Source organism: Pungitius pungitius, chromosome 1 (genome assembly GCF_949316345.1).
Source record: "Pungitius pungitius chromosome 1, fPunPun2.1, whole genome shotgun sequence".
NCBI classification, from domain to species: Eukaryota; Metazoa; Chordata; class Actinopteri; order Perciformes; family Gasterosteidae; genus Pungitius; species Pungitius pungitius.
Window position 1 is genome coordinate 28,702,085 of NC_084900.1, and position 277,958 is coordinate 28,980,042.

The 277,958-nt window shown below is 42.7% G+C and overlaps 27 protein-coding genes and 1 pseudogene across 47 annotated transcripts; 15 read left to right on the forward strand and 13 right to left on the reverse strand.

The window, feature by feature from the left end:
• Positions 1 to 2,726: 2,726 nt before the first annotated feature.
• Positions 2,727 to 4,682, forward strand: LOC119223611 (uncharacterized; annotated as a pseudogene).
• A 3,168-nt stretch (positions 4,683 to 7,850) lies between these two features.
• Positions 7,851 to 14,175, forward strand: spsb1 (splA/ryanodine receptor domain and SOCS box containing 1). 2 transcript variants are annotated; one of them, XM_037480651.2, is made up of 3 exons: positions 7,851 to 8,050; positions 11,228 to 12,095; positions 12,735 to 14,175. In XM_037480651.2, exons 2-3 carry the CDS (start codon positions 11,402 to 11,404, stop codon positions 12,860 to 12,862), a joined length of 822 nt encoding a protein of 273 aa, XP_037336548.2. In that variant the 5' UTR covers positions 7,851 to 8,050; positions 11,228 to 11,401; the 3' UTR covers positions 12,863 to 14,175. The 2 variants fall into 2 exon arrangements, with proteins under 2 accessions (XP_037336548.2, XP_037336549.2); XM_037480652.2 differs by having other exon boundaries at positions 11,232 to 12,095.
• A 4,340-nt stretch (positions 14,176 to 18,515) lies between these two features.
• Positions 18,516 to 25,021, forward strand: slc25a33 (solute carrier family 25 member 33). Its single transcript, XM_037480516.2, has 7 exons — positions 18,516 to 18,720; positions 20,460 to 20,633; positions 21,410 to 21,487; positions 22,587 to 22,687; positions 23,022 to 23,088; positions 23,610 to 23,890; positions 23,986 to 25,021. The coding sequence occupies exons 1-7, from the start codon at positions 18,680 to 18,682 to the stop codon at positions 24,183 to 24,185; spliced, it is 942 nt and encodes a 313-aa protein (XP_037336413.2). The 5' UTR covers positions 18,516 to 18,679; the 3' UTR covers positions 24,186 to 25,021.
• Positions 25,022 to 26,255: 1,234 nt separating this feature from the next.
• On the forward strand, positions 26,256 to 30,472 carry si:ch211-150o23.3 (uncharacterized). 3 transcript variants are annotated; one of them, XM_037479560.2, is made up of 9 exons: positions 26,256 to 26,463; positions 26,704 to 26,827; positions 27,299 to 27,337; positions 27,426 to 27,734; positions 27,969 to 28,277; positions 28,636 to 28,950; positions 29,156 to 29,305; positions 29,415 to 29,488; positions 29,806 to 30,472. In XM_037479560.2, exons 2-8 carry the CDS (start codon positions 26,797 to 26,799, stop codon positions 29,456 to 29,458), a joined length of 1,197 nt encoding a protein of 398 aa, XP_037335457.2. In that variant the 5' UTR covers positions 26,256 to 26,463; positions 26,704 to 26,796; the 3' UTR covers positions 29,459 to 29,488; positions 29,806 to 30,472. The 3 variants fall into 3 exon arrangements, with proteins under 3 accessions (XP_037335457.2, XP_037335458.2, XP_062420187.1); XM_037479561.2 differs by having other exon boundaries at positions 29,809 to 30,472; XM_062564203.1 differs by having other exon boundaries at positions 26,716 to 26,827; positions 29,809 to 30,472.
• A 4,238-nt stretch (positions 30,473 to 34,710) lies between these two features.
• LOC119221694 (uncharacterized) lies at positions 34,711 to 37,503 on the reverse strand. Of its 2 annotated transcripts, none has more exons than XM_062564204.1 (5): positions 37,357 to 37,503; positions 35,597 to 37,243; positions 35,449 to 35,515; positions 35,275 to 35,341; positions 34,711 to 35,161 (listed from the first exon to the last, which is right to left on the reverse strand). In XM_062564204.1, exons 1-5 carry the CDS (start codon positions 37,397 to 37,399, stop codon positions 35,045 to 35,047), a joined length of 1,941 nt encoding a protein of 646 aa, XP_062420188.1. In that variant the 5' UTR covers positions 37,400 to 37,503; the 3' UTR covers positions 34,711 to 35,044. The 2 variants fall into 2 exon arrangements, with proteins under 2 accessions (XP_062420188.1, XP_037333634.2); XM_037477737.2 differs by having other exon boundaries at positions 34,713 to 35,161; positions 35,597 to 37,249.
• A 453-nt stretch (positions 37,504 to 37,956) lies between these two features.
• On the reverse strand, positions 37,957 to 39,863 carry dnase1l1l (deoxyribonuclease I-like 1-like). Its single transcript, XM_037457007.2, has 8 exons — positions 39,711 to 39,863; positions 39,546 to 39,634; positions 39,366 to 39,452; positions 39,152 to 39,273; positions 38,670 to 38,782; positions 38,351 to 38,508; positions 38,133 to 38,229; positions 37,957 to 38,045 (listed from the first exon to the last, which is right to left on the reverse strand). Exons 1-8 carry the CDS (start codon positions 39,849 to 39,851, stop codon positions 37,965 to 37,967), a joined length of 888 nt encoding a protein of 295 aa, XP_037312904.2. The 5' UTR covers positions 39,852 to 39,863; the 3' UTR covers positions 37,957 to 37,964.
• Positions 39,864 to 40,844: 981 nt separating this feature from the next.
• On the reverse strand, positions 40,845 to 46,016 carry LOC119222658 (TRAF3-interacting JNK-activating modulator). Of its 3 annotated transcripts, none has more exons than XM_037479458.2 (14): positions 45,860 to 46,016; positions 44,896 to 45,348; positions 44,653 to 44,797; positions 44,473 to 44,557; positions 44,363 to 44,390; positions 44,223 to 44,252; positions 43,969 to 44,064; positions 43,229 to 43,300; positions 42,887 to 43,027; positions 42,654 to 42,791; positions 42,441 to 42,576; positions 42,217 to 42,356; positions 41,684 to 41,809; positions 40,845 to 41,521 (listed from the first exon to the last, which is right to left on the reverse strand). In XM_037479458.2, the coding sequence occupies exons 2-14, from the start codon at positions 45,313 to 45,315 to the stop codon at positions 41,321 to 41,323; spliced, it is 1,758 nt and encodes a 585-aa protein (XP_037335355.2). In that variant the 5' UTR covers positions 45,316 to 45,348; positions 45,860 to 46,016; the 3' UTR covers positions 40,845 to 41,320. The 3 variants fall into 3 exon arrangements, with proteins under 3 accessions (XP_037335355.2, XP_037335354.2, XP_037335356.2); XM_037479457.2 differs by having other exon boundaries at positions 44,896 to 45,366; XM_037479459.2 differs by having other exon boundaries at positions 40,846 to 41,521; positions 41,693 to 41,809; positions 44,896 to 45,366.
• Positions 46,017 to 46,556: 540 nt separating this feature from the next.
• atp5pb (ATP synthase peripheral stalk-membrane subunit b) lies at positions 46,557 to 49,393 on the forward strand. Its single transcript, XM_037479460.2, has 6 exons — positions 46,557 to 46,680; positions 47,360 to 47,396; positions 47,499 to 47,644; positions 48,350 to 48,513; positions 48,689 to 48,814; positions 49,202 to 49,393. The coding sequence occupies exons 1-6, from the start codon at positions 46,653 to 46,655 to the stop codon at positions 49,391 to 49,393; spliced, it is 693 nt and encodes a 230-aa protein (XP_037335357.2). The 5' UTR covers positions 46,557 to 46,652.
• Positions 49,394 to 49,870: 477 nt separating this feature from the next.
• Positions 49,871 to 56,152, forward strand: eps8l3b (EPS8 signaling adaptor L3b). Its single transcript, XM_037479456.2, has 18 exons — positions 49,871 to 50,428; positions 50,975 to 51,066; positions 51,222 to 51,337; positions 51,430 to 51,494; positions 51,589 to 51,747; positions 52,203 to 52,352; positions 52,535 to 52,620; positions 52,713 to 52,846; positions 52,950 to 53,035; positions 53,136 to 53,268; positions 53,403 to 53,479; positions 53,585 to 53,659; positions 53,742 to 53,887; positions 54,555 to 54,777; positions 55,213 to 55,329; positions 55,407 to 55,495; positions 55,583 to 55,715; positions 55,796 to 56,152. Exons 2-18 carry the CDS (start codon positions 51,029 to 51,031, stop codon positions 55,835 to 55,837), a joined length of 1,869 nt encoding a protein of 622 aa, XP_037335353.2. The 5' UTR covers positions 49,871 to 50,428; positions 50,975 to 51,028; the 3' UTR covers positions 55,838 to 56,152.
• Positions 56,153 to 56,908: 756 nt separating this feature from the next.
• LOC119222499 (glutathione S-transferase Mu 5-like) lies at positions 56,909 to 60,168 on the reverse strand. Its single transcript, XM_037479211.2, has 8 exons — positions 60,017 to 60,168; positions 58,382 to 58,457; positions 58,220 to 58,284; positions 58,045 to 58,126; positions 57,799 to 57,896; positions 57,617 to 57,712; positions 57,192 to 57,302; positions 56,909 to 57,054 (listed from the first exon to the last, which is right to left on the reverse strand). The coding sequence occupies exons 1-8, from the start codon at positions 60,050 to 60,052 to the stop codon at positions 56,959 to 56,961; spliced, it is 660 nt and encodes a 219-aa protein (XP_037335108.2). The 5' UTR covers positions 60,053 to 60,168; the 3' UTR covers positions 56,909 to 56,958.
• Positions 60,169 to 62,438: 2,270 nt separating this feature from the next.
• Positions 62,439 to 78,495, reverse strand: ampd2b (adenosine monophosphate deaminase 2b). Of its 3 annotated transcripts, none has more exons than XM_037480489.2 (19): positions 78,402 to 78,495; positions 78,079 to 78,258; positions 69,433 to 69,557; positions 69,211 to 69,341; positions 69,057 to 69,125; positions 68,858 to 68,960; positions 68,515 to 68,707; positions 67,632 to 67,773; positions 67,411 to 67,500; positions 67,070 to 67,199; positions 66,766 to 66,960; positions 66,510 to 66,641; positions 66,251 to 66,414; positions 65,817 to 65,943; positions 65,551 to 65,714; positions 65,235 to 65,355; positions 64,853 to 65,026; positions 64,532 to 64,642; positions 62,439 to 64,427 (listed from the first exon to the last, which is right to left on the reverse strand). In XM_037480489.2, the coding sequence occupies exons 2-19, from the start codon at positions 78,176 to 78,178 to the stop codon at positions 64,212 to 64,214; spliced, it is 2,487 nt and encodes an 828-aa protein (XP_037336386.1). In that variant the 5' UTR covers positions 78,179 to 78,258; positions 78,402 to 78,495; the 3' UTR covers positions 62,439 to 64,211. The 3 variants fall into 3 exon arrangements, with proteins under 3 accessions (XP_037336386.1, XP_037336387.1, XP_037336388.1); XM_037480490.2 differs by having other exon boundaries at positions 78,079 to 78,201; positions 78,402 to 78,494; XM_037480491.2 differs by lacking the exons at positions 78,079 to 78,258; positions 78,402 to 78,495 and adding an exon at positions 72,735 to 72,837.
• Positions 78,496 to 82,750: 4,255 nt separating this feature from the next.
• On the forward strand, positions 82,751 to 88,939 carry gnat2 (guanine nucleotide binding protein (G protein), alpha transducing activity polypeptide 2). Its single transcript, XM_037480943.2, has 9 exons — positions 82,751 to 83,084; positions 85,804 to 85,846; positions 86,272 to 86,413; positions 86,550 to 86,707; positions 86,820 to 86,948; positions 87,031 to 87,160; positions 87,252 to 87,405; positions 87,708 to 87,919; positions 88,123 to 88,939. Exons 1-8 carry the CDS (start codon positions 82,979 to 82,981, stop codon positions 87,896 to 87,898), a joined length of 1,053 nt encoding a protein of 350 aa, XP_037336840.2. The 5' UTR covers positions 82,751 to 82,978; the 3' UTR covers positions 87,899 to 87,919; positions 88,123 to 88,939.
• A 1,340-nt stretch (positions 88,940 to 90,279) lies between these two features.
• On the reverse strand, positions 90,280 to 102,156 carry gnai3 (guanine nucleotide binding protein (G protein), alpha inhibiting activity polypeptide 3). Its single transcript, XM_037479667.2, has 9 exons — positions 101,461 to 102,156; positions 97,046 to 97,088; positions 96,430 to 96,571; positions 96,185 to 96,342; positions 94,792 to 94,920; positions 93,846 to 93,975; positions 93,281 to 93,434; positions 91,634 to 91,841; positions 90,280 to 91,160 (listed from the first exon to the last, which is right to left on the reverse strand). The coding sequence occupies exons 1-8, from the start codon at positions 101,576 to 101,578 to the stop codon at positions 91,651 to 91,653; spliced, it is 1,065 nt and encodes a 354-aa protein (XP_037335564.1). The 5' UTR covers positions 101,579 to 102,156; the 3' UTR covers positions 90,280 to 91,160; positions 91,634 to 91,650.
• A 1,666-nt stretch (positions 102,157 to 103,822) lies between these two features.
• Positions 103,823 to 109,592, reverse strand: gpr61 (G protein-coupled receptor 61). The gene is made up of 2 exons (XM_037479665.2): positions 109,470 to 109,592; positions 103,823 to 107,735 (listed from the first exon to the last, which is right to left on the reverse strand). Exon 2 carries the CDS (start codon positions 107,466 to 107,468, stop codon positions 106,047 to 106,049), a length of 1,422 nt encoding a protein of 473 aa, XP_037335562.2. The 5' UTR covers positions 107,469 to 107,735; positions 109,470 to 109,592; the 3' UTR covers positions 103,823 to 106,046.
• Positions 109,593 to 121,040: 11,448 nt separating this feature from the next.
• Positions 121,041 to 128,221, forward strand: amigo1 (adhesion molecule with Ig-like domain 1). The gene is made up of 2 exons (XM_037478806.2): positions 121,041 to 122,020; positions 123,065 to 128,221. The coding sequence occupies exon 2, from the start codon at positions 123,165 to 123,167 to the stop codon at positions 124,692 to 124,694; it is 1,530 nt and encodes a 509-aa protein (XP_037334703.2). The 5' UTR covers positions 121,041 to 122,020; positions 123,065 to 123,164; the 3' UTR covers positions 124,695 to 128,221.
• A 654-nt stretch (positions 128,222 to 128,875) lies between these two features.
• Positions 128,876 to 134,952, reverse strand: atxn7l2b (ataxin 7-like 2b). Of its 3 annotated transcripts, none has more exons than XM_037478803.2 (10): positions 134,597 to 134,710; positions 133,968 to 134,039; positions 133,546 to 133,876; positions 132,479 to 132,681; positions 132,191 to 132,273; positions 131,826 to 131,992; positions 131,134 to 131,314; positions 130,797 to 130,918; positions 129,466 to 130,065; positions 128,876 to 129,158 (listed from the first exon to the last, which is right to left on the reverse strand). In XM_037478803.2, the coding sequence occupies exons 1-10, from the start codon at positions 134,691 to 134,693 to the stop codon at positions 129,029 to 129,031; spliced, it is 1,986 nt and encodes a 661-aa protein (XP_037334700.2). In that variant the 5' UTR covers positions 134,694 to 134,710; the 3' UTR covers positions 128,876 to 129,028. The 3 variants fall into 3 exon arrangements, with proteins under 3 accessions (XP_037334700.2, XP_037334701.2, XP_037334702.2); XM_037478804.2 differs by having other exon boundaries at positions 128,877 to 129,158; positions 131,134 to 131,311; positions 134,597 to 134,952; XM_037478805.2 differs by having other exon boundaries at positions 129,020 to 129,278; positions 134,597 to 134,951.
• Positions 134,953 to 135,599: 647 nt separating this feature from the next.
• Positions 135,600 to 138,837, reverse strand: sypl2b (synaptophysin-like 2b). Its single transcript, XM_037478807.2, has 6 exons — positions 138,476 to 138,837; positions 138,271 to 138,348; positions 137,625 to 137,743; positions 137,288 to 137,495; positions 136,767 to 136,958; positions 135,600 to 136,681 (listed from the first exon to the last, which is right to left on the reverse strand). The coding sequence occupies exons 1-6, from the start codon at positions 138,491 to 138,493 to the stop codon at positions 136,559 to 136,561; spliced, it is 738 nt and encodes a 245-aa protein (XP_037334704.2). The 5' UTR covers positions 138,494 to 138,837; the 3' UTR covers positions 135,600 to 136,558.
• Positions 138,838 to 141,090: 2,253 nt separating this feature from the next.
• sort1b (sortilin 1b) lies at positions 141,091 to 153,228 on the forward strand. The gene is made up of 20 exons (XM_037480593.2): positions 141,091 to 141,667; positions 143,121 to 143,180; positions 143,374 to 143,447; positions 143,525 to 143,621; positions 143,698 to 143,859; positions 144,211 to 144,284; positions 145,091 to 145,140; positions 145,418 to 145,545; positions 145,988 to 146,132; positions 146,246 to 146,401; positions 147,097 to 147,203; positions 147,320 to 147,422; positions 147,515 to 147,686; positions 147,801 to 147,991; positions 148,135 to 148,324; positions 148,898 to 149,014; positions 149,655 to 149,763; positions 149,851 to 149,963; positions 150,460 to 150,589; positions 151,203 to 153,228. Exons 1-20 carry the CDS (start codon positions 141,398 to 141,400, stop codon positions 151,215 to 151,217), a joined length of 2,463 nt encoding a protein of 820 aa, XP_037336490.2. The 5' UTR covers positions 141,091 to 141,397; the 3' UTR covers positions 151,218 to 153,228.
• Positions 153,199 to 154,666, reverse strand: ngrn (neugrin, neurite outgrowth associated). Its single transcript, XM_037480609.2, has 3 exons — positions 154,284 to 154,666; positions 154,085 to 154,195; positions 153,199 to 153,988 (listed from the first exon to the last, which is right to left on the reverse strand). Exons 1-3 carry the CDS (start codon positions 154,487 to 154,489, stop codon positions 153,403 to 153,405), a joined length of 903 nt encoding a protein of 300 aa, XP_037336506.2. The 5' UTR covers positions 154,490 to 154,666; the 3' UTR covers positions 153,199 to 153,402.
• Positions 154,667 to 154,903: 237 nt separating this feature from the next.
• On the forward strand, positions 154,904 to 161,030 carry nfyal (nuclear transcription factor Y, alpha, like). Of its 10 annotated transcripts, none has more exons than XM_037480597.2 (10): positions 154,904 to 155,032; positions 155,784 to 155,895; positions 156,079 to 156,165; positions 156,995 to 157,141; positions 157,916 to 158,047; positions 158,145 to 158,247; positions 158,363 to 158,514; positions 159,352 to 159,525; positions 159,784 to 159,897; positions 160,088 to 161,030. In XM_037480597.2, the coding sequence occupies exons 2-10, from the start codon at positions 155,815 to 155,817 to the stop codon at positions 160,148 to 160,150; spliced, it is 1,053 nt and encodes a 350-aa protein (XP_037336494.1). In that variant the 5' UTR covers positions 154,904 to 155,032; positions 155,784 to 155,814; the 3' UTR covers positions 160,151 to 161,030. The 10 variants fall into 10 exon arrangements, with proteins under 10 accessions (XP_037336494.1, XP_037336496.1, XP_037336501.1 ...); XM_037480599.2 differs by having other exon boundaries at positions 160,091 to 161,030; XM_037480604.2 differs by having other exon boundaries at positions 160,094 to 161,030.
• Positions 161,031 to 161,303: 273 nt separating this feature from the next.
• ahcyl1 (adenosylhomocysteinase-like 1) lies at positions 161,304 to 173,648 on the forward strand. Of its 2 annotated transcripts, none has more exons than XM_037480595.2 (17): positions 161,304 to 162,064; positions 167,738 to 167,852; positions 168,180 to 168,323; positions 168,924 to 169,024; positions 169,120 to 169,222; positions 169,531 to 169,625; positions 169,721 to 169,827; positions 170,424 to 170,540; positions 170,634 to 170,697; positions 170,821 to 170,909; positions 171,056 to 171,126; positions 171,228 to 171,322; positions 171,629 to 171,727; positions 171,812 to 171,880; positions 172,048 to 172,126; positions 172,297 to 172,417; positions 172,520 to 173,648. In XM_037480595.2, exons 1-17 carry the CDS (start codon positions 161,873 to 161,875, stop codon positions 172,524 to 172,526), a joined length of 1,668 nt encoding a protein of 555 aa, XP_037336492.2. In that variant the 5' UTR covers positions 161,304 to 161,872; the 3' UTR covers positions 172,527 to 173,648. The 2 variants fall into 2 exon arrangements, with proteins under 2 accessions (XP_037336492.2, XP_037336493.2); XM_037480596.2 differs by lacking the exon at positions 161,304 to 162,064 and adding an exon at positions 164,912 to 165,048.
• A 301-nt stretch (positions 173,649 to 173,949) lies between these two features.
• Positions 173,950 to 177,272, forward strand: hspa1b (heat shock protein family A (Hsp70) member 1B). The gene is made up of 2 exons (XM_037480594.2): positions 173,950 to 174,109; positions 174,658 to 177,272. Exon 2 carries the CDS (start codon positions 174,691 to 174,693, stop codon positions 176,608 to 176,610), a length of 1,920 nt encoding a protein of 639 aa, XP_037336491.2. The 5' UTR covers positions 173,950 to 174,109; positions 174,658 to 174,690; the 3' UTR covers positions 176,611 to 177,272.
• Positions 177,273 to 180,267: 2,995 nt separating this feature from the next.
• On the forward strand, positions 180,268 to 197,062 carry kcnc4 (potassium voltage-gated channel, Shaw-related subfamily, member 4). Its single transcript, XM_037480748.2, has 4 exons — positions 180,268 to 181,456; positions 190,986 to 191,922; positions 192,593 to 192,769; positions 195,325 to 197,062. Exons 1-4 carry the CDS (start codon positions 180,845 to 180,847, stop codon positions 195,390 to 195,392), a joined length of 1,794 nt encoding a protein of 597 aa, XP_037336645.2. The 5' UTR covers positions 180,268 to 180,844; the 3' UTR covers positions 195,393 to 197,062.
• An 8,730-nt stretch (positions 197,063 to 205,792) lies between these two features.
• Positions 205,793 to 222,192, reverse strand: slc6a17 (solute carrier family 6 member 17). The gene is made up of 12 exons (XM_037478970.2): positions 221,791 to 222,192; positions 218,540 to 218,962; positions 216,153 to 216,310; positions 215,271 to 215,397; positions 213,578 to 213,759; positions 212,837 to 212,947; positions 212,071 to 212,312; positions 211,772 to 211,964; positions 210,878 to 211,070; positions 210,632 to 210,791; positions 209,973 to 210,135; positions 205,793 to 209,827 (listed from the first exon to the last, which is right to left on the reverse strand). Exons 2-12 carry the CDS (start codon positions 218,838 to 218,840, stop codon positions 209,465 to 209,467), a joined length of 2,193 nt encoding a protein of 730 aa, XP_037334867.2. The 5' UTR covers positions 218,841 to 218,962; positions 221,791 to 222,192; the 3' UTR covers positions 205,793 to 209,464.
• A 17,668-nt stretch (positions 222,193 to 239,860) lies between these two features.
• alx3 (ALX homeobox 3) lies at positions 239,861 to 244,774 on the forward strand. Its single transcript, XM_037479524.2, has 4 exons — positions 239,861 to 240,240; positions 243,382 to 243,656; positions 243,752 to 243,877; positions 244,090 to 244,774. The coding sequence occupies exons 1-4, from the start codon at positions 239,889 to 239,891 to the stop codon at positions 244,435 to 244,437; spliced, it is 1,101 nt and encodes a 366-aa protein (XP_037335421.2). The 5' UTR covers positions 239,861 to 239,888; the 3' UTR covers positions 244,438 to 244,774.
• Positions 244,775 to 247,409: 2,635 nt separating this feature from the next.
• rbm15 (RNA binding motif protein 15) lies at positions 247,410 to 254,977 on the forward strand. Its single transcript, XM_037478094.2, has one exon. It carries the CDS (start codon positions 247,576 to 247,578, stop codon positions 250,129 to 250,131), a length of 2,556 nt encoding a protein of 851 aa, XP_037333991.2. The 5' UTR covers positions 247,410 to 247,575; the 3' UTR covers positions 250,132 to 254,977.
• A 486-nt stretch (positions 254,978 to 255,463) lies between these two features.
• On the reverse strand, positions 255,464 to 273,509 carry slc16a4 (solute carrier family 16 member 4). Its single transcript, XM_037478095.2, has 11 exons — positions 273,201 to 273,509; positions 272,982 to 273,059; positions 269,790 to 269,922; positions 266,527 to 266,653; positions 266,225 to 266,357; positions 265,956 to 266,099; positions 265,592 to 265,753; positions 264,804 to 265,463; positions 261,028 to 261,239; positions 259,806 to 259,899; positions 255,464 to 257,923 (listed from the first exon to the last, which is right to left on the reverse strand). Exons 4-11 carry the CDS (start codon positions 266,635 to 266,637, stop codon positions 257,715 to 257,717), a joined length of 1,725 nt encoding a protein of 574 aa, XP_037333992.2. The 5' UTR covers positions 266,638 to 266,653; positions 269,790 to 269,922; positions 272,982 to 273,059; positions 273,201 to 273,509; the 3' UTR covers positions 255,464 to 257,714.
• A 354-nt stretch (positions 273,510 to 273,863) lies between these two features.
• lamtor5 (late endosomal/lysosomal adaptor, MAPK and MTOR activator 5) lies at positions 273,864 to 276,322 on the reverse strand. The gene is made up of 4 exons (XM_037480565.2): positions 276,142 to 276,322; positions 275,997 to 276,058; positions 274,704 to 274,821; positions 273,864 to 274,131 (listed from the first exon to the last, which is right to left on the reverse strand). Exons 1-4 carry the CDS (start codon positions 276,174 to 276,176, stop codon positions 274,071 to 274,073), a joined length of 276 nt encoding a protein of 91 aa, XP_037336462.1. The 5' UTR covers positions 276,177 to 276,322; the 3' UTR covers positions 273,864 to 274,070.
• Positions 276,323 to 277,958: the final 1,636 nt, after the last annotated feature.

The following is a 277,958-nucleotide window of genomic DNA, read 5'->3' on the forward strand; positions in this document are numbered from 1 at the left end:
CTGCCGCAGCAGATCCTGCATGAGCTCTGCGTATCTGAGTGGGATGGGACTTTTAAAGGGGAACGCAACCTGCAGGGTCAGTGTGTGTGCACATCCTCAGTCTGCCCTCCTCTCATCTCCGTCCTCCTCTGCAACAACCCCCCCACCCCCCAAGCCCCCTTGAGAATTATCAGTGTAAAGGACTCCTCACAAGAGAGACCCTTCCACGCACACAAAACTCCCCATGCCTTTTTATTCATTTTCACACTACAGCAAAAGCTACTTTGAGATATGAGTGTACTCAAACCTCAATGAGGAGCAGTTTGCTCCACAGAGAGGCCAAGTCCCCCTTTGTGCTTTTAAATTTGTCACAATATGTCTGAATATTAATAACTCTAATCTCCATATAGTGGGACTTTTTCAGATATGCGTGACAAAAAGATGTATTGGACCAGTCAATAAAAAAATTATTATTACGTGTAAAATTTTAAAAAGTGGTGACACTGCATCAAGCTATAGAAACTATACATTTGATCCCATTTTTTTAATTAAAAACATAGTTTGTCAACTCGCGTTGCGCAAATTAATGTGGTTTCAAAAATGTGGTTACCTTATTTTACCCATAAGCAATTGTTAAGAATCATATATCAATCGAACGTCAACATGCTATAAAACACAAGGTGCGCCAAAAGATTAGCGCAAACACACCGTCACGCATTTCAACAAATGAGCAATAATCATGGAAGCAGTTAAATGAATGTCGCCATCTAAAAGTTGCTTGATCAAAGTTTCACAATCTGCAAAGGTACAAAATCCGTTTCAGTAAAGAGAAATGTCCTTAATCTGCAATCCCTATTACCTGCATTTCATTACCCAAGGTGCACTGCTCTACTGGTGCTATTCTGCAGTGCGCTAAAATATAGAAATATCTTGGCCAACCAAATTTGTCTTCTGCTTGTTGCACAACTCTGCAAGAGTGAGATCATCCATCATTTAGTCAGCCAATAGGGTTGAGCTTCTCTTTCTGCTTCACAAAAGCACACTTGGTAGTACCCTTCCCGCCTTTCAGTGATGACATTTGCGGTGTGCTGCATAGGCTTTGTACAGATAATGGTGACTTCATTATAAATGTGTTCTTTTCTGCAGCAGTGCAGCGCTCTATGCTTTTTCCTGAAGGAGCAAGACTCCTTTTCCTTTGTTCTGCCTGGGCCCCCCCAGTTCAACCCTGTGATCTTTCATCCTCTGCTGCCGCATGTGTTTCACATTGACCCGGAATCCATCAAGTCAAGGCATCTGCTTTCCTGTTTTCAGCAATTTAGAGTTTGTGTTTTAAATCAAGGCTTTTCTCCCTTATTAGCTTGTCTATCTGCCCTTATAGGATACGCCACTGCAGATTGAATTGCTGAATCAGCAAAACTCTTATAATGGAACATCTCTGACTACCGGGGATCGGCTGCACCATGCTGTCGACCAGTTAGTGATGGTTTTATTCACGAGCACCCATCGTGTAAATCATCCATCGGCTGAGAGCGAAGCCTCCGTCGCTGCATGTAAGACCTGCATGCAGTGCTGCTGCTGCTGCATCGCTCTGCCGCATCTGTTCTCTGCTCTGTACTCTGTGACACCGGGGAAAATGCTCCCGCCAGCATATCCCTCACATAGGCAACGCCATTCTCAGTAATGGCATCCCCTGTGATGAATAAGCCATGAGGAGGGGCCCTTTTACATGTCCTATTAGATTACCTCCCTATATGCTTTACCTGGCTATACTGTCACCTCATCGCCTCTGGCTCCGCACTCTTCTTAGCATTCTCTCTGGTTATCGCAACCAAGGGCAGAGTATGTACATGTGTGTTAGGGCTCATAGATCATATGAATGTAGAAGTTTGGAGTTGAGTGATCTTTGCTGTTCATTGAATGCGTATATACACGACCCTCACTCATGTTCACGACTCACATTAAGTTGCCTGGCGATTAGCATTTTTTTTTTCTGTTGATGGGAAGCGTTTACCTTAATAGGTCAGTGTCTTTTTGTGTGTGGATGTATTGCAGGCCAATATTAGTATCTCATCACGCACGAGCGCTAACAAACCTAAAACAATGGATTTAAGAAAGTTGAGGTAATGGATTTAAGTCACAGCTTGTGAGATGTTTTGAGTCTTTTTGTCTCTCCTCTTTTTTTGCCATTCACCACCCATTCCTCAGCACATTGATCTGCCCAGGAAAGATAATAGACACATTGATTCACAAGCTCAGCAGCTCGCTTGGTTTACACATCAATTCAGTCCAACCCTCAATAGTCCTCAATCAGGGAGGAGAATTACCTTGACTGACAACTGACCCATGGGGCTTTAGAAATGGTAGATTTTAGGGCCGCGCTGAGGAGGTTTTCTTCCCCCTCTCTCTCTCGTTTGGGTTTATGGCCTTTACTCCTGAAAATCTGACAAGATGTAAAACGACAAAAGGATCTCGCCGTGCATGAATGTGGTTACAAAGGTTACAAAGGGGAAACCTTGACATTGATGATGGCAGATAGAGTAGACAGCTAAGAACTTCATCAAAATCTTTCTGATTTGCCTACTTAAGTTGAGAATCATTAAGTGAAGATGTTAATCCCTATGATTTTAAAGATCCCATTTGAGAGGCAGAGCTCGATATGTGAAACATGTGAAGCGTGTGGCGTCATCGGTTCTCCCTCAGTACGAAAGAAATTGGTTGTAAAAGGTCTAGGATGGATCAACACTATGATGAGAGAACTTCTGACAGCCAGCTTCTCTGTTCTGGCGAACGAGCAGCCGCTCCGTCAGCTGGCGGTGTCAGCAGCAGCCAGTTTGCTCTCTGCGGAGGTGTTGAGGCAAAGCATAACGCACAGATCAGCTTTTACTCAGCGAGACTGCTGCCTTGCTTAGGCTTTGACGGACAGTGAATCTATATCTCAAGGATTTGTGTAACATTTCAAAACAAACAATAAAAAAACATAGTTCTGCAAATTGTGTTTTTGCCTGAATATCTTTTCCGCATGTTGTGTATTTAGGTTAGCTGTAGTTAAATGCACACATTGTAATGCAGGTTATGAATATAGCTTTCTCGATAGAGAATAAAGACTTTTGGTTCATCTGACGTGTTGCAGTAGTATGTGGATGTCATTAAACTGTAAACCAGCTAAATTACACCTGTAATATCTTTCAATATCTTGAAGACATTGAAGGGCCTCAATCTGATGAAAAATATCCTTTCCAGGGAACTTCCACACTCCATCACTATGATGCTGCTTTTTTCTGCCAAACAGAATTTGTGTGATTGCGATTTTAAGCCAGAAAACAATATCATGTTTATAACAAAATGTGCCATTTATTATTTGTGTCATTTTCATCTGCATAGCTGGCGAGCAACTTGGTATTTTGGTCTCCTCCCTGCTGCATTGTGTTCAGCGTGTCAGGCTCTTAGAGCGGTGTCGCACATCCTCCACAACAATCTGTGTCATCTGGAGGTGTGTGTTGACTCCTGGCCTACATTCACTACCGCCATTTGTTACCGTCAAAAGCAGGTCTGGCACAGAGGGACCCACATAACTAGTAGGCTCCTACAGAGTGGCCCGTTGATGTCTGTATCTATAGCATTTCACTAGCAGCTCCGGGAGGATTCCTGTCATCTGCACCGTCTTCACCAAGAAGCCGTGAACTGTGAGAAGTCTGCTGCCTAATGAGGGAGTCGTGAGCTAGGGGAACGGACTCATATTCACAGGTAGCATGGCCTTTCACTGTCGAGCCTATTTGTGTCTGTGCTCGCCGCTAGAGAACGTGTAGTCACTGCAGTCGGACCGTTAAGGAGTCAAATTCAAAAATACTACAAGATACACCAATCAGATAGTTAGTTATATACCCTTTTGCTAAGGGGACAGGATTAGACCGTCTGATTTGGTAGAATAATATTGGCGGAGATACCTAACGGATCAACTCTTGATTTATACAATACAACACTCATCAGATTGGTATTCTGTATGAGTAGAAACAGCTACGGAGTTGATGATGAAGGTCGATTTAAACAAATCATTACTTTGTGTCTCTGAAAAGAAATCCTGAGCTCACATTGTCGTCTCATCAAACGGCTGATATTACAGAATATGGGGCTACAACACCCTCATCTACCAAAACCCAGAGAACATGGACGGACGACAGCGAGTTTCTGAAAATGTCCCCATGACCTCAATTACAGGAAGCTACGTTACATTTTGCCGTTGTAGGAACCATGATATGCATTCGCTTAATAAGTCATTTTCATATATTTGGTTCACCAGGTGGTGAACTGTCTATTGGACGCAGCCAGAGAAGCATCAACCACGTGGCAACCTGTATCGGCCATCTGCCAAACTGCTGTGTGACGCATGGGGAAGGCCGACCCATGCCGCCGATGCTGTCGGACGAGCTGTGTGAGCAGAGGCCTTCACCAGAGCACAGACGGGCCGGTCACCTCCTCTTTCCCTGGCTCTGATCCGCAGGATGAGTTCTGTTGGTCTGTGCGTCTGCTGCCACAACAACCAGCAGAACAAGGCCCCGATTGATGTCACAGTAGAGAGGAGATGTCGGTGCTGCTAACATGCAAGGAGAGATTATAAGCACGAGGGAGCCGAACGGCAATAAAATCGGGAAAAATATGTTGTTTTATTGTTGAGTTGAAAATGTAACAACAACATTTCCTTGTAGTACTCGGGGAATTGCTTTAAAGAGTGCAATCAATCAATCTGACAGCAAACTGCAAGTAGAACAAACTCAAAAAGGACATTTTCGGTAGCTCAAAGGTGGATTTGATAAATCCCAGCGGTGCTGCTTCTTTTTATTCCCGGTGAAAAGCATGGCTCAGTTTGAAATAAGTCTGTCAGGACCCTTTGGCGTGTGCTGAAAAAGAGGACCCTTGATCTGCAGATCACCCAAGGAGTCTCTCGTCCACCTGGAGCCGTCCGGGGAGCTGTGCTGTTCCACCGCCTTCTTGTGTTTTAGCAGCAATGCACCATTCAAGTCTGCGGGCCTCTTGACAAATGAGCAGCGATCCGAGCAGAGGGGATGCTGCTACTGCACCACACATCCCGTCCCGTCCACATCCCCCTGCCCCGCAGTGGTGCACCTCTTTTAACTGGCACGCTTTTCTTTTCTCTAGACCTTCAAGCGCTCTTCTCAGGGTCACGCAAGTACAGTAAGTACATGCTTGCTGACGCGTGTACATGCAAAGACACCGCTGAAGGAGTGAGTAAACACAAGCCTGTGCATTTGTAGTCCTGCTCCTTTATAGCAGTGTCTATATTAATACACAAGTTACCATATTATATATGTTTAATCCTTAAAATAGCATTGGGAATATTATGAAATACCATCGATGCACATAAATGAAATCAAAAAAGCTGAAACAAGACCTTTTTTCCAAAATGTATTTTGATGCCTTAAAAGATTTTCACTGTTTTTATATATTCTTGGATTGACCAAACACAACTATATTAATTTGGCACCTACTGTCAATGACATTTTATTTATAATTAACAATATTTTATGATATTTTCATAGCCTACATGACATTATTATTGAGGAAATTGTGACAGGTTTAATTGTTAATAAAAATAGATCATGTTTAGTTATAGAAACACAGGTAAAAAAATATTTAGTGAGTATTCCCAGAGTTAATACATTTGTACACTTTGCACACTACTTTAATAACTGATTCATTTGCTCTTGTCAAAAGGTTTCTGCGTCACAAAGCTGCACAGGTCTTATGTTGCAAGCCTTCAACTGAAATAGGAGAGGTCGTCTCACCTTCAAGAGGTGTAGGATGATTAAAAAAGGCCCCTTGAGAGTTTTATGCCAGTGGCAGATATTTACTCATGACAATGCAGATTTGTGAGTCAGTTAAGAGGCCAAAAGGTGGAGAATGTGGATTACCTGACGACTGAACTAGTTCTGTGGCTTCACCGGCATGTCGCCTGCAACTGTAACCATCACTTGAGGACAGCATCCACCCACTGGCCCTTCTCACAAACTGCATCCTAGAGCAAGTGAAGAGCCGAGAGTCTGACGCAGCATGCGATCATTCTCCTTGGCTGCGAGTGTTGCTCGGACTTGCCTTAGTGCAGCTGTCCACACATAACCCCCCATCCCCCCCCACCCCATTCCCCCCACCAACCCAACCCCCCTACGGAGGCAGTGCACTCTGCCAGCTATGGAAAGGGACGAACGATCGATCGATCCTGCTGAAATGATGGTTTCTAAAAGGGAGCCAGTAAGCATGTCTCCCCTCCTCAATTGTATAGGGGGAGGGAGAGGGGGGGGGGTCTGAGATATCACCAAGCTCAGCACATTGCACCATTGCTGCATGAGAAAATGGGATTTTCACCACAAGACAAGCTGAGGGGAAGGTAATTCAAACCTCCAAGCTATGATCCCTACCAAGGATGTAAAACGAGCCATATTACCTTCAGACGCCTCACAAGTGGACAGATGAGGTCATTTAAAAATGTCCTATTAATTCCAGTACTCGTCCCCGAGAAATCAGATGCCAAATGGGAAAAACTGAGAGCTGAAGTTAAGGACATGAGGAAAAGGAGGATGTTCATTCGGGAGTCAACCATGCACTGATGAGCCTGTTTATATGTCTTTTTGAATAGGTGATAAATGAATGCAGTAGAGCTTTAAGCAGACCGATATAATAATCTAATGTGAGGCTCCTCACGTCAAGAAGGTGTTTGTTTCAGTGACACCACTAGATGGCAATAGTGTCCTAAAATTTCCCAACCAAACAGGTGAAATTGAGTGCATGTATAAACTGTGACTCACAGGGCCGCAGGTTTGGAGGAAATTCCGTGCAGGTTTATAGCAGAGTAATAATCTGACACTGGAGTCCCTATTTCAGCGAAATTGGCCGTGGTTGGTTCTTATTCCATTCACAAATGAACATTGTTTTTGTTGTTGTAGAAGAGCTGCTGTTACTGAAGATGTATTAAAGATTAAAAAGGACCACCTCAGTAGTGCGGTTCATGATGGTCTGGGTGCTTTGACCTTGTCACTCACCGTACTTGACATTCCCCTGAGGTCTGAGAGTCTGTCTGAGCAGGATGACTTAGACTCACTTAGCTGCACGAACTGAGGTTTTTGGATTTTCTCTCCCAATGCAGGTCATGCTCTGCTTTTTTTGGAGTACCGTGTCAGCGAGGAACTGAATGGCTTGGAGGTCGAGTTGCACAACAAAGTGCCCCAGTGTGCCAATGTATAGTGTTACTCTAGTTGGTTGTATTATGTGTGTGTGTGTGTGTACGCAGTGTGAATTATCAATCACCATCGAACATCACATGCATGCCCTTAGGACAGTCAATAACAGCTTAATTATTTACTTAAGAATGCATTTAAGGAGGGCACAAGTACACAAGGAAACTGAAACACACTCTTGTCATATTTTGGCGTCGCCCCAGAGATCAAAAGCAGCTTTTGATAGTTCCAATGTGAATGAATTTAACAAGTTTGCCTTACTTTCAAACTAACAAAGACGCACAGTATTTCCGTGAGGTCCTTGGGTTTATCACCACGTGTGTTCAGTGTTATCTGTTCAGGCTACACATCGAACAAATCCATGCAGGTGATGCACTGGGCCGAAGTCAGTTTTATATTTAAAAGAGTAATTTCCGTGTAAAACATAATTCTGTTTATTTTCTGTTTTAAAAATATTCAGAATCAAGCAACAAAAGGGAAAGCTACATGTCAACTGTGAAATGTTTTTTTTTTAGTTTAGCCTTGTCAATACATTTACAACGCCACAAGAAAAAACGTCCACAGAAACCGCGATGCCAACATGAAGCTGACTTCAGGTCGGTCGGAGAGGAGGTGCTAATCAAGCAAAGCAGCTGGGAGCATTTAATCACGTGATGCGAGAGCTGGTACAGAGCAGCCATCATCATTTCACCTAATTCATTACCAGGCTGAAGTGGTCCCAGGTACGCCCACGAGGAAACAGAAAACTACGATGGAGTAACCAGGAGAAGCCTCTGAAGCCTGTCCCGGTGTCCTCCTCCCCGTCGTTTCCCCACTTTAACAAGGTTAGCCGTGCCCTTTCTCCCCCGCCTCTCCGCTCTCCCTGTTTTTTCTGCCTTCCGAAGCTTGTCTGTCTTTACGTCACAATTCCACCACTGTTCCATATCGTACTGAACATCGCCCTCAACGGGTGGTCGTGTCCCTAACGTCCCGTTTCGGTAAGCACCGAGGCGTCCGGTCCTCGCGCCCCGTTAGCCCTTAGCCATGTTGGGGGACAGCTAGTATGCTAACGCGGCTCGTGCTGCCCGTTGAGTAGCAGGCGTTCGGACAGCGGTGGCGCTCCAGGTAACCCGGAACAGAAGCGGCTTCCTGCACCGAATCCACGTAGAGGCCGCGGGTACGTTAGCGAGCTCCACGGTGTGCTCACTTGTCCAGAAGGCCCGTACGCCCAGGTAAAGGTTGCGGAGGTGTGACATTACTGTTCACGTGACGCGCTATGAGTTAACTTAACATGTTAAAGGGTCCGTTTGTGTTAAACCGTTATGGATTCAACTTAAACGCCATTCGAACAAGCTAACTTTGTACTGTTTTGTCTATGTCATTGTTTTTTTATGTAACGTCCAGCCAATTAAATTCAGTGACTCGAGACCAAATGATGACAAGCAATTCTGAATCACTGACTCACTACACACTCCAAAAGGGGTCTGTTCATTACTGATCTAACTTTAAAGCCAAAGTCGTAGACCAGTATTATTGTCTTAATGCATTGAAAAACGGGTTTCTGCATAACATATTTGTACTTTCACAATGGCTGTCTTTAGGAAACCTTGAGCTTTGTACACTCTGCAGGTCAACAAACAAGCCAGGGCTTAAGTTCGGGTGGGCCCCGTCTATATTGGGTCTCTCAATAGAGAAGAGTGTTTTCTTGGTAAGCCAAAACTAGTGAGCCCTTCCGCTTGCATTTTAATAAGCTGCTAACCAAACCAGGGGCCCGGGAACCCCAACCAGGCCAGGATCCTAACCCAAATGTATCCCTCCACAAGCCACCTATTATACTTGTAATGTGTGTGTTTGTTTTGAAGTCCATGGCAAATGTGGGAAGACCTCTCATTGTTCTGTTTCTATTTACTTGAGTGGGTTTTCTCACATGGTGACGTGAGACTTAGCCATAGGGAGAGGAATGCTAAACTGCGGGCTCAAAGTACAAATTAACATGTTTCACTCCCCCCGAGTGTTGGACAGGCATTGAAAAGGAGATGGTTTTACATTCAGATGCTGGCTACCCGCTGCTTGCTTTTTCTTCCCTCTTGTTTTCCGATCACTGCAGAGACATGACCCATTTAAATGGTTGTTTACTTGCATTAAAAGCGGAGCCAAAGCACTTCTCAATGAACTCTTGTCTACAATTCAATTAGAGTGGCCATCCCAGCAAGTTTTCCACATTACACAACGCTCTCCTCAGCCCAGCTGCAACACAGGCAGCAGTACGAAGACCAAAGAGCAGCAGCAGCAGTAGTCACAGGTCACCATAAAACAATGGCCTGACTGTTGACCTGGACTAGTCCCATTGGCATTAAGATATATTTAAAGTTCTAAATGACATGTAAAATACAGCTGTGAAGAAATCCATAAAGGGCACATTTGCTTTGTGTAGGTGTTTTACAGGTGGACTGAGGGGTCGTAATAAGTGCCCTGTCAAAGCTGTGGCTTGTAATCGAGACGGTGAAGTCCCGTCTTCATTGTTTCTGGTTTACTCAAACCGTTGCAGCCTCAAAGAGCTCCGCTGTCACAATTTCTCTCTCAAACTTGCAGGAGCTTTTTTTTTTTTTTTTTTCTCAGCCAGACATTTCATAACTTTTCCTGTTGCCCTCCGACTAGACCAGCATAAAACAAGAAATGGCTGGACTTTTTCCCCAAAATCATTTTGTTCTATATTTGGCTACTGGGAATAGTAGCAGAGGAGCGTGTCTTGCGATTCAGAGCATGGGATCTACTGATATGCTCTTTCATTTCTATTAGCTTTTGAGAAACCAACATTATGAAATGACATAAAACCCAATGTCCTGTTTTAACTTTTCATCTGTACCTTTATGTAGTCAAAGTCCTCTCTGTACGGATGGCATGCACTTTCTTATAACTGGTCCTGATTGGAGACCTCCTGTTTTTACTCATTTAGAACTGTTTCATGATAAGCTGGCCAAAAAGAAATGTGTTAAATTGATGACAACTAATACATTTGAGTTTCAATTGTTCGCCCAATCATAAATGAGTAATTTTACCAAAAAATGGAAAGTAATAACATATTTACACTTTTTGTTTTAAGAGCAATGTAGAAGCACACTTCTATTGGGCTGTGTACTAATTGAGTAGCTGCATAATAATTCAATCTCTGGATCATGTAAATTTAAAATGCATTTAGCCTTTTGTTGTCCATGGATGAGGCAACAAAGGGCGGTCTTTGACATAACTAGTCTGGTCTACACGTGCACATTTTTCAAATTGTAATAATGCTAATTGAAATGTTCGTGCCATGTTTTTTTTTTTTTTTTTTTTTAATCGATTGCAAATATTTGTAGTACAGCTGAATAGCAGAAATGTGTTTTTGGTTAAACATTGTAGTGAACCCCCGCTGGTAGGGAATAAGAGTCCATGCAATAAGAGTCCATGCAATAAGAGTCCATGCAATAAGAGTCCATGCAATAAGAGTCCATGCAATAAGAGTCCATGCAATAAGAGTCCATGCAATAAGAGTCCATGCAATAAGAGTCCATGCAATCTGTCTTCTTACGATGTAACAGGTCAGGTTGCTGGAAGAAAATGCATCAAGCTGCACCTTTTGCCATTCTCAGCAGAAATGTTTTTCATTTTGCGTAATGTTATCCGTGTAGATTTAGGTTTACATCTCAGAATTCACAGCCTAAGTTTTATATAATCATCACATGAGAACAAAGCCACATTCGTAATAGACCTATAGCTAACCTGTTGTTCACTAATGAATTATGTCGTTAAGCCAGTGCATTTACTATTAAATGTAAACGTGCACTAACATTTTCAATAAATTCAGTATGATGTAATTGCAGCATATGTACAATTTTTTTTCCAAAAAAAAAAAAAAAAGACTAGGGATTTTATGATTGGCTTGTCATGTTTGGTAAGGTAATTGTAAGAGTTTGTCCTTTTTAAATAATGATTTGCTTAATTCATTGTCTTGTCTGCCTTTTCATCTCTTCTAAACTGTCCAGGTAGGGTTCGAACAACACCTGGCTGACCATCACAGACACGAGGTAGCGACAAACCTGCTACTTGGGTTGCAGGAGCACAGTGGATGAGAAGGTCTGAGGCTGATTACTCGCCCGTTAAGTCTTTGAGGAGGTCGGGGTGGGGGCAGGGGGAGAGCTGCTAGAACCACTCCGAGCATGGGGCAAAAAGTCCCAGGTGGCATTAAAACCATTGATATGCGGGATCCAGCGTTCAGCCCCCTGAAGCTGGAGCTACAGGCCCTGAGTCGCACCAAGCCGTCTCGACTGGACCTGCTGCTGGACATACCCCCTGCCGGTGCAGACGTCCAGGTCCAGCATTCGTGGAACAATGATGACCGCTCCCTGAACATCTTTGTCAAGGACGACAACAAGCTGGTGTTTCACCGGCACCCTGTGGCACAGAGCACCGACGCCATCAGAGGGCGCGTCGGCTACACGAGGGGCTTGCACGTGTGGGAGATCAGCTGGGCAATGCGTCAGAGAGGGACGCACGCTGTGGTCGGTGTGGCTTCGAGCGATGCCCCGCTACACTCGGTGGGCTACACGGATTTGGTGGGAAGCAACGCAGATTCCTGGGGCTGGGACCTGTGCCGGAGTAAACTCTACCACGACGGCAAGAACCACCCAGGAAAAACCTACCCGTCCTTTCTCGAGCCAGACGACACCTTCATAATACCAGACTCCCTGTTGGTGGTGTTGGACATGGATGAGGGGACTCTGGGTTACATAGTGGATGGACATTATCTAGGGGTGGCATTCAGGGGGCTAAAGGGCAGGAAACTGTACCCCGTGGTGAGCGCAGTGTGGGGACACTGTGAAATAAGAATCCGGTACATAAATGGACTGGATCGTAAGTACAAACTTTTAAATTTGTCTAATCTTCTGTCTTACTCTAACTCTACATATTCCTGCAGGCACTAACATCTTTATAGCCGGGAATCGTGTTTTCCTTTAAAGCTCCCCTAGAATTTGTCTGACGTAGTTATGGTTTTTAACTTTTTTTAACGTTTTTATCTTTAACTCAAGAACGATACTCTAAGCTAGGCCATCACAGATGTTGGTACTTCAAAAACAGCCAATGGTCCTTTATCTTTACGGCAAACTCATTTTATTTGCATTAGACTAATGCTACTTGGGCCACAGTGAAAGGGTTCATGAGCGTTAAATGAAATCCGTTCTTATAAAAACATGCTGTACTTGCCTCATGTCCAGGTGCTGTGTGTTCATTTGACTATGTTCAGGCTTGTGGAAACCCAGCACCACAGATGCAATAATATGCAGTAAATTTAAATGTTATAGCACATTCTTACTGTAGTCTGTTGGCAGGTAAAATATGGTGAGGGAGTTAGTTTGATAAAGTTAATTTAAGTGAGTCTTTTTATATTCAGTATTTAAGTAAAGTATATGCACCAAGTAGAAATTTCTTATTCTTCCAAAAATACTAACTCACAAAACATGCTTCCCCCAACCCCCTCTTGTCTTCCCATAGCCGAACCCCTTTCCCTGATGGACCTATGTAGGCGTTCGGTGAGGGTGGCATTAGGAAGAGAGCGTTTGGGTGAAATCCACAGACTGCCCCTGCCCGCTTCTCTCAAGAACTACTTGCTCTACCAATGACGCCGGCGATGGTAACGACGCACTCTGCACACCCTCGTCCCGCTCTCGTTTTTCTCTGGGATCCTTCTTGGGTTGAACCCGTTTGACAACATTGCTTAAGCATGCTGGACTCAGCCTTTTTTAAGTGCGCTTTTGTGATAGTGGGTGGACACCTTTTGTGTTTCTTAACCCGTTTCTATGACTCTTTGCAAATGTTTTCTCAAACTTTATTAAATCAGGAATCAGAGCGCTATGCACATGCTGATCCTGACAGTCGCCGTGTTGGTGTACCTTCCAAATGTGACATTTGTGGTTGGTATCTCTGCTGTAATTTTATGAATTTCTATCTCCAAGCCTTTTTTAAAATTTGTCGTCTCAGTCTTGCTCAAATGGAACTGTGATGGATATTAATTCAACTTTTAGAATTGGTGCGCAAAGCACTGCATGCATCTAACCACAAGGTGGCAGTAAACGAATCTGTCCATGCTCTCAACTTGTATTGGAACTTTAATTCCCATTTGTTCTTAAGTTTCTTTTTAAATGAATATTTAATAAAATTGTTGACACATCGCAAAGAAGATGCTGACCACTAAAAGGTGGGTCTGCATTGCAGTGTGGATGAATGCACTGAGGCAGCTGTAGAGCAGCTCCAACCTCACTGTAATCTATATTCTCTGCGATTATTAAAGCGATACCTATCCAACGCGATCATCCACAGCAGAAATTTTAACGTATGGTTAATGTCACTGACTTATTTCTAGCATGCATCTGCAGGTAATCTCAACACAATCATGTCTTTTAAAGAAATATTTCAGTCACTCCTGCTTTTTTTTTTTTTTTTTTTTTTTTTTTTAAATGCAGTAATTTTCAACCAACCAATGAGCTATCCACTTAAGTGGTTCTTTGCGAGAGCCTGCTTCTCTTGGGTCTCACCAGCACAAAGCTGAGAATTATGTTGTATTTGTTATGACATGTGCTGTGCCTGAGTCTACAAAGTTCAGATTTAGGGCAACAATAAATAATCTGCAACGTGCTGCACAAATGGAATGAAAGATCAGATCACCAATATATTTTCAAACACCATATCCTAGATCTGTTAACTAGTCTTTTTATGTGAAGATGTTGTTGACACACTGTGCCTCATCCTATTTTCCTTGATTTCAGCTTTCATTTTATTTGTATTTTCTTGTAGATTTGTATGTATCTATTAAAGTTTATTTCAAAGTGTATGTGGGTATGTATTGTGCACTCTACAGTGAAAATGTCCCTTAGCTACTGTGGATAGAAAAATGTATTTGCTGCATTTAGGTGAAATCATTAAATGCTTTAAATGATGACTTGATCAACTGACAATCACTATACATTAGATGGGCTTCATATAGTACTTTTAGAATTCCCTTCAGCTGCTTCAGTTTTAGGGTCCTGGTAACATGGGTTTCTAACGCTGGGGTTCACACTGTCCCTGTAAATGTTTAGCAATTAGTGAACTTTTCAATATGATATGCATCACAACACAGCCTTTCTATAAACATCCTAGATTCTGAGTTATCAATTTTAATGTGTGGTCAATTAAATATAATTTATTACACCGCTGCATTATTTCATCTGCCAGAGCATAAGAGTTCATGCAGATTAATAGAAATGGCCTTTTATATATATTATGTGATGCATTACAAATGTTCCTATGACTAGCACTACTACACTGAGTGAAGTGTTACATTTACTCGCATGTATTGTGATTACATTTAATGCAATGAATCGCTAATGAATGCAAGAATTCTTATTGCTATATGCCTAATTTATATAATTTAACCTGAAAATATAAGTTGGCTTATATCAAAGCACCCATGGAGCTTGGTGACCTTTCTCAGCCTGACCAGGGTGCTATTAGGACCCCATCATAATACCTGTGTGAATGAGAAGGGTCTTTAACCTGCATTTTTTTTAAGTGCGTTTCACCAGCAAGGTAATTTAAAGTAGTTAACGTAAGACATAAAGCATTCAGACAAGTTTTTAAACAAGTGTCGTTTTCACCATACCAAAGTCTTCAACTGCTCATTGACTCGGAGCTGAACAACCCAGTAATCCATACAAAACCGACCATATTTACGTCTGGATGCAGGTGAAGGGAAACCTGTCTAGTACAGAATCACTTAACTTTATGGTGATTACATTATTATTACTATTACATGTCATTTAGCTGACGCTTTTATCCAAAGCGACGTACAATAAGTGCATTTCCACATAGATACAAACTCAGAAAACAAGTATCAAGATAGTACATTTTCATCAAATAAGCAGTTACAAAAAATGTTATAGAAAAGTGCCATTATAAGTACAATTTAAGTGCTATCATTTGTTAGTGCTACGGTTTGCTAGTGTTTTAGTCAAGGTAGAGTCTAAAGAGGTGAGTCTTGAGTTTTCGACGGAAGATGTAGAGGCTCTCTGCAGTCCTGATGTCATCGGAGAGCTCATTCCACCATCTCGGAGCCAGGACAGCAAAGAGTCGCAATCTCGTCGAGTGCTTTTCTCTCAGTGAGGGAGGAACAAGCCGCTTTGCAGATGCAGATCGAAGTGTGCGAGTTGGGATGTAGGGTTTCACCATGTCCTGGATGTAGACTGGTCCCGATCCATTCACAGCATGGTACGTCAGTACCAATGTTTTGAACTGGATGCGGGCAGCTACTGGTAACCAATGAAGTGAATGGAGAAGCGGTGTGGTGTGGGAGTATTTCGGAAGGTTGAAGACCAGTCGAGCTGCTGCACTCTGGATGAGCTGCAGTGGTCGTATGGCGGTACCTGGGAGACCCGCCAGCAGAGAGTTGCAGTAGTCAAGGCGGGAGATGACAAGCGCCTGAATCAGTACCTGTGCCGCCTTCTGAGTGAGAAGAGGACGTGTTCTCCTGATGTTGTAGAGCGTGTATCTACAGGATCGGGTCGTCGCTGCGATGTTGGCAGTCAGGGAGAGTTGGGAGTCAAGTGTCACGCCGAGGTTCCTGGCACTCTGAGTGGGCGTTAACACAGAGTTGCCGAAGTTAACGGTCAGGTCCTGGGTGGGCGAGGTTCTTCCAGGGAAGAAAAGTAGTTCGGTCTTGTCGGGGTTGATCTTCAGGTGATGAGCGGACATCCACTGGGAGATGTCAGTCAGACATGCAGAGATCCGTGCCGCCACCTGAGTGTCCGAGTCGGGGAAGGAGAGAATTAGTTGGGTGTCGTCGGCATAGCTGTGATAGGAAAAAAAAAACCAAGTTCTTGAAGGGCGGCGATAAGGATCTGGTGGTTTACTGTGTCGAATGCTGCAGAAAGGTCCAGTAGGATGAGCACGGAGGAGAGCGAGGCGCCTCTGGCAGCGTGGAGTTGTTCCGTGACAGCGAGGAGAGCAGTCTCTGTGGAATGGCCCGCCTTGAAGCCTGACTGGTGGGGGTCTAGGAGGTTGTTACTATGGAGGTAGGAGGAGAGTTGGTTGAAGATGGCTCGTTCAATTGTTTTGGACAGGAAGGGAAGGAGGGATACGGGTCTGTAGTTGTTTACTTCCGAAGGGTTGAGGGTGGGTTTGATAAATGCGGACCGTCTGCTGTTTCTAGAGCGGAGCGGAAATGACCGCTGCATGTAGGTAAAAAAATGTTCCCAAACAACCAGCCACATGTGATGAATAGACTTAAAAGACTGGTCAAGATTGTAAGCAAAATAGAATGGACTTTATGGTACATTGGGTTACAGTAATTTTAAAGCAATATAAAGCTGGAACTAGCAGACTCCCTGAAATGGGTAAACCAAACAAGTGATTGGCTTTGTAAATGGAACATGTCTAACTACTCTTCAGCTAAGCACCAGTAGAAGTTGATACTGGGGGGGGATCTTACACGGGCACCAGTCTCAGTAATGTGAAAGTTTCAGTGACCCAAAAGGTGCGGCACTGGCTTTTTAAATGAGAAACAGGATTAGTTTCAGCTAACTTTATTCGACCCACACGCTTGCTCAAGTGGGATTTGTAGCGGTTAAGTTTTTTAAAAATGTTACAAGGAAAATAAGGATAAAGGCAATGCTGTTCTCCTGTTTAGTCACATGGTGTCAGTATTTACAGCTTCCACCTAATCCTGACAATCTGTATAGATCATCCAGTCAATCCCTTTGGGATGGTTAATCACAAGAGAAATAAGTTTTCGGATCCTTTATTTAAGAATGAGTACCAATACGACAATCTAGAAGTACTCCATGAATGTTTCTGCTTTCAAGGTTACACATGTTTGGCTTATTTGTGCTTTATATTTCCACTTTTCATACACTACGGTAACTGCTGTTTAGGATAAATAACAGTTTTAACTTATCTTGATATATTAGATTATTAATACTTATGCAAAAATGTGTGAACAGCATTTTATAGTTGTAGTTGGTTGATGTGGAGGTCGTTTTTAAGATGAAATGAAGAAAAGGACAGAAGAAATGGCAAAGTACTGCCTATAACATTTGTGTATCACATTAAATAGCACAAACTTAACCTTAACATTTTCGGTCCTGTGTTAGAATTTCTATTTAAGTGAAAACAAATGTACCTTAAGTTTAGCAGCCTAAAGGTCCATATTAACTATACTTTAGCATTATGTTTTGGTAGGTATAAAATAAAGGAACAATTGTAATACAGCACTTTTTCTGGGGAATGTTGCCACGGTCCTTGATACTTTTATCAATAGGCCCAATACACATTGTGCTACACCTGCGTCAGCAACAGATAGACTTGTAAAGCTACTACTATGTTTTTTTTGTTGCGATTGTCCTGGCCAAAAGCAGGCACCAGATGCCCCTATGGAAATCTTTGATTTTACTGCAGTAGTCATTTTTCAGGCCCTGGTTGTTGGCTCCCAGCGGGGATCACATATCAGTGTCTGAACTGAAAGAGTTTCCAGTAAACCTGACAAAATGTTGTCGGATTTTGCACATAATCTCACCTGGTGGCACAAAAGACAAGCAACAAGAATCACTTTACAGGAATGGCCAGTCTTCTTACAAGTGGCCTTGTTTACTTGTGTAGAGAAATCAGTATTCGATGGAGACTGTTTTATAACCCGTTAAAAGTAATTTTAACTTAACTTAATTTTTTTTTTAACTTAAAAGTATTCGACAAAGTAAGATGACAAAAGTTGTTTTTCAGCTGTTTTGACACATCTACAGATGTCCCAGAAGATGTTATCGTACAGATAAAGGGGGGAACAAAGTGTCTGTATTTTTGTGTAGTTTTATAGCCAGAGTAATAGCTCACCAACTTTTATTAGTCAATGGCCATTACTGTACAGCACATACCATAACATCACATGACCATCATAGAAAACAAGTTGGCATTGAGTCATATTTCTGCTCCATATTTCCAATTAAAGTCAAGGGCTTTGTATTGTGATCTTTCCTTTGACAAATATGTTTATGCTGATTATCTACTTCACAAGGGAAGTGTAAACGAATAATGAAGTAATTGGTTTAAAAAATGTTTCTGAAAACAGTCTTTTTTTTGCAATCATACATCTTTAATTGAATATCTATGTTATGAGCCGTTCAGAATAAAAATTAGAGAAGCTCAGGAGGATTTCAAAAGGTAGAAATGGTTGTTCTTCTATTTTGTTCATCTCTGTTGAACACATGTTCTGACGTCACAGACAACACCCCCGTCCGGCCCTCTGACGTAAATGCTGAGCAGTTCCTCGGATCACCCTCCGCCGCTCCACCCAGCCGGGACGAGTGGGGCGATACTGCGCTCACGGCACCCTTGTTCCGCTCCGTCTTTGTGAACCAACGCGATTTTAACAAGCCACACAACACGAGTATGGTGACGGTGTGAAAAGGGACAGAATGGCGCAGAAGGACACTCTACTAAATCTCTTTGCAGGGGGGTAAGTCACATGAACGCTTGCGTTACTGCATTTAACCAGACTAGTGCTGCGTTATTTATAGCTCACTGGTTGATGTAACATGAAGCGGGTACGCGCTGTTGCTTGCACGAGTGCTTTTGAATCTCCTCGTAGAAATCACTCTTAAGATCTTACCCATTTTCGGCATTAAAGAGCCGCTCGCCAGTATGCTAGCGAGGTAGCCGAGCTAGCTCGTGTTAGCATAGCTCAAAATGCCGCATTTAGCGTAGGAGTTATCGCTTTATATGACCGCGTTATTTATTATTGTCCAAATGGCCGAGACGAATTAACAAACAAAAAAGTAACGCTGTAGTCTTTGAGATAAGCCACTCGACGACATATTGTATTTGTTAGGAGTCCAGCGCTACTTCCTTACTGAAGTTTTGCTAACACCTGCTTCGCTAGCCCGTTAGCTACCGTTGGCTAGCGAGAAACCGCTGTATGCTTTTGATCTAGATGGACGGATTCCTGTCGCGGCTCACACCGTTACGTATAAGGTGGTACACTGCGTTTCAAGCGGTGATGAGATGTGCAGACTAAGACTGAGTGTTGGCTGGAGGTGGCGCAGTGACAAGAGAGCTCACAGGCTTTAGCTAGCCGTGTACAGTGTCCTTCGGGGTGACGTAACGTGGACTAAAGTGAAGTGGAGACGTCCACGCTGGCTGTGCTAGCTAACCTCCTCTTGATGACATTAAAAGGCCCGTGATGTTACCGCCGTCTTGGTGGCTTCCAGATGCCGTTATAGTCGCATGGCTCGTTAACATGACGCCATTTTACCCTTGAAATGTAATGAGCAGACTCTAGGTTACAAAGTGGCTTCCGTTTGGCTCCACACATGGAACTATTTTAATAATAAAATAAAAATATTATAAAAATATATATATTTTAAATAAATAAATGTAACTGTATCTGACTGAATAGTCTTAAAACATCCAATCCGCGGGAAATATGTGTTGAAATACTAACGACACAATGTCATTTTGCAAACACATTTGTTACTTGTCAGACTGCCCACCTCCTTTCATCCCTTCACCTGGAGATTTCATGGCCTCAACAGCGCTTCATAATGTCTACATCAGGAAACATTCATTACCATTATATGTGAGACATACAAAGAATTTGACTTGGCGGTTGGTGCATGACAGCAGACATGTTTTTGTTTGTCAAATTAGGTTATGCAACGTGGAACATCATGTACTATGGGGATGACTCCTTCTGTGTCGTTAAACACCGGTCCGAGATGTTTCACTTTGTCCCTGCACAAGCGGTAAAGAGGCTTAGTCTGATCCCTTCCAGGATTCTAAGCGTGTCACATACACGGTTATAGATGCAGTTGCTAAAGGATGTACCAATTTGACCTGTAGATAAATAATGAATTGTTCTTTTAGCTGTGATAGACAAGTTATCCAAAAACAGCCAAATGACTCCATTCAACTGCAATCAGACCATCTGAGCTGTAAAACCCTGTGTACTAGATGTGCTGGGTTAACTAAGTTTTTCCACTGCAGAGCCAGTATCTGGCCTGCCCATACTTCATTGCACTCGTCCGTAGCTCCTCGGCTTTGTTTTGATGGAAGAACACTATGCTCAGTGGAAGCTGGCGCACGTATCCTTGCAAATCAAAACAACCCCTCTACTTGGGTTGTATACATGCATTTGCTTGTATGAGTAATAAGTTCATCATCTTAATTCATCAATAATTTTATGTTTTTGATTTGCAGATGTAGCGGCACGGTGGGGGCCATCGTGACCTGCCCCCTGGAAGTGTTGAAAACACGCTTGCAGTCCTCCGGGCTCTCCCTTCGACCCGTCTTCCAGGTCCAGATGGGCACCCTTAACGGAACTGGAGTTATTCGACCTGGGACAGTTACTCCAGGGCTCCTGCAGGTCCTACGGTAAGATGTTAGTTTTGGTTGTAGTGGCTGTTTCTTGAGGTAATTTAGTTTTTTTAAATCCTAAACAACAGTGAGGATCTGAATGTTTTATATTGGTTGTATTCAACCAGCAGTTCAAGGCAGCCAAAAGTATTGTGTACCACCAAAAAAAAAAACAGTTTTCTTTGTTTGTGTCCATGAAAGCAGCCCTCTTATGACTATGAGGAGCAGAGACTATGCAGGGTGCCCAGCAGAGGACTGGGGGCACAACTAAACTGGACTAGTCAGCTGTTAACTGTTAGGCTTATATTTATTTGAATGTGCAAATCTATTTCTGGATGGTAAACCCCTTCTCTAAGTGAAGTAACCTCAATTGTGAGCCGTTCAGTATGTTTCTTGAGAGGAGGAGTCGGGGTATCAAGTGCGAGACAGAGGTGAAATGTGTGAACACTGCTCGAGAGACGAGTTTCGCATTACAAACCCTCTGTTGCCATTGTACCCTCCCCCTTTGCACAGTCCCAGACAGACATGAATATCATCTGGCTAATGAAGTTCACTCCCTGCGAAAGAGTTTTAAAAAAAACCATAGAGCGACATGGCTGACGTGACAAGCCGGAGAGGACTGGGTTTCATGCACTTGGTTTGAACAGGGCTGGAAATCATCCTCATTCCCATAATAGAACCGGTTGTGATATTCTGACACAGACCTTTACTGTGACATGTAGAGAAAGATTGACTTGTGTATTTATGTAAATTCAAATTTTAGTTTTTTTGACAGTGGTTTTCTTGTGTTTCAGCTCGATTCTCGAAAAAGAGGGACCAAGATCACTTTTCCGTGGTCTGGGGCCAAATCTGGTTGGCGTGGCACCCTCAAGGTACAATTGCATTATTGTCAACACTACATTCAATCTCTCCACCTTTTCCTTACCATAGTGCTTTCAATTTTTTTTAAAAGAAAGTCATTGTTGTTGAACAGGTTTGTGATGTCAACCATTGATAGACATTCCTAAACAATGAACAAAGCAAATGCTAATAAGGTCACGTAGTGAGGCAGAGTGGTGCTTTCTCAGTAAAGTCTAAAAACGGTTTAAAAAAAACAGGAAGCTGTTTGGATTTTAAACTTTAATGACCCAAAGCATTAACTGGGCTGTATAAACAAAGTGGTTGTCATGGTTACGAAGTTCTTTGACTCCGTTGTTTAGTTTTTTGACAACACATGTCCTTTGTACTTGTTTTTGATTAAACTTAACACAAAAAGAAAAAAGAACAATGTAAGAGATCAGGTCTAATGTTTGTTTGATTCTGATTCACTAAAATACATTACACAGTTCTAGTTGTTAGTAGTGATCTGCCTTAAGTCAAGTTTAGTCTTATGTAGGTACATCTAGTGACGTTCAATTTTTACCTTTATGGTTTATTTCTGTAGTGTCAACAAATAGTTGGTTAGTTGGCATGTTACCTCATGGATGCTAACCTAAACGCAATGACTCAAAAAGAACAATCCTGGTGCATTTACCATAGAAATGTTGATTTAGACTTTGACACTCTGTCATCTCTGTTTCTCGGACTGAAACGGTTCATAGGTCACGTCTGCTTTCCCCATGGTTAATAAGTAGCTGCGACGTGATCCCTTTGCCCAGTGATTCCACATTCGCTCCATTCCGCTGGCCAACTTGGCCAGGCTCACATTAGGGGCAGCTCAGCTGGAGCCAGTGGTGCTCACTGCTTATTCAGCCCATTTTGGTGCACTGGCAGTTGGTTCCAGAAGTCAAGTAGAAAAAACAGGCATTGGGGAAACTGCTCTGGATGCACTCTGTCAAAGGCCAACAGAAGTCCAAATGGATTATTTTGCAGAATTGCCCAGTATATAAAAACACATTAACTTATTGAAATGCATTCATTTGATCTTTGTGTTCTCACCTATTTTATAGTTGCTTCCCTGTGGAGTTCTCACCAGGTTGTTCTGTGTTTCAGAGCCATTTACTTTGCCGCATACTCAAAAGCTAAAGAGACGTTCAATAGGCTGTTTGTCCCCAATAGTGGAGTGGTGCACATGTCCTCTGCTGGTGTTGCAGGTGAGCAGTCTGCATGTTAGCTTTCCTAACACACACATAAAATGGCTGTAATATGGAATACGATCCAGGGCTCTGCAAAAATAGTCCACTGGCTGATCTAACAGAATGCTTACATGCCATTGTTTTTATATAAAAAAACAATCAAACTGATATCGACCTCAAAGGGTCAGTATATCTGACAGTAGTATTTATTCCAACAGATATGGATGCTTTTGCACTGATTCCCTTAAATCAAACGCATACATCTATTCTTACAACTTTAAGTTTCAAGGAGGGATGAATTGAATATTATGTCAATGTAAAAATAAATGTGCCTCTTTACCCCCGTTCTCAGCTTTTGTTACTAATTCTCTGATGAACCCCGTCTGGATGGTCAAGACCAGAATGCAGCTGGAGAAAAAGTGTGTACCCTCACAATTTCACCTATCATGTGTTCACTTATATTTTAGCTGTAGCTGATTAGAACTACAGTTATTTTAGGAACTTTGTAGGTGTCAAATTCTCCATATAATATGACCTTTAACAGACCTCCACCATGGTGTCCTTGGGTTAGGCAGTTTTTTGAGACCAAGCGTGTGACCCAGCTCCAGGAATACACAGTGCTGACGCACTGGCCTGCGTGCAGAAGAAGAGTCTATATTTACATTACTGAGTACAGGGCAGTCGTATCATGTGAGGACTCGAACGGATCTGTTAACTCTGGCTGAAGAACACCTGACTAGCGGCACATATTACAGTACATTGATCTCAAGAAGGAAATTCCAGGGTGTTGCCTTCTTCCTCAAAGGGCTAAAAGTTAGACAAGAAACTGAAAAAAGAGGTTAATTAATACTGAACAGAATATCCAATAGTTTCCAACACTAATTCTCCCACTGAGTATGATTTTTAGCACTAATGAGACTGTTGGGCTTTCCCCTTTTAGAGCCAGAGGAGAGAAGAAGATGAATGCATTGCAGTGTGCCCGATATGTTCACAAAACAGAAGGGATACGGGGCTTCTACCGAGGCCTGACCGCATCTTATGCTGGCATCTCGGAGACCATGATCTGCTTTCTCATCTATGAGACGCTGAAGAAACAGCTCGCCGCGAGCCAATTCGCCTCCTCGAATGGCGGAAAGGAGAAGGGCGCATCGGACTTCCTGGGTCTGATGATGGCTGCGGCTTTTTCAAAGGGATGTGCATCCTGCATAGCCTACCCACACGGTAAACACTAACGGCCATTGCCCGGCTCTTGCAACACAACTAATGACTGGTGGGACAATTTGTTTGGTGACTAATGCCTTTTTTTGTCTCCACAGAGGTAATTCGAACGAGGCTTCGTGAAGAAGGCAGCAAGTACAAGTATTTCTTCCAGACAGGGAGGTTGATAGCGGTGGAGGAAGGCTATGCAGCTTTTTATAGAGGACTCATTCCACAGCTAATTAGACAAATCCCCAACACGGCCATCGTCCTCTCCACGTATGAACTCCTTGTCCATCTTCTTGGGGATTCAAAGTGAAGAAGCTGCTGGGAAGTTGGGAGCCTGACAAACAATGGATGCGACCCAAAATAGGATGGGCAAAAGACTTTTGAAAATGCAGTACATACATTCTATTTATGTGGTGCTACAGAGACTTTTATGGTGGAGCTGAAGCAGGTTGTACTGTTATCCAAAGAGCTATACACATTATTTTATTAGAGGCTTGTTAGGAGTTTTTCAAAACCACTGAAAAGGTCATGGTACTTCAATTAAACTCCACAAAAAGGTCATCTTGTTAAGGACTAGTGTTAAGTTAACTAAATTATTGTATATTTTTGTTATGTCATTATTTGTTCCCTTATCAGTGGTAAATGTACCAACACGCATGACTGCACAAGTTGACTCTTGGTAACTCTGAGGAAGTACTACTATTAGTGCTGTTCGCTGAAATGTAACCATCACAAATCATTTTGAGTTTTGTTTAACAAAATTACTTGTTTTGAGGTTTGATATTTTTCAGGAAATTGTATAATATTAATATAAATACATACAAGCATGCAGACTTATCTGCATGTTTGTCGGGGGGGTGGGGGGGGGAGAAAGTCACCTTTTAATAAATGACAACTTGGATGCCTATTTGACCAATGGCGCAATAAAATGCATCACAAACAGAATCAGTGGGTGGTTTGCTGAAGAAATTATTTTGTACACAAAATAGCATAAAAGTGATTAAAGCACAGTGGAAGAGACGGGTCTGCACTGAAGTTGTGGAGAAGAGGCCACTGACTAGGGACTGGTACTGTTCATAGGTCCAAATATTGTAGGAACTTTTGTTTGGTAAATGACAGCTTATGTTTTAACCCCGCCCCCCCCCCCCCCTGGAAACGAGTCTTGCATATTCATATATGAATTTTTACACAAATAATCGCAGTTGAGCTCATCTTTTTTTATTTTTTTTACACATTTTAATTCTAAGGTTAAAGGTAATTTGAAACATTGATTTCAATTGCGTATAGCTACTGTTGGACTTCAAGGGCACCTTTGGCAGCAATGACTGACTTGAATCAGTGAAAGTCTGATAGTTTACACATCTCAATTTGTCCTTGTCCTTTGTCCATTTGTCTTTTTTTTTTTTTTTAACTGACAACGGCCTGTCATGTTGCAAAGGGACTGAGTCAACCATTTCCCTGTCCTACCACAAATGATGGGCTCTGATTTCTATGACTCAAACCTCTTGGCTTTGCATTCACCTTCGGTGCAGCTCTCGTTTAGACTGAAGCAGGTTTTGCAGGATATCTTTTGTATTGCAAGATTCCTTTTTACCCAATGCCTTCACAAGCTTCCCATGCCAGGGTTGCCTGAGAGGACGAAGCTCTGTTCTGGATGACTTATGGTTTGTCTTTGACTCAAACAAGGAACTGAAAATGCAAATATATTTGTTTAGAACACAAACAAAAGGAAGGGAAAACATTCAAGGCTGTAGAAAAGTAGTCGTCTTGGACCGGGAAATGTAAAATGACACTGTATGGGAAACAATTGCATTCGTCAGACATGAATCAGCAAATGTGTTCTGACTGTTTATCCATGTTGTAGAACAGGCTCACGAGGATGACTGGAAGATTGGTTCCTTTTTCACTTCCTCCTAAATAAAGGTGACTAAATGTTATAACAATTTTTTCTAACCAAGCCATTGTACAACAATAGCAAACTAAGCAGTTTTTGTACTTACTAATGTCCCTGATAAGAATTTAAAAAAACATTCAATGCTAAAAATATAGACCCGAAGTAAATACACAGAAAACTAATCACAGAATTGATTACTTTGCCAAAGACATGACTGTTGATTCAGCCTTTACTGAGTTTAAGAATGTCTTTGCACTACACAAGGATTGTGGATTTTCTTGTTTTTTTCTTTCATATAACACGTTGTGCATTTCAACTAAGCGCCTTCCTCTGGCTTCTGAAAAACATACAGCCACAATCAATAAAGACAACCTATCCAAGTTCACACAACATAAATATAGTCACAGCTCCACGAAAAGACAATTCAAGGGAAATTGAGAAGTATTTTTATTCTCACATTTGACGCCTTCACAGTGTCTTTGCGTTGCCTTTCGATAAATCAAGTCTGTCCATTTTAAAATGTGCAGTATTCAAAGCCCTTGCAGGTAATTGTCGAGTTTCCCCCCCAGAGGAGAAACTAATGGAGGCGATGCACCGCTGCGGTGGGGGGGTGGTGACCTCTGTCTGCCGCGGGGGGAACGACTCCACAGCTCCGCTATTCCCCGATGGTTGACGTTAGGATCGCGGCCTAGCGGTGAGTACTTGTTAAGTGTCATAACATTATCTTGACTATTTACATCGTGTCAAAGCCTCACTTTTTCCTGGTGACAAGAATTAACCGCATTAGTATTTCTCGGTTGTCGATCTAAACACCCGCCCAGTGAGAGTGGGTTGGTTTAAAGTTACTTAGCCGTTAGCTATTAGCGGAACGTCAGTTAGCCGACCGGACCCACGTTGTAGCACACAAGCTAACGCTAGCTAACTTAATGTTTAGTTCGGTCCCCAGCTTCCAACGCCTGTTTGCACCACCACCACGACAACGGGCGCCCTTACCACCCGGCGGTCGGATGGAAGGGTGAGGGGAGCCATGCTGAGATTCCTCCATATCCCTTTAACAGGTAACGCTTAGCCCAGGTAGCTGACGTAATAGCGGCGGGTTCAGCTTGTGGGTCGGCTAAAACGTAAACAGCTAACGTTAGCTAACAATACCGTTATCATTAACGTTAGGTGGTGCTTAATGGGATTATAATTATACGAGCAGTGACGCTAACTTACGTTACTTTGGTTGGCGTACTACAATGTAAAAACAATCGTGTTTATTTTGTATTCAAACTCATGGCATAGTTTATAGGGGCGAGGAATGTATAATTTTGTAAAATGAAGGTGAAGTTGAATCGACCCGTCTCAAAAAAAGCTCCAACAGTTTAAGTGAACACACTGATGAAAGGCGCTTTCAATGCCGCACTTATCACTTATATAGTGTAATGATAAGTGTGCTTAACAATTTAGCCATTGTAACATAATCACTGCTATTTTTGACATTTAAAAATTGGTTTTAATCCGTATTTTTGTTTTTAATTTCCTCCCAGGCCTGTTGGGTGTTCTGTGGGATGGAGTTGCTGCTTTTGGTACGCCTGGGATCCACACAAACCTGCTGCAGCCATTGCTCTTCCCACATGTTCTGTCTCTTACGGGATTTCTTTCTCTGATCCACAGGTGGGGTCAGACTAGTAGATGGGGAGAACAAGTGTTCTGGCAGAGTTGAGGTCCTCCGCCATGACCAGTGGGGCACGGTGTGCGACCATGGCTGGGACCTCCGGGAGGCGGATGTGGTGTGCCTGGAGCTGGGCTGTGGCTTAGCTGAATCTGCCCTGCATGGGGCCGTGTTTGGGGCAGGCGGTGGAGAGATCTCGCTGCGGCATGTCCAGTGCTCCGGACATGAGTCCAGTCTGACACGCTGTGCTGTTGTCCTTCACAGCAACGTCCTCTGTACCCATGAGAAGGATGCAGGTGTGAAATGCTCAGGTGACAGTCCACTCCACACATGGATTTTCAGGAAATCTTAAATCCTAATTAGAACTCTTTTCCGTGGCGCAATGAGTCCCCAAACTCAGCAGAATCCCACTACTAAAACACATTGTCTCATTCCAACCTTCTGACGAGTACTGTATCCCCTGATATTACCCGCTACCCTTTTTTTAACATCCTAAACATTGTGTCTTCTAATCCACATTGTGTTTTACCTGTCTTTACTCACAGGTACCCTTTTAACGCCCACCCTCACGCTGCTGTCACCTCACACTGTGTTCTCTCCTGGCGAGGCTGTTCGCTTTGGCTGCAGCGTTTTGCTAGGTCACCACCTCAGTGACTTCCACCTGTTCAAGCATGGAGTTTCTACACCACTGGTTACACAGAGGGCGGACCAGACCCAGACCAAAGTGGAGCTGACATTGTCCGACATAGAGACTTTCCACCAGGGCAGTTACAGTTGTGGGTACAGGATCAACGGTGGCTTCCCTTCTCAGCTGCTGAGCTCCCCACCAAGCAACTCTATAAACATCACTGTTGGTGAGTCATAACCTCATTGTCTCATCTATTATAATAAGCATGATGCCGATTAACGCTCCAAGTTTTGTATACATATTTGTACACATTTGTATTTTAATGCCTACTCTGCTGTTTTTCTTTCTACGGTCCATATGGTTTAGTATTGATGTTTTATTGATTTATTTCAGTTTTCCATAAAGGATATCGGTATTAATGGCATTTTTTCATTTGATGTTGTGTAGAAGGTTAGAATTATACTTTTAATATTCAGCCCCAAGTTGGGTACAAACTAATTTAAAATTCTTCTTTTATCCTGATAAAACGTCTGTCTCACACTGAATTTCATAACCCCTTTTAATTCCTTTTTGAATGACCACAGTGGAACTCCTCACTCCCCAACATTGGTACAACACGTCCACTGAGGCCCCGGCTGGTTCCGTCATTAAAGGCCACAGTTTTAACATCAGCTGCTCCACCCCGCAGCAGTACCCCGGAGGCTCCTTCCAGCTGCGTCTGATCCGCTCCAACGGCACAGTGCGCCAGTCCCTGCCTGCCCTCACCCCGTTGGTCACTTTCACCTTCCCCAGCGCCCAGAGCTCTAACGAGGGATACTACTACTGCCAGTATCGGGTCCAGCTGGGGGGACGCACCTTTGTCTCCAGAGAAAGCCAGCCCCTGCCTATAGCCGTCAGAGGTGAAACTGATGTTATAAAGATGTTTTTACATATGCTATTCTTTACATATGTTACCAGAGGGCCTATACAATAGGATTCCGAATGAATCCTATCCATTTAGATTCTGTGTAGATATTCCTGTACATATTTTCTTTATTTTTTGACTGTATTACATAGTCATCTATGATAACCCACCCCGTATGTAACTCCTCCTCCCTTTCTCAGATCCAGATCCAGTTCTGAGTCCAATGGTGATCAGCTGGCTTGTGTCCGGCTTGACATTTGTAGTAGCTGTCATTGTTATAATCATCGTGGCCAAGGTGCTGTGTAACAAGGAGAAGAAGCCCACTGAACTTGAGCGAGAGACCAGAACCTGTAAGTTCATTTTACCAACAGCGGCTTGTTTAGGCTTTAGACAGACACGGGACTTCTAGATAACATCCTGTATGTCAACCAAGACTAATAAATGTGTTTCTTCCAACAGGTGTGGATAACACTTATGTTGCCTTATCAATTAACAAGCCATGAGGGAGATCGCAGGCTACCGTATCACTAAAGGTATTGAAGCCCATGATTCTTGCACATAAGATGCCTATAAAATGGTATTTATCCTCCTTGGAAGTTTTCCTGTTTTATAAAAATACTTCAAAGGAGATTTGATATTTGTTGCACCTATGTCCTTTATCTTTTTTTTTTCTTTTGTCTTCGTGTGAGATTTTCCCCCTCTATTCATACTAAAATCAATAAAAACTTGTAAGGAGGGGTGGATCCTTTTATTATAGACACTTTAATATTTGATTTGTAATTGTCTGCAGTTAATTGTGCCACACCAGTACATTTTAAAGTGAAGCATTTTATTTGTAATCCTTGTTAAGCAGAATGACGAGTGAGAGGACAGCAAGGGGCCCCTACACGGCGTCCATCTTGAACTCAGTCGGGAAGAGACGGGCCGCAGAACCAAACAGTTCTGTCGGTCATCCACCTCCGGATAGAGGCACATCCTGGATGCAGTACAGTCTGGATAAGGCAGTTTTTATGAGATTAACGTGGACCTACATCACACCAAATATCAGGCTTGTGGTATTACTCTGAAAGGATGGATGGGCTCTTATAACTAGTATTAACTAAAAGCCACAAAATACTGACCGTGTAGATTTGTCTCTGAATGCATTTTACAGACATTTGTTGTTTAGTAACACTAAAAGGCTCCACTACTTTATGGTGTTCTCGCTTCTACAATGATCCTTAAAGGATTACAAAGTGTTTTTGTATTTTAGTCTAACCCAATGCAGCTTATGTAATTTTAGAATATGTAGATCTCTGCACTCAATAGAAGCTGTAGTGCATTAAAACGTGCTGTCGTTAGAGCGTATGGGTTGTTATTTGTTGACCATCTACAATCCTCTCTGCATAAACTGTCGATGGATGTGTTGCATTTACTTGGACTACATATAAAGAACACATATTTTATCTGTTTATTTCTATATCTTTTTTTGAATAGTTTACTTACCTTTGATGCAATTGCAATTCAAATATTAACATTTTCAATCTTTTTTAATAGTTGGAATAATGCTACAGCAATACAAAACACATCAAACTCTATAAAATGCAAGGATTGGATAATAAAAATGTGCAACATTCCTACTGGAACAAAACATACACATTACAGCTTGTATAAACAGTTCAATTTAATCATTTTACCCAAGATAAAATAGTAGTCCCAATTATTCCTATAAAACCACTTAGGCACTTGTATAACAGCTGGTCTAAAAGCTGTACTTTTTAATAATTATTTCTGATAACCGACAAATGGAAGCATTTTTGTACTTTTTGATACAGAACAGCAGGTTGATTAATGCACGGACGTGAGGTTTAGCTGTTTGTTTTGAATATGGACACACTCGTTCATATGTATTGTAGTGCGAAGAAATGATATCCAAAAATCAATTCAAATTTGACAAACTGACATTGACAGTCTTATTCAACCAATGGAATATGAAATTTGACATTTTATGAGATTGCGCATCACGATTTTGAAGATGTGGTTAATAAAGTGTGATCTTCCGATGCAGATTCCTTGTGAATTGCTGAGACACTTAATCTAATAGCGAGAGGTTAAAAACAATAAAATAGTGTTTGGATTCCTTATGCGCTTCATCTCGCTTTCTAAATATTTAACCTTATAATCCATTGATCTTAAATTGCTGACATAAAGATCTGTGAAGATGAAATATATAATAAAACTGCCATAACATCTGGAAATATAATGCCGCATTTATCACTAGTTGGTGCAGTGGGCTGTGGAGGAGCTGCAGATCAAAAACAGATCCCACTGAAAGTGTCCAGAGAAGGCGAAGAAAGCTTTTCTGTATTTCTTTGTGATAAGTGCTTTAAAAGTGGCATCCTCATATCTTCTAGTAGTCTTGCTGTTTGACAATTTTACCCATGAACTTAAGCAAGCGCGTAAACTGCCACTATAAAGCATACAAATATTGCATTACGCCCAATGTCAGCAATGTCTAAAATAAATGCATTAACCAAAATACATTCATCCAATTAAAATGTATAATATCCCCTCAAACCAAGCATTCATTAAAATGAATCATTCTAATCCTTTGAGGGATTCATTTGCTTCCATACTTGAAAAAACTAAGTAGAGCAAGAGTACCACAGCCAGGAAGAAGACAAACTGAACCCAGAGCGGGATGAGGCGAGACGACTTGGGTGCCTCTGGAGACTTCATGGGGGTCGGTTTCTTGTAGGAGTCTGTGTAGGTTGACGGTGTATCGTACATGTCCGACCTGAAAGGAAAGTAAATTAACCATGAATACATTCAATTAATTGTTACGGCTCTAAAAATGTTGGGTTAAGTAAAAAGAAAAATCACATCAAGACTTTAAATCTTCATAAATTGCTCCTCTTTCTGGCTCTGGACTGTTGGAGGTCAGCTTTTTTTCTGTTATATAATGGTCCCAATAGGCACATTGCACTTTTTAAAACAATACTGCAATATAATACAATACTTTTATAACAGGTAAACTCACTGTATTGAAAATTGTTATTAGGTAAAATCACATACTTAAATATACTTCAAATGTCAAAAGTAATGTGAGTTATGTTGTAGATTATTGTTATTATTGATGCATTAATATGTATGCAGCTTGTTACTGTTGTAGTTGTTTGAGTCGGGCCTCCAAAATTCGTTTGATATGCTGTATGGTAGTTTAATCTGAAACCATGCATCATACTTTTTAAACTCATACATTCTTGTATGTAAAATCGCAATCTTTAAAGTAACCAGTCACTGTAGCTGTGCAAGAAATGCAGTAAATAGTACAATATTTGCCTCTGAACTGTCACGGAGTAGAAGTATGTAGGATGGAAGTCAAGTAAGGTACTCAAAGTAATGAACTACATTTAAAAAATAATTACAAACAAATGTGGTAATGTTAAGCAAAATAGATTTTGATGACCCTATGAGTATGAATACACTTACTCATCAACCAAATCTCTTCCTTTGTATTCAGGCATTGACCTTGAGTAGCTGGAGTAGGATTGCCTGTAGAGAGAAACAGAACACGTGTGGAAACTTCTCACCAACTGAGACAACAACTAATGCAAAGATTAATATATTGATAACTTACTCATGTTCAAATTCCCTCTCACTCCTATCTGGTCTTGACCTCATGTAGGAGCCACTAGATAAGACAAAAAAGGTTACATTTTTTTAGTTACTTAAGCAAAGGCAATGAATTTTTGGAGCTGACAATAGAGGACTTTGTAACAGAACTGACCGGTCTCCTGCACTTTCATTCCTGATCTGCAAGATGGAAAGCAGTGATAAGAAGTAGTGTTGCACCATTGTTTACCAAAAAGCATACCTGTACGCCCAACGGCTTTAACTGGCTCAACATTCATTTACATTACGTTTCATTTATATCTCTGGCAGGTTAAAAGCCCATAGCAACAGGGAGCCTAAATGAAAATGGACAGTAATAGAGATCCACCAATATATCATTTAAGGGCCATTTGTTGAGTTCCCCACTACTTGTAATTTACATGAAAATAACCTTTTTCAAAAACATTTGTCATTGAATGTGTATGTTTATTTATTATTAGGCGAGTAATACTATTAAAACTAAAAAGAGCATGGACAGGTTTACTTTACTTACAGGTGTCCTGTATTCATAGGTGACTTCCTCTGAAATGAAAACACAAACATGTCAGCACGTGGACATTTCAATTATACTAATACTCGAGCATTTACTAAATCTAACTGGCCCAAGGAAGTACAACAATTACTACCCAAATATTGTGTGCCCCCTTGAAGGCTAAAGGCATCAGCTGATTAATACAGTGAAGAACTCATTCACTTAGTGGGGTCCACCTGATCATTGTTCTCTCTTATTAAATAAAACAAACCAGCAGCACAGATGTTTTTTTACTGGCTCGAAAAAATAAATCTTTACAACTATAGAATATATTTAGAACCATGCAATTATAATGGCAAAATATCAGTTATAAATGTAGTTATTTTAAGGATTTACATGTTTCCTCCCTTTAAAAGGAGACACTTAACATCCAATGTTTTGGTTTTTATTCTTTTTTTAACCAGTTAGGTCCCATCGACGATTTCAGTTCATCAGACTCAAGTCACCTTGTTTTATATTAAATGCAGTATAATATTGCTTCAACTTTAACAGTGACGTAACGTTATGTTTAATCCTTTGGAAAAACGTTACCACTACTAGGAACGTAAAATGATGAGTTACATAATTAGAACTTTTATAACATTTGTAGACTTGTGTACGCACTTCAGCGAGGTGTTTTTCACAATAAAGCCTTAGTATTCAAGTGTAAGTTACCCTCTTCTCGGTAGTAGGTTTTATCAGGGGAGGGGGTTGATATTTTCCCTTTGGCCATGGCCTCTTTCAGCTTCTTCTCATACAGACCTCTGGTGGAGTCTGGGGACAAAACAAAAAGGTCACCTGAGAGAAGACGGACACGTGTGGAAAGTAAGCCGCAGTGTTCCACGCGTGGCGCGTTATCCCGCAGCGAGGCCTGTGAAGTCGGCGGACGTTAACGCGGATTTTAAAAAACGGGCGCAAAGCGACGGTTGAACGTGAGTCACTCACCGACCACGGGCCCGTGCTTTATCCCGTACTCATCTAGAAGGTCGCTAATGTCCTGCGCGGATTTACTTCGCAGTGAAGACATTATTTGTTATTTGATTTTATTCGTTCAGATTGTGATCTGTGATGAGTTATTGGTGAGTTCCGGTTTCAGTTAAGCTATTAGTTTCTTTTACTAAAACCAGACCAGCAACCCTTACTCCGCCCACCGAAAATACCAGCGTGCGCTCGTTTTGCCACGCAAGTAATAAGAAAACATCTGTGTGGAGTCGAACGCGGGTTTGGATGGTAAACCCCGCTCTCCTTTATTGACCCAGGTGAGGAAAACGTACACTGTATTCGTTCGACACAATCTTCTTCTATGGTTTCGAGTCTGTTTTCAGCAACAGCAGCGCCGCCAGCGGTGTATTTGTTGTCATATTTACACTTTCTACTGGTTGAAAGAAAGGGAGCGAGCTAATCTGTTTATCTATGTTAAGGGAAATAAGCATAAAAAAACGTCATTATGGAGAATTACCCTGTTTGCCCGTCGTCTTCTAAATGGAAGCAATGTACTGTGTCTTTAGTGTTCAATTTTTTATGTAAAAACTTGTGCAAGCAAGTAAATATAACTGTCAGATACAGGGCATAAGATGTTAAGAGGCACATAACTCCTCCAATAGATGGAGATCTATTTCAACCCTGTGAGTACTTTGGTGAATGTACAAAGTTCACTGCCAGATTAAGGCCCATTTTGCCCTCATATAATCTACGTTACATACAAATAAAGTTGGGATGGGTCTTATCTCAAAACATCAGCATCATTGTAAAAAAAGATATATCTTTATTAAGCACATATTTGCAAGTAACAAACACAAAAAACATTAATTTGAAATGTTAGCACTTTACATTGTATTTCTACAAGACAAGCATTTTTCATTTTTCTTTCATCAGCCGTAAGCATGTAAACACATTTCTCTGACCACAAATCAGGTTTTCATCCTTAAAAGAACAACAGATGGTCAAAATAGCCCACTCGGTCTGTGGCAAACCAGAACATGAGCAGTCCAGTCAGTATCGCAAGACCAATCTTCAGTGTCGGTTTCAGCATGTTGAAGCCCTGCAAGAACAAAGGACAGACTAATTAAACAATTCTGGAACTAATGAACAAAGTGAAAGTCCAGTAAAAGCCACTTTGTGTTTGCTTGTATAAATATGAGTGTTGGTGCAAACCTCAGACGTCTCTGCAGAGCTCAGGTCCTCCTCCCCATCTATGGAGCTGCTGAGTGAAGCTCTGTCACTGATGTAAAACAAGGAAGCAGACCCAGTTGTATTTTGTTTACATCCGTCGTAGCTCAAGTTGTAGCTTTTACTCAAGAAAAAACTAAAATCCTAAATCCTACTCACCTGTCAGTTTCATAGTGAATGACTTGCGATAATGGATCTGCACAAAACTGAACTTTTTTTAGTCTTCCTGTAAAAATGCACAAATGGAAACTGATAAATTGTTTGAAAATGTGATTTCACATTAAGATTGCACTTCAACCGCACTCACCTCCTCTTTCATCCTCTCCGTCGCTGTCATTATAAAACTCGTAGAACGACCTGATTCTCTGCTGCTCTTGTTGCCAGTTCCTCTCATCTTCGCTCTCGTCGTCTCCCAACTGTCCCGTCTCCGTGATCCCAGAAGCGTCAGGTTCTGTGTTGAAGAAGAAGTCATCGTCCAGCGATCCCTGGTGCGAGGACTTGGTTGTTTTGGCATCCCCTTCATGTACCACTGGGTATCTGTTGCCGCTGTCTGCAGGGCGCGGAGTGACACCTGAAAGCGGTGTCTCTGGTTCATCTGTGTCCCCAGTGGTTAACACGTCTTCAGGCAAAATAAGGTCAGCTCTCCACAGGTCTGGGTTCAAATGAATGTTGAAATCTGCCGGGTCCACTCTGTCGTAGAAGTCAGAAAATGATGTTCTTCTCCCGCCGCGAGTATTCTCCAGGTGCTCTATGCTATTGAGATCTTGTAGACACATACCAAATAGTTCTTCATCACTCCTTTTTTCTTGGACCTCATCATCACTGGAGGTGCTGGATTCACTCCCACCCGTCGCACTGCCGTCGTCAAGCCCTGTCACAGATGCGCTGGCAGACACGTTCTCCACCAAGCGTTTCTCTCCATTAGCTACGTCCGCGCTGCTGAACTCGTTGTCTCCCCGTTCTAAATATCTGCTGTGCAGGTTCCTGTCCGAGTCCTCCGCTCGGCCCGTCCGCATCCCACCTGTGGCAGGTCCTTGCAGGAAGGTGTTCTGCTGAACAGTTGAACTGCTGCCGGATGCACAAGGCAATGCCTCCGACTGGTGCTTCTTATCTAGATTTTGACCTCCGTCTTCTACGTATTCACATGAGGAAAAGTCTGAGGGATAATCTGCAAAGCTCTCACCTGCTTCTTGATGCTCCACCCCTGAAAAAATATTCATTTTCTCTACAAATTTCTCACTATCAACTTCAGCAATAAGATCCTGCAGATTTTGCACTGATATTTCTGGAAACTCAAACAAAGTGTCCCCCGCTGTGCCGTCTCCGCGAGGACTTTCAAGCTCACAGCACGGAGCCTCTTGTTGTTCGATCATCGTGCCCTCTCCCTCGCAGTCACACGTGTCCTCTTCCTTCTCCCTGTCTTGCGCATCATTTTTAATGCCGTCACTTCTTATCATCATCTCATTGCCACGTTTAGGGACTTCCGAAAGATAGGACACCTCCTCATCGCTCTCCTCGATTCTAACCCCCGGGGTCAGAGGTTGCCCCTCAAATAAGAACCTGTCCTCTTTGTCACCATCACAAACCTCGTTGCTACAACGAAGCCCCTTCGACAAATCCCCTGTTTTTTCTCCTAGTCCCATATTATCTTCTTCATCCTCTTCAGAGTCAACCTCCTCAATCTCTTCATCTGAGCTGGTGTAATCTTCTTGCAGTGTCTTGTCCCTGCTCATAAACCCAGCTCCTTCAATATCCTCCTCTTCGCTCGTTTCATTGTCATAGTTAGTTTCCATGTTAGACAAATCTGCAGTCCGACCCGTTGCTTCCTGTTGCGCAGCCCCGTCTTCCTCTGTGAGTAAGTTGTCTTGAGAGATTTCCCTTTGGTCTGCCTCAAATTTCTCCTCAATATTTAGGTTCTCAAAGTCCAAATCTTCATCAGGAAAAGGTGGAACAGCTGTTTCTGCGACAATTTTAGTATTTGAAAATGTAATACTTTAATAACTCGTTTAAAAGGAAAAGAAAAGTAAAAACAAAACAGAACTAGGACATTTGGGAGGTATTTCTTACCTGCAAAAGCATCACTTAGTAGATCGGCAAAACTTTGTTCCATCTTTTCAAATAAAGAAAGCAATGGTTTCTATTGTACGAGCTATATCAAGACATACTGCCACTGAAAAGCTCTTCTCAGAAAGGAAGAGCGCGCGATGTAACCCTCATCTGTTCATGCTGCATGTGGTTTCCTGTCAAAGATACATTGCCTACACTGCGCATTAAATGTAATATCATTTATTTGGTTAAATATATAACTACAACATTCTACACAATGTGAGCCATAGAATAAAACAGAAGATCATTTTAATAAATACAGATGTGTTTCTCTAGAAAGTTAAATCACAAAAGTAATGTTTTGCCTTTCTTCAGGAGCTCACGAAACAGTTTCAATGTGGTTTGGGTTTCAGATGCACTATATAAACTCCAGCTGTTGCTCCTTCATGTTTAAACCATGTTGTTGTTTTTGTCTAACTGAGATGAGTGCATTGCCGCTTATAACGAGACATTAAAAAAAAACTTTTGTTGTCAGTAAATATTTCATTGGAAACTTTTTATTCATTTTCAAAACTAAAATCTAGTGAAACTAGTTAAGATGGGACATGGTGGTGTGTTGCCGCTGGTCTCTACAGCTCATTGCGGAGGAGGTAGCGGTGGTTTGGCTTCAGGTCAACTTCTACAGGAAAATGATCACTCACCTCCAGAGCCTAAAAGTTCCATCCGATTCAAATTAGTGTTCATTGCATGTATTTAACTGAAGTAAATACGGGTATGTGTTTGTACGACAAAATTACCTCCTCCTCTGTCAGGTGGAAATTCTTTTTAAAGTTGAACGGCTGAGCAGAACCCGGCACCACGCTGGAGATAATCTCACGTCCGTGGACAATGATCCTGTGAAATCCCAAATTGTATAAGACATTAGCCTGCAGCTTGTCGTAATCTTAAATCTTTACATGACATTATACCGTAAATGCATATAAACGTATTTCAGTGTTCAGCAGTTTTCACTGACCGGTCGTAGGCACAGTGCGTCTTCTCACGGACAGTAGTGTCCTGCTCGTCTCCGATTAACCAGCGAAATTTGGGGTCACTCCTCAAGCGCACAGCCCTCCAGCCCTTGATGGTGACGTAGCTGCAGCCAGCGTTGAGGTCCCCCAAGATCATCACATTCTAGGAGAATTAAAGGAGACAAAAAGGGATGGTCATCAGTCACAGACTACTCGTAAATGTTGTTGTGTGTAAATAAAGGTAAAAATAAAACGTGAGCAGAAAAAGTGACAAGAATATGTAAATATACTGTGTTCAAATTAAGGGAAGGTGGGTTAACCTACATCGTTCTTCCACTTGTTGTAAATTCCTTTGAAGACTGTATAGAGTTCATTAATCTCCTTCATGGCATTTCTTGGACAGGCATGATGCCCAATCAGGACAAAGTCCTTCACCACTGCAAAGTAACCACAACCCACAACAAAGAGTTATGACACACGTTGAATGAGTGTGATTACAAGCAAGCCTCAGTCTTTTCTGGGTTTGCTGACATGCTAAAGTCAAACATATACAGTGTTTATGATCCAAGCTTTGCATCGAGAAGCCTGAACTCTGCTGCATTTATTGTTCTGCTTGATTTAGTGTTTTCATCTGATCATCAACAGGGAGATCATTTCTATGTGTATAATTATGGTGTTGATTTCCAACTAGCTTAAAGATTCTTAAAAGTCTATCAGTGCAACAAGCCTCAGATCGTACAGCTGGGATAATAGCACGTGCTTTCTTTTTCTGTATAATTCTAAAGATGTCCATTGGTTCATCGTACGTGTCGTTGGAGAGTGGAAGCGAACGATGAAAGGCTCTCTGGAGAAAACATCTGTGTCATTGGTCCCTTCTCCTTCTGGTTTAGAATACTGATAATGCTCTTTGACTGTCAGCACATTGCTCCTGGAGAAGATAAGAGTGGAAAAAGACAACATTGGGGATTGCATGTCTATCTGTTCACTGAGAGCAATGGCTTATGTTTGATTACTGCTTACCTGTAGACGTAGACATACTGCTCCTTGTAAGTCTTCCTCCCCAGCCTCTCACTTTCCACGTAGGAGTACGAGTTGGATTTGTCCAACCTGCTGATGATCACGTAAACGAGTGGTTGGGATAGAGGGTTCACCACACAGAGGCTTCACTAGATGCAGTTTTTAAATCAACAGCCCTTGTACCTGTTGAGATCCTTAACCAAGGCTTGGATAGCTGCTCCTTTAGAGTCTCGGACCTCCTGAATAAGACACAAGTCGCACCGAGAGAGAATCTTGGGAGCAAAATAAAAATCGATGTGTTATCCAGTTCTGTGTGAACATTGCTGTAGTTGCTGTTCAGTAGAGTACCTTTAGAAGAATCCCCATGACCTTCTTGTTGTTAGCCTTTGATTCACCAAAGCTCTGAACATTGAAAGCGCAGATTTTCAGGGAAGATGCAGCGTTGAACACACACACCCCCACAACGAACAGTAGAACTGCAGCCCTCATCCCGTGGAGGAGAATCACTCTGTAAGTAAAACAGAGTTTTGCCAAATCCTCCCAGTCATATTCTGAAATAAGCATCTGCCGTGCAGCCTTACCTTCGATGCCGGTGCCAACAGGAGACTGACCTGAGTCCAGCAGAGGTCCATCTCTTCAATGAGCAGTGGAGAGTTTGGGGAACATGCAGGTAAAAGTGTGTGTGAGAGATCTGTGTGGTGGATGTGCTGTGTCAGAGCCCGTTGAGAATGGAGTTTCATCTGGAAAGGTTGAAACCAGCCAATACAAGAACAATGGTGTTTTGTCCCTGGGATGGAGTGTAATCAGACAATAGACGATGCCACAAAGCCACGTCTGTCAGTTTCATGAACATTTGTGTCGAATTCAGAACATATTATTCAGTTCAGTATTTTTAGCACTGATACAAGAAGTACATTACATTACATACGCTTTTATCCAAAGCGACTTACAATAAGTACATTTCAACCATAAGGATACAAACTCAGAAGAACAAGAAATGTCATTAAATAAGCCGATTTCCAACTTGCTATAACTAAGAGTACAATTTAAGTGCTACAATTTGTTAGTGTTTTTAGTTGAGGTGTAGTCTGAAGAGGTGTGTCTTTAGTTTAGAGATGTAAAGACTTCCTGCGGTACTGATGTCATCAGAGAGCTCGTTTCACCATTTCGGAGCGAAGAGTCGTGATCTTGTTGACAATAAATGCTTTGTTGAAGATCTTAGAGGGGTTGTATGAATCAGTCCAAACATGAGATTTTTACTTGATAAGTTGGAGATCTTACCCAAAAGGGAATCAAGGTTGATCAGTGGAGGATGGTTTCTTTAGGATGCATGAGATCAACTTAAGAGTGGTCCTTCTTTATCAATGGAGATCTCACGTATCATGCATTTCACTTAACACACCACAAAGTCAAGGCTCTAACCAATTTACACATTATTGGATTTCAACTCAAAAAGCGTAAAAAAACACAAACAATCACATTTAATATAATAACAATATGCCTTTATTTCTGAACCTTTAAAACTCAATTGGCACTTTATTGCATGCTTACTCTCCCATCTTTTATAAGAGCAACAGCTAAAATAATGTTTTGTCTTTGTGTAATGGCTTTCATGGCTTTTTAATAATTCAAGATTGGCTATTGACCAATCAAGCTGTTTACAGTACAAAGGATGCTTCCTGTGCTTTTATTTCTGAGTGTTGTGTTGATTTTATTGACATAAAACGTCTTCTCTCTTACTGACCTCCGCCAGCTAGTGACATTTGCTTTAGAATGTTTTCATTGTTGTAACATTACAAAGACATTTTTTATTTTTCACAATATCCTTCCCTTGTCAACACAACATTTTCACAAACACTTAAAGCTTGAAGTCTGAAACAAAAAATGATCACACACCTACATCCTAGGTTTTTTAATTCAAAGCAACAAAACAACAACAAACAATTCTCCTGACATTATCATATTGGTCTAAAACAGCCTGAGTGTTGAGGAGACGCCATGTTCATGAGATAGTTTTCAATACGTGCTTCTATGTCTGAGTACAGGTCATCAACTTGCTCCCTGAAAGGAGGATGCCACAGCCACAAAATGGCAACCCCCGCCACAGCAAGGAGAAGGAGGAAGGTCATGCACGCTTTCCACCAGGAGCAACACCGTGTCTAAACAAACAAAGTGAGAACGAAGGTCAAATACATCTACTTTAATAGATAAATATACATAACCGTATATATTTTTATGAAGCTGATTTGGAAACAAAATTGGAGCAAAATCATTTGTGACATTGACACTATACGGTTAAATGAGCGCACACACACACACACAGGGCTCACTGGTCTCCTGCTGCGGTGGCTGAGTTGCCGGAGCTCGTCCCTGCACTGCGACAGCCGGGCCTGGCTGGACCGACACTCCTGCTCCATGGTGTGCAGCTCTGTCTGCAGCTCCTCGCACTGTGCACGCACACACACACACACACACACACACACACACACACGCCGTATAGAAGGAACACGTACAGAGATCAAATTTCGCTGCAAAATGTAGCACACTTTATCTCAGAAAGTGACAAAAAATGCACTTTGATAAATCTTTAAAAAAATATTTAACAGTTATTTTAATTAGTGGCAGAGGGTTGTTATTAGAGTGAAAGCTGAGTTGATTCATATTTTGTTTAGTCAATAGATATCAAATGAATCATTATGCATCAGTGCAAACATTGCAGAAATAAATAAGAGGGGTATTATCTTTGACTCGTATTGCGTGAATTTATCAATATCCAATTTTGTGAAAAAACTAACTCAGACAAAACGTTTAAGTTGTGAATGTGATGCAGTACACTTTGATATCGTCGCTTCACCTCTTTCTCTTTGAGTAGGAGTTTGTCCTGAGTGTGGCGAAGCTGCTCCTCCATCTGAGAGTCTCTCCTCACACGAGGCTCTTCTTCCTCTGACGTCGGAAGCCCTCGCAGCACAAAGCCCTGACTCTCACTGCCGTCGTCTAGGAGATATACAACCGCATACATAAATGAATGTTTCTTTGTATTCTGGATGAAACCATGAATCTGTGGTCTGAGAATCTTGCCTCTCTGGTGCTCGATTTCCTCTCTTAAAATCTGATGGTCTTCCTTCAGCAGGCCAATGTTGTACTGGAGCTCCTTCTTCTCTTGTTGCAACGACACCACCTCCTCCTCCAGCTCGGCCTCTCTGGTTCTGAACAGCTGCAGAGGACACGCGTTTTTACCAACCAATACAGATTGAAGCTTCTGGCCATCCCCAATGTGAAAGACTACCATACCTGGACTTGGCTGTGCAGCTGTTGCAGCTGTTCAATAGTGAGGCATTGGTTCTCCCTGAGCTTTTCGCAGCTCCGCTGCAGATCTTCATAAATGCTCTGCCACCTAAGTGCCTCTGCTTTTGCTGTAATTAGCGCTTCCTGCAGCAAAAACAATGAGTCAATCACATCATAGTGTCTTTCAACATAGTCGAACAGAAATGTTTCTTAATTGGGTTAAAAGCAAGATGTTTGACCTGCATTGTCTCAGCCCTGATGAGCGCATCAGTTTTTTCCTGTGTGACCTTCTGCAGGGCGATCAGGGCCTTCTCTTCGTACATCAGTTTCTGCTTCTCCATCTGTATCACCAGTTTTTTCACTCCGTCTTTGGGAAACCTCTGTAAGTACAAACATATGTTGAGTTAAACCTACAAATGCCCATCAAAGTACAGTAGAAACTGGACTAATAATAAAACCAAGAGCCGGTCGGCTATTTTAGGAAGGACAAAATGTTTTGGTTATTGCTATGAAACTATGTTTTTAGAATAAGATTTAAAAAAAACATTGTTTGGGTCTTTACCACCAGCTGCTGTTCTTACCTGCAGGCAGACTTGCAGCTGCGCTTCTAGAGCCTGGATCTTGTTTCTCAGCAAGTCTTCAGAGCAGCGAGCCTGTGTGGGTTAGAAAGGAAATGTCTGACTGTCACGCTGTGGCCTGCAGATGGAACATGAATGGTTCATCTACCGGAGTCTGTGACAGCATGTTCTTCACTGTCTGCACTCACTGGTGCGCAAACCTTCAGCATCAAACTTCACAATGTCCTGCATGTGCCGTAGAAGTAACCTGTTTTGAATTCAAAAGCATACCGCACATAGAAGTGGCCTAATGATAACATACCTGAGTGAGGTAGAAAAAGAATACTATGTAACCGGAAACTTTTAGATCCACAGCAGTTCAAATTCAAATCCAAAAACAATTAAACAAAAAAGGGAAACATCATTTATTTCCCCTTCATTCATTACAGTCAGTGTAGCCAAAAGAGAGGTAATGAGGATTCATAGCGCATGTAGCTGCCGACTGTCACTCTCTTCCGGTTTAAGATTGACAGCTTGCACTACTCCTGTGCAGGAGGTTAGAGCAGAAGCAGGAAGCTCCAAACCACAGACTGCATTCACCTCCCTGCAGTAGCAGCAACCATGCGCGTCTTTGGCCAAAACACGTTCAGTGTGACATCAATCAACATGGCCTTATAAAACAAGAGATTTGTTGGACTTTGGAAACCGTAACTGTGACCCACTGGGGTCTATGAGAGCCTTTGCACACGGATGCACAGTCTTACCCTCCACACTGTGCTCGAGGAGTTCACCAGGCTAGACGTGGCTTCTTCGAGGGTGGAAAGCTTCTTCTTCATCACCTCCTCTCTCCACAGAGCCTCCTGTACAAAGCACACAGCAAATCATTCTGCATCCAATGTTAAAGCTTAAGACTTCTAACATATGCTTGCATCCTCTCCACTGTTAAATATAACGTCTATCATTTGTCTAAATTGGTCTCGACCATCAAAGGGTGGTCGAAAATAATCGTTGTGTTTACCTGCAAGTATTCAGTTAGCTTCTGAACATCCTGTAATGTATGAGGTGAGAGACATCCAAACAGTTTTGTTAAATCTTGTATAGAAATGTATCAATGTATAGATTTGTAAAAACGATTTGATAAAACAGCTTGAAACTCACAGACTCTCTGACCATGACAAGGCCTGACCTGCGCAGACGAAAGCATCTCATTATAGAAATACAAAAGGTGAGTACATCCGTCTCTGATGTGACATATAGATTCAACCCACTCTGTCTGCACACTGGTCTCCCGCTGTATATTCTTTTGGAGAATCTTTTCTGCTCGGACGAATGCTTTGAGGTTTGTCTTTTGAGCTTTGAGAAAAAAAATCAAAACAGCATCATTCGTGGGCCGATGAAAGATCACTTGATAGCCTCTGATCAAAATGCTACACAGCTGGGATGTTTACCATTAACACCATTCTCTCTTTTATCCGTGCTTGTCGCCCACAGCTGGTTTGATTCCTTTAACACTGGCGTGGAGGTAGATGCCTGTTTCCTTGCAAGTGCTTTCTCTTGCCTGGTCATTGTTACCTGTTCTGTCCATAATGAAGCCTGGGAGATGTGCAGAGAGAAGATGACGCAGGTATTGTTACTGTGGACGTGGCAGGATTAAACATGGGTCTGTGGAAATAACACAATGAACTTATTACCCAGGTGCTGGTGCTTTGGCCTCCAGAAACGCTGCTGTTTGGTCTTAAAAACATTGTGCGCTTCCCATCAGCGGTTGAAGTATTCTGGACATTTGTGTGCAATGTCTCTGACTTGCTGATTGAACTGTATTGTTTCATGGAAAATGTATTTGGTGAAAGTTTTTTCCTGGAACAATAGTTTGTAGTATTTGAACCACACGGCTCGGGGCTCACTGATCTCCTCCTCAGAAATTCAAGTTGCCTTTTTTCCTTCAGTTCATTCTTGATCCGCCTCGTGTCCACTTCTCGAGTGGGGCTGCGACATGAGGTCACGTTGTTGCGTCCTCGCAGGTGTTCCCGTTTCTCTGCTCTGATGTCCACTATTCGTTCAAAGGGTCTCACTGGAGAGAGCTGGATCCCCCTGACAGTCAGGGCGTCCATGGCAGCCCCTCGGGCTGTTACAGTGTCTCCAGCCTACAACCACAAGGTATCCTGAAATGAATTGCAGTTGTTATGAAGAATACAACATGTAAATGTTTTAGTTGAAATTGCACAATGCAGTGATGTGTATCAAATGTTATAAGCAGCTGAAAAATATGCTTCAACAAAGGAAAGTTAGTGTTTGTTGGTGAGCAGCATGCAAAAAGCAAAATGCAATACCGGGACAGTATATTATACATTCAGGATGCTCTGGGTACAGCGATCCAATTTCTACTTGAACAAAGCCGGGCAGTGTTAGTAGATGCAGTAATAGCGGCTTGTATAGTAGTACGTTTAGTTGTATTAACAGTGAATGTAATGTAGATGCTGCATTGGTTGCATTGTTGTTGATGTTCGTCAGAAAGCTCAAATAACACAGAGTATAGAGTTGTCAAAGACAGCCGCGGCTCTGGAAAGTGCCGATTGAGGTTTTGGAGGGAAAATGTGCAAGATAATGCAAAGAAAATACGTTGCTTGATAAACACAAAACCATTACTGATCTTACCTACGATGCCATTTCATTCAGCGGGGAAAGGTCTTCATGAGGTGATTGAAAAGTCAACCCTTTTCTCATTCCTTTGAAAAAAAGTGCCGGAGGTTTTGTCTGTGTTTCACATGTAGCTGTTACGGTTGAGCATTATTTTACAGGAAGTGAAGTGAACCACAGCGTCATATGTTCCTCTATCTCACCAGCCACTCGCATCAAACTGATGGCATACACGGGTGGGCCCAAAGATTACAGACTTGAGACAATTCTCCCAACATGCAGCCTGGGATAAAACACACCACTTGGGAGATAGAAATGTTTGTGTGGGTGTGGCTGCCTCATGGACATTTTTCAACATATAGCTGTCTGTTTTCTTTAAAATGAGATGAGAAGCTTTTAATGTCATTAGCTTCTTATTATTTGCTCTTGGTCTGTATTGCTGTGTAGGTCTGTTAGTTGCCACTAGGTTGTTAGTGGCATTAGGCTGACTGACTTCATATTTTAATTGTTCAAAGATCAGTCGTGACTATTTTCAAGATGAATCCACTCAAAACCCTGGATCTCAGCAGACGAAAAAAACCCCATTTCACTCATTAAGTGAAACAAACCCAGATTCAACGCAGCAGGTCGTACAGCGCCATCTCGTGGCGGCTTTCCTCAACAACGCCTAAAAATAGCTGCCCTGCTCTCGCGATACTTCGTGAGGTTTTCTTGTGTTTCCGCCATCCTTGTGGCTCTTTGCAGAAGGGCACGAAGAGGCCGAAACAAGGGTGCCCTGTATAGCAAGAACTTGGCTCTTCATCCTCCAAACATGCTGTCCAGACTCGTTGTTGTGTCAGGTATGTGATATCATTGCTTTCATTGATTATTAAAACGCACTCGGCTCGGACGCAACCAAACTGTTAAGCAGTGTAAAGAAAAAAATAAAGTGAATGAAGCTGAAGGGTAAAGTGAAGGCCGCACATTGAATGAGACACATGCTAATGCTAGCTTTTAATATAGCAACTACAAGCGAGACACAGCCTCACGACCTGAAGCTTATTGAAGTTTACCCCATTTAAATGCATAGACCGTTATTGAATGTATTGTGTTTCCTGTGTTTATTTTCGACATCACAACTATTTGGTTACTGCCAAGTTAGATGACGATAGCTAACATTAACTGTAGCTCACCACAGCTAGCGTTAGCTAGCGTTAGCGCTGCACGCCAGTAAATGTCACCTTTTTGACAGCTAACCTTAGTCTGCTTGGTCTTTGCGTTTTTAGTAGAAGAATAAACCCCATTGCCTATACCTTTCAAATCTCTCTTAAATATGTGCAAGTTATTTTATGTCCAGACGAGTGGCTACTAGATATTAACATGGACTGATATTATGCCAACATCAGGTATTGATACGACCTCGTTCTTTTACCGAGTTTCTGATGGCTCATTGAGTTTGCTTGATTTTAGTTATTGGTCATTCAAATACAGCAACTTATTCTTTCCCTGAATTTGTGTCATTGTCTCATCTGTTTGCAGCTCATGGCCTGAAAAGCAGCAGTCCCCTTGGAGCTGGGTACGTGTCTTTACAAGTACCCTAGTACTTAACCATATTGGTTAGAAACATCCATTTTTGCAAGAACATCTGTAATGGAAGTTATTATGTTGTCTCCCACAGTCTGGTCCAGGCTTCTCGCTCCCTGCACACATCGTCCCAGAGTCTGGCCCCATTGCCCCCTCTCCCAGAGAAGGGAGGCCAAGTCCGTCATGGCATTTTCCCCGAAGAGATTTTCCAGCTCCTCTATCCCAAAACTGGAGTTACAGGTCAGCAGCCAAAAGCAAGATATTTTTCCCGTATTTTCAGTTATTTGAACTTGAAAATATTGGATTACTGCTGTACCTTTACCTCACGTAGAATAATGAAGAGCAGTGTTATCAATCCTAAAACTTGTTTCTATTTACTGCCTATACGTACAAAAACCCAGACAGAATAGACTTCAGTCTTCTGCTCGTTGTTTCATATTTGACTTTATTTTGGCAAAATATGAAAAAAATCCAGATAAATTGCAGTTGCAAAAAGAAAATTCTAAAAACCTAGATTTTAAAATGCGTAGACCTCAAGTTTTCTGTGAATTTGTTCAGATATGTGGTTTCTATAGGAACAGTATGCACACAAACCGTATGGCTGTGGTGTAATGTAATAAAGGCCAGGTCTCTCAGACGTGTTTTAACATAATGTGTTTTGTAAAAAGCAATGTATCTGATAGTAAGATGTTGCATATTCACTACTGTTGTTAATAGGAATGCTTGTAGTAGTAATATTTAATAATTAAATTATAAATGTTAATATAAAATAAATGCAACTTTGGTGTAACAATACCCTGCACCAATATTACACATGTTGACTGTGAGAGACTGCTGTGGCACTGATATTATTTTATTTGTCTTGCAAACATTTTCATAAAACGTGCCACGAATATTATTTCATTTACATTTTTAATTACAGTTAGATTGCTCTTTTCTCACCAGGACCATACATGCTGGGCACTGGCCTCCTCATGTACATGCTGTCCAAGGAAATCTACGTCATCAACCATGAGACCTTTGCTGCTGCTTCCATCGGAGCTGTCATCATTTATGGTGTCAAGAAATTTGGCCCAAGTGTTGCAGCTTTTGCTGACAAACTGAACGACGTGAGGCGGACACCAAATTATTTAACATTTTGTATTTTTTGTATCACTTTGTATCTTTAGAAACTATTATACTATTTACTATTATTTATTTTTTTGATTATTGTTCAAAGATCACTAGTCTTTTTCTTTTGTGCACAGACATTATAAGCACCCCTTGCTGTGTGTGTTTTTGCAGGACAAAGTGGCTAAGGCTCAAGAGGTGAAGGATGTGTCTCTGACTAGCCTGGCTCAGGCTATCGAGGATGAGAAGAAGGAGCAGTGGAGAGTGGAGGGAAGATCAATGCTCTTTGACGCTAAAAGGGTAAGCAGCTTTTGACATTTTTATTTAATACCCTTTTACACTTCATAATGTACTGCTTCATATTTGCAAAATAATTCCTCTTGAATGCTTGAAGCTGCGCAGCATTACCGTCCACTTTTGCACATTTATTGACCTCTGCTGGCAACAGGTACAAATTGCAACAACATTACAAGTAAACCTGGTATGACTGCTATGGATATTTGGTGTTCATTATCTTGGAATAGTCGGTAAATAACGGTGTTTAAATTTGTCTCTGATCACTGCAATACACTAGTTTGCTGTCTCATTCAAATTGTGCTTTGCTTTGTGGAAGTAGACATTTTAGCAACCCCAGTGTGGACCAGCTATTTCTACAGTGTGGTCACACGAACTCTTCTTTCCTCTCAGAACAATGTGGCCATGCAGTTGGAGACCAACTACAGAGAGAGGCTACACATGGTGACCAACGAGGTGAAGAGGCGTTTGGACTACCAGGTCGCGCTGCAGAATCTCCACATCCAGATGGAGAAGGAGCACATGGTCAAATGGGTGGAGAAGAGTGTCATCGGCAGCATCACTCCTCAGCAGGTCAGTCTTTAGGTGTCAAACTGTCGGAAGCCTTCAGCTGGGGGTTGATTCTCAGTTCGGGTTTTGAGTTGTGTGAAAAGATTGCATTGATGTCATGATCCAATATTTCACACACTGTCAAACCTTATTAGTATTTTGAAAACTCCTTTTATGAATAACTGAGCTAATTTAGGACCGTTCACACCAAAGTGAAGCCCAGCATTTCTTCTTCCCTGCTTTACACAGTTAATTATGGCTAAGAGGTTCCAGCAACCCTTTAATAATATGTAGTTTCTTTTGGTCACAAATTAAGGCTGGTAGACATGGTAAAGAGGTTTGAATAAATTCATGTTTATATTGAACAGTGTGTCTGTGCGTGGCCATTGTTTACACTTAAGGGTTTCACTTCTGTTCCTGTGTTTGTTTGTTTTTTAGGAGAAAGAGAGCATCGCCAAGTGCATCACAGACCTGAAGGCTCTGGCCCGGGCCACTCAGACCAGCGCTACGGCCTAAACCGCCAAGTCTTCAAAGAAGACTTCTCTATTTCCCAAACCGTGGTCCCAAGACGAGGCGCTCACTTCTCTACAGAATAATCTATTTGTCTCTGTCAATATGTTCAGGGTGTGTACAGTACTGACACGTCAGCTGATGGTAAAATAAATGGTTCTCTTATTCAACTGGTTCTCTTGTTCATTTTTTTCTTTTTCTTTAAACATTTCATTTAATCTTTTGCTTATGTTTTTTCTCAATCATGTTGTGTGATTGTGGAAAATGGTCACTATTTCTGTTACCATAAAATAATTTTATAATGGAATCTCCTTGAGCACTTAAGACCTTTGATCACTTTGAAGGAGATACTGCAGAGCATTTTCCAACCTTTGGACTCACGAGTCACTGCTGCAATGCAGCTCCCGTCAGATTGTTGCACTTTGATCCTGGTGACTTGAAGAAGGAAGTCAAGTACATTTTCTCGCCCGTCTTTATGTGAGGAGCAGATGCTTGTTGCCTCGTAGGAGATCTATTTGAAAGAAGGGAACGATGACACCGGAGCAGAGCGTACGCTGAAGGGTAATTAATTCATTATCTAAAGCGGAGTTAAGAGGTTGCAATGAAAGGTAAATCTGGACCAATGGTGAAATCGTAATGTTTTCTCCTATGGAGTGTGGTGTGGATCGGCCTACATTCAAGGGACTATATATATATATATTATATGTATCTTATTGCTGAATTGGAGCAAACGTAATCAGATATTCTTTCCCCCAAAGTTCCCTTTAGTGTTCTACCATTCAATCACACCATTCACTAGTCTTCTTATTTTATAAGTAATCTAATTACTAAATCTTTGCTCTTTTAAACCATGGATTACCAACAGTTAAGTGGTTATTTCTATCTGTATCCCTAACTGCTTCTGTTTATATTGAGGTTCATTTTCAAAGCTATTCACTTTTTGTTGATCAGCAGGCACCGTCTACAATGAGATAATATGCATGTATGTAGTGTAATTAAAACACTTTCTACTTCTTGTGATCAGCCAATCTAATGTACTGTCAATAGAGGGAGAGTACTTAACTGACAAAAGTAGTTTTGGTTAAACATCTTTGTTTCACCTTACAGGTTTTGGTGGCTCAAAGGGATTCTTTTGCAAAGAAAGACCGATATTGGTTCAAAATGTTTGGAAACGGCACACATTTCTCGTTTTCCCCGAGGTTGGTAAATTCAATTACACTCACCAGCACTGGCATTCATTTTTTTTTTTACAGCACTATAAACATTCGCTCACACCCATTCAGGATGAAACACCCCTGTGTTGTAACTGTGGTTGTTTATATGGCAACAAATCACTGCGTCTGCTCCACCTCAGGGGTTTCTCACCAGAGGACTCGCCGCCCCAAAGACGACCGTTCCAACAAGATGACTTCAAGGTTGCTCCACTGCAGAGACACAATATGTCTAGACCCAGTGGAAAATCTATATACAGTATGCTTGCACACAAAGTACCATCTCATCTAATTGTATTTCATTTTTTGGTGAAAATAGAATGTGTTGAACCTTTTTTTTTTCCACATCAGTGCAGAGGAAGGAGTACTCCGAGGTGCTGGACAAACATCCGGACAACTTTCATGTCCGAGTGGAGGTAAATGAGTGTGATCAGTGCAGCAGCATGGAGACATAACGTCCAACCCGTAGCCGTCTTCATCCATGACTTCTCTGTCACACTGACTCCTCAGCACCTGTTCACCTGTAAGCTGGACGGACAGGAGGTGAAAACAGTGGACGACTGTTTGGCCAAGCTCAAGAGGCTGGATGCCAAAGGTCGGCTGTGGCCTCAGGACATGGGGATGGAGGTGCAGCGCGGATATCTACTGCTCAGTGACATTGAAACCAAGGTCGGTACGACACTTTTAACATGTACGACACATGGCCATAACAACATCCGTCTGGAATTCTAAGAGTCCTGCAGTTGGTAGAGAATATACGATGTTTAAGTAAGTTAACTTAAGTGTGTAAGAGGAGGACAGTCTTAACGATGGGACACATCTCAAATAGGTTTAGTAAGTGCAGCTGCTGACTCAATTAGGTAATACAAGTTTGCTTTTTAACTTTGCTTTGCTTTTCAATCCTTTGTCATTGAATAACAAATCTACAGTTTTGGAGAGGAATTGAAAACATTGCAATATATTGATAAAACTAAAATATATCATACATTGTTGCAGATAGAAAGAAAACGTCCTTGTGGTCTTTCAATCCAATGTCAGTCTCTGACATTTAGATCTATTAGGATGAAAGCTATTTGAAAATGTATTTTGTCATAATGTGTGTCCTGTTTAATCTGATTCTAAAGTCAGAGCTGGAGTCGCTGCCTTTGAGCTGCATCTTGCAAACCAAAGCTGTGCTGGATAGCTGCGCCTACAACTCCGTGCTGACCGTAACCGTGCAGCAGCACGGAAAGCGCGTCCCCCAGGTCTTCATGTTCCAGTGTGAGGAGACCGGGGTGAGTCACGCTTCAACTTAAACTTGAACTCCTGAAAGCGACCGTAGGAAGAAAAGGTGCCGTAAGTCATGTTGCACCATGTGACATCCAGGCCATCCGCTGTAAGCAGTGTCACTGTTTCACAACAATGCTTTTTCGTTGGCGTCGCGATAGTTTGATTTAAAGCAGATGTGTTTCAATAGGCCGACCTCGTCAAGAAGGATTTGGATGAGGTAGTTCGAAAAGGAGGTGATGTTGATGAACCACGCAGAGGCCAGTCCGTCATCAGGTGCAACACATCACACAGCTCAGGGATAAAGTCACATTAACGACAGGGTGCAGCAAAGCATTAACAGCTGTCTGTCTCTGTAATGTTGCCAGGTCTGATCTCGAGAGCATCATCGGGCAACAGGTTCCAGGGAGTTTTCGGCAAGCCGGGCCTCGTCCTGTTCAGCGAGAGACGACCCCGCCACCACCGGACCACCCGGCCGCTGGGTGGAGGAGCAGAGAACCAGGTGCCTCCTGGACGCACTCTCTGAAAAGCAAATTTACAACTAAAGTTTCTTTGGTGATCAAATACCAGTTTGTCTTACAACAATTCATTTTGTCGCCTTGCAGACAATATGCCTTCTCCACCTTATAATCTCCATGAGGAGTATATTGACCAGGAGGTCGCTGTGCAGATGGAGGCAGAGAGGGACACAGTCAGTACTGCCACTCACGTTCTATACATTAGTCGTGAATGATTTCGAATCATTTTGCTCATCTCAAAGATTTGTGCTGTGCTTGTGCTCCTCTTCGCAGGATATTTTAAACCACCTCCTAAATGATGTGGAGTTCTTCATGGATAAAGTGTCTTCTGCAGCAAACACACCTTCTGTACCGGAAGTCAAGAAGAAGAAAAATGCATTTAAGAAGAACAAATCAAAGAAAAATGGTAACATCTTTTCTTTTCTCCTGTTTTTCCAAGGGCACATCCTGGTAAGGAAGTAATTATTGGAGGAGTAAGGTCCTTGAGGTGCTGATACACAGATTGCACAGATCCCGTGTTTTTTTCTCCCTCTCTTGAAGCACCTGCTGTCGTTCTGCCACCCTGGGAGGAATATATTTCCTATCTTCAGAAAGTCAAGTATGGATTCAATCTCCTGGTAAATACTTCATTTATTATCTACTTATAAGTCCATACGGGTTGTTTTTCTGGAGTGAGGTTGCAGCAGAAAGCCAGAGTGAATGAACCGCTCTTTGTATTACAGGGCCAGCTGGACGGGTCTCTGTTCAGCCCCACCGCTCCTGACTATGTCCACATCTTCTTCAGTAGTTTAGGCGAGGTAAGATCTTCTCAACGTATGTTTCGTCGGTCGAGTCCACTTTCAGCGCACTACAGCTAATGCTTCCTTCACTTTTCAACAGATACTGCCTCAGTATCCTGCAGATCTTCCCCCCACTGTTCTCTCTCCGCTGCTGACGGAGGCAGCGTTGCAGCTGATGTGTGAGGTCGTCAACCCTGAGGAAGACCTTCTGTGGAGGTCTCTGGGAGACAGCTGGAATATCCCCAGGTAGAGCGGCCTTTATGACCCATGCAGGCTTACACAAGCCTCTCCCCTTATCAAACCTTCTCATATATAGCACTCTGATTGTGGCAGACACGCCCCGACTTGGGCGTAGTATCGGTCAGAGTTTAGGCTTCAGTCATAATAGGCAGGAGGGAATTGAAACTTAAAACTGCTCATTTCAGTTTGAATTTGTTTTGAATTTGTGTTTGATTTACCAATTATTTTATGATAACTAGTTTTTCAGGAACACACCTGAATTAAACAGTATGACCACCGTATAAGAATCAATAGCTGCCTTCTGGAGTGGATGTACAAATAAACGTCTTTCTTTCTTTCTTTCTTCATCTGTTTCCCTGTTTCTAGCCTTCGTGCTAAGCTGAGGTGACAATGAGCTTTTCGTTTGCGGCCCAGAGATCAGTGGAATGTATCTCATCTCTGGGAGAGACAATAACTAAGCACGTGTCCCGCAATGTCAATCATTAATTTATTTTTATTCTTAGTGCATTTTATTGGGTACACCTCTCATGCTTGAATTAGCTCAGCCACCATTAACAGATGTCGGAAAAAGCTTGTTCCACAAAGTTCGAGTCAGGAGGTCACTTCGGCGTCAGAGCCTTTGTTTGTTTTTGTGGCTTGAATGACAGTTTCCTCGCCTCCTGTCACCTCGTAGTTCTAGATGGCCGGACAACGATGTGCCACTTTACACCCCAGAGTTCTATGATGGCTGGCAGCCGCCCCCTCTCTCCAGCATGCCCTCCCCACTCCTTTATCAGAGCAGCAGCCACAACTTCCCATCGGGCCCCCGGGAGCCCCCCCTGCACATGCAGGTCATTTACGACTTTGTGGCCAGGAACAACAGTGAGCTGAGCGTCATGAAGGGGGATGTTGTTCAGGTGAGATTGTAAATACATTCACAATTTTTTATTTGAGTCGAATATGCCTGAAAATGTATCTGCCACCATCTTTTTCAAATCCAATTAATCACTTTAACTAAAACAATCCAAAGTTACTGGAGTTGGATTTATTTTTTTTAATCCCCACCTCTTCTAACAGCATCTGTGCCATGGGATGGTAACCCAACCAGTCTGCAAAAGTGCATAAATATATCAAAAGTAACCATGTATTGCTTAATAGGTCAACTTTTCATGATGACCTCGGTAAAATAAATCCAAAAGTTTATTTAGTTAATTACTATGGATTTAGTGTATTAATTACATTCCACTACTTTCCCCCACAAGCAGCTGCTAAACCTCCTGTGATGTAATTGTTGCTTGCTACATTGCTTACAGCTTAATTCGGATGAAGCTTATTCTCTGGGCTTTTTACAGGTGGTTCAGAAATCCAAACAATGGTGGCTTGTTCGCAACACCCGCGGCGAGGAAGGCCACGTTCCTCAGAATGTTCTGGAGCCGATGCAGAGCGGGGGCCACATGGAGGATCTACCGGTAAGCTAAGTGACGCGCCGCCACGCTGAGTAACCAATGTTTTGACACGTGACTTCATTATTCTCCCTCCCTAACAGCGGGACAGTCGCCGCCCTGTGACTCTGGACATGAACTCCCCGTCCACAGAGGTCAAAGCCTGGCTGGAGTACAAAGGTTTCTCCAAAATGTGAGTGAAGTGGCGACTGGCCGGCAGCCGTGGACACGACTCGTATGGGGTGCTGGGGTCAGACTTTGGGTGTCTTTTGATCCGCAGCACTGCGTCCAGCCTCGGGGTGCTGACCGGTAATCTGCTTCTGGGGATGACCAAGGATGAGATCCGGACGGTGTGTCCCGAGGAAGGAGGCAAGGTCTTCTTCCAGCTGCAGGCCATTAAGTCAGCCATTGCGGTGAGACGTGTGACACGTGACACGCACACTCCAGAAATCCAGCTGCTGCACATCAGTAACGTTTGTCCCGTCTCCTACAGCTCGCCAGTGAACCACCCGGCCGGTACAGCGCCCGCTACTGACCAGCCGCTTCTGTTCCGTTTGTGTTCCCTGACTCCTCGTCACATACCAAACAACCGGAACCATTGTGTCTGATTTCTTCTTTAGTCTCCCTTTCTTTGCTTTTCACATGTGTTATTTAAGGGGAAGGACTTTTACTGAATGAAACTTGTATTTCTTATTTAATCTATCATCAGCAGAGACAATTGTGCGTTACTCTAATTAATTTCTAATGCTTCCAATGTACTTGTGTTTCAAGTGAATTTACCAGTTCCCTAGCCGACTGAACCAAACACGCATGTAAAATTTGCTGCAATTAAAAGGAACTTAAGTGATAATAATAATTCTGGAGCCTCGGTGTCACTTTATGTCAACTGAAAGTGATGTTAGAAATGTTTGACAACAAAAACATGTTCCCTTGCTTTTCGTGGTCTGGTATGTATGTGAAAACTTTCAACTTTAGGAGAGTTGAAAGTTTATTATCAAGTAACAGCAGATTGACGCTCTTCCTCTGAGGGCCTTATGGGGGTCACAGCAACTACAGAAACAGCCAGAGTCCCAAGAGTTTTTTCATTTGTTCCTTATATACAGTATAGCTTACCATGTGGCTAAAATGAATATGGGTGGGTATTTAATTTCAAAAAACTGCTCGGCCCAACAGGATTACGTTGCAACACGTAAGAGGCTGCGCTCTTAAACACTTCGTCAGCAGACAAAAGGATCTGGAAATATGTCCTGGGGGAAAATGACCCCCAAATAATACCTTTAAGCCACACCTTATATTCCATCTGCCCCAGATGGATGTTTTATATTACATATGTACTATGTTTTATATTACATATGTACTATGTATATGTACAAAATGTGAGGTTTAAATCGAATCCCAAAATTCCCTTTAGTCCAAGAAAAATGTAACTATTAAATGAACTCAGATTAAGGGTTCTACTAATTTAAATATTGATACAAACGTGGGTTTATATTCACACCATTCTTATTGTGTAAATATGTGAATGTTTCGAAAAGTGTAAACGTGATCAAAAGGACTCTAAACATACAACCAGCTAGTATAAAAAAAGAAGACAAAAATACAGACAATTGTTTCTCTAATGTTGAATTTATTAGAGCCCGTTGAGCTTGTGGTCTTCTACTCCTTCTTGTTTCCCCACTTGGCCATCTTGTTGTTGACGGGAGTCTTCATGTATCTGTTTGACTTCATGTAGGCAGCAATCTTCTCAAGAGCCTACGGTGACACCAGACCATGGCATTGAAACAATAACTTTGTAGGGACAGATCCACATATACAACATTTATCTGTAGACATCACAGCGACACAGAGGAACACAAAAGGCCATTTGATGTGCAGTTGAGTATTCTCACCTCAAAACGGTTTAGAAGATCTTTGAGGTTCTTGAAGTCATCCAGACACGTGGGATGAAACATCCTGTGTTGGTCCAACAGCTCGTACATGATGAAGTCCACATAAGTGATCTGTTACAAAGAAAAGTTAGAATTCACAACACGTCGAAAAGCCAAATAAAGCCTCAAACCAGGCAGTCTTTAATATATAGTTTTATTTGAGCAAACTGAGAAAGGACACAAGTGTTTTCCACTATTAAAAGGCCTCATTCCCTTTACATCCGTCCCACTTCTCTACAGCTCCGCAAGGATTTTAGTCTTTAAGCTAGAATAGTTTTAATAATAAATGTTATTGATGTCACACTTATTTCTTACTTACGGTAAAATAAACCCAGACAAATTTTTTAAAATGATGAAAAGATATGAAGACATGTCTGACTGCATACCTTGTTACCAGCAAACCACTTCCTGTCCCCCAAGTAATCTGAGAACTGCTTGAGTAGCTTTGGCAGATTCTCGAGGTAACCTGGCTTCATGTTGTCCTGGTTTGGGAGAGGTGATGCTGTCATTAGTGAACAATCTGAGGCATAAAGTGAGACGTCCAGTCTGGTTAAACTTCACTACTCACATAATCAGAGTAGCAAAGCCGCACAAAGCCGTTCCTGAGGTCCATCGCCTGGTTCTCCAAGAAGTCCACACGCACCTTCTCATCCTCGGTCTCTCCACCTGTGATCAGATCAGAGTTAGAATTTTTTTTTTAGAGATTAATCATTATATTTTGAAACTTTTACAACGGATGAATAGAAATGGAGATGAAACAAGAAAATATCTCTATTGAATCAAATAATGAACAAGTAGAATAAGCAATACTTACACATGTTGTGCTTACGAGCAATGTATCTCATGATAGCATTGCTCTGCACAATCTTCCTGTCTCCATCCTCCAAGTACGGCAGCTGTAGTGAGACGTTTATTTTATTTATTAGTTTGCGTTTTATTATTTGACAGATTTATACTTCAATTGATACTGAAAAGTTAAACTCAATTACATTAGGGAAGTCCATCCCAAGTGTGTCTTTCACATCTAACCAGCAACTCCTGTCATAGTTCGGAGCTGTGTAAGAAATATGGGTTAGACGAAGACGTAGGCATAAGGTTTATGGACACATCATAAGTCACTGATTGGGTTGAAACTGAATCTGGTGAGTTACCTGCTCCACAGACGTAAAGCTTGTCCTCGTACTTGGAGCCGGTGAACTCCAGCAGCAGACGGGCAGGCTGGGCCAGCTGCATGAACACAAATCACAGATGGGAGAGGAGTCAGTCCATTTCTTAGCTCATGCAGTACAACGACTCAAATGTACATTGATGAAATGATGTTACGGCAAAAGAATTAATTAAATCAATAAACCATTAATGAACTATTCATTCATGGGTGACAATCCCAAAGTATCATTGATCTACTGATGTGCATTGTGTGTAAAAAAAGGTCAAAGTACAAAAGTTTTAATTTATTGTGCGATACAACTCAATCAATGAGGTTTTACGTCTTAAACAAGGTTACAGAACAGAAAAATGCAGCTTAATCACACAATTTTTATGCAAGTGTAGCAGGTGGCACCATGGGGTGGCGCTCTGAATTCAAGGCTCTGCCCCTATAAAAGGGGAAGTGGCACTTGGCCAGGGAATGCCAGTTTCCTGTTGGGTGGCCAGAGTGTTGCTGGACCCACAGCAGTGTGAGGAAAACCCATTTCTTTCATCGGGTGTATATGTTTCTATGTTGATGTTTCAACATATTTGAACGTACTTTGGATGGCAGCTTTGGGATGAGAAGCGCTGATCCAAGCAGAATGAATGAATGACTGGGTGTGGGAGTTCGACACAACAGGTATGTTGTGCTTTTAAGTATTTTTAGTATGAAATATGAATTAAAATTCTTTGCTGGTGGTAATTTAGTATTCTTGTTTTGCAGTCATCATCCCGCTACCTGCTGTCCTTTAATTAGTTTTGATTTTGTTTTCCGTAGTTCGTCCGTTCCTGGTCTATTGTATGTTGTTCCCTGTCTGTAAGAGCGGACTAACTACTTTAATTGTTTCTGTTAGTTTGTCACATCTAGTCACTTTCCCCAAGTGTTCTCTGTACCTTCTGCAGTGCTCTGGGTAGACCACCTGACCCTGGGTGGGTTGGTTTTTCCGTGTACACAGGTGTGCTGTGCGAGTTAAGCAGGTTTGGCAGCCTGTGGTGGATCATTCAGGTGCCACCCAGAGCTTGTAAATGTGTCAGAGTTCATGTGGGGCCGGATTTAGATTTGTATTTAATACATATCGTTAAACTGGATTTTGCTTCTTTCTTATATCTTCTTGACGTTGACGCCCACTCTGAACCTCGGGGTGACACTTGACTCCCAACTCTCCCTGACTGCCAACATCACAGCGATAACGCGATCCTGTAGATACACGCTCTACAACATCAGGAGAACACGAGCCCGTCTCACTCAGAAGGCGGCGCAGGTACTGATTCAGGCTCTTGTCATCTCCCGCCTCGACTACTGTAACTCTCTGCTGGCGGGTCTCCCTGCTACCGCCCTTCGACCTCTGCAGCTCATCCAGAATGCAGCAGCTCGACTGGTTTTCAACCTTCCGAAATACTCCCACACCACTTCTCCGTTCTCTTCACTGGTTACCAGTGGCTGCCCGCATCCAGTTCAAAACGCAACGAGTTGTAACTACTGTTGTAGGCTAAACTAAACGGGTTTTTTTTATCTCCAGCGGACGCCGTCGAAACCCAAGAAGTCGCCGCACGCAACCGGCTCTACTTTTATGAACAAAGAAGACGACGGCACTCACCCCACGAATGTCCCAGTAAGCCAGTTTCATCGTCATTTTGGGTCACTTTTAGAGCGAGAATGTGTCTGACGGCGCCTCGGCAGCTGCTTTAAATCGCGGTGCGGAGAGTTGGGGTGGCTTTATTTTGTAAGAAGGCAGCGGGCGGAGGTGGGCGGGGTGAAGCGACTTGCTGGAAACCCATAGGCGAGCCGTCACATGACGGATTCAAATTCCTGCCTGAAAATGTATTAACGGTCAGAAATAAGGCGGTTACGTGACAAAAAGCAACAATGATTGGGCATTTCTGTTTTCATAATTGCACAATAGATTATTTCCATGCTGTGTCACGATGAATATGCTCTGCAGCTGCTCATGCAGGTATATCCACCTCACATGACCTTGCAGGTATTGAATAGGTATCCTAGGTGCATGTTTGTAAAGCAATCCGGTTCCACACAAACAAACTCAAGTCCAGACAGAAGCCAAACATTAAAGCTACTGTTTGACTGGAATGGGCAAATGCAAAAATGTTATGTACAACACCAGATTCCCTGCATTCAAGAGTTTCTTCATGGGGCTGTTGTGCAATAAATGACTTCCACTGGGGAAAAAAAGAGGAACAAAATGAAAGTTCACTTTAACCTTGAAAATGACTGAATAACTGATATTCCAGTTCCTGGTTGTTTTCGTGTGGAGCTTTTGAAAATATCGCATGGTCTTCAACAGATTTGCAAGTATTTTAATAATATAATTGTATCAATAGCAGTTGGAGCTCTGGAAGGAACTGGTAAGTGGGTTTAGGATGGTTTTAACAAACCTGTACCAGTGCATTAACTATAAAAGGACTATTTCTGTTTTCAATTTGCTTTAACATGTTTGATTGTGTCCTGAGAAACATGTAAAATCATAATAATTCAGTATACAGGGAGGAGCATTTGCCTAATTAGTCCTAGAAATACAAACTCTAATATAATATAACAATGCTTGCCCAATAATGTATGCTTATTTTCAAATGAATAAAAAAAATTATTAAAAATATCCTCTTACTTTTCAGTAGATAAACTGAACTGTAGTCATATTATAAGGTTGATATAAGTGTTTCCCAATCTTTTAACTGCTAACTAATAATGGCTGAAGCTCACCCCTTATTTGTCTAAATGAATTCATCATACTACAAATCTCTTTTGTAACCAGCCGTTTGTAGTGAGTACATTATTTGCTTTCATGGATTTTAACAATGGCAGCAATCTAATGTTAACCTTTAGTTTTTTTTCTCAGACTCAAATGCGATTAAATTATATTCACCAAACAGCAAACATAGTTGAGGGACACACAGTGACTCAATAGCAGCAAGACACACCAAAGATAACACCAGGAGCCAGACTGAATGTAGGAGTTTAAAAAGGGTGTGACTATACTGTATGTTCTAATGAATGTCTCTTTATAGCTTTGGAGCCGTTTGGACTCTTATTTATGTATTAAAGCAACAATGCACACTAATTATCAACAGGTGTACTGTAAGCCAGAGTTAGCCAGAGAGGCTAATTTCCATCTGCTGTCCCCGGCCAGATGTTTTTATTGCACCCGTGTAAGGTTTTAAAACTGAATGAAGAGATCATGTATCGTTTACTGTACTCTGACTCAAACATGAAGTATGTATTTTAAACACCCGGGTGTAAAGGACAGAGTTGTATTATGTGACGTACAACCGAGTGGCATTACTGAAAATGTATTATCTGATGAGAAAAACATGAAATGACGATGCCGGGGATGTAGTCATATGTCATAAGAATATAAAAACTACAATCAAAACTAAAGGTAACTACAAACCCTTATCGCTCCTTCTCGTATCTCCTCCCGTGCACACCCAGGTGAGCCTGTCCCCTCACTGCACACCCAGGTGAGCCCTTCTTCTCTCTAAACTATACCAATACTTTTCTAAGAATTTTTCTGACTGTGACTATTTGATGACATGTTTGACTTTGACATTTCAGTGATGCTGTTAAACAGGCCCTACTATGTTTTTGGTCTACGCAATAATATACTATAACTTCTTATGACATAAAACCCTACTACTTGTTTTTTAAATGCTGAAAATATCCTTCAAATGACCTCTACGAGCATTCTATACTAGAATTTATTTGACTTTTTCTGGCATATTGTACCTGGTACTGTACAACTTTCTATGACAAAAACATGTATACCATTTTATTTATATATTTACATATATAGAATGATACCATGGCTTATTTTGTGCCTTTTTATGATATTATAGAATACATGTTTCATATACTATACTGTTGACTTTATTTCCACATTTAATGCTATAGCCTACTTATACTTTTCAAAAATATTTTTGAAACACTATACCATGACATCCTTTGATCCAACATGCTGCAGCATGTGTACTGACATAATGAGGAAAATACACCTTTATTAGCTACATTGCTTTGACTCCCCGTAAGACACCCCACAGCACAAATACTGCTAACAAAGTACTCAATGTGAACATTTATTTTTCTTTAACACAAATGCAATTAAATACAATTTCAAGAACAGCACATATATTTCTCTTGGAGGGACACTTTGGGCTTTGGAATGGCAACAAGAAACCCCAGAAACAGGACAAAGATTTAAGGCAGGAGTTTGAAACTGGTGTGTCAAGTTTGTCATCTTTCAGTTCTCTAAACAAAAAAAAGTGTTTATTCATGAATTTGGCTTTTTTATGCCAAGAGTGAAAACTGAATGAAAAGATCATGCATGATCATTCACTGTACAATGACTAAAACATGTATATTTAATATATGAACATAAAGAACAGAGTTACTGTTCAGACTGAAACAATAATCAATTAAGAGTTAATATAAGATGCTACAACTAAGTAGCAATACTGCACACAAGAAAGGAGCCATCATGCAAACATCTCAACTACTTAATAGTTGCAAGGAGTGTAAAAAGAACCTCGACAACCAAATGAAACAGAACAGCTATATGTGAACTATGTTGTCATTACGAGTAGTAAGAAAACAAATGACATTTTTTAAAGCTACACCAAAGTTTAGGGCTCAGTTACAATGTGTAAGACATACTTCAAGGGAATAGGGTGCAGCCTTTCATATCTAACTTGCACTAACAGTGCAGATAAAATGTGAAAAAAACCGCTAAGCCAAGACTCACTGCCAGCATAGAGGAGGACGAGCCGTTGCTGCGGAGAACTGAGCTACTGAATTTTTAGAAGAGTCACAGGTTTGTGAGTTGAGAGGGAAATTTAAAAAAGCAACATTAATACAAAAGCAAGGGTCTACTCTCCCGCAAAAGGCATCCTGGTCTTGGAACCACAATCCCTTCAATGTTTTCCATCCCGTTACTCTGATTACAACAAGAGTTTAGGATATTTATTCTAGACAAATGCTTTCTAGCCACAACTGTGACATGCCGATGGTGCTGCTCAACTTCATTGTCCTCTCGTGATGGACTCAAATCAGAACGGACTCAGCAGTGACTCACTATTACCTCCCAAGGAACATCCGGTGCGGGCGATATCTCTTTGAAACCAATCTCTACATAGCTTACACATTGCACCTTTAACAGCTGGTAACCAGCTTTTAGAAACCAACAACAACGCAACGAGGTAAAGTATCTCTCAGAACTTCCCCTCTACTTTCCATATGATGAGTAACATGTTTCAAAGCAGCCTCCACGCTGCCCACTTGTTAAAAACTTAAAAGTAATCATCACCATGATCACTTAAACTTTCAAAATTTGCGGAAATGATAACGAGTGTGACCTCAGTGTCCTCAATGGTGTAACTACAGCCCTGTATTGGACTCTTTAGTGTGAAAAATTGTTCCAGATGATAGTCTCTCAAAGTTTTATTAATGGATTCAATGTTGAATGTCAATATTATTAAATGCTTGTTACAGGAAATACCTGTACAGAAAACTTAATAAAATGTTGTTCCAAACCACAAAAATCACAATGTTTAAAAATCAATTCATCAAGAGACGACGTGAAATTGACATGACAGATTAAAGAGAAAAGAAACTAGAGGAAGTGAAGACCTTGGGTCCTCTCTCGTACTGCCACAGTAGCAACTCTCATAATGGTCTTGTGACTAAAGCACTCATCTTTTATTTCTCAGGTGTGATATGTTAAACCGTCCAAATCCTGATGGGAAAAGAGGGAATGTTGAGAGTGTTTGTGTCGTGGTGACCCTTCACTTCTCTCCGTGCCCAGCTGCCAAACACAGACTTTCCTCTTCCTCGATGGTCTCCAGCTCGTCTGTGCGGATGGCCTGTGTGATTAAATTTATCTCCTCACACAGGGTCTCATACCGGTACGCCACGCGGATGTCAGGAACGTTGGTGCGCCGGATGTCGTTACACTCCTGCCCCTCCTTGGTGTGATTTGGGCCGAGCCAGGAGCACTTCACCTGGTACATAGAAGAGCAAAATTGAATTGACTGCTAAGTAAAAAGCCGCGGAGGTAGCTGTAAAACTGGATCACGTGCTTTGTGCTATAAAATATAAGTGATACCCTTTGAGAGAATCCGCTCATCAGCACGCTGTTTCTGGCCAGCTCACACATGTCGCAGGAGCTCAATTTCCACACCTGAGCAGCAATGCTGTACTCCTCCATCAAGGGCTCCTACACAGATCACAATCTAACCATTACCACAGGGCCACGGAGGAGTTTTACAAACAGCGCCGATATTCATTAAGGTTGTTCTACAGGAAATGTGTCAGGTTCCTGAAATAGATCCAAACCACTCATTTCCCATTTCAGAGAATTAAGGAGAAATACAGAAAACGTAACCAGGTACAAAGCCCGAATGATTGACAGGCTGTGCACACTGACCTTGGTGAAGTGAAACTGCAGCGGGTCGTCCGTGGACAGAGAGACCACGAGGCCTCTGGACAGGTACTCTGGGAGAGGGTTACGATGGTAGCTGAGGAACAGGCTGTTGTTGCTGAGAGGCGACATGGCGATACCTATCTGGGCCAAGTAGTACAGATACTGCAGCACAGGAGCCTGGAGGACCATAAAGGCATAATGTGAGCTGTAATAAACAATCAATGCTCCAGGAGTGGATTAATGCCACGGCCTATATCTTTCATGAGTCTTTAAGGAAGTATTATCGCAACACTATAATGCTCAGCAGAGCAAACAGTTACATTTATAGTTGTAATTTCCACATAGAGTCTTGAAACTGAGCAAAGTCGTGATATTGAAGCCACACCTTTCTGAGCAGCAGCCCATGGGAGATGTTCTCTGACAGCATGAAACCAGACACCAAGTGATGGATCGGACCCGCCTCCCCACAATGAGGACGCAGGACGAGCGTGGGAAAGCCTCGCTGCCTGGACCAAAACATACAAAGACTCAACGAATTAGAGACCGCAGCTTCACGCCCTAGAAACTAATTACTGTTTACAAGCTGGAAAAAATGCAAAGGAAAAGAAAGACAAACTTACACTCTAAAATGTGAAATTATAATAGAATTCTACAACATGAGATTTGAAAATAACAATTCAAATATATGAAAAACAAGGTACCTGCGCAAGTGATTCAGCACGGTCATGTTTGCATACATGTAATAGAGGTAATAGGAGTAGGGCGGGTTGTCCTCCTCTGTCCAGTTGCCTGGCAGCGGACTGTCCAGGTTAAAGATATGTTGCTCTGGTTTGGATTCGTCATCCACACTGTCGAAACCCACAACCTGCGTCAACAAGAGCCAACAAGAGATCCATGAAACCCTTTGAGTTCTGTGTACATGTGAACAGCATCACAACACAACGATTGGTCAGTAGTAACTTCATACGTGCTGCAGGAAGAGGTGAAGCTCTGGATGGCTGCCCGGGTTCACTGTGACCTCAAACAGAGGCATGAAGATATTCTCCAGCATCTCTTGGAAGTTGCACAGTTGTTTCTTCGTGCGGTAGACGTCGCTTTGAGGGAGAAATGCCAATGAAGAAATGACTTGTGTTTCAGAGGAGCTTAGTGACTAATGTCTGTCTGCATCCCTCAAAAGGTTTAATTATTATGGATTATAGTATTCAAGTAAAAGTACACAAGTATAGTGTATATGTGTGTGTGTATGGGATGGGATACTTGGCTTCCAGGTTGGTGTCTTTACAAAAGGTTACAAACGCTCTAATATATCCAGGAGGAGTTAGTTAGAGCATTTTTCTTTTTTACAATTTCTGTTATGTTGCAAATGTGGTGTCATACTTTGATGCACTAGGAGCTACTCACAAGAGTCTGGGCACTTGCACAAGCCAGCGCACATTGGTGGAGTAGACCCGATGCTTTACAGCCCACTCGGCCAGTTTGTCCCACTCGTCCCTGCAGCGTCCGTAAATGGACAACCTGAGCTCCACGTTCTGGTACTTGCTCTCCTCCAGGTCCGCCATCACCTCCTGAAAAGCAGTGACACAATCAATCAGCAGGTGGCGGCAGTGTCTCGTACAGAGCTATCAGTGGTGATGGCGGTTGTTATAGTGGAAGTGAGCACCTTAATAATGTGTCCAAAGTATTTCCCCTCGATGTAGTTATCGGTTTTGATGAAGATCTCTCTCAGGATGGATTCGCCAATCGGGTTGTATTTGGCATTGAACTTGTCAAAGCGATGAAAAGTGTTGCGGTCCTGCCAGAAGAGTTGAAACACAGTAATTCAGCACATCTCTCATTATCTGATGCTGTTGTCCTGAGAAAAAACAAAATGTGACCACGTATTAGCCTTTAGTCCGTCCATCACGGCCGTCACTCACCGCGTGCATGTCCAAGGTGTCCACGCTCAGGTCAAAGGCCGTCAGGTTCATGGTCTCAAACACCTCCATCAGCGTCTGACCCTTTCCTCTTTCTACATGCACAATATCCTTAGGATACTTCTTCATGGCCCTTTTGATAAAACGCAGGAGGTGCTTCTGGTTCATGCAGGATGAGGCGTGAATGTGTGTGTCCACCTGTGAAATAAAATCAATAATTCATTATTTCTGTTCTTTTTTAAAGGAGGATCCTGGTTTTGGGTAAAGAATTTTGATCAAGCTATGTAGAAACAGGTGTCAAGTTCACCTTACGGATATTGTAAAAGTCGCGATGTGGGACCTTCTTCTGGGCTGCCAACTCTTTCATTTCATTGAGCAGAATGTGCATCTGGAACTTGGAGCTGAGGTACTGCAGACGACGGTAGCAGAAGGACTTTCTGTGGCACAGCGAAATATAAACAAGAAAAGATTGGTATTTTCTGAGAGACATTGAAATGGTGGTTCAGAAGATTTAAAAAAAGTGTAAAGGAAGTCAAATGATTAACAATAACAAAACGGTCAAATATCATCACTTAACAAACATCTGTGGCATACACACACACACACGCACGCACACACAGTTGTGTAATCAACCATAAGGAAGCTCACACTGGTCCGTTGATGATGAGCGCCATCATCACGTTCATATCAGCGATATACTCCTGCAGGTCTGGGTAGGGCAGGTCCAGCTCTGTGCTCCTGTTGGCAACATCAAAACTTTAGCAGGAAAGTCTCTGCCGCCAACTTTAACGGTGTGAGTCTCGAAAGCATCCAACCACATCGAGGGCCGCAAGACACGGCATGCCCGTGCTTTGTCACCAATGTCGTACTTTTCCAAAGCGCTCCTCGTTGTGTACACATGCATGACGCCATCCACCATCTTGCAGCCGTAACCCGTATCACGGGGCATGCTGGCGGGGTCGGGGTTCTCATAGGGGTGCTTTCCAGAAGCAGGTGGGTGCCCTGTGGCATCTGAGAGGAAACAGAATGTCAGGCGCTGTGTCGTGGCTCTGAACGGAGGTGCAAGCACATGCAAACAAGGTCTGGTTTTAACAGCCTGCCGGGTGAGGCCGCCCGGTAAGGGGTGTACGACAGATAGGTTGTGAAATCTGTGGGTGGAAGTGGTTATTCCCAAATATGAGTATAGCACATGCCACTGTACGTGACTGGTATTCCTATATTTAACAACCCGTGTGTAGGACGTCAGGGGGTCAAATGGCAGATATGGAAACTCATGTTCATGATTACTTTTTCGTTTGTGTACAATCACCCTAAACTAAGAAATGTTGTATTTATGTACGGTTAGAATAAACTCTTATCTACATAGAGGTTAGGTATATGTTTTACTACAATGAGGGGGGGCATTTTTGTTTTACGCTTCCCACCAGGTTGAGAGACTATTGATTTATCTTTGATATCTATTGCATATTTGTCTTGGATGAGGGATCCTCCTGTCATATTTTTGTGATTTTAAACATTGTTAGTATCTCACAAACACAAAAAGAACATTGATAGACAACAAGGAAAAAGCAAGAAACTCCACAAAGACAAGACATTACACAAATAATTCTCAATGAATCTATCATCCATGTGGTTGGATAATACTTTGACGAATATACTCGTTTGAGCACCAATCTGTGCCTCCTATTTGTTAATTAAGGATGAATGTTTTCTTGTATACAAGGACATCTTTCTGGTGGTGGAGATGCGTACATGCGTTTGAACCTGAGGCCTCTGGGATCTCCTCCTCACAGATGTCAAACTCTGGAGGTCTCTCACTCAGCTCCTGGAGGCAGCGAGCGGTGGTCCTGCAGAAACTCTGCAGCGACAGACCCATGTACTTTTGTCTGATGAACAGAGCCTTCACCACACACTTGGCTGCATCCAACAAATCTGTAAAGGGAACCTTAAGAGAAGAACAATAGAATGAAAAGGAATTAAGAAAAGAAAAAAGTGTTATTTTCAGAGTTACTTAATTGTGAAACACCACAAAGTGCGTCTATCATGAAACACTCTTCTTTCCAATTCTCCCTCCATTACTGGTACTCTCACATACCCCACATTTCTCCTCTCCTGAAATAGCAACTCGCTGGTACTCTTTCTCTGGAACCGGTTCTCTCTCCTGCAGGTCAGGAGACTGGCTCTGCTCCTTCATGTATCTGATAATAAATCAAACAAAATAATGAACACTATTTTCAAATCTGGTACCTTATCATATACACCACGGTATATTTTTGGCAGGATAAAGCACTCACTCGAGATCAGTGGCGCTGTCAGTCTTCATGAACTCCTGTTTGGCTCTCAGGAGGATGTCGGGTTCAAACCTTGGGAACAGGGAGCCTCATCATTGTTAGCTTCTGGTTGCAAACACAGATGCAAACGCTGGTGCATCTCTTTTTTTTCACTCACTTCACATCCTGGCTGATCTGTCGCTCAAGTCTCTGGCGTCTCTCCTCCAGCTGTTCAATGGGGCTGTCCTCTGGAAATTCATAAGGGGCGCTTCGCATCTCACTCTCAGCGAGGGTGCGTGAGAACAGCTCCTTCACGCAGGCCCACATACGGTAAACAACATTATGAACGTCTGAACTTCTAACCACAGTGTCTTTTAAAGTAAGTCAATAGAGTGCCAACCTCCGCAATCTCCTTGTACTTCCCGTCCATGGATGTACGCAGGTCAATGGATTGTTTCAAGGCCACCGGGATCCCAGGCAGGGAATGCTGGGAAGTGAGGAGGTGGCGCGCACCACGGAGATCAGCTGCAGATGAAGAGGAGGGGGAAGAACGAGACATTTAGGCCTCGCCATCTTCTAATCATAGTGAGACGTGTAATGTCCGATTTCAGTCGCTCTATCGAGACAAACTCATTTCAGGTTGAAAGGTCATTAATCAGTTTGGCTCAAAACAGCTGCGTCTTATTAACTTTCAATGAGATTATCAGCCCAGATAAAAATAGCAATCATCAAAAGTGGGTTCGACATGAAAATGAATCATCTAAACGAGGTTAATCAGTTTAATGAAAGAACTCTGTCATTTGTCATTCCTTCAACATATAATTCACAGTGACCAGAACAGTGTGCAGAGAATTGTCGCTCCTCCCTCAGTGGACCGTTACACAACAGAGGACATCTGAGGTCAGCGCATCAAGACACAATGGACCCTTCAGGAGGAGAGTCAGCTTATGCACCAGGTGATATCCTCCATTGTCGAAATGGCTTATAGATAACGTTTTAGACAAACCCATTAGTTTATGGGATGGAAAGAAAAACAAAAAGATGGATGCTTAGAAAGGAGCGTTGAGGAAAACAAAGATTTGTCTTTAAGATACATTTAGCAAGGACAGACAATCCCTTCACGGGTTCACTGTTTTCCCTCTGGGTGAATATTTAGCCGCCTGTCTGCCATGTTATTAATCTTTCCCTTGAAACTACGCACCCTCCACTGAAAAATGCATCATCCTGTTAAATATTTCATCCCATGTGAGTCATTGATCCTGCTGTCTGTCTGCAGTGATCGACCATGCACAGAAGAAGGTCAGAGAGGGCACACTGAAGGATACGTGCGGCCTCTGCTGAGCCTGATTCATTCAAACCCAGCACGTCTGTTAAATGTAAACAGGAGAATCCTAAAGGGGCCAATCAACAGGGCTGATTAGGAATCAAATAAAAGCTACATTTCAGTAGTCGTAAGTAACAGTTCTCCTCGTTGTTTATCACCTTCTGCTCAACGCTGTTCAATCAACACATTCCACAACGCGCTGCTGTTTCGTCATGAAAACATCAAGAAACACAGAAGCATTTCGGACTAAAATACCTCAGATAACACAAACCTCCCCATTGTGTATACATTTCTTAAATACAATAAGCAGGAAATTGAATTTGAGAGATGATACGGAAAGTATTAGAGGACACTTAATCGAAAGTGCACATATTGCCAAACAAATAATTAATTGGGGTGTCAATTTAAATATATACAGACAATGGATATCACATTGAGACCTGAAACCATTCAGTTAGCGTTGAAGTCATTTTGAAAACCCCACACATTCCCTGGTTGCAGACACTGAATTGTGAGGATGTTTTGCTTTATTTCTTCATCTTATTTATGGGTTTTAGACTTCTGGGGAGAACAAACAAGATATCCTAAAAACGAACAAAAGAACATAACAATTGTAAATAATCGACAGTTTAACTGAATAACAATCAGAAGACATGCAGTGTCAAACTGTCCTCCAGTCTCAGTCACCACGTCCAGCCACGGATGGATGCAGCGGGAGGAGAGCGCCTGTCTGTGTAATGACCAACCAAGATGTTATCTGTGCTGTCCGTTTGGTGCACATCAGTTCCTGCTGATAACAGTGGACGGCGGCGTGGAGGGCAGCAGCCAACCGGCGGCAAAGACATCTATACAAGGCCGCAGCAAAGCCTAGCCCAGCCAAGCCTGCTGGGCCTGCAGCTAATCCCCTAATGGCTGCTATATTTGGAGCATGTGGGGTTACATAACAACTCATCCCGCCACGGTTTAACAACAAACCACGGAAAGTGAAACCCGCCATGGTTCACTTTAACAAATAGCACACACACTAGTTGTATGAGGCTTTTATTTATCTAGCAGGAAGAAAACTGCGATGGCCAACCTGAGTAAAACATAAACAAAGCAGGACGGAAGGGTCATTTTTATGTTTTTAATCAGATTGGATACCTTTTAAACTATGGAGAAGCTAGTGATGTTGAACCACCTCCATTTTAGTGCACATATATTAGATTCCTACTTTTAAAAATAAAGTTACTTTGAAGAATGTACCTTTTATTTTCCACAAACCCCCTTCTTTGATGTGCAAAAAGAAGGCAAAAATCTAAAATGAACTATCCACAAACCTTCTATACTTTGAATTAAATTCAGAAACTATCTAGAAACAAGATGACAAATCTCACTTGGCATTAGAAGCCCACTGTCAGTATTTGAGAGTTTTTGACACCATGTAGTTTGAACACAAAAAACAATTGACTTTGTTGTAGCGTCAACTTTAAGAGCCGGAATATGAAATCACAGCAGTTTAAAAAATAGGGCAGACACAAAATGTAACATAATAACTTATATCTCCAGCCGCTAAATATCACATAGCGCGTCAATGTTATGGGATGAGCACATGTTTTAGGATTAGCACATGCACGGAAGGCAGGACGGAGCAGGGTTTAACGGCTCTTCTCTGCTCCTCTAAAGGATGCTTACTCCTCCAGCATCTCTCGATGGCCCTGCATCAAGCTGCTGACGTCTCTCCAGACGTGCCATCAAAATCTTTTGTTTAGTCTCTGCGGCGGATGGCTGAGGTTAGCGGTCTAGGAAAAACCTTGTGCCCGCGTTTATTTTACTACTGTCGGATTTCTCATTTGAAGGATACAGGGAAGGAATTAAAACAACTTGAAGGCAGGATCTCAATTAGTCCTGAAAACAAACCTCTTGATCAGATCCCACAGCCGGAGCTGTAGTCAGGAACAGTTATTGATTTAGTCGGCCTCCATGTGCGCAGTTTTAGTTGCCACCAATCAATAGACTAGACACTATAGACAGCCCTGCTCAGCGCTATTACACCAAGCCGCCAAGGAGCAGGCAGAGGAGTGAGGTAGTGAGTATGAAAGGGAAAAAGGGGGAGAGTTAGTTAGTTATTTGTGCTTTTGCACGGGACGAGGTTAGTGGAGTGTCCCTGTCTCAACCTGCCTCAGGATTAATTAACCAGTGGCTATCAGGGCCAAGGAAGGAGGGACAGATGGAGAGATGGAGCATGTTAAACAACAGAGGGAAGGAGGGAGGTGGATATCAAGAAAGAACCACTTTAAACAGACTGCCTAAAAAACACACACGCTCTCGCACATCAACATGCCCTCATAGAGTCTAAGAGTCATCTCCTCTTTTTCCTTAGTCCCGATCATACATACAAAAAGCTGGTCCAGCAGATCCATGAACTCATCCCAGTGGGTGACCCCTCTCTGCTCTGTCTGCCTCCCGGTTCAGGCCAGCTGTCGCTGCACTCGCTTCCTCTGGAGCTGATCCTCCTCATTTAAATGCCTCTGACACAAATCTGGAATGTACCACTGGAGGGAGAGGGAGGGAGTGTGTGGGGGGGGGGGGATGGAGGATGGAGTTCCTGCTGCCATGAGTTTCCTCAACAACACCCCCACTCTCCTCTCCTTTCTCCCCGCTGAGGGGACCACGTGTTGGGGATGTGTGGATCAAAAGGGGCTGCCTCGGCGGTGAGGTTTGAGCCGTCACAGCCAGCTGCATGAAGCTGCAGTCTGAAGGAGATGACCGTTAATAAGCGAGACCTGGCCTGCATGTCCTCTCACATGAATGAAATTAAAGGGCCAGCATGTTTTCCCGCATTGTGGTTGTAGCAGTCATTTCAGGGGCATTCCCATGATATGAACACAGAATTGTGTGTATGCTGAAAGAGCACATTCAGGATTCTTTAAACTGATGGAAATTTCATAACAAACAGTGATAGAGGTTTGTGGCTGCAGTGTGCAAGTTCCTCTGAGGTCATGTCTCTTATGTCATATCTCTCTCCTTTTATTATACTTCTACACGCATTTTTATAAAAAATGTAATGAACATTTTTTTAAGAGTTTCTTAAAAATTGTTACAAAGACACATCTATAATTATTACATCTGTTATAAACGCAGACTTGATCCAGTTACCTTGGAACCAAAGAGTATGAGACTCAATCAACCCCAGTTTGTATCAAATGTTTGCGCTGCCATCTTATCTTGTCTTGCCCAATACTGTCAGAACTCGTCTTTACTCAGTCGAAGTCTCGACCCAAACACAGAATCCTGTTTAAACATTTATTCTGTTTTTTTTACACTTTCTACAAAGATGGGCCAGCGTCTAGGGATTTGTTATTGTCTGTGTCACAAATATCCTTTCTAAAACCACAATCATTTTGGGTTTGTGTAGTTTTTAGCAAAAGTTATTTAAACAGAAATGGCAGTGAATTTGTTGGGGACTATTTCCAGCGTGCCTGTGAGTATTGTATAAACAGCAGCATGACTGTGTGGGACTGTGGTTCCCATGTTTACCATGTGTTTTTCAAATGTGTTTTTAATCGTTTTTGGAAAGCAACTGAGGCCTTTGAGACAGAAGATGTAGCTCTATTAGGTTGTGGAAAGATGACATAGATATATGGACTTTTTTATCCAAAATACATTCAGAACGTCATAAACTGGTTATACTTTAGTTTAAAACCTAGTTTGAAAGTGGACAAAAAGAAACAGTGCTACATGAAGCCAGGTGCAATCCAACTTCAGGCCAATCACTGCGGACCTTCTAAAGATTCAATTATCGTGTTTCTTTTCAAGGCACTTGAAGCCAAAATAGATTTTACAAGGTCCAATCAAACAGATGAAGCCTCAAGAGGAGCACATTGCTGTTCATTGATTCATCAGGAAAGCTCCAAATCTTCAGACCAGGCTCTCTCTAGTGGTCAGATACGGCATCACACACACACACACACAGCTAAAGAGATTTCTGGTTTTGCAGCTGGTCTAGATGGAGCAAATGTTAACCACTTCATATGATATTGAGCTTTTTCTGCCGCCAGCGAGGAATCACACTTTTCTAAAGACATTTCTTAAATGAAGAGGTGCACTGCACATTGATTGCAACCCTGCACATTGTGCAATGAATATTTGGACCAACAGACCAAAGGCTAAACACATAATTGTCACACAAGAGAGTAAATGAGAAAATCTTCAGACTGATGTTTGTTATTTTAGTTAGAAATATTAGTAAAAGGAGTAGTTGATCAAAGTCAACTGTTGATTCATTTGATGTAAGTTGATTTATTAATTAATCAACTGATCTTTAAAGCTGTAAGAGAATGATCTGACAAGAGGCAACTAAATATGGCTTTGAGATTAATGTTTAAAAAGTTTCCCTTTGAGATACAGTGAAATATCAATTATAAGTGTCACCACATGTAAATATTTCTAGTACTTAAATATATGTTTATTGAATTAAAAGAGGCAACATACCAAACTCTTCAACATTTCCGCCACTCAGTAATGTATTTTCATGTTATATTGTGTAAACAGCAGCATGCAGCGTACCTTCCAAACAAGATTGTGTCTCTCCACGGGTCGATGTGTTGCAAACCACAACCAGCACCAGATAGTAACTCTATATCTAAAGCACCAGACCATTGAGTATGAACAACAATACAACAAAAGGGTGATCCCACCCACAGCGCAAAAGTCCACGAGACCCCTTACAGGCCAGATGTTGGTTGATCTAAGCCTCAAACCACTGAACAACAGGAGGCGGTGGTTCATTAGAGGTTATCGGATGAAGGTGTGTTGGGGAGTCCCAAGGCTCGGTCAATCATTATTTGTGCAGATTGCGTTACTGATGGAGTGACAAGGCTTAACCTTTAACTTACAGGGTATCTCTGCTGTAATGACTGTATTTGTTCATGACACAGACCCTGACGTGTGTGGACACCGAAAGACAAAGAGGGACACGACCAATGGAGGAGTGAACAGGATGAGGTCGAGGTACAATGTGTTCAAAGGTCCATCATCATCGTGTACTGTTAACGTGATCCTTCTGAACAACGGCCGTGTTCAGTAAATCAGAGTTTTTTGTGTTTAATGTATTTGTAGTATTGCTTTTCAGCAGAAGTGGAAAGTAGTTCTGCAGTTTTATTAAGCACTGCACTTTTTGCCCCACAACAGTTTTCTGACAGCCATCATTAGGATACTTGTCACTTTACAGGTTACAATTTTCCCCAGAAAAACATCTGATTAGTTTGTAAAATAGGATTGGTATAAGTTTAACTAGTCAACAGAACATCAAGCTACAATATTGAAAATGATCAATAATGATCAATAATGAGTAATAATGATCAACTCATGATGCTATATAACATTGGCAGGAGCCCTTATGTTGCATAATGAGTACTTTTGTTGCTATAGATCCATCTGTTATTACACCTTTTAAATACATATTATATAATACAGCTAATGATGATTATAACACCAAAAGAGTGGTTTTGCCTTTGCTGAATGTAGTCATTTCACTTAGTGTACAAAGCCCTCATTAGTAAGAACATACATTGCAATGTTCTTGTTCTTGTTGCAGATTTAAGTTGTTCAACAAGTGTTAAACCGCATGAGGCACAGAAGAGGCGGACTGGTGAGTGGGTGGCGCTCTAATCTCAGAGCTACCTTTTCACAGCCAGTGAAGTGATTCACACACTGCTAAGTGTCTAAATATGTACAGCCCCAAACTACACTTTGCCTCAGCCCTTCACACAATTACCGCTAAAGAGAGCAAAGGGCCGTTTGGCAGACAACAGTATGTGTTGGGCAGGTCTGTCATCCTCAAAGAAAGGTTGGATGTGAGTGATTCATATTGATCTGATGCTGATTAGATGAACAAACCACTCCGCTCGCTCAGTGCGCTCTTCCTCTGCCAATCGGCTTGTTGCTCCCTCACAGAGAGCTAAAAACTCAACAAAATCACGACTCTTTGCTGTCCTGGCTCCTAAATGGTGGACTGAGCTCCCCGATGACATCAGGACAGCAGAAGGTCCGTTCATCTTCTGACGCAAGCTAAAAACACACCTCAACCGAATAAACTATTTTATATATTGTGTATATACTATGAAAACTGTAGTTATTAAACCACTCCTAACAATGACAAATTGTATATATCTATATATACATACATATACATATATATAAAATATCAAACTTCCCCTTTTTAAGTAAAATAATAGAAAAGCGTGTTTTCCACAGCCAAACGACGTCTTGGCTTTAAATAACTGTTTGAATGTCTGTTTGAGGCTTTTGACTGCACCACAGAACGGAAGCTGCTCTTATTAACAACATCCACTTAAACACAGACAGTGTCAGAACTACAGTCCTGTTACTGTCTCAGTGCTGCGTTCCACACGGGTTTCGAATTTTATTTCATTTTGCCTGGTGTTGTGATGGTTTTAATGTTTTTTGTGTGAAGCACTTAGGAATTGCCTTGTTGTGGAAATGTGCTATAGCAGATTGATTTGGCTTGCCTATGCCTTGGCTAGCTAGCACTTAATATAGTGTGTCTGTCTTTGTTCATTACTGTTGTTGTTGTTGTTTTACACTGCTTTGGACAAAAGCAATAGCTACATGAAATGTAACGTGTATACCACTCGGCTATTCTGATTGATTGGCCAGATAGATTGGCTAAAAAGTTCACTTATATTTCCAGCTGTTGTATTTATTGTCAGCGCTAAAAATCCAATTTTGATTTAATTTTTAACAATGCAATTGTCACAGCATGTCACTGTCCATCGTACATGTGACCTGGGATATTTACAGCTACAACACATTTTAAGCCACAATTGTATGTTATGTAATAAAAATAAAGTGCCATCAACTAATATTATGAGAAATTAGTACAGCAATGTTTTCTAATAATGCATGATGTTGAAGTGAGTGACCTTTTGGATTATGAAACGACACGGAGTGAACAAAAGAGGGGTAACGGCTGTCGTTTTGCCATGTGGTCATTCTACACTCTTTGTAGTTTGGATGAAAGGTTGACCGGTCGTGTGCATACATCAGAGTGGAGCCTAATCCTCTCATTCAGCGGGGATCAAGTCCTGAGGTAGCAACCTACATATTCAATCTAGGCCACATACTACCATCCGGCTACATTTTGTGTCTGTCCAACATATTAATAACAACAAACTCTATTTTCAGGAATATTTTCTCACAAGGCAACCGGTTTTGAAAGGACGTCACATGTCAAAAGGTTCCCCAAACCATGACGGACCTTTTAATTATTTAAGTTAAAACATGACGACTGATAAAATGAGTTTGCCCCTCGCAACAACGGGTTAACATTTAAGCCACATTTGAGCCTACGCTAAATGAACCCTGGGCTGACAGTAGAGAACACGTGGAGCATATAAATATAAACCTTCTGTCCCTTAAAAGAACAACAAGCCTAGTGCTGAACAGAAAAGCTGCAAGCCAGCACGCTGAGAAACTGCAGGGTATGAATGTCAAACCCCCCCTTAGAGAGGATCCGTAATCAACAGGTCTGCATTCCCCCAAACTACTAACAACAAGTATTCCACCATGATTTCCTGTGATGAGTTGATCATCTTTTCTGACTTCAAAAGGTCAGAGATCCTTATGCACAGTACAGAGCCACAGCACCCCAGGCTCATTTAATGTCAGATTCCTCATCTGTTACTTCTTCTTCTCCATCCCCATGCAACCCCCACTCACCTGTGCTGGCTGCATACTGCAAGCTGCCCCGCTTCCTAAAGGGGGAGAGGGGCTTGTTTTTAGCCCCGGTGGCAGTCCCCGGGGGCAGGTTGGAGGACATGGTCTCAGATTGTGTGGTTCAGCCTGGCAGTGATGGGAAAAGGTGAAATGAGCGAGTCAGAGCTGTGGAGAAAGCGAGCGCTGAGGAGGAGAAAAGAGAGGAAAAGCGATGAGATGCAGCACAGACGCCGGACGCTTGAGGGGGTTTGATTGCAGTCAGCGTAAGTGTGTGTATTTAAATGTGTGTAGCAGAGTGTGTCTGTGTGTGTGTGTGTGCTACGTGCCTGTGAGGAATTCCTGACTGGTTGGTCCAGCGTGGAGCTGCAGTGCATCTCTCTGCAGCGAATCAGACTAACACTGCCTGGGCTGCAGCTGATGGAGGCTGAGGGGCGGGAGGGAGGGGCTCGACTTCACCCCTGCAACGCATGAACACACTGACACACGCACACATACATACACAGGGTACAAAACGCACACGGCAGCCTGCGGTTCTGCTGTTGCTATGACAACAAGAAATCAGGAGCAAAGCAATGGGGAGAAAAGTTATGTCCACAGAATAATGAATAGAAAGATAAAAGGTGGCAAAGGAATGTAAAAATGTTTGCGAGCCACGGATCTTATAAAACTAATATTAATCATAATTTTTCAAATGTTATTAGCTTATGCCAAACTAGCTGGATTCTAAATTGAAATAGAAAGTAAGGTACATAATCACTGGATTAAAAAACGTGGCAGAAAATCTTAGATGCATTGTCTTTCATTCATTCCCAGTGACGTTGATGATACTCTGACTTTTTATTTAGCTCCAACATTAGGTGAAAACGTAGATAATGCTTTCATTTAAGACCAAAGAAATGCTCAACTAAGGACATTCTCATGATCCTATGCTGTACTGTATCAGCTCGAGCTTAAAGTATTCCTGTCCATGGAAAGCCATGTCAATTGTAAAGCATTATTATATAAGAGATGGAATAAAATCTAGGATCCAGCTCACCAACACAAAACTGCCATAATCCTCCCTCCACCGTAGACTCTTAAAATGTCTTAACTGATAAAAACTATAAATTTGGATGAGGAAAATGTGACATTCTCAGGGATGTAGCAAACACAACTTCAATTGATTTGATGTATAACTGAATTATAAACATCATCTTTGTATTATTAACAAAGTCTTTATCAATGAAACCAAAAACATAAGCTATTTTTCTGACAAACCTTTTTCTTTTATAATCCTCAATGTGTGAAGGATAAGCAGCTTTGAAGAAATCTTGTATAAAATGTGGAAGTTGAAAATACTTCATAATCAAAGCGACAAAAAGCCACGATGGGTTTTAATCACCCAGTGAAGGAGAGAAGAATAAATATAATGAGGGATAAGTATTCAATCGTTATTAAATCATTATATTCAAATAAAGAAAGTGAAACAAACATTATTGGATATAATATACTACCCATATAAATGTTTAAACGAAAAACATAAATAATTTTCTGCACAATTAAAGGATTTAAATATTGTAATTAACATGCATGACGACGATGAATGATGATGAGTAGAAATCAATTTTTATTGCAGATAAAGAGTCTATAAATGCACCAAAATCCACCTGACCTCTCTACAGGAATTATGGGTATTACACAGAAAACATCTGACAGGTTGGTAGTTCCAATAGGTACATTAACTCTGCTGTTGTGCAGGCAGACTTGTTTCACTTGTTTCCTCTACTGTTGTTAATTTCTCTTCAGGAAAACCAACGCTGACCTTGGACACACAGCTCCCTCTTATGGCAAAGACACATCTGTACATGAGGGGAATGCTGTTCTACCTACAGAGTGTCCGAGGATACTGTCTGCTGACAGCAGGAAATACTCTGCACAGTAGGTGGCCAATAGGTTAGTGGACATTAACACAGATACATTTAAGTGACAAATGTGCATGTAGACCGAAAGAAAGAAGGAAGGACGTGAGAATTAGACCGTGTGAACAGATTGATCAATATCCGTGCTTTGCAAAAATATTTTTTATTCCATACAAAATTAACAAGCATTAAAAGCATAGTGTTTATTTATCTCTGTAATTCAACATTGAATTCAATGACAAATATTCATTCAAATGCTCAAAATTGTTTATCATGTGAAAGTGGTGTCACCCTTTATATTCAGAGTTAACGGTAGCCACAAGAAGGATTTACACACTGTTTTGTGTAAGAGGATTAAGTATCACAACATCCTGCTTCAGTATGAGGTCTCCAAGCTTCTCCGATCCTTCATCAATAGGAATGCACTCATTTATTTGGGAAACTTAAGGAAAAGCATGTCGAGTAAAACCACACGAGCTCATCTGTGAAATGTGAAATCTCCTGTAATTGAGTCTACTAAGGAATTACAAAGCAACGTCACCACACGTCACACTGAGGAAAGTAATAAGGATCAAGCTTTATATCAAACATAAGTTCACTTTATGTGAGTTGGATGCTGCAATCATTGGATTGTTGGTGTCAGAGCTCTTTGATTATCAACATATCTGTTTATTTGTCAGCACAAGTTCCCATTAAGAAGCTCTACAGCTCGACCTCAGTGAAGGTCCAGATTTAATGTAATATGAGATATTTGAAGATGCATTCATTAGTAAATGTGATCCCTAGAGTGCTTGTGTTTCACTAACATTGTGGATGAAGCATCGGTTAGCCTCGAGCTTGACCTACTTTGACAAATAATCGGAGGATCGGTATCCATTCTCTCTGCACTTTGTTGAAAAAAAAACATAAATCCTACACGTTCAGTTTCCCTGCAGCCTGCACCAAAAAGGATCGATGTGTTAAGCCCCGCCTCCCTCGTTGATCTGTGGCTCTGTGTGTAATCTCGTCAACAGATAAGAGACGCAGGCACTGAGCACAAAGCGGGGCTAGGCCATCCACCTCCTAATGAGATTGGCCACCATCACTAGATGTGCTACTGTGTTTAGCCTGCTTGGAAGCATTCAGGGGTTTAGACCCAAAACACCGTGCCCCAGTTCATTAGAAGCACATGCTTAGGCAGAGTGACGTGAGTCTAATGCCCAGTATCTCAGCACAGAACTGTGGTGCAAGTGAGGCCGTATAAAAGGGTAAAGCAAAGGGAAAAGTCAGTTTTTTTTATGCATTGATGTGCAATACACCTAAACAGTAGCGGTAATGGATGGAGTGGTTTTCTGTGGAGCAATTCAAATTTGAGTAAAATTCTGAACAAGTATATAAATGCCTGTTGGACCTCCTTAAAAACATGAACAGGAAGAAGCCACTTTGGGACTTGATGGAAACATTGTTTCTCTTTTCACCTCCATTCGCACTAATTTGAGTTTGATTCAGAGATCCCAGTCTGTCGATCCTTTAGCTCCCCGCTGTGCCCGTTTGACCCTGACGTCACTGAACTGGTCGCCCTACCGTTTGATCCCACTCCTCTTAGACCAGCTCCTCCTACGATAAACGCAAAGAGAAAGTTAATGAGCCGTGGGAACAATATGTGTAAAGTTTACAAAAGGTCACCGGTATCAACCGGTACCGGACAATCCAAACATCCATCCAGGACTCTACCGTCAGTCCGTCTGTGAACCGTGATGCTCGGGTCTAAAACGTTCAGCATTGCTTCGATCACACCCTTAAAATGCCACGTGAACAAAAGGACAAACATTTTGTCAACACCTTGCTGATTTTCAACATGCTTTTTAAGGAAAAACATGCAGCAATAGATTATCTCAAAGTAAGTCCTCAAACATGCAGGCAGGGGAGGGACGCCATGACGACCAGGTCCCACTGACCTCCAGCCATCAGTAACCACAGCGCTGACCTGCTCATAGATCAGCAGATCCAATCCTGCAACCAAGAGCTCAGTAACATCCGGCCTGCTGTCTCCAAGCTTAACCCCTTTCTCAAAGAAAAAGGGAACCTTTTTTACATACATTTTTAGTTCCAGATCTGTTGGATGTAACTTTTACATTCAGGTCATGTTATGCTCAGACCACACTAAACAGCAAAGAGCAGTGTCAGTTGCTTTTTTTAGCAGGCACCACACCACCTGGGATTTGAACGTCTTAACTATAAGAAGTTTAGGAGAGGTTAATGCCTACCGGCTTCGTCCACGTGACTGACACTGAAGTCAAGGATCTGACAGGAAATACAGCATGGAGCAAACGTATAGACACTGACTGCAAACCACACATTTATATAAAGGCCTCATTGCCAATGCTGACCTTTGCAGGTCTAAATGTTTCAATGGTTCACTCAACATGTATGCATGAAGCTCTAGGATGACAAGAAATACAGTGTGTTGTTTTCCTAAAGCGTTTTATAGTATTCATAGATACATATAGTTACATAGTGTACTTTCTTTTCTCTGCATATACACACTAACACACACACACACACACACGCGCTGTAATGGTTACAAAAGTGTTGCATTTGGACAAATCAAATCAATGAGTGAGGAGATCAATGACTCACTGAACCCACGTTTTTTAGGGTGTTTATTTTCCGCCGTTTTCTTTGCATCGTTCACTATTGCCCTTATTATGATAATTGGATTGACTGGCCAATCAGGAAGAGGCATCTTCTAAGTCAGGGGTTTAAGCAGAGGGAATTAAAGGGAGGATCTCTGCCGGACAGAGCTTCTGAAATGATTTGAACCTTGAGGGAGTCTCACTGATCACCTAATCGAAAGAGGCCAACAAAGCCGGGAAAGCTCAGGCACCTCCCTCTCCATCCTGCATCCGCTTCGAAATCGACTTTCAGCACGATTAGTGTTGCAACCAGATTCTCTGCTCTCCAGCTCACAGTGAACCGTCAAAATTTCCTACCTTGAGGATCTTGAGTTTGAGGAGGAAGAAAGCATGGGTGCGGGAGCAAGTGCTGAGGACAAAAAGTCCAAGGAGTTGGAAAAACAACTTCAAGAAGATGCTGATAAGGACTCTAAAACCGTCAAGCTGTTACTGCTTGGTAAGTGGACTTGTGAATAGTCTTGTTGCAAGTTTTCCTTTTTGTCCCAGACTGGGTTCTGCAGTCAACTGCAGTAAGTTGACTAATTCAACATTTTTACCCGCTTCCTCGGCTTGAAAAAAATGTCTGTGGAGTCTAACAGTAGTGCTGTAGTCAGCCCACCATCAGCAGGTGTAACTGCTTTTTAAATACATGCTAATCATGAAATACGTGCTAATCATGATTAGGTTGTGGGAAAAGTTTCCAGATAGATGGTTTACTTAATGTTACAGGTCCAATTCACGATCATATATTCACGAGCTAATGATAATTCAGTAGTAAGTTAAATGGCTCATTTGCTTTATATTTTTCTAATCTTTGATTTGAGCCCTCTGAGGCACACTAAACTTCTCTGAGACAGCTGTTCACTGCTTAGTCAGATGTGAGATATGGTCTACTCAGAGGATTTGTTTCTGGATTAAACTCTACATTAGCTTATTAAAACATTTTTTTACCTTTGCAACACTGAGAGGAAATTAGTGCAAGAGAAGAGACTGTTTGCAGATTGATCAGCTAATACACTTTGTATTCATTTGGACACCAGATTTTTCCTTTCAAATTGTGTATTTTTTAAAGAATCTGCAGAATCTTTTTTTTGTTTGACCTTTTTTGACATTCAACTAATTCATTCAATAAAAAAGCAAAGCAGCAAAATGGACTTGGATCTTTTTGTCCTGGTATCTACAAATCAGGAATAACTATTAGGACATTGGTGCTTAAAAAAATCCTAGCTTTTGGTCTAAATGAGTCACAGGCCAGCTGTGATATGTCAATCCGATTAGCTAACTGGTTCAGTGTAGATCCACTTGGTGAATTCTTTGTTGATCCCTCAACTGGCAGTGTGAAAAACACACGGATAAAAAACCTACCACAGAAAAAGAAGAATTTTATTTTTACAACATTGCATCAGTGTTGCAGAGAGTAGTCGGTGTGTCCGAAACACTTCTCAAAGACCTAAAATGTACATCCTTTGGACTCTCATAGTGGCAGCATAAGTATCAGAGATCAGAGGGAGTAATACCGATTAGAAGAGGACTTGTGCTTTGTGAAAAGAGCCATCCCAAGCTGTTTTTATGCTGATTATAATTATTCATGAAGATTTCTCAATTAACTTAAATATTTAGGAGACATAACATGCTATTAAGAAGATGCAACAAAGAAATCTGAATGTAGTGAGTTACTTCGAAGCTTCTAAAGCAGAGCTCTGGTTCTATATGGAATCTAAAAAACTTGCCTTCAAAGTCTGCACCTGTTCAAAGAGTTAATTATCTAAATCCCAGACTTAGTCCCTGCAAAGCCTAAAGACACATTGCCTAATGAACACAAGGTGAAAGAATGACTTCGAGAGGATAACGCGCTCCTAATTAAATCATTGCAGCTGATGGAAACCAGTCTAATACCGTACTAGTGTCACCTTTACTAGCTGATCTTCAGGTTAGTAAAGGTGACACTATGACGGTGGTAAGGGTGACCCAATAATTTTCCTCGACAGGGTTGGATGAGGCCCTGTGAGTGTCTTTCAAAGAGAAGGGAGACTGTCTGGGTTGCTATGTGATGCCATCTTGAGCTAGCACAAGCAAACTGTTCCTTCAATTGTACATTTCCTATTGTCCACCAACGTTTAATGTTTGGACAGGTTACATTTCTCTGGATGGCCTCATTCTGCGTCAGTGGGATTTACTTAACTTTGGAGATGTCTGCCAACCCACTGAGCTTAGAGGAATTTGTTACGGAATAAGGTGCTCAGTGTACCTACATCTTCTGATAACCTGATAACCAATGTAGACTACATTGTAGCTTAGCAAGACAATAAAAAGACGAGCACTTTGTGGTTTCCAGGAGATTATGTTTTTTTTGAGAAAGGGATCTTTTAGCTATTTTAAATGTCCTTTTTTTTAAAACCATCACAAGGCATCACATGAAACCGCAGCCAGATCACTTGATACAACTTTATGGCCACAATAGTTTCAAAGGCGAGTTTAGACAAAAAGTGGTTATTACACACATAAATAATAATCTCCTCATCAACATCTCGTCTTGCTTTCATCTCCTTAGATTTTTATCGACTGTGGCTGATTCTGTTTGTTGCACATATTTATTTTGCCAGGTTTCTCTTCCCAAAGTGCATGTTACGGAGCATTTTTTAGTGCCTGCATTAGATCAATTGTGGAAAATGTACATTATTATTTACATTGACATACAAAATATGTAAATTGGCAGTAATATGTAATTCTCAGACAATAGAAAAACAAAGTCAGTTACATGTACATCTCTGCTTTTGAATAACTCTGAAATGCTAACACACATCTATTTACATGGTTGTAAAGGGAAACTTGAATACAAACACATATTGGTAAATCTATTCAAAATGGATTTTACTTGAAGAGTAAATAATGATCCCATTTTTGCATCATACAAACTGAAAGTCATTGAGTTTTTGTTCTGTGAGATAAAGGTAGACATCTGCAAACTTAAAAAATCCCGTTCTGAAACAGATAAATGGCACTTCTGCCAAAGTCACAGCATTTTTGTCTATTCTGCCGAGACCAATTATTTAATTGCTTGTATAATCAAAGCATTCAGAGCTGTTTATAGCTTACAGTGGGTTTTGACCCAATGGCATGTCAACCATGAACAGAGCAGTTATGTGTGTTTTTGCTAATCTTTTATTGTCTTACAGGTGCTGGTGAGTCAGGGAAAAGCACCATTGTAAAACAAATGAAGTAAGTATTAATAAAATGTATGCAATTTGTCATTTATTTGTAATCCACACCATGTCAGTAGCAAGCACAGTGTTTTCATTCTCATCAGTCAGGCATGAAGCCTGCAGGGCAAAGCTCCCTCATCCCTGACTGTTATACATGCAGTGAAGCCTTTAGACAAAAGGTCAATTGAGCAAACATCCGCTTACTTTGATTTGTCAGCACTTGTGTTGCGCTGTCAGTTTCACTCTGGCCACGAGAGCTCAGTGAGATCAGAAACACACCACAGGGTGGCGCTGTGAGTGCAAACTCCAGCTCATGTAGTAGGTCTTGTATAACATTTCCTAAATAGAACAGCAACTGAATTACCAATCAGCTCAACCAGAGCAGAGGTTACATTTTACAAATGTTGGCCTACGGTACAACACACTTCTATCCATGTGCAGGATTCTCCATCAAGGTGGTTATACAAAAGAGGAACAATTGGAGTTCAGAGCAATCATCTACGGCAACATCCTGCAGTCTGTTCTGGCCATCGTCAGAGGCATGGAGATGCTGGCCATTGATTTTGGCTCGTCCTCTTCACAGGTCTCACATGACACAAGACGTACACCCCGATTAACTTGCACATATTCATTCTCACTGACATAGAATTGTACAACGAAGAAGTTAAAGTACTGTGCCGGTGTGCTAATGGCTCTTTCTGTGTGCATGAAAACAACAGGAGAATGCACAGAAGCTGCAGAATTTGTCGGACTCCATTGAAGAAGGAACAATGCCTGCTGAGCTGGCTGATGTCATCATGAAGCTGTGGAAAGACACTGGCTTGCAGGCCGCCTTCGACAGAGCTGCTGAGTTCCAACTGAACGACTCTGCTGGCTAGTGGGTTCATGTCCAATACGGGGATAAATACTGTGATGGGGTTACGTACAAAACTAAAGGTGATTTCACATCTGAGGCCTGACTGTTGTACGGTTTGTTCTGCCATCATCAGCTACCTCAATGAAATGGACCGAATCAGCAAGTCAGACTACCTCCCCACCGAGCAGGACGTGCTGCGATCTCGAGTCAAAACAACCGGTATCATTGAAGAACAGTTTTCCTGCAAAGAGTTGTACTTCAGGTGAGCCACAACACGGCCCTCAGCGAAAGCCAACGCTGACAGCACCGGGGTACAAGGGACTGACTTTCTGTGTGGTAAACAGGATGTTCGACGTGGGGGGCCAGAGGTCAGAGAGAAAGAAGTGGATCCATTGCTTCGAGGGCGTGACCTGCATCATCTTTTGCGGAGCTCTCAGTGCATACGACATGGTGCTGGTAGAGGACGATGAAGTGGTGAGTGGAGACTTGCCCACCGCGTCGTAGAGCATGAGAAAACAGACGAGTGCGCTATGGAACTTAACCTGTCCGTCTCTCGTCTTTTCAGAACCGCATGCACGAGTCTCTCCATCTCTTCAACAGTATCTGCAACCACAGGTTCTTTGCACTGACCTCCATCGTGCTTTTTCTCAACAAGAAGGATCTCTTTGAAGAAAAGATCAAGAAAGTCCATCTGAGTATCTGCTTCCCAGACTATGATGGTAAGACAGACCAAAGAGTCGTCCTTCAGCTTTGATTCCAGACTGTTAACAGGACGATGTGTGATAAGCAAACCAGTTGATAAAATCCATAACTAAAAACCAGGTGGATCAAGTAAGGCATCTTGAGATTATAAGTGCTTGCAGTGATGCAAGCAGTTATATCAAACTCATGTCAGCTGACCCACACAGAGATGTAGAGTGCTTGATTTGAAGAACAGTGTACTTTTGTTCTTAAGAGAAAGATTTGTCTCATTCTCGATAAGTTCGCTCCCAGGTTAACACCCTCCGCTTCTCCCTTCTAGGCTGCAACTCATACGAAGACGCCAGCAACTACATCAAGTCACAGTTCCTGGAACTGAATATGAAGAAGGGTGTGAAAGAAATCTACTGCCACCTGACCTGTGCCACCGACACAAGGAACGTTGAGATTGTGTTTAACGCTGTGACGGACATCATCATCAAAGAAAACCTTAAAAGTTGCGGTCTCTTCTAAGGAGCTCCAGGTTGAAAAGAGGTGTGCAGTGACCACATCACATCTCTCCCAGGGCACGAGCTGATACAGACTAATCGGGTCCAGATGAGGCAGACCCCAGATAATTCCATCTCTTATACAACCAAAATGCACACAGAAGCAGACAGGAGCAACCGATTCCACAAATGATTTAAGGTGCTTTCAACATGTACGATTCATTTTTTTTGTCTTTCTCTCCTTCGCAGAACTTCCTTTCCTACCGTAAACCCGTCACGTATTGGCATTACCTGAGAAGTGTACTGTTGGAGCACAGAAGATCGTTTTTGTTGTGTTCACGTGAAGCCAAGTCCCGCTCCAAGCACATCAACATCTCCAATATTCCATCCCTGCGACATAACACACACTCAGCTGGGTTGAAACAATCATCAAGTCACCGTATTGTTGCCGTGGACAGCTTTCTACAAGGTTTTCTCAAGTACAGTATTTGTCTCACACCAAAAACGGCTGGTTTGAAGGTGTGAGGAGTAGCTGCTGTAGTTGCTCATCCGCTCCTCGTCGCTTGCTTTCGACTAACGCTACTGTGTTGTTAGTTGACTTTATAATTAAGACCAATCTCTGTTAAAAATAAATAAAACAATAAAACTGGGGGGGGAAAATATTATTATTTTGAATAGCAACATTCCAACCTTGTTTTATGTTTTTGAGTGCAGTAGTTTCTGTGGTCTTGATATTTAAACTGTAAAAACTTGCTGAGTAAATATCTCAGATATTTCCAGTGCTGCCGTATATCCAGATGACAAACAAAATTGTACATGTATCTAATCTAAATAGTGTTAATGTGTTCAATTCCTTTAACAAGTTGATGTGATGAATAAATTTCAGAAGGTCAAACACGGTAGAGAAACTTTGTACATAAGAGTAGGTAATTCAATATATTTTGAAAAATAAATCTTTACGAGAGGAAAACACTAGCAGGACGATGCTTTGTTATGAAAAGGGAATGGAAATCTACTGAGTTTGTCCTTCTTATGAAATGTAGAGGCACGAAATAAAGATGCATTAACATCACTTGTGTCTCTGTTTCTTTCAAGCTGTCAGTCACTGAATAGCGTACAAATGGAATCAGAGAAACGCGGCTGTCAACGCTGAAGCAACATCTCCAGGCCAATTCCCTGGGAAATGGCAGCGCACAGTTCACTAACAATAAACCTATTGAGAAAGACAAACAAATTATGGCAGGAAAGGTTGCTTTGGGACATGAGATTTGACAACAAGAAAAGACAAAACTGAGAGTTTGAGAGTGTTTAGAGCTGACGAGGTGACGCATCTACATTTGAGTGACCCGTCACGCCTTTTTTTGCTTCCAAAATGTAATGTTGCATATTCTCAGTTTTTGTATTTTCGTTCAACCTCCAGTGGGAATACTTAAAACTATGTAAGATCTATTTACCAGCGTGGTACATTAGTATTTCCTTCAGCATTGCCCTTACAGGGAAGACATGAACATGTTATATTTAAAACACAAGCAACCACTAAAGAAAAGGGATAAAATAGTCAGCTGACATTCTGTTCTTATTATCAACAAATCCCATGAGAACCAAAAACAACAAAGAATTTATCCTTTGGTTATTCTTCAAGCCGTAAAACCAAAATATTGTCCGATAATTGTTGCTCCTAAAAAACGCTCCTGCAGTTTATTTTGATTTAATGGTACGTACATTCTTCTGCAGCCATAAATATCTGAGAACATGTTTGCTCTGAGTAATATTTGCTCAGAACTACGCTGAGCCTACAAAAATGTGCACACGACTTGTTTTGTAAGATGTACGTCGGCAGTAGGATCGAATGGGCTCGAGACGGGGCCGAGGCAGTCAACAATGCCTGAGTACCAAGTAATGGTACTTGTTGAGAAAAAGAAACACAGGACACGCGTCATTCTACAGTGAAAACACACCACGTAGGACAGTGAGGACATATGTGGTGTGTGCAGCCGCTGGAACAAACCGAGTCCTGGAATATACAGATGTGTCTCAAGTCTAAAAATAGTGTTTTCAGTTATCCAGTCGTGACCTCCTTCCCAGCAAGGTTCAGGTGAGACAAGCCATTCATTAAAGGGGACCAGTGCAGATCCTGTGCCTTGCGTCGCTTACAGTAACATTATGTACTAGTCTTGAAAATAGAAGGAAAGACTTTGTGCGACCATTTAAATCTGTTAAAACGGACCAATACAACTGCGAAAAAGTACAGAAACTAGACACTTTGGTAAGGCTTTCTACTCATTTTAAGGAAGGGGCTGACCTGATCCAAAAGCTGCTCCACTACCCTATTTGTTACTGTGAAACGTCGATGCTCTTCCTCAGTGTCATGGGATCGCTGGAGCAAAAGAAAGACAATGCAGCATAGGGCTTTTTCAAACTGTTTATGTTTAATGTGTTTATATACATCTTCACTGATATCCATAGGATTAAAAAATACCTTGAAAAAAAGGATATTTTATATTGACCTCCACTGAGTGAATTATATTAGTCACACTCAAACTCCTATGGAAAGAAAAACAGGTTTCCCTTGAAGAGTTGATTTGCAGTGATGTGTCCCATGTATAAAAAATATTCAATAGTCAATACAATGCTGTCTAATACCTGACTAGTAGACTACTACTACTAGTAGACTACTCAGCTCATTGTACTCTTGTCAACTAATCCCAGACCCAATTGGTTATGTCACATCGAAACCTGCACACAAAAACTATCCTCCATTATTATTGCAATGCATTCACACATCCACAACTGAAAATACTAAATAACTGCAACTGAAAAATTGGGAAATACAACAAATATTCAATAAAAACAAATGTAATATAGACTAAAGTTAGGAGAAGATTCAACACAAAAACATTGGGAACAGAATTTACACATCCACTGTCAAACTGTGAAATGCAGTAATGGATTTGATACACAGGCTCTGTTGTGGTCCCTGTACACATGACAGAAAAACTGTAAATATGTCAGAGATATCAGAGCCCCCCCCCTTTGATGGAATGGTCTTAAATACGACAGGACACAGTTTTTACAGACACTGTTTCACAACCTCTCCCAATTATCACTTTCTCCCAGTGTACTCTGCATCGTGACATCTATTGAGACAATAATTGTAGAATCAAGTCTGCATTAAGGTCCTGCATTCAGCGTGCCCATCAGCTCAGTGTTAAGAAACACCTACTTTCCAATTTGCCCTATGCAAAAAAGACACACCAGTCCAGAAGACCTGATTCTGCTCCCGACACCTGCAAAGTAAAAGAGATTTTTTTTTTATTTAACATTAAAACATTATAATGTATTGTATTATCTAACCACTTGTTAAAAAAACACCTGGTGAAGCCTTTTAAAAGCTTCAAAATTCAGAGGAGGTACATTCATTAATTAACATTTTATGTCGCAGAACAAAAGGTGAAAGTCTTCTACTTGTGTCAGACACTGGGCCAACATGTGAACTATTTATCTTTCTTGGCCAAAGAATCATTCTTGCAGCCAACTATTTGAAACATGCTAGCAGCACTACATGAACACTCAGTTGAGGCGGCGGTCTGATATTCCTCCAATGGTTCTGAAGCTCTTTATTATTACCGGCTTTCACGTTAGTGAAGTCACAGAAGAGAGTTGACTTCTTTATCTTTCTCTGTGATGCAACAATTCCACATTTTTTAACTGTCGGCCACGTTGCCACATCTGTGCAGCGGTTTACATTCAGAGCACCGACCTGCTGGGCCTCGAGCTTTAGTAGAGCCCAATCTCCCGCAGGTTGATCTTGATGATGACATCGGTGACAGCGTCAAACACAAACTGCACATTCTTGGTGTCTGTAGCACACGTGAAGTGGGTGTAGATCTCCTTGGTGTCCTTTCGCTTGTTCAAATCTTCAAACTGGTACTGGATATAACCGGACGTCTCGTCGTATGAGTTCCCACCTGCAGTTAGAAAGATTTTGGTTATGATTGACATGGAACATTCCAATATGAAATTGTATCATTGTGGACATGACAGCAAAGGCAAGACGCCATTAATGGGACCAGTTGTAATGATTTTTTCAATTAAACGTGTAGAGATTCACCAACAGAACATTTACAATGTAAACAGGTGGCACCTAGTTATTGATGACCATTTTTGATGACAACTTTTCAATTCTGTGTAGAATCACCTTAGGTTATGTGATGGTCATTTTGAGGAAGTCAGAAAACCCCTCAAATACATACATGTGAATGTGTTGAAATGTCAGTAGAATTGTCACACCGCGGTGAAATTGTCTGTTGTTTTACTCTGTGGGGCATTGTGTCTTGTCATTTACGGTTTTATTTTGAAATAATAACTCCTCTCGTTTCAGGTCACTTACCCTTCCTCATGTGTCACCAGTCTGATTGTCTTCCCTGATTCCTGATTGTGTCCACCTGTTCCCCATTCCCCTCCATGTGTATTAATAGTCTGCGTCTCCCTTTGTCCTGTGCCAGTGTGTTCGTCATTACCCATGTGTTCTACCTCGTTCTGCCACGTCACAGGTTCCTTTTTGTTGTTATTCAGGATCTTCGATCGGCCCAGTGCCTTCACCTCCACGCAGGTTGTTTTTGGTTTTGCTTAAGTTTTGTATTCCTAGGTTAGATGCAACATTAATCTTTCATAGTTCTTTGTTTTTCCTCCGGAAGGAGTGATTTTGTTTTTGGGACGTTGCCTCCGTCTAAAAGAGTGCGTTTGTTATTTTGATAAGATTAAAAGTTTTTTGTTTTTCCTCCGGAAGGAGTGATTTTGTTTTTGGGACGTTGCCTCCGTCTAAAAGAGTGCGTTGGTTATTTTGATAAATTTAAAAGCCTTTTTGTTTTCCTCCTAGAGCGGAGTGATTTTGTTTTTTGATAGTTTTATAGCCACACTTCTTCCTGGTTTATTTTATCGGAAGAAGTGTGACCTAGGATAATTTCATAGCCCGCTTTAGACTCTGTCTGGAGGACCTTCGCTGCATAAATAAAGATCTCCTTTCCTACCTGAGAACCCTGCGCCTGCTTCCTATCTTCCTCCCGGGCGTGACAAGAATGACCTACGTTAATAAGACTGACAAGTGACCAGGCTACAGTGTATCATTCTGTTAAATGTACAATTCTGGAATGGTGTTGAAATTCACATGAGATAAAAGAGAAGAAAAATAAGACGCCATTATTTCAAAGTAGTGTTTCAAACCCACAGCGACCTTAAAACTGTGTTTTGCTGCAAAATCCAAATCCTACAGTATCCTTTAACATAATGAGATCCTATTTCATCGAGGTTTGCAGGAATGCTCCGATTCATCAGATATATAACGATAGTGTGTGATCCTGTGACTATATCCAGTTCAAACTTGCTGCTAGTAGCAGGTTTGTCTCACCGGGGTATTGGGGGTAGCAGATAGTGAGCGGACTCCTGCCGATCTTCTCTTCAAACAAGTCCTTCTTGTTGAGGAAGAGGATGATGGAGGTGAGCGTGAACCACTTGTTGTTGCAGATGGAGTCGAAGAGCTTCATGCTCTCATGCATCCGGTTCTGAGGAAAGAGTAGATGCTCAAAATAGCTCCTTTTCACGGACGAGACATTTTGACAGTGAAGTGTAAATAATAACATGAATGATAGTTGAATTTCATCCAGCTGCTTTGGTTTCCAAGTGTTGGTTAACGCCGGTTGGGACTGATGAGCACTTGTACCAAAGCATCGTAAACTGTACAGACTAATAAAAAGATATTTCACAGGGCTGTTAATGACTGAATCCTAATGGAGCAGGTCTGTCTTTGCCAGCACTTAAACTCAATAAATGCTGTGCCCCTGTGATAACTCAATGAGAGATGTGAATTGAATAGATCATTAATGTTATCAGTAACACTGATGTTTTTCCTCTCATGATCTTCCTATATTTAAGTACGGAAAGTGAAGCTAAACCACAGAGTATCCATCACTCACCATCTCCTCATCCTCAGCCAACACAAGGTCATAGTCACTGAGCGCTACGCAAAAAATGATTGATGTGACTCCCTCAAAACAATGGATCCACTTCTTCCTCTCCGAGCGCTGACCCCCAACATCGAACATCCTGGAGACACACACACCGAGCCGGCATAAATACATGTAGAGTGAATGTGCTCATTTTAATTGTAATGTACATTTAATCCCCGTGTTGTATGAGGATGAGCGTCGTCGTAAATCCAGAGTCGATAGCCGACACACGCACACAGACGTGTGCGTGTGTGTGTGTCGGATGCCTCTGTGCCCACCTGAGTCCGTCAGAGGCAAACCGAATCTGCACTGAGCTGATAACAGACAACCCCAATTCAGTGAGTGCACATCTGCAGATCCTGAGCGTTTTTCTAATGGGGTTACAGAAGGGCGGGGATGCTATTACAGTAAATGATTCACCAATATTTATAAGTACAAGAGAAAGATGATAATATAATGTAAAAGGAATGAAGGAAATGTAATCACATTTACTGCCTGAAAAGTGGGTCACATACGGCTGAATGCCTCACAGCAGCATTAGTTAAAAAGAGTTATGAAACAGGCTGGATATTAGAACGATATGCAGGTTCAAAAAAACAAATAACAAGCGGAATCCTCTGGGGATTAAAAAAAAAGTACATTATGCATACATTATTGAGACTAAAAACACGCCAATATCTATTAGAAAATGTTATTAAAATAAGCAAAGAATGGAGAAAAGTAAAACATCAAAAGACAAATCCAACTTTGTCCATTGGAGGTTCTGGATTGGTTCCCTCTGCAGGGGCCGGGAAACCCAGACATTGAAATACTGACCGACTGCCTTTAAACCTTCAAAAGCTACTTTTATGGCCCACGCAGCCAACCCGAGGCGAGGGCCATCCATCAACAGATCAATTTCAGCCGCACTAACTTGAAATAGAGATCTTTGAAGGTGAAGTGTGTTTCCACGATGCCAGTGGTTTTCACGCGTGTGCGTAGCACATCCTGCTGAGTCGGGACGTAGTTCGGCTGGCAGATCCTGGCCAAGTCGTTCAGGTAGCTGAGAGGCCGGGAGAGAGCACACAAAGACAATCTCAGAGAAAACACACACATGTAGTGTGCATTACCCCGATGTGTGCATCAGAAAAACAGAAAAATCACATAGTATGAGTATTCTGAGTTGATAAAAAGACAACATAATGCAAAGAAAAACAATATTTCAGACACTTATGTCTGGTGGGGTATTTGCTCTGCAGACCTCCAAGCACTGCACAGGATCACACTAAATATGGGCTTATATTTTGGTGCATGATAAACACGGGTTGCTTGTGGGCTGAGTAAAAACAGACTGACTCCACTGGTTCCTCTCGTCTTGCAGTGTGGATAAAGTGCACCAAAACAGCTCGGATGTTTTCAAAACAAAGGAAGCGTCCTTGAGCTACTTTCTTTCAGGGCGAGTGTGATATAAACGCTACAGAAACAAGCCCAGCTTCATCTTCCTCGTTGGTGTGACTGGACTCTATTTAGCTCAAACCAACGTGTTATCTTTTTTCCCTGAACTTCATCACACAATTGTCTCCGGTGGTTGACTATTATAATCATCTGAAAGCGTTGTCTCAGAGGAATAGCTGGAATTGGACAGAAGCCCTTATTCTTTGTCAGTTCCTCCTTTGTGGTTATTCCCTTTTCAGGAATGCATACGGTTGTACAACAAGCTGACACAAGACCATGAGGAACAAGACGTATCTCGCCCTTGTTTCAGTGGAAATGTTACCAACTTGAGTCGAGCTAGCCCACTTTCTAGTGAAGAGGCAAAAGGATCACAAGCGTTTTGTGTCAGTTTAATAGGAAGATGCACCTTCAAACTGCACGATACATTTGTCGTAGCAGATTTGTTGTCATCTGGAATTTTCAGAAAGTGTCAATAAGTTGAGCAATGTAAGAAAAAGGACACTTGATTTATCTGAAGGAGAATTGGAACTAAACATGGACTGTTTTTATTATCAATTAATCTGCAGAAAATGTTTCTCGATTCATTGTTTGCTCTATAAAAAATCAGATAATAATGAAAAAATGATTTATTATTGCGCAATCTGTAATGTCATCAAATGTTAATCTGTCAAAAACAAAGATATTCAGTTTGAAAAGATACTCAGGAGCCGATCTACGCAACAGAGACGAGGTTGATCATCTTTCTGTCAATAGACCGACTGGTTGACGACAAATCGTTCTTTTTCAAACAATTCAATTTCCCTCGAAAAATCCCAGTGAATTAATCTGTGAACCACTGAGTGATGACGTGTGGTGTGACTAGCAGTCCTCACTATGCGGCTGAGTCGTTGAGCTGGTACTCTCTGGATCGATCGAAGCACGCCTGCACGCCGCCGTCGCCCCAAAGCCTCTGGATCACGCCGGCCAGCTCTGCCGACATCACGCCTTCCTCCGCCGAGCTCGCCAGCACGAACAGCTGGCGGGCGTCGTCCTGCCGAAAAGAAAACGACAGCGCACACGCTGTCATCGCCATTGGATGAGGATGTAACCCTTCAAAAGCAATGTTTCGTGGACGTACCGTCCGCGCGGCGTCGCCAAAATCTATCTTTAAGCGGCCCATGGCCCTGATGACGGCCATGATGGACTGGATGGTGTTGCTGTAGACCACCACTTTGTACTGCTTGCACTCGTCTTCTGTGTAGCCATCTTCATGAATGATTCTGACACAGAAACGAGTACAGAGAGGTTGTGAGAGTCCAGAGCTTTAACAAATGAGGGAAGGATGACAGATTTGAAAGAATGTCATGCAACGCTGTCATTAGTGCTGGAATTTGAGCTTTGGTGAGCGTGCAGCGTGCCTAATGTGGGAACTGGGGGAGTCTATTCAGGACCTGCCAGGCTACAGCAGGCCACTGTGGCCATTGTTTAACATGGATTTCAAAAGGCTGCTTCCCACTCTGCCTACAAGCAGAGTGAAATGACGGACCCGCTTCAACTCCACAGTATTTACCCAAAGATGAGCCCCCATTTGTGACCACAGCTCTCCCCTGTGTCATTGAACTGCGAGAACAAGGCTGCAGCTGGAAGTGGAAGTGAGTCACTGTCTCCCCTCAACGTATTTCAAAAATAGCATCAACCTTTCTATCAGTTCGATGTAACGTTGTGCGCAGTGATATCAGGGAGCTGTCACTTACTTCATCTGCTTTACTATCGTGCTTTTCCCAGATTCACCAGCACCTGAAAAAGAGGCGCAGTGGTTAGATGACAGCGGCCACTGCTTAACATCCGACAGATCCAGCCTCCTCTCACATAGACAACAGATCAAAACAGCTTTTCATAAGGGTTGAATTTAATCTGATGTAATGTATTCATGGTTCACACAGTGTGCAGCATGTTTGTGTCAAAACACCCAGGAAAAAGCAGCCTTGTGATGAATTCTGATGGCAGGGATTTAAGTGGGGCCTGAGGGAAGGCTCAGTATATGGTTGTGAAGTGCCGCAGGGAGGAATCAGACGCTCGCTGCTCATCATAAAGTGTATGTGCCACAGCCGGGTGTTTAACAGGTGCAGAAATACAAGAAAGGGTGATGGGAAACAACAAGCAGTGTGAAGAGCTTCTTTGGGACGGGAGAGCTTTCGCAATATTGTCCATCTGTGAACTGATGACAATGAAGATCCAGTGAACTAATGTAGGGGAATATTTTTGACGCAAGGAACTCTTACAGTATTTTTACAACAATGGGCCAAACAGGAAACAGTCAGCATGCTTCGGCCTGAGTCTGTGTTTTTCCACTGCAGAGACAATCCCAGATACCGTGCAGCTGCTCCGGGTGTTAGAGAGCAGAGACGCCGCGCCGCATATGATTAAAAGTCTGTTTGCAATGAAAATAAACATCATCATAACATGTAGTGTTGACAGCCAGCAAAGAATGTATACTATCTTCACTGATAAGAAAGGTTCTTCTTTTCTCCCCTTCAACAGAACCCCATTTCATTCAACGTACAATTTGAATCCAAGTCCTGATGTTGGAAGTGTTTTAGCTCTTCTGTGGAGATGGCTGAACCCACTTTTAGGAGTCACTACCACCCAAACATGAATGAGATCATCACCCATTTATCTGCATGTTATTTTCTATTGCCTATAAAATCCTGTGTGTTTCTGAAAGCTAACGGTGACGTTCTTATATTGTTTGTTTGGTCTGAAACACTCAAAAAGGAAAAGCACTAAAGAGCCAGGAGGAACTTTGCCCGTAGGGACTTTCCCCCTCGTTTCTAGTAACAGTCCTCATATTCCCTGCTGGGACAGTATGGCAGCACGGCTGATTGGCCGCGCCAAGAATACTCCTACTAACATGGTAACCCATGGTAAAACATACATAACTGTGTCAGGGTAGGATTTTGAACCCAGGTGTTTGTGGTTACCTGGTGCTTTGTCTGTGTGCCACGTGTGTGCACATGAAACATAACGGCCAAACTCACACAACCAGTGAGAAATTCTTTCCATAAACGTCTGGGGTGAGAACCTCTTTTCACTTTATACAACAACAATAATTATCAGAACTGCCGGAGGAAGAATCCCTCAGAAACTGGATTGTGAAATATGGACACATGGTCCCTCTTTAAAGCAGCCTGGGACAGGTCTGAATGTGTGACATCTTTCAAAATGAAAAAGATATCAACGTAATGCTGTTGTTCCCCTAAAAGGCGTCAAGATGCGTTCCTATTGCCAGGGAACAGCCTTTAGCAGATTCACTTTGTGAGGGAGGCTCCCTGCAGACAGATACGTTCAGATGGTCAACAAGAATTAAATCGACAAATTCTTTGGTCAAGCTGTCAGCGGCGGAGTGCTTTGCGCCCGCTCACACAGCGGGGAGGGGACGACCAAATTGTGTTGATCCCTTTCTGCAGTTCTGTCAGTCACTGATTCTCCCGTTCATGGCATTTTTTGGGCTTGCTGCCGGATCCCTTTACATAGACATTGAGGGAGTCGTCTGCAGGAGTCCAAACTACGCCTCTTTTAACAAGAATCTGAAATGCAGGAGGGTTTTTTTTTATGTATTACTTGACCTGGTCAAATGTGAGACGATTTTCGTTGGAACGGAGCGTCAGCTCTCCAGCTTTGTGGTTTGGTACAAAGAGCAGCCAAACTCCCATTTTTTCCCTCTCCCTCTCTTGTTCCAGCACAGGCAGGGAGTGGAGGGCACAGCCTGGAAAAATAGCCCCCCCCCCCCCCCCCCCCCAACTCTGTGGTCAGAATGTGTCCACACAACAAGATTTGATCCTGCCTTGTTATGTTGCACCACCAAACGCATCTAAAGTCAAATATGTTAAGATAAGAGACCCAAAAATCACATGAATGTGACCTCAGGTCTAACTTCTGTTATTACAGGTTTGTCTACCTCAAATAGCCCCACGTGACAAAACAACACAATCACGCTGCAATCTATCAGCAAAACAGTGGAAACGCTTTGATAGAATCTCCTCACAGCTGTGGGTAGTGGCTATGACTTGGTAGGAAGCAGATTATTCAGCATGGTTTTGTTCTTAGATTGGGGTGAAATAAAAATCACAGCAAAAATAAATGGAAAACTCCATTTCTTTGTAAGAATATCGCCACTATCAGAAAGACAAAAAATTGGTAAAAGGGGTCTGGAGATTTGAAAGGCATAGAAATTGTGATAGTCTTGAACTGTCAACGAATGGGACAAATCAGTTAGGTAGAATGGATGAGACATTTTACTTCTTAATAAGATTTAGAAAGTGGCTGATCTTTTCCTATTTTTCGAAACTTATTAAGACGCAGCACTCAGGCTTCATACCAGCCATCAGTGCAAACCTGCATGAATGAGTGCAGTCATTATTTCATGAACTTTCTTCATCACATAAATCTTTTTATGTGAGCTGTAAACTATCTTATGCAACATTTCATGAGCAAAAAGAGATGTGTCTCAACCGAAAACTCCAAAACGCATTGCATCACAATTGCTTCATTACAATGATCTCACATGTATTTCTTGTGCAAAACATGAAGGATGCATCATTCAGCAGGCTATACCCGTTGTCCTATGTTTTTTTTTCTAACATTGTTTCAAATGGTCCAGTATTGCGTGAGTACGCTGCAGACTGCACATGCCAAACAGACTTTAATGTGAATGGACTTTCATTGGCTTGCACCTCACCGGCCATTGCACAATCTGCGCTCTGAGTGCGAGGTGGCAACCTTTCTCAGCATCAATGTACAGTACATCCACTAAGAATGCTTGTTGGACTATTTCATTTTACCAAAATGCGCAAAATACACATCTATTCTTTGTTGATGACACTAGCTGTGTAAACACACACGGTTCAACAGTTTTGTGTGTGTCAGCTCGCCAAAGCCGGGAACTTTTCCTGCACGGGGTCCTTCATTGAGAGCTATTAAATCGCTAAGTCACCACTCTCGTGGCGTAACAGGCGAAACAGAATAGTTGCCGTACATACAGCGATGTCTCTCAAACAGCCGATTCTCTGATGGGGTTGTGATAAAGCGCCGGAAATGTTTCATCAGATACACACAAACAAGGCCGCCGCCCCCACACACAGTGTAGAACCTTTGAAGAGAGGTGGACACTGGTGGACATACTAGAAGACAGAAAATGTGGGAAACTGGTACGGGACTGGAGTCCCTACCAAAGTGTTGGGTGCTGGAGGAAGAAGGTAATTTGATCCCTTTGACACATCTGTGCAGTCCACACCCACGGTGTCAGAACCACCAGGTTTATGTCGGCAACAAATACCAGCAGCTAGTGCCGTTACAATGGTCACAGGTCAGTACAGACCAGAGTTGTGCCAGTGTGAAAACCTGCAGTTAACTGAAACAGACCTGAGATGAATCTCTGGCAAACTGTTGCATCAGTGCGGGATGGAGCCACGTTGTTGATCAAGCTATCAATCAACAACAAATGAATTGGCTCTGATTATTGTACACAGCAGTTAATCGTTCTAGCAAAATGTCATCTTGCCCCAGTTTCAGCCTCTTTATTATGAGGAGTCGGTACTTGATGGTAACCGAATCATTTTGAGGTTTGCACGAGTTAAGAAATATGAAGACAACGATCTGGGCAAATGCATTTTTTCATTTTCTGAACAGGCTGTTCAGACTTGTCAGCACCTGCCTTAAAACTCTGCACAAGCTCTACTGTCATGTGGAGTATGTAGAGACACTGAAAATACGAACAAGTTAGATGGTTAACATTTGTTTTTTCAAAACGTAGTGCTTATAAATCTTTCAAATCATTGAGCTGAAAAGTTTAGTTTGTTCTCTGAGGTTAAACAGGCCTTTTTTGTGACAAATGGTGCCCTCTGAGCACCTTTCAACAAAAAAGACTCTGAAGCAACACAGGACGTGTACTTTCCCTTTTACCACCAACATCTGGTTTACTACATTCTGTCGGTGGACACATGATGAGCCACAGCTGTATTAAACCAACTAAAGCAGGAGAGTTCGGAGTCATGCGGTGTAAAACAAGAAGAAGAAGAAGAAGAAGAAGAAGAAGAAGAAGAAGTGACAAGTACCCACACATTCATGACGATTAAACTGGTTTCTCGCATCAAAAAAAAGCAGTTCATACCAAGCAGAAGGAGTTTCACTTCTCTGGAGGACTTCTCCCTGTCGTCCCGCAGGTTTTTGTCAATCATTTTACTCCTCTCCACCGCGGCTTTGTCCTCGGCGCTGATCGTGCAGCCCATTTTCACTCACTCGCGACCACTTCTTTAGGCTCCGATTGTGCTTTCAGCAGATCATGAGTTGAAGAGAAAAGTCGTAAAAAGGGGGGGGGGGGGGAAGAATGAAAAGAAGCGGAGTCCAGTGCGGGCTGAAGTTTCGCAGAGAGGGAGAGAGAGAGAGAGGGAGAGAGGGAGAGAGAGGGAGAGAGAGAGAGAGAGAGAGAGAGAGAGGGGAAAGGCGTTGGCACTGAAGGCTCGTCGGTCCAACAGTGTGATGATGAGTTTACACCCTTCAGTCCACTCTGTCTGGACACCTCACGGTTTTAATCGAGGATAAAAAAGAAGAGATTTAGATATTACAGTCCAAGTCAACCGAAGTTGTGTTTTAAGCCTGCTCCGAGAAGAACGTACAAATAGGAGAAGAATCAATGAAAAACATTTAAATTAGAAACGTGTATGTAAAATAGCGCGCTGGTCTTCAGTCCAACGCGTTTAAATAGAAGAATGAGGAGAACAATCACTAGATGTTCCCCTCAGAACCAAAGCTGCTGCGCAGTCGCGGTTCATCCAGCTGCTCCAGCTGCAAACCTAGAAAAGGGGCACCAAAAAAAGAAAATCGATGAGCCCCGCGGGGCTGATGGGAAATGTAGTCACTTCTAAACTGCCGGATGTGTGAATTCTGCCCGTGTAGCCTAAATAATGCTCAGAGTCAGACACAAACCGACACGATCCTCACACGCCATCTATTATGTTTCTATTATTATTATTATTCTATGAACGGATCCATCCGCTGTCTGTGCCCTCATTCAGTCACAAGTAACATTACAGCAGGAGCTGTGTGTGGTGTAAGAGCGCCCCGCCATGACCTACAGCTAAACTGCATATGTACATATATATATATATATATATATATATTCAGCTTCTACCCATCACATATTGCGGTTGCTGCGTTCTGATCCTGATGCCATGAATCATTCTTAAACCAATCCCATGTAAGGAGCCATTGATACAGGTTTTATTCATTGAAGCTATTGTCTTTTATTCATAGGGAATGAATAATTGACTTGAGCCACTAAAAGTCCTGTCTACTGACTAAACAAGATGACCACTTATCCTCTTGATCAGTATAGCTACTCATTGATCAAAATCAATGAATGACATTTCTGAACACTTCATCTCAAGTTAAAAGCATTAAGAGCAACAAAAGTGAATTTTCACAACCCGAAAATTGTTTTAGGGAATGGCTCAGGTTACCAAGGCAACAGTTCATTTCGGAGGAATCAGAATATAAGTAAGTGAGAAATAATTTTGTTTGAGTTCATCTCAGAGCCATTGAGCGGTTATTCACTCATTGATGGCAGATTTTCTACATATGGGAGTCTCAAATCTGTCTCAGATGATCTCACTTCTCTGATTAGCCGTTTAGCTTTTGAGAAAAACGGCCAAGTCTTCCACTGAATGACTGTGTGCGGCACCCTGCGGCTGACATGATGGTGGCATCTGTCCTTGAGCCTTTTTGCTGGGCGTGTTTTAGCCCATCACAAAGGTCAGGCTGTTTGAACTCTTTCTCTGCGCTGCGGGAGGCGCCCTCACCGCTCAACATGAAAGCCATGAGTCACTCTGTCCGATTGGGAGCAGCACACGAACGAGAATGAGCCGAGATGATCAGAAAGTAGGGATGCTGCTGTGGGGATGGTGCAATCTGAGATTTTTCTGGGGATAATCAATGCCAGGCTATTGAGGATATTGAATGAATAAAATATTTAAGGGATCTTTGTGGCATTACTTTCCATGATCCTTATGTAAATCATTTCTCATTCCTTAGTTTTTCTGTTGTTGTTATTATTTTCCGCACTCGATTTCACAACCACGTGAAAATGGATTAACGGATTTATATATCACTGCACTTATTTGAGGGATTTTGCAGCAAGCATTCGAGTTGGGTTATCGAGGGCCTAAAGTAGTGTTCTAAGGTGGTCAATGTTTTGGGGTCTTAGTTATGGAAAATGATTGCGCCATCCCCTGAGAAGCTTCAGCACCCTTATCCTTACTCCCCCTTCATCCATTCATTTATAGTGCTTTATTTCCACTCTGTGACGCTGCACCACCTGCCTGCAACACGCACACCCACACATGCAGCTGAATGGCAGGAGAGAAAGAGTTGCCCTGTTCCATTGATCTTGTTATAGATGCTGTTGTTGAGCTGAAAATGTCTGGTAAGTGCAGTGAATAACACCCACAACACTCAAGATAACGTTCTTGCTGCGTTTTTTAATCATTTCAACTGATGGGTCTCTAATACACAGGAAAATCCTAACAAGAGAAAAAATACCTTAATTAATAAAGAATCCAAAATACCTACTTAGGTAAAAAAAAAAGAAGGGGGAAATGAGATATGAATGAAAACAGAAGAGAAACCAACCTTTTATTGATGACTTACAACAAACACAATTGTAGCTGACGAGGGTCCATGAACATTTCCGCAGCAGAGAATATTATCTGCCGTTCACCTTCAGAACAGCTTACTTCTCCCTCTGCATAATCAACAGATGGTGGCAGAAATAGAGCTTAAAGCATTTAATCAGATTGGTCGGGGCAATTTTGCTGCTACGGTAACGGAAATCCAGCTGATTGAATGGTTGATTCAATCAACATAAGGGGCTTTGTAATGACCCCGGACTGTGCGAAATATCACAGATTTTATTACAACGTGATCATCAATTTCGGCTCGATGAGAAAGATCTTAGATCATCTAAACAGATGAAACCACACTTGTCCCTGCACATCGTGGTTACTTTGTTGCATAAAATGACTAACATAAATACATTAAAAAATGATAAATACTGCAGGTCACTCAGGATTATGTCAGTGATTTCTTCTTGTGCTCAATGTTGTATTTGATCAAAATTTGGCATCACGATATGGACCCATCACTGTGACGCAAAAGAAACAAAATGACATGACGACTCCATTTGAAAAACAGTCAGCAACAAAGTCGTATCACATGAAAATAAGGATCCGTATGTGTCCTCCTTACAAAGGGTCCTTTTTTTTGTTCTGTCTCCCAGCAAAATTTGAGCCTTCCCATGTACGCCTTGTGTTGGTGGTCTTGTGATCATGCCAACACTCCCGTATGAGGAAGTCCAAAATAGATGAACACAGCAAGAAAGAGCAAGTGTAAAAAGAGAGAAAAAAGTTGTAATTTTCTTTGGAACGTTTGTCACTACTCGCGTGACTTGTGCAAACTGTTTGTTTTCCACCTGAGAACAGAGCGAGTATCACCAGAGTCTCCCATTTGTTGCTTAATGAGGCCAAAGCTTGCCATGTGTAAGCATTGTCTCACCTGTGTGTGTAGCCACAACAACCCTAGTTGTTTAGAGCACAAACACAAGCACCCACAGGGCTCCCGTGTTTACCTGTAAACAGCACAGACATCACCGCTTGAGGGGGACGGGTCCCGATGTCCGAATCTGTCCACCTTAAGTGTTAACAAACTTGACAGTTTAACCGTGGCGCTGGCCGATGTTTTTACAAAGGTTAAAGAGCACAAACACCACAGCTGGCATAGATATCAAACCAGTCACACTGTTTTTCTTGGAGTGGAGGGGGGGGTGAAATCACGAGTAGCAATGTGAGATTATTTTGGTGAGGAGGTGATAATCACAAGACTGAGAGCAGATAAACATGATAATGATGCTCATGGAAAATACTTTGAATGTGGCGGCATCTCAGGTTTATTATAAATACCATCAGAATTTTAAGTTTGACACAATGAATATTTCAAGACGGTTTTAAAAATAGGTCTGAATAATAATTGCTTTCGACTGGGAAAATGCCCCATGTTTGCATTGATTCCGTGTTGTTATGAGGGGATGTCAAAGTGCAATAAATAGAGAACATGCTGAATGACAATTGGACTGATGGTTTGGGAGCTTCTTCATACCTCAAAACACAAAAATGAGGGAACATTTGGTCTGGTGTACTACAAACGAAAAGATAGGAAAAAAAGGCTTTTCGTGGAATCGCAGTGGAGCACTACGACTAATTTCAAGTGGAATGAGATATTCTGATGTCTGATGGAACAAATGAAATTAAATGCACACGAAAACTAACTGAGCATTTGTCTTAAAACGATACATTTTGAAAACTGACATCAACAGAGGTTTTGCTTTTTGCTGAGATTCAGCCCTTCTTAAATGTTAATGTGATGCGTGTCACACTTGCGATAAACAACGGTTCACTGTCCTTCTACTGATATCAGACAGAAAACACTGTGGCTCTAAAACATGTAACGTTTCATGACTTTTGGGGACATGAGTGAGGTGATTTTGACAATATGTTCTGCTTCGTGTTTCTGTGAAAAGCCACACAGCTTAAAGCCCCCATGTTTTGCAGCTGGTTAGCTATTTCAACACCTTACAGAAAATATCAATGAAAATGACATACGTTTATTGGATAATAGATGACAAATTAGATGGTACACGAGAGGCAGCTACAGTGGCGGTACAGTTTTGCAGCAGTTCTCTGATACATGCAGCAGCTCATTGTTCAGCTGTTGCCGCTGTATGAACTCTGAAGCTTCCTCAAGGATCTGCCCTGGGATGTGGAAGTCAGCTGGCGCGTTCTGCTGAACAGCTGATTCCCGACCGCCCTCAGCCTCTGGCTCCTCTGCGCTGGCGCGGCTGTGGGGGACGCAGGGCTCCAGATTGCATCCAGTGCCCTGAAGGAACTGTAAAAAGTTCTCCTCAATAGAGGCCTCACGGCTGGGCAGCTGCTCTCCTTCGCTGGGCCCGGCCCGCTTGAAGAGGCAGGCCAGGTGGCGGCCCAGCTGCTCGCGAATCTGCCGGTTCAGGCAGCCATAGAAGAAAGGGTTGGAGGTGAAGCAGAAATAGCCAATCCACGTGACCACGTCCTCCAGCTGGGCCAGCGAGGCGGGAGAGGTCGACACCACAGCCGAGTACAGATGGAAGGAGAAATATGGCAGCCAGCAACAGAGGAACTGTCCTCCAACTGCGACCAGCACCACCGCAGCCTTCCCGCCGCTGAAGGTCCTCTGAGGGGTGGTGCGGGCACCCGTCCCACCCAGGCTCGCCGCCATGGTGGAGTGGCTGCTGATGGACTCGGACCGTCGCCGGGGCGTGTCCATCCAAGTGTGGAGGGGCCCGTGCTGCATGGCCGCAACCCGCGCCACCTTGAACATGTTGCAGTAGACCACCAGGATGATCAGCACGGGGCACAGAAAATAGATGAATGTGAAGAAGACCATGAAAAGCAGCCTCGTAGTCCTGCCACCCGCCCAATGGAGGGAGCAGTGACTCTGACCGCGGATGAGAACCGAAGGCGTCCCCACAGTCTGGTTGGCCTGCAGCAGCCACCCCAGCAGAGGCAGCGCCGACATGACGACGGCTTTAATCCAGATTCCCACCAGCACCATCCCCACCACCCCGACCGTCATCTTCACCTCGTGACGCATGGGGTGGACGATGTAGTAGTAGCGCTCCACGTTGATGGCACAGATGGTGAGGATAGCGGCGCTCACCAGACACACGCTCAAGCAGAGGTAGCTCCGGCACAGCGCCTCGTCCGCCAGGATTCGGTCTGAGAGCATCCCGAGGGGCATCAACACCAGCGCTGCCAGCAGGTCCACCAGACACAGGTGGAACACAAAGGCAAACTTGCGCAGCTGCGGCGTTTTGGTGATAACAATCATCACGGCCAAGTTCCCCACGACCGCCAGCACGTCAATGATGAGCATAGCGCACAGCGCCAAGGTCTGGTTGAGAGTGACCTCGCCGCGGATGCTTGCAACCGGCGAGGTCACGTTAGAGATATTAGGGTGCAGCGAGGCTGAAGATGTGGGGAGGCCCGAGAGAGAAGAGTTCCAAGAGGGGCTCGGCGTGACAGGATGATCCATGAGAGGATGGGATGAGGAGGAGAGAGTCCGCTGAATTTCACAGGCACATCACCCATCCTCCCCTGTCATAGGGGGGGGGGGGGGGGGGGGGGACACTGGGAAGCTCAGGCCGGTGTGTCCGTCATGGCAGCTGGAGCTGTTCAGTCTCTGAATCCTGGGAGACTTTTGCCTGGAGCTCTGCAGACGATCAAAGGAATTCTCACTCAAAGCCTTGCAACTTTTAGTGAGGGTCCTTCTCTCTGGAGTGTGACCTTCACGTGGAAATATCTGAAAGAAAGGAGAAAGTCCTGTTTAAACATATGCACAAGTGAAGGTTTTGTGTTTCTGCAACATACTTCCGATGCGCTTTACTGAATGTAAAACAAACTGATATTACTTTAAACGTGTAGGTCCAAAAACAACATTGAGTTGTCATCCCTAAAATCACTTAAATCTTTCTTTCTTTAGATTTGAAATACATCATAGAAACCTTTAAAAGCATCATACTCATCTAAACTAGGTGCAAGAAATCTAACATTGGTCTCTAGCATTAAACCAAAGGCGTTGTCCTTGGTAACACTATGTCATTTCAATTGCTGTGATCATCTGAATCTAGCGCTTGAAGCCCCACTTGTAGCCTGTGTCATAATTTACTTCCTATCCGACATCTGCATCCTCAGATGTGTGTTTTCAGCGCAGCAGCTGTTGCCTCAGGGAGAAGCTAAAAGCACAGAGTCGACCATATGCTCCCCTTAGCAGAGGAGCAAAATGGATGAGTGAATAAACTGTGGAGCTCAGCATTACACAGCTCCTTGCTGTCTGAAGTGAGTGGAGGAGAAGATCGATGAACACTTTTCTTATTATTACAATCCGGAATGTCAAACTATCCACGATTTTTCTCATTTATGGGAAAATACATCTTTAAACACTGAAAGCTCTTTGGAATAAATCTTGTGTAGCTTTGTGGAAATGGTGGCAAAGCACCTTAGGCAGCGAGTGCTTCTGTAGCCAGCCGAGTAGTTGGGAGGCCCTGCACTGTGTTTACTGTCATAACCTCACCTGGAAACAACCCCACACACTGTAAAAGCTGTGGAACAAGTGCTAAGGCTTTGGTACATTTCCATATGCTGCACACCTGCATGTGCAAGTTTTCCATTTCACCAGTGTGACAGGCTTCATCCCTGCAAGGCGCCGGTTGTTATTCATACCCACGTCCGCGCATTTGAGCAAGATAGTCACCTGAAAGACGTAGGCACCTACAGTCGGCCTATTCTGAACAGGTCAAAAGGTCACAGTCACCTTCAGAGCAATATACGAACCAATAAACCACATCTCAGCTGTGATTCAGCAGCCACCGAGGAGCAGCCCTCTATGGATTCTAAGTTTAATCAGCATTGATTGTTTTACTGCTCTCTGGTGTCCGGGACTCAAAAGCATCAAAAAAAGGAAAATTTAAAATTGATTTTATCAAGTCGAAACCACACAAAGAGAACTATTTAAACATCCTAGGGGAATAAAAGTGAACTAAATTGATCTAATGCAGCACATAATCCTTTTAAACATGATAAAATCAGAGCCTCTGTCAAACTCTGAGGAGCCAAACAAAGTCACACAAAGCAGGAATTTAAGGTTGCTGCAGAAATTCTCCGGCTGCCGACTGCAAACCATATGACCCAATAATATGCACATGACATGGTGTTTACCGCGAGAAGAAAACTAGCCTGTTGTTTGGCTGTTCCTTTTATTTAGGAAGCCCTTTCGCTCCTCAGCAGCAACATGCAAGTGAAAACCAGGAGTTTAAAAAAAACAAATGTGAAATATCTTCTTCCAGAAGGGTTAGCATTCTGATGATAAAACATTGTCAATGCTGTTTCCTCCTTAAGTCAGACTCCTTCCAACATCCTAACTTCCATACACTTATAAACACACACACCCACACGTATACGCACACTCCTATCTTCGCACCCTGCTGACGGAGCAGGCATGCGTGGGGATGAGTGTGGAGATGCGTCGGTGACATACCTCTCAGTCTGGAGACGGCTGCTTCCTCCCGTGCAGGTTCACGGTGTACTGAAGGAGTGTCGACCTGTTTCGCTTTCTCTCCCGCATACACACACACACACACACAGCAAAGACACACTGACATCAAGCAGCCCCCCCCCTCCCCCTCCGCCTCCCCCTCCACACCCCTCCCACAGACACACACACACCACGTCAGAGAAAGAGAGAGAGAGAGAGAGAGTAGATAGAGGCACTCCTGTATCTCCTCCTCACCTGGCCCCTTTCATCTCGTCATCACCTCCCACCCAACCAAGCTGACCCCCCCCCCCCCCCCCACCACCCCCACCCCCTCCTCCTCTCTCCATCCCTTCAAACACACACCCCCTCTCCCCGCTCTACCATCAGCTCTCCTCTTGCCAGGTCTTCGATAGAGGTGGGGGGGGAGCAAAAGCTGGACGGAGAGATGGCACAAAGAATAAATGAGCAGAGTGCTCCTGTCTTCCAGCCTGTGATGCGCAAAGACGTGACATGCACACTTTCACCCACACACACACACACACACACACACACACACACACACACGTGCTGTCTCCAGCAGGCGCCCAGGGCAACTGCGGAGCCGTTGGAGAGCAGACAGGCAGGCGGCGGGTGGGCAGGTTGGCAGCACCCAGCCTTCCTGCTCTCCACTGGGTCTTAGTGCCTCGCTGGCTGCGGGCTCCTGGTGGAGGGGTGGCTCTCTGCTTGTCGACCTCTCAAACTAATCTCCCCCGCAGGTCACATCAGCTCCCGGGCCCGACAGCAGACGGTTGCAAGCGATAAGGGGAGGACATCTTCTTCACACCGTGGACCAGCGTTGCTGTGATTCTCTGTCTCTGTAACGCTGTGCTAGGTCCAGATCTCCTTCCATGCACAATCCGGAGAAAGCCCTCTCACGAGGCTGGATTATTGATTCCCTGAGAGGAAAAGAATCCCGGTGGTTGATGTTAATGAGCTGAGATTAACATTTGGTAAATCTCTACACACACAACATACATATTACACTCTCTGAACTGTTCGATGCCCGGAGGAACGACTTTGTTTTCCACTGGACCGGGAGATGTAAGTCCAATGTGATGATGTAACTGTGCAATCCAGAGGTTGAGCTCAACAATATCTTGACTTGGCTTGGGCATGAAAAATGTATAGAAAAGCATTGAATCGGGTAGACTCATTGAGATCAAGAGAACAAACACCCAGGACAGTCAGACAAGCAGCACACAGGGAATGTAAGAAACGTAAGAAATATAGACGACTAAAAACTAGGCAGCTGAAACAGTTAGACGTTTGAGTGACTTAATAATTTACTTAAATCGTTGCAGCTGTTCGATGAAGCAAAAGTAGCACGATGATATTTTTCATTTGGACATCATTTGCACCTTTTAATTGCAAACACGTTGGCCTGTTGTTGCTGCCACCGGCTGATGTCCTCTGTTGTTTTCTCTGTGAATCATCCTTTTAGTAATCGTGCATGAGATGCTTTAATGACAACGTGCTTTGGTCACAAGAAGTAACCTTTTCATGTGTGGAGGCGGCTGTTGTATCTGTCAACTCTATTGTATTTCACTGTGTAAATCCCCTTTTGTTATCCAACCTAAAAGCCTTATTTTTGAGTTTTCTTTTTAACTGAATTGATGCTCTAAAAATTGTTATTTCCTCCCCCAGGATCTGCATGAATGGACTGTTCACAAAATCAGTATGTCACATCTCTCTTTCATGCTGTGTATTTCCTGAGGGAATCATTCATCGGTGGAAGTGCAGCTGCACAAACGCTGATTTGTTTTGGAGTCATTGATTTTTTTGAGTTGCCAATAAACCAATTGGTAAAATTGAAAACACCTTTTAGTTATTGACCCAAATGCTGTAAATAAAGGTTTTCTGTCATGAAAGTGCTGCTGCTGTTTTGGGTGGATTGTTTGGAGATCACACTCCCGAGGGACTGAGGTGGCTCACATGTAGGAAGAACGATGCATCAGATTAATTTCTTTCTAAAATGTGTTTTTTTAATTTTTTTTTAAACTGTGCCTCTGTGACGGAAGATTACAAAAAGCCCCTAAGAGTGTTTATGTGCAATGTTAAGGGATGTGAAGATACCACTGAGCCGTTTGAAGGAAACAATTGAGAATAGAAGAGTCTTTGTGTTAATGTTCAAGTCTTATGTATCCTCTGTGCGTCTGTGTGTCCTGTGACTGCGTTCGTGCGTCTGAGGTGTTGAATAATGACAGAAATAGCAGATACTTGCTCCTGCCAGGAGGGGAGGGAAATACAATGGTTTCTATGGTAACCCCCCCTACCCTTGAATTTCCCCCTGAAATCCACAAACAGCAGATAAGAAATTAAGAAAAGCGTTTCAACCTCAGAGTATGAATCCACACCCTCATACACACTAGCAACGCTAACGGCCCACGGGAGGACAGTTCTATGTGCGGGCCGCCGCCTTGGAGCGCTTATTGTTCTCAGCTTCGCTTTTCCCTGGTTAACAGAACCAAGGTGTGCTAATTTGTGTTTAATTACAGCTGCTGATTAGAAGTCTTTGTTCGTTGTGATCTCATATCTGAGCAGTAGGGGGAGCTACCACATTAACAAGTAACTGCAACACCTGAAATCCCAGCCGATATTGCTTTTTGTAGGACACATCAACTCTGACTGACGGTCACAGAGCAAGGTTTTTAATAGCATGTGTCATCAAGACAGCCACTAAATGTATGTTTCACACAGAAATGTTTGGTCCCCATTGAGCTCACACACGACAGACAAAAGCCGTGCTTCAGTTGTTAATGTGTGTGTGGAGGGTGCAGACAGACTCACTGTTTGTGCAAGAGAAGATCATGTTTGTGCTGACATTAGACCCCTGTGGATAACTTGATCTATTTAAAGCATTTTGCATTTATTGAACCACGTCACTCGGGGCTTCATTTCCCCCATGACTCACATTCCAGCAAATGAGGATGCTCATTATTTTAAGACCAAGCCCCAATTCAAATGTCCACATAATGTATTTTTGTATGTGTGTGCATAGCGTTTTTTAGACTCCTCCGTTTATAAAACATGGAGGAAGTCGGTATCTGACAAGACTTACATTTTCTTTGCTCAAGTTTCCCATGTTACCCCAGAAAACAACGCCCACCTGGAGGGTCACATCACACCCTGATCACTAGCATCCCATCATGCTCTGCAGCAGATGAGGGAGGTTACACTTACATGACAAACCTCACAGAGTAACACACTGAATCATTTCATTGTTCAGCTAAACTGCTGCTCCCAAACTGCATCCTAACAGAGCGAGCTGCAGGGAAAGAGCAGTGCTCCAAAATAGGTCTCAGGGTTTGTTTAGTCTGTTTAACTCTACAGATATGGAGAGAAAGAGTGTTGATCGACATGCCACACTAACTCCTTTGGAGTCATTAGAGCGTGTTGATCAAATATTTAATCACACCTGATCTCAAACATCTATTCTGCAGCACTGAGGAAACACCAGCAGACTCGACAAATACATATTTTACAGCAAAGATTTGAGTTTACTGAAAATACTGCATGACTGAAATCTACTTTTTTCAGTTTAACAATTAAGATCATACAAATATTTTTGCATAGCTTGCTGGGAGTCCTGGGACAGCAAGAGAAGGGACATTACCACTGAGGGTAACTGATATGTGCCGTTAGACTTCCCACAATAAAGCATTGGAGAGCAACCAGACACAATTAGCTCTCTCTGTTGGCTGCAGGTTGGCACCGTCATCCCCTGCACACGCTGAGTCACTGATGACTGTCGACGCTCCGGGGCCACAGTGTCTGTCTGCGGACGCATAATATCACTGAACCTCAAAAAAAAAAAAAAAAGCCAAGACTATTTTCATAAACTAAACGAAATTGAGGCTAACATGGCGTCTTGCAGGCATTTTGGTTTCTCCTGCCGATTGTTTTCGTTAGTCAGGATGCTTCAGACTCTGGATTCAAGTAAACTTTATCACATTATCACTGGCTGGAAAAATACAACGCACTGCTTGAAGCCCACAGATGCTCGATGACTCTTTTCAGTGTCACTCTTCTTATTGAGAACATCATGACCCTTCCGTATGACTGTTTCTTATTCACTGTGACTAGTTTTGTGTCATTGGACTGAGTCGTTTGTTAGTTACTGCTTAATGCAAAAAAAACGTGTGTTTACCGTAAAAACATATATTTGCTGTAAGGCTTTTTTTCACATTTGAATCGTCTGGCTTTTCATGAATAAGAACAATTAGCTTTAGCAGTTTGCTACTTTACACTGTGGCAAGACCAACCTGGCACAAAGAAGCCCTTTTGTTACTGTTAAAGTGAACACAAGAATGAAAAAATCAGGTTTTTGATCTGCAGGTTTTTTTTCTACTGGACTAGGTCTCAATGTGCACACAATATTACCCCCTTACGATCACAAGTTATATTTTGTTTTAAACAAATGAGATAGAGTGGTTCATTTGTATTGTTAGGTGAACTTTGTTTGTTGGGAAAGGCCCGACTGTTTGCATACTCATGCTATGCTAAGCTTATTGTATTTATCACCTATGAGCCGCTTTTATCATCAACCTCTCAGCAAAAAATGTCTGAAATATTTTTTTAAACCCTTTATAGTCACATTACATTACAATCCTCAGCACCACATTCACTTTCATTCAGATGTTTTATTGATATTTATTGTTAATCCTACCGCAGTATGATTTTCATTTAAACTAATCACTTCATCATCATTAAGCAGAACCAAGCCCGAGCTTCACATGCCCTGCCCCCCCTCTGAAGGGTACCTGTTACACATCACATCTCTCCACTGGTAACATTGGCATATTTGATATATATTCTTTCACTTGCTCACTCACATCAGGAAGCTTGAACTCAGCAGTATTTATTAAACATCCATCATAAATATGTGCACTAAGTGCATTTAGTGTCAGGGAGCATCTGCACTGTAGAGCTCACATGTATTTTCACTAAGCGCACCTTCCTGTTTGTGTTTAAACCATTATGGGAATGGGTATAATCTTTAACTTTTTATTTTTCATAAGAGGATTATGTTTGCTTTCTCTCTTCAGAGATAATATGTAGTTATATAACAAATGAGATAATTCTTTAAAAACAAATAAGTCCCTTTAGTCATCAGATTATATGTAAATGCAACCTTATTTAACGCACATTTGAATGGTCTAATAAATCCATGTTGTTCTGCCAAGTCATTTCACAGTTTTTATGTGAATCCATAATTACAGACTCATAGTTGATGTTAGTATTTTGGACTCCGACCTCGTCTCCCTCATCACAGGACTCAGAAAAACACGAGATTATTAAAACAGAAGCAGTTGTAAGTCTACATCCATGCTCTGTGGGTCTACTTCGGCACATCGGTTCTTTGAACTAAACTCTGATGTCTGATATTAGCGTTAGCTGAAAAGTTTATGTTTATGTTGTTTATCTTTGCCAGTACAGCTGAGCTGTGAATAATTATATGATATGAAAAAAACAGGGATCCCTTTATGAATGGTATACGGCCACATATATTTTCAAAGAAAAAATAGTCACAAATGTAAGTCATAAGTTTTGCTATCTGTATTTCTAACAAAAATGCAACAAAAAAATCAACTATTTCACTTGGTTGAAGGAAAAGAAACAGTCACGGAGGCTCATAGCAATTCTTGACCTATGAACTACTTACCCAGTGTTACCTTGAGTAGTCAGCAGGCAGTGTTCACATATTACAAAGTGTTGTTTCTGTTATTCAACATGGGCCCCATTCACTCCTCTTCATCAAGACCTTTCTACATTTTCTGGATTCTTTATCCAGAGTGGAGGAAAACGAGAAAAAGTTAGATTGGCACACATTCTTTTGATTACATGTTTTTACAAAATTGTGTATAGCAATATATTTTCATGTGAGGCGTTTGAACTTCATCTTAAATGCTGCGGGGTTGATGAGTGAATTAAAACGTTTTTGAGTGTTAATATCACACCGGCTCACTGCACAATCAATTCCCCTCTGGTTTGACTGGTGAGGCAAAAGCATTACTCACGCTAATTGTCTGCTGACAGAAATAGTCACGACATGCATATTTATGAGAACATTACAAATGCCACAGGTCTGCTAAAGTGAAACATTGGCAATCTCATCCCTCCTCTTCTGTCTCAACTGCCATCTTGCTCACGTCTTCTGTGCTCATTAGAGCCGGGGAGCGGAGTAGTGCAGGGGGGCGTTGTGAAACGCAGACAGATGCTCCACAGTTAATAATCCAAGCCAGCTGTCAGCAATCGGAAGGGTGAGAAACTAGAAATCAGCCTTTCGGGATGGTCCGGCATTCACACACAGGCCTCGACAACCTAAAAAAAAACAAATTTAGATTTCTGCCACAGCAGCAAATGCACAACTTTACATTGCTTACTGCTTTTCTCCTACCAGGTGATTGCAAAATACAAACACCCAGAAAAGAAACACCGTACTGAGCATTTTAGGACACAAATACCAAATACCTGTTCACACTATTGATTCAGGTCCAATCATTAAATATAAAAGAAAAGATAAGACAAGCATTGTAGATCAGTCTTTCTTTTCTATGGTTTGGGACAGTATGTTCATGCTTATTGGGTAAAGTGTCAAATAGTAAAATTCTTCTGCCCTTATTGGTCTTTATTGCACGTGATCAGAAGCATCATGTCTATGTCAGATGTAATGACTGAGCTGTGATGTTCAGTCCGGCACCATGTTGGTGCCATGGATCAATCATCTGAGCTTTAATATCTTTCAGACTAATAATTCATCATCATCAAAATAGATTATCAGATACATATTTATTTCCCTGTTTACAGCTGAGTTAGATGTAAGGTTACCAAGAGGACATTTGTGAGGGCAGGTGCCTTCAAATAATCACTATGATTTGTGCGTTTGTGCAAAAAGGGAGAGTTTTATTTGTACTTGTCACTGGGCCCACAGCTCTGTGGTAATGACACCAGAAACAGGATGGACTGGTAATAATGACCCTGCATTAAACCTCCGTTTCCCAGAAAACGCCTTTTCACCACAGAGAGCAGAGGGCTGTGATTAACACAGGAAACAGCAACACAAGTAGCGTCTTTTAAACCGCCTTAAGCTCGCCACAGGGCTGCCCTGACGATTATTACACACTGACGCTGCCATGAAGCAAATCTCCTTTCAGTAGCGTCCGCTCTCTCTCCGTTTCTCCTGGTTGTGGTTTTGGGTTTAGTGTGTTGGACAACCCTTGTCCCCGGACCGGCGTTACTGTGACACAGATATCAGCATAAATAATAGACGCAGAGCACCAAAGTAACTGACTGTTTCACTCCCTCATCACACAGCATCAGCAGTCTTCATGCAACAACTGCAAAGGTCGTGGTTTTAGCCTAACAACTGCTAAATTGGCTTTTTGGGCCGACTTTCCCACTAATCATTCAATGGCACAAACCCCATGCCGGAGGGATTGAGCTACGAATGAGGTTAGATTAGATAGTTTAAAACATAAAATCCTCTTAATGCATTTGTGCCGCTGTGAAGGGCCAGAGTTCAGGAGGAACGAGAGGAAGTATCGGATAACGGTCAACCAGCTAATGGTGGGAATCGAGAAGTTGAGCACCTGGGCTTTTTGACAATGATCACTATATTTAGAATTGGCAAAGAGCATTGACGTTGAGCAATCAAAGAAGAAGCACACTCGAATAGATTGGCAAACACACGAGTGAGCAGACACACACACACACAGCGCGTGCTTCATTATTCACAGCACAGAGCTGAATAAATAAAGGCACACAGTAAACAACCCTGATCTAATGATGCAACACGACACTTGTTTTAGAAAAGCCGAAGGACACAACGTCCAGCTCGTCCTCGCTCTGCCACCCTTCATTTATCTCCCTTTCTGGCCTGCATGCTTTCTAGCTTGCTGAGTTGGAGGACATTTTATCAGCATTTCATGCAAAAGTGTAGTTGATTAATGTTTTTAGGCTCCTTAATCTCTCATGGGTAATATCCCAGTCTGACTTAGACATAAAGCAACTTGACGTTCCTTCCTGTTTTGTATAGAAAACAATTAATTGTAATGTTCTATATCCAGATCGCTGAGGAGAACAATTACCAGACAATTTATTGACTATCAAGTTTGATTTCTGCCACACACATCGTGATGAAAGCATCTTGGTTCTATTCTGATATTGCAGCAGTATTTTCACAATTAATGAGGTATTTTCTCTGGTATGTTACCATTGATAATTACTGTGCTTCTTTTCTTAAACCAATGCTGAAAGGTGTGTGTATCACCCTGGTGCCGGCATAAAAAGATACTCAGGACTGTATGCTTTCGTCTGAGCCTCATTACAGCACTCCACCCCAAAACGAGGACTCAATTCGATGGCCGCCCTCAAGCACGATCGTCGTTTGACTGGAGAACTGTAGAGAAGTCCGTTTTGCCCCGGGCTTCAAGTGGCCACTGAGGAGTGAAAAATGAGTGTGGGGGGGGGATTAATGTCAAGTGTTCAGCAAACTAAGACTGGAGGTCAGCGTTTTGACCTGCCCCTAGTGGACAACGAGAGGGAATTCAGGGGCTTGTATAGTCTCGGCCATTTGTGAAGGGAGGGAAATCCTCTTTGGCAGGGTAACGGGCTCGGGGTTGACTGCTGTTGCGTCGCTCGCCGCACCTCTCTGACCCAAAATGGCTGCAGGGTAAAAAGAGATGAGTCCAAGCCCGGTTGTTAGAGACACCGGAAGGATTCATTTTAAATGAGGAGAAATGTGCAAAGCTGAGTGCTAAATACAGGATGAACTACATGTGGAAAAAAGCAGGTCATACATTACTTATCATGATTGAATTTGTGTGTCTACCAGGGCCACGGCTCTTATTGCAAAGGCACAGGATCAACGTTGTTTTCCCACATAGTGAATTAGTAGAGAATCATTTGTTTCCATTGGGAACAACGAGCATGCATCAACTCCCTTCTTTTTCCCAAGAGGAACAGATTAAACTCGCCTTCCAATAACTCCCATTCAAAATATCAACCGAAGTTATCCTCTTTTTTATCTACATTACATAATAATAACAATACTGATGCTTATTGCAGATTTAGTATTTCCCCATGCTTTAAATAGACCTGTAATGGGTCCTCGGCTTGACGCTTTCACCTGACAGAGGTAATTATGCACAGTTATTAAAGCCAAGCTTGTAACTGCATTAGTGACAGCTTCAGTTAGTGAGCGAAAACAATGTGTGCGCTGCCTCGTGATTAGACCCATTGTTCATGCTCACAGTGTAGGCTGACACCTGCAGCCCTTTCCCCGTGATTTAAAGTAGTGCTTCCCGCTCTCTGATGCGTGCGTGGCTAAAGTACGGCCTGTTGCTAAGCAATGGGACGTGGCAAGATTACAAACAGCTTTGCTTTTATTGAGGCATGGGCCACCTATGTGGGCTTTTTCCCGGAGATATGATCGTGGAGTGACCTTGTTTCATCCCTGCACAAAACCAAAAGTGTTGCTACAATTTTACTGATTTATTTAGACAGATTAACAGTGTCTTTAACAAAAACTGTCCTATAGTGCTATAGTTGCTTGTATGATTAAACCAGATGTAAAATAATTACAAGCAGTTAACACATTATTGTCAGAAAATGAAGAATTAACTCATCTTGAAGCAGCTTTCATTGTGTTGCACCATTATCGTCATCATACAGTACCAGTCCAAGGTTTGGACTATGAGTATGAACAGTTCAATATTAAATGAGTAAATTTGCTTTTAAACTGTTATTTTTCAACGAAAAACAGCAAGTAAAGAGTAAAGAGTGGGACAGAAAGTTTGACGTTTACTTTCTGCTCAGGAAGCGATAAATGATTTTGATTTTTAATTATTTTTGCATCCAAAATTACACAGCAAAACAAAAGCAAAAGGCCGACCTGCTACCTTGCAAGCGTTCACACGGCAACCAACACACAGTGAAAAGAGAGCAAAAACACAGCAATGGGAGAGTGAATATTTACCCAACTGGTATGTGTTTGCTTTGTATCTGCTCGCCTTGCTACCTCTACTGCTAACAAATAAATCATATCAACCTAAAAAGTATTTTTTATAGCACTTGTTTACAAAAACAGCGATGGTGACTGTAGGTAAACACCTTTTCTCCGTTGTGTGCCACTTCATGGACGCAGCTGCCGGTGTAACGTGCACAGCCAGCATGGAGTCTAATTGCATCCAGTTGTGTCGTCATGTTGCTGTCGGCTCTGAAACAGGAGAGTGTGTGTGTGTTTACAGTGTGTTTATATGTCAGCAGAGAGGCCCGCTGGAGCACAGAAAGAGCCTGCTGAACGTAAGCATCATTTACACACGTGTAATCACAAGCGAATAATCCTCTCCGGCGAATTCAGCCAATAGCTTTCAGAATGCCAAATATCTCCTCGTGTGATGCTTTGTGAAATGTGATCTCCAGGGTGGATAGGGGCGGAGAGGCATCGCGTTCTTTTTTAATTGTTGCCAAGATCGAGACATCGATCGGTGCGAGAAACCCAATCGGAGCAGATGCACAGAGATAAACAAGAGAAGGAGAGCCACCCTTCGATATGCCAAGGAGCCGAAACCGTCCACGAAAGGCCGCAGACAGTTGCCAGGCAACACTTTCCCTATCACAGCAGGAAGAGCAGTCGAACATTAATCACTTTCAGTTACATCTCACCAGAGTCACAGTGCTATAGGGCCTCGACCCATACCTGGATTTCTTGGCATTGGCGGCCTGTTAAGAAAGACTCAAAATGAGTATTTTGTCACAATCATGTGACAAGAGAATGAATAATCATATGATCATATGAATCATGTGAATGAATATCATATCAGTACATTGTTCAATGTATAAAATGAACAATAACACTATTTTCACGTCTCGATCTAATTTAGAGAGTCTCACACATTCATATGTCTTATGGTGAAGTAATAATTCCATAGGACATTAAAACGATCCTGTGTACCCTGTTGCTGTAATATTAATGAATGAAATGATTTATGTTGTGGCGTTTTGAGTAAGAAGCTTCATCGGTGTTTAGCAGCTCATTGGCAATGCACGAGTTCTCACAGCTTTGTTGAAGCCAGGCTAGCTGCAGACGATTTGTGAATTAAGGAAAACCTGAAATAATGTGAAACGCAGCATGTGGGTGGATTCACTGGAGTAAAAGAAATGCCAAGGTTTTCCCCGCTCAGTCGGCACCGTGAACAGAACCATCACAAAAAAACCCACATAGACAGAACACATAAAAAACATAACATAAAAAAAACACATTAAGTGAGAACAGGACATGCAATGAGTAAATGTTATTGTTGGAAAGATAGACAAGCTATCCTAAAACAATATTCTAATTGAAATAAGATATACCAGTGCATGCTTCTAGTGAAAACTAGATTTTAGTAGTAACACAAGTAAAGTATCTTCTTTTATAAAGTACCTCAAAGAGTTAGTTGTTTTTTAGACAGTGCAGGCAGAAATACAGAGTGACTTAACTGCTGCTGAATTAGAAATGCATCATTGACTGACCACTTAAAATAATGATGGCGCTTTTCAGAACCGGCAGTGATGCGCTTAATCAGCTGCAGGTGTAAAGATGGACTGAGATGTACAAACGTGTGACTGCTGAGCATGAGCACATCCAGCCCCATGTTGGTGAAGTATATATTGTTTTCTTATTTTACCTGCAGGTATATTACAACGTGCAACGTTGCCTGGTCACAACAACGGGAATCACACATTAACAGAAATCGTTTTATTTGCGTCACCACGAGCTGACCACGAGACTGCAGCCGAGTATCAATATCACTAATAAGGACGGAGATGTAAACGTACATGACCCCCCGCAGCTAATCAGACACTACAATGGACAACGGATAACAGGGATCCGGGCCAGTCCAGCCCTCTCGCGTCTTTTCAGTGCGTCTCCGCAGCGCATCTCCGGTGCGGCCACTTCCAGTGAACAGCGCCTTCTTGGTTTGAGCGGCGCTTTCCTCCATAAAAAAACACGTCGATCCCCGCAGCGGGCCCGCGAGGAGCCACGGGGGGAGCTCTGGCGGCTTCGGGCCGCTCACTCCTAATGATCCCCATGGCTGCCGATGAGACCGGACGGGAGCCGGATCTGCTCGAGATGCGCCGATTCTCCGCAGAGGACGGACGTGCGTCGCTCTTTGTGCACAGCAACGTGCTCCGCTGAGAGCAGAGACAGCTGACCGTCGGTGGTAGTCAGCAGTTCAAAAAAAAAAAATAAGGACGCGCTTTGGCTTCTCTCCCCGGAATCTTTTTTTTGCGTGTTTTTTTTTTACCGGGTACTGAATGCTGCGTGAACCAGGGTTCTTTTGGCGAGGGTACCTCTAGGGAACACCCCACCTCCCTTTTAGACGCTGTTGTCCTCAACAGCAGACACACACACACACACACACACACGATTCAGACGGGGACTATTTGTCTGGAGCAACATCGTGACGTTATTTGTAAACAGACGAGGAGTATTTTTTTATTGAAATCCAGCATCGCGGCACCGATCGAAGGTAGGAGCATCTCTCGGTTTCCTTCTCCGGGCTCACGTTTCCATGTTGTGCTCGCTCGTTTCCGAGCAGGAATGGTGCAATGCAACGTTTGAAGAGCTCTCTCACAGACGGACAGGGACATGTCCGAATGCTCCATAACGTTAAAAAAAAAGTCACATTTGTGTGACTCCGTTGTTTATGTTTTAGTGGTTAAAACATTCTTTCAGCGTCCCTTAAAGCGTTTAAATGGAGCGAAGGGGACGGACGGAAATAATGGGAAGAGGAAGGAGAATCAATGCATGTCTTCCAGGAGAGTGAATGCACATGGTTTAGTGCGAGCACCGCGTTTGTGTGTGTGTGTGTGTGTGTGTGTGTGTGTGTGTGTGTGTGTGTGTGTGTGTGTGTGTGTGTGTGTGTGTGTGTGTGTGTGTGTGTGTGTGTGTGTGTGTTTTAAGGGAAGACGCGCTTTGTGCAGAGCGGCAGATTAAAGTTGTATTGTACGCAATAAATGCGCGAGGAGCCAAGTGGGGCAGTGGCTACTTACTGCATGTCCAGATGGGGGCAGAGGTGGTGAGGGGGGGGTATGGTCACTGTGGGCACACGAATACGTCATTATTTTAGACTCTTACTAGGGAAATATGTAGTCAGTCCATGCTGGGCATCCATTCAGACTGCGCTGCACTTCTTTATTGAGTACTCTCATGAATACAAGTACTTACAGCTAATGTTTGCCACTTCTTATTTATTATCTGACTGTCACACGGGTATTTTCATCTATTACAATGATGTTAAAAACAAGCATTTATGTTTGGTTAAAGGGATCATAATTTAACACGTTTAAAACTTGTGCTTACTGTTATTACTGTAGTAAACATACAGATGGCGGCATCAAAACAGGAGAATCTGTGGTTTGTTCTATTAGAATATTACTTGTATAATGTGGGAGTGATAGCAGGCGTCAAAGATTTACTGTACATTGTTGTACTGTTGGGATTTGAATGACATTCCCTTCTTTCTGTTTAATAATTACACATTTTTGTTGTCTCTGTTTCTGCTTTCTTCCAGCGTTCACTTAAAAATGCCTGGGAAATTCTCCAGCCGCTCTTCCGTGCTTTTCTCTGTGGGATCGTAGTGAACCTTTGTGGGATTTAGATCTACAGCTAGCATGTTGCAGCCTTCTACCAGAACGGGTGACGCCCCGCTGAAAACATTACCTCGTTGGAGTGAGCGTCCGGGATGGGTCCTCTCGCTCACCCTCTGTATGGCTTCTGCCCTCTGGCTTCCAGGGGCAGCGGCATCCACCCTAAACTGCCATAAGACATGCATCTGCGCCTCAAACATAGTGAGCTGCTCCAAGATGAATCTGACCACCGTCCCAACAGGTCTGCCACTCTACACCGCTGTGCTGGACCTCAGCTACAATGAGATAGAGCGTCTGCGATCCGAGTGGACCCCCGTCAAGCTCCTGAAGCTGCATAATCTCCTGCTCAGCCACAATGGTCTCCACTTCCTGTCATCGGAGGCCTTCCAAAACGTGAAGCAACTGCGTTACCTGGATCTGTCCTCCAACAACCTGCAGCTGCTGGATGAGTTCATCTTTGAGCCTTTGGTCAACCTGGAGGTCCTCTTGCTGTACAATAACCAAGTTTCCCAAATCGACCGCTCTGCCTTTCTCGGCATGATCAACCTACAGAAGCTCTACCTGAGCAAGAACCAAATCTCACGCTTCCCCATGGAGCTGGTCAAGGAAAAGTCCCGCCTGGAGAAACTTAGTCTTCTGGATGTGTCCTCTAACAAGATCAAGACGTTACCCATTGATGAGCTCCGGGCGCTGCCTGCCTGGATAAAAAATGGCCTCTACTTCCACAATAACCCTGTGCTGTGTCACTGTGATCTCTACACACTCCTCGCCCATTGGTACATTCGAAAGCTGAACTCCGCTATGGACTTCAAAGACGACTACACCTGTATTCTGGCTGGCCCGCAAAAAAACAAAGTGGGCGTTTTCGATCTCAGCGGTGACAGTATGAACTGCAGCACATTCAAGGAGGCAGATGAAGAGGCCTTTTTGGAGCAGAGGTTGATACTTGCTTGTGACACCAAACGCAGGGGTATGTTAAAAACCTGGTTAATGCCTGGTAATGTGGTGGTGACAGCAGGAAGCAACCAGACTGCCAAAGTATTGCCAGATGGAAATCTGCAGATTAACCCAGTGAGGAACGAGGACTCCGGGACCTACACTTGCTTGGCCATGAGCGAGGCCATCAATGAGACCATCTACGTGGTGCTGAAGGTTCACAACTTCACCATGCATGGTGGCGGTGATAGCCTGAACACAGCCTACACCACCTTGGTGGGCTGTCTGGCCAGTGTGGTGCTCGTGCTCATGTATCTTTACTTGACCCCGTGTCGCTGCTTCTGCTGCCCCAATAAAGGTAAGGCTCCAGGTGATGACAGCATCCACTCGTCCATGCTCAGCGTGACGCCGACTCACGAGGACCCGGCGCTGAACAGGCACGTGGCCTTCATCGACTCCAAGGACCTGCAGGGCCAGAACGGCAAGCTGAACCCCAGTGGGGATGACGAGGACGACGATCTGGATGCAGAGGCTGGTTCTCTTATGAAGGGGAAGAGGAAGAAGTCAGTAGCAGAGTCCATCAGCTCCGTCTTCTCTGACACTCCAATGGTGGTCTGAGATGAGGCCGACAAAGACTGGATGTTCATGGTACAGCGCGGGCCATGTTTTAGATGACGTAAACTGTGACCTTGTGGGAGGATAAGAAGAAAGGAAGTCCATCTATAGCTGTCGGCAAGTGGAAAGAAGGATCTCGAAGGGAGTAAAAAAACAAAGAAATTCTTGTTTCCCACAAGGACAATATGCAGGACCTTTCCAGCATATTAATCTGTAGCACTTAATATTCATACTGTGAAGGAATGGCAGTGTACATGACCCGAGGGAACAACTCAAGTCTTATGACAGTAAAACAAAGACAATTTATTGTTGGTATCAGCACTCAGGAAGTGATCCATTAAAACGTTAAATTGTGGAAAATACATATGATACACATGGGTTGAAATGAGGTTTATATTCAAACCATGGCCGGCTCATGATTATATTTATTACATGGACTAGAATTGATTAATCTTAATTAAGCATCAAAGCATAGATACATGTGCTCCTCCTCTATCAACACGGGGCTAGAGACTTAGACAGGCTGCCAGGCCGCCAATACATCTGTCGTTAACCTTGAGTCATCTGTAGAGAAACAGCATGTCATCAACACTCATTATGTGAGTTCTCAGGCTGAACTTTTTTAATGGGATGAAGAAAATGCGCATTGAGAAAGCAGTAGTACAAACATTATATTAAAAGGCCATCGCAGGTTATTTCCATTCTACATAATACTGAGTTAAGCTCAGATATATCTTATGGGTCCGATCATATCCATAGCTGTGTATTGTGTTAAAGGAGAAATCCAAAAACAGAGATCAATTTAAAAATAGGTATGGTATAAAATAGTTTACCAGCTTGAGGATGAACATGGTTTATGAATGAACCATAGATAAGTAGACTTAATTACTGCACATCTACAGTATGACCCCAAAAGATGCCTTACTCAATTAAAAACATGGCACACAGCCAATGGACACACGTTAAATATTAGCGTGGAATTGTTTTGTCTTGAATGATAATCCACATATATTCCTGCATGCAGAGCGGTACCGTGGTCCTTTAAGCAGGCTAATACACTGAGCTGCCACATCTGGAGCTGACTCTTCCTCTTGGCCAAGTTAAATCATTTGTTTCACTCAGTCACACTAGCAGGAAGTTAAAGACCAGGTTAAAAGCTGCCAGCTTGAGTTCATATGAATCAGTTTTATATGTAAAATGGGCACCTTACACAGAACATAAACCTGAGTGTATTCATATGCGACAAATTATGTAGTAGATTTCAATATTTTGCTTGTATGGACGATGACAAGTGTCCCGCTGTCTTCTCCTGTGGTAGGTACGCTGTGTCAGCAGGTAAACAGAGTCAAGAAGTATGTTGATGAGGCTGTACATATTTGACAGGACAGAGCTGACTTTAGAGTTTGAAGCTTCTGTCAGAAGTTAAATTATGCTGTGCATATTTTCGTCAAGGTTGGAAACAGGCATAATCAAGAAAGGGTGATTTTAATATACGGTGCAGTTAGTGTCGTAATACAACAAGGCTAGCTGGGAGTAAATGCTAATGGCATCTTCTGATTACCATGCCTTTGTGTCTTGTGAGGAGCAGGTGATAGGTGTGTTACATCATGAGTCAAAGCAACACAAAGCCGTTATCTCTGGCTCCCTGCACACTGACAGCATCAATTCAGCCCAGATGTGTTTGCCTTTTTGTGTGTACCTCTGTCATTACAGGACTGCCCTCACTTTAGATGATAAGCATTCACTCAAACAGGCAATGGAAGTGATTCCCTTTAAGTAGTCTTAAATGATGGTTGGGAGGGAAACGCCTGGAGCTTTCTCTCAACATTTGCTCTGCCACTGAGTCTAGTGGTTTCCTTTCAAGTAAGAACTTTGGAAAGAATTTATTGCTCAATGCTGGTTGATTTTAAACGTAAACACAACACTACATGTACAAATAGATGTGTATGTAAAATCCCATACATCTAGCCAAATGTCCTTATAGCTCTCAAATGTACACTTTTCTAACCAAAATGTAGGTTATATTCACAGTTGCAGGGTGCAACGCAGCATCATTTTGTGTGGGTGGGACGAGGAAGTCACACTTTCCAGGGAGGTGGTGTGTTAACCATTCCACTCTCGCACACTCACTACCAGGTGTAAAAACACGAAGCCACATTTAGCACTATATACTGCTGGATTATTAGAACCTACTTAATGGGGGTTGCAGAATAGAATATGGTAATAAGGTATGCTAATATGCTCCAAAGTAACCCAATATCAATCGAGTTAATTCTGGCCTAGTTGCCACTCGTAATAAAGGTTTCACATCTGTACAGAGAAAAACTAAGTGCTATTGCAAAGGTCCTAACATAAGAGTAGAAGGGTAGCTTTACTTGTCTCCAAAGCAAATCTGCTTTCCTATATATATATATATATATATATATAAATATATATACGGTATATATAGATATATATGTATTAAGACTTTTCTTGTACTGCTATGTTCTACTGGTGTAATGACTGGATTCGTGGATAACCGGATGTCATTTTGCATCACGTGTGCCGCTGTGCTACTGTTAGTCGTTTCTACATTCAAGTCTTACCATAAATGTTGATTTTTTTTTTGTTGGCAGAGTGGGTTTTAATTTTTTATGACATAGGATGTATATTACACTTGACAATATGGTCAAATATTTATTGAACATGTATGAAAAACGTTGGAGTGCCGGTTTTAAAATCATCGATACACCCTAATGGGCAGTGAGCATGTAGCCACCAGTTATTCTCAGTCAGTGTCGTAAAGCCATAAGGAATTAAGGGGATTGCTTCATCAGATTGGTGGCTGTATCAGGTAACATATTGAGATCTCACATGGATAGCCTACAATTATTGAAGAATAACATTTTTCTGTCTCTAAGTCAAAGAATATTTTTTATAAAAACTGGGGAGGAAATCAAGAGACTTCTCCACCAAGGAATTCCTGTAACACAATGGGTTCCGAATGGATTAATGAATCTTCTCAGGACTATGTCGTTTTTAATTTCTAGTTTGTTATGATGCACAATGTTTTCACACTTGCGACATCAATAATACAAAAACTTAGATTGTGGATCTGTGTAGTTCACAGGCCTTTTGCTTTCTGCCGTAATGGTATATTTACTGTCCACTTCATTAAGGGAAGGCTGAGTGGTCTCTGCCAAATACACATCTATCACCTTTCATCTGGCGTTATGTAGTAGCAATTATGGAAACGTCCTTGAGGTGATCCAGCTAAAAGCTCTCTGCTTGAAATGTGTGCAGCTATGAGTGACCACGGGGAAAAGAACAGAGCTTTTAACAGCATTTCAAGCTCAGAGTTTATTGATTACCGCCCTCAAAGATGAGCTGGAAGGTCCCTGCCATAATATCTGAAAGGTCCTGTGGCTAAAGTGGAATGGCTTTGCATGGTTTGCTTAAGAGCTTCTCTGACAGCAGGATAGGTGCAACCTAGTAGACATTAATGATAAAGAAGATGTCATTTGACTTAATAAAAAAGATCAAGATATTCACATTGTGCTGGTTCCATTTTTACTGTTTTTCTTACTGTTTCTAAAAATCATCTGTGACATATTCCTATGTTTGTGTTGCATGAGGCAGATATCTAATGTACTATGACTAATGTAGACTCAGTAAATATAGAGCAGCCATTGGGGCTTACGAGACACAAAAGCATGTATTCCCTTAATAACTAACTGTATGGCCAATCTCATTTACAAAGATGTGTATAAAGTAAGTTATATACATCCATTTTTAATTAATGGAGTAATTTCACCCATAATAACATACTAAAAAGATTTATATAAAGTGTGTGCTTACATAACTTGCAGGAAATGGATAAAGGTTCATCATGCTGCTTTTTTCAGAGTAGAAACATTGATAGCTTAACGGCATCTAGTGGTAAATGTAGGTAGTGCACTATTGAATGTAAATAATGACATTAACGGGACACATCTCAACCATTTGACAAATACTTTTATAAGTAGAAGTATAGTTAGTTTTATATAAATGTACAATGAGTCAACAAATACAAGTTTGGAAAACTAAAATGTTGACTGTGTCAGTCCACGTGAGTGATATATACATATATATATATATATATATATGCACACTTTAAACAGTATATACATACAGTGTATACTGTATGTGTATTATGATTATTCACAAGTATACTAAACCTAAAAAACGTGCATTTTGACCATCTCCAATGGTCTATTGGTACAGAAGACACAGGACAAGGAGGATTCAAGAATTGTTTACTTTTTTGCCATGATATCACTTTTCATTTTAGCAGCATGACAAAGTAGTTTGAGGTATTTTCACAGTATTACACAAGTAACAAACAGACATTTAGTCACGTAGAAAAATAGGCTGTTTGCAAAAATATATACATATGGTAACATGCAGACCAATATTATTCCTGATGTCTGTGCATAAAAAGGGGAAGACCTAAATATTTGTGGACAAAAACATAGAGAGAGAGACACACACACACACACACACACACGCACACGCGCACACACGCACACACACACACACGTGTTTTTAAAAGGCTGGCTTATTTATTGCCTGTGACGATAAGAGATAAACAACATCGGTCATCTATAAATGTATTAATTATTGATTAAAACGAAAATCCAGCTCAGATCAAGAATATGTCCAGTGCCACTGCCATTCATATGGTTTTAGGCTTTAAGGTCACTAATCATTGATAGTATGCGACCTGCAGCATGCCACAGCTAGCTAGTCTACTCACTTTTCAGGGGTTGGATCTTTTCTCCAGGCCCAAAGCGTGCGCGTCCCCGTTATTCTTTCCATCTTCTCTCCTCTCTGGGGAGGGGAGGACAAGCGTTGACACTTGGTTCTGGAGCCAAGGGGCTGAGATTCACTGCCGTCTTTGCGCTTTTGGGCAGGACCTCTCTGGTCGTAGCCCACCACCTTCTGCTGAATCCCCAGAGGCCTCCCTCGGCTGCGGGGGGCGTGGAGAGGAAGGCATGGCTTCTTTTTGCGTGAGAAGGTGCCATTCACTGTTCCTTGAAGGGAAGGGAGATGTGGCTGGCCCTTCTCATTTAGCACGGGACCCCTGATATATTTGGAGGCTTTTTCCTCACCGATGTGAACAACTTTCTGTGCTGCACTTGCATCCTGCATAAATCTCACAGATGTGGTGGAAGACGGCGGTTTGGTACTCTGTGTGTTGTGCTGACTGGTTTTGGTTTCCAGTGGTCCAAGTGAGGTAGATTTGAGGCTGAGGGAGACTGTCGATTTGGTGGGTGTGGCAGTCCTGACAGGTGATCCCACGGTGGCATGTGTGACATGGCAGGACCGGAGACCTGACGATACTTGAGGCATTTTCCTGTAAGTTAGAGCAAAAACATGAAGCACATTGCCACTCCTGTTTTTCATAGAAATGAAAAAGACAGCAAGAGATAAAAGACAGTTCTGGTGTCAATTGTGTCTTGACAAAAATGACAAAAATATGGGTCAGCAAAAGAGCATTCTATCGTCGGGAAATGAATGTGACAACACTTGGGTAAGAGCAAGAACCTGGACTGAACACCAACCTATAACCTGTGAAATTAGATAAACCAGTAAGTTGAGTTTTGAGGGCTGCTCAGCAGACTCCTGGACCAATAGACCAGTTTGGCTAAAATATCCTAAAAGTGGATATTAGCACTTCCCCTGATCTGGTTTAGGTGCATGAACAGCAGCCTAATTTTAAAAAAAACGAACATCCTGTGGCGGATCCTCTTGTATGTAAGCTAACATCCCAGTGATTAAGTCTGCATAACTGAAATCATAACTGAATTCCGGTAACACAGTTTAAGCGGGCAAATTCACTAAGGTCTCTGATAATGACTTGGAAAAAATGGCAATCAATCCTTTTCATCGTCTTCAGATCTTTTATAAGAACACCAGATCAGTGTCAAGGTCTGTTTTCTCATCAGATAACTCAATTCAATTATAATTTGAGCTTTTTACACTGAATCATGGCAAGCCATCTCCACACTCACTGAGCAACTCTTCCCTTCACCTTGTCATGTATAAATAGGTGACATTTCTACAATTTAGCGAAGTGATACTCACTTCCACAAGTGTGTGCTGACATGGCGTTCCAACATGGCCCCGAGGGCAAACCGCAGATGGTGCCATCGGCGGTTGAAGGTGAAGATGCTGCAGCCTAACGTGCGGCATCCAAAAGTGCATAGCTAAAGAAACCAGAAACAGAAATCATACAGACGGAGTTATGCGTCATTTTGAGAGGTGGGAACAGTCAGTTTACAAATAGTATCCACTCCTTTCTTTCTAAAGGGAAACTAAATCAGCGTAGGTTTTTTTTTTTTTCACTGTAAATTTCGACACTCTATAATACAGTAGTATAAAACTTACTACTTTTGCAATGAACTACTATTTCTGCACTCACCCCGAGAGGTTTGGGGTGCCAGGGTGTGGCCGACAGGTCTACGGCTTCCTGCTGCCTCCCGTCGTCACTCTCCTCCCCTGAAACCATGCTCCTGCTGAAGGGAATTTGAGGCTGTGCCTCCACTTCCGCCGAGCTTTCACCTTCCGCCTCTGGAATGCTTTCTGATGGGACTCCGGACCTGCTTTGAAGGCAAAATAGATTACAACCAGCTGTGCCGTGAACGTATTTTACGATGTACTGCATCAGCGTGACGCGTGTAACTGGAGGATTTCCCCAGAGGACTCAGCCCATACAGAGGGACAGCTGTTACGACAAGCAGATGTGTCAGTGTGCAGTAATTGACAGTAATTATAGACTCTGTCTATTAGCTTATTTTAAGAGCTTTTCTTACATTTTCCTGCCTACTGACCCTTTGACCCCGTCACATCACCTCACTCGCTCTAGTGTTCCTGATCGTGCGCAGCCTAAACTGACACAGGGTGCACATGGCAACCATCCTGCAGACGCAGTGCAAGAATATATCGGGCCTAAGTATGTCTTTATTGTGTTAGGCCTTAGTGTCATTGTGCTCCTCTTTATCCCAACCTGCAATTTTTAGAACTTATTCAACTCCCAAAACAATTTGTTCTGAGGATTTTTGGTTAATCAAATTAAATGTACTTTTACGGAGAAAAAAAACACATATTTCACACCTGAGAATGCTGTTAGAAGTTATACTAGTCTGAAGTGGCTGTTGTTGCTCGTTGACAAGAAGCTGCTCCGTATCTCCATCTGCAGAAGGCGTTTTCTGCTCCTCTGTCAGTTGATCAAAGGTCTTAGTCCTTCCCAAAGCTTTCTGCTGCTGGTGGATAGAATCCGTCTGCGTAGAGAAAACAGGGGTGAAAAATACGCCACACCAAGCTATGATAATCAGATAAAAGATCTTCTATGTTCCTGTATCAAGTGACAAATACAACTTCCAAGACAAAATACTTCTATCTCTGTTCACAACGAACACCAGTAAAGACACTGGAAACAATATTAGACAGAAGGCCTTGACAAGGCATCAAGAGTTTACGTTGCATATAAGCTCCTGGCTACACAGCTCCTTCCTCTCTGGATCCAGAACCCCACACGGTTTGTTCAGGTCACACTTTTTCTCTGTGGTGAAGAAAGCAAACACAGTAGTTAGTTAAGCAACACAGAAGGTCAACCCGATGCACTTATTATTATTATACAATCTAATTGCTGTATCCACTATAACCGCGCTAATACACTACATTTTTGATGGACCTTGACAGTCGGAGGCAGAGAAGCAGTCGAGGAAGAAAAAACACATGTTGTATATATATATCAGCGGACTTACTACTGATGTTTTTGTAAGTCCGGCTGTAGGTTCTCGTTCTCCGCAGAGGACCACGAGACCCGCGGGACTGCGAAGCTGTGGGCTTCTGCACTGAGGGCAATTCGGCTCCTGAGTGCCGTGGAGGGACGTTGGAGCAAGGCGTGGAGGACGAGTGGTGTGGGAGGGGAGACTTCTCGTGGGGAAACTTTTCCACTGAACAAGAACTGCAGAATAAGGAAAATAGAGATGAAAACTTAAGAGATGTATGTAATAGAGGCTCGGAATTTAGATATATGTAACTGCATTTAGGTTCATGACAGATCCAAATTAGATAAAAGACCGTCTAATTTGGGAGCATATTGCAAAACATCTTGTATGTGAAACGTAGTACTTTTTGACATGAATTCTTCAATGCTCTGCAAACAGTTATTGACATATTGAACATAATTAAGAGCTATTGCATTTATTCAGATTCTGTGATACAGCGGGTGAAATAAGTATTGAACACGTCACCATTTTTCTCAGTAAATATATTTCCAAAGAGCTATTGACATGCAATGTTGGTAACAACCAAAGTAATACATACATACAAAGAAACCAAAATATAGAAGTTCAGAAATAAAGTTATTCGTAATAACGTGAAATGACACAGGGAAAAAGTATTGAACACTGATATTTATTCAATACCAAAGCGTTTGTTGGTAATGACAGCTTCAACCTCCTGTTTGGAGAAACTAGTCGCATGCATTGCTCTGGTGTGATTTTGGCCCATTTTTCCACTAAAATCTTCCTTGTTTTGGTTTCTTTGTATGTATGTATTACTTGGGTTGTTGCCAACATCTGGTGAACGTTTCATGTCAATAGCTCCTTTGGAAATACATTTACTGAGAAAAATGGTGACGTGTTCAATACTTATTTCAACTGTTGTATGTGCTTCTGTTTCAGCCACATCGGTCCTCCTAGAGCTTTAGTTCGATTCAATACGGCAAACGGGGAAAAAGGTAACTCAGTTAAGCTTCTTCTAAATCAGATAATTCATATTCCATCTATTGCTATGACATTTTTAAAAATGAAGTTGTACACAGTACCTCACTGCGTCCTGCTGGGCCTTGCCAGGCCTGTGCTGGTGCACCGGGGCTGCAGCTGCTGTGGAGGAGGAGGAGGATGGGACACTGGCTTCATGACATCTGCCATCTTTCCGCCTCTCTCTAGAGGAGGTGTGATTTGCTGGAGTGCGTGCAGGACAACGGCGCTGCTGGGAAGCTGAAGCAGGAGACTGTCCACGCATCTTAGGGAGAGGACCGTGCCGCCTCTCACAGTGCTTCTCAAAGGCTTGAGGCTTCACCACCTGGCCGCAGTGGCTGCACATCACCAGATAGATGTCGTCGTGTGCTGGGCAGTGCCCAAATGTGTGCATATCTATGGAGGGGAGCAGAGGAGTCACAGTGATGAACCTGAAGATTGATTGGACACTTGATTGCACTAGGATTGACTGAGGGTCACGTGTCACCTTCTTTCTTGAGGGTCATGGTCTCAGGGGGGTTTCTGACATGCTTGCCACTGTCGTCGACATTAGACCCAGCTGCATGAAAAGGCAAATAAACATTCAGGGGGACATGTTTTGCAGCATAGACTGGTTTGCCAATGTGAGCGGGTAGCTTTGAGGAGGACAACCCGGAACAAGTGGCTCCAATGAGTTTTTAAGCAATGTCCTGAGCGGGTGAATCGATGTTATCTAGAAGAAATTCCCTTCTCGTGACCTCCCGTTTCACGCATCGACTGGTGCAGTCGGTTTGGCTGTAAGCGAAACGGACAACTCCTACTTAAGCAGTGTTCTTGTTCAGTGACAGTAGCTCGCAGGCTAACACTGCCACTAAATGCACCTGTGCACAGGTAGTGTGTGCGCCTTTTATTCAGAGGGTTTTATCCCTACATGACCAAATGCATGAAAACTATTATTTTAATGTATCCTTTTGCGAGTTAACGTTCCATAGCCAGCTTACCCTGCACTAGGACCCAGTGTGTCTTTTGTTTGGGTCACGCTTTATGCCGCTATGTGAACGTAACAACACGTAAATCACAGGACCCGGGCGATGTGACGTCATGAACGCCAGGTTCGGGGCAGGGGGTGCGACTCACCGTCAGATGGTAAAATATTCACTCTTTCTACCCAACAACTCCAGTTTAATCCGACAAAATCGTCGAGATTAGGATTTCGCCGATCCAAAGCGGCCATTGCTGCTCTTGCGCGCTCACGAGGTGATGCCGTCAGTTCACGCGCATCAACACCGCGTCACCCAAGCTCGCGGCCGCGATATTCTGGTCACGTAAGTGAGGCCAAGATAACCACCCAGGGAGAAGATATTTGTATTGACACATTTGTTACATCTTCATTTACAGCTTCAGCCTTCATATTGATTTAACTTTGTTTTATAACTAACCGAATAAATGCACCACAAGAGCCACTGATACATTTCTGATCAAACATTTAACGTGGATATAGATTGTAAACACAAGCAGACATACACACACACACACACACACATATATGTATATGTATACATATATATATATATATATGTATATATATATAATTTAAGGATTGTTATTCATGTTTAATTTTCTTGTAAATAAAAGTATACATACAAGTAGAAAATATGTGTATATGATGTGTGTATTACATCTTCTCAACCAAAAATACCTTGCGCTAGTTACGGGGTGCATGGCTGAAAGATATTTCACAAAGGGTTCAGAACGATTTATCAAATGATAAAAAGGTTCAACAAATATTCATCACGTTTTCAGTATTAGGAATTCACATGATTGATTGATTCACTAACTAACGCCTTGACTGGAAGGATGAGGACCGGGAGTCTCATTCAAAGGCCTGTGTATGAGAAGATACTCATGCTGTCAGTTAATAATGATAATAGCAGAGAGAGAGAGAAGTATCCTTCTGCCACCTAGTGAGTGTCAAACTGTATTGCTTGACAACCTCCCCATTCTTGCTGAATCCTGCCTGATGAGCATAAATAAAATCTAAACGTGTGAGAAGTGCAAGATATTATTCTCCTGTCTGATAAAAACATTACATGCGTGTGTGTGTGTTCCCACTAGATAAAGCAAGCTGGTGTAAAATCAGACAAGTTCAGCTCATCTTTTTAATGATGCAGGGCATTTCATGCCCACTTCTTCCTGAAATGAACACAAACTGCAGTTTCATCGATTTGACACTTGTATAAATACACAGTTGTGGAAAAAGCTAGAAACTGAATAAAGCAAGGCTATATCCAAGTAGGAATCAGAATGATGGCAATAATACAGTAAAGAGCTCATCTTACAATAATGGCAAAGCCAGGCAATAGCATTTAACACAAGCTATAGAATCAATTAAAAATTGGCTTTAAAATACTGTAGGACCTTGCTGGGATATTAAAAATAAAAAACAAAGAATCCAAGAAAAAGATTTAAGTTATGCAGAATTTCTTATCCAACAGTCAGTCAAACGTAAAAAATAAAGAAGCAAACATGCTGTTAGTATTAACAAAGTATTTTAAACTAACGGTGAATGAAACCTTTCATAGTGAGACGATTACACTAAAAAGTTTAAATGAAATTGCTTTTTTCCTATTAGAAATAATCTCATAATGGCAACTGGAATATTCAACAACTATTTAACATAAATACATTTCAACTACATGTTTTGATACCTACTGCATGTTTTAGGTGTGGGCAAATACGGATTGATTTAGTCCAGACCAGTGTTCGAAAGGACTGCATTTAGTGATAAAATTTGTTAGCTATATTGTATTTTTTTCAAAGAGAATGTTGATTTGGATTTTTCTGGAAAAAGGATGCGCTGTTCACATCTGCAATACCATTTTAGAATGCAGGGCACTTTGCTTTGGGTACAAATGTTTTAAAAGATGCAATCTATGACTGCCAAGTTTATTTAAGAAAACACAGCCCTAAAAACAATACAAAAAAGAAAGGAATATCTTGAAAAAGGATATTTGGAAATGTATACCTTGTAATCTACAACATGGGAACAATTGTTAGCAAAAAGACTCATTCAATTTTGAATGTGAAGAAGCTGCACGTTTAGGATGGCCCGACTCCCTCCTCCACATGTGCAGGCGGGCTGGCTGACTTGTGGAAAGGAGTTTCCTTGTAAATGAACCAGCAACTGCCGCCCCACAGGATGAGGTTGAGAAAACCAAAAATCTACCAAAGAAAATGCAATAAATCAAATATCCAAAGCTTTTGTGCACACAATTTCGGAAAAATATCAAAGTTCCATACAACTTACCACAGAGGAGTTTAGTCGGCCCATGTGAGGGAAGGCACCTGGGCTGCACTTGTTGTTAATATCCCCGCACACCTGAAGAAGAGCTACAATGTTTGCAGGACTGGTGGCCCTCTTTACATCGGTCAATCCCTGAGCCCAGGCGGAGGAGGACGACAACCACAAGACGGCCATGGCGAGAGTCACCAACAGGTCCTTGAAGAAGGAACATTATCAGTTTGAAACGAAACACAGCGCTAGCTTTTACTCAAACAGCTATCTTGAAGTGCACTACCCAGTGTTGTACGTCCCTTAGTTGCTTGGGAACCAAAGCCCTTCCTTCGGTTTCATTTACACAACTCTGTTAAGTGCACTTTCTCTGACCTCCAGTTGGATACCAGGAGGAAGTCAGATACAAAACTTTACATACAAAGAAATATTAATATTGATGAACCGCTGATTTAGGTTTGACTACTAAATTCTCACAACAGCTCAGAGGAAATGCATGTTAAGTGCTCCTTAAAAAAAAAAATTAAAAAACTTACCACAGTGGGGCCACGACCAGATTCTCTGTACAAGGGTTGGTAGCACAAGTAGAGGACTAGCGCCGCAGTGGCGTAGAGAAAGGACAACACTCCAATGCAGACGTAAAACTGTGCAGAGGAGCTATAGTTCCCCATCAGGAAGAACTCAGTAGTAGAGGCAGATTGATTGAGTTTGCAGTCAGGAACATGATAGGAATGCTGCATCAACCTGTGCAAAACACAGATATGAATAGAGGATTATGAAAACCCTATAAGTAAACACACTCCCTTTCCATATGCTGGTTCTTCACTGTAAAGGACTGTGAGACTATTTGCTCTCACACACACACACACAGACCTGAATGGGTAGTTAAAGTCTGCCAGGATTTCTTGACTGGCATTTCCACGACACTGGACGTTGATGCTGGTGGTGCCGCTGTAACCTCCAGTCGTAGCAAAGGCAAAGATGGCAAACACCTGCAGGTGCAGACACAAGATAAGATGTTGAACGTCTGCATGCAAGTGCTTTTGCACACTTCCCTTTTCACAGGAAGTTGTCTTAATCATCGGAAGCCACCACTGTGAATGGTGTTCATAGCAGAAGTTTCGTCATTTTAAGAGCGTTGCACCGAAATGTTTTATCTGGGAGGGGGAAACACACCACACACACAATTTTGTATTGTTATTAGGCTGGAAATATTTGTAGTAGTTAATATGTGTATAAAAAGCATTCCCCTACAGGTGCTACGGTGAACATGCTAACACGCGTGCTCTTGTACTGCGCCTCAGTTTGTGGTTAGCGGACATGTTGGCGTAACGTGACGCATGTGGACGCGGACTGACGCAGACGTCTCTTAAGAAACGGTGTTGACAGCCCAACGGCTGAGGGTCATCCCCTCAGCGGGTCACGAGACAGGCGACGTAATGCATCTTCATGGGATCCCAGCTACCAGGGACGCGCAGCTCGTGACTCGTCGGACGGGCCGCTCGACGCTCAACGTTACCCATTGAAGCAGGCGGATGAACGCCAGCGGTTCCTTCAGGGGTCCCAGGTCAACGTTGAATCCCGCGGACAGCACTTTCTAGTGGCACAACACACACGCGACGTGAGGAAGAAGCAGCCGCTACACAGCGGAAGAATTGACACAAGTAGTAGTAGCAAAAGTTTGCGCCATTTAACGCGCTCAACGTTTCTGTCGGCGCTGTTACCTGGGCGACGGAATCCATAGCGTGTCGGGAGATCAATAACCTTAGGTAGCTTTAGTCTGCCTCCTTTCCTCGGTGTTTGGCTCTCTCTAGCTGTCGCTTCCCTCTCTCTCGCTCGCCCACTCTCTCTCTCTCTCTCTGACTCAAACTTTTCTCCAACTTCAGCGAGCCGTTGAGGACATCACGTGATCACTGACTTCCATGCGTCGAAAGGGGCGCTGCTGGGACACAGTGGACTAACGTTAAGTGGACTAAGTGGTCACAGGGGAGAAGGAATTGGGTTTAAACTTGGATCTTATTTCTGTAAATATATACACGTGTGTCTTTGTTAATTTCCTGTAACACCAAATAGCAGCTATATTATTTCAGTGTACAACCAGGAGAGCAAAGGCTTGTTTGTTTTATAAAATGTCAGTTCCTGAATATTTAAGAACCTTTTTCTGTCTTAAGAAACAAATTCAGCGTAGATGTTAATATCATTGTTGAATCAAATTTTAGAATAAAAATGTTAATATTCCCCCTGCATTAATGTATGAAGGGTGTTTAAAATGCTCCAAAGTGCATAATGAAAGCACTTTAATGCCGATTTACTTTTCACTCAGTTGCAATTTCCAGAGACAATACCTGAAATTTACGAAACCAACCCTTTATAGACAAAGCCCGCCTTGTGTTTGCCAGGACGCTCCTGTGTGCTGAGCTGATCGACACACAAAACAGAGAATTACCTCTGTTTGGGTCTAAAGAAAATCTTGGTAACAGAAAAGGGACCTTTGTTTCTTTCCACTGTCCAATACGAAAAGGAAAATCTGCAGAAAGAGGGTGTTCATCTTTAGAGAGTACATCTCTAAGGCATAAGAGTGGCTTTGTTCTCCACCTTTTAATAGTTGACTGAGCTGCCATGGGGGAGGGGCTGCAACTCCATTGTACAGTCTTTTTGTAGAGGAATTCTACTTGCAAGATCAGATTGTTTGGCTTTTTGAGAGAGTCTGTGACTCAAGAAATACACAAGCAAGACCGGACACATACAAAGAGTATTCTTGATGATTTAAGGCACATTTGATCACAAGTTTGGGTTTAACTTTAAGGTTCTATTCAGGGGTCATGGTAACATGTTCAAAGGCGTTCTTCAATTGTCAAGAGATTACACCCTTATGTTGCAGTCACATGGTTTGTTGTCTTGTCAAACCGGTTATGCCACACCAGCACAATAAAATAATCATCATGACCGTGTGAGCAGATCCTTCCACCCAGAGACTTAGTTTCAGTAACTCGGCTAGAATAACTACAAAATCCCTTTTTGGGATTACCTGGCAAACTTAAAACTGCCTGATGTTGTGTTTGAACAACATTTTGTGGTTTGATAATCTTTGATTTTCCCCATGGTCGCTACAGGATTTATTTTTCCTGCATCACATGACAAGTTGTCGTGCTGGTTATGTCCCATCACATGCACAAAACATATTTGGACTCATTGCTTACAGCCTGTTTTTGCCTTAGTATCTATGTAAAAACAGAATAATCCAGGCATTGTCTGGAGAATGACAATAATTATGTTCTTTACTTTAGGAATAAACTCTTTAGCATCAAACTGTCTCACCTCGATCTCAAAAGGTAATAAGACCTCCCCAGACCCGCCACACTAACGGTTTCTTCCCGTCAGTCAGGCTCATCAACCGAGCCCGGGTCCCCCCTGACTGACTCTCACTCAATGGACATACACTTTGTCACTTTCAGTTAGCTGGTGCACTTCAACTTTATTTCTTAACTTACTAACCGATAGCTTTAGCTTAATAACCCATAGCATATGTTTTATAATATTTTTTTATCTTATTCCTGCACTACGTTGTCTGTTGTCCATTAGTGTACTGTCTGCGGTCATGCACCAACCTCCAAGTCAAATTCCATGTATGTGACATATTATGGCAATAAACGATTCATGATAAGAATAGAGTTGGGGGAACAGTATTTTAGACCCAATCAACTGGCCCGATCAGAACTTATTTTCTACACCAGAGATAAAAAGGTTATTTTACACCTCACTGAGAGCAAAACACTCGACAAGTTCACAACGCTTTGCTGTCCTGCCCCGAAAAGGTGGAATGAGGTCTCTGATGACATGAGGACTGCAGAGAGCCTTTACATCTTCTACCGTAACTTAAAGACACACCTCTTCAGACTACACCTTGACTAAAAACACTAACAAATTGTAGATCTTAAGTTGTACTCATAATGGCTCTTATCTTAAGCATGTTCAATCAGCTTATTTGATGAAATTGCACTTTCTTGTTTCTTGATGTCTTGATTTCTTGAACTATAAAGAAAGAAGAAAAAAATACAAAAACAAGACGTAGAGCAGAAACTTAAGAATTCACATTCGATAATTTCCAAAATATTGTGAGTGATCTTTAAATTATTTTGATAGTATTGCTCAACCTAGCATGGAAGGGTTTATCAGCTAATGGGCAACGCCTCTATCGGACAACCCCCCTTTCAGAATTGAACCAATCAAAACAGCGGATAGGTGGACCAGAATAGATCAGCCAATCACAGCGGCCCTTCTCTGCATACAGCGTTGCAGCCCACATTCTCAATTTGCGTGATGCTTACAGTGTGTCATGTTGGCCGAGGAGTTGCAGCGCGTATGATTGGTGTCAGATTCTCCGGTTAATTTCGTAAAAAAAATTCTGCATTGATATTTTTTCCGCCGCCGCGCGAGGAAGCATTCGGAGCTTCGAGGGCGCTCCGTGTTGTCAAATCCCGGAATAATCGCTGAATAAACGACTCCTGTGCTGCGGCTGTCATCTCGCGGCAGAGCGGTAGCGACCTTCAATTCGCAGAGAAGACCAGCATAAACAAAGACTGGTTTCTGGGCTGCTCCTTCCGTGTTTGTTTTGGTTCTATTCGCCACCGACGACAGCAACGACGATGGGACCGTCGCTGCGCGCGCTCCTGCTTTTCTCCCTGTCCACTCTCACCGCCGCTGTGGATTTCCAGCTGGGAGCGAAAGCCTCGGGACGGTCGTTCGTGAAGCGTCCACTCGTTGAACAGAAAGCCGCGAGCATCGTAAAGCGGTCCCTGCCGGCATGGCTGTCTCCGTCACCCGACCACAGGATCCGACGGAGGAGCGTCGAGCTGGGCGAAAACTGCAGAGCTCTTCAAGGATACGACACCAAGTTAGCAGACAACACCCACCGTGTAAGTTACCGACCCGCGGTCCGGTTACTCAGGCGAGGTGATGCGCAGGTGCACTCGTCGGCCTAATCAGCTCTCCGGCGCGCCCGACACACCTGTCTGCCGACGAGCCTTTTTTTTCTCCATTAAACTGTCAGCAACGAAGCCGGAGACACCAGATAAGTGTGAAGCGTGCGAGCGGCTTCAGCTGTGGTCTCTTTGTGTAATCTAAAACCCCAATGGAAGCGTTTCCACCTCAAATAGCCATTAGAGGTACCGTTTTGGTTGTCTGTTGGCTACCAGTTTCGGCCCTCGCATGGTTTGTTATTTTTAAGCATTTGCTGCAGTGGTTTACAGTGCAGCCTCTTGTTTCCCCGCATGCTTTAAGACCTACGCAGGCTCCACTGTGCTTCCAACCGTCCACCACACTTCTCAAATGCTCTCACTAGTAACCACAACCTGTTTTTCAGTAATAACAACAACCTGTTTTTCAGTAATTACCACAACCCGTCTTCTACAGCTCAAGGATGCAGCTCCATCCTGGGTTTTGAGGACTTTGACTGTGCCTCACTGAGAGCCAGTCTGTTGACAGGGAAATTGGCCCAGTGGGATCCATGTGACTGGCTGTGTGTTAGTTATTTTGTAATAAGCCTAATTAAAAGCTGTGTTTCTCTGGTAGTGAAAGCAGTTAGCATTGGCAAGCAGGAGCTCTCTTAGGACACAAAGAGACTTCAGTACTGCGTTTGGATCAGACAGAAGTCTTGGATTCATCTGTGCAGGAAGTAAAGTCCTCCAAATGAATGCAGTTTATAAAATGTCCAGTGCACAGTTCTGTGCTGCTTATTTGCCTACAGTGCCCATGTGATTGACTTTGCATTGCAGTCTTTGTATGCTCGGCCTCGGTAATCTCTACAGAATTCCCTTCATTTCCCTTGAGGTTTCTGTTGCAGGTCTCATCGGTATTGGAGCCGCTGAAAGAGACGTGCCTTAAACAGTTAATGAATGTTCACGTGGTTGAAGACTTTTGGACCACTGAGTTGGTTTCGGGGAAACCAGACTCTGTTTAGTAATTCGGGTTCCTGGTTCTGATTAAAGAAGCAGAAGTGTTTTCTTCAAAGTCACACTGGTTAATTTGTTTGATTTCCACAATACTATTGTCAGTGTAAACTGCAATCCCACCCTGTATTCTGAAGTGTCTGCAAATGTATTGCCTGGTTTGAGAAGTGGTGCTTCACTCTTTATGCTTGACCACATTGTCAGGGGAAATACATCACCAGTTAAAGCAGTACTCCAGTCTGCAGGCAAAATTCACAAACAGGTTTTGACTCCGGTTTATAATATGTGTTTATGAATGTGTGGTCAGTTCATCACTTCTTGTTATTTTGACTCAAAATCTTCACTTAATTTAGTGTCATTCGAAAACTATTTAGACGATATTAACAGTTTAATTCTGCATCTGTTTTATCTCTTTCCTCAGCATATCTTCAATGACCTGAGTGGGTCGGTGTCGCTGGCCTGGGTTGGGGACGGCACAGGGGTGAGTGTTATGTCCTCCTGTAATTGCATCAAACGCTGTTCCTCTTTGACGTGAGTGGGCCGAATGTGACTCGTCCATTTAGTGAACCTGGTACATTTTACAATACGTTCCCTCACATCAGGGTGTCATCATGCACATTAATCAAATGATCCATTCTTCACTTTCCTAAAGCTGAACACCCTTTACCCGGCAGGTCATCCTGGCGTTGACGACTTTTCAGGTGCCCTTCTTCATGTTAAGGCTCGGGCAGTCTAAACTCTATCGAAGGCAAGTCTCATAATCTTGGAAAAATAGGACCTAATAGTGTTTTGCATCTAATTTGACTGGAACCATTTGTCTGCCAGTGAGAACTATGGGAAGTCATTCGAGGATGTGACCAGTTTCATCAACAACACCTTCATCAGATCAGAGTTTGGCATCGCAATCGGGAACTCCGGGAAAGTAGGTCATGTCCTCACCAGGAAGGTCTCTCTTCTGGGAAGAACCTTTCTTTTCATCTTGGGCTGTGTCTTTATAGGTGATCCTGACAGGAGAAGTGTCCGGAGGTTACGGCTCTCGGATCTTTGTCTCTCATGACTTCGGAAAGAGTTTCACCCCCCGGGACTTGGCCTTCGTCCCCATGACGCAGATCACATACAGCCCTGATGATTCCAATGGGCTGCTAGCCCTCAGCAGCAGCGTGAGTAGAAAATGTCAACGAGCTGTAGTTGTTCAAGAAAGTCACCAGTTCTGATCCTGGGTAGCCCTTACAAACCTGCAAGCTCACATTAGTGATTAGTAATAGTTCATTTTTTGCTATTTTAAGAGGGCAATTGAGATTTTTCCTGGCAGGTTGTAAAATCCTTAAGCAAACACCATCATCTCACTCCCGCATAGCAAGATGAGCCCGGTTGGTCAATCATTTGTTTGCACACAGTTCATGTATTCACGTGGCTATGTTGCTATGGGCAGCTCCGGTTTAAAAAGTTCTGCATGACCTTGTGTGAGCGAGGGTGCTATTTGAAACAAAGGCTCATTTTCCTGTCCTCAGAATGAACTGTGGCTGTCGGAGGATTTTGGCAACAACTGGAAAAAGATTCACGACATGGTGTGTCTTGTGAAATGGTAAGGGACGTCCCAAACTGGTGGTTTTAACATCTTTGTCAGGTGCTTGAGTAAGAAAACGTACTTCATGGGCCCCAAGTGAATCAGTCTCAAGGAAATCTTACTAGTCAGTGTGTTGAGCTCTTTCTTCCTCAACAATAAGCTAATTATTAAAGGTAGTTGACAGAGTGGGGATGAACAGAAAGTTTTAAACCATACTTTGACTCCTTCACAGATATGCTAACAGGCTATTTGTTATAAACAACCCAAGGGCAACATGTTCAGAGTTTTTTTTTTACTGTTGCTCCACCTTTGCAGAACAGCCAGTACAACTGCATTGCAGGGCAGTCCGTGACTGACAAGCCCTCACTGCATTCTTGTTGTTTTTAGAGGAACTTCCTGGTTCGTATCGCTCTGTAACTGTGACCGCTCTAGATGTCTGATTAGTTATGTTTAGTTATGTTTAAGGTCTGAGACAACTGGATGTGCAAAATGAATGTCTAATATCCAAACAATTTGAACAAACTTGTGGAAAATGGGTCATTCTCAATTGTGGCAAACAACTACTTCTTTTTTTGTTGTTGATGTGATTGCATTTTTGAAGGGCATGGTTCTATACTGGTTGTCATGTGGAATACATAACCAATCCAGTATGAAAGCCACATTCTTCCTTCCTGATTTGGTGTCTATTGAGATGAAAGAGCTGTTACAGCTTTATCAACAAAGCAGCCTAAATGTATGTTTTGCTTGCTTATCTTTGAGTGTGTTGACTCAAATGTGTGCTTCTGCTCATTTGATATTTTTGGTATTTTCCACTTCAATTCTAGGGGAAGAAAAAATACCATCTTCTTTACAGCCAATTACAATGGATCCTGCAGTAAGTGATCCCCCTTACAAGCAACACCTGAAATGAAAACTTGGTATATGCAACTTTTGTGTACATGTACTAAGAAGAAGGACATTCTCAAGGCAGTTTCCAAGATAAGCATCTACACGTTTTGATTGAAAAGGAATTATTGATTACCTCAATTTGGATTGGATTATGAATAAAAGTGGTTTCAATATTTTCATACTCTTAAATGCCATATGTAACTATTAGTCAAACTTGTAGATTAGCACTCAGGCTGTACTTTCATTCAAAATGTATTTTTCAGACGATCGGGGAATGCTGGAACTGAAAAGGACGACCGACTACGGTAAAAACATCAAGACCGTCGCCAGTAAAATCTACTCTTTTGGCCAGGGTGGACGCTTCCTGTTTGCTTCGGTTATGACAGGCAAGGTTGGTGTCTACAGTTGATCCAAATAACCTCCTAATATTGTTTGTGTTTATTAGTAAAAGCGATATAATCTACAAAATTTAATTAATTTAATTTTAACTTTAATGTCCGTACCTCTAGATCCTTTTCATTACATACCATTTCAGATCAAGCATTGGAAAAATACCTTTGTAGCATAGCATAGTTAGGTTATTACATTCTACCTATCACCATGTTTGGTTAAAAAGAGACGTAATTTGGTAAATCAATAATAAGAGAATATTCTAGCTCATCTTAACAGATTTTAACTTGCAATATTTTAATGTGCATGAAATACATGGATCCCGTGACACATTGTTTCTTTTCTTCTACTTTTTTAGCATGAGGTAATTAATCTCCAAACTGATGTGATTATTTCCTTTTTTCTGTCCTTTGTCCCGTTCTTCTTTTTTTTCACCCCTGCAGGGCACTCTGAGGATGATCCACGTGTCGGTGGACCAGGGCGAGACGTGGAACATGGCCCAGCTGCCTCCTGTTGGTCACGAGCAGTTCTACTCCATCCTGGCAGCCAACGAGGAGATGGTCTTCATGCATGTGGACGAGCCAGGAGGTCCGTACAGAAATCTCACCCATTATTTCTTTATTTCAATTGACCAGCGCAAAAACCTTGCACCTACATTTTATGTGTAAACTAATTTGTGTTTCTTTTTTATAAATTCACAGATACAGGATTCGGCACCATCTATGTGTCAGATGACCGGGGCACAGTGTACTCTAAGTCACTGGAGCGCCACCTGTACACCACCACGGGGGGCGATACAGACTTCACCAACGCCACCTCCATGCGAGGAGTTTTCCTCACCAGTGTTCTGGCCGAAGGTTGCTCTATTCATGTGCCCGCGCTTTTATTAAAAGGAATTTTAACATATCCCTGTACTCAAATCGCCTTCAGAAAAACATACACATATGACTTCTCTATTACTTGCCATTAGAAGGGCATTAAGTAAATATTTAATTAGATGTTCAGCGTTAGATGTGCTGTCTATTTGATGCTGCTCGGTGACGCAGAAATACAACATCACCAGCTAAATCATTATCCCATTAAGTCTGCGACTCCCTGTATTTTCTGTCTTTGTCCTCATGAATAAGATTTTACTGTCACACAAAACTACTTAAGTTGACAGTGGATGTATGAAAGAAGAGGTTTAAAAGAGCAAATTTAATTTAATTAACTTTAGCAACCCAGCAGCGCACACAAGATTTGATCTGATTTGATTTGATAAAATAAAATTCTAAAAAGAACTTATTTTAATGGGAAATGGGTATTTGACATACATGAGACTTTCCAGCACCAGAGTAACAGAACAGAGAAGGTAAAAGAGCTGAAAAGAACGCTGTTAAAGTAGCAACGGACTCCATTATATACTGATGAAAACATAGCTTTTAATATTATATTCCATTTCTGCCAATAGATCCCCCTAAATGCTAGACATTCGGCTTTATCTACACACATTTCATTTGGATAGGGCTATCAGCTAAATGCTTAATGTGATGTCCTTTTCTTCTTGTTCCAGATAACTCTGTGCATTCTGTGGTGTCCTTTGATCAGGGAGGAGAGTGGGTTCCCCTGCGGAAACCAGCCTACAGCAAGTGCGATGCTACAGCCAGAGACCCAGACGAGGTAAAGAAAGAACATTTGACTGCCTTGATCAGGGTGCTTTGATGAATTCTTTATTTTTCATTTCATATTTTTGACATTCATAGTGTTTGATACCTTTTTTTGTTTTGCGTGTGTAGTGCAGTCTCCACATCCATGCAGCTTACAGCATTGCTATGAAGCTGAACGTCCCCATGCTGCCTCTCACTGAACCGAACGCTGTGGGTCTCATCTTGGCTCATGGTAATTCTTCCGTTTTTTTTCTTGGATGAAGTGGAAGTGACTGGATAAACCATAGATGTTTGCCATATCACCCATTCTTTATATCTCACCAGGGAGTGTTGGTGATTCGATGTCAATGATGAAGCCCGATGTTTATGTGTCTGATGATGGGGGGTACACCTGGATTAAGGCCCTGGTTGGGCCACATCACTATGCTATCCTGGACTCTGGAGGGCTGATTGTTGCCGTGGAGCACAGCCCGAATCAACCGATCAACAAGATCAAGTCAGTTACTGTTTGTGTGCTTCACGTGTATTCAGATTTGAATTTGAATTGCTGTACTTTTTTAATTGTATTTGGGTCATGCTAATGTTTGCACATTTTTTAATGTCCTTTCAGATTTTCTACTGATGAAGGACAGTGCTGGGGTGTTTACAACTTCACCGTAGACCCCATCTACTTTACTGGGCTGGCGTCGGAGCCGGGAGCTCGCTCCATGAACGTCAGCGTGTGGGGCTACAGAGACTCCCTCCTCAGCCAGCACTGGATCTCCACCACCATCGACTTCAAAGAGCTTCTTACCAGAGACTGTGAGTGACATGAGAATGTCTTTGATAAAACAAAGTGACTTTGGCACACTTTACAAAGGAAGGTACATTTAAATATCATTTGGGATATTTGGGAATTGTTTGAGGTTATATGTAATCTGAGTCCAAAATATTGATGATTATAGGTGGCGACAAGGATTATGTACAGTGGTTGGCCCACTCAGATGACATCAGTGACCCCGACGATGGTTGCATGCTGGGGTACAAGGAGAAGTTCTTGCGTCTCAGGAAGGACTCTGTTTGCTGGAATGGACGCGATTACCAGGTCAACACCGAGCCAACCCCGTGTCAGTGCACCCTGGATGACTTCCTGTGGTAAGACTTGAGCTGTGTCCTCAAATCCATACTACTTTTTACAGTATATTCCACACACCGACTTGTTTAGTTTATTATTTCACCAGTTAGTATTTCAAATAAAATAGTGTACTTAAGATTAACAGGATGTCATGAAAAACTGCTAAAAGGAAGCAAAATGTATGTAATAATAATATATGTGTAATATAATTATTATTTTTACCAGTTTGAACTCAATACACAGCTCCTCTATGGCCTTTGCACATTGCATTGTAGGGGAAAAGTATCCATTTAGCATGCATTCTGTCTATTATACCTCTGTTCAACATTCTGAAGTGACCCTAATGTACTATGACTGTCTATTGAAAATAAGATTACTGGTTTAGAGGTATACTTAACGAAAGGTAAATGGGCAGCTTATATGGAATGGATGTGTTTTGAAATATGAAATACAGTAACTTGAGGAAGAGTCAACATTAAAAATGCCAACTTCGTATTGATTGGAAGTCTTCAAGTATCCTCAGAATAAAAAAAGGAGTAGCTCACGATATTGCAATCTTGCTTACCATTTTGGCATTTTCCGACTCTTTGCAGTGACTTTGGATACTACCGTCAGGAGAACAGCTCAGAGTGTGTGGAGCAGCCAGACCTGAAAGGCAAAGTGCTCGAGTTCTGTCTGCACGGCAAAGAGGAGAAGCTGCAGACCAATGGGTCAGTAATCGTGTCGACTCTCCAATCAATTATGATACATACATTTTCAACCTGTCTGTAATTGTCTAACCCACTAAATAATTTATTTTATTCATTGTGTACTATATTTCAAAATCTTATCAAAGCATTGCTTTTAAATATGGATATGATATTAATATTATAAAAGATTCTGTTTAAATCATATATTATATATATATTTTCACCTCCATACCATTTCCTATTCACGTGGCTATTTCCTAGCAGAGACAGTGACACAGCATTGCTCTCAGTGAGGAGGAAGTAAGTGTCATTTACGGATCAGTTAGAGGAAGCAGATAAGAACGAGAGAGGTGATTCTTAAGCAATAGACATTCTTGGTCAATTGTGTTTGCTTCAGTGCATACAGACTGAATAACACAAAGAGAATAATTGGTACACAGAAATCCAGATGATGGCAGTTATATCATTGTTTCGTAGGAAAGGTGTTGCACTAGTATAGATTAATTTATGTGTATAGTTATAATAATGAATACATGAAAAATTAGTGTAATAATGATGAACAGTTTGAGACTAATTTGTATTTGAACAAGCCAAAGCCTCTAAATGTTGATCAAACCTTCAACAAACTATCATACACTCTTGATGTGATTTTGGTCCACAGCTACAGGAAAATCCCTGGAGATAAATGTGAGGGAGGAAATATGGAGGAGCGCAAAGAGATCGACCTCAGCGTGAGGTGTGTGAGTGATCTGGTGGCCCCTGAACTCCTGGTCAGTACCCTGCATACTTCTGGAAAATGTCCTGAATATAGGTTTATTCACACCACTTGACCCTTCTGTCTGCTGGTATTTTTACAGATTGACAGTCGCTCTTCCAACTCTGCAGCCATCGTGACAACGGTCATCATTGTCATGCTGCTGAGCGTTGCAGCAGGAGTTGTCCTCATCAAGAAGTACGTCTGTGGTGGCAGGTCAGTGTTTCCTTCCAAATCCTGTCCAGTGCCTATCAAAGAAGCCTTTGCTTTTTGTGTTAACACGTGATGAAAAAAACATAAAAGGTCCAGTTTCCTGTTGATGGTATTTTATTGCTTTCTTAACATAAATAGAAGACGTTCATTGTCCTGTTGTAAATTAACATAAATCATAACATTTTCTACCACAGGTTATCATACGCCATCAAATATTTTTGCACGGTCAAAAACAGTTTTACCCTGCCAACAACCCTGTTCCTACTGGTCCGGTTCATACAAATCTTGCTGATTATATTGACTGATTGATTTATATTATATATATTTGTTTGTCCGAATTGAGAGCAGCCCGACACCTCAGGTGTTTGAAGGTTAAATGAAACAAATCAATAACAAAAAGTATTTTTGTAATCGAGTCAGTCATTTTCTTTCACTTTCCTTCATGTGTGTTGCTGGATGACTGTTAGTGGTGTGACAATATTTGCAATGTGCCCCACAGGTTCTTGGTTCACAGGTACTCGGTGCTGCAGCAGCATGTTGAAGATAATGCTGCTGATGGGATGGACGACCCTCTGGAGACCAACCACACTCAACATGGCAAGATAGAGTTTCACGACGACTCGGATGAGGTACAGTGGATACTGTTTTGTCCTTCATATCTATGATTGAAACGCCAGCACCAAGTTTTATCCTCCTAGACTGCGCCATTGTTTAGCAATGGAACTGATTTTGTCTGTATTTAAAGATTGTTTGATGTCCTGCAAAGTAGTAAGAGAAAAATTTCGAACTGGACAAAAAATAATTTTACTCAATGTTCTCATGAGCACCATAGCGATGGTTTTATTTTGCTCGGATTTATTAACGTGACGAACCTCATTTTTAAGAAAATAAAACATTAATAACCCTCATGATCAGGCTGTGATGTCCCACTGTGCCCTCCCCCCTGCTGTGACATGTCATGTTATATATGTAGTGAGGGTGTAGAAGAAACCAGAGCAACATAATAGTCCACGATGAGATAATGGATGATGTTCCTTCTTGTAACGTGACTCTCTGTAATTACACTCTCTAAATTAATGTTTAGTCTGAGCTGACATGCACGGGACTAGATTAACTTAAATTTCCAGGGAACCTGATTAACTGAGTTAGGTGCATGTGAAAACATTACCATAATGGTGTCTAATTTGCTCACCTGTGTTGGTTCTGCTTTCATTGGAATGCCATGTTCTTGTCTTTAACCAGGACCTGCTCGAATAGCAGGCACAACCTGTTGTGCAACTGAGCTGCAGGTTTCCATGTCACTCCGAGGCCGGACACTGCTCCTGTCGCTCTTTTGTCACCAGCTACTCTTCTTTTCACCTTCTATTATGACTTTGACCCATCAGACAAAGAGTCTGGTGTGCCAAAATATAAGATGACACTCTGCGCTCATCTGTGAGATTTAATGAATGTACGGAGGCTTCCTGGGACTAACGCCACAGAGGAAAGTGGTGTTGTAGTGGTTGTGCTTCAGTTATTGATTATGTTTGGGATATTTATTCTAAAGTACAAACATGTGTGCAGTAATTTGAACTGCTCACATTACAAGAGTAATGGGGTTAAAAGCAGAGGTAGTTATATAAATCCATCACCATTGCATTGAGGGTCCTGGCTGCCATCACCTGGGAGCGTTCATGAAATACTGCTCACTTCTGTCGGAGATTTTCCTCATGCAATTGTACATAAACCGTTTTTTCTTTGCCATTTTTGACGTGGTGTGACTTTTGTAGGTTTAAAAAGGGTTGCTGTTGGTTAATAACTCCCCAAACCATTTGAGTCTTAATGCCTACTTTTAATAAAGTATTTGTTTGTCAGAAAGTTTACCCCATACAGCCCAAAGTATGTAAAGGGTTTTCAGGTCCCTCCTCTGGGCACTGATTTGTAAAATCCCTTGTTGTCGTTTGTATTTGGAAAACAAGCCAGCTTACTGTTACTGCATGGAATTTAGAGCCACAGTTGAAGTAATAAGATGTACGTGGAAATTTCCATGCGCATTGGTTTTGATAGCAATAACAATGTTTGGATTTAGTAAATTGTCAACACAAGTTAAGTAATCGTAATGGCACATTTGATGAATGGGGGTGTCATAGTGATGAACACATTACACAATGCATAGGAGGGCAAAGTGTGTCTGCTTAAAGACAGGATTTAATCTGTGTAAATCTGCGGTTCTAACTGCCCAAAGCACAAGGTCCTTTCCTAAATGTGACCTAATGATTTATGTGATAAGACTGTAACGATCACTTTAGTGATTACCAAGTTGAGTTTAAAGTCATTTGAGCAGTTTTTGTACTAACAAGATTTTGAAATTGTTTAACAAATTATTATTGTTGGATAGTATAAAACTGCAGATATTTTTACACCCGATTCAACTTAATACATCAATATGATTTAGGAACAGAAGCATAGGAGCAATAAATTTAATTATGTAAATGTTGTACAGCATAAAGTGTAGCCTTTTAGAGCTAACAGTTTTTAATTGATATTTGAACCTGAGGCATAGCAAATTTCCACAAAAAACAGGGTTGTTTCAATGTTTTGCATTTAGGTCAACTGCTGTTTTTGTCTTTTTATCATCTTAATACTGCTGTTTTTTTCCCCAAACCTCTTTTACAATTGTCTGTCTTGTGTTAAATACGTTGCTTTCATGCAGGATTGATTTCTCTTGTTGATTGAGAGTACAGTAAATTGGATGTGGTTATACAAGTGCCTGTTGTGAGGATGTGATGTGAGGCCGTGCCCAATTTGTGGCTAGCATCACTCTATGATTCATATCAAGTGTAACCAATTCCATCCAAAATGTCACAGATGCCCTCAATTTGCACTTGTTGCCTAAATTGAATCCTTGAGCAGTGATGTTTCATACAAACTCCCATTGAACTGCATGTTAACTTACTGTTTAAATCCAGACCTTGGTCAAGAAAAATAAGCTCACAGTAACCTGAATATTCTCTTCGATGTCTTGGTACAATGCATCAGTTTGACAAGTGATATTAAAAACCATAGTGGATACACGCTTATTATGTAGTAATTATACACTGGGAGACACTTGCAAGGTACATATAATGGTTTATTGCATTAAGTGAAAGTAACATTTTTCTTACGGTTTAAAATTGCTGTATAAATGTGATGGCTCTGTAAATATACAAAAGGTACAGCTTTGTTTCTGTTCTGTATATTTGAGGCAATTTTCTTTGGGTTTGGCAATAAATTCATACGTTCCTCTTTTTTTGTTACCGACTCTTATTACAGCAGCACAATATTGTCTATCATTCTGGTTGTCATCAAATAGTGTTAAAGTAGAACCGTTTGTTTGGTCAAAGCTGAAGATATGCATTATTGTTTTTTTGCATGTTCAATCATTTCTCTAAAGTCACTTTGAGTCATAAAGCCAACCTGAACATCAGATTCTATACAAAAAGTTGCCCTCTCCATCAAAGACTTCATTGCCAACGTGCACCACGGGGTGAGGCTTTTCCATTTCCATGAACTCTTCAAGTTCTTTGTCTGTCAGCAGCTGTCCTTCCCAGCTGTCCTCGTCCTCTTTGGCATCCTTTGAAGGCCCCGAGTTAGTAGCACCGTCGTCTTCTTGTGATCTCGGCCCGGGTGCGTCTTTACTACCAGCTCTGACCCGGGTGGTCAGGAGCGTAGCCGGCGCGGGAATATTTGCCAGGGATCCTTGACCGTCCCCTCGACGCATCATAGTCCGGTCAGCCACAGGCACCACGGCACATTCCCCACTTCCAGGTGAGAGAGCAGCTGATGTAAGGTGTCCAGGCAGCTTCAGCCTATTCTGCCCTGTCCCAGCACCTGAAGGTAGAGCTCGCTGGCCGGGAACAGACATTACTTTAGCATCCTGCTTTATTTTTCGATCAGCAGAAGGGACATGCTTGCTCCGGAGGACTCTGAGGATGACATCAGGGGTGACAGAGTAGCCCTCAGCCAGACGCTCTACTGTCCACTCCTCTGGTTGCTCTTGCTTCAGATATCTACAAATTGAGCACAGTGTTAAACCTGGTTTATTCAAGGACATGGAAGGCAAAACAACGTTGTCTTGTGTGACCAGTTGAACTGAGACAACTTACCTGATCTGCTCAATAGCATCCCAGCTTAGCTTCCTCTGAGGAGCCCCCGGCGGAGTCATCTGCCTTCTCAGGATGTGATACTTTAAGGTCCTCTGCCCCTTCTTCTCCTCCCTGAAAAACACGCACGAGGTAGTTTAGGACCACGGCGCAGCACACACGAGGCACTGCGCGTTCTTACTTCAATCGTGTTGAATCTTACTCGGCTAAGGCCTGCAGCTTGTCTTCCACCTCCTCCAGTCCGCAGTCCCCAGCAGGCATCTCGTGGCCGTCTGGTGGAGCTCTGTGCGCGCGGCTCGGTCCCGTCCTCGGCCCGCTGGCTCCTCTGCTGCTCGCAGGTCGACGGCAGTAAATAGAAACCGAGGGCAGCGCACCGAGCCTGGAGAGGACCTGCACGGCTCGCGCCATGGTGTTCGCACCCCTTTTCTGGACCGTCAGCTAGTTGTGCTAGCTAGTGTAGGTCAGTTCGGCGAATAAACAGACCGCTGTTGAACCCACGGACCACGCACTTCCCCAAACAGCTCTCTCTTTCTCGCTCTCTCGCAACACGAGGACGGGGAGGTGCTGCCCACTACCGGAGCGGAGGTGCAGACCGGGGCTTTTTGCTGGACCCGAACTGAACGAAGAGGAGACGGGTCTCAATGTTACCCATCACACGATTTAACGGTTCCTCGTGGCATTTTCGTTCCGATCAACGGGATAAGAAAATTTAAATATAACGCAAACCCAACGGGAACTGTCAAAAACGGAAAGTATAAAAATAGCAGCACCTGTCGGCGGCCCCGGGCTCCGCACCCTGCTCCGGCGACGTGTTTGTGTGTCACGCAGCTGCGCGCCTCCTCCCCAGAAGCCCTCGTTTCATTTGCGCCATTTTGTCCGCTCACTTTGTTGATTGGGCTTTAGCGGGCTGTACTGGAGCCAATCAGAGGGGAACCGGACAGCGAGGAGACGGTAAGGGAGACCCGATTGAAGGCGTTGGTAGTTGACAGCACGGATTGGTTTGTCGTGAACCAACCAAATTACTAACCCAGATAACTTAAACGAGAAACAAACGGCATTTTTTATTTCGACCTGTCCCGTCCCCACCGGGCCCGGTCGGGCTGTAAATAACTTTGCTGTTTTCAATGTTGGCCCCTGGAAACGTGATCTCTGGTGGTTGACAAGCCTCGGCTAACGTTAGCTAACACGTAGAGTCTCTCAAACAAAGGAATTGGGGATAACGCCTCTGTCCTCCAGTCACTGAACGTTGCCTCGCATTTTTACCGTCGGCCAACGTCGTAGACGTGAACAGGCCGAGCTAAAGACGGACGTTAGCTGTTTATCCGCCGAGGAGCGACCCCTTTATTCTAACGTTGCCACGCTTTGTGCGAAGCTAACTGCTGCTAGCCTTGTTAGCTCCAACGGTAGCATCCTGTGAGCGAAACACCAAGCAAAAGACACCCAGCAGCGTGAACCCCTTTGTAAGGTTTTTACAATAGAGCTAAATGTGGGGAATTACATTTTGTATATTATTGGTTACCGTGTTAAGTTGAAATTTAAAAAAAGGCCGTAGTTGAATATCGTCAAAGCCAAACGTTATCAAGCAATGAATTGGATCTAACGTCTGCTGTCCAAACCTTCTTTTTCTGTATGATCCAGAAGGTTCCACATTTTAAATGCACTGCTAAAGAATCCTGCTAACACTGTATATGGTTTTCTTTAGTTTCTATAGAGTGCGGTGATAATAACAAGCTATGGAGCAGTACACCACTGCCACCACCACAACTGGGGAGCAGATAGTTGTGCAGACATCCAATGGACAGATCCAACAGCAGGTGAATACAGGATTTACCCATTTATTTTGTTTAGATGAGAAACGTGTGTCCTAACATCAACAATGTAACACTCTGCTTTAAGTCCAGAGTCAACAGGTACCCTTAATTAAAGTGTTCCAGTGGATTCCAGACCCAATCTTTTAATTACTTGTCTGCGACTGTATTATCCTGCATTACCTTTAGACACAGGGCACAGTGACCGCTGTGCAGCTGCAAACAGAGGCGCCAGTGGTGACGGCCTCAGGCCAGCAGGTGCAGACACTCCAGGTAGTGGTGTCACCGCCGCCGCCCTGCGTCAGAGTCATGACAGCGTTACGGCCTAGGAGATTGCATGCCATACAACCACAGCTGTTTTTCACGACCCTTCTATGTGCTGTTTTGGTCCATCTCCACTTCCACGGCATGTCTCATTGCCTGAACTGCATGTTCCTCAGCACAGTGCTTTCATGAGTGCCGTTGGTCTGAATTGTGTTTGTCTCTTGCAAGCTAAGCAAGTTAGACGTTCTTCGTAATGGGAACGAAATTCATGTGACACATGAGTCTTATGGATGTGTTTTGCCGTTTGCTGAAGAACCAGCAAAGAACAGCAAGGATCCATTTTCATTATTGGCTGTCTCCTCTCATCATCTGGCTATGTTTTTATAATTTTCTATTTACAACATGGCAGTGGATTGCTTTCTTCTGGCATTTTCCCTTATGGTACAACAGCTGCCACAGGCTTCCCGTTGTCTATTGTCTCACCAAAAAACCGTTGCCAATTGCTCAATTTGTATTTTTCGAGTTGTAAAGTGAATGCAAAAATAATTTGATGGCATAATTTGATCTTTCCAAATCATTTTACTTTTTAAGTATTCATAAAATACTTTTAAAATACAGTTTTTAGTAAACCTTAACAACAAATTGTATTCACCAAGTTTGGATTCACTAGGTTTGTGTTCCAAAAATGAAATAAAAGCAAATCATCATATTTTATCCATGAGGTGATATACTGGATGTTCGTGATTTTACAAAATTTGCTTGTGGTCATGTGTCATACATAGGCGACATTGAGGTATGTGTCTGCAGTGGTGCTCTAACAGCGTTCTGTATTTCTCTGTAGGTCCAGGGACAGCCTCTGATGGTCCAGGTGAGCGGTGGGCAGCTCATCACATCATCAGGGCAACCTATAATGGTGCAGGCCATGTCGGGGGGTCAGGGTCAAACAATAATGCAGGTCCCTGTATCTGGAGCTCAGGGATTACAGCAGGTGAGCTATGAAGCTTAGCCGCTCAATTAAGTTTTGTACTCTTATTGAACCACATTTTCTTGTATAAGGACACGTATTCTGTCATTTTTTTGGGGGGGGGGCTTTCTAATTTAAAGTTACAAGTACACCCCAATTCACTAGTTATGTATAATTTACTGGTGTTTCTTACTGACCTATATAAGATAACAGGGCCATCGGCAAGAACATTGGCCTTTTCTATATTCTATAAATAATTTTTATGGTCACCGGAATTAGATTTAGCAGAGAATCATATAAAATCAGGCAGGTTTTCCAGAAACCCCTTCAGCTCAGACTCCAGCGGTGCCCTTAGTGCAAACACCCCGGGGTTGACAGACCCAGATTGGCTGACAGCATCAACCTATAGTCAGAGTTGCGGTAGGAGGTGAAGAGTTCCACACACCACAACGGGTGCTCCTTCTCCAGCCAGTAGCGATGCTTCAGTTTTCTACTCCAGAGGTCCCCGCTCTGAGTCAACCCAACGCTGCTGGAGGCTCTCGCTGTATCGTTCCCTGTTGGAAGGGAACGGCTACCCAGGAGAACCATTTAAGAGACTTCTTTAAAGGGAATCTTTCATTTTCAGGGGAAGCCAAAATCCCCATAACATTTAAGTTCCTTGGATAACTTTCAAGTTAAGGAACTCAGTATTTTTTTACATGTTATTTGTGTAGATGTTTGAGGTGACTGCAGCTCAAATGAAATTGGACATTGATAGGATGTCCCTAAATCCATGGTTGGTGCTTTTTCCATGTGTAGATCCAGCTGGTGCAGCCAGGTCAGATCCAGCTGCAGGGCGGCCAGACTCTCCAGCTCCAGGGCCAGCAGGGTCAGGCCCAGCAGATCATCATCCAGCAGCCTCAGACGGCCATCACAGCTGGACAGAACCAGGTGTTTAAATCTCACCAGTTGAGCAACAAATCCATTTAATCAAATGATTATCAACGTGATTACTGAGTGTCTTGTCTTCTTACATGGGGTTCCACAGGGACAGCAGATCAGTGTGCAGGGCCAACAGGTCGCACAGACGGCTGATGGACAAACCATTGTGTATCAGCCGGTCAACGCAGATGGCACCGTCCTGCAGCAGGGTAAACTCACATTTCTGCTACATTTTCCTTTTCCTTCTGCTTTGTAGACTTGATAAATAGGAGCACTGCAGAGTTGTCTTTTTGCATCACAACTGTCATAATAATTTGTTTGCAGGAATGATCACAATTCCAGCTTCCAGCTTGGCAGGGGCCCAGATTGTACAGGCGGGGGGTGCCAACACCAACACCACCAACAGTGGCCAAGGCACTGTGACCGTTACCCTGCCCGTCTCTGGTAACATGGTCAATGCAGGTGGAATGGTCATGGTAAGACCCTGTGTAGAAGTGTTGTGTTAATCTTTTTTGTCTCAACTCACACTGTGGTGCAGGTCCCTTTTTTAAAAGAACCAAATCGTTTTTCGGGTAGGAATTTTCGTGCCAATCACAACAGACTTTGTGACGCTGTAAAAATGTGATGTAGTATCAGGAATCAGGAAACGTTTATTGCCATTATATGTTAGACATACATGGAATTTGACTTGGCGGTTGGTGCACGACGGAAGACAGTACAATAACGACAACGTAGTGCAGCAATAACATAAAAATAAAATAAAAGTATAATAAAATATATGCTATATGTTAGTACGCTGAAGCTATGGGTTATTAAGTTGAGAAGTAGTAATGCATCATATTGTTATAGTATGATCATATAGTGTTATGATTAATAACTTGTTTGGTGATGTTTTTGCAAATGGTATATTTTAGGAAAAAGCTGTTCACATAACATGTTTTTTTAGTTGAATTCACAGAATATTACTGTGTTTATTTAACACCTGTCCTCCCCCATAGGTATTTTCAGTCTTCCTAGAACTGCATGGGCGTTACAAGCTATGGTCGATTGACATCTCCCTCAATTCTACTGAACTTGTTAGGGCAGGGCCACATGCACCTTTAGGATTCTTGCTAGTTTAGGGTATTTGGTGACCGCATGCAACTCCCATCATAACTTCTCTGTCAGCGTGTTGATAATTCTAAAGTCTATTCAGCCAGAATGACAGGTGACACCGATAGTTGCACAGTAACTACTTGTTTATGTAAGCATTGTGCTCTCAATGCCGGAGACTCCAATCACATTGTCCCTGTTTGTGTCTCTCCCTCCAACAGATGGTGCCTGGAGGTGGTGCAGTTCCCACAATGCAGCGTATCCCCCTGCCAGGTGCTGAGATGCTCGAGGAGGAGCCTCTGTACGTTAATGCAAAACAGTACCACCGGATCTTGAAGCGAAGACAGGCACGTGCCAAACTGGAGGCTGAGGGCAAAATCCCCAAGGAAAGGAGGGTAAGACACATTGGTTAGGATCCCACATCAGTGGTTCCCCTACCGTTATAACAGGGGCGCCCCCTGAAAATATGGTATATCTACCAATTTAATCTGTAGATCCTTTTTTTGTCCTGATAGTGCCTGTATATTGGTATTTAGCCATAAATCTCAAGGGACCAAATTGCAAAAAAATGTGTTACCCTTTTCAACTAGTACTAGTAGAGGGGCAACAAAGTTGAAAATACTTACGCCCCTGTATATCCGCTTATTCCTTAGCAGAAATACCTACACGAGTCTCGCCACCGTCACGCCATGCAGCGCAAGCGAGGAGATGGAGGACGTTTCTTTTCACCTAAAGACAAGGAGGAAATGGCTTTGGCCCTGGCACAGGTAAGACATTGTGTGTAGAAGAACATCACCTACATCAGCACTAAATAAAAAACAAAGTCAAGCTAATATGGTAAATATATATTTTCAGCACTTATTTTGTGTGTGTGTGCCTGTCATTTAGGTATAACTTTGTTTGAGTAGGAAATATCTAATTTTGTAATAAAACTAACCTATTATGGTGACTTCACAGCAGCAGCAGCAGGAGGTATCCCAGGCAGATGAGACCGTGGCCCAGATGATCCGAGTCTCATAACCCTGTCACCAAGATAATCTCTTCTGTCTGAACTCTGCCCTGCCTGAGACTCTTCATCCCATCCAACCTGCCGCAACCCCAGACTCCCACTTTTACCCCTTCCTGACACGCCGCTAAACACCAACTCACAGAACCACCACTGGGTTTCTACTTTTGTCTCTCCAAGCAGACACTGGTCTTCCAGGAGGCTGACCATGTGGCTGCTGAGCCTGTTTATGGTTCAGGTCACTGAAATGGAGGAGGCTTCCACCCTCCGCTTATCTGGTTGAGCGCTAATGGCAATTTTCACTAGGATTTGTCTTGTCAATAATGATGCATGAAGTTATAGGTAGCCAGGGCAAGTCACTCAGAGAATATAACAACTGATGTCACACCCTGGTCTGTAAAAAGATGAGATTTAGTCTCCAGTGGATGCTTTAAATATTTTTTGTTTTCAGAGGACACTTGTTAAAGTATCACTTGTTAAGGTATCTTGTATCTTTTGGGAGGGTCAGGGTTTCAACCCATGTTTTGTTGAGGAGGGACTATATCAAAAGTCCCGCTGAGCAAAAACTGAAATGTGATACTAATGTGAAGATATTGTACAGACATTCTTTTCTTCCCCAGTGTGTAACTGACGTACCTACTAATTTTCCCAATTTTGTGAATGCATTTTATACAATTTTGTGCTTTGACAAAGTGTTTCCAGGAAAACAATAACATGGTGTTAAATCACATTACACGTTCTATCCATGTAGTTACTTCATCGGTCAAGTGTTTCGTATTTTCATTGTAGATACGTTTTTTTTTTTTTATCTATAAAATGCACCAATGCAATGGTTTGTTTTTTTATTATAATAGTAAAAAGGTTGGACATGTCAATTAAATTTTATTAAGTGACTGTTTGTGGTTCCTTTGCTCATTCTTTATTGGACCTTTAGTTGAATCCTTTTTATCATTGTATTGTTCAATCAATACAAGTACATACATTTTGTAATTGTATTAATTTAACGTTAGTTATATATACACATAGTTGGCTGGATGTTTATTCGTTAAGGAAAAAAAGGATGGCATGATCTTATTGCTTTGTTACTCCTCGTAGGTCGGAGGGTCAAACAACGTCCCGAGCCGGCTCTGCCAATCAGACGCCGTATATGACACGTTAGTGCCCCGTCTCCCAATCACAGCGAGGGGGCGGGTAATGCACTCAGCTCCCTATGATGCCAAAAGGGCCGTTGCAATTCTGCTTGTAATGAAAATGAACATATAGGTGACCCGGTAGTAAGCAGTGAACGAAACCAAAACTAGCGCTGCTCTCCATTTGAGACGCCGGCACCACACGCTGCTTCTCGGCGTTCGTCCGCACCGGCGCTGACCGGATGAGCGCCGCCCCCACGCGCTAACGTTACTCGTTCAGGTGACAGCCTCCACCAACCGCCCCCTCCCCTTCGGAGATGATGCTGTCTGCGGATGACAGCAGACCAGAGGACCGAAACAAGTGTCTGTGCCGCTCTCTGGCAAGTAGTGAAGCTAGAACACGGGTTAATATCTCCTTAAAGTAGCCCCCCTCATTGCTCCGCGGTCTAGTGGAAGAGCTTCAGCGTACGGTTCAGTCGTTTTAAGCCACGAAGCTTAACGAAGACGGAGAGAGGGAAAAAAAGACAAGGGATAAAGCTAACGCTAATGGTGGTCTGATCTGAACTCAGTCTCCTACAGCGACGGGCTCCACGTCTCCTGCACGCAATGACCGACTCGGTTGTGGACAGCAAGGCGGAGGTGAAACAAGCCACCAAATATGTCAAAGAGACCGAAAACGTAGCGGAGAAATACTCCGCGATGACCGTCAGCAAGAACAGCAGCGATGTGAACATGAACGTCGGGGAAATGCCTTCCGCCGCCTTCACCGCAGTCCCCACTCTGAAATCCGTCAAAAAGGTAAGAGACGCCCAGAGGGAGACAGCGTGTCCTGAACATCAGCATCGCACTGCGCAGAGGGACCGGGGTGCACCGGGCCGGTGAACGCACCGCGCGGCGATTCGTCACGCATTCACACGAAGGTTCGTGTTGTCGCGTGCGATGATGGAGCGTATTAACACGTTATGTTATTCACACGCGACTGTAGAACAATTGCAGCAGGTTTACTGTATAGAGCAGTGCTTTCATCAATTGGGCTATTGTAAAACGAAAAAAAAAAAAACTGCCTTCGTGCATCCTTCCTGTTCATAATGTCTGCATCATGTCAACATCCTGCAGACAGGAAACAAGAAAAAGCCAAGTTGAGCTTTTAAACCTCCGATTTACGGCCCGCGAAGGGAAGTAATGGGCGAAACCTGCGCTTAGACACGGGGGGGGGTCTCCACACCAATGGATTCCCAACGCCTTCTATTCTGCTGCCGCAGATGGGTCAGGAACATTTCATCTGTTAAAAAAGGAACAATTCCTTCATCGGTCCGATTCGCTTCAGGTCTGTGTTTGGACGCTGCCTTTCTGATATGAACAGCGTGGTAGGAATGTCGTAGCAGCACAAGGCCCCGTGAGGAAATGCCTCGCGTGCCTCGGCTGTCACACGGCGGCACGGAACAATCATGAGAATTACACACTAACCCGGAGACGGCTGTTCACCTCGGATCCACCACGGCGGCGGTTAACAAGGAACATCTCCGTTGAGGAGAATTGTTCTGTCTCTCAAGGTGACCTTTAACATGAGGCACCTGTCCATGACACGACGGACTGTTATTATGCTGTGCTAATATTATGGTCTTTGCATTAAAGACAATAGACGAAATACCTACAACAAATATATAGTTTTATTCATTTGCACCAGTATTCGTATGACTATAGATATTTATATTTATTTAATACCATTTCGGTTGTACAACATGTAGACATATTGCTGTGTTAACTACCACTATCTTGATACTAGCCTCACAATTATATTATAACTTGCGCTCTGCGTGACACATTATATAATTGCACAGTGCTGTCCAAGTGCTATTCTCGGACCAAATGTTGTCTTCATGTAAATTTGAAATCCCACATGCAGGTTTGGTCGCCGCGCCTCTTGATGCCGCGTGTTTCATGATTCCTTCGCCTCATTATGCACATTGGGGTTTTCGGGATGTCTTTTCTATTATTTCCCCAATAAACGTTCTCTTGTCTAGCTGCATTTGTGATTTAACTGCTTCAAACTTTTTAGTAGCAAGATGTTGACAAAATAATCAGCGTAATCAAAATATCTACATTCCCAGCAGCGGGGCTTACAGACTTCAGAATATTAGCTCAGACCCCCGTGTGATGAGGCAATAACGTGTGGACCGCGAGTCGCCTCAGGGAGCCAGAGAGAAAACATATTGGATGGTAGGAATGTGCACTCCGCTCATGAAAACAAGCAGTTTGTTATGAATAAATGTGAGAGCCTGGTGTCAAACTGAGCCACCTGTTTGCAAAGAAACAATAAATGAATAAAACAAACACTCAGTGATAGGAAAAAAAAAAGATAAAAACTCATGAATATGTATTTACGCGAAAAAGAAGCGTTGGATGTGTGAGGAAGTTTGGAGGCCGTGTGACATAATCCACGGAGTGGGGCCACGAACAAAAAGTCATCGCTACAAACTGAAGTGTGTGTGTGTGTGTGTGTGTGTGTGTGTGCGCGCGCATGTGTGTGGGTGAGTCAAAGAACAACTCTACTCTCACTCTCTCAATCCATCCAGCAGTTACACAACCCCCCCCCCCCCCCCCCCTCCGGGAACAGGACTTCCTCACTGAGAATTTGTTCATGCATCATCAGCATTTCTGATCTCTGTGGGCTGTTTAACATGGATATAAAAAGATGATTTTACCTCATTCTTACTATCTCTTTATGTCACACAGCTTTGTGAGGATTTTCTTTCTTGGAACAACCAGATTTAGGTATTTCCTAAGTGTTTGTTTGTGAGACATGGTTTTAAGTTAATGTTAAATGTCATGTTAAACCTATTCATTAAAGATTTAGCTGTATTAAGTACTAAGTATAGGTTATAGTTTCCTGCTAAAGGTCACGTAGTTCTGAAGGAAGGATTAGTATTGTGTGTTTCTTTCACAACACCGTAATCCGTCATGCATGCAGAACAAATGAAGATCTGCATCTGTCCGAGGAACGTCACACCCCATGCACTCACTGCAAAGATGTATGTAGATTGGACTGTATGGCTTCTCTGGTAGATGGTGCTGTAGAGCACTAGTGGTATCTGGCTAAGTAGTTAATGTCACCTTATGCCAGGCCCATATTGAACCCTTTATACCGCCGACTGACAGTCACACCCCGGCTTAAGTCTCTGACCTGGCTGCTATCTAGCAGAGATGGGTATTTTTAGCCATAGGATGGGACTGGATGGACCGCTTATTGATGCAGCTGAAGCCTAATGGAAACAGGGTTTAAAAAACAGGGGTCAATCCCCTTTCATTTAGTACTCCCAATCAGGAGTACAGCGTGAGGGTAAAAACTGTAGCAGACGTGTTTTATTTTTCTCTGCATGTAAGTGATTTAATTTTTTTGCTTTGCTGTATCTTGTTGGTGTCAATTGCTCTCACAGCACTGAAACGCATTAATCATAAAACACAACATACTGACTTTAGCAGCTGGTTGTCAAGGGCAGAACCAGAGAGTGAAAGAGAGCGAGAAAGAGAGAGGCTCAGTGGGAATCAACCTCCTCTCTCTCTCTCTCTCTCTCTCTCCCCCTCTCTCCAGGTTGGCCATTAGAAATCAGGATAATAGGTGGGAACCTCCCCCTGGCTCTGCCTGGGAGTGTTCTGGGATAATAGCATCAGGGACACCTAGTCCCATCACACTCAGGACACACAGGCACAGCAAAGCAGGCTAGAAACCGGGAGAGCGACTGGCAGCCATGGCACACAAACATGGGCACGGGAGAGAACGGGTGAGTTGCTATAATGCATCACCGGGGGCTCATGCAGCACACTTATTCTTAAAGATTTTGCACAGATGAGACACATTTACTTTTGTCATGTTCTAAGATTTCTTGTTTTTTTATCGTCTGTGTAAAATGATTAAATCATTCGATACGTTATGCAATGATGCAGACCATCAATGTGTTTCTTGTGTAATTACCACCCAAGTGTTTAGCTGAAATGCAGGTGCAAGTACAATCTTCTCCTTAACAGGGCAAAGGTTATTGAAATATCTCACCTCTGGGATACTTCACAGTGTAAGAGTACCACAAACGGAATGCTCTCTTAAGTAGCACTTCATCATTAATCAGATTAACCTCTTGCTTTTCCTAATGCTTTAACCACAGGAGAAGTCTCTGATTTTTATGTCCACAAATAACAAAAATAGAGAAATTTAAGAGACAGAAAGCGATGCAAAGCAAATGCAAAATAACTATTTGACAAGTGTGTGAAACAAAAGCACATTGTCAATTGCGAAAACAGAGACATGCAGAGATCTCAGTTCAAACTGTCTTACCAACTTCTTGAGTTTTGTTTTACTGACACATTAGATCTCGGAGGTTTCATTGTTCTTAGGAAACAGGGGCTAGAAGATACAAAACCTCAGTGGAAAAAGCTACTATATTCCAGCCGTCAAGGCTGCAGTAAGTTTTATTTTGAACAGATGGCATATCAGTCGTATTCTTGACATTCTTAATTTCGGGGTAAAAAGGTTCCCTTTTTGTCTCATATAAATCAAAAGTAGTGTGATGTGATAAGCTATTTTCCTAATAGATCACAAATGATGTTGGTGCTGGCCATGCAGCACTAACCCTGCTCCTACTCCGCTAACGTTTAGCGACTTTCAGGTAACTGCATGCTAGTTCTCCCCCAGCTGTGAGCTGTCTCTCCTCTCAGGATCGCTCGGTCAGAGAAAATCATTTCGTTGCAGTTAGCTTTTTCTAAATGTCATTATTCCTTTGTGTAATAATCATTGACACTAAGCTTAACTGTCACAGTTGTGGTCTGACGTTCCTGTGTGTAGTACAAATCTTACTTCGATATCACTCCTCTCATTGTCGTTAGTCTGACATCGATGTGTTTCCAGATTTATCCTCTGTGTGTTGTGACAACTCGGCTGGCCTGCGCGTTAGTTTTAAGTCCAAACACATTCTATGGACATTTCAAACACAAGAACAACGAAAATCCCAAAACATTGTTTTCCAAGAAACATAATTGAATGGAGTTATCACTGAAGAAAAATGTAAATATAGCACAGAAAGTTGACTATAAACTTTTAACCTCTAACCTCTTCACCACGTTCATTAAACATATTTGTTCTGTCAATACTCAGGAATTAGAGAGTGTGAGCAACAAGAAGTCCTTTGGCTTTGACGAGCCTCCATCCAGTCAGGCACACGTAAACCATCAACGTAAAACCACAAATATTATGACAACAACAAGACATTATCATGCAATAGCCATGACAAAGGCAAGAAATGTGTGAATGTGCACAAGACCACCCCTCATTCATTGCACGACTTTATACAAGATGTGACTTTATACGTTGTTGAGAGAATGTTTGAGCTTGAACTGCTCGTGCAACACCCCACCCGGCTTCAGTCAACGGCACGGTAACATTAGTCGAACGCTTTATTCGTGCAACATAATGGAGCAGGAGGAACTGTTCAATTAAAGTCATAGCTACAATGAAAGGACATGTAAGAGGTTCAGACCTGAAACCCACCTGCAGACTTCCTATTTAAGTCAAATGCTGCCTCGGTGTCTTGCAGGCCTATTTATTTACCGTGCAAGTGGTGTCAGGGGAGAAGAAGCTACAGCCAAACCGTGTGAAAAGAAGAGCATACTTTGGCATTTTGCATGTGTAATTATTGTCAGGATCAGTGTGGTTGTTTAGCTATGTAGGTGGTTCCGTTAAACGGTAACTCTTTACAGTCCCAAGTGTTAAAAGAACCGCAGGTTTAGGGCTCCCTAGCGTTTCTAATATTGACATCCAACTGTTGTTGTCTGCTGGTGCAGCCAGACTGTTCAAATTCACAGAATAACTTTCTTTATTGAACAGCTAAATAATAAGACTTTTTAAAATTGCACCATTCTTCTGTGGTTTGCCAGAGTAACCTCAAAGACTGGACGGCTGAGGATGTAAGTCTGTTTAAGGCCAGTCTAGAAAAAAAGCCGAGCTAGCTGTGTGCTGGTCCACTTTGTGCTTCCAGGGCTTTGATCTTCCAGGTCTTTGAAGGGTCCGGTTGACACGATGAACAACTGAAGCCTATGTTTTTGAACAAAGCATAAATCACAGGGCTGAAAGGAGGCTTCTAAAAATAGGCAACAGCTCCCTTCGTCCTGATCCACCTGTGATTTACTGTAACTCTGGTGACTCACCTTTTTAGAAGCACCCTTTGTTGAGGCTCAATCAGCTAAATGAGTCCAAATATAAACTAAAGAACAAATTACCTGAAGCACATAACTGATTGTGTCAGGTGTTATGATGATGATGATGATGATGATGATCCTTTTTCTTTGCTCCTCACATTTTCCCTCCCATGATTTCATTCTTCACACTTAAGTGCATACAGTGTCAATAATCAGTCAATAATAATATCTATAATATCTGGATTTTTAAAAAGTTGTGCACAATTTTGTCCTGCTTCTCTCCAGATCCAGTTCGCCAACACTGAGGACAAACAGGAGTTCAGCAAGTACCCGACCAAAGCTGGTCGCCGCTCCCTCTCTCGATCCATCTCGCAGTCCTCCACAGACAGCTACAGCTCAGGTGCAGCACACCTCACAGATTCATTTCTCTTTTCCTTTCTATTACCCGCTGAATTTTTACAGACCAAGTAAACGATTGCTGCCGATATGGAAGATAACTGCAAATGTTCAGTTATAGTATGTTGTCAATCTGATTTAATCGATTATGTGTCTATTTTTAAGTCCTTATATAATCTTTTGCAATGGCATATGTACCATACACCAATGCTGCATGTGAGCACATATACACAAATATATCTGACTCCAAAACTAAATCTCCAAAGAAAAGTAAGTAAGTATATATTTCATGAATGATTTTCCATGACCTTTGGTGTTCTCCATTTCATAGCTGCGTCCTACACTGACAGCTCCGATGATGAAACCTCCCCCCGGGACAAAGCCCAGGTCAACACCCAAGGCAGCAATGACTTCTGTGTGAAGAACATCAAACAGGCCGAATTTGGCCGCCGTGAAATAGAAATTGCAGAACAAGGTATGTTTGTTCTCACGATTGTTCACGGATTATTGACTTTTTTTTGTTGTTTTTACCCCATTTCAGAATTTTTAGCTGAGAATCTCTGTAGTGTTTCTTTTGAATTCATTTTACTCATGCATTATACATTTATTTTTTGTGATTTTATGACAGTCGTATAACAGAATTGCTATCTTCAACATTCATACAAAGAGGCTGTTGTTCTACCTGTTATGTCTCCCACCGGCGGATCACTTAGCTTCTGTTTTGCTGCTTGGACATTATTTGATAGCAGCTCTCTCCTCCTGATTTCAATACTGTTTATTGTTCTTGAAACAGGATCAGCGTTCTTTTTATCGCTGCGAGTCTGTCTCTCCCCTTGTTTACGTTGCCTGTGTGAGTCGGAAGAGTGTTCTTCAGGCTTAAAGCCCCAGTGGCCCAAGCTGTTTATGACATTATTGTTTAATCAGTTCATTTCACAGCCACGTCGTAGAAAAGGCTTATTATTGTATTCAAAACGTCCCGTTGTTCTTTTTCCACTCCCAAAACAAAACCGGACTTTTTGACGTCACTTTTTGCTCTGGTCTTCCACTAACGTTTGCTCAACCTGTTCCTCCCCAGACATGTCAGCCCTGATCTCCTTGAGGAAGAGGGCCCAGGGGGAGAAGCCATTGGCCGGGGCGAAGATAGTAGGCTGTACCCATATCACTGCTCAGACTGCGGTACGTCCTCTCCTCTGGATGCGATTGTTCAGCGCTTCTCGCTTCTATCTCTGATACCGGTTCATGTAGCTGTACATTTCGTCGTTCCCTCTTAGGTCCTGATTGAGACTCTGGTAGCCCTCGGGGCCCAGTGCCGCTGGACTGCCTGCAACATCTACTCCACTCAGAACGAAGTGGCTGCTGCGCTCGCTGAAACAGGCAAGTCTCTCCTCTCCCACATAACATCTGGGAGTGAGCACAAACAGCACATCATTCATTATTGTTGAGCTTAGTTAAGGTTTGTAGATTATATCAAATAAAATGTGGATACATTTTACTAATACTAAGAAAAGCTCTGCTATGGCAATATATAGCTGTGAACCGTAATGGGTGTCCACAATGGATTAAACAATATTGTTTCATTTACTCTTAATTGTATGTGTAATGTCTTGTGTTTATGGTAAATTCTGAATCCTGTGAATGTGCGTTCCCTCAGTAATCCCTTTTTGCTGTTTTATCTCTTGTAGGGGTACCTGTGTTTGCATGGAAGGGGGAGTCAGAGGATGACTTCTGGTGGTGCATCGATCGCTGTGTCAACAGGGAGGGCTGGCAGGCTAATATGGTATCAACTCAACACTGATCTCAGACCTGTTATGTCCCTTTGTTCGACCCAGCATGATGGTTATCATGGTTATCATGCTGGAGCTTTTTTTTTAGATCTTGGATGATGGTGGAGACTTAACCCACTGGGTGTACAAGAAGTATCCCAGCGTCTTTAAGAAGGTCCGGGGCATCGTGGAGGAGAGTGTGACTGGAGTGCACAGGTGGGATGTGGCTTATATTTGATGAGTTTGAGGGTTTTAAAGGAAGGTGTGAACTATGAACATGTTATGTCTGACTATGTAGTTGCTGCCACCATTTTAGTTTTAGGGATTACGTTTAATGAGTAAAGTGTGGAAGTTGGCCAAAGCTAGAACTATCAGAGTAGTAGAATCAATCATTTAGCCACCAATAAATTGTAGCACAGCTTCTAATGGACTATAAATCATAGAAATTGTGGTAATATCTTTGAGTTCTTAGGATTGATCAAACCCCAGGTGTTACATTACATGTCATTTAGGTGTCCTGATGGATGACACATGCCGGTCAGCACAAACACTACTCAATGCAGTTCTATAAGTAATAGTAGTATTAATTCATACTGACGCTGTAGATGGAAAAGGTCACTGGCCTGAATTGACTTCAGTCTATTTGAGAAACACCACAGAGCTGGACTCCGGGTCACTGCAGCTGTGCGCGTGCGACTATCAATGGATTCAATTAGCCGGAAGCCCCGGAGAGCGCGAGGTCACACTCGGCTCAGTTTGTCTGTGGATGCATGCACATGTGCCTGAACATGTTTTCTCACGTGTCCTCTCAGATTGTACCAGTTGTCGAAGGCCAGCAAGCTGTGTGTCCCTGCCATGAACGTGAACGACTCCGTCACCAAGCAGAAATTTGACAACCTTTACTGCTGCCGTGAATCTATCCTGGATGGGTGAGGAGAATCAAATCCTCCAGAAAGCTTGCCACCATTTCCAAAACTTTAATTTTCTTTAAAAGTGTGTGTGTGTCATCTTGTCTCTGCCAGTTTGAAGAGGACCACAGATATGATGTTTGGTGGCAAACAGGTTGTTGTTTGTGGTTATGGAGAGGTGATTCATTCTTTGATATCAGATTTTTTTTTTTAAATCTCACTTTACTGACGGTGCAGCAGACCTTTCAACATGAATAGCGGACTAATGTTCACAACCATTGCCCTGTTCTGTGGCATGCAGGTGGGTAAAGGCTGCTGCACTGCTCTGAAGGCCCTCGGTGCCATTGTGTGCATCACAGAGATCGACCCCATCTGTGCCCTGCAGGCCTGGTGAGTCACCGACATTAACATTCAGCACTGCTCCGTGTTGTGCTCCACTGTCTCTATGTTGTGCGTCCGATCCTTTGTTTCAGGTTGTGTTCAGCTTCAGGTTGTTGATTGAACTAATGATAATATCTCTATGTGTGTCCACACAGCATGGACGGCTTCCGAGTGGTCAAGCTGAGCGAGGTCATCCGCCAGATGGACGTGGTGATAACTTGCACTGGTACTGTGCCCCACGCAGCAACATCCATTACTTCTGAGTGTGCCCTCTCACTTGTGCTCTCACAGTGACTCTGTTTACAAATCACATTTTTTTCCTCCTAGGTAACAAGAATGTTGTCACCAGGGAACAGCTTGACCGAATGAAGAACGGCTGCATCGTCTGCAATATGGGACACTCCAATACGGAGATTGACGTGGTAATGTGTCTTTTTATCTAAAGGAGGGTTTTGTTAAGTGCTTTGGGCTCAGGTATAAAGTGCCAAACAAAGAGATCCATAATGAGAAACCTCTGAAAATGTTCTCCTGTTTTCGACATGTATTTTAGCCTGGATATCTATTTTCATTCATTTAGCTGCTATTGATCCACTGAATGTACAGTATATGTGTATTTCTATGTTCCGCTCTGCTCTGTTTTGAATTCTTGGACGTGTTACCAGATGTTTTATCTGACCTTTGTTATCCATCATACAGTAGTAGGACTGACCTGTGTATTATGTGCTCAGGCGAGTCTGCGTAGCCCCGAGCTGACCTGGGAGAGGGTGCGCTCTCAGGTAGACCACATCATCTGGCCCGATGGGAAGAGGGTTGTTCTGCTTGCAGAGGTAATCTCCCTCTTCTTCTCTCTTTTTGTGATGCCTTTTTTGTCAACCTCTACAATGCAGTTCATGTATGTACTTATTTCTTAGGGCCGCCTCTTAAACCTGAGCTGCTCCACAGTGCCTACATTTGTGTTGTCCATCACTGCTACAACTCAGGTTAGTAGTTTGGCACCTCCTTGTGGAGCCCTTCACTCACATTTCAGGGCTAGATGAAGAACATTTTCCCCTCTTTTACCACAGCACCCTGCGTATCTGTAGCAAAATGTAGTTTCCTGACACTCTTTGTCTGAACAATGAATGATCTAACCCCCTGTGGTTTGTAGGCACTGGCCGTGATCGAGTTGTTCAACGCACCAGAGGGCCGTTACAAACAGGATGTGTATCTTCTGCCCAAGAAGATGGGTAAGACGGATGTTTTTTGCTTCATAGGTTTTGAATAAGAACGATCATATTTGCCAGTTTTCTTACTCACTGCTGTGGTCTTGTCACTTCACCTAAAAATCACACGATCCAGTTACAATAGAACAATGACTTTGCAGACTTTAGATTCCAATCCCTCTTCTTTCCTCCAGATGAGTACGTGGCCAGTTTGCACCTACCAAACTTTGATGCCCACCTGACGGAGTTGTCTGACGAGCAGGCCAAGTACATGGGTCTCAACAAGAACGGCCCCTTCAAGCCTAATTATTACAGGTACATTTCAGCATACGCTGTATATCTTTCTTTCTCTTGCATCTCCTACATTTTTGTGACGTGTTCACATGTGTGGAGTAACACTGTGCATTTTGTTTACAGGTATTAATGGCGGTTTCTGGCAACGTGATCCTCGGCACACATTTGTCCTGGAATACACAGAGATATCTATTTTATTTTGTAAATTGCTCCAAAAAAATTGAGAAATTATTTTAAGTATGCTGAATGTAATTTAGGATTAGCACTACGGATATAGTGTTAGATATGAAGAATAAGACGTGTAGGAATCATATACAACCTATAGCCGACTAATATTTTACCTGTCCTATCACGTGTTAAAAAGAAAAGCCTGCTTGCATGCTTTCATGTGTTTGTGCATATTTAGTTGCTAATGCTTCTGTTGTTAGATTACAAAGTTGGTGATTTGTTTGCTTACCCTATTTATGCACAGTGCCAAATGATGGCTACAAGAATGGAACTGATACCAAGTATATTTTGTCTGTCGATAACATTTTAATTAGTACATTCCAGGAGCCAGGGTGTGGGCTGAGCTACAACAAACTCTGTACTATGATGTACATAGTTTAGAATGTTTGTTTTACATAAATCTTATGTGCGTTAAATAATCTCATTGAATGGTATCTGCATACATTCCCTAAAAGGTATCATCCAGTCACACTTAAACACCTAAAGCTTAAACCAAAGGGAGGTTTCATTTTCTAACAGATGTTCTTTTGTGCTGAAGATAAGAAGCTGTATGCATTCCTAAAAAAGATTTTAACTACTATCTTCAATTAATACAGAGTTTCCATTTGCTCACTGACGTCCCAGCAGAGAGCTGTTTCTCTGGCATGCAGCAAGGTCAGTTATTAAGTGTTTTGACTGGATAATACTTTTGAGTCCATTGTATGAATGTGCCTTTTAATTCATTTACAACACAAAATAAATATCAGCACTGACCTTAATTAAATGAATATTCCTCTGGTGTACGACCACATCTATTAGAGTTGTGCTTAATGTCTTCCTTTTACTGCTTCTGCTATTTAAGATGCGTGGGCTGTGTTGAGAAAATTATTATAAATCTGTTTGCCATATGTTGCTGTCTTAATTTGACTCACTAGGGTCACCTAACGTAAAGTTTTATGTCATCAAAATGCATACCTGTATACGATTTATGTAAAAATGCATTAAATCAGCAATAAAACAACTTCTTTTAACAGAGAAACTTTAAGCATGTCAAAGGTATTTCAATTTGTTTATACCAAGGAACCAGAACAGAAAGGCCTCTTTAGGTCAGTGGATGTTTACATTTTGGGGGAGTCCCCAAACCCTCTTCAGTGTGCCTTGCTGTTACATTCTCTACATTGCGTTCCCTCACCGTCAGCCCTGCTGGCCGGGCCTCAAACTGCTGTCCCTCTCTGGAATATTCCCGGTCTCTCGCGCCAGCCAGCTACATTAGTCGCTATTATTAACAGTCGAGTCACTCAGCCTAGAGGAGGAGGAGGAGTGAGTGGGGGGGGGGGGGGGGGGGGTTCTGGTAGCTTCTGGAAACCTGCTTACAAATATAAAAGCAAAGGGCCTGAGTCCGTCCGGGCATTAGTTCACGAAGGAACACACCGGGGCCAAAAGCTGCAACAAAGAGACTGTGAGATCCTTTAACATCTTTGTGCAACAGAGAGACCGTCGCTGAAAGTAAGTAGCAATACAATTCCCCATTTTGGTTAAACTTCCTTTAATAGAAACATCAGTGCATACTTACTGTTCTGAGATTTTTCAGAAAACAAATGGTGATGGTATTCTCAGGTGTTATTTACCTGATCCTTTAAAAAAACATTTCATGCATTTCTGATATGCAGTATGTCTTTATGAATGGTGGCATGAAGTAACAATCCGCAGTATATTAGTCAAAGAGTTGATTTTGAGTATTTATATTGAAACAAATTATAATTACTTTAAGTGTGGGATTATAGGGATTATAATTATTATATTCAATCAAATGGAAAAGGGTAATATGATTATTTTATCCTTGTGCGGTAAATAACTATAATAATTGAATATATATATATATATATATATATATATATATGTATTTGTAGTAATTTTATATTATAACAAAAAAGTTCTGCAGTCAGTGATATTAATTAACAGAGACAGAATTGACCATTTGTCTCTGTTAGACCACTGACATCAATGATCCCTTAATCTTGAGATACTAAATTACAACGTAATGTTTTTCTAAGGCAAACGAGCAGAACTCTAAAGCAACCAGCAAAATGTCTTCAGCTAAAGGAGTATCGATTGGCATCGATCTGGGCACCACCTATTCTTGTGTCGGGGTTTTCCAGCATGGCAAAGTGGAGATCATCGCCAACGACCAGGGAAACAGGACCACTCCCAGCTATGTGGCCTTCACAGACACTGAGAGGCTCATTGGAGATGCTGCCAAGAACCAGGTCGCCATGAACCCCACCAACACCATCTTTGATGCCAAGCGGCTCATCGGGAGGAAGTTTAACGACGCCGTTGTCCAGTCCGACATGAAACTCTGGCCTTTCAAGGTGATCAGTGATAACGGAAAACCCAAAGTCCAGGTGGACTATAAAGGGGAGACCAAGGCCTTCTACCCGGAGGAAATCTCCTCCATGGTCCTTGTGAAAATGAAGGAGATTGCTGAGGCCTACCTGGGACAGGCTGTGTCAAATGCAGTCATCACAGTTCCGGCTTATTTCAATGACTCCCAGAGGCAAGCCACCAAAGATGCCGGGGTGATCTCAGGGCTGAATGTTCTGAGGATCATCAACGAGCCCACGGCGGCAGCCATCGCCTACGGCCTGGACAAAGGTAAAAGAGGGGAGCGCAATGTGCTCATCTTTGATCTCGGTGGAGGCACCTTCGACGTGTCCATCTTGACCATTGAGGATGGCATCTTTGAGGTGAAAGCCACCGCAGGAGACACGCACCTCGGCGGGGAGGACTTTGACAACCGAATGGTCAACCACTTTGTAGAGGAGTTTAAAAGGAAACATAAGAAGGACATCAGCCACAATAAAAGGGCAGTGAGGAGACTGCGTACTGCTTGTGAGAGAGCAAAGAGAACCCTATCCTCCAGCAGCCAGGCCAGCATTGAGATCGACTCCTTGTTCGAGGGCATCGACTTCTACACCTCCATCACCAGGGCACGGTTTGAGGAGCTCAACTCAGAGCTCTTCAGGGGGACACTGCAGCCAGTGGAGAAGGCCCTGCAAGATGCCAAGTTGGATAAATCAAAGATCCATGAAATTGTCCTAGTCGGTGGCTCCACAAGAATTCCCAAAATCCAGAAGCTCCTACAAGACTTTTTTAATGGCCGAGAACTGAACAAGAGCATCAACCCGGATGAAGCTGTGGCGTACGGCGCAGCGGTCCAGGCCGCTATCCTCATGGGGGACACCTCAGAGAACGTCCAAGATCTGCTGCTGCTGGACGTGGCTCCGCTGTCTCTGGGCATTGAGACGGCGGGCGGGGTTATGACGCCGCTAATCAAACGAAACACCACCATCCCATCCAAGCAGACCCAGGTCTTCTCCACATACTCGGACAATCAGCCAGGTGTGCTGATTCAGGTGTACGAGGGCGAGAGGGCCATGACCAAGGACAACAACCTGTTGGGCAAGTTTGAGCTCTCTGGTATCCCTCCCGCTCCCAGAGGGGTACCACAAGTAGAGGTCACATTCGACATCGATGCCAACGGCATTCTGAATGTGTCTGCCGTCGACAAGAGCACCGGCAAAGAAAACAAAATCACCATCACAAATGACAAGGGGCGCCTCAGCAGAGAGGAGATCGAGCGGATGGTACAGGACTCTGAAAAGTACAAGGCGGAGGACGATGTGCAGAGGGAGAGGATTACGGCAAAGAACTCACTTGAGTCCTACGCCTATCACATGAAGAGCAGCGTCGAGGATGAGAACCTGAGAGGAAAGATTAGCGAGGAGGACAAAAAGAAGGTCGTGGACAAGTGCAAGCAGGCAATTTCATGGCTGGAGAACAACCAGCTGGCAGAGAAGGAGGAGTATGAGCATCAACTGAGCGAACTAGAGAAGGTGTGCAAGCCGGTTGTGACCACGTTGTACCAGGGAGCAGCACCGTCAGGAAGCTGCGGCAGCCAGGCGGGGGGCAGCTCCAAGGGCCCCACTATTGAGGAAGTGGACTAAAGCTACGGGTATCAACATTTTGTTTACAGAAACACTCGGTTATTTAACTGTGGTTTAGTCGTAAAAAAGATGTGGTGTCCCCCTAAATTTGACTGACTTGTCGAAATAAAAATTATATACCGTATCTGCCTTTCGTTTTTTGTTGCAACACAGCTTGGTGCTATCTGTGGGTATTGTAGCATATTAAAAATAAATTGACGACAAGGTTCATAAATTAACTATAAATAAAATCCATTAGTGTACGCCAGAATACAACCATGAGTCTGGAAATATGTATTAAATAAAGTAATGAGAATATTTTATTTTATTTTATATTCAATAGAATAATACAAGCTATGACACTAATACTTGGTAATTGTGGATATGTTTGCAATTGTCGAAAACTGTTTATCTGTAGATATGTCTTGGATTCTGGTTAAATATGTCTGTGTTTAGCTGTGGCTATGTTTCTTCTATGAAGGACAAAAATTGCTTAAGTATAAATTTGATAAATAAATAAATGTATAAATACATGAATGTGCCTTTTAATTCATTTACAACACAAAATAAATATCAGCAGTGACCTTAATTAAATGAACATTCCTCTTGTGTACGACCACATCTATTACAGTTGTGCTTAATGTCTTCCTTTTACTGCTTCTGCTATTTAAGATGCGTGGGCTGTGTTGGAGGACAAAAATTGCTTAAGTATAAATTTGATAAATAAATAAATGTATAAATAAATGCTGAAATAAACACTGAAATATGTAAATACTAAAATACTTGTTGGAATAAATACCTAAAGTAATAAATAAATGAAGAATTATTTAGTTATGTTCTGTTTAAGTAACAACTTATTCTGTATTATTTTATTTAAGCATTTCTTTATTTAAGCATTTCTTTATACATTTATTCATGCATTTATCAATTTATACGTCATATTTTGTGCCCCATTTCTGTATCAGTGTGTATATCTTGGATTATAACACAGTAAAAAGACATCCAGCGTTCTGATTGGTTGAGTTTGAGTCACGGGGCGTGCATTATTATAATGTAGGGTTCTTGTTCACATTGACCTGAGCGTTCCATATCACTGCGAACTCAAAGTAACAGGTTAGATTTTCCACAACTTTTTTTCTCTAGACTACTGAAATGAGATACAACCATTTTGTGCTGAAAGGCAGCTATTTAGTTATTATTTATAAATGTGTTAGTAACTGTATTATAAAAGTAATAAGGTTGGAGAGGCTGTGTTGTCCTCCGCTGTGCGGGCCTAACAACACCCTCAAACTGTTACATTATTGGACGTTAAAGTACAGCCTCTCGTACCTAATTGCTTTTATAATCAAAAGCTAAAATGTCATCCAACGATAAATATGGTTTTAATTCTGGATCAGCCTGTGTGTAGCTGTGGATATGTTTGCTTTTCCATATCGGAGTGTGTATCTAGGTATGTTTTAACCTCTGTATTGGTGTGTGTTTATTTGGTTGCCTATGGGTATGTTTGCAACTCTGTATCATTAGGTTATGTTTGCAACTCTGTATCAGTGTGTATCTGTGGGTGTGTTTGCATCTTTGTATCGGTGTGCATCTGTGGGTGTGTTTGCATCTTTGTATCGGTGTGCATCTGTGGGTGTGTTTGCATCTTTGTACCAGTGTGCATCTGTGGGTGTGTTTGCATCTTTGTACCAGTGTGCATCTGTGGGTGTGTTTGCATCTTTGTATCGGTGTGTATCTGTTGGTGTGTTTGGATCTTTGTATCAGTGTGCATCTGTGGGTGTGTTTGCATCTTTGTACCAGTGTGCATCTGTGGTTGTGTTTGCATCTTTGTATCAGTGTGTATCTGTTGGTGTGTTTGCATCTTTGTATCAGTGTGTATCTGTTGGTGTGTTTGCATCTTTGTATCAGTGTGTATCTGTTGGTGTGTTTGCATCTTTGTATCAGTGCGCATCTGTGGGTGTGTTTGCATCTTTGTATCAGTGCGCATCTGTGGGTGTGTTTGCATCTTTGTATCAGTGTGTATCTGTTGGTGTGTTTGCATCTTTGTATCAGTGTGTATCTGTTGGTGTGTTTGCATCTTTGTATCAGTGCGCATCTGTGGGTGTGTTTGCATCTTTGTATCAGTGTGTATCTGTTGGTGTGTTTGCATCTTTGTATCAGTGTGCATCTCTGGGTGTGTTTGCATCTTTGTATCGGTGTGTATCTATGGGTTTGTTTTAAACTCTGGATAAGTTTATGTGCACCTGTGGGTTTGCATCTCCGTATCAGAGTGTATGCATATGTACATGTATGTGTATCTAAACTTTTTATATCTTTGTAATCATATGCAAGAGATGCATGAGTGTTTCAGATAGATAATGTATGTGTATATGACACAGTTGTATATGTGTATGCGTGTGTGTTTCTCATATGTATGTAAGTGTTTCAGGTGAGTATGTATAATGTTTGATACATGCACGTCCAAAGGTTTTTCAGAGTCCCCCTCACACAGTTGGTACGTTTGCAAAGGATCATTGTGTATTTCTGCGTATGCTTGCAACTCTGGATTAATTTTTACGAATCTTCAGGAAAAAAATCTTACTTATTAAAATTCTGAGGTTGCATGAAATCCATCTACTGTACTGTTTGTGTGTGTGTTTGTGTAGTGCTGACAGTAGTTGGCTTTATTGTTCAACGCTCTAGATCATTCATCAGATCTGATCTTCATTCAGATTAGTCATATATTGGGCAACTCTCAATTCTTTTTTTTCACTTTCGTCAAATTATTCCTAATTGGAGACTTTTGTTCCCTATTTGTAATACACAAATAATTGCCCCAATTCCTCTGGCCTGGTTCAGTCGGTACTGGTGTAGTTCGCCAAAGGGACCACTGGGTGGCCGTGTGGCCTCGTGTCATCATCATCAGCTTCCTCAACACACTGAGGCCTGACAGCTGCTGGGTCACACTCATATAAGGGCGGAATCACAACCATATATTTTAGTTATATAGTAGCTGGAGGCTTTGGATATAAGCTAAATCTAGATGATTGTGTTTGCAGCCGTCATGCAGATAGACATCAGAATCAGATTTGGCTTTAATGACCAGGTACGCTTACGCATAAATTGACTCCAGTTTTCACTTTGTTCTCTGCATGCATACTAATGAACAGAACAAATAAATAAAACAAACATAACAGTAGGATGCGACACAATATAATTATGAATTTGTATCCCAAACGTATGTATTGTGCAAGAAGCTAATCATAAGCCCGTTTATCACATGCAATAGCAAACCCTGCGCACTGTGAATTTAGTTCTTCCGTATATGAATCGTACTGTATACGTTTACAAGATCCGTTTTAGCCCAACGTACACAGCAATGTCGGCCATATTAAAGTTTCCAAAAGAAGGTGAATGGTGCGTTCATCGCGTCTCTTTCGCACACGCACGCGCTCTCGCTTTTGTCAGAGGGAGTGGTTCAATGATGCGCCAACCTTTGCCAGCAGCCAAAGGGTTAAACTCGCGAGCCTGTCGTTGAACCATCCAACCGGGCTCTGTCCGCGAGGAAAGAGCGGCTACATGTGGAAGAAAGCAACAGATCCACCGAAAGAAAACCGCCTCACATCTGGCACGCGAGCTGAGCTGGAAGCACCGGTGGAAGATCCCTGGCGCGCGAGGAGATGAGCGACTGCACCGTGGTTCGTCGTCCTGTGGGGAGAGCAGAAAAGTTGTCAGGAATAGTTGTGTGTGATTTTTTGCGTTGCAGCATTTAGAAATGATTAGTCTCAAGAGCAGGTGAGGAGAGACACGCTACTTCCCGCTGGTTGTTGTCCATCCAGAGGCAGGCAGCGCGTAATTGTGGCGCAAACATTTTGTCGCCACAATCTTGTTTTTTCACGAGCGGGAAAAAAACTGACCTGTTTCCCCGCAGGAAGAGTCCGTGGAAGTCGCTTCGTGGAATCCATTCGAAGCAAACGTTGAAGAAGCATCATCACGTGATCCTGAGCAGCCGCGTTATATCTCGACCCCGCACGGAGTTCAGTAACAGGTGGCTTTCGGCGTGCGCGTCTCACTTTGCAGCTGTCTAGGTGATAATGCCGTTTTTATTTTGGAAACGCTGAATGAGGCGCACCGGTCAGTCGGCATACGGACTAAAGGGGTGAAATGAAGGCGCACTTGCGTTCATTTTCTGATTTTTAATAGTTATTTTTTTGCTCAAGTGGACTGCGGCTGTTAACGGAAGGTTTCGAGCGGGCCAGCAGCTCTCTGCTCCTCAATGATAAGCTCCGTGTGCGTCTCGTCTTACCGGGGGCGCAAGTCGGGCAACAAACCTCCGTCTAAAACATACCTGAAGGAGGACATGTGCAGAGGGGAAGAGTCGGACAAGATAACCATCAACGTGGGCGGAACGCGACATGAGACCTACAAGAGCACCCTGAGGACCTTGCCCGGCACGCGCCTGGCGTGGCTGGCGGACCCGGACCCGCAGGTCGGCTCCGACTCGGACGCCGCGCCGCCGCGAAGTCCCGAGTTGTTCTTCGACAGACACCCGGGCATCTTCGCCTACGTGCTCAACTACTACCGGACCGGCAAGCTGCACTGCCCGGCCGACGTCTGCGGCCCGCTGTTCGAGGAGGAGCTGGCGTACTGGGGCATTGACGAGACCGACGTGGAGCCGTGCTGCTGGATGACCTACCGGCAGCACCGGGACGCGGAGGAGGCCCTGGAGACGTTCGAGCCGCTGGACCAGGAGGCCGAGGACGAGCGGGAGACGGCGAGGCGCTTCGGCATCGAGGACTGCCCCGACAGGTCGAGGAGCTGCTGCGAAGTTTGGCAGCCGAAGGTCTGGGCTCTGTTTGAGGACCCGTACTCGTCCAGAGCCGCCAGGGTGAGTCCACTGGACGTTGTCCTCCTCAGGTGTCCCCTACATGCCAAGCCCACTTCACCGTTTCTACCAGTGGCCGGAATGCTACGGCCTTCACTGTAAAAAAACATCTATTGAAAATAGATGAAATACTGGCAGCTGTGGTTGCCAGAACATCACCGTAAAAACAAAAACCTCCACATATAACAACACATCACCATGTTTTTTGGCAACCACTGCTGCTAGTATTTCACCATATTTTCAACAGATTTTTTTTTACAATGCACAATGGTCCGTATATTTAACACTAACAAAATATATATGTAAAAGTAATTCATGTCAAAATCACAATAGTGAATGGTTTCCATATTATGGGGCATTTCTGTTGTCAGCACAATTTCTAGTACAATTATGAATGCCAAAATAACTTTCTGAACATTACGGTGTTTCACTGTCAAATAAACTGATATTAACACAAAAACCTCCACATATAACACATCACCATGTTTTTTGGCAACCACTGCTGCTAGTATTTCACCATATTTTCAACAGATTTTTTTTTACAATGCACAATGGTCCGTATATTTAACACTAACAAAATATATATGTAAAAGTAATTCATGTCAAAATCACAATAGTGAATGGTTTCCATATTATGGGGCATTTCTGTTGTCAGCACAATTTCTAGTACAATTATGAATGCCAAAATAACTTTCTGAACATTACGGTGTTTCACTGTCAAATAAACTGATATTAACACAAAAACCTCCACATATAACACATCACCATGTTTTTTGGCAACCACTGCTGCTAGTATTTCACCATATTTTCAACAGATTTTTTTTTACAATGCACAATGGTCCGTATATTTAACACTAACAAAATATATATGTAAAAGTAATTCATGTCAAAATCACAATAGTGAATGGTTTCCATATTATGGGGCATTTCTGTTGTCAGCACAATTTCTAGTACAATTATGAATGCCAAAATAACTTTCTGAACATTACGGTGTTTCACTGTCAAATAAACTGATATTAACACAAAAACCTCCACATATAACACATCACCATGTTTTTTGGCAACCACTGCTGCTAGTATTTCACCATATTTTCAACAGATTTTTTTTTACAATGCACAATGGTCCGTATATTTAACACTAACAAAATATATATGTAAAAGTAATTCATGTCAAAATCACAATAGTGAATGGTTTCCATATTATGGGGCATTTCTGTTGTCAGCACAATTTCTAGTACAATTATGAATGCCAAAATAACTTTCTGAACATTACGGTGTTTCACTGTCAAATAAACTGATATTAACACAAAAACCTCCACATATAACACATCACCATGTTTTTTGGCAACCACTGCTGCTAGTATTTCACCATATTTTCAACAGATTTTTTTTTACAATGCACAATGGTCCGTATATTTAACACTAACAAAATATATATGTAAAAGTAATTCATGTCAAAATCACAATAGTGAATGGTTTCCATATTATGGGGCATTTCTGTTGTCAGCACAATTTCTAGTACAATTATGAATGCCAAAATAACTTTCTGAACATTACGGTGTTTCACTGTCAAATAAACTGATATTAACACAAAAACCTCCACATATAACACATCACCATGTTTTTTGGCAACCACTGCTGCTAGTATTTCACCATATTTTCAACAGATTTTTTTTTTTACAATGCACAATGGTCCGTATATTTAACACTAACAAAATATATATGTAAAAGTAATTCATGTCAAAATCACAATAGTGAATGATTTCCATATTGTGGGGCATTTCTGTTGTCAGCACAATTTCTAGTACAATTATGAATGCCAAAATAACTTTCTGAACATTACGGTGTTTCACTGTCAAATAAACTGATATTAACTGATTTCAATTTAACAGTCTGTTACTGTCAGGATATGACAGTTTTTCACCGTAAGTTTTTTTACAGTGTTATATTCTTAAATCCTCCATCCTATTCACTTTTCAAGTGAGCATAGAAAAACTTTATGAGAACTTGGCGACGCCAGTATCTATGTGACCTTGACTTTGACCAGCAGGATTTTGTTGATTTAGAAGTTTTCCACAGGTTGAGTTGGGCCTTGATTTGGGGGTTTTTTTCTGGCAAAGGACACTTCTGCTTTCTCAACATTGTCATATCAGAACATCTGTTTTGTTGATTTCCTTCCAGGGACAGTCGTCGCTTCGCCCGCACACATCATGCTCACCCTTTACCTTATAGCAGTCCAACATCATACGAACATCACTCATATTGCTGCGTTTGAGCTAATTTGTTTGAGTTGGTTTAAAAGAACATGACCTCAGTGATGTACTTGTTGAATGGGACAAAATACCTTTGCAAAATATTGTTAAGCATTATATTATTGCCATAGATTTTTGGAGACGTTCAACAACAGATACGCAGTAATTAAGCAAGAGCAGGAAATGAGAAAATAAACATCCAATTCATTTGACAAAGTTATTGTTCCCTGCCCTCTATCACATGAAATCCATTTAAAAATAAATTCATGAAAAGCAGAAATGATAAAACAGCCCAACATGAGGGTGATAAAACAAAAGGCCCGTTGGAGGTGGGCCAGTAGAATCGATCACCATCGGCGCTCAATGAAAGCCCGCTGGATTTGTCTCTGTAAAGGTGTGGTTGATATTAATAAAGATTATTTGTACTACTTATATCAAAGTGAGCAGCAAAGTGTCTCACTACCAGACCTAAATAGACCGAACAGCATTCAATATGCATGTACATTTCATCATTTATTTTTAAACACATCTGGCCTGCAAACTACAAGTACTCTACTGAAAAGGAAGTCACCCGTTCTTTCACTTCCTGTTTATCCTTAAAGTCAGCTGAAGACCTTCCACCTTTGATTGTAGTCTCTTTTTTTAAGGCCTCTGGGGCCCCCTCGCTCTCGTCCGTTAATGTAATATCATTTATCTTCGGGGTGGTTCGGCTTCTTAATTTCACTCGATCAATCAGTTGTTAATAGTTAAACGACATGTCAAATGTATTTATTGAATCCCCAGTTAAAGATATAATTATTTATTTCACAAATGTGGCACAGTGCCGGCACTCTTTCCCACAACTTATTATCGCTTTCACTTATTTGAACAGACGGCTTTTGGTAATTTCTTAAATATGTGTTATGAAATTTGACCAGAATGCTGTAAATAGAGAAAATGCTGTTTCATGACAGAAACTCAGTGCTGATGAAGTGTTCCCACACATCCTGTTCAAGGGTTGCACTCAAAGCTTCTCGAAAGCACGAGTGTTTGAAAGGATGCAGGAGTGTACTTCCATGTACAGTATATCATGCTGTGTGCTGAACACAAGAACAGGGCTTAGCATACGATTTGTGTACATACATAATATACTCGTTTAGCCACTCATTTATCAACGTTACAAATCTCATCCTCCATGTTGTGAGACACCACCGCCCTATGGTTACTGTCTGTTTGTGAATTCAGTTGAATTCAGAGGTTGTCATCATGTCACACCTTAAATGTTAGACATGTATGATTGTTGCATATACAATCAATCTCAGTTCCTCATTGAATTGCAGTGAACAAGATACACTCCCGTTTTTGGGATAAAATGAAGGTTTCCATGTTGTAAATTCAAATAATTTTGCTCTGATTTTGCTTAGGAATGAAAACCATTCCTAGTTTTTGTGTTTGAAAGTCTACTCTGCCTAATGGCTTAGCAACAAAAGCAGCAGAGCGGTAAATTAAATTAACACAAAAGTATTGCGTGTAACCAGCCGAAGTTGCCAGGGGATGCCAATGGTCAAAATAGAAAAAATGCTTTAGTCGAGAAGAAATTAGACCGATGCTGCTCACTCCAATTTGCGTTTGCCTGTTTGTGGACTTGAATGGTCTATTACACGAGCTCTGTCGCAAAAGTTCTTATTGAATGCCAGTCACAATACAGATAGTGTTTATTTTAGCTTCCCGTCCAGGTGGCACTTGCAGGCTGTCACTGTAGAACGGCCGACATCTCTGAGTCACAGCTGCCATCTAAACATGACCGCGCTGTGCCTGTTCATCACGTCTGTGCCCCACCACTGAGTATTTGTATTTCTATCAATCAGGTTTTTCACTATAGAGATGCATCTGGAAATGTGTGACGAGAACAAGTGCGGGCGGATCCGTATCGAACCGCTCGTACTGTTCTCTGTCCATTTCCGTTCCAGCTGATTCATGCACGTATGTTTGCTCTGTGTGTGTTCTGAGAGGAGTGCATATTGAGGGACTCATGTTACCTTTATGGCCCTTTTTTTCCCTCCAAAGAGCCTCCGGGCTCAGCTCTGTTAATGTGATTCTTGAAAGCCGGGGGGAAGGTAATCATTTCAGCCACGTCCTCCTCACTATCAGCCCCGACTGGAGGTGCGGCTCCGGGGAAGACTGTTCTCATTATGGCAGTACTCTAAATCAAAGACCTGAGAGGATCATATACAGCGTGTAATGGTCAGAACATCAAAGTGCTGACTCAGCTTTGATTTGAGGGTGTTTTACTTTCACATCAGATGAACCTTTTGCGTGTTGGGGTCCCCCTGTGGGCTGTGCTCGGCACCATGGCAGTTTCAAGGTGAGAATGTACCAGGTTTTGTAATCCCAGATCAGTATCATGTGACAATTGGACTCAACATTAACATTAAGCTGAGACCAGATCACTTCGTTAAACCCTTCCATGTGCAGTATTTCATAAATCCCACAGTACTGCTGCCTGTAATCATGTGGTAAGTCTGTTTATTGGTGGTGAGCAATAACACCTGCCTTTCCAACAGAAAAGAGCAACATAAATGAACACACATAGAGAAAGCAATGTCTCTGGTTTTAGACCAAAGGATCTACTGATGTGGAATTGTTGACGTTGGATGCCTGTTATCTGCAATCCTCTTTTTCAATAACAAATCATTTGGCCAATAGAAAATGGGTTTTTATGACTTTCGTTTGAACACTTACTTTTTCCACATGGAGAGACTTCAATTGCTTGTATTGAGCTGTATTTACAGTTAGATATGATTGGGTGGAAAGTCAAACCCTAATAAGAAACAAATACTTTCTCTTCACCTGTTGTCTGCAGGGAGTCACCTCAATGTCTTCACATCTCTTGCTGAATATAAAACCTATTCTCACACGTCCCATTTCAGCTCGGTGTGACACCCATTTAATGAATAATGAAGGAGGCTTCTGGGCTTGACTTTCACAGGAATGACACCTTTCTCTGCCGCTCTGTGATGTGAACACCCAATCTGAATTTTTAACACATCATCAAAACAGTGCGACCTCGTTAGGAAACTCTTATAACTCCAAATCTTCAGTGAAAGAGGGACGTAATCCTGCGAGAATATGTTGGCTGTTTGTTTTTCTCAGTTCTAATCTGTGTGCTGGAAATATATTGTCTGTGTTTTATTGTGAGGTCACTGTAAGTATATCCAGAGCTGTAGAATTCATTTAGTAAATAATCAATTAATACATTACTTATAATGTAATCTGACCTCAACCAAAACAACGACTTATTCAATTCCAAAAAGTTTTAGCATTTTTCCATAATCCAAAAAGCTTCACACTGAACATGCCCTAAATATATAAAATAATAGTTTATTTAACATTTTAGAGCACAATAAGTATTGTGTTGGCATCAGAGGCTTCATCTAAAGCAGCATAAGAAAATCTTCCTTTGTTTCTGTTCTTTTCCCCAGTGATGTCGGGTCCGTCCTGGTGTTTAAGACTCTCAGCATCAGCTTCCTCTGCCTGTTCTCTCTCTCCTCCTCCTCCTCCTCGTTAATGAGATGTTCAGCTCTGTGTCGGACAGTTTTCAACACTGATCAATGAAGTGGTTATTTTGGGGACTTTCCCTGTCGCTGCTGCAGATTATTGATTGATGAGGAAGGCTGATTAAAGCTGAAAATGGCACAAGGCCCTAAAAACGGCAAATTCAAAGCTTAGAATTGTCTTCTTTGTCTTCCAATATAGTGTCTTATTTTCCGTCACAGTTGTAGACAATCCCTGCAGCTTGTGGACGTAGTGGACGTTAGCTCTCCGCCATCTGCGGGTCGACTGATTCTGAATCAGCGTGACGCGGATTCTACGAAAACCTCACAAGTGGCTGCTCTCGTCGGCTCTGCAGCTGCTGACTGCCGAGGCTGTTGCTTGCTGCGTGCAGCGCGTGGGTGTCATTCGCAGAGCGTGATGCTGAACAGCTGCAGGTGATGGCCGTGTTGGGACTCCCCAGCTGCTGCACCCTGACGCACAGCACGCCGCCTGTCTATCGCGTCCCTCCCTCCTGCTCTGGTTTCCCCATCTGGGGCCCGGGAGCCCGTCCCCTCAGGGGAACACCGGCTCTCCGTGCGCACTGATGACACCCGATGACCTCGGCTCGGTGCATTTATTTATGCACGCTTGATTGGCATTGCATTCACTCAGAGGCTTAGCTGCACTCCCGTCCTGTGGGTTAAGTGCTCGTGTGGGACAACAACTCGTGGGAGGAAGTGAGCCGAGTCTTTCATGGTGATTAACTCACAAACAATTATCAACTGCTGTTTTCGGGAGGCTCTTCTGAGCTTTGGTGTCTTTTAAGAGGCCTTTGGCAGCTGTTATCTTCAGTGAAAATGTTCACTGATGAGATAGTTAGTAGCTTGTTAATAAAAGAAAGAGGAAGTAGAAGTATTCACTGCATTTAACCCTGTGCGCCCGGGAAGCAGTAGTTCAAGCTTCCAGCCCTGCTGTTACCGGCGCACCCTCTCTACTCCACTACGACTCCCTGTGATTGTGTTTAAAGTTTCCACCGTTCAGCTGTGAACATGTTACTGTGTCAAACATTAAATGAATCACACACACACACACACACACCTATTTAAATGCTGTATTGACCAACACAAACCCTTTAGGGACACAGACACGGACTCATGTAAATAAATAAGTACAAACATGAGTACAAACACCCAGAGGGACAGATGCTTCACTAAAAACAAAAAAGAGAATTAGCGTCCTCCTACGCACACGCACACACAAACACACGCAGGTGTGAGGGTCAAGCACGGTTGTGTTATTGCGAGGACTTTCTTGTTAAGCCTTTTATGAGCAGAGCGAATTGTCCTTGAGTTTGCCAGAGCCTGCAGTCCCTTCCCTGCTGAGGTAGCTTCGGCTGTGAATATCCACCTGTGTTTAGTTCTTGGATAAACCGTTTGGAGTAGAATAAACTGAACACTGTTAAGGCCCTCTGGGCTCTCCACAAGCAACAGGACTCAGTTTGGATTCTGGTGGAGAGGCTGTTGATTCATTGCCGCACTGAGGCGATGAGATAGAAAAGTGTGCTGCCGGATGACAATTGGTATTATGCACCTGTCAAAAAAACTGAAAAGCACAGAATTAAAATGTGTATGCAACATGTTTGTGTCTGTTTGTGTGTCAGACAAACTGCAAGATCATGAAAACTAATAATTGAAATTTTTAATTAATTGAATTTTTTGGCCAATGAAGGAAGAAGAAAATGTACAATCTGTTTCACTGATTTACAATTCAAACAATTACACAGACATACAGATCATGAGTCAGACACTGGTCACTAAAACTCAGAAGGAAACCTTCACTTGTACTGGAGTATTTTACATTGCAGTGCTCCTGATTTTATTGATGTATCTTAGTACTTCTTCCATCACTGATGTTGGCTGAAAGAGACTAAAGAGACTAATCCTGATTGAACTGGTAGAGAGGAGTAGTAAAACCCCTCTGGTTACCACCCTCAAGTTCAGCCTCTGTGAAGTGCTGAGTCAGCACAGATCCTGCTGTGTGCTTGTGTTCCTGTCGGCTTGTCGTGATATTCCCCTTGACTCAGGCCCACCGTCGGTTGTCTTGGTGATGCCGACGGAAACCGGGGGCCGTGCGACATGGGGAACTCTGAGCTCCTGCTGGCGCTCGAGTCTTGGGGCTTCACATCCATTCCTCTTGTCTCCCGTGGCTCGGTCCTCATCATCTCGTGGGGAGTGGGGAGGTGGGGAGGTGGGGGGGGGGGGATCAGAGTGGAAGAAGGTTGCCATGGCAGAAAGCTGCACGTTATGTGGGTGCACAATAGAGATGCGATCACAATTCTAACATCCGGTGTGCAGCATCGCTGTTGGGAACACAGGCTGCTGTTATTTTCAGCTCCATGAGCTGTCACATTCAGATTGATTTTATTTGTTCCACAGTGAGTTGGGACCTCCATTAGACCTTTATTTGGGTTTGTCTAATCACAGAGCCAAACACTATGAAGCAGATTAATATGTCAGAGGCCCCTGGAGGATAAAGGTAGCTGTATGCATGCAAGGCACAGGTACATATTTATCCAGCTGAGAGGTTGGAGAGGCAATGCGATTCAAGGCTTTAGTAAACAATGAAGTCGGATCGGGTATGAGTTGGCACACAATATTAGAACAAGCACAAACAGGCATGTCCGTTGAGATTTTAGTTTCCATAAAAGCAGATGGACTCACTCACCATTTGGTTTGTGTTTGTAGAGAGTTCAATGTGAGAGTTCATTCGGTGACTCTTTCAGGACTCGGCTTTTCACTTCCGTCTCCTCCGCTGGTGGGTTTACTGAAGACCACTTTTTTAGGAACAAAATCAGATCACAAAGCTATGTTATGTGTTTTTAAGTCCCGTGGTCAATGTGGTCTGTGGTGGCATTGCTGCCTGAGACCATGGCCAGTGTTAAGGGAATGAAGTTTTCCCTCAGAATGAAAGCTCCGTGTTCAAGGCCGTAATGGGTTTAAAATTGGTCAGTTTTTGCAAAAAAGTCAGTTAAAATTCACTTACTAATTGTAAAACTATAGAGTGATTGGAAGGTATTCGTTGAAGATTAACAGGGTTTCTTGAGGAGGTGTACTGGCAGCTGAACAGGAAAAAACATAATTGTTTTTCATGTTCAATATTTTGGTTCCACGTGGACAGCGTCGTAGACAGTTGATAGTTGACAGGACCATGGTTGCCTTTTATGACATGTGAATGTGTTGGCAGTTCATTTTTGCCTCTTTGCATTCATTGTGGACTCTGGTTCTATATTGTGCTTTGCCGTGCTAGTGGCACAGTGTATCGTTGAATAGCTTTGGTGGATGCCAGATTTCTTATTTACCTCCACAATAATTTCAATGTTGTCATGAGTTCAACACTTTGGTTTGCAAAAACCTTAATGAATACACAAATGACCGTCCCATCAGTCTCAGTCATCAATGATTAGAATGCTAAGAAGCTAAACCTGTGCTGGGTTTAAGTGGTCTCATATTTAGTCTTTGCTTACTGTCAATCATCTCAAACTCAATGAGTCCAAAAAAGTCTCCCTGAAAACATGCAGCTCTATGCTATGGCCAATGCCTTTTTTTTTTGGTATTACAATCAATAAAAACATTTCTTATAATATTGCTAACATAGTTCTCTCGAGTCACAATGACTTTGTATGATTTACACAGTACTGGTTGCCAATTAATTTTTTGGAATGTACAGATCTAGAATAGATGTACTATTGTTTTTTCTGTCTTTTCCAGGGTGTGGCGTTTGCCTCTCTCTTCTTCATCCTGGTGTCCATCACCACCTTCTGCATGGAGACCCACGAAGCCTTCAATGAACTGACGAACATGACGGAGCTGGTCAAAGTGGGCAACATCACGAAGAAAGTGGAGAGGCAGGAGATGGTTACCAACCCCATCCTAACCGTGGTGGAGGGCATCTGCGTGGTGTGGTTCACATTTGAATTCCTGGTGCGTATCGTCTGCTGCCCGCACAAGCTGGTCTTCCTCAAGAACACGCTCAACATCATTGACTTTGTAGCCATTCTGCCGTTCTACCTGGAGATGGCCATGAAGGGTATGTCCTCCAAAGATCCCCACAACGTGCTGGGTTTCCTCCGCGTGGTGCGGTTCGTTCGGATCCTCCGGATCTTCAAGCTGACGCGGCACTTTGTGGGCCTGCGCGTGCTCGGCCACACGCTGAGGGCCAGCGTCAATGAATTCCTCCTTCTCATCATCTTCTTGGCACTGGGGGTACTCATCTTCGCCACCATGATATACTATGCGGAGCGCATCGGAGCCCAACCCGACGACCCCACGGGGTCCAATCACACACACTTCAAGAACATCCCCATCAGCTTCTGGTGGGCGGTGGTCACCATGACGACGCTGGGCTACGGAGACATGTTCCCAAAGACGTGGCTGGGCATGATGGTGGGGGCGCTGTGCGCGCTGGCCGGGGTGTTGACCATCGCCATGCCGGTCCCGGTCATCGTCAATAACTTTGGGATGTACTACTCGCTGGCCATGGCCAAACAGAAGCTACCGAAGAAGAAGAAAAAGCACAACCCGAACCCAGACGCTCCGACTGACTCTGTCTCGTTCGGGAAGTCTGAGACAAACTCGCGCAGGGACAGCACTCAGAGTGACACCTGTCCTCTGGCCGCTGAGGGGAGTATCGGCAAGAACCGCTCAGGTGAGTCTGCAATGCAGCGTTTAGAGAAGGAAAATAGAACTGATCTTACCTGCCTTTTGTGATATCTAGCCACCCTGTAGTTTTTTATTTATATTTATTATTGATTATGTGTGTGGCGCTCAAATCATTGGAAAATGTAAACAGTAATGTGTCCCTCTGTAAACGTTATACTAAATAATAATATAATATTTCATAGACTCCATTGAAGAGCTTTCACCAGAGAGGATTAGGGACGTTGTTTCTGTTTTTGATTTAGTTTTTATGATTTTTATTTCTGTGTTTTTAACAACACAAACACGATTTGTATTCACCTGACGGTATTAGGGCAGACTCTGGACACACGGAATAAAATCAAAAGCTGTCGTTTTTTAAATTATTTTTGTTTGTTTAAATAATTATATATATTTAAGAGGTTATAACATAGCAGCCACTGTACATTATAAATCTTCCCAAGAGTTTAGTGTCTGACAGATGAAATGTGCTAATTCATATTGACAGTAACGTACCGCAATTAAATTACTCCTCTCGTCTAACATTTCAGACAAATTCAATTTTGCAACATAAAAATCCAGGTTTTATGCAATGTGCCTGTGCCTTTGTCTGGGCACTCGGGGCCGGTCTCAGTAAAAGCTTTGGCATTTACGTCTCTGTGTTTCTGTCTTCCTGTCAGACTCCAAACAGAACGGGGATGCAAATGTGGCCGTTTCAGAGGAGGAAGGCTGCAGCCTGACCCAGCCACTGTCCCCCAGTGAAAAGTGGTCCCTGCGGTGCTCTCGAGGGCGAGACAAAACTAAGATGGAGTCCACCTGCTTCCTCCTAACCCCTGGAGACCCTAACGTCCATAGTGGTGTGTTACATATACATCACTACACACGTCTACGGATTGAACAGTTGCACGTCTATTTCAATTCACCTCGCTTTAAATATCTATTGGTGTCATCAGGTGATTTGTGTTTCTTCCATTCTGCCAGTAAGTTGGTGAATGAGGTTTCTGACATATTCCAGGAGACATTTACTTTTTGGAAATCTGCTTTTTTGAAAAGTGAGAAGACTGATACCATTCTCATGTCTGTTCTCCAAATATGGACCTACCATCCGGACACAGTATGTATATCTGTATCTCCATACAAGAAGTGTTCTATGCAAGCATTAATATAGCTGTGTAAAGATAAAGTGGAGTAATGTGTACCTTAGCAGTGAATGAAGTGGCTCTCCACCTGTGGACGTTGTAACACGAGCATCAGCAGCTGTGTTGACTTAGCAAAGCCAGCTGCGCGAGCTGTTTGTGCACGTGAGCGTGCCCCACTGGTTTGGTGATGGCTGCTGGTAAAGCTGATGGTGGGTTAGCTATGTGCGATCAGCCTTCGTCATGTCAAGCACCTTGTGGAGGATCTACATTTTAAAATATATATAGTATTTGTAATGCAAGTTGCATAAAATCAGTCTTCACCTCCCTCTGATCTTCAAATATCGAGGATTACTTATATAACACCAATAACATTCATTGTTGACTATTAGATAAGCTGTCTGCAACAGGTAACATGTGTAGACCCCGAAAAAAGCTCCCTCAAGTCTCTCAATTGACCTCTACTGTCTGCCATCTGTCTCCTGGAATGGCTGCTGCATCTCACAGCTGAGCCTCCTCGCGTAGCCCAGTGGAAGCAGAGGCTGTATTTTTGTCATGGTTCATTCCTGACATCCTGAGCACAAATCCCACCCAGTCAACATCCTGACTCTCGCTCGCAAGCAGCACGACACTGGAGGTGTTTTCCTTCAGAAATGCACTTCACCGAGATGCATTTTACTTGCAAAGGAAAAAATAACATAAATGGGGCACTTACTGAGACAATATACTCCCCCGTCTTTTTTGACAACCCATTACAAGGAAATTGTATTCAAACATGTTGAAAGCCTTGTTTAATTGCTGGATGCGTTGAGTGTTGTAGATAACGTGTTGGTTGATGGTATGTTGTCACATGCACATGAAGAAAAAGAAAAGAAAATGGAGCCTCAGTTAGATCAGATTTCTGATGAACGGGTAGAAGGGATGTCGGTTGACATGTTATGATGCTCAGAGGAGGAAACCATTCGTCAGTATATAATTCACAGCCTCACAGTCGCAGTGGGAAAGGCACAAGCACGCAGAGACGCAGACCCACACCAGCCTGCTTTCACGCTGACTTCTCTGATGCTACTCTGAGGTATCTGGTTCCTTCGTTTTTGAGAGGGGGGGCAGGGTGGTAAATCAGTCCTGAGCTCTGTGTCTGGTGAGCATGTGGAGAATGACATCCCGGCCTAGTACGGGGGGAATATCGCACGTACACAACAGGTTGGAGTGCACATTGCCTGCAAAAAGGACGTGTTAAAACCAAGTTCAAAATGAAAAACTCCTTGTTTCCTCCCAACATGCAAGAGGCTTCCATTTGTGATTGCAAACGTTTTGAGCTGGTTGCAGATGGAATGATGAGAGGCTCTGTTGTGCAGAGCCATGGCCATAAGGGACGATATTAGCTTAATTCCAGACTTACATGACATAATGTATGGATCATATTTCCCCAGAGCGGTGTGGCAGGAAGCAGAGAGGAGGACAGATGGATGAAGGAAGGTCTGAAGATGCTCACATGGTTATCAGGGACAGGAAACAGCCGCCCGCTTTGCCGTGGCAAAACAATTGCTTTTAATTTTAAGTGATATTGGCGGTTACAGGGAACCATGCCGCATTCGCACAACTCTCGCCGTCCCAGTTTATACGTGCAAGCGCTATCCTGTTGGGAAGGGCATTGCCTCAGCGATGTGAAAACCTGGCTCTTTCCTGGTGATGAGTGCATAATGGTGTGGCAGACCGTTCAAGTGCTGCTAAAAGGCAGCAGCGGGCTGATATTCAAACAAGCAGAGGAAGGCTTCTGAGCTCTGATGGGCCTCCGTATGCCCGAGCGACTTCCATCACCAACATGGGTAGTCATAGCAAAAGCCTTTGGAGTAGAGGTAAAACAATACTCAAACTCAAATAATACTCAAACAATACTCTTCAATAATTATTTAGCAATCAAAAATGTAAAACATAGTTTCTGCTTGTCCAATTTTAAGATTTTGAATAATTGTATTATGTAATTATTGAATTTCATTTAAGATGTCCCTTTTGGTTTCAGGAAACCTTGTGTGGGATATTTTGACTACTTTGTCATTTTATAGGTTAAACGCAATGATTGAGGTTTTCTAAAAATAAAATCTAGAATTGTGGTGGCAATACTAATTATTAATTAACTATTAATTCATGGTGAAAAGTTACCAGCTTTTGTTCTGCCGAGACATTTCATTGCACTTCAACAACATTGTGCTACAGGTACGTTTTTCTAGATCTTGAATGCTCAAATCAGTGTGTTTCATTGTGTTTCTCAACAGAGGCCTGTAAGGACGTCCTCAGTGCCACTGGAAACTACGCTCAGCCAGAGGTTACCACGCTGACCTGATGCTGATCTGATGCTGACCTGATGCTGATAGGAGAAAAAGCAGGAGTCCTCGGTGGGTTCCCTGCTGTGCGCAGCTCCTTTTTTGTCCTGGATGACCTGCGCGGTGGATTCTCTTTATTCAAGCAATTTTCTTCTGTCCGTCAACCCTGTATTAGAAAGCCAGTTACCCACCCAGTATTTACCACATGTACTCTCATTTGCATGTTGCATGTGTTGAATGATATACCATTACACAATGTGGTGGCTGCCATTTAAAACGTTTAGCATTTACCGGACGCGTCTTAAAGACAAAACCTGTTGAGTTTCTGACATTATTGAAATAGTTTTTTCACATCACAGATTTCTGAGGGGTTTTTTTGAGTTTGAAGTGGATGGGCTCAATTGCAAAGATATGATCTTACTCACACATTCCTGATAAAGTATGAGTTTTCAGTCATATAATACATGTTCAAATTATGTTCATTATTGACCACAAAGGTTGTCGAGGATGACTTTTCATGGTTGGCAACATTTTTCGATTTCACTTGCGTGGTTTTCCTTCTTTTTTTTTACTCTCACAGTATGTACAGAAGTGTCATTTTTTTAGAAATATAAAAAAAACTAAAACATCATTGTTATTTGGATCAATTTCTGGTGTCTATAAATGTTAACTGTCTAGTAAGAACACCCAAACTCTTGTGAATATGGGTTTGTACAGCAAAACTGTTACTGTGAACCGGGATTAGATGAGAATTTGAAGTCATTGTCAACGCAGGACTAGAATTCTTCGTTGGTCATCCGGTCTCTGCCTTCTGTTGTGCCACTGCTTTCTAACACCGACCACGGGGACCCAGCGGGTCCCCAGAGTGGTATGAATGCTGCTTAGGCAACACATTAGTTGGAAATCCTTGTACAATAAGAGTTTAACAAAATAAAATAATGAATGGAGCAGTATTGTTTGTCATCAGCTGGATACAAGTAAGGTATCACTGCTGGTTGAGTCAGGACCAAATGTACAATTTATTAGAAATAAGGTAGATTTTTAGTACTGTCAATCAGAAAAATAAATTATATATATACACACACACACACACACACAGTGTGATGCCATCGGGTCTACTTGTGGCTCATGTAATGTAATTTGTACCTCAACACTTCTGGTTGTGTGCTGAACTTGTTTCAGCAGAAGGAGAAGCAGCAGCAGTGGGGTTTCTTTCACTTGTGACTTATGATATATTCCTCATGGTCTACCATAGCGGCCTTATGTTTAATAAACAAAGGGAATGTTCATTTCATCTTCACTAGACTCCAGGTGTGTTTCAATACTGACCCAGAGGTCTGTAATTATGTCTAAGCACAGTTGTACGTACGTATGTAGCACAGTTAAATATTCTGGATCATTCCTTTAACTCTTTTTCTTTTCTGTATGCGACATGTTTATTCACCATGAAATAGAAGGTAACCAATAAGTAAGCCTTTTTATTTTTTTATTAAACTTTCTCGACGTCATTGCGAGTTTTCCCTGTTAAAACGTGGTGGAGAAGCACACTCTTTCATATCACCCCCTTATTGATTGTAAAGGTGTGACAGAATGTAACCCAGTCCACCTGTCAGATGTGTGCCTGTGATCTTGTACCCTGTAGGCATGTGTTTCTAAGCAGAAATAGAAATAAAATCCACCTTTCCGTCTCCCCGGTGTGGAAGATAGATGTTTTTTCTATTTGTATTTATATTTTATTTGCCTTTTTCGGTCCATTAAGAGCACAGTGATATATCTCTGTGTTGCTAGTGGATTCCAACCTCCCGCCGGCAAGAAGTTAAAAAGGATTTAATAACTAACAGAAGCAATACAATTATAAAGTGAAATATGGTATGGACAGTATAAATAGTATAAATAAACCCTCAATAATGGTTCCCAGGAGGCTCCTCACTAAAGTCAAATCTCACAGAAAGTTTGGGTTTCAGCTGTATGTGATTAGCTGCACATTCAAATGTGGCTCCTCCCACAGTGTCTTCTTGAAATTCCCTTCTGCCTTCTGGCATTTTAGGACTCTTTCCCCGGGTTCATCTGATGACCGAATCTGAAATCCCCCGCTGACCCGACCAATCCCTATTTACTAAATACTACAATACATTCAATGATCACACCTTTCATCTAAAGCTTCTTCATGTTCACATAACATAGCATGCATTATATCATCACATCATCAAATAGCCATCACACTCTAATCACTTAAATCACATCTTAAATCATTTCATTACATCTTAACCATTGTGGTTAACTCATTTTATACGGTTCAAAATCGAAACAATTGCTTGCACCTTTCCTACATCATTTGCTCCTAAACAGCCTGATAAGAGAAACAACTCGCAAAGACCCTTCATCGAGGAAAAAGTATGGAAGAAATCCATCAAGGAAGGTCTAAGCTTCTTTCTGCAAGGCTTTAACGTTACAATGTGGCAGGATGTCATGTGTTAAGTAATAACATTAAATGTGTTTAGTTATTAATCTATCTTACTAATATAATAACTAATATCTAATAACACAAAATCTACAATACTACCACACATATTATAATGTCTAGTTATTTATAGTGGGGACATCGGTGTAGTCCTGGTGTAACAGCAGTGACAGCCTGCCGCCTTCATGTGGCTCCATGATTATGGACCAAAGGTGTAGATGGCATTCAGAACCCATCACCATGGAGATCTGGGATGACAGGCAACACTAATACTTCTCCTCTCTCTCTATTGCACACACACACACACTACCCTATGACACTCATCATGAGTGTTGTAGTGTGTGTGTCGTAGCCCATGACGAACGTTTTGATGTTCGGGGATGATTTGTGCAGCGCTCTTGCGATGAAGGGAGGGGGCCATCATGGCAGCATGAATATGAAAGCAGGCACTGCGTGTCTGTTCCAAAGCAGATGGTCTTTAACACAGCTACACGTGGAGTGACATACAAATTGGTCTGATAGAAGCAAGGCGATGAGTAAAATAATCTCAAACACAGTATTTAACTGCACTGACACTGAGGGATGTTAGCTTCAGTAAGGATGTATATTATATATCTATTAAGAGAAATATTCAGTGCATCTCCAATTTGTGTCCATTGCTTTGTTATTATTAACAATTCATTTTTATTATTTTAATGCGTGTGTTCTAAATCTCTCACTTTATTGAGAGATTACAGAGCAAAAGGCCTCCAAGTTGAACATTATTCAACTGACTGGCACTGTCACGGTGTGGCGCAGGGAGTGTAGAAGGTGTCGCAAGGTTGGCAGTTTGAGCCCTGGCTGCTCCATGTCCCATGTCAAAGTGTCCCTCAGCAAGACACCCAACCCCTAACTGCAACCCGGGCAAATGTAAGCCATGTGTTAAAATGGTCAGCCAAATTACATGTAATGTCACATTTACAGAAATGTAGATTAATGTCAGTTACCTCAAATGAAGTAATCAAAAGTATTTTGTCACTTTTTATTTCAGTGTTTGCATCTTGTCGAATTCAGCGTCACACAATTTCCTTCTGCCATTAGATCAACAAGTGCCTTGTTTTTTAGAACAATTGTTGACCGTGTTTCTGTTTCAGGTTTCCATTTATTGATCTAAAATAAAGCAGCAATATCTGTAAGAAGCAAGTGAGGATTTCCACACAGTGGACTTTGGGTGACGACTGAAAAATGAATGAAAGTGTGTCATCAAGCTGTTATTTTAGCCCTGTTGTTATTTCAATGTCACGATCACTAATGCACCTCAGAGGGGAATACGACACTCATCTTTAAACCAACCAGCTGGATCCTCTGATCTGATTGAATGATTTATTTTCATGACTGTCAACTCAAAGCAGCCATCATGTCAGTACCTGATCGTTTTAACTCCATTGGTAAGGCAGCATCTCCTGCACAGGGGGTGAAGACTGACGGATTTGTTGTGAGTCTGTGAATCACGAGACAAAGTGAGCTGAGGAACAGTCGGAGCTGGAAGGCGAGAGAGATTCCGTCATCAACTCCCTCTCATTTCCCCCTCTTCCTTGATTTTTTCCTCCCTTGTTGAAGGTTGTCATGACGATGTTGAACACAGTTTCCATGGAGAAAGGCTGAGCCCGAGCCATTTCACCAGTTCATTGATGGGTGCAGCGCCGTGGGAAAGGGATGATCTTGTCATCTTATTGTCATCTTATGGCTGGTGGAATAAACAACTATCACTAATTTATCACTTTATGAGGATGTTATTTAGAGGGTGGCTCATAACAGGCGACGGAGACTTGGTCAAACGTGTCCATGTTAAAAAAATTATGAAAAATAAAAGGCACGCTTATACCTTAAACAATGTACAAAATGTTTTCATCTCATTCCATAACAACAAATAATAAGAGAAAGCAACCTGTGAGCGTAGCTGGAGACGCGATGATCTATAAAGAGCCAGAGAATTGTCTCTCAGTCGACTGTCCTAAAGGGGGTTTCCTCCCACCGCAGAAGCATTATGTGCACAGCACAAGGCCAGTCTCCTGTGGCCCACTAATGGACAACACTCCTGGCTCCCCTGTGCCCAAGTGTGTGTGTGTTCAGCGTTGACCCTTCACGTAACGATCACAGAACCAACATCACACGTTAAGATCAGAAACTATATCTTAATCCTGCTTACTTCTCTGGTCCAGTTAAGGGTTGATTCTTCTTCAGTTGAAGATGGATATAAAGGGAGATGACTGGCTGGTAATAACTCTAAAAAGTGCTGAAGGAGGAGCAGTCCCAGGTCTTATGGGAAACAGTGAGCTTGTGAGTCAGTCACAAACAGCTTGTGGCTAAAATCACTGATGTTTGAAAGCTTTTGTTGCTAACATGTTATTGTGTTTTGGGTTTAGGACTAAAAATAATTTCCTGGCTGTTTTCTGTTTCCATCCAAATCAGATTGTGTGCATTAGCATCTTAAAGAGTGAAGGAGGTGCAGCTTGGAAGCCGATGGAAAGACCGGGCAGCAGAGCTGCATCATTAGCTCAATTGGCCTTGACTTGAGGAGAATGTGAGTTGGTGTGTTTATATGAGATATAAATATGAATAGTACAGCTGTTTTGAGAGCGCGTTTTTGTGGATGCTTTCCTTGTGATGCAGAACATGAACATTTTGGGAGAGTAAGACATGTTTTTTTACATTTTATGCTCCACAATTTATACCTGACAACCGTCAGGTTAATAGGACCGAAGCCATTAGATCAAGGACTCAAAAGGCAAGACTCAAGACAGGACAGTTCCAAAAAAAACCCGTCTTTACCTAGCGGAGGTTTAGTGTGCAGACGAGCAGTCGGGTCAAAAACAACTCGGCAGGCCCCCGGGTGGAGAGACACACCCTGGTTACAGACGGGCTCAGCGGCTCGCTGGTGGTCGACCCATTTGTAGCACAGCGAAGCATTCCTTAACAACACCTGTTTGGTCCCACTTCACACCGAGCAGCATCACTGAATGAGGTCCTGTGCAGAGGGGGCGGCAACCTCATTTTTCCACATCTGGAAACAGCGGCGTGTAGTCAAGGTAACAACACTGGGCTGAGGAGAGACCAGAAGCAGACCAGGGTAGCAAGTTAGAGCGTCCACACAAATGAGATGTTTACTCCAGGTGGCAGGATTACGGGGTTCCATGCAGTCTCCATCTGGCCTTTGCAGAAAGCAAAGAAAACGTGATTTACTATGTTTCCTTAACAAGTAATGAATAATTCATAGTTTGTATTCCAGATGAACCATATGTTTTACACGTTTTATGTTACATATTTTTAAAGAATATTTTACCCCTCGAACGCCGTGATTGTTGAACGTTTGGGTCGTGTTCCTACTCTGGAAATCCTACTCTGGAAATCACAACAATCAACCGTCCTTAACTGACCCAGCTGCCAGCTGGCACGAGTCCAATCCAATCCAAGCCTACACCCCCCCCCCCTCCAGTAAACAGTTTGCCAAAAATAATTGTTTCTAAGAACTGTTTATGTATCTTGGACCAACTTACAAATGGTGTCATCAGTCAGAGTGACAAGAGAGACACTGACTGATAATGTTTCACTGACGTTTTAACTTTGGCTTCAAATGTTTGTTTTGAATCTGGAGTTTGCTAAACAGTGTTGGGGGAGAATTGGAGGCTTCAATCCACAAATTTCCTTCTGTTTTCTGGATGGTTTCTGGAAGCTCTTCACTACCATTTAGTCAATTTGTGTTAGTAGTGGATGAGATTCCTCTCAGATTGGAGGGATGTCTTGTCTAAGAGCTTGGCAATTACGTCTGAAGGCAGGTGGGAAATAACACAAGCATTAGTCGCCTATGTGCATTTGCCACCTAAAATACTGGGTCCGTTTAGACCTTTGGAGGGGAAATAATTAGAAACTTTAGTGAGTGGAAATATGATTATCCATAGCTCTTTTGGCTTCCCTCAAAAAACACCATGTCACTGTAAAGGCCCCTTTTAAAACATAGCAGGTTCCATCTTCTCTTCACATTAACAATACATTTACTTGCATAATAAGTGCATAATAAACTCCCTACATTGTCCAGGAATCAATGAGGAGTCAGAGAATGAGAACACGCACTCTTTCTCTGCAGCGGTCTAATCAGTGCCTACTGCTAGGAGCTGCACTCAAAAGCAATGGTTGAATGGATGCAATCATGACTTTGCTAGCACACACTAAACGGCTAATGCATTAGTGATGAAGCCTCCCTTTGGTAGGTGTGGCATCATTTAGACGGCACGGATATCCACGAAGGAGTTACTGTGCTACCTTTGACTTCAGTACAAAGGTTAATATTGCAACATGTTGAAGGAGGTTCCCGCGAAGCTTGAGACATGAGCTTTAAGTTCTGTTTGACTTTTGACAGAAACTAAAAGAAATGTCTACAAATAGTAGAGTTCTATCAAATGAGATGATGATGATTATACTCTGAATCGAGGCACTGTGCCTTCTTCTTAGCTAATTAGCCAAACAACCCCTAAGCACAAAAATCTCTACATGGTGAACAAATCAAACTTTTTTTCATCATCAGCGGCTCTGTTAAATCCTTTCACTGAAGCTTTACATATACTGAGTGGAAATATTCAAACCCAAAACTCCATACTTCAACAATTCCTCATATTTCCCCACAAAATGTAGAAATCAAATATTCATAATGTTGTTTTGAAGCTGAGATCTCCGACCCGTGGGTGTCAGCAGGGCTTTGGTTTGTTATTTAACTTGTTGTACGGCACAACATTACAAACCCTGATGTAAGCAACTGTTGCTGTTAAGAGAACGAAAGAAAGTCTCCATCAAACAGAACAGAATATACCCATCAAGAGTAGAGAGTGACCGATGAACATCATCAGTTATAGATTTTTGATTCTTCTCCAGCAGCGCTGGATTGAGCCCCCTCAACTGAAAATATAACATACTAACACTTGGGACATTGATGGCTCACAAACATTTTCTAAGGCAGACATGCTGCTGATCTTTAGCACTGATTTTCACTTACTTTGTGAGAAACAGCATTCAGCTGCCTGAATGGGATTCTGCTGACTGATTGCTTTGCGTACGTAGAACTGTAACCACCCGTTACATAGTTGATGTTTTTCCATTCCTGTGACGGATCGTCACGGCCGGACCACTACGGTCCTACAGTGGGAGGGGGGGGCGCCGGGCAAGTTTCTCCTTTTGTGAGTGTTCAGGTGTTCCAGGGGGCTGATTCGTTGAAATGTATTACTGCATTGATTGAAGTAGCTCCTTGTTGGTTGCTATGGTTTCAGGTCTATGCTGAATCCATCTGTTGAAGCTGCCTGGCACATCCTTCTGCTCTCACCAGGCAGGTTGGTGTAAATCATGGAAGGTAAATCACCATCAATTAGGAAGCAACCAAGATGTGGTTGTAATGACTGATGTACAAACATGTTTTTTTACTATTTGTTTTTCATTTTTAGGAGTGTGTCTCAGTCTGAGCCTAAAAGCTTTTCTTTGTATTGTCCTTATGTTGTTGTTATGTAATGTTCCTTAAGTCACTGGAGGTGTGCTGTCCATTAAAAACTGCATGAGGGAAGCAATCAGATGGCCGTATGGACTGGTCTGTCTTAATCTTACTGCTCCGATGGATCCTGAAGCCTCTACACTCCGGCTCTCTTCCTGTTTAATGTTTCATGTCATCCTGTTAACCTGTGACGCTTCACCCTCACACATACAGCTTTTAGGCAAAGATTAACTGAACCACTTAGGTGTATTTGAACGTCACTGCTCAAAGAGAACAGCAGCTTAGCATTTTCTCTTTAATGTAGTGTTGTTTCTTCATATGTTCACGTACGAATGCCAAATGGTTCTTATAATTCTGACCTAAATGAATCCTTTATCTTAATTGTCTATCCAGACATATTGCTCCTCCTTCTTAACACAACACAAGCTCGGGTGAAGTGAAACATGAAAGCTTCTTCTTTTCACAATACTGAGGAACGCTGCAGTGTCAGAGGGGGTTTTTGAGTCCGGGGGCCACAGTTGCCAGAACCAAATAATTTAGGATCCAGGAAGGCAAGGTTCATTGTGGTCCATCCAGGCTTAAGTGTGTAGATAATTGATGCTTCCTTGATTTTCTGTTCATTTATTTCTTTGTATTTAACCTCACGGTGACTGTATAAAATTTTAAAGATCCATATACTCCCACTATGTAATTATCTGTTCCTAGAAAAATGCTTCCAGAAAACTGTGGATTTACGTCGTGTGTATCCTGCTTCCCTTCACTCTGCGTCAGATGATTGACCTCTACGGCTCTCGCAGTAGCACACAACTTGTTGCTCATCAAACAGGAAAAAACAAATGGAGAGGAAACCGCCACCTCTTGTGACCTGCTCAACCTGCTTCTCTGAGTCCGGGTGTCCGCCAAGTACAACGCTCACTACACATTTAAATCCCAGTATTTTAATAATGAGTAATTATGAGAATAATTTCTCAGGTAACACTTTCACAACTACTCAAATGGATTAGAACTGGATGCTAGAGGAAATTCTCCATCCATTTCACGTTGAGAAGTTTCACCCTTCAATAAAAAATCCGTCATGAGCATGAGGACAACTACTCCCTCGCTGAAAATGTTTGCGAAAGCTCAGCGTTGTTTGCAACGAGCCTAGCTGGTCCAACAGTCATGAGCTGTCGTGGCTGACGGGTCAGTCCTCTGCGCAGGCCTCACTGCTGAGGACCATCTGGCCTCTACTGTGGAGGCTGAGAGCAGCTGAAAGAGCCGTGGGAGAATATGACGGATCTCTGCCCCTGCGATCATTATCTTCCAGAAAAATATCACTGAAGTGTAAAAAAAAAAAAAAAGGTCCACCGACAGTCTTTTCCTGGATGAGGTGGCGGGGAAATTGGAAACGGCCTCTTGGCTTGATATGCTGCTTTTTTGGGGTAAACATCTGTAAGGGATCCTGCAGGTGGGATTGCCATTAATGCGTGCTTACACTGTGTGTGTGTGTGTGTGTGTGTATGAGGTGTTACACTGTCGTGGGAAATTATTTGTCAACAGGATACAGATAGTGAGACGTTCTTCAAAGTGCACCGGACAGCCAAGAGAAGAGAGGAAGTGTGACGCAGCCTGGGAGAAAAAAAGCTCAACATTTACACACAACAATCTTTGATGCCAAAACCGGCGCTGCAGCATCAGTTTCCTTTATTGGAACTTTGAGTGGATGTCCATCTATTTAAGTAACACTAAAAGATGGGGGATTTGGGAAGGGGGCAGCATCCTGTTGCATCCAATAATTGACTGGAGTCAACAATTTGACCAAAATACTGATCTCTGTTGTTTTCAATAGTTCAGCAACATGTTTTCATCTTCAGTGCTGCTCTTGCACGGCCCTGCTGTGAGTTTGTATCATGTGACTGCCATTATGAGCCATCGCGAGCAGCTGCAGAGCAGGCGAAGGACCTCGTAAGCTCTAAAGGACGATGATGTGTCCCTGTCGACAGCCCATAATAAGTCTGCGTTGCGATGGACGTATGATGTGTCCGTGCTATCAGAGCCAGGATCTGTGTGTCACAGCTCTGCAAACGCTGAGAACAGGACGTAGAGCAAACCGTCGCGTGCTGCCAGACAAAATGTCTTTCCGCCTTCATTTCTTCCCGACTGTCTACGACTGTGCAGACGATCAGACGTTCAAGCAGTTCAGTTGTGCAACAAAATGTATTCCGGTTATTGAATAGCAATACAGCAATGCAACAATGGTTGCTTTATCAGTAAGAGGTGCAAGAAAGCCACCACACTTCCAGCTGAGATATTGTAAAGTTAAAAATGTACTTCTGTATTACATTTATGGATGTAAATGTGCATAGTAACTGCCCACTGATGGGTAATGGTTACATGCAGCATCAAGCACATCTTTGCATTTGCACATTCATATGAATTTGAATGAATCGGAATCAGACAAACAGACATCTGTTTGATAAAACTCTTTAATAGTATTTCATCATGTTCCACACTCATAAACCCCAAAACTTGTGTGTCTTTCTCGTCAGACATTTCCTTCTGATTGTGTTTTCAGTTTTGTGCTGGAAGCTGCTGCAGTTCCAATGAGAAACACAGAGAAGAGATTGTTTACATCAGTGGTCCCAGTTTACTCCAACAACAGGATTTATCCTTCTGAATTAGCTCACAACATTAAGAGAGGGAAAAATAATACATTTAAACACCAAAAACCTATATATACTCTCTCACTCACAAACACATAAACACACACCTATACACACACACACACACACACACACACTCACACACAAGCACAGTCACTCAGCTAATTTGTTTGAGAACAACCACACAATAACTTACAGACACCAAAGCAACATTACAAAAATCAAAAAATATCTCAAAATATACAATTGTTATTTACAGCTCAAGAATACACCTTGTCACTCTTACTGTAGATACTCTGTGTGAATTCATCAGAATGTACATCAATATGTACAGATTACATACATTGTCTTAAATACTATAAATATAACTATGGGTTTGGTCACAGAAAGACTATTTGCACGGTTCAATAAATACACTATTGTTTTCATCACAGTCATTCAACTGAGAAAACCTCTACAAATTGCATTAAAGTAATGCAACACTGCTGACACTTGGACAAGACAACGAGACCCTGGAGTCTTTGTTTTCAATAATAAAATCAAATATCTGCCGAGTACAGAGTACAGTGTTTTGAGGCCTGGAGAATAATTTTAAAAAGGATCCTGCTTCTGAGAGACAATATACAATATAACGCTCTTATTTCATTTTGTGCGGAGGTTAATTTTTTTCAGTTTAGTTTATTGTGAAGATTGGAATGCATTTAAGTGTGCAGATACACTGGTAAACCCCCAGGAGGATGAAGGAATATGACCCGCCATCAAGGTCATCCCTGCAGGGTTCATTTTAACTCATTGACTGGAGCTTGTTCCCCCAGGGATTAAAACTCCATTGTGCTCACTGTCCTGTGCTTCCACAGCTGTGCTTCATCTCCAAGCCAAAGCAGGTGAGTACAGATGAACTCACTGTACTCACCCTTTATGTCATAAGCAAATTGACCAGAAACATCCGGTTTCTTGTACATGATGACAAAGTAGTTTTTCTCACTAAATAGGATAATACCCAGCTGGGGCATGCTTAAATGTTCATTTATCCTGACACATTCAGGATGGAGAGCAACTAATTGTCATGTCGGTTTTCTATTGTTTTGTTTGTTGTCCACACACTCATATGCATGACTAGCTCTTTTTCTTCTTTGCTAATTATTTACAAAATGTGAGGCAACAGAACCAGAAGCAGTAATGAAGAACACACAGGCTAAATTAGTTCACATCATAAGAGTAAACATTACAACTTTTTGAATGCTAAAATGACCCGATGTGCCAAACAGACACACAAGAAACAAGGTAAGAGATTTTTGCAAAGTAGCTTGTGATACATAAGTGTATTTGTGCCATTTGTGGGTGTTCAGCCCTCTTTCTCTCTTTGTATAAATATTGCTAATCAATACATTTTCTGTTCAGCATTCTTGAGAGCAACAACAGAGCCTTTATCAAAACTGTACTTAACAAATTACTCCAGGGTCTCTAAGTTACTAAAGTGCTCAAGTCAGAGACATCGGTCCAAACTCACCACATAGAAAAACTAACTGACAAAATCATGAGGCAAACCGACCACGGGGAATCTGTTCGGGCACCAAACAACGTGCCTGACTGTGCTTGACACTACATCTGTTGAGCCTCAAGTATTGTTGTTGCCTCAGGGAGGGGCCACTGGACAGAGTCATTGGCTCCTCCGCTGGCCAGCAGAGACGCCCAGTGGTCGAATCTGTGTATTACCATTCATTCCAAACCTTTATGTCACAGCACATGTTCCACATTATACCCCTAAACACACAGAATTAAACATTTAAAGTTCTTCACACTTCAGTTCACAAAAATACAACAAAGTGTAAATTATAAAGGTTATGAAATTATGTCTCTAGTTAGAGGAAAGTCTTCCTCAGGTGGGATGATGTGTGATTAATCCAAAGCGCGGCACGGAACTAAAGCTTTTTATTTTATGCAGTGTAACATTGGAGATCTAGTTTTCTAGGACCTCAACGATAAAACCTCTCATCTGTGCATTGCAGACGAATCAGCCGTGCAGGTCGAGTAGACAAAACAAGGTGTCCGCTCTCTTCCTCCTCCTCAACATCAGAAGAGGATCTGTATCTATGGTGCGTTGCCACGGCTTCCCCTGGGTAACGCAGCTCTATTTTTAAAGCTGCAGGGTCGCCAGGAGATCTCATTCAGCGGCAGACAACACTCTGACGCGCGCGCGCGCGCGCACACACACACACACACACACACACACACACACACACTTGAACATGCACATCTGAAAGCATACACAGACCTTTTCTGAATCCGCCTCGCAAACCAACAGACAGACTCCCTGCCTACCGCTGCATCTTCACTACCAACCTCTGCGCTTCTAAGGCGTTGATTCAAATGGAATGGCTTGATTAAAAGGATTGATTCAAATGGAAAGGTTTCGTCTAGACCCGCTTCAACTGCAACAGCACTGAGCCGACATGTGCGGTGCTGTTGGCAACAGCTCCAGAGAACGTTGTTTTTAAAGAACCATGCTGCTCTGTGTGAAGGCTCAGAGATGCTCTCAAACAATAACAGGACTTTGTGCTTCGGTGTTCAACCGAGACGAAATGATGAGGTGGAAGGTTTCCCCTCGTTTTGCACTACTGTGGTGTATACACACAAGTTACGGTGACATCTCAGACTATTGCACAACACATATGTATAATATTCTACATTATTGGGAACAGTAGGGATAGAAGGAGATCAACAGTTTCACGAGGACCCGACTTTGACTGGTTATTATTGCTGATGCATGATAGGCACAATGAAGATGTGATGTGCTTGAAACACTGTTTTACACTATCAGAATCACGTATTAATTACTGTTATGGATGCATTTGTGATCATTTTGTTTTCTAAATGAGAGCTTTTCCCACACGGTGATACAGATCATGAAACTATTTCTCTCGTCTCAGTCTCCTTCCATCCTAACCCCTCAAAGAACAACCCTCTACAACCAGAGAGATGATGAACTCCTACATCAAGAGACATGCATCTGTCTCAACGATATCCTTCTCCACACTGGTGAACACACGGTTCAGCACCACGTAAAGCATTTCAGCGCTGCACACATCTTAACCTCGCCCATAGCTTACGACAAAGGAGCCCATACTGAAGCCCTCGGTCAACATTTCATCGCTCCCTCTGTTCTTGTGTCAGTCCCTCTGTCTCTGCCCCTGTAATAAATTGAAGGATGGAAAGAGTTGTCAGATCTGGTGGAACTGAGATCCCTACGATCCCTTCATTTCAGGTGGCGTTTTGGGAGAATGGAAGGTGACGAGCATTGGGGCAGAAAAAGGCAGGAAAGAGGGACTCAGCTCTGGTGGGTTAAGGTGTGAAGAACGCTGCAACGACCGGCAGTCTCCCTTTTGACTTCTTCTGTTCCTCCCTCACTTCCTCTGTCTCCCTCTCCCCGAGCAGGGCTGGGGTTCAACAGACGGGAGGATCTATGTGCTCAACGGATCATAGCTCAGACTCGGGCGAGCCGATGTTCTGGTAGCCCGTCTTAGTGCTGGTGCCGTAGTTGGTGTTGATCATCTCCTGGGTGCCGCCGGGCCCCAGGTAGGCGCGTTGGACGGGCATCGGGGAAGGAGCCTCGCTGGGGTTCTTGTTGAGAATGAAGCGCTGCTCGTCCTGCTCTTCCAGGTTAGAGATTTCCTTCATCATGCCTTTGCGGTAGGAGACGGACAGCTTGTTGGAGCCGTCTGAGATCAGGTTGAAGTGGCGGACGATGAAGACGACGGGTAGAGGCAGCATTGCCGCCACGATGAGGGAGTAGGCCATGGCCAGAGCCCAGGGAGGGTAGCTGTGGAAACGCTCTGCGCCCTGGCAAAGAAAGAGTGGAGAGGGGATAGCATGAAGAAACAGAACAAGAAGTACAAAACCAGGGATCTGGTTTTGCGTTCATCCTTTGTTTATCTCCTTTCTCGATCTTCTTCTCCACCAGGTGGAAACACACATAAACACTGACCTCGGCCTCCACCCAGGCGTTGTATCCCGCAGGACTGATGGCCATCTCGATGACGGTGGCGATAATAAGAACCACCAACACCGCCGGCGACACGTATCTCCACATATAGTAATAGAATGAGTATGGCCTGAAACCAAGCATGTCCTCCAGGTCCTGCATGAACCTGGAAAGAGAAAGAAAAAGAAACTGTTGTCAGTTTACTTAGTCCCCTGGTGACTGGTTGATTGTGAAAGGCTGCAAGGGCTTGAAATGTCGTGAATAGAAATGTTGTTTGCACCTCAATGTTCTATTGAGTGTTTTAACACTGTCACATCTTTAGCATGTCAGAGAAAGAGATGACAGCGCTAACGGTGTCAACCCAGAGGGGAACCTGAAGATGGTGCTGCGCAGACCGGCTATTTAAGAAGAACCTCCAGTAACGACGATCGGTAAAAGTTGTCTGCTGCTATTTCACTGGTGAGAAAGTTAAATTCTACGCCTTAATGCTAAATGGTAACAGCAAACTGAGCTAAAATGCTCACAACAACATGTTAATATTATAATATGAATTAATACTGTTGAGTCACTCCATGCATTTAGCATGTTAGCAGGCTAACATCGCTAGCTCAGCTGAGGCTGATGGGAGTGACGCGCTGCGTCTACATATCCAGTCGGGTTACCTCTTGGTGCCATAGATCCAGGCCACAGAGATGTTCTCCAAGATCACCACCACTGTGAGAGGCAAACCAGCGGAGTAGTCGTCAAACATGGTGACAAAGTAGTTCCCTGAACGCTGCACAAACAGCAAGCCTAGCAGGAAGGCTATGATGCAGCAACCCACTAAGAAAAAGATGGAGAAGACATCCAGTGAGAATCACTTCACTTTTAGACTTTAGATATTTTTAGTTTGATAACAGTCAACTCACCACACAGGATCTCTTTGCGGATCTTGAAAGCGTCCAGAATGGGAGTGGTGATCCCAGTCATGGTGCCGATCATGCTTCCCAGACCCAGGTTAATCAGCATGAAGAAGAACATGACGGACCAGAAGGGACTAGCAGGAAAATGTGTCATAGCCTCTGTGAAGGCGATGAAAGCCAGACCGGTGCCCTGCACCGACTGAAAGACAAGAGAGGAAGGCAGGGGTCAAAAGTGTCTAGATGTAGATTAGTAATCCCTTGTGGAAAATCAACCGATTAACATCCATTTCCAGAGTGATGAATTAGTGCAGCCCCTAAAGGTACAGAGACACTTCAAGTGAGGGGATTAGCACAGAAAAGAAGGCTAACTAACAAAAACACAGGCCAAAGACAAGAGGAGTGTGAATGACGATGCATTAACAATATTCCTGGGACCTCTTAATTATCGTTGCAGACTTGGATGATGAGCAGAGTTCAGAATACGTGCAGCCTTGTGCATTCTTTCTGCTAAGTGGTCAATGTGTGCGTGCAATACTACTCTATAATAAATCCTTCCACAGAAGAAAACCGACTTGGTAGAGAAAACCGGGGTTGCAACTCATGTCGAGTGTCCCAAAAAAATTTACATATTCAAATTGTTGCTTGAAAAATTACTGAACACTTGATCAGTTACCAAATTGATTGATAATTTGTATTGATTTTTAAACGTAATTTTTTGCAGGTCTAGAGAATTGTGCTTTGATTAACATCCTGGTATTTTTTTTACCTATTTTCTACCTATATCAACACACATTGTGCAGGATCACCACCCACAACAACACAAACCAAATATAGACAAAATGATTCCCATAATAGTGAACAATCACACTCCTTTCAGCTTTGGAATTCTCCTCCTCTGACCTTGTTGAGTTCGTCCTCCAGCAGACATGCGTCCAGGCCCAGTTGTCCAAAGCTGTCCTCCTTCACCGTCTTAATGACAGAGTACATCTCTGCATAGTCCACGGTGGACAGGTGGGAGAAGTTGATGTGAGGAGGGATGAGCGCGTTGCTCAGCACACCTGTGTTTAAAAAGCCCAGAATCTTCTCTGCATTACTGCACATAGGAAATAGGAGATGTGAAGAAGGAGGGCGAGTTAGTTCCGTCTTTTTTGTATAAAAGAAAGATTGGTCAGGTATGCTTTGAAAAATGACACACTCACTCTACGACACACTTCTCGTTCATGACATTCGCCTTGAACCCAAGGACAGCAAAGACAACTAAAGTGGCCAAGATGGAGGTCACGAAGTTGATGGTGGAAACCAGTGCTGCATCAAAGTGGCAGTTATTGTCTCGCTTGTTGTAGCTGGAGAAAGCAATGACGCCTCCAAAGCCCAGACCCAGAGCAAAAAAGACCTGCGTGGCTGCTTCCCTCCACACCTGCGGCTCCAACATCTTTTCCAACTAGAGGCGAGAGAGAATATAAAAAATGTCATATTTAACTTTCTTTTAATAACCTTGGACCTTGCTGTTATATCGTCAAGAAAAACTGTGACAACTTTTGATTTGCATTCCGCCTCTTTTAACGCTGTATTGCTATAACAAATTGAAAATCATTTGGAGTTAATGAAAAAATATTGAGCAAATGGCAAAGTGCAGGTTAAAATTTTCCATGCAACTATACACATCCCCCACTAGAGGGGGACATCCACACAACAGGTGGCAATGTGGACATTGATGACATTTATGCGTGATTGGATCTGACCATCAACCACTCGCGGCTGAGCAGCTTGCATAAACAAAGTGTCACTCATCAGTTTGACTACCAGTCTGTGAACAAGTGGTCAGGACAAAGACAGCTGCTTTTCCCCTCCACCACGGCCCCCATTGCACCGTTGCACTACAACATGTGGTGTTAAAATCCCAATTTTACCGATGTGACAATGTTTTAGAGTGGTCCCTTTTTCTGTTTGATCCATTTGTCTCACCTTTGGTGTGAACATGTGAGCGATGCCGTCCACCGCGCCCTTTAGCATCAGCCCTCTCACCAGGAAACAGAAAAGCACCACGTACGGGAAGAGAGAGCTGAAGTACATCACCTGAGAGAGAGAGAGAGAGAGAGAGAGAGATAGGGAGAGAGAGGGAATCCATCACTGTGTTGCCATGGACACGCTTTTCCGAGGCCTCACACATGGAAAAAAAACTGCAACAGTAAACACACAGATACACGCACATAGACACATTACTGCTTTGTGTTTGCTTGGCACTGGATCTGTTGAATCTGAGCAAATGTGGAGAGGACTCCTTTAGGTTTGGAGAGAAGAGTAAAAAATCCTTCCTACATCATTTTGGGGAATCATTGCAGTAAACTGACGCTTATTGAATCATGGCGTTTAGTATTCGAAAAAACCTCGTCAGTCTTGGGCGATCCTTGATGTTCTACTGTGGTGTCTGACTCACTTTTGGATAGAGATTACAGGATGTTGTTGATAAAACATACATTTTCCAACCGCATCCTGAAAAAGTCTTTGCTTGGTTCAGTTTAAGCTTATTAATGTTGCATTTGTCCCTCTCCCATAATATAGATGAGATCCAAAAATAGACGAGTGCTTTCACAAGGCTTTATAATCTCACCTTTCACACCTGCATTGTTAAACCAATCTTTCACATGCTGTTGTAACAATCTCTGAAGGCTCTGCCCCTCCCGTGAAGCCCTGGAGACCTCGTACCTTCCCAGAGGACTGGATGCCCTTGATGACAGCCAGGCAGACCAAGACCCAAGCCACCAGCAGGGAGAGGACCATCTTCCAGTTCAGGCCGCCCGTGTCGTCGATGCTGCTGGTGATGTTGAGAGTCTGCCGGTACCAGAAGTAGGTGGTGGCCGAGCTCTTCTCACACTCGGGCTCCACGACTGCAACACAGTCACATGAACATTGCTGCGACAGTCCGACATCCGACAAATACACAATGGATGTCCAATTTCATTCCAATTTTTTCAGTACAGAAAACATTGTGTTGTTAAATCTGCCAGATTAAATAATTTCCAAATAGTTGGTGGCGGCAGAAGCAGAGTATATTTTGCTTGATTAAAAATAGCTCTGTCATTACTATTTTAATATTGTGTCAGCTGAGGAATATAAATAGCACGGTGCACAGCAGGCAGAAAGGTTCCTAGTTTATTGTTGTCGTTATTGGTTCATCATTACTGATGCATTCATGTGTAAGAATTTTCTTAATGTTGACTTTTAACCAATTGCTGTGGGCATAGCTTATACGTATAATTGTATAAGAGTGGGTCATATTTCTAAACATAAATCTTACACAACAAACACCTCCATCCCAACATGTAATTTGTGTCTGTTGTTAAGTCAAAGCCTTATTGATACGACACAAACTTACCTCATCATGCCTTGTTATTTCATGCTGACCCTGATTTCTAGAAAACTCTTGAAATGAGTTCATTCATGTTGGGGAAGAGTTTAAATCATCTAACATTTTCAGGATCAAAAATTGACAAAAATTGACCTACTAGAATATGGTGATGTATTTCGAATGTAGTGTTTAAAATGTGGTGTTTCATGTCCTTCATAAAGAAATGTGTAAACTAATTCATGTTCAAATCCATCTTCAGAACCTCACAGTCTGCCTTTCCCACAAATTGCTGTGTTCCTTTGAAATATTGTGAGATCATTTGAAGGACTAAATACGGTGTCGTAGCTGTGAGTGTGCACCTTTACGTGCAAAATATGACCAACTTTGTAGTGCTATTAGTCAATAACTGTGAGACAAGTCTGTCGGAGTATAAAGGACAATAGAAATACTCACGTAAATGACAAGTGCTTCTTAACTTTACTTATTAGCTGTACTGACTAACTGTACTGACTAACTGTACTGACTAACTGTGCTTTGCTGTGCGTAGCTTACAGACGCTGCACAGCATCCCTGCTGCATTCATTACCGTGAGCAGAGTCGACATCCGGTCCCCTACTGTTAAGCTGACTCCCTTTGCTTTGGCAGAACCCGCATGATGTGCCTCCACCGCAGGCTGCCAGCCATTTGTGGCTCCACGTGACGGGCCCATGGACCAATGGAGCTGCTCTGTCAGATTACGTGCAAGGCCCTCCCGCCTATAGAGACGGCACAGACCCTTTTCTGTTTGCCTGCAGAGGCACTGCTGCTTCGCTGCAGAGACACAGCCAGGCAAGCTGTTTGAATGCAAAGACACAGGTTCTGCAGCTCAAGGCACCGCCCTGCGTAGCACCGGTCACCTCTGTGTGCGCCTGCTGAGACACTTCTGCTGTAAATGGAATCCTCTTGCAAGCAGTATTTTGCCCTGTAACTTTTGTCAAAGGCTTCACGGCTGGCAGCTCTTTTGCATCGGCCCTTGTGTTGTGGTGTCTGTCGTAGTTGTTTTGCACTTACTGGCTTGGGTTCCATTTATGCGGATGGGGCATTCGGCCCAAGGCAGTGGATACTGGAAAGACTGGAAGAAATAGAAGATGCTCCAGCCGATAATCACGTTATAGTAGAGGCCCACGAAACCGCAAACCTGGAGTAGGAATTAAAGAGAAAGGAGCAATACTTATCACTCCTGAAAAACCATAACCATCTCACAAAAACAAGCGCACAAACAGCGCGGTGGACAAACAACGTGCAGTTTGTGGAGGTCTCTTCTCGAGTCAGAGCACAGGCGCCGAGCACACGGCTTAAGTGGATGAATTATTCAGCTGTTTGCTCTCAGCAGCGATGGCTGGGGTCCTCAATGAAGAGGTATTTATAGCTGCTGAATCTCCCTCTGCCACATCCAGGCTGCCACACGCCTAACTGCGCCAGGACAGGCGCCTCCCTCCCCTCTTTGACACTAGACTGATCAAATCGCGATCAAAGGGACGGAAAAACAGACAAGACTTGACGCAGTCAATCACTGACTGACTGTCTAAGACGGATGACGCTGATGGGATGGGAGCTACTCCTGCAGGTGATTGGGACACATTGTGACGGTGATCTACGCTGGTCTTTGCATGCTGCTCCATGTTAAACATCCAGAGGAAGTAATATATATATAGTAATATATATATATATATGTGTGTAGAGAGAGAGAGATTTCAGTTGGAAGTTGTCATGGTGGAAAAAGCATCAAAATACCCCTGCCCACCTTTTCTCCTTCTACTAAATCGAATTTCCTCACTGGAGATTTTTCCCCCACCTGATTAAATGGTTGTCAATGCAGCTCTGTTAAGGCGTGTTGTAACGTGCCAACCAGTATTACATTGTATTCGTTCGATGGGTTTCTTCTGCGCTCACCATCAGACTGGAAACCCCGATGCCTCCAAGCTGTGGGTAGACATAGTTCCACACCCCGATGCTCCCACGCCTGATCCTCTGACCCACTGCCAGCTCCAGGAAGAAAAGGGGGATGCCGATGAGGAGGAGGAGAATGAAGTAGGGCACCAGGTATGCACCTGAGACAGAGGAGGGACAAGAGGATAGACTCATTGGGTAATCAGAATGTTTAAAAGCCACGTGTAGCTCATTGTGTAACAGAAGAAGTCTGTTCTCCTCACTCTCCATCCGTCTCTTCCTGCCTTCCCTCTCACACTTTTCATCTTTTATGGCAGGAGGGATAATGGAGAGAGCGCAGCAGGCACTCAAACAGAACAAGTCACGTCCAGTCTGTCCTGCTTACGTCAGGACATGAAGGGGCGCCATGGAGACAAACCATCCGCAGCCGGGGAGGGCGGGCTCGTTGTGACGGACAGCTGGGAGGAGCAGCTTGTTGCCGAGCCGAAAACAAATGACGCTGGACTCGATCAAAAGCACTGATCATCTCGTGAGTGGCTATTAGAGCGGGCGGCCGGCAAATCAAACAAAGACACAGTGTTGTGTCACACAGTGTGGATTTGTTAGCTGGACTGTTGGAACTGGCTTCTGTGTTGGTGCCTACTTCCACTGATCTCTGATGTCTATTCTGAGATGAACTGAGAAAAACGAAAGCGTGGTCAGGACCAGCTCAGTATGGTTATCTCAAGGGTCCTGCTGTTCTCTAGATTCCAACAACTCCAAATATATTCTCAATAAAAGTAGTCATGGCACAATCCTAATTCCAAAACATCCATTGAAGAATACCATCATTTACAAGTTAACTACAGACTCAAGCATAAAGGTCTGAGGTATATTATAACCTGCGGTGCAGCAGCTGCAAATACTTTCAGAATGATCTATGACTTTAATTTAGCTCTGGTAATCTGTTCAATTTAACTTTATTTCTGTTTCCTTGTTTTTGTTTCCTAACCTTGATTGGTTCATTGTGAAACAAGGAACGGTCTAAAAAGTCTGGCACAAAACAGCTTCATAAAGAACATAGGTTGTTTTCTCCAGTCTACCTTTGATCTGCCGTGAAGACGCCAATTGCGTGATGCAAGTTCCCCCAAAGAAACACGAGCAAGATACTAGCTGCTACAAGCTAAATACTCCAACATGTTTTATTTTTTTGTGTACTGTAAAACTTTTGAGATGGAGGTTTGTGATATAGGAAAATAATGTAAACCTTCAATTGACTAGAATTGGCTGGAAAATAAATGGACAAGAGATGGAGACAGCTTGTCCTCATCTCTGGCACAAGCCTCGACGAGACAATACCACACCTCCTACAGAGTTAAAATCCAGCAGCAGGCGCACACTCATTGTTGCACACACTCCGGTTAATGCGCTTAAGCTTTGTTAGATCATCAAGGCATCTCAAATACCGTCTTTACGCACACACCTCCTACTCGAGGTAGAACCAACTATGTCTGAAAGCCGAGGAAATCTGCATCTACTCCTCCACTTCCTCCACCTTACTCATCACCTCCTTGCCATCTCACCACAAAACCAGTAAATCATAATACCAAAAAGAAAGGGCTAAGAAACCTGCGAGAAAACACAAATACAGACTCAACAGCAGCGTTGGTTACCTCGTCTTGATGGTGGAAAACACCTCATTGTTTAGCTGCTGACAGCACGAGGCTAAAACCCGCTGAAGAGACTCGGGCGATTAGTTGGCTGTTTTGTTGACAGGATGCAATTTGTCAAAGAGGGGCAGATGGTTAATGGCTCAGAACAGCGTTGAGCGCCTGTCCTCGCGGCGTTGCAGATGTTGTGGCCATTCGGAGCAGTATAACTTTTTAGATGCAGATAAAACTGAGCAGCTCTTGGTTTACCGACATCGAGACTAAATCATTCAATTCTACGTTAAAGCCAGGCGTAAACGTTCGGTAAAAAGCCCCAAAAAAGAGGGGTTACGGGGCATGCGTCCCATGTTGTTTGCTGTGACTGCGGGAAAATGACAAGCTGAAAGGTTTTTAAAATCTCAAACAACAAACGCCAATCGCAGAGATATTCTCCATCAAATTGTTTTTTAGGCCCCGATTTTACAATATGGACAAGCAAAAACAAACCTCACGGCCAAAAAAAATCTAAATTGTTACATCCGATTAAGGTAACAACTCCCACCTGGACTAATTTTATTGAGGATTTAAAAAACAACCGCATACAGCATTTCTTTGTTAACAATTACGCAGCATCCTGTGGGGGGGGGGGGGGGTGAACACATGTTCCTCATCGGAACAGACATCCAAACCCTTGAAGTGTTTGTGTCTGTACTTTGCACTTTGAGTGGGTGATATTCACCAAGATCATACAAATCCACCTACCTCCTCCGTTTTTCTGGCACAGGTAGGGAAACCTCCAGACATTACCCAGGCCCACGGAGAAGCCCACCTGGGCAAGGATGTACTCCAGCTTGTTGTTCCAGGCCGGTCGACCGTCCTCTGCGTCCGGGTCAGGGGAAGGTATCAGCGCCTTTACTGGAGCAGTGGAGCCGGGACTCAGACCCATACTCATCTGACTGCTCTTATAGTCCATGGGGTGCTCCAGGGACAGCAGGTCGGCCACCGACTCGGTGACCGGCTCGTTGCTGTGCTCCCGCTGCGTCACCTTGGTGTTCTTTGGCATGGCTGCAGCCCCGAAGATCCTTTCGGGTTCGGAGGTAGAGGAGGAGGCGAGGAAAGAGGTGTCTGACTGGAAGAAGATCCGGAGGAGCTGGGAAATAAAGTAGTGCTTTTTTTTCCTTCAATCTGTGAGACAAAATGGAAATGTTGGAAAATGTCATCATAATGATCAAAGTCATCTTAAAGGTGGTATTTTTTTGTCAATTGATTGGAACATTCATTTTTAAAGTTGACAAATGGTTAATGAAGTAAAAATGTTGTTTTTTACCTGCTGTTTGCATTAAACAAGAAATTGAAATATGTCAGTTGGGAATTTAATTAAAATAATAGTATGAATGTATGAACAAAATAATTGTTTTTCTCTGGCCTCTTTATAACATCAGATTTCAGAAGACAGACTTTGCAGATTTTCAGATTCACATATTTTGCTTTTCTTGTTTACATGGAGTTTTTGAAAAGCTCGTATAACTGAGGCACGATTACAGCAACTCCGTATGGAGAACGAGACACAAATAACAATCAATTTGACAAATGAGTCCATTATACCATAGTTGAGTCATGTGAACAGCATGAACACGGCAGTGAAGGGTCTGCCTGTGGGACTGCTGTTCTCAGAACAATGTGGAGCTGTAAAACTAAAGCCTTTAACCACATGTTTAATTTCTTTCTCATCACACAGCCTTAAAGTCTTGTTGTTAGATCGTTTTTAAGATGCCAAAGGCTGTGGTAAAGAATCCAAGACTCCAAAACTCCTGAAAAGAAACAAGCCGTCTGGAAGGTTAGTTTCTCCTAAGTTCTCTGGAATGTGTAAGCTTTTCAGAGGCCTCCTCCAAATCCAGTCACCTAATGATCCTGTGTGCATATAGCAACACGCTATAAAGGCTAGTGTGTCAGAATAAGAATGGTCAGACTGGTGGTAAACCCCCCCGATCCAGAGGCAACTCGCCCAGGGATCGCTTCAGTTAACCAAGATAGAAAGCACATTACACTCCTATAAAACCTCAGACTCAAGAAGTTTTATAAGCAGAATCAATTATTACACTGACATTTCTCCTTTACCCACAACGCAACTTTATCTCTAAAAATTCGAGTAGAGAGTTCTGCAAACGTTGATCAAAGTAGCTAAAGCTAATTCCAGGGAAATGTATCCTCCTTATGGAGCTTTTTTCACATTTACATTTAAAGACCTTAATACCTTAAGAATAACCTTAAGAAATAAATGGTATTTTCTGGGTGAAAAAGCCTCTTTGCTCTTTAATGATGTTACCGGAATGGGTCTTTATTTCCACCTGTGCTATAAAACACAGCGGGAAACCCTGTAAACAATGGAGAACTAATCCTTTCAAAATGAAATTAGCCCAGCGGCTGGACTCTGAGCCCTCCGACAGACCACAGCAGCAACACGCACATCACATTCCTCCACAGCGGCGCTGAGCCCCTGCAGTCACGATGCGCCGCCCAGGAGCGGAGCTGGACTGATCTCCAAACAGTAGTGACCTTTCCCACAGTAGTCTCCACCATGCTGAGTCATCATTAAACACGCTGAGTTTGGGGGATTTTAATGTGTCGCTGGAAGAAGTCTGACAGTCCGCTCACGCAATGATTTGCCCTACTTTTTCTTGTGAATGGAAATGTTGGTGACAATCTTTAACTGCTCATTGCTCATTGGAGACGCTGGCCCACTACCTGCAAATAAATGGGAGGCAGGTTTCTCATCCTGACTTTTTAATCATGTGAAATGATTTTTTTTTTGATTGAAGTTTTCAATGTTGATGCAGAAATACACCAGCAACTTTCAGAGTTTCACAGTATGTGCTGACACGCATTGCACACAGCAGGACTTCATGTACAGCGTAAGACTGTTGCAGATTATGACTCAAGAAACATTCTGAGAGAAACACTGATGAGTAGTAGAGTAAAGTCTTTGTTTTTTAAGGATACAGAGGAGAAAATGCGTGATTTTTAGGAGTGTGGATGAACCAAGAAAACAATAATGCAAAGGAAAGAATGCTGCAGATGTTTAAACCTCAAAGTAATGGGAGTGTTGGACCTCAAACCCCCGAGGGCAACATGTCAAATGTCGAATCACCTGATCTTCCAGTAAGCGTATATTTTATATTTCTCTGTCGACTGTCTGGTGTCGATGACGTAAGAGAACAGGTTCTCTGTTTCTCATGCAAAGATCCACTCCACTTTTATCTCTTCTGGTTGCTAAGCAATGGCTCTTCCTGCAAAATTGAAATCCCATCCCTTCAGTATCATTGGTCGCCTCTCTCTCCCCTCTCCATCTCAAACGTACTTGAGACACCTCTGAGGGTCAGCTGCAAATATCATGGAGCTGCTGCTGACAGCTGACTGAAGGATGACAATAGATTGTGGCAACGCCGGAGGTGAAGGTCTGCTGTGGGAACTATTGCACGGTCAATCTGTCGGCCATTACAGGCAGAAAAGTCATCATAGGATTTGTAGTAATAATGAATTAACTCCCCCCCCCCCCCCCCCCCCACACACACACACACACTGAGACTTAACCTGAACAACACTGCTTCTGAAAGGTTCAAAAGAGCACCTTGATGGCGCCTTCACTGACGTTACACACAGGCTCACATCCAGCTCAGGGACCGGATGCCTCGTCAAGGTCAAATGAATCACATAAGAAAAGCGATGCATAAATGCAGACAACACCAGTACAAGTCCGCAGCTGTCACGTACGAGTCACATTTGGACACCCGTGGCGCGGCGGCGTCAAACGCGCACGATTAATGACCGACGTTCATCCTCAATGTTGCGGCCAAATCCCCATCTTCCAGGTGATGAGGAGATCATCTCCGTCCAGCAAATACAAATGTTGGTCTTGTGGGTGGGGGTAAGCTACCGCTAGTTCATTTGACACAGTAAAGCACACGTATCTAAATGTATCTCCCGGTGGAAATGGATACGATAACGTGTCTTACCGTGTGCGATGCGCAGAGCGGGTTGTGACGTCCGAGTCAGCTTGACACGATGGATCCAAAGGTGGTGCACGTTCCTTTCATTCGTCCGCTGTGTCTGTACACAACATCTCCGAGCGCGCACAGATCCGCGTCCAGTCGAACGGGGCGCAAGGTGCGTAAATTCAATCTGACGCAGGAGGAGCTCCACGCCTGCCACAAGTTTGGCTGCTTTAATTACGCTAACTTGTGCCGGATGAGGCTTATTGCAACCGTTTGTCCCAGTAAGAGTAGCTGGTCTGCAGCGCTGCCCACCCCTTTGGCTTCCACGTGCTTATTGCTGTTGTGGGATAAATGAGCTCCCCATAGTAGGGGAGAAATTAACATGGCGAGTCACGACGAAGTCTGACGCAGGTTTGACTCACCCGCTCGTGCGCACGTCAGCAGCTGATCCAGAAAGGGGAAAAAACATCTGCAGTGTTCCCAGGACGATAATAAGACAATCACATGTATCATTTAATCAGGTACACCAAATAAGCTGATTTGATACGGTATGCTGCTAGAGCAAAGGTGCTTTTGGAGTGGATGTTATTTTTTAAAATTATAATTATAATCATTGTTAATTGCAGAAGTTGTTTAAACAATACCCGGATCAGTTAATCTTTACATTGATGTATATGTATATACTGACACAGATTACCTCAATGCTTCACGTTAATTGGATTGTTTATTATTTATTGTGTTAATATGTGACATAATTTTTCTTTTACTTGATCTATTTGCCATGTTCCGGCCTAATGGATTTGTTTTCACTATGAGCCGAATAGTTACTTTTTGCCTTCTTTTTTTGGATTTTGCCCTCATGGATGCAATTGTTCATTTTGTTTAGACAAACTGAGTTTTGTCGATGCTGTTTGTGTTTAATTTGAAGTGTCAGGGGGCTGTGATTATGATCCTTAACAATTTGGGATACAAGCGTTAAAGGTGCAGTTGTAGTACAGATGAGTTTCAGCTCATGGTCACCAGAATAAGCTTTGAGCGTGAAAACAAGGCTTTCAGGTGTCAGTCAAACAAAGACACAGATACTGATTGGGTGATTGAGTATTTAGAGATGCATTGTCCACATGCTGAAGGGTTTTAAGAGTGATTATTGGTTTTTCCACTGATAACTTCCTATCGTTTTAGCACTGAGCGAATGTGGCAGCTTCGGATTATCACAGTGAAGGTGTTCCTACTACATATCATGTTCCTCATGTGACCAGCAACACCTGGGAAAATACATAGAGGACATCCTAACCCTCTGCTTTCATTAGAAGACACACACATGAACACCTACACGAGAACACACACAGACACGGCATCAGCTGACAACACGTATACCCACTATGCCTCCCATCTCCTTCAATTCACTCATGTGACTCCCTTTCCAAGGGCTGACTGCTGGGATCAGTTGCCATGGCAACCGCTGATCATATGAGGGTTACTCACCCTGTGAGCATTTCCTTTCTCTTTTTTTTCTCGCCTCATCCTCTTTTGCACCTACTGGCATTCTGCACTACGGCTGTGAGTAAAAGAACTGCCCCCCCCCCCACACACACAATTTAGCAAGGTTGGTTTTCCAGCCTCTTCATCGTTTCTGATTTGTGACTCGCCTCATGCAAACACATAGTGTATCATTTTCTTTCAGTGACGCAACAGGAGACACAATGTGCCGTTTGTCATCATCAGACGCAGCTCTCCATCTCTTGACCTTGAGCTGGGTGCGTTTATTTATATATTTTTAGCACAGAAGGCTTGGGGAAGAAGCTGCAGTGAAACTCTAATATCCAGCAGATGTTATTTATAGATCCAGCTTTACTATCTGCACCTCGTTAAACTAGAGCACAGAACAGAGAGGAAATGAGCCATCAGACTGGCCTGTGATTTACTGAGCCTTTTATTTATAGTTTAGTTTGCAGACTGCTAAAACACATTAAATAAAGTACAGACTGAACATCACGACTGTTATGCAGGAATACAACTGATTCCACCATGAAATCTTGATGTGAAATCTGGCTTTGAAACAGAAAACTTCCTCGCCATATTACTCAATGTAATGTTATTTTTCAGCTTGAAAGGATATTGTGAGTGTTGGTGATTTTTATACATTTGATAATATCGTCAGCAGAGCCCCAGCCCTTATCTCCAACCTCAGGAGAGACAGGTTGCCTGGTCACAGATTAAACATGCTGACGAACGCCGGCGGGCGTAAAAGGATCTGCGTCTCGGGGGTGTTTCTATGCAGCTGAGCCACTTCAGCAATCACAACTCAACCTCCCCTCTCTGCTCCCCCCCTCGTCCGCCATGCGAATGGTGCCATCCCAAGGCCGGCGATGCACCGACACCTTTGCCAACTCCCGCCTGGGTGTGAGAATACTGCCATTGAAAAAAGATGGACAAACGAGGAGGGGAAGAGTTTGGGGTTATTTCTCCCTGACTGACTATCTGCTGCTGTTTGTCCTCTTATGATGCGGATGAAGTGAAAAAAGTGTGTTTCTAGTTTTGTCAACTGGTTTTTGCTATTTATAATGTTTAAGGACATATATCTCATTAAGAGTCATCCCCACCCCCTTGGCTATTTCCATTTAATTGCCCATCTTGTTCAATTGACAAGAGGCTCTGGCAAAGCTTCTCTTAGATAAAGAAACATGGACAAATGTCCTGAACCCAACACGACAATCAGGATTATTGACAACTGTGATGAACGTGCAGCGGTACAATCGATGGCCGTGAGATGGTAGTAAAAACATAAAATATACCGTGTACAATAGCATCCTAGTTTGAGGCTGGGATTCGTGTTGCATGACAATAATTTTGGTCTCCTCCTGTAAAACTGTTGGGGTGTAAAAAATGATTCCAGAAGGAGAGTGAATTTACTATCAAGGTAGTTTGTTTTTGCCTTTTATCATCAGTAAATGTTTTTTTTTTTCACACTTAGTCATCAGACTCTGTTTCTCTTTCTGATATTACAACCAAACAAATTCACTATGATTATAAGTCTCCTACATTAAGCTGACACTTTAATCCAAAGCGACTTGCATTGCATTATAACCCATGCGTTACATTTTGCCTGGAGAGCCATTAGGGGTTAGGTGTCTTGCTCAGGGACACTTCAACATGGCACAGCCATGATTCGCACCACCAACCTTGCAGCTCCCAGCGCACCACACCACTCCATGTGCCACCATCGCCTCTTGAAACGAACCCAGTATTGTTTGTTAAATAGAACGAACTGGATTGGGTTTTCGTTTCTAAATGCCTTCAAAAATCTACAGCATGGTGCACTCAATCAGAGGTGAGTTTCACACTTCTGTTTTAGAGAAATTATGATATCGCGCCATATTGGCTGATTGCTTCACAAACGGCGGAAACGAATCGGAATGTTTCAGTTCCAAAATCAATGAATTGTGAAATTAAACAAATGCCAGAAATCTTGTTTTATTATGCTCCATGACATGACATTTAAAGGTCGTAGCATAACGTAAGGCTCAGAGAAGGTTAAAGTTATTCCTTTTACTGACACAGTGTGCACACTGGTATACAAGGTCGATGTCCAGACCATGACCTTTCAGGCTGTACAGTAAGACAAATACGGAAATGGTACGGCAATGACTTCCATGGATCTATGTGCATTCATCCTTATCTATTCCATAATGCATACTCATTATGCCGTGTTGGCATTAATGGGCAAATAGATGGGAGATCTCTTTGCCCAGGTTTATTTAAATCCTGTGAACTGAACAATACCATTGGAGAAATAATCTGTAGTTATGATAGTGTTTTGCGCAACATGGCTAAAAATAGATCCTTTCATACCTCAGTATTCCAGTGACATAAGTAATTGGGACAAGCGCAGGGTTCATATGATATACATAAACCCCACAGACCCGGTAAGTGACCCGTGAAAAGTCCATCTCAGACTGCGGACCCTTCTCTGCCACCTCTCGATGACTAAGAGAAGCGGAGCATGCATCAGATTTTATGTAACGACATAACAGACTGTGAACAAAATGCTGGCACCCCGGCTGTTGTGACCCTGTCGGCTGCGCTCTTGTCAAAAATCTGCACTCCCCGGGGAAGATCTGAATCTGTTCCTGTGAACTGCTGTGCTGACGCTGCGATGGAGGTTTACTGCAGTTATTCCCAACCTGCCTCCATGCCTACAGATAACTTCTGCAGTGAGGCTTATTTATTCATGAGCGAACACCTAATGGACCAATGAGATTTAAAGGCCATTGCTCAAAAACATACCACAGCGTGACTCATGCTGCTCGGCCTACAATACCTCAGTCAGCCACTTCTCCGTAGATCTTCAGTGCTTGACCTCAGCCGCCCTGTAAAGGAAAAGTAAGGATGTGTAAACTACAGACAAAGCACATTATTAGATGTGAAATCTTTCGTCCTGGATTTGGATCAAAATGAGGACATAACAATTCAGAAAGCTTAACGTCCATCTCTTAAAGTTAGGTGTAGTGTGGACAAGATATGTGTCTGTGCATCATTTGTGCGCTCGCCTTCTCTGAGAGGTGTTCAGTTCACTACATTTCTATTCCTCAGGCCAAACTTTGTGGTAGTGTACTAAGCATGTTTAAATATGCAGCATATTTCTGTCTGTTAATGGGATGAATTAAACATTGCACAATTAAAATATTCAAACGTTATTTACAAAAGGAATGATAAGTGAACTCAATTGTTTCCGTAAATGACTCAGCCAACCAGAGCAGAACAGGCTGTGTGAAACGTGACTGTCTACATGTCTGCTTGGACGGGACCGCGACTACCACGAGCTATTTCATACATTCATACATTCATACACTCATAGATCATAATCTTTGAAGCGGTGGAATTCATGGATAATCATTGAATTGGATTTGCATTTAAAGGTGTATCTGATTATAGTTACGTCTGTGATATTGTTGTGCCCCCTGCTGGTTAGAATAATAGCAGCACCATATTATGTGAACCAACATAAGAGATCTTTTCCATAGGGGGATTCATACCTGCAGTGTAAAATGAGAATACTGAAAGTGCCCAAAGAACCACACACACTATTGTGTATTATTAATTAAAAAGGGGAGTTACTCTGTTATACTGTTCCCAGTGGCTAGTTAGGGCCCAAGTGCAAATTTAGTCAGAGCGGATGACCTATTATTCTTTTAATGTTCATACCAACTGATAGTTATAGCGCCACCTAGTGATAACTATGGCCGTAAGCAGGATTCTATAAAGACGGCGATCCAATATCTGAACCCATCAAAAGGGTTCATGGGCCCACTGCCAGAAAAACAGATTCCTCTGATTTGAACATGTGCAGAAGAAAGATGCAAAGATTGGATGAGAAATGTTTTCAAATCGCTCATCAATAGAACAAAGATTCTCCTGGACTCTTCCCGCTTTGAATCACTGCACAAGCAGTCTGTATTGAATTTGACAGTCTGGAATGTTACAAAAGCGTAGAATCAGAAACACCCACGCTTTTATTTTCTCTGATTTTTACATCCATTCATTCAAAACATTCAACCCTTAAGACCGTACAAGGTTACCTGGCTACTCTGCTGGCAACCCACCGGAAATACCGTCTAAATGTGTGCAAGAAGCTTCCGATGCACGGCAGCATTCACCAAAGTCTGGCAAACACCCTGCTTGTGCGAGCGGGTGCGAGGGCCCCGACCAATGCTGCTGCTTGCAGCTTGAATTCAGCCTGCTGTTCAACAAGATCAGCGAATGACAAATGTTGATTGATTTTCCACAGGTCTGCACAATCAGTCTCAAGTATCAGAACGATTAGCATGGTAACATTCTTTCCTCCCTCCATTTCCACTCCGTCTGTCGAGTCACGCTGCTGAGACCTCTGCTGCGCAGGGAGGGCTTCACTGCCATCTGGGCTGCAACAGGGAGTGGCAAGAGAGACACACGTTCAGCCATTACCAACCATCAGCCAGATACAAGATGGAGGAGTGCGAGTCGCTTCTTAAATTGAGGACAAAGCAAAACCACTTAAGTGAATCAAAATAACAAAGTTGTTCATTTGTTCTTGGAATAAATCCAAGGCATCGTCGCAAATATATTCATCGTTACAACCAAATAGACGCCTAACAGGTTGTTCATAACTGCCCTGCTTTGCAGAGCCCCTCGCTCCGTCTGTTGTGAATTAGTGTGGGATGACGGGCAGCACGCTGCAGGCCTGTGTTTACTCGAGCGACCTCCATGGAAAATGCTTTTTTTCCTCAGTGAGGCTGGGAAGCTGAGGTAGTGTATTCAGAAAAGCTCAATAAATAAAGAAAAATAAAATCACGAGATATTAGACTTATGAATAAATAGATACATGTGTACAGTCAGTACACATGTATCTATTGGTGCAATTAATGTGGAGTTTTACATTTGGTTTGCTATTGAATGCCAGTTCTGGGGTTTTCAGCTGAAGGCATAGCTGGCATACCTGTCCTTCCCTGTCATGTCTTCATCGGTAACCAGGCCGGCAGTCACCGTGATGAATTCTGTTGTTGTTCCCGACGCCCTCACACAGAGTCTGGGCAGCTCCTCGCTCTATCAGCAGACCTTCTTCCTCTCCCTCCTCTAGTGGAGACAAACGACCTCATCTCCGCCATCGCTCTGTGGCCGCCATTGATTATCGCTGCTAGCCGTCTCATTCCCTCCCCTTAAATCGCTCTCATTTAATCCCTTGTTTTCACCACACGCCGGTTCACTATTGATTTGAATGCAGGCGGGGAACAGCTTGATGTCTCTTTTTGTAGTGTGTTCTTTTAATACACATCAGTAGCAAAGCCTCCGGGGTCAAAGGGAAAGAGAATCAATGCAAGGGCAATTAACAATATACTATATGAATGCTTTTCACAACTGCTTTTTTGACAGGATGGTGCAAGTGATTAAGGAAGAGTGTCATTCTCGCTGTAAAGATGCTTAACGTTGGGGTCAGCAGCTTGTTGCCTGAGTTCAAATCAGCTATTGCAGCCATGAAGGCTGGCAACCGTCTGCCATTAAAACCATAAACAACAGAGTAAAGGGTGAAATGACCTGGTCATAAAATCCGGCTAGTCACTGGGTTTGATGTACAGTTCTGGGCTCTATAAAAAACTGCCTTTCCCCCCGAGCTCCAAGGTCATTAGTGGGAATGATTATTGCCATATATTTCAACCTGTAGTCGCCTACTGAAGTTCTAGGTAATAGCAACTCCAAGGTCTCGCTCGTGACAGAGGGGAAAACAAATGATTATTATAAGAGGGTAAAGGTAATTGGCCATAATTCACAAGGACGCACAAAAGTGTTTCTGGCCGTGATCAAAGCTGGCTCACATACACTGAAGGTGCCTGCTTGACGGCTCATTTGTCTGGCTGCATGAAGTTGTTACACCCTGCTCTCCATATATGTGCCCACTTGAAGAGGACGCTTATTTTGACTTGCAGGATTTGAATTGTCATTTAGCATATTCAGGCTACAGGACAATTATTTAATAATCACTAAACCGTTCAGCTACAGAATATCGAGGTGACACCCGAGAGAAAGCATTAAGAGCCATTGCTTGGGTTAAAGTGCAACCTATTAAAATGTACACTTAAGTTGCATATCTGATTACAATTTAAATTGCCCAAATCCCTACACCCACCAGTAATTTAAAGAACTTTATTGTTCCCCTGTATAGGCACACAGTTAAGACACATTTAGAGATACGGGCCAGTGGCAAACGCTTGGAACAACTGTCCATTAATCATCACAGCAGTGGATACAAGTGCAGGACATTGAATTCTGGTTGACATGACTATCAATCACCACTAGATGGTGTCATTAATGTCGTTTTGCCTCAGAAGGTGATGAGCTTGTAAGTCCATCCACATTGCAAATGTCAGGCTGTTGCCGCTCATTTGGGGCAAAACGCAAGCTGCAAAGTTCCTCCAGAGGAAAGGTTGTGTATCTACAAAACCAGAAACATCTTTACACATATAATACACAGGTCGACTTCCTGTGAAGTTTGTTCTGAATCTTCAATGAATGTTCTGCTCGCCTGTAGCTTTCATTACACAGCAAGTGGACTGACATAACTACACAATCGAGAAAAAATAATGGCAATAATAATGATATCTGATACCAACAGTTTTTCCAGCACTGATGTCAGCGAGCCAGATCAAACAAACACTGCTTCCTGCAGATAGCATGAACTTAGAATAGAAGCAATAGGAAATATATACTTAATTCTTAATAAAATAACAAAAGACGGCACAACGGAAGAAAAAAAAACGTTGCTGTGGGCAACAAAGATTTATATTGGCTTTACAAGAAAATAACAGTCCGTCAAAACACGCAGACTTCAATGAGCACAGTTGCCTGTTTGATACACAAAGGCCGCTGCTCTTTAGTCTCTGGGTCAAAGGTGAAGCCTGGTGAGGGCAACATGCTCTTGTTAATAAAACAATAAACAGCAGTCTTCTCTCAACAACCCCCCAGTCAGCACCCTCCCCAGCAGGGTCGGCTTTGTGAAACCTGCTCTCTCATTCCCTCCGTCTTAACTCCAACTGCAGCTAGCACACGGGCGAGGACGCAAGGAGGGCCGTCACATAGAAACACAGATACGCGCATTTCCAACGTCATTCCCACCGCTGGAATTTAAGTCTCTGAATCCTGTTTACCCATGAGTGCAAAGATAGAGTTTAATATTTACTTTTTGCCCACCATATGTGATGTTCTTGAGTGTTTGAAATCTAAGATCAGTCACACAGGGGGGGCCCTGTGGCTCCCAGGACACCTAATACTCTGCGTGCTCCAGGGCCGGTGAGAAGAAAAAGAGCACAATTGGATTAGATACCAAAATAGGGTCAGTGTTTGTTTTAATCAATCTGGTGACACAGGGAGCTCTTGAAAGAACCGGGTAAAAAGGGCCTGGAGAGAGAGAGAAAACGAGAGAAAGAGGAAGGGAGAGGGAGTAACGGAGACAGATAGTGAAAGGGAAGGCGAAAAGGGAAAAAGAGAGACACAGAGGGCAGCCGGGGTGATTGGTCCCCAGGCTACGGCTGCATAATGGAGACTGGATGCTGCAGGGGGGGGGGGCTGGGGGGGGGGGGGGGCTGTCTGGGGGGTGGCTGGCCTCTCAGAGTTCACTGTCAGGTTTCCAAACTGAGAGCACAGTGGTCACTTCCACACAACGCCAACAGGTTATCTGACAAAAGCCAAAGTTGATGATTCAGCTGTTAAAGGATGTATCCTCTCCACAACAACATCTTGCCTTGTTGACTTTGTGTTGACGGTGATTCAAATGAAGTGGTTGCATTTGAAATCGGAGGCTGGGAATGTCAACGGTCTTGTCTCGGCCCCAGCTATCTGATTACCAAACATTTACTGTATTCTAAGGCCCGGTTCAAAGTTTAGAAAGAGAGAGTGCCAAAGCTTCTGATTGAAGAAGATAGTGTACACTATCAGGCAGAGAAAGATCTAGTGTAAGTGCAAGGCTTTGGCTCTTTTTCCATTCAGGTTGTTACAAGCATGCTCTCCCTCGCCAAGTCAGTGAATTGTGGCTCTTGTTGAACAAATAGTGATTGCAGCTGACTGGACTTTCCATGGCAGGTCTTAAAATCCTTACACCACTGAATTTCAAATGTCAAAAATCATTTTCTAATTCCTGGGAGAAGTTTTTCTCTGTATTAGAGGAAACATTTACTATCGTTCCCCTTGGACAGAAACAAATAGGGCAGTATTCTGTGAGCTCACATCTCAGCTCCCTGAAACAGAAAGAGACAGAAAATTGTTGATCCAAAAGGTGAATTTTCTGGTTCAATACCAACCTCAAAGTCTCCAATTTAGGTTCAGTGTAGCTGTGGATCTAAGTGGTATTACAGATTCATGTAGCTGTCTGACCTTGCAAGTTACTTGTTTATTTAGTTCCAAATTACCCATTAAGTCCATGTCTTATATTCAATTCTAAAAATGAGTGCCATTTCCCTTTCAACACATCTACAGTCCACTGACCTGAGAGTAGTTGGAGAAAGTGAACTCGATCAGAACAGCGGGGAGACACAAACCATCCCGTTGTCCCTGGTTAACGTTCAGCCCAGAATGTGATCTTTTTATTTAGTATGCAGATGTTCGGCTGTGTGAGAATTGGCACATCGGTATCGACATGCAGTATTTCGGATTCTCGGAGAGGCGCAAGAGTGAGAGGGTCCCAACTCCTGCGTGTCCATCAGCCGTCTCGCTGGTGTTTGGTAATGGTATCCCCCGGTCGGAAGTGCAAATCCAGCTGCTGCAAAGTGGCTATAAATTAGATTTTGCAAAAAAAAAAACTTGGTGCAGACTTGGTCTCCAGTGGGCCGTTCGCTGAGCGCTCGAACCCCACTCGTCCACTGCAGCTTTCATTATTGGTACCTAAACCCCCTAAACTTCGTTAGCATTGCCACACATTTCATCTCTTTGCTGCTTGCGTGGCTTCTTTTCTTCAAAAAGTTTGTTTCAGTCTGAATTGAAACTCCAGCGCGACAATTTATCTTTTTGCAAAAGCAAAACATGTTGAAAACATTACAGCCCGTGCTGTTGCTCTCTGGGCCTAGAGGTTAGCGGGGATGTGCCTGCTGAAAGCTTTTCCAAATCACAGAGAAATCAACTGAGTAACTTCAGATTTTTGCAGCTGCTTTCCATTCCTCAATGTGCAGAGTAATTCCAACAGTTTATTTTCTATGCAGCCACTTCAGCCCCCAAGGTCACTGGCTTTTTCTCTTTCTAAACAGGCAGAATTCTCACATGTCCTTTCTTGGTGGAACTCCACTCAGTCTAATTCGCTATGCTGGACTTTTCTTCCCCCTTGCAGACTTGTGACCGCCTCATTCAGATGTGTCAGAGTTCCTTTAATTTACAGACCTCATCGTTTGCCGGAGATCTTCTGATAATGAAAAAGCCACTTTAAGCTGCATGAGGCCTTTCACACACGTTACAGCAGAACATTCCTCGTGTTCATTGAAAAATATGTTCTCGCTCTTTTGCAATCTTTTAGAGATTGCACAAGTAATAAGCCAATTCCGTGTGCTTGAATAGCATTGCATGTGAAAATGGTACAACTGCAGTTATGTCCGTCACGATGATAAACCCATTTGAACGCTGCAGGACGATTCACGGCAGACACAAAAACACTTGCCACCATGCACACATTATGACAAGTGTCCGGGTGTCTTTTTGGGGGGTCGTGCTCTGTGCCCAGGAGCCTCGGGGCACCAGTAGCAGGATGGGCCCGAGCATCCGCTGTGACGATGACCCCAGCCATCCCTGTGGAGTTCGGCTTGTACAGCTGTATCTGATTGGACAGGAACAAAGCGTTTGGCATTCTGCAGATGGGGTCCAGACTAGAACCACTGCTCCAGTTCATGATTATTTGATCTGCGCTTGTGAGAATAATGTGGAAAAAAAACTTTCATATTTAAATATGCAAATTGGTATTGTGTGTTTCTGCAGGGCAGACGTGCATATTATTCATGCAAAAATATTGTCATTGGTATAAAAGTGAGAAGAATGTTCTTATGTCTGTCTGTGTCTTTGACCATCCCTTATTTGTAAAAAACAAAACAAAAAACATTACAGATCAAAGCAAAGTTTAACAAATCCGTCTGACACTACTGATTTGGTTAAGCCCCTATTATCGTGAAACTGTGACCACCTCATTTAGCTGAACTCCCGCAAAATGACAAGCACTCCGAATGAAAATAGTGTTGATATTCGGCAAGTATTTATGCGCGTTTCGTCTCGATGGAGGCCGCGCTGTCGAAGCCGCAGGTCCCGCCTGGAGTGTGTGTGTAATCCTGGAATCACACACGTGATTCCAGGATTACAGCCAGCCACCTTCATGAGACGATCGTTAAAATCTCAGTCATTTTCGTCGATTCACGTTAACAGTAAAACGGCTCTAATCTTCATCCAGAGGTTTAACCTTCCGTAAAATTAAAAAGTTATGAAAATAGGTGATTTTAAAATATAGGTTTTTGTCCCAAACATATTGAGAATGGGTTGTTACATATTTTTGCAGTGTTGTAGGACATGGTTCAAGCTGGTTGTGAACACTCGTGAGTAAGAATAATTGTATGAATAATAGTACGTGTGTTTTGCAATTCAATTTTAATGTATCTCACTGAAGGCAGCAACTGAATATTTAATAGTGGATATATCATCTCAATTCTTCATCCTTAAACTTGCCTGATGATTTATTTTGTTCCATGCCGGATCTATTATGACAAGATGGCTTCAACTCAGTTGTAGAATAATTTTCTTTTTCTTTTTTGGTTGGGAAATCCCCAATCTTTCGTTCATTTATCGGTTTTAATCCATCATTTAAGAAATGGAAATACAGCCTAAAAAAGTGTAATATTGGAATTTTTAATCTGGCATTGCAAAAATCCGAAAAGGGACAAGTTTCTGTGAGTCAACATAACAGTGATAAAAGCTCTAAATATTTTTCTCCCGAAAATAAAGCGAAAAAAGTAATATACTAAAGAGGTAATAAAAGGGTATGGTTTAGTCTAGTCTACTGGAAGCAAAAGCTCCCAAATATTTTGCTATTTTTTATAGGAGGATGACTCATCAATTTGATTAAATATTAATCGCCAAAATGATAACAACGGCAATCACTTTTGCTGCATGCATTATTATTTATGTATTCACGCGTCATTATAGCGTGTTTGCTATGAAGTCACACTTCTCTCTCAAAATGAGGTCAAAATTTGAAGTCTCAACTTGAATTTGTGAGGAAAAAAAGTTGAATGCCATTATCCGAATTTCCTTGTTTTTACTCAATAAGTAAAAACCACAATTTTATAAGCGATAGATTTATTTAAATGTTTTTTTTAGCACTGACAGCCTGACATGCATTTTTCTATTTTCTTTTCTGAAGGATGAGTGCACGTCCTTCGCGTTTAAATAGCATGAACACTTTTAAAATACTCACCGGAAACCCAAAGCGTCTTTGTGACAGGAAGACCTGAGGATCTTGCTGTTCTCCAGCTTCGGATAATGGAAATCCCATGACTTCCATGTTGCGCTCTTTATCGCTGCTAGACCACTTGAATCACAATCAGGAGCCATTTATGTTACACATACAGCACGGATTTGTCTTGGTGATTGCTGCGATATGAGAATAAAATAAGAGGCAAACAATAGAGACAGATTTACATCCAATGAAGGTTGCTACTAAAACGACATAAACAGCCTCAATACGATTTGTAATCATTCAACTTGACCTGCATGCGTTTAAAGTCGCATTAAACGCCTATAGTCCCCCCCCGCCCAATGTAAATCTTAAAATGAAATCTGTGAGGCTATTTCATTAAGGCAGAACTCCACCTTAACTGTTGGCAAAAACTGGTCAAATCCATATTTTTTGCTTTACACGCATGGAAAAAAAACAATTTGGTCACCTATTCTAATCAAATGTTATTCTAACCTGATATTCTAATTCTAATTTCATCACTTAAAAATATCAGGTTTCCCCACGTGAGAACAAGTCCGATTTTGAAAGCACTATATAATTATTGGCTTGACCAATTCATTTATATTTACACATATTTAGCCGGATATGCAGGTTTTTTCCAAAGAAAATAACTATAAATGAGTTTGAAAGAAAATCGCAAGCCGTTTTGAGGTCGCGCGCGCTATGTGGCGTGCGTCTGCTGCATCGGGGCCTGCGCTGATGCTTCCAGATGGTTTTGCTAAGGTGCGTGTTTACGGATTCCTGGAGATTGTGAGAAGGAGCGCGGCTGTACCGGTCTGTCCTTCATTAAGGGCCAGAGAGGCATTGATCACGACAGACAGAGAGCTTTCATAACCTTTCCTTTCTCTGGTTTAGCTACTGTTGTCGGCTCCTCGTTCAGCTCCGTGACATTAGACGGCCGTCAGAGCCTCAGCGAGCGCTCTCGTGCGTCCTTCTGCGTGTTGCCCTGACAACCCAGCACGGCCAATCGAAAACGAGTCTTTTTTTGGTTTGTACTAAACTGTCTTGTAAGTCTGGCATTATAGCTGCCTCTAAATGTACGCTGTAAAAAAGTATGTAAGGTCGGTTTGTTGGGCCCTGCGAGCCTTTTATGTTGGTTCTGTGTTAGATTTTTAAAATGTGCTCCCAATTTCTAAAATTACAGCAAGAAGAAAAAATAATTCGGGATTAATCAACCAATAACTATGTACAAATAATACAAACAGAAATAAAATGTCATAAGGGTGCAGTACTTTGGTCCTTTGGTTGAAGGTCACAAGGGGACTTAATTGAGGAGCTTAATATGTCATGATCTTCTCCAATATTCTCCAAAATTCTAATCAATAAATGTTGGTCTTTCTTTTCTGACCGACTGGCTCTTCTCATGTGTGTTGAGGATGTGGTTCCTCAACTTGTTGCTAACTCTCAGTGGGCTCCACGACGCCTTACATGAGGTCAGACAGAGGACAGCGACACCACTTCCCATTTCCCTTTCGAAAACCTCAACCCCCATCGCAACAGCGGACCATGCTTAAGCTTCCCACAATGCACCTCTCCAGCCGCCTGACCCAAGGGTCGGCAGCTGTCAATCACTTCCTCAGCTGGCTCTTCAGCTTCTGGACATAGACTGGAGATTGTGTGGAGGGCCTCTGAGAGGAGCCCGGGCTCTGCATATGGGATCATCTCTGTGCATTCATGGTGGCTAATCAAATTAGCCATCCTTCTCCTATTCTAATGCAAACCTCAGGTTGAATCACCACCCTGTACGTGAGAGGAAAGGCCCCAGGCGGAGATGGACAAACAAAGACAGCCAGCTCGAATGAAGTACAGAGTTGTACTTCTTTCCAGCATGGCTGTCTTTATTGTTGTTAGGTTGTTCTTGATGAGTCCTCCGTCTGCGTGCTGTTTGACGTTCACACAGATTGTCACTGGAAAAGGTCAGGTCCTTCTTTACTCTCTGCACACATGACAGATATTGTTCACCCGAGGATCACCTAATCTTCTAAAGAGAAGGACTTTAAATAAGATAAGATAATAAAGATTAGTGATCACTTCATTTTCCTGTTTCAAACGCAAGCCGGTGGTCCATTTAAATTGTGTGCATAGAGGACGTAAGGTGTAACACGGTGTGACAGGTCCTGCGGACTGAGGATGTTGTGGAGGGAGGGGTGGAAGTGGCTCTCTTGCCTGAGGGCCGCTGGGTGCGCGGTGAGAGTGCGGGGTCACCTTTATCCACGCTGTCTGTGCCCAAGGCCCGGGAGGCCGCTGGGGGGGAACCTGGAACTCCCAACAGGCTGAACTGATTTCCTGTGTAGGGTCATGCCCAGGACATGTCAGGCTTGGAGGACAAGGGTTTAGGACCATGGGGCGGGGGGCGGGGGGGGTCAGTGAGTGAAGTGGGTCACGGTATGGGCAGCAAGTTATAGGCTGTTTCTGACATCTCTCGGCTTTATCCCCGTATGTTAAATAAATGCACTTATGTGTCTCTGAGATTAGTTTAATAAAGGAAAACGCTCGGTGAAAGTCTGCCTTTTCAGTGCATGAATGAGTGGACCCCCACCCTCGGGTATAATTAAACAAACCACAACACACAGACGTCCACAAAGGCTTTTATTCTTCAGCAAATAGCATATCCATAATCCTCTATTTATTCATATAAACCCTGTTACCTGCGGCTGCCCTGAGATCGTTCTTCCTCTTGCCCATATTTCTGGAATGCATTTATTCAGCTGGGTCCGTGTGTTGCTGCCTCGGGCTACAGAGGACATGCTTGTCACGAGATTTGAGAAACGTATCCATGTCCCCCGTGTGCATACATCTCAAAAACGTACTCCACTCTAACAGAATTATGATGTTTTAATGGTGGTCAGCCAGAAACTTGCAAGTATACTGTGTGTAGGCCCGAAGTTTACCGGGATGAATACACTGAATGTAGGAAGGTCAAAGCTGGTATTGTTGCTGTCATTAACATGACAGCAGCTTCTTTAGTCATGTACACTGTCATTAGGCCTTATGTCTGAGGTCACCAATCAATGTAAACTTGAAGGAGCGCTAATTTTCATGCAAGCATCCAAGTCTTGCAATTGGTGAAGCCATGGAAGTTTCGTTTTGTCATCATTTTATGAGTCTCTTAGTAAAGATAAGAAATGTCAAATCTCGGCACATAAGATGTTTTGTAACATGTGGTACTAATGATTTATTTTTAATTTTTTTTTTGGGGGGGGGGCATTAAGTTAGAATTAGTGAAGTTAACAATTCAAGCTCCATTGAAGCAACTTTAACACAATATTACTTGTTGCACAGCTTTCTTTTCTATATTGGATCTGTAACGTCAACTGCGGGACGCCTAAATACGGAATCAAATGGGGCTTTTCAGCCCAAATGGATCGCGTGTTTACACACTTGTCCATCAGCTGAGCAGCGCGCAGCATCAGGTATCCGCAGAGATGGCGAGATGTCCCCAAAACCAACGCGACTGGGTCTGAACCTGGTAAGTGCACTTTGTTTAGACTTGGTTTGTCCAGATCTGAGATAACATGTCATATCAAAAGCCTTTCATCTTGTTCCTGAGTCCAACTGCTTCTGATGAGTTTCGAGCGGCATGGTTAAAATAATACATCCTGCTCTGGAAAAAAAAGAAGCTTTTTTACCGTTTAATTAGGATGTTATTATTTTTATATTGGGTCTCATCAAAACAACTGTCAAGTGAAAAAATGAGTCATTGCATTAATTATAACGGTATTTTCTTGCATGCAATGGAAATGTTATGACCTGCAGGACTATTGTTTTACTGTTTCCATTATTTCTAAAAGACTTTCAGTATTATTCAATTGAGCCACAGGAAATCGGCACCACACTTTATGGCTGAACGATAAGGACACGGCAAAATAAACCACCGTGTCAGCGGAGACACCGGTAACAAAATCAGTGTTCTGAGTTAAATCTGATCACATATATTCACACTTAATAATGATAACGTTAAACATTGTCATTATGCATTGTTGTATCCTCGAGATTGCCCACAGAATAATGGTTTCGTTTCAATTAATATTTGACGCTAACGTTAAAGCGTTGGTTCGTCCTTTTAAATTAGGCCAATAGACAACCTCCGAAATCCAAAATATGTCGAGTTAGGTCCATACTTCATGGGATTCCTCCAATAAAAGCCCGTCTGCCATTGCGTTACATTGTGGCCCTTTTAACGAAATTGTTGACGGTGATGACAATACACGCATGTTGCGCTGAGTAGACCATGAAATAAATCATCTCAATGGATTTGCATAATGTGTATATTATGATCATGTTTATGACTGCTTGCCTGTGGGTTCGGTGTCCAATAGGCGGCGATCCAGATTAGTTTGACGGCGGCAGTCTTTTGGACTGAATACACATGCTTTTTACATGCATCAATCAATCTTTTTTTTTTTTAACATGGGTCCTTATTAATTGGCTGAAGAGAAACCGTGAATTTGGTCATTTGTTCCTTGGATTTCGTTCCTTTTCTTGGTTTGCGGAAGAGGGGACACGTGTAGCTACTTATTGGAAGTACAGTACACAAAAAAAATCTGATGAATTGGCTTAATGCGTTAGAAAGTCAGTCTGACAAAGACTAATACAAATGCCAACACCAAGTCCACTTGTGGAATATAAAATGTGATATGAATAAGTAAAACGAAATGGAGATGAAAAATAAAATAGGAACAGAAAACTATCATGACCGTCCCTGAAAAAACACACACCCAAATTTTGTGTATGTTTCTCCCTTCCTGCTTGATTTGGGGATGAGGCCCGTGACACTATGAAATAGGAATGAAATGGTTAATTGGGGGGATAGAAACCACACGTGATTGCATTTTTGGCGGATTAGAGCAGACTGCTGGATGCCACAATAAATACGACTCACATATTCTCTCTACCCCCCCCCCCCACACACACACACACACACACACACACACACACACACACAAACACACAATCACTCCCGCCCTGGTTTCACGGGTCTTTGTTTCTGATCTGTTAAATCCCACCCACTTGACATGGACACAGAAGAGAGAAAAAAATCGCCCCACTCCGGCGCCCACACTATCAGCGCCCATTCGCTGATGTCTGCGGTGCCTGCTGGACACGTAAGATGGAGACAGAGAGTTGTTTGCCTTTCTCTTCGCAGACCAGCAGGAGGACGCCAGATAACTCGCCCAGAGTAGAGCACAGCAGCTCTGGCTCTTTTCTCCCCTGCGATGAGCTGCAGAAACCCCCGCATCTTCCTCCTCCTCTCCCTCACCGCCTCAGCCTGCGTGGGGACCTGTACGCCGCCGCCATGGGAAGGTTTGGGGATGCTGCTGGGGACTTTACGCACGGCGCAGCGTCGGCCAACTCCCCCGCATCTCCGTCCAAGCACAGCAAGTTCTTGGAGGGTTTGAACCAGGATCAAAAGGGGGCAGTGATGAACGGCAAGGCAGCGTTTTATGAGAACAGCTCGGAAGGTGAGTACGGGAGAATGTTTGTGTGACAAAAAGAAAAAGGATTAAAAAAAAACACACACAAACTGATGGACTTATGAGAAATAGGAGCAAGAGCTTTGAATGAATCAAACACAAATAGCTTTACAATACAATTCATGTGAATAACTGATATTGTTTTGGTTGGGTTGTTTTTTTTATTGAAAATAACTAAGTAAAAGCATTTCTTTACAAATATTTTTAGGAAAACATTGTTGTGAGACAACGACGGGCGAATTAAGGTATATTGGGACATCAGGTAATTTGGGACAGCATGAGGAAAAAGCATTTGACTTCTTTGGTAAAGTTTGGGGTGCTAATACATTGCTCAGGACTAAAGTCACATGAGATAACGTAGGTGACATCACACAAGGAAAAAAGTCAAATGCTTTTTCCTTATGCCGTCCCAAATTACCTGATGTCCCAATATACCTGAATTCACCCTATACACTTGATCCTGTTCCATCTAGAGATTATTTAAATTCTATAAATCCGGTGGATCAGATTCCGTTTTTTAAAAATATCTGGTGAGTGCAATTACAACTAATAATTACACAAACGTGTTCATTGGTTTTAATTTTGCAACTCAAGGCCTGATTGCCGTAAAAATGTCAGCAAGTTATCTTTCACCAGACGTACCTAAATGGGAGAGGTTAAAGGTTAGCCTGGCAGAGAGTTTGGTGTGTCATCAGGCTACGAGTCAGGTCAATATTCACCTTAATATTTCAGTATTTTAGTCCTCGCCTGTAAGAAAGAAATCCGGCTAAAGTCTGCATATGATGAACCTGAAAAGGTTATGTGGTCTTTCACTTTATTTATTAATGGTTCTGCAAAGCAACAGAGGATATGAGCGCCGATAAGGTCTTCGGGATATCTGTGTCCACAATAATATACAACAGATTGATTCATGTGACTGCCAAAGACCCGAAGACGTCTTTTCCACGATGAGTTATGATAAGGGTCCCAGCTGCTCCGTGTGGAAGTGGGATTTTTTTGTATTACTTTACTTGGCTTTGAATTAGAAAAATACATTTTCTGTCGCACGCACACAAACACACACGTGCACACAGGATGCTGCGTGTGTGTGCGTGCGGGTGTGTTTGCGTGTATCTACCAATACTACTCTTTATTTGTGTATTTTGGTTTGTTCAACTTCAAAGGCAGACGTCTTCCTGTTTCGTCTACAGTGGGACGAGAGTTTATTGGTGGTGCGACACGTCAACACACATTTAAAACCTTCAACTGTCTTTAGCTCGAAAGTTTTTTCATCCAGCTTATAATGTATTTTTTTGCTGTTAATTCGTGCAAGTGTAATACAGAATTTCATGAACGAATTACGTGACTTTTCAATTAGTTTAAAAACAAATTAAAAAAACCTGCCAAACTCCGCTCAGAAAAGGACAAAAAATACAGATTATTTTTTAATAAATGGGATCTGCTATTTATTCTAAAATGTTTAGTACTTGACAATTTGGATTAATATGATTGATACTCTATTACATTGGCGTTCATGCCACGAAATAATCCAAACAAAATGTATAAGGGAATAATACATTTCTTGACTGACTCTTTTGTGAAGGCAGCAACATAAACTCAATTCCAACCTTAAATATTTGTTAGAAGCTATCTTTCATAATTATGAATCCTCTGCTATAATTATATTAAAACCAGTAAATATTATATCTTTTAAAGAAACCGGATGAAATTTAAAAGACTTAACTGCCGTTTTCCCCAAATTGAAAACGTAATGTAGAGAGCAAGAAGACTAGAAAAGAAGCCTCCATTTCTACTATTTCTTCTATTTCAGTGTAGAATTAATCCCCTAACTCACAGAATGATATTTCATTCTCCACATTTTGAATTCATCCTCTATTTTCCATTCACATAGATCTGGATTGTGCTGTTTGACAGAGTAAAAGCGACAATGTCTGGCGGCCCCAGTGTTATATCTCAACGGAGAATATTTTCATCATGACCTGCGTGTGAGGTTGGATCTAATGGTCATAAGGAAATTAATGCTGCCCTGAAAAGTGCTCTCTGTCGGGCACATATTGAATTAGGAGAATAACAAAGTAAGGCCCCTGCGTGCCTGCAGTTGGAGCCAGAGTGGTTTTGTTTTGGAGCTCAGGGTTAAACGTAATGAACATGGACAACAACATCAAAACACTGCAGGAGGGAACAGCCGTCCATGGTCCGTCAGCAAGAGGGAAAATAATGCTTTCAGATTTCCCTCCAATGTATCAATCATCAATCACGTGCTTTAGCAGGTAAATATTTGAATGTGTGTTTCTTTGGAAAGTGAAACCAAACATTTATTTTATTGTGTGGATTTATTTACCTTCCAAATGTGACAAATCGAATCACGTTTTTTAATTCAAACCAACTCACCAAGAGTTAACTTTGGTTTGCCTGAGATAATTCAATGAAAATGCTGTTTAGCTGAATTAGGGTTCCGTGTGTTTTTTCTCGGTGTCACAGTTCAGCTTCTTCTGATAGTCAGTTGGGGAATTAAATTGAGAAGCCTGCATAAAAATAACAAAACAAGAGATTCATGAATTTTTCATTAGAATGTTTGATGTGATCTTTTGTTTATTTCATTTGATAATAGTGTGCAATTATACGCCGTTGGTCCTAATATTTAACTTTTTCACTTTAGAGCCACAATGAGACTGTTTGCCTGGTGCCTCACATGCAAAGATGTGTTGCCCTGAAGCCCGCTGGTCTGTTGGTGATGTTTTTCAGGGTCCCACATGTTTTTTTGGCAACTTTGGAAAACCCTAAACAACATATACTTAGATCTGATCTAACCTTATGCAAACACAATCATTGTCATTGAATGTTTGGTCCTGGCTAAGATGGGCCGTACGAGCAATCCAGACAAAGTGAGACTGTTTAAACAAAGTATTTGATGGAGGATCAGATCTAAACAAAGCTGGAATTAAAATCAGAAGTTGATGATTACAAAATCATCCAGCAACCACCCTAAAAAATGTGCGGCGCCGTAAACTCAACCTACTATAAATATAAAAATGTGTCCAATTAATCCCTTTTGATGACGTAACAATAAAACAGTGTGTACATTTTTCAAAACATCAAACTTTCTCCCTCTTTGCCTTTATGTCTCAGTCAGAGAGAAAGCAGCCCCAAAGACCATGGGCTATCCCGGCATTGGCACAGACTGTTGTGGCAAGCTTAAAGAGCCGGGTGCCGCTCTGCAGGGGGACTTGATCGCAGACTCCATCGACCTGTCAGGCAAGAACAAGAAACGGCGCAATCGTACTACCTTCAGCACCTTCCAGCTGGAGGAGCTGGAGAAAGTCTTTCAGAAGACACACTACCCAGATGTGTACGCTCGGGAGCAGCTGGCCCTGAGGACCGAGCTCACTGAGGCCCGGGTTCAGGTGTGTGTGAGGGCGACTGACTCGTACATTACCCCTTTTGTTTCATATGCAAAAACCCCAAAGTTCCTGTAACCCAATATTTTTGTATTTGAAAGGTGTGGTTCCAGAACCGTAGAGCCAAGTGGAGGAAACGGGAACGCTATGGAAAGATCCAGGAGGTCCGCAACCACTTTGCGGCTACATATGATATCTCTCTGCTCCCTCGCCATGATGCGTACCAGGTAGGCCGCCGCAGATCTCACAAGACATACATGTTGTTGTTGAAGGTGTAGAAACAATAGATCCTGCTGTGAGAAGTTGTTTTGTTTTTGAAGCTCAATTAGACTTTTGCAGATTTTGTATCTTGATCTGGTGCCGACAGCAAAGTATGAAGGGTTTCCATTTTTATTTCTGCATGTGCATAATGTGTCATATCTTAAACCCTTCTCGTCAGATGCAGGGCAACCTGTGGGCTGGGGCGGCTCCGGGAGGGGGCGGGGGTTCAGGTCCTGGCTGTGTCCTGGGAGCGGACTCCATCCCCTCGTCGTGCATGAGTCCATACCCTCACCCCCACAGCAATCTGCAGGGCTTCATGGGCATGCCTTCGTCCCCCAGCCACCCCCACCACCACCACCCGCCTCACCATCCAGGCATCAATGGCCTCTACTCACTCCACAGCTTTCCGGGAGGCCTCGGGCCTCCTTCCATCGAGGGGCCCGAGGCTGACTACAAGCCGACGGGCCTCGTGGCTCTGCGTATGAAAGCCAAAGAGCCGGGCAGCATCCTCTCCTGGCCTACATGACCACTACAGTGCCAGCACCCCATTCTGCACTGAGCCAAAGCATATAAACAGTCCAACATATGACTCAAATAATTCCTCCTAACATTTATGTAAGCTTAGAGACTTTTCACAATTCAGAAGATTTTGGAATATGAATTTCAGGAACATTGAGGGCAACTGGAGCCTCTAGAACAAAAACCCAGTCCGTTAATAGGAACTTTATTGTTTCCATTTGTTGTTTGATGTCCTATTGTTGAGACCAAAGAAGAAAATTATTTAAGCATGTAAAAATTGTAAGTATGATTGTAATCATTGTTCTTTTTTCTCTGTTGTGCTTTATAGTGTGACCAGTAATAAAGGCCTCCATCTACATATTGCTTTTTTCAGTAGAAAACTATTTTTGGTGAAACGCGATTAAGAAAAAACAACAAGATCAAACTCAGTCGGAATTATTTTTGCCTCAATGGCTGTTAAAAGACAAAAGTCTGTGTCATCATGTTTAACTGGGAATATGCTTTACAGGCTACGGCTGCCAAAACATGAGGATTTCTGCCACGCAGGAAAAGAGCTTTTTCTCTATTTGGAAAGTGCACAGAGAGACCGTACATGTGCAGCAGATACTTTGGCCTCACTTCAAGAGCCCTTCAGGTGGCACCTCATGGATCAGAGGCGAGTGGCAGGTTCATTAATGTAAAGTTAACTCAGTGACCACACTCCACTATTCATGATAAAGTAAGCCTCCCTCAGAAGGATGGCCTCTTGTTGAGCCATTTATCATTCACATCTGGCATCAGTGGTAGTCCAGACCAACTGAGTAATGACTTTCAGTTTAATAGAATAAATTGGGGTTACCATGGCCCACTGAAGCCATTTGTCATGATACAAAAAAATGTATATGACAAATACAAATCTGTGTCTTGCTAAGTCCAAAATGTATTCTGAATGCAATCTTAATAGTCCGTTTCAGGAAAATCTCCTTCCCCAAACATTGTTCTTAAATGTAAAGAAACACTGAATTGCACTGTACCATCCAGTCACTGGAAAATGACTGAATACCAACATATCAATGTCAGATGAGTGAACATTTAAATCTGTGAGAGACGGAGAACGCAGCTAGAGTTGAGATAAAAGACGGTTCCCCTGGTGAACAAAGCCGTTCGAAGCACCACTTGCTCCCCTGAAATGCATACGGCTTACCAGAGACTATCCTGCCTCTCCTTTCCTTTTGCCCGCTCCACTCCACAGCCATGACGGGGCGGCTCAGCAGCCGTTCCCAGAGCCCGCGCCGGAGTTTTGTGTGAGCCACTAACATGTGGTTCCAATAAAAGAATGCACAAACCCATCAGAAACACTTTCCACACCCACAGCTTCAGATTCCAGCCAGGCCCTGGGAGACGGCAGCTCTTACTGCAGTTACATAGTCCCCTGATTAAATCCCAGATTAAGTGGAGGAGATAAGGAGACCTGTCAGTAGGGATAAGGGATTGAGGAGATGGCCATCTTTAGGAAAGCTGAAGAAATGGAAGATGGTGGATCAGTGCTCATTTTGAGTATTTATTTTATACGGTTAAATAAATCTGCCAAAGCAAAAGAATAGACTCAGTGGCTTAGCAAATCTGATGTGTTAACTCTTGAACACTGTCAGGTTGGGTGTAAAATAATAGATATGTATATATAGCAATATGTATATATGCAGTATGGTAGTCAAAAACAAGACCAAATGGAAGTACTTCATCTTATAAGTTTTGAAGTAGTCATTTAAGTTACAGTGGTATGCACTTTGATCTGTATTGGGTCAATACATCAAGTCTGACATATGATGTCAGAAATGAAATGAAAAATGTTGGTAACTCTGGGCGGACTTAATAACTCAGCATCTTTCTGTGTGAGGGTCATTGGGTGAAAACTGTCACTTGAATTTGAAAATTACTATATTCTTAGCCTCATTAATGGACAATCTGATTTAATGCTCATTAAAATCTGTACAGCTGCCTGCTGGCCACTGCTCTGAGCTTTGATCCCAACCAGATTTATCTTGGCCTTGAAGTGCAGCTATTGTGACAGAACAGATCCTTGTTTTTGAAGTAATTGGACTTCATTAACGTTTTTCCACACAGCCAAACAATGTGGTTGCACAGTACGGCTGTCTCTGTAACACAGTCAAACTGTCGTGGAGGCAGGCGCGTTCAACACAGTCTGCCATTAAGTATTTAGCTGCTTCAAGATGTTGAGCTTAATTTAACAATGGGTCAATTGCAGGATTTAAAAAAAAATGTGGCCATACTAAGTTGACTATTTAAATTTCAAGTGCACAACATATTTTTTACCAATCCTAAAACACACACATACATCTTATTTCATTATGATGAAAACATTCCTTTGACTCCGAAAATAACTCGAATGAAGGAGAAGAATAGGACAAACCCTAATCTATTTTAATGTTCTTTCCATCTAAAAATAGGAATTGAGAAGTTACATATTGAAAATGCCTGAAGGATATCAAATCAACCCACAAAACAAGCATCACAAGTTGTTGATCAGTAGCTTGTTTTTGGGTCCAATGCCATTCTTAAGGATACGTATTTTCACTGCATTGTGCTCTTCGAGTTACTGTTCAATTACTGCCACCTTGTGGTATTAGGTCGGCATATTTAAAAGTGTAAACACATTTCACATACATTTGAATAGTTATGTACTTTGAATGGTGATTGAAAAGAAAACAGTGACTGCTGACAAAATTCCAATGACACATTCACAATGCCCTGCCACCCATGTAAATGTCCCAAATAAACAACTAGCTTGTTGTGCATATATTGTTTAGTATTGAGCATTGACTCATAATAAGGCTACAGAGAGTGATGGTGTTTCGTGTATATTGGCGATAAATATAAAAGTGAAAACGCATAAATACACATCCACGTTTAAACGTCCCAGTGGATGACTGACATGCGCTTAAAAGTTTTCCACCCTGTTTTTTAACCAATCGGGTCGCAGGGGCGGGCCTTCACGTTAATCTGTACAAAATGGCGACTGTTGTTGTTTTGCTGCAGGGTCAGTGAATAAATCCGCTTTTTTCATTTCAATAATTCTCTGTACACTACGGCGGAAACAGCAATTAAAACCCCTGCTGTCCCGAGGGCCGGCTCCGTGTGGACTGAAATGAAAGGTAAAGAGCGGTCGCCGATCAAAAAACGCTCCCGGGCCTTGGACGATATACGAGACAGGGGAGGATGCCACCCGACCAGCAAGAAAATGGGGGCTCTCTCCGTTTCCAGTGGGAGTAATAATGGAAATAGCTCGACCAAAAGCGACGGCGGCTCGACGAGAAGGAGTTTACTCGGGGAAAAAAGAGACAGGGACTTTGACGGCCACAGTCGGACTGCAAATAACCACAGTTGTCAGTCAGCTGCCGCCAGCTCCATCGGCAAAAACCACAACCTAAGCCTGACGCTGGACTTAGCCTCGCCGAGGACCGCTTCCCGGGGGGAGCAGCGGGTGCAGCCGCCCAGCACCGAGAGTGAGTACAAAACCCTCAAAATAAGCGACCTCGGCACCCAGCTGAGCGACGAAGACATAGAGGACGGACTCTTTCACGAGTTTAAAAAATTCGGCGACGTGAGCGTTAAAATCAGCCGTAGCAACGACGAGCGGATAGCCTTCGTGAACTTCAGGAAGCCGGAGGACGCCCGCGCCGCCAAGCACGCGAGGGGGCGGTTGGTGCTCTACGATCGTCCGTTAAAAATCGAGGCGGTGTACATCAACCGGAGGAGAAGCCGCTCCCCGGTGGAGAGGGACCTGTACGGCGCGGCTCAAGGCCACAGACACTTGCAGAGACCCCTCTCGCCCACCGGGCTCGGATACAGAGACTACCGGCTGCAGCAGCTGGCCCTGGGGCGGCTCCCGCCTCCCCCGCCGCCGCCGCCTTTGCCCCGAGAGCTGGAGCGGGAGCGGGAGTTCGCCCTGTTCGAGGCCCGGGCGCGTCCGGCTTTCATAGCGGAGCGAGCGGCGTTCCGTGAGGAGGATTTCATATCGCCAGAAGACGACCAAAGAGCCAACAGGACGTTGTTTTTAGGCAACCTGGACATTTCCGTCACCGAGGCAGACCTGAGGAGAGCTTTTGACAGGTTCGGGGTCATCACCGAGGTGGACATCAAAAGACCCACGCGAGGACAGACCAGCACGTATGGATTTCTGAAATTTGAGAATCTTGACATGGCCCACCGGGCTAAACTTAGTATGTCGGGCAAAATAGTAGGCCACAACCCCATAAAGATAGGTTATGGGAAAGCTACTCCCACCACGCGCCTTTGGGTGGGTGGACTGGGACCCTGGGTACCTGTAGCTGCCCTAGCGAGAGAGTTTGACCGCTTTGGCACCATAAGGACCATTGACTACAGAAAGGGGGACACTTGGGCCTACATCCAGTACGAAAGTTTGGATGCCGCACAGGCGGCATGCACACACATGAGGGGCTTTCCGCTGGGAGGTCCAGAGAGAAGACTTCGAGTAGACTTTGCTGACACTGAGCATCGTTACCAGCAGCAGTTCCTGCAGCCTCTCCCAATCCCACCGTTTGACATGGTGGCCGAATCATTTGTCCATCGTGCAACACCTGAACCCCTGCGGGTCAGGGAACGGACTCCACCGCCACTTCACTTTAGGGAAAGAGAGCTCTTTCCTGGAACTGAGTGGCCCAATCCAGCTATTCGTGATCGGGTACGCGCTTCCCCTTTCGAGCCCCTGGAGCACTTGGAACGTGAGCGGCGGGCGCGGGAGCCGTGGTCTCTGGAGCGAGAGCTGCAGGGACGAGAACCTGCACGCAAACGGCGCTTAATGGAGGACGGACGCCACTTAGACCACTCTCCTGACAGCACGGAGAGGACAGTGAGGCGTAGGCGTGCTTCTCCAGATGGCAGTCCTGGAGGCAGCAGCAGAGATGGCGGGCGCTTCAGCGACTCGGAGCGCCCTCTGCGGGCCGAGAGACCCTCTCCAGCACAAGAACGTCACGGCAGCCTGGAAAGAGGTGTGGCCGAGCGGAGACTCAAAAGCCAGATACTCTCCGACAAGGGCGCGCCAAGCAGCACCGTTTCAGCGGTTGGAGAGCGCAAGCGCAAAGCCGGCGACGTTGGTAAAGGGCCGGCCAAAAGAGAACGTTCTGAGATCAATTCCAAGGGAGGCCAGCTGTCCAAACCCGTCGGCACAAAACTCGGCTTGGCCTGGCACGGTATGCTGCTGCTCAAGAACAGCAATTTCCCAGCCAACATGCACCTGCTGGAGGGCGATCACAACGTGGCCAGCGACCTGCTCATCGAGGGCACCTCCGGGCGGCAGGTGAGCGAGCTCAAGATCACCCAACGTCTCCGTCTGGACCAGCCCAAGCTCGACGAGGTGTCCCGGCGCATCAAGGTGGCGGGTCCCGGTGGCTACGCCATCCTGCTGGCAGTTCCTGGCACCACAGAGGATTCGTCTACGTCCGACCCCGCGGCCTCCACTCAGCGCCCGCTCCGTAACCTGGTGTCCTACCTCAACCAAAAACAAGCCGCGGGAGTCATCAGCCTACCTGTGGGAGGGAGCAGAGATAAGGACAACACGGGGGTGCTTCATGCTTTCCCCCCCTGTGATTTCTCCCAGCAGTTCCTGGATTCCTCTGCCAAAGCTCTGGCTAAAAGTGAAGAGGACTATTTGGTCATGATTGTGGTTCGTGGAGCATCTTAAAAAAAAAAAAAAAAAAAAGGAAAAGAAAAAAAAGGAACACACAGAAGTTCAAGTGGTGTAAAAAAAAAAGAAAAAAAAAAAGAAAGAAAAAAAAAGAATCTGCTGTATGTCAGTAACTATTGCATGCTGCGTGTTCTGCATTATGGCGTACACTAGTATGGTCCTTGAGTGTTTCTATGTTACCATGTAATCCACTGAAATAACAAACCCTGCCCTCAAACTGAACTAAAAGGATGTGTGTATTTGAACTTATTTTCGAAAGGGTGAAGGAATTGCTCAGAGTCATAAACCTGCAGTAACTCAGTCCAAACATATTAACACAGTAAAATATGAGGAGCATTTGTTAAATAAGTTTAATTTACGAAGAGATGAGGCGTATAGAAAACATTTTTTGACTAATTGAAAGTTTTAAAAACTGAGCTCTCCAACTCTACTACAAGAAAATAACAAAATAATTTAGATATGCACTTAGTAGACACAATATCACCCCACTACAAAGAGACCACAAACAATGGCCTCCCAAGCTACAATAGTGTGGAGGATGCACCTCCCTCACTCTGTTAACAACAAAGGTCACGTTTTCTCCACCCTATTATACTGCATTGCCTTAGATGGTATGGGGGTTATTGGGTCTAACCCCTGTGTAGGCATTGGCACGAGGAGAACTTCAGAAACATCCTTTTCCAAGGATTTAAATGACAATGTATTCATATTTCTACCACTGAGCATGACACTTTTTAATCAACGGTTCTCAGTGGAGGTGGAGTGAATGTTTTGGTCCAAAGCTAGTCAAGAGGAAAAAAATCCCGGTATCATTTTAAAGGTCAAAACGTGTCGCAAAACCTTTCTCAAGCACAACATTCAACAGCTGTGTGAAAGGCGCGTGTCGTGCTGCAAGGGTTGTGCGACGTGTTTTCAACTTTGATGTGCTCACACCGGCCTGCATGTATGTGCTCTCAAAGCTGTAAAACATTTTGGTCACCAGTTTAAAGTATCTCCCGATTACACCGGTACATTTCAGTCCCTAATGCTGTGAATTCTGTTTAGAAAGAAACTCAGATTGTGTTCAGGTTCACGGTTCGGTTTTGAGAACATCTGTTATTAATGTGTTTCTCAGTATTGGATCATCAAGTTTCAAGATAGACAACGAGCTGCGTGTGTGTCCACTGGTAAAACTAAACTGCTTTACCAGTATTACCAGTCGTCCACAAAGTCAGTTCTTTGTGGACATCTGAATACATTCAGATGTGATATTTCTGCCCAGGGAACAGCCCATAACACAATAACCATAGCCTAGTAAAGCAAATACTAACATGTTGTTCATATTTTTTACTTCATATTTTATTTTGTGCATCCCTACCTTTAGAAATGGTTGTGTAATGTGATCTATGAAAAACTACAGTAGTAATGGATAAAAAAAAAAGCGTAGAGTTTTGTGTTGTTTCATTTATTGCTCTGAAATCGGTAGGTCCTCAAATAATATTATTAGTCAGTTTTATTAATACGTTGGTTCAAAGTGAAAACCTGCTCTTTGTTCAGTGAGTAGGTCTGAGGAATTCTAAAGTTTTAGAAACACGTTCATGTTGCAATTCTTTTAGAGGTTTTAATTTGACACTACTTGACCCGCCAACATGCTCTCAACTCTCAAGGCCTACTTATCCAATTCTGTTTCGCCATTGTATGTTTGTCATGCAATAGAAAATTGCTGATTTATGGTTTGATATGTATTGAAAACATTTAATGTGTCAGAAAATTGCTATGTGTGAACATCACACCCACTTCAACGTTGGACTCGGAGACGAAAGCCTCTGCAGAGAAGCTGTTTGTGAGTCCTCACTAATGAGGCAAACTTTAAGTTGTGTATCCCGACTGCACCTGTGATGACTTCTGTTTTAAATGGAAAAATGAGCAATGTACACTTTGATGTCATGGGAGAGGAAAATCCATAGAGCCCATGCGAAGCTGTTCACATACCTGCAAGTGCGTTTGGGCACTTAATGTGACCGATTATCAATAAATTGTTCATTTGAAGGGAAACCTGTTTCTTCGATGGAAGTGAATTGAAGAAACACGCTGCCATACCTTATTGTGTTTCAACGGAGTTGTCACTTGAGATTCTGTTTCTGCACACGTGGGAGACAACTTGCAGTTTGTTTAGCACCAGTGAAGAGAGACCCCCGCCTCCCCCCCCCCCCCCCCCCGTCTCCTGCCACCTGTACCGCTCAAGGATCGGCCTGCTCTGAGCTCACTAAGTTGCCCATCATAAATTACTCCCCCCCCCCCCCCACGAATCTCCGTTCCTCTGTCAACGTTTTCCTGGACAGGATGGAGGAGCCTTCTCTGCCGGTCGCTCGCAGCCAGCCTGCGGTGCGACACGTTGGCTGGCGCACACAGCCGCGCAGCTCGTGCAGGGTCCGGGGGCAGGAGCCAATGGCAGCACGCGGCAGTGACCTGTTGTCTCGTTACTCTAAACGCTCCGTGTGGCTCGCACCTGGTCCGGAATCGGAGCTGAGGAAAATCCCACCACCGGCCGTCACGCACGCCACTCAGGAGGTTGTGTGTGACGCCTCATTCGAGCTGAACCACTGGGGTGATTTGTCTTGATTGCTCTTTGCCCGGTTATGATTTGATTTGACTTAATCAGGGAAGAGGATTGGCCCAGACCCTCAGCTAGGAATATTGTTCACCACCGTCTCCGGGTTCTCCGCCGATCGAACCGTCTCCGAGGAGACGAGCGAAGACGTGCGTTTGTGGAGCCCAAGCAGTGTTACATCATCACCCGAGGTGCGCTGCAGCGTGGAGATGAAGTACCAGCGGCCCAAATTGTTTTCCCTTTTTTCACTCTTCTGGAAGTAATCCACACTGCGGACCCCTACTCTCCTCCAAATTCCTCCAGCAGACTTGTTTATTTTGCCAACGTCTTTTAAAAAAAAAAAAAAATCATTTTAAGGCCACTTACCACAGGAAAGAAAAATGCCATTTCCTCCTCCCTTTTAGTCATACTAATGTGAAAACAGATGGTGTGTAGAAGGACCTCTGACTTCACTAGAGAAACATTGAGGACCGTGGAGCTCCTGCTTTCCTCTCACGGTCTACCTGACAAATCACACTCACGCACACCAGACACCCGGGACGGGTCGCTCTTTGACTGCTGTATAGAAAGGACACCAGGGTGAGTAACGGAGAGAGAGAGAGAGAGAGTGCTGTCTGCCGGGTCTGTATCGGTGGCTTAGGCAGCACTGGTAAGTATAAAGTGTTAACACCACACACTTCATAATAACACATGCAAGATGGCACAGTCGTTTTTTAGCCAGAGATATTACTGAGGTCATTTTCACTGACGGCAGAATTCCTATTGTGAGAGAACGGGGTGATTTTAACAACAACAACTCATCGCACAGAGTGCTGCTCCCATCAGCAGATTGCAAATCAACTCAACCGAGGTACATGCTGTGATAGTGGACATTTTTCTTGTATAATTCATGCAGATGGGTTTGTTCAAATGAATTGACATTGCTATTGCAGTTGGTCTACCAAATGTAATCCTTATCAATCAACGTTCATGTTGGCACTCTTCAAAAACCCAAATAGCCAAATAGTACGGGAAAAGTCTTCAGGATTTAAAATGGTTAATATCTCCTTTAAGACACATTCTTTCATATGTAGCATTGTGAGTAGGCCACTTGTCAGCAAAGACAATATTATTCAAAGAAAATGTGTTGGATTGTTTTTTATTTAACCCTAAAGCATTAACGTCAGTTAGGCCAATGTCCTTTAAAGGAAAGGGACTTTAGGCAAAAGGAAATATTCCTTGCATTCAAAGATGTCAATTAGTAAAGGTCACAAATGAAAGCCTCCAGTCAATATAGTCAAGAACATGAATGTGAGATTTAAAATAGGCTCAGTGACCTTTTTAAATCCATCACACCCCATTAGTTAGAAATCCAAATGTCGATAGTGAAAACAAAATGAATCTGTGGACAATACTTGGCTGTTTCACTGGTACCAGAATGCTGTCTCTTTGCTCTGCTGCCCGTCTACTGGGGCTGTGTGAGCAGCTGTATGCGCTGTTTGTCATAGCGGGTCAAACAGAGGTATGCACATTAACAAATCAATAGATCGAGGAGCAAGAATGCACAATGCTTCACAAATGACCAGATAGGACCTCTTATGCCCTCTCAAAACAAGGAAGGGTTAAAGGCTACTTTGTGAAATCAATAGACCAACATCTGGAGAAAAGAAGTTGTTCCGAGTCAACAGATTAGCAGATAAGAGTCGTTACCTCTAATGCGCTGTGTGTGTGTATGTAGGTACCAATCATTTTGGGCTAGTGTTCAACCGAACATTCACCTCGGTTCCACACATCTCTTTTCTCATGTAATGATGCGGTTGGAAAGAGCAATGATTTGACTACTGGACAAACATTAATCCACAATGTTTCACTTGATTAATCAACCAAGCCATGCTAATTGCGGTGCGTAAGCACCCACTTGAATATGATGTCGCTAACCAGCACAAACAATACATTTCTTTTGACTTGAAACTGCTGCCGTGATTAAAACATGTTTTACATGTGTTTCCTTTACAGAGTCACACTGGACAGCAGGACATCCGTTTGTTTGCAACACCCACACGCGATGTCATCTACTGTAAGTAACCTGTTTACTTTAATTAACAGTGCATCAACAATCTGAATCACATGAAATGTTGAGGTCTTTTTTTACCATATGAAATAAATACAAGCATTTGTTGGGTCGACCGGAGATTAATGTAAACGGTCTGAATAATTTTGTTTGATCATGTCAGTGTGTCTAGAAAAATGTGTCAATAAAATATGTAAAAGATGTTTCTCCTTGTGAGTGTTTTCCTCCCGGAGAGACAGACGTTGGTGTGGTATCAGTTCATTTATTATCTGAATCAAACAAAAGCAGACTCCAGTCATATGCCAGTTCTTTTCAGCTGACTGCGCACTATTACAAGGCTTAAAAAAAGAGCTCAAAGAATGACCTTGGATATCTATGATTGGTTAAGCATATTTTTTAAACAATCAGTTCAAACGTCCAGGAGACAGCGTACTGACATAACAGTGCTTTACCCATAAATGCATTTGCTGCAACAGTTCATTATTACCAGCAGGTGTTTAAGACGTCTGCGGACGGGACACACAAATTATTTCAAGATATCGCTCAAATGTACAACTCCTTCAAATATCCAGATAACTAACAAGTAAAATAATCCCAAACCCAAACCTACTTAAAGCATCACATACATTTCATAAAAGATTCTTTATGGTACAAAATATTCAGTGGCCCTCCACCACAAGAGCATACCGCGTGTGAATGAAACTCGTGAGGCGAAAGAGCTTTTGTGCATGACTGTCGTTATTGAAACAATACAAAGAGCCTTGCTCAGTATTGTGAAAGTGAGACGACGGGGAATAATTTGGTACTAATTGAGGCAGCATTCTTTGCGTAGAGGCTGTCCTTTGCCACAAGAGGGCGGCGTAACAAAGCACGTTTCTGCTCTGTCCTCAGACCTCGAAAAGACAATAATGGGTGAACATTGGGATTTTAATTATATATATCGACAGTCCGAGCTATTTTCGACTAACATGAAGCTTCAAGTTGTAGGTAGGTGTCTAATGTGTCTTTGGCTGACATCACAGGAAAGTTAGTAAAGATACAACACAGTACCGTGTAAGGCAAACGGTGGTGAAAAACAAGAAATAAACTGAACACGCAAAAACAACCATCATACCCCCAAACATAAACCCCAAATAATCTTAAACTGCAATACCAATTACTGGCTGCCTGCAGGCACTGTAGAGGCTTGCCAACAGTTTTCTATCATTCCAGTTTAAATGGGAAACAGCAGCAAAAACCTCTTCGTAACACAATGAGTCAGGAGATTAACAGACATTCAAGGTAGACAAAACTAAACTCAAATCACGTACAATGGAACAAAAAACACGTCTCTTCAGCGGAGCTCATCAGCAGTCTTACTGTGATCGACATGTTTGGGAATCGCACCCGAATTGTGACCAAACAGGCTTCTTCACTCAGTGTATCTCTGCAGTTAACAGTTGAATGATGTGATGATGAGTGAGATCTATCAATGACTATCTGTGTGCATAGAAAAGTTCACAGACAATGAGCTGGGTGCGACTGTTTTCTTTTCTGCAGTAAAAAAAAAAAAAAAAAGTTGTTAAAAGGAGTGATTACTGAGCCATGCAAGAAACAAGTTTCTTGTCCGTAGGTTTGAAATAGTCACTGCTGAAGAGTTCATTTCAAAAGAAACGTGTGCTCGCTTGCAAGCAAAAATCTGATGCAAACCCTGTAAAATGTGTCAAAACGTGATAGTAGATGAAGGTATGAATAAATATGAAAGAAAAATCACATCACAATCTACGGGGAGAAACTGACAGAAAGAAATCAGAACAGAAGCACAGGCGTCCTTAATGAGCTCAACATGTTGAGGTTTGAATGTCTAGTAATGCTGGTTTAGTTAACAGGAAAGTGTGGGCAGCGTATCATCGCATAACACTCCATCCCTGTGTCTGCAATGGTCTAGTTGGGGCCAGAGGCGTTTGTGCTGAGGCGTTTGCTGCTTTTTGGCTTTGATGAGCAGGTTGCACATTACGTCACGCAGGCAGTTAAGAGGGGAAAGTTGTGGATGTCCAATCAGTGAGGATGTTAAACGGAGCCGTTGGAGGCAATACATCACTCGCTGTACTCTAACCTGACGCAGAAAGCTGAGTCAGAAGCTCGTGCGCAACGCACCCTGGTGCATAAAAGGCACGGCCGGCACGGCTCGGTGAGCTGCACAAATCAAGTTTCTCTCTCATATATCGGTGCCGCTGAGGAATTCAATTGTCTACATTTAACTGACTAGACATCCACGTGAAAGAAGCCACATTTTCACTTTAAGTGGCTGCTCAGTAACTTAATTATCCGCCATAGAGGTCAGAAGAAATATCATGCAGCATAATCACGACTTGGCCCAAAGTGCATACCAGTGAGTACAGGTTTACAGACACAGGCTTCCGTAGAAATCAATTGAGAGGTAATTCATCATGGATATGTGCTTCTGAATAAATGCCATTACAGAAACAATAGGAGGAGAATTCCTGGAGAGAGAATTTCAAGCTAAACTGCGTAGCTTTGTTTGCAGTGCTAATACCTAAATAATTGGATTCTGCAGTGAATGCAGTTTTGGTGCGTAATTGGAGAATTGTTATGATTGCAAAGCAGCTAGCATTAAAATATGTCGGATGAGTTATATTCTTAGTTTCGGGGGCATCTTTCTCTGATAAGAACAAGAATAAGTAGTAAATATTCAGCAGAACACTACAGTTTTGGCTCTTTAATAGTTCAACATAAACATATATCTGCCGCCGCCCCCACCGTTGCATGTTCTCAGACGTTACCGGGGGTTTCCCCTCAGCCCGCGGTTCACTCCCGCTGAAATGAAGGGTCACTTGGGTCCGCGCTTTAAGCTCGAGTCCGAGGTCCAAGGCATGCAAGCCCACGACAAGTTGTGAGCATGCTGGTTCAGGATCGAAGGCCTTTCCCTGGGTTTCATTCCTACACAGCGCCGTTCTGCAGGCGGTCGGGGGTGAAGCAGCCGTTGGTCTTACAGCTGCTTTCTGCTGTCTTGGTCCGGGTCACTTTGTTCTTGGCCTTCCAGCGCTGAGCCAGCGGCTCCAGGAACAGAGAGACAGAGGAGAGCAGATAGCAGAGCCCGGCCAAGTAGAAAGAGCAGTCGTATGTCTGAGTGTAGTCGTACAGGAAGCCTGCAAAACACAGAAATAGTAACACTTATATATACTGTATATATATATATATATCTGTCTCGGTGTTGAATTTACACAGCAGGTTTCATTTGGAGCAATGCCTTTAATAATTTATCATGTAGACACAAGCTGAGGAAGCCTGCTGGAAGTGTTGCTCTGGGGATTTCATGCTGTAATTGAAACTTGAAATGAACATGAACACAATGAGTGGGTCTAAAATGACATAAATAAAATGACAATTGTAATGTAATTTCTTACATTTCTGTGCTCTATTTTGTGTGGAAACAGTGGAATTATGTTTTTTACGACCCTGAAAAACACTATAATGAATAATAAGTAATAATAATAATAATGATTCGTACATTTTTCTAATTGTTATCTGTGTGAATTCCCTTGTATGCAAGTTAGATTTGCAAATGAGTTTGTTCTGTAAAAATGATACATGTGAAGTAAGTACAGTTTAGAAAGTGCTACACAACAAAAAAAATACATAGAAAGTTTACCAAGGTAAAACTTGCTTGACTTTAGTATAGGTATAGATATTTAAGATAAATGTAATTCCATATTGTCAAAAATGGAATGACAAATATTAGACATGTTACAGTATTGTTAACCAAAAAAGTATACTAAAAACAGTGTACTGTACAATGTACCATAAAAATATGTGATAAAAAGTTGTATTATGGCACAAAATGTGTTTTTTTTGTAATTAAAGCTCATAGTAGAAATAATTGAGGACAAACGTACCAATGTTAAGCTATTAGTTTCAAGTAGAAGTAGTAGTTTAAAATGTATAAAGTGAACCATTCACGTTTTTAGTTTAACACATTCTCTATATGTCTAAATTACAAAATGATCAGAGGTCACTTTTGACGTGTGACTCGGGTGTAAACAATACTGACCTTTCACTAGACAGAAAAGTGTGACTGGTCCAGACAACAAGCAGGTACGACTAACCTATAGCTGATGCTGAGATAAATTATTGCACAGTTAGCAATCCGGAAGAACTGGATATGACAACAATGTTTTCATAAGGAAGGACCTTAATTTGCCTTAGGTTTGTTTCTTAGTGGAACAGCAGGGATGGTAAACAGAGCCACATGCTATTTCCATACATGCCGAAAGGGGGTCATTAGTCATATTTCAACACTGAAACCCATATGCTCCTTTGAAGGGACTGCTCAACTCAGTTTACTTGCTCCATGTCAATGGGTTCAAGGGAACCCACATGTTCAACGTGGGCCACACTAAGCGAGTATGTTGTGCAAGCTGCAAGCAAGTGTCAGTCTTGTTTGGATAAAAACTGGTTTAGTTTGCAGCCACATATAGTCCATGCTTTTACGCAGATTATTCTATTTTTGATCCTTGTCCTGACTGACTTAGTTATTTCACAACCTGTTGTAGGGACAGAAACTGTAATAAACAGGTTCCTCTAAGACTTAACAAAGACCACCTGTGATCAGTTACGGAGAGTGACTCAAACCCCTGCCATGAACACAACCCTGTTGTTCTACTTAACGCACTTCAAGGCGAGACGACATGACCAAGCCCCTTTTTGTATGAATTTTCTTTTTTATACCAAGCCAAAAGTCTCAGAGGGAACTATACGCAGTGTGTTCAGTGTTCACTCTCCATAAGGACTGCATGCACACAGACAAGAGGGAACACTTGAGGCTCATATTTCCTTGCAGTGCCTTCAACAACGTCCATTCGCACACTTATAGTTTGACACTTTAATGGACTGAAGCACACAAACACACATGTGTGAACTATGTTATCCTCACTTCGCCCTCTGTGCAACAGATCAATTCAGGACAGTAACAATAGAAAAATGGGTCAGCACATGTTTGACTAAAGGCTTTCCAGGACTTGATCCTCTCACCTGCCAAAGGAGGTCCTGTCAGGCAACCCAGGCCGACGAAGAACATAGAGAAGCCCATGGAGTTGTTGAGTTTCTCTGACCCCACAAGATCGACCTGGCAAAATATGGAAAGAAAGGTGTTTTGGCTGCATTTCAAACCCTACGCAAATAGCATGTTCTTCATCTAACCACCACGTTGTAACAGTTTTAGTTCAACGTCAGTTTTAAAATATCTGCGTGTTGACACAGCAAAAAATAGCAAGAAAACCTGCTTCCAGAAGTGGACTAAAAACCATATAAACAAAAAAGCAAGGTAAGAATGTGGATATAGTGGAGGTCTACATTTGACTGGTAAATTTGTGAAACATGCACATAATCCTTGCCTCTGGAAGCTTCTCGTTGGCAACAGTTTGACGAGGAAGCAGCACTCTAACTAGACCCGTCACTCCATACGGGAGTTGCAACACGATCCAGGAATTGTGTACTGAATGTTTTTGGTGGAGAGACCTTTTTGTTTAAACTTTAAATTACTTTAAATGCACATGTCTCTCAGAAAAATACCAAGTGAAGGTCATGAGATAACATCACATCAACAAACAAGGTGAGAGGAAGCAGGCAGAGGAGACTTGTTTGAATGTTTTTTCCTACTAATCGCAAGTATTCAGGCCCAGATTCATGTCCTACCCTTTGAGACAAGGAAAATCCCAACACATAAATTCCTAAAGTTTTTGTTCTCATTCTCACCCATTAAGTCGAAGTTTGCTTCAAGGATCATTTTCTATATCAGTGTGTGACACAACGATGTAACGAAGCCACAATTCCCAACAATATAGTGTGTGATTCAATTAGAGAGTCAGTGATTACTGTAAGGGTCTTTCTTGGTAAATTAACTACTGACATTAGCAGGATTCTCTGAAAAGTCAAATTATATTGACATGGGTGATGTGGAATATATATATATATATATTCCACATCACCCAGCGTCTGCAGTAAGAGACGCACACACAGTCCGTGGGCCCGAGACCTTCGGTTTTGCAGTCATCGTTGGGCTTGGCCTTTAAAACTGAGCATTTAGTCTTGTCTGATTATTTATTATTCATCAATCCATAATCTGGGAGCCCATATTAGAATTCTTCCTAGTGCATTACATGCAAAATATGACAAAAGCTACTACAAGGCTCCCTTCACAGGTCGGTTCTAACAAAAGCATAGCAGTCGTGTTTCAATAGTGGGATCTCCTTACTAGAACGGGGAGGAGAAGGGCCATGTATCCACCGCAGAAGACTGCAAAGAAGACGGCGTAAACCATCAGCAGGAAGTAAGAGGTTGCCAGTGGGGAGAGCAGGTTGACCAGGCCACAGAGGATCAGGTAGGCCTTGTGGTAGTGGTATTTATGGAACAGGTTCCTGTCTGTCACCCAGCCTGAGGCCAGCTGGGCGATGGTCTCTGTGATTCCTGCAACCAAGGCAAACAAGGTCAGGGTTCGCAATATCAAAGCAAAAGTACAAGATTAAGATGAATGTTGAAAAACGAGACTTCATTATAAACTCATCGGCTTACTTTTTTCTAGGCTTTGATTGCCTATTTTTCCGTTTTTAAAACTCCTTGGAAAACATTACTGATAAATCTAATCATCATGGTTAAAGAAAGTAAAGGAAGATATTCCTCACTGTTTCTTTAAGGAGTGAGTAAGAGAAGAGAGGCAGACTAGGGAATTCATACAATAAAATATTCAGGTATAAGCTGCTCTTTGGTGATGGAGCTTTTGATGGGATCCAAAAAACAAAGCATCACAGCTCTCTAAACCTTTTGACAAAACCTCTTCAATAATCAGGAAGCTTAACGTTTTGACATTTACAAAAGAGATCCACTCTACAGCTGAGTAATTAACTGAATAAAGCAGATTGATTGTTAAGCACTAGGAAAAAATGTAATACCACAAGGCAAATTTCCTGAGAGTTTCTTTTGTGAATTGGATGCAATAATGAGTCGGATCCCTGAAATTAAAAAAAATTAAAAGAAAACACCAGCCTGAACAGTACCCTTCCATGCAGATAGTTAGAGCCAGGCGGAAATATCAGTTGGATGGATGCATGCCATGACATTTTATGAAGACATTGATGGTTCCCAGATAGTGAACCCGGATAACTTTGGTGATACCTGCCTCCTACGAAAGTGTCACCACCTGGTACATTTTGTTTTCGGTGAAGTATATATTGACAACTATTGAATGGATTACCATAAAATGTGGTCCTTTAAAAAAAAATCATGCAGTTTTTGTCTGAGATAACAGTGTGGAGGCAGTGTGTGTGAGTGTGTGTGTCTATGTGTGTGTTTGTTTGCGTGTGCTTATAGGTGGGACAACTAAACTACAAAGGTCTACAAAGGACGGAATTAATAACAAATCTACTTTGAGTGCCGGTTGTTGCTGTCCTCTAAAGACAGAATACTACCACAAACAAGATTAGCATCTGTTAATATCTGTATCACACTTGCAACACCAAGGGAAACTACTCGCAGTCCGGCCCTTCTGATTGATTGTTTGCTCCAGTGGGGTATGATGACTGGGCAGATATGTGCTCTTCTCTGCTGAGGTCAACTGGAACGCGATCGGCAGTGCGGAAGCTGCAGGGGTGTATTGACCGCCGCAGGAATAGCTACAAGGAGGCAGCGCTGAGCCATTGATCAATGAAACAAACTGGTTCTGTGCAGATCAGTCACCGGCCCTTTGCTCAGCCTCTGCACCAACAACTGCACAGCCTGCAGCCACTGACACGGAAACAGGTGCATGTTCTGCTGAATATGGATGAGTTAGGATAAGTTACCAAGTTAAGAATAAAGATCTATCTGGGTTGTGTATAATGGTTAAATAAATCTCCATAAATCAACAAGTGGATGGAATAAGAGATGCGGAGTTACATCTTCACTGTTCAAGGCTTTGACTAATAAGTAACAAACACAATGCCTTGTCAGTGAAAACCTCTACCTTCGTTACATAAGACACTCAAGAGCCTTTCTCTCTTCCGAGGGTAGAGAGACGACATGAGGCAGCTGTGCTATGTTTATGTGTCCTCCTCTAGTGTCCTGGGGTGTCCCTGCTTGCACACAGACAAGTTGTGACTTTGTTTGTGTGTTTTAGCCCCAGCAGGTTGTTTCAGGCCTGCAGCTGTTCTTGTTCAAATTCAGTACAATGCAGTTTAAATTTGGCCTTTCCAAGTAGCACATTGAGCCAACTGCATAAGGCACATCGTTAGTTCTCCCCTTAGTCAGGGGAGGGGGTATGACAGGTACAGAAGATGTATACTTTCTGCATGCTCCTGTGCAATAACTGACCGTCGGGAGGTTGCACGGACAGGGGCAATTCCCTCTGCTCCAAGGGGGGGGAAAACGTGTCACTAAATTAAAGCAAAGCGCTTATAAAAGACATGTTGGTTTTCCCAGCTTCTCAGAGGTGGAAGTTGGCTTGTCTTGCCTCCTCGTTTTTTTCTTACGTATTCAGACTCAGTGCTCCGAGGCAAAGGATAGGCCACTTCAGGACCGAACTCTAACGAAATTGGGAGCCCCTCTTGTCATCACGCCAACAACTTTACTCAGTTAGGTGTTGCCTAGCAACTCCAGTCACAGCTACAGTGTTGGTGGCTGAGGGTTGATGAACAGACTGACCCGGACGACAGCGGCCTTCTCTCGCTCCGCCGAGTCAATGGGCTTTTATGACGAGCGCTAGTTGGGGGAAAGAGGGACAGTGGGACACTTGGGCGATGGCTTTGTGGTGTGGCTGGCACCCCGTCTCCCTAGCTCTGTCTCTCTTTCAGCACACAGAGAGAATGTGACAGAACACGTCAAAATCAAAATAATTGGTCAGTCTTGCTGCGCGATGCCACTGTTTTTTGGCCAAAAAAACAACAATGCTGGGACTAGTTTAGGGACAAAGTCAACTGGTTTTGTCGGTTAATTTGAGTAAATCCTGTATCATTTTATCCAGCCATGTCATTTGACACCAATATTAGTTTTGGCTCAATCCCCCTGCAGTTATTTTCAGAAGGCTACGATGCTGACAAAAGGAAAAGCTGCATATTCACAGGCTATTCAACGTAAAGTATAACGTACATGTAAATGACACCAAAACAGTCCTTCAGATTATTAGGACAATCTACCCAAAAGCAGAGCCATTTGTGCATGATTCCAATAATCCAATTATAGTCCTCCGACCACTGAAAATGCTTCAACACTATATGTCATCATTCACCCAATCATACACTGGCAAGACAGGAGCTACCATTCACTGTGCCACACGCCCAGCAGCATCATTGATAGCATTCCCAGCTTGCCCAGGGAACCATGGTCATGGATCTTGGCACTCCCCTTTGCCCCCAATTATTTACAAGTCCGACAAAGCCATCATCGAGAATCCCTCGCACATGTGGGCGGTGGTCAAAATGTTAATTCTGCTTCCTTTAAATAATGGAGTGGCCCCATCAATGGGATTCTGCTGAAGCCACCCTAACCTAGCCAGTGGAACAAAGTTCAGCTTTTATGTAAGCACATCCGTTACATAAGACTGCAGAGTCTGAGCAGCTCACAAATAATTAATAGCTAAAAGTTGACTGAGTACTTTTCTTGCATCGCTTCTTCAACCCAGTCTTGAAGTAACTTGGATCTCCCTTTTCAAAATCACTGTAAAATCCCTGCTGAAAGCCACATTCGCAGACAACTGGCAGCCATCCACCCTCCGCTCAATCAGGAGTCTGTTCCCTTTTCTACAGAGCGTCCCCAAGCAGACTGCTGAATAATCCAGAAAAGGAATATTTCCTCAACCCATTTTGTAATGAGAATAGTTTGGATTAAATCCACCAGATTCAATGTTAAAACTATTAAACTGCATCAAAACAGAAAGGTATGTCAATGCTTCTATATGTAAGAAGCGAATTTGTGTTTGATCTGAAACTCAATTTATGGAAACCGTCATCGAACCGTTGAGGAGATCCAACATTTCCTGTTGGAAACTGTCGGGTTCCTCACCTGCCACAGAGATGATGAAGGAAGCATCCATAGCATTAATGCCCAGGGTTCTGGCTCGAGCAGACAGGTGGAAATAGGGGATGAAGTAGGCCAACTGGCTGAAGACCAAGGACCAAGTGTAGATACAAAAGAATGGGTCCTTTAGCAGGGAGAAATCCAGTACTTTGGTTTGCTTTACGGTCACCTCCCTTGGAGTGCTGGCATGCACAGGAATTCCTACAGTGGTGGACCCATTCATGCTGCCGTGGTGCTCCGATGAGATGTCTAGAGATGTGGGTTTACACTGACCCGAGTCCTGGGGCTGCTCTCCATTTACACCATTGAGGACAAGTCCGGTAAGTTCAGGATTCACCGACTGGTCATGTAGTCTTCGAGTACATTGGCCCCGAGGGTTCTCCGTATCCCCGTGAGAAGGAGAAGGAGGAAGAGGAGGGAATGGGAATGAGTCTGTTTTGGAGATGCCATTGGATACGTGAGAGGAGCCATTCAAGCAGCTCTTGGTGTATTCCTTCCCTGAGGAGCTCTTAAGGGAGGCAGAAGGGCTCTTTTGAATTGGACAAGAGTTCGGGTTTGAAACTGGAGGCTTCACATAGATTGGTCGCAGGAGCATCCCAGTGGCTACCAGATTCAGCATGAGCCCTCCAAGAATCAGCATTGCACCTGCAGGGGGACAAAGAGACCTCAGGACCATGAATGTCAACTACTTTAAAAAGGAAATACATCTGGAAACATACTTGCATACATTATACCGTTTTTGCACCAGAAATCAACAGAAATAGACTGCATACCTTGCCAAGCGTACCGGTCCAACAGCCACTGGGTCAAGGGAGCAAGGGCAAAAGTCAAACCCATACCGGAGCGCCCAATCGCATACGCTGTCGCCAACCTCCTTCGGAAGTACAGCGCTGTTACAACTGAGAAGGATTGGTAAAGTAGTGCAAAACCAATTCCTAAGGAGAATGAAGAAGAGTATCACTATCAGACACGGTGTCTTCAACAGGAACATGTTAGGAAAAGAGAAAAAATGTATCTAGATGGACTGCAGGAGTTGTCCGCCTGTAGAGGATACGTTGGATGGCTTTGTGGTTTCACAGTTATTAGCAAGTTTGGGACTAATTGAGATATTTTGGCCTTCCACAAATGTGTACTTACCGACTATGACTCCCATGCTCACGTAGAGGTATACCACATTGTTGGCAAAAATACTGATGATGAACCCTCCACTGACCAGCACCGCCCCAGCAATGGAGGTCACCCTGGTTCCTAGCTTGGCACAGGCTACAGAGGCAATGGGCGCTGGAGAAGAAGCACAAAGATCTAAACTCACTTTGCAATCCTATGGTGTTCATGAGTAGAATATAAAATATAATTGTCTTCAAATAAGTGTTTAAATTGAATGGTGGCTTTATTCTGTTACAAACCTCCCGACAGACGTAAGCTGGACATGATGGAACCAATCCAGCTGATGCTTTCTGATGAGCCTCCAAACTCATCTTGGAAAGCCACAAAGAAGATGCCAAAACTCTTTAGTGTTCCCATCACCAGGACGTTTACCTGGAGGGACACACACACACCAACAAGCACACACACACACACACAAATGGGAGAGAGATGAGATCAGTGCAAACTAAGAGTGTGTGAGATAGATACATACATTTTTATATTATGTAATAGTTGCACGTTGAGATGTGACAGAGATCATAAACAGCTGAGGCGCACATACCAGGAAACAATGCAGCACCACCATCCAGCCCCAACCTCCATCTGGAGGATCCTCATAATTGATTTCTTTAGCTTTCTCCTTCTTTGAGGCATCCTTCCTGAACAGGTTCATGGCTGCCTTTGTTTAACTGCGGGAAGCGGGGAAAAAGTCATTAAAACATCACTTCACAATTTCATAGGTTGCGTGATCAGAGACATTCACATATTCTAGCATAACAAGCAGGATCCTTCTTTAAAACAACCAGGATTCTTTTCTAGGTATTTTATTTATTTGTTTTTTATTAAAGTGCCTTTACTTCAACCAACTTAACATAAACTGTGGGCTAACATGTTAAAAAAGTATTTTTCCCCTTTCATGACCTTTGACATGAATCTCTTATGACCCTGAAGGATCGTGAAAGGACCGTAGACCGGACAGTAGACAGGAATACTGTATTGACTTGTTAAGTCATTGAGTTACAGTGCAACAAAACAAAGTTAATTTTCCACCTCCTTTTCTCTTATTACATATTCTGCACTAGACTCAATGTCTCAGCAGTGTTTTCATTAAGTCCAAACGTTCAATCATTTGTATCACAAGGCTTATTGACAGCACGTAACATGGCTTTGGCATCGGGGGCTACATTTTAGGTTGTTGGTGAGGAAATTGGTGATATTTTATAGCTGTATGTGGTTTAATCCTTTAAGCGCCGGAATTTGGTAGAGGGCAGTCAAATGGGGGGATAATCAATTATGATGAGGAACGGCGAGCAAGTTGTACTGCAGTTTATCTTAGTGCTACCAACATTGATTTAGTTTAAGCCTCTCTTTGACCTTGGAGTGGTCAAAGTGACATAATAAAAAATCTATATCTGTAAAAAAAAAGGTAAGAATATTAATTAGGGAATATCAAGTATCATTAAGAATTTAAATGTATCTTCACATGTATTTGTTTTATATGTTATATATGTACACACGTGGACTAGTGCTTTGAGAGGGGTTATCTTCAGTCTAGCAGGCTGCTAGTCTACTTTATAACACGGCACCATCACCACACTACGCATTGACAAGTCGTATGTTGTAGTGAAGATATGAATGCAACTCATAAGGATCAAGTAAAGTCAACAAGTACTGTGTTTCCCATATAACGAAAAAATACACATTATCACTATTCTGCTACCTGTGTCATAAATCATTTTGATTGAAGTATATCAGATCCAATAATGACCATCGACCAGGACACTTAATGAAACCTGAAGAAATCAAGTTGTGACATGACTTTCTAGCCTCACATGCTGGAAAGCAAAGAGGCCTTGAACAGAGTAGAGGGAGAAGGTGCAGGAAACCTGGGTTTGTCACCAGTCCTTTGTAGCCAGCATCGGCAACTCAGTCCGACTAAGACATGTATAAGAAGCAGAGAGCACAGAGCGGATTAAAGGGGGAATGAATTGGGCCAGTGTACTTGTGAGGAAAGTATTTCTCCCCCATGTGCTGTGCAGAGGTTTTCTTCAGAGTTCGGTTAAGTGCCTGTTTGTGAATGTGCCGGGCGTCTCAGGGCTTGAGCCATGTGGGATTGGGGATCAGAGCATTGTAGTGGGGTATTATAGTTTTTTTCTCCGTAGTCTTGGTACATTTATAAAACCATCCTTATCAATGGCAAAAAAGTGCATCTCTTTTCAATAATTCCTACAAATGGCACCATGCAATGGATGCCCAAGTCCTTAGTTCATCTATCAAAAGTAAATATTAGTAGCAACGAACATGTTGTGCCACGAGAATGACAAGTCATTGTGTCATTCCTTAGCAACAAGATAGTCAGAATGCTTCGCCATGTTGTCAATATAAGAGTGGGCTAATCCATGAAGTATTGCCCAGTATTGTCTTTAAAACACGCTTGACGGATTACAGTACCAGTCTTGGGAAAGGTATGTTTGGTACTGTATGTCAACTGGTTCAACCGTTTTGCATCTGACTAATGACTGGGTATTTTAAAACTACTGAACAGAGAACCAGTACAATGCATTTTGATCAACGTGACATAAGCAGTTCATAATGTAGGAAACAGCAACTAATGTTACTGCATATTTTCACCCTGAGATTCTTTCTCCAAGTTTTACATTCCTCTCCTAGTGTAATATAAGAATTTTTGTAAGGTTAATGTGAATAATGTCCAAATTTTCTAAATCTGTCCCTATATGACATATACAGCCTTTGCGCTCAAAGCTTATTTACAAGTCCAGGTCGGCGGATGAAGACTGATCGAATTGAAAAGGTCTTAAAGGGGCCCTGCGGAGTTCTTGAAAACAAAAGTTGCATTATGTTTTACTGACTTTGCAGTTGTGCATTTGTATCCTTCAAGTCTAAGAAGTGTGTAGGGAACATTTCCTTTCTCATACCACGTGTTTGAAAGCACGCGTTGTTTAAACCAGTTTGAAAGCTTAATAAAGCTGAAGCGGTAGTTCTGGGAGGAAGACTCTCTTTTCACAGCGGGTCAATAGGTATGGCTGGCATCTTAGCTGTTTGCAAACAGTGAAGGGGGCAGGGGAGGCTGGTTTCCACCAGTAACAAACACCCAACCAGAAGCAGCTATGGGTCGGTCTATCAATATTAACATTGCTGTCAAACTTTTTAAGGAGTGATCTCGGCGGGTCCTGTCAGCTGTCATTTCAGGTCGGACCGGACGCAACCCTCCTCCACCTACATTTCAAGGAAATTGTTGAAATCCTGCCTTGAGCATGCTAGACAGGCTCCATGGCACTGCAAGAGGTTGCAAAGCAACAAAAGCTGTAAAGGTAAGCTTAGGAATTGATTAAGAAATGTGGGAAACACAAATGTGGGGTGTCCTGGGGGCTGTGGGTTTGGGGTGCATACCGCATGGCACCAACATCCTTTCCCTTAACATATTGTTGTGTTTTCATGTAATAAATCAATCCCCATTAGCTATATGGCTCATTAATGTCCTCACTTTCAACTGGTTGGAAGTCCCAGCTATGTCGCACCACATCTGTCAGTGAAGGTACAAACTTCTGCATTGTGTATGGGAAGAACTTGCTGATCCATCCAACAGCAGCAGGAGCAGTGACCAGGACACAATCATTAATATGTTCCTCGTCCTGGAAACGCTACAACAACAGCAAAACCCTAACACGTCGACCACGTTCTACATACCGTAGGTACCAAGTAACTAAGTGTAACAAGGGAGAAACCCATCTATGGTCACTGGTCAGCAGCAGCAGCAGCAGCAGCACATGATAATAGTCATTCTTAACTGGCTTATTGAGTTACCTGTTAATGCAGATTTGGTAGAATGCCTGAAGCCTCTGGAGATGGAGATTAAACTCAGGACTCTCCGAGTGTCATCCTCACGTTGGTTGAGGGGCACTTGTAACTATGGTTGCAACAAGATTATTTTTTACACCTGCAACAAGGAGTGGACCGTAATGAGATACAAGTATACATACACCATATAAATACACAATTGATGAAAGCAGCGACATAAATAGCTCTATCTACACAACAATTTAAATACTATTTGGTGCCGATCCCTCTTCTTGGTATAACATTTCACAGTATCTTTTAAAATGAATTATCTGGGAAGCACACTTTTTTTTTAATGGGAAGTGAAGACACACCCTTCTCAATGCTAATAAGATGAAGAAAAGCTATTAGACAAAGATAACTATTTGACAGCGTAGTCAACAAGAGTCAGCCGTGCCTTTTACAGCCGAGAGGAGGGGGCGGTACAGAGATATGAGGGGACACCTTCATCAGTCAAATCTAATCAATTTTGTGGCGGAGGCATTTGATTTGATCACAGTAATCAGGTTGTTATGCTCTTTGGTTTGTTTTAATCAGGAAAGTGATTAAAATAGTAAACAAGGTTTTGCACCAATACAAAATAGGGGGTCGGAAATATGCTGCTGAACTTTGGCTGAATGGTGAGGTGGCCTACTCAGTGTTGAATTCTGGCAGTCTGTTGTGGTGAGATTGAATTGATGGCGAGCATTAGTATCCGTATTGACATGCAAGTACAAGTAATGTTGAGACTGAAGCAGCCAATAACACGGAAACCCATTTGCTCTCCAGTGAATACATCCTCTTAAAAAAAAAAGGTGGCCAGACCAGGTCATATCTGCTGTACAAGCAGCATATCTAACAAACATTACCGAAAATTGATGGAGCAAGAAAAAGAAATCAAAGAACTTGAGACAGAAATGTACCTCAATGATACAAATGAATACCGATTTGAAGTGCTTAACCGCCTTGGAGTAGGCAACTCCTTCCTTAGTTGGATCAAACTACATCATGACTCAGGTGCTTCAGTAATGACCAAATATATGGTATCAAAACATCTCTCTCTCTCTGTAGAGGCATCACATGTCCCTTTTCTCCTCTTGTTTTTGTCCTGGCCATTGAACCTCTGGCAATGGAATTTAGAGGCAGTAGTGAGATAACTAGTGTCACAATTAATGATGCTAAGAATAAAATAGGGTTATTTGCTGATGATATAGTGCTCGTTCTGACAGACTTGAAACCATCTAAAACCTTGTTTTTAAGTTGAATAGAAACATATGGTAACTTCTCAGGTTATAAGGTTAGTGCTGAGGGATAAACTCTAAATCACTAAATACACCATTTAGGAATATTGTGGACACCTTCAGACACCTCTGTGATAAAATAGCGCCTCCCATAGAATCCATGGTACTCACTAACCATAACCCTGTGACTGAGTCATCACTTCCATAACTGGATGTATTAATATTCTGTAGATGAATATTCTTCCTAAATGCCTGTACCTTTTTCAATCCATCCAACTCGCTCCTCCTTCTAATTTCTTTATTAAAATGAAACAGCTTTTTGTAATTACATTTGGAACAATAGACGGTCAAGACTGCGCATGACCTTGTTATATACCATGTGACAGAGCTGGGTTAAAACTCCCCAACCTCCAGGGATACCATTGGGCTGCCCAAATAGGACGAGCTGCCTCATATTTGGTTTGAACACCACTTATTGTTGCACTGGATAAGGATGGAACTTCCAAACCCCCCCTCTATGTCTACCTCTATTAAGCGAACTTAACACTTTAAAGAAGCGCACTGCAAACCCCTTTGTTAAAAAAAAACCACTGACAGTATACTCACATATTCGGGGGACACTTTGCAAAGTTTAGCATAGCTACAAACCATGTTTTCAGATAAGAAGCTTCATAACACAGACAAATCTTCCCTCTCTAAATTCTTTAGAAAAGATAGCTCTCAGCCATTATGGATCCGCTGGTCTGAAGTTTCCTCTGACTATCATTGCTGCAGGAAAAGAATCCTTAGATGACAAAAGGCTCGCGTGGTGCTCAGCCCCGAATGAAGAAATCGCTGTAGAAGGGTGGCGGGACACGTGTCTACAGCGGCAAGTCCAAACAATAAGCTCAAGGTTCACCCTTCTCCAGTATAAATGGGTGATGAGAACATACATTGCATCGCATGTACCCCAATACACCGGGTGATAAATGTGGTAAACATAAAGGTAGCTTGGCTCACTGCCACTGGAAATGAACCCTCATTCAAGATTCCTGGAAAGAGATTATTACAATCTGTCTGTATCAAACAACAACTTCCATTATGTCCAAAAATTGTACTTATAACAATAGCAAAAAGAAGATGGTTGCATTTTCTCTTCTTGAAGCTAAACATAAAATTGCAATGGCTTGAAGATCTGTTCACAGGCCTATACAGCATTGGATAGGGGGACTACTCCAGTGCCTCTCCCTATAGAAACTTACACATAGATAAAGTAGATAAAGGGAAATATAACATCTACAAAGACTTGGAGCTTCTTTAAGGAGTTCCTCGAGGGAGATTGTGTTGTAACCCTGCTGCCTACCGTTAAGGAAGCATTCTATTTGTGGGGCATAATAAGTATCTATCTGTGCATGTACATATCAGTCACGCTCTACTGCTATTTTTATTTCCGTCTCTTCTGAGAAACAGTCAGTAACCCCGCAACTACAAATCATGCCTCTGATATTTCTATTTGAAATATTTGCCTATATTTACTTTCATCTGCACTTTCTAATGTGCCTTGTTTATGTTTTTTTCTGTAATGTGGAAAAAATATATACAAATATTTGTCCAAAAAAAAAATGTGTAAGACCTGGACCACAGAGCAATAGCAGAGTTTTTTGAGGCTCTGCATTGCAGTGAAGTGTAGGAGAACTGTTGCTCTAAAAATAGATAATAGTTTGCATTAGTCTGGCTGTTAAAATGAGTCCCCATAACTCTCCCGTGTGTTATTTCCTTTAGATCATAATGTCTGCCTGCTTAGTTCATCAATCAAGATAGAGTTTCACTGCCTCGAACCATCCGACCAAAGCCTTACACCTTCTGCATGGAGTTAAGCCCCGAGTGTTTCCCTGAAAGCTTTGGTCTTAGTCCACGCACACACACACTCGTATGATTGCAGAAGGAAAACCGGTCCTACCGTGTGTGGCTGTGAGCTGGTTATCTTTACTCCACAGCCCTGTTGCATTGTGGCCCTCGCCCAACTCAACTTTGCAAACTGAGGAGAAAAGTTTACATTGTAACTTAGGTCTGATTTGTCCAGGGAGGATGCGGTTGTTACAACAAAACAAAAAAACATTATAGTCAAAAGTTTTACTTGTATTTATAACATTGTCTTGTGCGTGCAATGAGTCCATACCTGAAATATCCTTCAGTCCTCGACGCGGTGCTGCCCCAATATTCAATTAGTTCAATTTGACGCGTAATTTGGTGTCTTCTCGCCCCGGGTTTGTGAGTCCCAGAAGGATGTGCGCATCGCCGAGGAGGGACTTTTTGACAGAGAGGGACTGCTGCGGGACCTTTTCCTCTGAGGATGAACGTGCCATAACTTTGCCTTTTACGCGCGAGTCTCTCCCGAGTTGCTTCTCACATCGCAGCCTCAACCTCGCTCACTCCGTCGAGGAGCAAAGAGAGCCAAGTACTCACCGAGGAGAGCCACGTGACTGAGACGTAGCAGGGGACATCATCAGAGAGAGAGAGAGAGAGAGAGCGACGCCTGCTCACTGGCAGTCTGCGCCACTCAGAAGTAACGTTAACCGCTCGCGGGGTTCTCCTCCGATTGGCATTCCTCCAAAGCATACCTTCAGAGATGAGTCGCCCGGTGGGTCGTGTCAACATGCTTCTACTTGATATTTGCGTAAAATCTACAGAAAATGCATCGCGTGGCTACAATACAGCCAGCAGAGGAAGGAATGGAATACTTAACACAGAAAACGTCAACAACAACAAAAATGTTTTTCTTTGTGGCTTAGAGCCGTGAATTAAAGGACAAGAATGATGAAAAAGACACACAAAGCAGGTGCACGGCTGAGGCATTTTTATTAAAGCACTAGTGACAGATTGATGTACATATTCATAAATAAATTCCAAAGTGTATTTCACAGCAAGTGTTAGGAAACTGGCATGCGTGTTGGTAAAGACATTTACTGCAGTTCAAACAGGATGCGTAATAATACTTGTGTGCCATGCATCTACATTTCTTTACATATAAAACTCCATCGCGTTGTCTTCAACACGCTATCTTGTGAACTGCTACCGTGATGTTGCCATGACTCCTCACCAGAATGTTTCTACAAAACAAGTAAACAAATTCAATTTAGTGAGACTAACATTCACCCGGTGAAGAAGAACTATTGTTAATATTATTCAGTATGCTATAGTTTTGACTTATCAATTATCACGTCTGTCATTCAACTCCATTGAATACAATGCAGTTTGGCTGTTTATTGTAGGACTGTTCAGTACTATAACCTTTATACCAATTATCTAAGCCTGCATTAATATTGTTGGTGATTTTATAAAAGAAAGGATAACAGTAAGTGAATATTGGTTTTAGTTAGTAACCGGTCACGACCCTTAAACCAGAAGATGTTGTGCAAACTCCAGAAGGTGGCAGTACAGTTGTGCAAATGAAAGCTCAACTCCTTTGCCAAGACTTGTTGCTCGGTCTGAATGACAAACAATGGTCCCTCAGTCTTTGACGTTGGATGTCTTTCAAAAATGTGTGTCCCCAGGCTTTATTGATCTCCATGCTTGTTAATCAAAACCACTGTAGTCAGCACCCTTAAATTCACTGATATAAAAATAAAGGAGGATATATAAAGCGGTTAAGCAGAAAACACAATGTTGTGTAGACACTCACCCTGACTCAGACTCCAAGCACACTGTTGGACTATCTGTCGGGTCTTTGATGAGAGCTGCAGCTTGTTTGGCCAAAACTGACACAACGCCGCCATGTTCATCAGACAGGGAGCCACGGCCTGCGCATTAGGAAAGTTAAAAAATAGAGTTTAATCGCAAGGAAAACACTTTTAAGAAAGTAATGATCCATCTGTTCAAGGTGACTATACTATAAGCCTGTATTTTGTGACGCGATTTGCTCCCCTCGAAGGAACTCTTTGACATTTTGGCACGGCCATTCAAATCTCTGTGAAATCACAATTTTGTAATCAAACCAATGAGATACAACCAGGTAAACAACCTGGGCAAGACAACATTAAATTTCTCATTTTTATTATGATTAAATTGGCCCGAAACAAAAAACTCAGACAGAAGGCTTCCTAAACTGATGCAACTTCAATTAAGTAAATTATATTGTGTTTACAATGGAGTTGGCAAAAATTAGATCCTTCTATGCCACACTTTGCTATTATTTATTAGTAGCATGGATTCTTAGCATATTGATTGACCATGTATGTCATTAAGCATCTATATCTCTAAACGTTGAACATTTTGTTTTTTTATTACAAACAATTATTTGATTGTGTGTATTTGAAACATTTAGAAACGTGCATTTCTGCATTTCGCCAGATTACGAAGCTGCTTTTTTTTGCACAGACCGTAAGACACGCTAAAACAATAGAGGGACACATGTAACTTAAACATCAACACATTGGTCAAATGCCCCGTTTCCGGCTTTATGAGCAAATACAGAATCCCTTGGTGTTCATTTCTAGAGCCTCGCATTAAGACATACACCACTTTATTTAAGACGCTGCGCTACTTGAAGTGCCAGATTCTCAATAAGTTAACTTCAAGTTAAAAAACAAACATGTACGGCAAACGCATGGTCACTAAGATACTCATTTACATGGAGTTTGCAGGAGGAGGAGCAGGTCCGTGTCGCTACATACCAACTGAGATCGGCTTGTGCCCTTCTGAAAAAGGATCTTACCACCGACCACAGATGTTGTCATGGCGGTGTTGCTACCGGGAAAAGCCTCATGACAATTTCCCAGAGCAAAACATGACGCCTCCAAACTGCCTTTTTGCTTTGACAACGCTCCAAACCATATCACGTTTACTACCATACTTACCAGAACACCGGACAATATACAGATTGGAATTTCTTTTTTTTTGCAAATATTCAAATGTATGTTCTAAATATGCATTAAACAGACATCAATCTAGGATAGAACAAGCTGTGTTTTCTTACTGCCCAGATTGTGTCCTTGTTGATCCGTGCAGAGCACTCCGACAACTGCTGGGTTCTTCATGCTGCCAACGACACAAACCAACAGCGTTCAGCCATCTTCACATGGTCCGAACAGTTAAAATATCACAGTCTGGTTTGAACTTACGTGTCATCCAGATGCTGCTCAAGGGTCGACTCCATTATTATCAAGCCTTAATAACTGCAAAAGTCACGTATTGTTATGTATAAAAGACGGTTTGTTTTTGTAGCTTACTTCCTCATACTTCCGAAATTGTCATGTGATCGTCGGGTGCACTACGGGTCGCTGTGAGGACAAAACTAGGCGAAGCGACATACGAGACGGACCGAACACCTGCAAGTAGAAAGTAGGCCTACAGACTGCCCGTAGACCCGTAAGTAACATCCCAGTAGCGTGGGCTACATATAGGCGCACCTCAACTTTTGCTATTTAAATACGAAAGTCATACTTAAAGAACTGAATACATGTAATATGAACCGGCTTGCATTAGGACCGCACGGATAAAACACCCGCTCAAGACACATGTCCCGTTAGTTCCCCTTCTATTTGTTTCATTTAGTTCTAATGGGAAGGGAACTCAGTGGTAAAAGGGACGATCAAATGGTACACGGACCGTTATCCTAGACTCCATGTCCTTCTCCCCTTGTCTCCTCTTGGTGGGTGGTGTGTGTGTGAGAAGTAGGAGCTCTCTCAGGGTCATCCAATCTTGCACCTATAATGATTGGAGTTAGTTTACATCCAACAAGTAAATAAACATTAAAGGGTGAAGAGGGGTTTACTTTGAGTTTATTTATATCTCGGCATCCCAACTCTCTTGCTAACTTTAGCTTGTGACTCACCAAGGTCCACTGAAATGAGGTGTCTCAGAGTAAGACAGCACGTCTCCTCTGGTAGCAAAAACGAAGTCCTTGCTCATTGAAGTGTATGATAAAAATCATACATTTACGACCACTAGGTAAAATCTTCTCCAGTACAGCAGGTGTGTGCGTGGCTACCTTGTGATTGACAGGCCATTGCAAATGAGTGCTTTCCAAATGATTCTCCTTCCGGCTTTATCACTTTCACGTTGAAATGTTATATACTGTATAATCTACCTGTTCATTGTGACGTCTTAATGGGGAAAAACATGTCTTTTTTCATTCTGATCACCATCAGCTGCAGACAGTGGCACAGATGGGATCCCGCCCCCTTTGACCATAATAGTGACGTCATTAGGTCCACTTCATAACAAATAAATAATTAAAGTAATGAATGATAAAATTCTCAAATTAAGTATCAGCCCATATGACATTTATAAAAAATAATACATGTCTCAATGCTTTCTTATCCTGGTGCCATATTGATGCAGTTCTCAGGATATCAAATTAACACTTGAATTAAAGGCCAAATATATTCCAGATGTAAATATCATTGCTGTTTTTTTATGGGTGCAATAGTTCCTCATTCACTAGACTCATTTTTTAAACTGGATTAGTTGTGAAATTAAACCCTCATAATATAATGTGCATCCTTTATGTGTTACTCTCTCCACTCCAGTCACAGTGCAAATATATTACATTAATATGAAATATGAAATCTTCTTTATTAATACTCCAGTTCCCACCTTTTTCCCTTTTCCTCAAGCTTTGCACAGTCTGTCACCACTAGATGACTCCAATGTCACATGATCATTAGTCGTCAAACAGTTCGTGTTTGACACAGATCAAATCACTGGGAACTGCTATTATCTTTAAAAAACAAACCAACATCACATTGGTGCAAACAATACTCTGCATGATAAAACATTACAAAACATAACATATTATTTTACCTACACGTTATTCAACATATCATTAATGCTGTAACAGGCCCAATGCTTCTCACAGCATTTAGTTGATTGATTATGTATTTTTTTCCACAGTAATCTGGGAGCCACCGCCTGGTCTCGCCTCCCTGCATGTTTT

Bases quoted from the DNA above. Each gene is read 5' to 3' on its own strand.
- spsb1 (XM_037480651.2), top strand. From the start codon at position 11,402: ATGGGGCAAAAAGTCCCAGGTGGCATTAAAACCATTGATATGCGGGAT. The intron at 12,096-12,734 runs GTAAGTACAAAC...GTCTTCCCATAG, and splicing joins GTACATAAATGGACTGGATC to CCGAACCCCTTTCCCTGATG.
- slc25a33 (XM_037480516.2), top strand. From the start codon at position 18,680: ATGGCGCAGAAGGACACTCTACTAAATCTCTTTGCAGGGGG. The intron at 23,089-23,609 runs GTGTGTACCCTC...TTCCCCTTTTAG, and splicing joins AGAATGCAGCTGGAGAAAAA to AGCCAGAGGAGAGAAGAAGA. The intron at 23,891-23,985 runs GTAAACACTAAC...TTGTCTCCACAG, and splicing joins CTGCATAGCCTACCCACACG to AGGTAATTCGAACGAGGCTT.
- si:ch211-150o23.3 (XM_037479560.2), top strand. From the start codon at position 26,797: ATGCTGAGATTCCTCCATATCCCTTTAACAG. The intron at 27,338-27,425 runs GTACGCCTGGGA...TCTGATCCACAG, and splicing joins GGATGGAGTTGCTGCTTTTG to GTGGGGTCAGACTAGTAGAT. The intron at 28,278-28,635 runs GTGAGTCATAAC...GAATGACCACAG, and splicing joins CTCTATAAACATCACTGTTG to TGGAACTCCTCACTCCCCAA.
- LOC119221694 (XM_037477737.2), bottom strand. From the start codon at position 37,399: ATGGAACAAAGTTTTGCCGATCTACTAAGTGATGCTTTTGCAG. The intron at 37,250-37,356 runs GTAAGAAATACC...AAATTGTCGCAG, and splicing joins ACTAAGTGATGCTTTTGCAG to AAACAGCTGTTCCACCTTTT. The intron at 35,516-35,596 runs GTGAGTGCGGTT...GCATTTTTACAG, and splicing joins CGGAGAGGATGAAAGAGGAG to GAAGACTAAAAAAAGTTCAG.
- dnase1l1l (XM_037457007.2), bottom strand. From the start codon at position 39,851: ATGAGGGCTGCAGTTCTACTGTTCGTTGTGGGGGTGTGTGTGTTCAAC. The intron at 39,635-39,710 runs GTACTCTACTGA...TTTGCTCCCAAG, and splicing joins TCATGGGGATTCTTCTAAAG to ATTCTCTCTCGGTGCGACTT. The intron at 39,453-39,545 runs GTACAAGGGCTG...GATCATCAGCAG, and splicing joins TTGGTTAAGGATCTCAACAG to GTTGGACAAATCCAACTCGT.
- LOC119222658 (XM_037479458.2), bottom strand. From the start codon at position 45,315: ATGGACGCCCTGACTGTCAGGGGGATCCAGCTCTCTCCAGTGAGACCC. The intron at 44,558-44,652 runs GTAAACATCCCA...TTTTTCTCAAAG, and splicing joins AAGAGAGAATGGTGTTAATG to CTCAAAAGACAAACCTCAAA. The intron at 44,253-44,362 runs GTGAGTTTCAAG...CATACATTACAG, and splicing joins TTGTCATGGTCAGAGAGTCT to GATGTTCAGAAGCTAACTGA.
- atp5pb (XM_037479460.2), top strand. From the start codon at position 46,653: ATGCTGTCCAGACTCGTTGTTGTGTCAG. The intron at 47,397-47,498 runs GTACGTGTCTTT...TGTCTCCCACAG, and splicing joins AGCAGTCCCCTTGGAGCTGG to TCTGGTCCAGGCTTCTCGCT. The intron at 48,514-48,688 runs GTGAGGCGGACA...GTGTTTTTGCAG, and splicing joins TTGCTGACAAACTGAACGAC to GACAAAGTGGCTAAGGCTCA.
- eps8l3b (XM_037479456.2), top strand. From the start codon at position 51,029: ATGTTTGGAAACGGCACACATTTCTCGTTTTCCCCGAG. The intron at 51,067-51,221 runs GTTGGTAAATTC...GCTCCACCTCAG, and splicing joins CATTTCTCGTTTTCCCCGAG to GGGTTTCTCACCAGAGGACT. The intron at 51,495-51,588 runs GTAAATGAGTGT...CTGACTCCTCAG, and splicing joins ACTTTCATGTCCGAGTGGAG to CACCTGTTCACCTGTAAGCT.
- LOC119222499 (XM_037479211.2), bottom strand. From the start codon at position 60,052: ATGACGATGAAACTGGCTTACTGGGACATTCGTGGG. The intron at 57,897-58,044 runs GTAAGTATTGCT...ATCTGATCACAG, and splicing joins TGCTCGTAAGCACAACATGT to GTGGAGAGACCGAGGATGAG. The intron at 57,055-57,191 runs GTGAGAATACTC...GTGTCACCGTAG, and splicing joins ATCTTCTAAACCGTTTTGAG to GCTCTTGAGAAGATTGCTGC.
- ampd2b (XM_037480489.2), bottom strand. From the start codon at position 78,178: ATGTCCTCCAACCTGCCCCCGGGGACTGCCACCGGGGCTAAAAACAAG. The intron at 69,126-69,210 runs GTGAGTGAAAAA...CCTGTTCCCAAG, and splicing joins CAGATCAGCCAGGATGTGAA to GTTTGAACCCGACATCCTCC. The intron at 64,643-64,852 runs GTCAGTGTGCAC...TGATCTGTGTAG, and splicing joins TGCAGTTTCACTTCACCAAG to GAGCCCTTGATGGAGGAGTA.
- gnat2 (XM_037480943.2), top strand. From the start codon at position 82,979: ATGGGTGCGGGAGCAAGTGCTGAGGACAAAAAGTCCAAGGAGTTGGAA. The intron at 87,161-87,251 runs GTGAGTGGAGAC...TCGTCTTTTCAG, and splicing joins TGGTAGAGGACGATGAAGTG to AACCGCATGCACGAGTCTCT. The intron at 87,406-87,707 runs GTAAGACAGACC...TCTCCCTTCTAG, and splicing joins CTGCTTCCCAGACTATGATG to GCTGCAACTCATACGAAGAC.
- gnai3 (XM_037479667.2), bottom strand. From the start codon at position 101,578: ATGGGCTGCACGATCAGCGCCGAGGACAAAGCCGCGGTGGAGAGGAGT. The intron at 97,089-101,460 runs GTATGAACTGCT...CCTCTTTTTCAG, and splicing joins AGTGAAACTCCTTCTGCTTG to GTGCTGGTGAATCTGGGAAA. The intron at 93,976-94,791 runs GTTAGTGCGGCT...GTGTGTCTCCAG, and splicing joins TTCAAAGATCTCTATTTCAA to GATGTTCGATGTTGGGGGTC.
- gpr61 (XM_037479665.2), bottom strand. From the start codon at position 107,468: ATGGATCATCCTGTCACGCCGAGCCCCTCTTGGAACTCTTCTCTCTCG.
- amigo1 (XM_037478806.2), top strand. From the start codon at position 123,165: ATGTTGCAGCCTTCTACCAGAACGGGTGACGCCCCGCTGAAAACATTA.
- atxn7l2b (XM_037478803.2), bottom strand. From the start codon at position 134,693: ATGGCCGCTTTGGATCGGCGAAATCCTAATCTCGACGATTTTGTCGGA. The intron at 130,919-131,133 runs GTGAGTGCAGAA...TGGTTTCTTTAG, and splicing joins GGCACCCCAAACCTCTCGGG to CTATGCACTTTTGGATGCCG. The intron at 129,159-129,465 runs GTGAGTAGACTA...ACAAATATTTAG, and splicing joins AAAGATCCAACCCCTGAAAA to GTCTTCCCCTTTTTATGCAC.
- sypl2b (XM_037478807.2), bottom strand. The intron at 137,744-138,270 runs GTAACGTTGAGC...CTGCACCTGCAG, and splicing joins TCATCCGCCTGCTTCAATGG to GTGTTTGCCATCTTTGCCTT. The intron at 136,959-137,287 runs GTAAGTTTTTTA...TCCTTCTTCAAG, and splicing joins CTGGTCGTGGCCCCACTGTG to GACCTGTTGGTGACTCTCGC.
- sort1b (XM_037480593.2), top strand. From the start codon at position 141,398: ATGGGACCGTCGCTGCGCGCGCTCCTGCTTTTCTCCCTGTCCACTCTC. The intron at 147,687-147,800 runs GTCAGTTACTGT...ATGTCCTTTCAG, and splicing joins CAACCGATCAACAAGATCAA to ATTTTCTACTGATGAAGGAC. The intron at 149,764-149,850 runs GTCAGTACCCTG...GTATTTTTACAG, and splicing joins TGGTGGCCCCTGAACTCCTG to ATTGACAGTCGCTCTTCCAA.
- ngrn (XM_037480609.2), bottom strand. From the start codon at position 154,489: ATGGCGCGAGCCGTGCAGGTCCTCTCCAGGCTCGGTGCGCTGCCCTCG. The intron at 154,196-154,283 runs GTAAGATTCAAC...CGTGTTTTTCAG, and splicing joins AAGCTGCAGGCCTTAGCCGA to GGAGGAGAAGAAGGGGCAGA. The intron at 153,989-154,084 runs GTAAGTTGTCTC...CTCAATTTGTAG, and splicing joins GATGCTATTGAGCAGATCAG to ATATCTGAAGCAAGAGCAAC.
- nfyal (XM_037480597.2), top strand. From the start codon at position 155,815: ATGGAGCAGTACACCACTGCCACCACCACAACTGGGGAGCAGATAGTT. The intron at 155,896-156,078 runs GTGAATACAGGA...CATTACCTTTAG, and splicing joins ATGGACAGATCCAACAGCAG to ACACAGGGCACAGTGACCGC. The intron at 159,898-160,087 runs GTAAGACATTGT...GTGACTTCACAG, and splicing joins TGGCTTTGGCCCTGGCACAG to CAGCAGCAGCAGGAGGTATC.
- ahcyl1 (XM_037480595.2), top strand. From the start codon at position 161,873: ATGACCGACTCGGTTGTGGACAGCAAGGCGGAGGTGAAACAAGCCACC. The intron at 162,065-167,737 runs GTAAGAGACGCC...GCTTCTCTCCAG, and splicing joins CTCTGAAATCCGTCAAAAAG to ATCCAGTTCGCCAACACTGA. The intron at 168,324-168,923 runs GTATGTTTGTTC...GTTCCTCCCCAG, and splicing joins AATAGAAATTGCAGAACAAG to ACATGTCAGCCCTGATCTCC.
- hspa1b (XM_037480594.2), top strand. From the start codon at position 174,691: ATGTCTTCAGCTAAAGGAGTATCGATTGGCATCGATCTGGGCACCACC.
- kcnc4 (XM_037480748.2), top strand. From the start codon at position 180,845: ATGATAAGCTCCGTGTGCGTCTCGTCTTACCGGGGGCGCAAGTCGGGC. The intron at 181,457-190,985 runs GTGAGTCCACTG...TGTCTTTTCCAG, and splicing joins ACTCGTCCAGAGCCGCCAGG to GGTGTGGCGTTTGCCTCTCT. The intron at 191,923-192,592 runs GTGAGTCTGCAA...TCTTCCTGTCAG, and splicing joins TATCGGCAAGAACCGCTCAG to ACTCCAAACAGAACGGGGAT.
- slc6a17 (XM_037478970.2), bottom strand. From the start codon at position 218,840: ATGCCAAAGAACACCAAGGTGACGCAGCGGGAGCACAGCAACGAGCCG. The intron at 210,136-210,631 runs GTAACCCGACTG...TTCTCTTTCCAG, and splicing joins TGGATCTATGGCACCAAGAG to GTTCATGCAGGACCTGGAGG. The intron at 209,828-209,972 runs GTCAGTGTTTAT...TTTCTTTGCCAG, and splicing joins ACGCCTGGGTGGAGGCCGAG to GGCGCAGAGCGTTTCCACAG.
- alx3 (XM_037479524.2), top strand. From the start codon at position 239,889: ATGGAGACAGAGAGTTGTTTGCCTTTCTCTTCGCAGACCAGCAGGAGG. The intron at 243,657-243,751 runs GTGTGTGTGAGG...TGTATTTGAAAG, and splicing joins TCACTGAGGCCCGGGTTCAG to GTGTGGTTCCAGAACCGTAG. The intron at 243,878-244,089 runs GTAGGCCGCCGC...CCTTCTCGTCAG, and splicing joins CTCGCCATGATGCGTACCAG to ATGCAGGGCAACCTGTGGGC.
- rbm15 (XM_037478094.2), top strand. From the start codon at position 247,576: ATGAAAGGTAAAGAGCGGTCGCCGATCAAAAAACGCTCCCGGGCCTTG.
- slc16a4 (XM_037478095.2), bottom strand. From the start codon at position 266,637: ATGAACCTGTTCAGGAAGGATGCCTCAAAGAAGGAGAAAGCTAAAGAA. The intron at 266,358-266,526 runs GTATGTGCGCCT...GTGTCCCTCCAG, and splicing joins TGGTGCTGCATTGTTTCCTG to GTAAACGTCCTGGTGATGGG. The intron at 266,100-266,224 runs GTTTGTAACAGA...CTTCTTCTCCAG, and splicing joins CAGCTTACGTCTGTCGGGAG to CGCCCATTGCCTCTGTAGCC.
- lamtor5 (XM_037480565.2), bottom strand. From the start codon at position 276,176: ATGGAGTCGACCCTTGAGCAGCATCTGGATGACAC. The intron at 276,059-276,141 runs GTAAGTTCAAAC...TGTCGTTGGCAG, and splicing joins GAGCAGCATCTGGATGACAC to CATGAAGAACCCAGCAGTTG. The intron at 274,132-274,703 runs GTGAGTGTCTAC...CTTGTTTTGTAG, and splicing joins TGCTTGGAGTCTGAGTCAGG to AAACATTCTGGTGAGGAGTC.